Genomic DNA, 206,204 nt, shown 5'->3' with positions numbered 1-206,204 from the left:
AAAAACAACACATCACGACTGGGATTAGAATTGGCAGAATTTAAACAATTTTGCAAACCAATTAACAATAACGACGCAGCAAGCCATTCACTGTGACATATCTCTGAAGAAACCAACCAATTATGTATTAGCAATTAGGTGGGAACATGTTTTGTGGAAATAAAGTAAAATAATTATCTCTGAAAGCACACACATTAAATCAATTTAACATTTTAGCAATACAACCTGATTGGGAAATCAAACTCACACACTCAGGATTCTTCTTTACCCGTGTTTGCATATTGTCAAAGTGATTTAAATATGGCTGCAACTAACGATTATTGATTAATCTATCTAGTATTTGCACAATTATTGGATAATCTATTCAGCAAATAGTGGGCAAATGGCAATCCCTAGTTCTAAAAGCACAAAGTGGCGTCTTGTTATTGATTGTTTTGTCCTAAATCCAAAGAGAATCACTATAAAAAAAAATTTAAAAGCAGCAAATGTTCACATTTGAAGGGCTGGACATATTAAATAACTGACTTTGAACAAGACTGACAGCCACGGGCAATATGTGGCATCGCTGCTTGTGACTGTGTTATTAATCAGATATAATGTTCCCCATGTATAGCTACCTCAGCATGCTATAAGTACAAGTCAGCCACGCTACTAAATTACTTAGAAATAATGATAATCAAATTGTTGTCTGTTCCTTTTCTGACGCACAATAAATCAATCGCTTCGTCGCTGAAGTCAAAGCACTGATCTGCATGTTTGCTGTTTCCACACACAGCTTGGAAACAGTCCCACTTCCAAAGACGATGATTGTGATCGTTGCCAATGACTGCAACCCTAAAATGCGAAACAGCCGTCAATATCTTGTCGAATACAAAAATAATCGGCCTGTGAAACTGGGACAGGCCGTTGATAATCGCTCTCCTGCTCGCGGCGTCACGCTTGGACCGCTGTGAGCAAAACAAACACATTATCCTGAATCCTCCTCCTGTGAAGGAGCTACATTTAGAAACCTCTCTTTCACAACTCCAACCGCAGCGTGCGGCCTAAACGTGAGAGGATTCACGCGTCTGTGCACGCTGGCGGTTAGTGCGCCCAGCTTTTGGTGTGGCGTTGAGCAAGTCTGATGCAAGAGGATCAGGAGAGATGAGGGGGCAGCTTCAGAACCTGCGTGTGGTAAATACGAGTGTTGCTAGGCAGCCTTAAAGTTTGCCGAGTGGCGTTCACACGAGGAGCTTTAAGCGTGGACTTTCAAACATGCAACATCCATCAAATATCTCTCACAGATGCCTATCGGAGAAATAATGAAGCAATCAGTGCAACCACTCAGCACGCTAATTACCAGCGCGAGCCCGGACACCCACCGGCAGCTTCTCAGAGTGTGTGTGCGTGTGTGTGTGTGTGTGTGTGTGTGTGTGTGTGTGTCTGTTTAAAAAAAATGCTTTCCAATAGAAAAATGTCTCACCAACAGACGTTTAATTACCAGAGGATGGAGCGCTTTGGTTTGCCTGTGCCATCACTCATGGCTGAATTAATGAATAGGTAAACAAGCCGGACTCAGCGTGGTATGGATGAGATTGGTGACACTTATACACACACACACATACACACACGCACAAACGCACACACACACACAGTCAGCAGTGTTTAACATTATGGATGAAGTGGTGGTGCAGTGCTGTGGTGGGGCGGAGATGGAGCGGAGAGCTTGTGGATGATTTGTTTGCTTCATAAAGTCTATGATTGAGTGATAAACCACATGTGATACACGCCCTTTTGTTCTCATATTAAACAGGTAAAATAATGAACAACATGAAGAGGATATTGCCGATATTTCATTGGGAAAGTTCATGGAGTTTTTTGGATGGGTGACAAATTAAAGGAAAAATTATGTTCAGTCTAAAACCTAAACATATTCATTAAATATTAACTCCAGAGAAAAGCAGCAAACTGTTATGTTTAAGCTGGAACCGCTAACTTCTTTTTTTTTTCACCTCTGTGCTTGATTTAACATTCTTGCCTTCGGCTGGTTAAAACCACCCGGAGCAGCGCTGGAAAGAGACAAAACTGTTCCAGACAAAATGAATGTCAATGGCCTTGCAGTGGCCTGTTTACGGCTATCGTAGTTAAATGTCAAATGTTTGGCCCCGCGGGGAGACGGAGCCGGCCTGAAGAGAATGTGCAGGTGTCGCTGCCTCCATCACTCCGCTGCCTCTCTCCTCTGTGTGACGTTGGGCGTGGGACAATACATCGGGGATGAGCAGCAGGATCTATTATCGGTGGAAGAATGGAGCGAATGCCCAGGGGAAAGCAGAACAGCGGGCCAAATCTCACTGACATTATTTTAAGAGTTGCTGTGGTGACAGTTTCTGCAAAAGATGACTTCTGTACTGCATCACAATTTAAAGGATGTGGTGGTTCTGCATGTCTTATTTACTACGGATTACACCCACCATTTTGCAAACAATGGAACTATATGTGTTAAAATGTTGGATGCACTTTGTCTGCTGTTAAGGCGACTATTGGTTTCACACTTCTTAAATTCACTTCACAGGCTGTAATCCATCACAATGAACATCAAGTCTTCATTCATTTAGATTTGTCATCATTGTTGTCAGGATGAACCCACTAAGAGACCTGGGGCAAAGATGTGCTGTGGACCAGTATTTATTTCTCCCGGCTGTAGCTCATGGGGATGAGTGGTCGTCCTGCATAGCTTGCATGTCGAAGTGTCCCTCAGCAAGGCACTGAACCCTATGGGCGCTTCACTAGGGGAACCCACTGCTCCCTAAAACACCAAGAATGGGTCAAAATGCAGAGAATACATTTCCCCATTCTGGGACTAATAAGGGATTATTCCTATTCCCACTCTGCGTACATTTTGACGTATTAAACACACATTTACTTTGTGAAACAGGCCATGCAAGGACAATTTATAATGAAATCACAAAAACTGGCTGTATAACTATATTTAAAGTCAGGGTGCCAGATTCGTTAATTAATGTGCTTTAGTGATCCAAACAGTATAAAAAAATAATGTGCACTCATTAAAGGATCCCAAACTAAATGCCACATGGTGAACCTGGTGGCTTCGGGCCACCTGTGGGTCTGAGGTGCTGCTAATGCAGACATCATGTTCACTGTCATGTATTACAAAGTTAAAAAAACAACTGCAATTTGATGTATATCTTACATTTGAAAATGCTCTGCAAAATGTCAAATATACCTGTTAGAGTTATCATTTTCATGAAGCCAAACCACATTTATTTTACTTTTAATGGGCAGCATTCGAGCAATGTCTTTTTTTTTCTGCTTCCAGTCTTTATGCTAAGCTAAGCTAACATCCTCCTGCTTGCTCAGTGATGAACAAACAGACACGAGATTGGTATTGATCATCTAACTCTCAGCAAGAAAGCAAATGAGCGTGATCCCAAAATGCCAAACCATTTCTTCAAGGGTTATATGATAGCCTGTTCAAACACACTGATGGTTTGGTCCTCTAAGCCGACTGCATGCAAAGGAAACACGAAAGATGTGGAATAAATCCTGACAGTGTTGAGAGGGAGAGAGAAATCATTGCCGTTACTACAGCATGTTTGACGTATCGTATACCACAGCGAGCTGCAGTCTTTTTGCAGCAGTGACTAGGGTGTCCAAAATATTTGCAGCTTCTAACGAACCCAAAAACGCCAAGTCATCTCTTTTCGCCCCAAAGGACACTGTCCTCTTCAGGGAGTGATGACGAAGGGGGAGTCAGTCCAGCAGCAGCTTGGATTGGCCTGTCCCCAATGCATATTGGTTAATCTGGCTGCACACATGGACCTTGTGGATTCAATAGATCAGCGGCACAACCATGTGCAAGTACAACTGTGAAAGTTAGCAGCAATAAAGACCGTGAAGGACGCTTCAAAAGAGGAAACATTTCCAGTTTTTTTTAAAGCCATCCACCCAGTGGCTGTCCACTCAGATTTTGTTGTTGCCATGTTGCTCCTTTCTGCTGCCAATGCTGTTCTCACTTCAGCATCAAAGTCCTCGCCACACGATAATGGCACTGTCTCCATGGCGATGTAGCTGCCACAAAAACCACAATCCCTGCCACCACTACCAGCACCACAAACACAATCACACACACACACACACACACACACACACACACACACACACACACACACACACACACACACACACACACACACAAACTTACTCGGCAAAATCCCACTGTGACGCAATTTTTTTTCTTCTCTAAAATTTAAACGCCACCCCGTGTATGGAAATTAATTTGCGGGACCAACGCCTCTCCCCACATCTTATTCGGTATTAATGCCGTCTCAGATTACTAGACAGCTTTCCAGCCCCCCTGGGCCCACGAATCTCTCAGACTGCAGAGCGAGACGGAGACGGAGGAGGAGAATGGGAGCAAAACCACATAAACTACTCTCTAATTGGGGGTGACAAGCGTCGATAGTTTCATATTTGAGGAGTTCTCCCAGGGGTGGTTAACGCAATGATTACAATGAAATGTCAGTTCCCATGAGACGTTTGGCGAGGACGACGTCAGATACATACTGTATCACCGTTCTGGCTTCGCACGCCTTTAAAAGAGCAATTTGGCACTATATATCGCAGCCTGACTAATCTTTCTTCTTCCATTTCGTTTTACCTCATGTGACCTGGACGAGGATTGGCCTTCTGCATTGCCAAGTGCTGTACATGAGTCACATCAGCCCTGCTGCTCTTCAGCCCATCAATCAGGCTCTCCAGCAGCCATGAAATGAGCCATATGCGGCATGGGCACACGGGGAAAACAATGGTTTGATATTCTCAAAAAGCTCCAGATTTCCTTTCCTGGCTTTCAGACGGCCTCAATTTGGACTCAAACAGCGTGAAAACGAGTAGTATATGACCATGTCCACACTATACGTTCACACTGAGAGTCCACATCGAAAGAAGATAAATGCTCCAGAGGACGGATAAGTTTGAAAACCCTGTGATTACCTCCACAACATTGGAACAGAGAGGAAATGATGCTTTGATTTAGGTGGCAGGGTAAAGTAGCAATGACCAAGCATTTAAGACAAGGTAGGGAAGTCCCCTCTCCCCGTAACCTCAATCCTCCACAACAATTAGCTGCTGACAGTGATATAGAGCGCAATAATAAGATCTACCATGGGGAGGGGTCTCCTCAGTCCCCAGCATATGGTGCCACTTTAATCTGCAGCCTCTATCAGAGGAGTCTGGACAGTAGACAACGTTTGATTTCAACTGACTGATTGAGCGCTGAAAGAACAAATATCCAGATTGAAAAAGTTGCCAGGGAAACCAGAGACTAGAGGTTTTAGCCTCTTTTTTTTAATACAAATAAGCACTTTTCTTGGTGAGAGGTTGGTGATTTGCTTCCTCGAGGGCTGGGGTCACAACCTGCCTTGAATTAGAAGCTCTGAGTAATCCTCATAGGTGAGCCCAACCTCAGACCCCGTAATCATCTGCTGGTATTGTCCCCCTCCATCACATGACCCTCAGGCTTGGTTTGCACGTGTCACCCCTCCCACAAGGCCTTCCCATAATCCTATTAGACCCGGTCATCTGAGTTGCATTGAAAAAAATGTGACAATTGATCCTAAAACACAAACCCTCTGTGTCCCGAGGAGTTCCTGTGTTTCACTTTTCACATGTCGGTATTAAACATGCCTCATATCACAAAATATGTTATCCTTTTTCAGGATCTTTTTGACAAGGCAGCTGGATTAAAGGGGCTCTCAGATGTTAACAACACAAACACTCCCTAAAACAAACAAGAAAGGAAAGAGTTGTGTGATTAGTAACCGTTAAGCTTAAAGGTCTGAAAATAGTTTCATAGACTAAAGTCCAGCCTCATGACCGCCTTATACAAGAAGGCACAGGAGATTTCATACAGAAGCATTTGAACTTCGGAGGAATTAATATAAGAAATCCCTGAAATATATCCAACTATTTAGGTTGATTTAATGCCTCATTATAAAATAGTACTGCAACAGACAACATATCTAGCTTTTTTGTGTGCCTTTCCTCATTTAATAACTAATTAAATTACTTATTTTGTGTGATAACCATGTTGCAGCACTGAGGGATCATCCTGTAGATCAAATATGTCAGATTATAATATTTCAGAATAAACCTTCATAGTCAAACAAGACTAGCCTACAGCCATGCTAGCGGCTCTGTGAGGCTGCACTTAGCTACATGCTAACGTCTGATATTCCACATCTTAGTTTAGTTTGTTAGCGTGCTAAGATTTACTGATGAAGGACCGATGGGAATTTGCAGGTATTTGGTTAAAACCCCAAAGTATTGGACAAATTAAATATTTGACCTGCTGGTGGCACGAGATGAAAAACCAGGTGATCAACAAAGTTATCATAATTCATCCTGAGGGGAACAAGAATGCCTCTACCAAATTCCATGCCAATTTATTAGTTAGTTTGATACATTTTAAAACTACAAATGTGAAGCTCATGGTGGCACAATATGAAAAGTATTTAGAAAACATCATCTGGAAATCCTGAATGCTTGTACTAGATTTCTGCCAATAAATCCAGAGGTGGAGATATTTCCCTGGATGAGTGAAAACTTTGACCTGATGAAAGTCACAGGCTCAGCAAAGTCATTAGGGTTCATCCTCTGGGCACCATGAAAGTATATAATGTCCATAGCTGTTGGGATCTTTCAGTCTGGACTAAAGTGTTGGACCGGATGATGGGGCATGCCTGCTAGCATGGCTGCTAGCATGGCTACTAGGATGGCTACTCACACTTCTACTGTGATTGGGGATCCTCAACACACACAGCCATCAAGTAATGTTCGTCACATTTGTTACTTCAATCTCATTTCCTCACCTGGTTCACCTGTGACATTATTCTGGATAACAACAACTGAAAATGAAACGTAAGCTAAAAGCTCCATCATTTTGGTTATAGGCTTGAACTCAAAAATCATTCCCCCCCCCCCCGCTCAAAGCTAAAAACAAGCCTCTGTGTGTGAGCTTGGGGTCTGCAGCACCTGGTCATCAGCCTGCTTTACTAGCTCTATCAAATACTGGGCATAATCTCTAAAGCAACACTCTAGCATCGCCTTACATAACACATTATCAGGGGCTACTTCCTGAGGAGAGGGGGGCTATTTGGGCAATTTCGCCCCTTGGGTCCCTCTCGGCACAGAGGGTGACCATCAGTGGGTGGAGGTGCAGATTGGAGTGGCATGGCTGCAGCTGAGGAATGTGAGGAATTCCCCTTGTAAACACCTCATGCTCCGACGGTCGCCAAACTCTTATCTGCCCTCGCCCATCGCCCCCTTTCATCCGCATAATGGTTTCGTTATTCATTGCCTTCTATCTGCTGCACCTGTGCTTGGCCGGGGCAGGTGGGGTTGTTTACCTGAGGCACTGATACCCTCAACGGTCAACAGAGCCTGCGCTGATACCACTGACTACGCGATGAAGGCTTTCAAAAGTTCAGAGGTTTCTTTTAGCTTTTTGAAGCCGCCTGGTCCTATGGGAACCCTCTTTAGCTGATAGGATTATAAGTACTACGTGGGAAATGTATTTTTCTTCTTGCTTTTTTAGAGCGGCGCCTACCCCCCCCCCCAGTAATTCCTGTATACGTGCCCCCCTCTCAGCTTTAAGTCATTTTGAAACCAGCGGAGGGCCTCTGTTAATACCGCGTGGCGTTTACAAAGCACAGGAAAAGAAATGGCGCAGGCACCGGCTGGCTTTTTCCTCCCATTGCTTCGGCGAAATCCTGTTTTGTCAGGCCGGACGAAGGTGCAAAGTCCATCGCACATACTGTGCAGCATGAGGGGCCCGTGGGGGCCTGCGTTCCACCTCATAATGTACCAGTCTCTACCAGTTATCAGTGATACTACTTAAACACATGAAACCCATGAAGCACTGCCACGCTCACATTCCACAACAGTTTCCCATCAGCTCGGACTTTCTGAAACCAGATTTTCCTTTTTCCTGAAACTTCCCTGATACGTTTGTTTAAGGGAGGTCTGCTGACGTGGATGTGAAAGCTGATAGTTTCCGGGCGTTTTCCAGCGTTAATGTAGACGTTTCCTGACTTTGCCGATAAGAGAGCAGCTGTTCAGCCATTGCCCTCGAAAAAGTATTCCTAATGTTGACTGAATCACACCAAATTGGAAGGTGTTGAAATGACTGACACACACTTTGTGAGATCATACGGACAACATCAGAAAGAATTGGCAGGATGTGTTGGCAATATTGTCAAAACCCTCTCAATGCAATTTTTCTCTGAATTAATTGCTTATTATTATCAAATATAAGGAGATATTGAAAAACACCATCACATATTCCCAGAGCCTAAGTTGACGTCACCGTGTTTCCTTGATCAATATACATACATTTGAAAATATTCAATTTTAAATGATACAAAGCCGCAAATCCTCACAATTGAGAAGTTAAACTTAGAGAACCGTTGGGAGTTTTATGCCGGCTCAAAAGATTATGAATGATTTTCATGAAATTGTATAGATTTTCACAGTCCCAGGAGGATGTACATTTAAATTGCACATTCTTAAGGTTCACATTTGTTGGTTTTGTGTACATCTTGATACATACTGAATTCAATAAGCATAAGGGCCAGTATAAGGGCCAGTGTGTAGCATTTATTGGGGATCTATTGACAAAAATTTGAAAATACGATTTCTAAGTACGTTTTAATCGGTATAGAATCACCTGAAAATAAGAGTTGCTGTGTTTTCGTTAGCCTAGAATAAGCTCTTTATCTACATACGGAGCAGGTCCTCCGCTATGTTGCATGTTTCTACCGAAGCCCAGAACAGCCAAACCAAACACTCGCTCTCGATAGAGCCATCTGCATTTTCCAGTCGGCCACCGTAGACCTCGCTTGGTGGCACGAAGTTTCAGTTGGTTGCAATATGCAAACTCACCACTAGATGTCACTAAAAAGCATCACTCTGGACCAGTTAAATCGGTGTAAAGTTGCTGAAAAACAAAAGGATTTGGGACGAGCGAACGTTTTTCCATCAAGCACTTTCTGATCAACTGCAATCTCAAACACAAATCATCTTTATGTATCTGGCTACAGTCAATAATCATAGTCAGAGTTCGCAGCCCTGCACGATATCTCTCCAGATGCACACGGAATAAATGTCCTCATTACTGTTAAGTGCTTTGCTCATATGTTCCCTAATACTCATTCATGGTATCACAGCATGTCAGCTCGCCCCGAGGAAGCTGTCAGCTACAGATGTCAATACCCCCGCTGACCCCGCTCCCTCCCCCTACCGCTGCACACACATGGCACTGGAGGATTGTCCCCCAGAACAAAGGGATGGGGGGTTTCTGTGGAGGACGGACAACCAAACATTCCTGGCACAATGGAGAGAGTGGCCGGCAGGTTCAATTAGTACACACTTTACTTTATACTCCGTACGCTCCCAGTGTGCTTGAAAACAAAAGCTGGAGCTCCACACTCAAACGGGGTATTTGGTGATGCCGGTTTGTTCATGGTGGTCGTACATTTTAAGAGAGTTCCTCCTATTATCTGCTTTGTTGCTGCCATGTTGCCGGAGAAATAAACCACTTGAAGGGCACTTAGGGCAGAGATCCTCAAGCTGCAAGATAGATTGGTCTAAAAAAAAAACTTTGAACTCCTTGTTTTTTGGAAGTAAACACGCCTATACCACTGTCGTCAATAAACTGGGATCACAGCCAAGGACTCTTTACCAGGAATCCTTCCAAGAATGTAGTGCCACCCAAAGTCTAATGAAACACTTCAAAGCACATTTTCTTAATTGATCATAATAATCTCTCTTTTTTTTAGGATTGCCAAGAGAGAGTACACCATGAATCCACCAAACAAACAATGTATTTATTCATGTATTTCCAGGGAAATTAAGATTTCCCAGGAATCTTCCAGAGAACTGCAGCTCAACTTCTACAGCACGCAGTGCATTAAATGATGCTCTGAACTAACAGGACACCATATACATATATATATATAGTTGGATGCAGCACTGCCACTGATTTGATGCTCGGCTCTGTGACTGTCACTGGAAACCTTCAGGCAGGATTTGCAACAAATCGGATGCTCAACATGATCAACACGCAAAACGGCAGCCAGTAAAAACACACAGTACAGGTAGAGCTGTCTGATCCCAAGTAGAGAAACACACCGATGCACTCACCTATTATACACAAGGTGCGCCGTTACGTCGGGTACTTGGCGTATCCGAGAGAAATGAAGCCCCCCAAAAAAGCCGCCGCGTCACAGCATCCAGGCGCACATGTTGCCAGTCCCCCCGCCGAGAAACGTCACAATCAAAGGGAGACAAGAAGCCCAGTGAAGCCCCTCTTGCTCTACAGGAGCGGACCGTGTGTCCGCACAGCGCGCCCGGGCCGCTGGATGAAGACGTGCAAGGTGCGCCACCCAAATTTATTGCATTGCCTGGACCTCTGCGCCTGTGCACCTTCTCCTCACTTCCAGATCTGGACGGGAATGAAATATACGAAGGGGACACGAAAACAAAGTCTCCGCCTACGGGGCAGCGTGATTCCGCCGCTGATGGAGCTGTGGTGAAGCAGCTCGTGAGTGAATGCGTGGTGCGCAATTAAAGAGGCGCGCAGGACGCCGGTGCCACCCACTAAAGGAGGGTTTTTTTTTCGTGGAGAGTGTATACGGACGGGGAATTTTAATGAGGGCTGCTGCAGAGTTTCCCTCCCCCTGTTCGGAGGGGTCGTGCTGAAATCCAACTGTCCTGACCAGAAATAAATACAACCTTAAAGTTACCTTTCCGGAGAGGAATGGCGGAATAAAGAGTCAGGGAAACTCAACTGTTGGCCACCAGCCAGTCAGCAAAGTGCGAGATTAGCCCGCGGGACACCTGTTGACTGAAAACAAGTTCCGATGTCCTGACTCAGATCAACTGTGCAGTGAAACCTGTGTGCTCGGGTTTTGAGCCACTTCATCCCCACAAAGCTTCACGGGTTGTCTCTCGTGGTGCACTGCTGCAGAAACCCTACCAGGCTCCATTAACGCTGCAGGCTGTGATGGACATGTGTCCACGTGGGTAAACGCTTCAATGATTCATTGGCAAGCCTTTAAGTCATTAACTAAATACAACTATTTCCCACAGCGTTTTTTTTGTATTAATTAATTTACTTTAAGACAATATTAATACATCATTTTCTCCAGAATCTATAACAAAAATAATTGGTTGATGATAGAAGACAGTGGACCATTCATTCCTGCTCCACATAGCCTCTGAGTCAAATATATTGGTGTGAGGGTAGGAGGAACAAAAAAGGATGGCGACAATTTATTGCTTACATTAGTGTTAATTAAATATTATAATACATACTTTTGCAGAACACATATGTCCTACAGGCTCCAGGGGGCTTCTCCTTTCCCCAGATAGTTTGAATCTTTTCTAATCTGACGACTCAATATTTATTTTTTTAAACCTTTTAGTTTGAGTTATACTAAAATAGATTCACTTTAGACCATTTCATAAGACCTTTGGTCAGTTAAGTGCAGAGTGCTTCAGCTATTGGGGGCGTTGCATGATATATCCAAGGGGTCGCTGGACAGTTTCACCTTTTCAGGTCTTAAATGCAAATGTGTGAAAACCACTGGTGGAACAGCTCACAATGTATTACTTTATGACCAGGTGTCACAAGCAATTTCTTTATTCCAAATGGACCAGAAGTCAAAACGTTTGGTAACCACCATTATAAATGCATAGAAGAGAGAGAGAGAGAGAGAGAGAGAGAGAGAGAGAGAGAGAGAGAGAGAGAGAGAATACAGTTGGTGGTAAGGCGTGAATTTGCACATGCGTTTTGTCCAAACTCCTACAAGTGAAGCTACTCCTTCCTTGGTTGGAGGCCCCTGGAGGCTCCTAGCAGCCTGAGTCATGCTCCTCTGTCAGTGCAGCTCTTCCTCCTCTAATCCCACACCTCTCAAACAGCAGCTCAAAGCTAAATCTGTGTGGAGGCCGTCAGCTGGTCAATCTATTATGAGGTTAAACCACTTATCCGTCCATATGGGAGGCAACAAGGACATCTAACCTCGGCTGGCACCCTGGCATGAGACAGCACAACGCACGACCAAAGGCCTGAATCAACAACGGGTAAACAAAATCCGGTGTTTACAGCATGGGGCAGTCAGCAGCAGATACAAGTGGGCCGCGATCACATGGGTGAGGAAGAGTGCTGCGGTTATTTAGCGTCTTTGACTTCTTATTACGAAGTGAACAAGCGTACAGACACATAGTTTGCTGACGAACAGTATAACATATTTTAATAAGGAGGAAACAGCTACACAAATATAACAGTCAACAGAAAAATAAATAGTTATTCAGTGGTAATAATCATTTTTCAAGGGATAAAACAGCTTCTTAGAAACATGCTTTCTCATTGTGTTGCTGAGAAATCACTTGTAGCACAGGCCGGAGGCGGCCAGTGAAGATGTACTGCCCTTCACAGGCCGGAGTATATTATTGCACCCAATTACAAAACGTGACTCAACACTTTTTTCAGACCTTCATTAAGTCATCCATCATGGCTACGGTCTCACAGTTCACTGCACAAACTGCAAGGCACTTGCATTAAGATGCCAAAACAAATGCTACACTTTGTTTATTTTTAGCATAAGACGTACAAAAAATGTATATTTACAATCAACATTTCAAAAGACAATATTTAGAGGTTCGACATTTCAGTTCAGACGCGTCTTTTTCAGCCTGGAGTTGTCTGCTGCCACTTTGCGCTTACGCGACGGAGTGGCTGGAGCTTCTTCAGCGGGAGCGTCAGTCAGGTGGTACAGCTCGACAGGCGGGGTCGGCTCCTGTTTCGGTGCAATAAAGCACAACGTTAACATTTAATCTACTTAACACTTATGGAGTGACCTCACTTCTTGCAAAATAAAAAAAGGCATTTAAAAATCAGTCAGCATTTATGAATAAAACATTTGTTGGACATCACAACGAATGATCTAAGGCTTTGTTTATTTACAATAATATGAAGACAATGCAGTGGTGATTCATTTGGAAAGCTTCTCTAACCTGCATGAGGTAGTCTGCGATGTACTCCGGCTTCAAGCAATCGACTCCGTGGGAGGTGGCCTCCGACACATCGACTCTGAAGTCTCCGGGCTTCAGCCGGCTGAAGTCTGCAAACAGGTGAGTGGCCTCCTTGTACAAGGACGGGGACGGACTCGGCAGGACCTGCAGAGAGAGAGGAATTAAAAAGGTGAGAACTACGGCTTCGCTAAGTTCACAGAAAAATACGTATCACACACACACACACCGGTATATATATATATATATATATATATATATATATATATATATATATATATATATATATATATATATATATAACGCAGAATTGGCGAGGTGGGGGTGAAGCTTCCCTACCTTGTTGTGATGTCATGACATTATTTTTTTACGTGTGTTCAGAGATCTGATTAAATCATTTGCCTTTTCTTTGCGCTTTCTTTTGTCAGCACTTTGCTCTTGCATGATTGCTCTCTACGGTCACAACTGTGATTTAATACTTGCTCTTTCAGTGTTTTATAGCAGATGAGTCACCTCGTCTGAAACAAACACCAGTAAATGTCACGTTTAATGATTGCGACTGCTGTTTTAGGAGTCATCTCCCAACTAAACTGATCACGAGGCGAGATGCGTCAACATCTGGGTGGCTTAGCGGCAGGGCAGATTATAACACATTATAAGTACACTTATAATGCATTAAATAAAGTACTACCAAATCTTGCTCTCTGATAAACAGTTAGCCGTTTGCCTGATTTGAAAACGGCAATAGTGATGAGTAAATGATGTTGGACTTAACACAACAAATAAACAAGCAGCAACCTTCGCCCTGCCAGACTGCAGTAACCGCCTGAAGCCCGATTCTCTGGTCTGGTCGATGTTCAGCATGACCGTCCATCCACTGAAGGCTCCCTGAAAAACATGTATATACATTTAATAATGCATAGAATACTTTAACAGTCCAGCAGTAGACAATACAATACAAAGGACAGTGATGAGGACTGTTGTGTTGACTGTACCCTTTGCTCAGAGCGTCCCTGCAGGGTTTTTCTCCAACGCATGGCAGCTAACGCCAGTTTCCTCTGCTGGGAGGTGATGGAGGGCAACGCGTCCAGAATGGAGCTGCTGCCCCACTCGTACTCGGCCTCCTGCAACACACGCAGGACACAACAATGCTGTCAGTCGGGTGAATGAAACCACTGAAAATACGAGTGTTAATCGACGTCTGCTGGAGACACTGAACCATAAATCTTCAGGTCCTGACCGGGATGAAGCGATCCACAGAGCGGCAGGCCTCCAGGTACGAGCGGTGCAGGATCCATTTGCCCGCCGCCATGGCTGCCAGGTACTTCTCGTTGCGCAGAGGAGTCCCGACGATGATGTGGGAGCAGCTGGGGTCGAAAGACTGCTTGTCCAAGACGACACCGCCTGAAATAGCAAACAGAAATAGATAGAAAGGAAAGAAATAACTATAGATAAGATATTCTGCGTCCAATCTGGAGTTATAGTTACAGACCTGATATGAAAGATTGAAAAGTGTTTTCTAAACATATGAACAGCTACTGACTCCCTATAAGCTGTTGTAAGTGAAACCTTTAGAGACAGAATTAATCACACTTTTACTTTTTAATTAATCTGGTGGACTGTTTAATGCATTGAATCTGTCCCTTTATTCTTAAAGGAATACCTACCCACAAAATGACAATTTCGATATCAGTTACTCAGTCTGTGTTACATTGAGTTCTTGAAGCAAATATTTTTTTGTACTTTGCGAACAAAGAATACAAAAATTTAAAAACTGAGAATATTCTTGATGAATTGAAGTGAAGTGAATGTGGGCCACTTTAACAACAGCAAAGCTACATCAAAACATCCGTTTACAAACTCTGACACGACTCCTTCAGTATAATCCAAGTCTCATGTCTCAGTTGCATGCTCCTTACTCCCTAAACACACACATCTTTGCTAAAAACATAATATTTAAAACACTGCACAAACAAGTCTTTCTTCTTTTCTTTTCTTATTCTTGCACAGGCGCGCTACTCGTCCATGCAATCCTGTGAGTGAAGTATTCCTTTAATTGCTCCATTTGTAGATGCTGCATCTTGGTTGACTATACCTTCTAAGTTTCAATAATGATTACATTTATGATGAATACTTTGAGAATACTAAGCTCACAGCAGGAAACCTCTGCAGGATAAAACATTCCCAGAACCTAGAGCCAGTTCCTCTGTTTTAGTCAGCAGGGATGAGCTCCTCTGACTTCCGGCCTGTGAGGCGTTACTATAGATGATGAAACACCGTTAGAGCCCTAATTAGCTGGAAGACTCACCAAGCTCCTCTATGAGGTGACTGTAATCAATGCGCTCTTGTGGGCTGAGGGAGGACAGCTGAAATCTGGGTGGCTGCTTCTCTTCCTCTGGCTCCTCCTGAGAGAAAGAAAGAACTGTTTAGCACCAGTAGCTTGTTTTAAAGAGGACGCACTTCAGTTATATTAATGCATCAACTTCTTGTTGTCAATGTAAACGGGACCCTTCACCTGTGGCTCCGGTGCAACCGGGGGGTTGGCCAGAGGGAAGGCGATGCTGGGGGCTTTGGGAGTGAGGATGTCATTTTCTCGCTCCTCTGTTGGAGCCGTTGTGACTCTCTGGCTCATGTGCTGGTCGATGACGTCACAAGCAGCTGAGAAAGGACACGGTGATTACAGTGAAGGTTCAAACTGAACGTACAGTACATCAGAAGCCATGTCGTTCCATTGTGTACGTTTATGATGAAATTATTCTCTGCAGACGCAGGTAAATAAACAAACCTAGCTTGTCAGTTGGTTCAGTTAGGTGGTGGTTAGTAGATGTAAATCAGTAACAACTAATCTCAGTGTAAGAACATGTTTATAGTGTTTTATTTTGCTATAAATCTCTTACCCATCTCCACAAGCTCAGAGTCCGTCAAGGAGTCCCTGAACTGGCCGTTTTCTGCACTGGGAGGCGGAGGAGCGAGGGGCTCAGAGTATTGGGATGGACTTCCGGGCCACTGTAAATTATCAGCCAGCTTGGCCCTCTCCTCCCTGGCTGTCGGGTCATCCCAAACTATCTGCTCACTCTGAGATGGCTCTGTGTTGATGTCCATAGGCGCTTCTCTGGGGACCCTGAAATCAGGACAGGATGAGGTGGACGAGGTGGACACCACAACATATTATTTGGGTATCCAGTCACTACTGTAGCAGGGAGGAATCATTTGCTTCACCACATAAAATGAACTGACCCTTTTCATTTAAAACACATTACAATTCATACACCGTTTAGGTTTTATAGCACAACAATAGTCCTAAAAATGATACCAATGATATTAGTTTGAACATAAACTATGGCTTCCTTACCTCAGAGCTTCCAGAGTCCGTCTGCTCCCGCAGCGTCCGATCCGGCTCCCATCAGGTGTGTGTGGGCCCGAGTCGGCCCCTCCGGATCCAATCCTGCTGAGTCGGACCGAGGTACGCCTCCCTGTCGTCAGCTTGGTGGCGGACATGATCTCCTGCAGCTGTCGTTGCAGGTTCTCTCTCATTTCTAGAGTCTCTGAAACCTCTGGACACGAGAGAAAAACCAAACCACACGAGTCAGCATGTTCTTCAAACGTGCAGAAGCTTTGTGGAAATAAATGAAAGTCGGAAAAAGACACCCACCGCTTCTATCTGCAGCGTCACTCGTGTCCTCTTTATCTACGCTTCCATCGCTTACACGGCGTAATGTTGAGGCTTCTTCTGGGGAAATGTGTCCACACTGAAGGACAATTACATGAGACACTCCTCCATTAATGACGTACTTCTTCATTAGACGTTACTAGGAACATATTGATTCCTGCACTACAGCATCCAGTCTTAAGGTGAATTAACATCATCATTTAGACCCACCTTCTCGTGCTTTCCCTCCGTGATGTCTTTGAGTTGCGTTCGTGTAAAAGGCGGAGACCTCTGAGAGCTGTTGGGCACCTGGCTGAGGGTCAGGCTCATCTTGGGGTTGTAGGTGAAAGGGTACAGAGACTCGGGGACGTGCTTCTGTTCCTCAGCACACTGCTCACGAACACACGCCACATATCGGAAAACAGAAGCTCATTAGACACAATAAATGATTTCATGAAACAAAGATGAGGGGAAACAAAGCTGAAACTCTCATTTATCTGCAAAATAAGCACATCAAAGCTGTTTTTAATTAATATTCCACTTTTGTTGATGGGATGATAATTAGCCCTCATAAATACATGATATAGGTATATTACTATTGTAATATGTATTTACTTATTTATTCTTTTATTTATTTATCTTCATATTTTGTCATTTAGTTTGTTATTCTTTTACAGATTTATCTTTTTCTACGACATTCCCATGACTAAATACTCTTGACTTTTATTTTGGTAAGTGGTTGTCGAGAATGCATGAATATGTTTCAACTCAATAACAAACTAATTTGTTTCTACTTACAGAAGGTCTTTTATCATCTTAGCTTTTCTCTATTTTTCTCTAATTATCATATATTATGAATATGTGGGTTATTGGAACTGTTGGTTAGTCAAAACAAACATGAATAAAAAATGACTGTGGTCTCTGGAAAACTCTAATGGGTATTTTCACAATCTTTTGTCATTTTCTCGACTAAATCATGAATTCATTAGTCATGAATCATCATTAATTCCAGTCCGAATTCATTTAAAAGTGCAAAACTATGAACTGCTCGACAGATTTGTTAATATCTTCTTGCGCAGGGCAGTTAAGAGTAAAAAAACAAGTTGAGAAGTGAAGTAAAGAACTAGGTTTATATTTATATTTGCTGGGAAACGTACAGCATGCAGCCAGTACTGGGAGACCACATGCAGCCCTCTCTCCTTCACGCCTCTGTATTCCCGGGTGTTGTCCCCCACACGGCCCTGGTAGATGTAGTGTGTCACAGTATCGTCACAAGCCCACCTAAAAACAAGTTGAGGAAGAAATGTTTGTACAACTTACTACAATTAAAAAGCTTTAACTGTGTATATGGGGACATCAAGATTGTTTTATTATGAAAAAATGTTAACTAATCCTTCAATGGAAGTTTGCAAAAACGTGTTGAGTACCTGAAGTCAGCGCCGAGCGAGGCAGCGACGGCATTGAGTTCACTCTGCATTTTGCTCAGCTTCTTTCCCACACAGATCACAACACCGGTCAGAGGGCTGACTTCTTTTTCTGGGACCTGACAAACAAATTTGAGAAAATGTTTGTTTATATATCAAGTCATATAGACAGTACATTGTCTACTCTATCACATTACATCATCTAATCTATCACATGTAGTAGTCATCCTGTATTAAGTGACGGTAAAGATTTCAGAAATTAAAAGAGATCCTTCATCATCTTCACTGTATTTAACATATTAAGAGATTTTAAGATTAAAGCTCCTATGTCAAGTTTACAAACAGGCAAACTGTATCTTTTATGCATTTCAGTTTACCTCCTTCTCAGTCGTCTTGGTAAATTGGGGGCTAGCAGAGATGGCTTGCATATCTGAGGCGCTATTTCGGGTGCTATTGGCGAGAGACACCTTCAGGTTCCTGTTGATGACATCAGTCAGTGGGGTCTGCGCCGTCTCTGCTGGTTTGGATTTTCCCCCTGGAGTCTCCAATGCTCCTCGAGCATCCTTCACAAAAAGGAACAGTCCATGCATTTACAGAACGATCTGTCAAACATCAGCGTACAATTTATTGCTGCAAGCCTTTATCATAAAGCTAAAATTGTAATTGTATCACAATGTACATTCTACTCAGTGGCGCCCAACCTTAAAGTTGAAAGACGGCCTGAAAAGCTGGTCTCTGCTTAGGAAACGAGACGGAGTGTCCAGCTGCAGGGCGGCCTCGTTCTGAGGGGTGTTCTTTCTGCCGCTCTCCTGCTTTTCTTTGGGGGTGCTGATGTCCAGTTTGGGCTTCATGTCATCCAACACAGAGCGTGACACTTTGCTCCGGAGGCGACCCAAATCCAGCGGAGTAACAACCTTACCGCTCTGGAGACCCAGCAAAGGGATCTCTGGAGACAGGCGTGCCAACGGAGGCATGGCTGGCTTCTGGGAGCCGCCGACAAAACTCTCATCATCCTTCTCTGCAGAAGAAGAGAAGAAAACCATTGTCATAGCACAGGAAACGACAAATTCACTACAGAATCACACTCAACAACGAGTATAGTTAAATTGTATATAATTTCAGTCAAAAACGCCTCAACAAATTCCTTGGACACATTATTTTACTTTTCAAGTAAACAAACCCTCATTGGTAATTTACTATAATTTTTATCCATCATGTTTTTAAACCCAGCCAACGCAAACAAAACATGCATTTACATCCACATGAAAGCTTTAATCGAGACACATTTCTAACCTGGTGAGGGTGGCAGGTCAACTAGAAAACGCCCCTCCTCGGCCCTCTGGCCGGTCCGAGCAGACCCTAGTATCCAGTGCATGGTGACGGCTGGAAAACCCCATTTCTTTGCTGCTTGGTACTTTGTGCCTTCGGGGCTCTGCAGCACCAGATGAGTGCTGGCCAGCATCCCTTTCTTCTGGTTGGCCAGGCGCACAAAGTAATCCTGGACACTGCAGGAGGGAGAGAAGAAAAGATTCAAGACAGGGAGTTCACAATGGAAAGGCAGGACACATGAGGGTAACAGTATGCAGGAGGGAGAACACACATCCATTGTGTTAGAACAACGTGCACAGCCGAGGACTTCTTCTACTTTTATTTAGCTGCGGTACAGCGGCACAGAGCGGGACCTCATACAGCTAGAAACATGTACAAAGGAAATGATTGTGCTGAACACAAAAACAAGTACAATATACATACAACTACTAATATTGTTACTATTTTATTAGTTTAGTGTAATATTATGATTCATTGTATTATAGAGCACAAGCTATGTAAAAACAATGAAAAAGCAACTGATGTTTAATTTAAGTATATACAATAAAATATATCTTTACACTGCCATCAAGGAGTAAATCTGGACTCGCAAGATTTAGTAAAAATAAACTCTTTATACGATGTATACCATGTACTGGGTGCACCGATCAGGATTTTTGGGACCAATACTGAACACAGTCTATTGAATCTTTTATATATCGCGTAGCATAGCATTATTTACTCATCTATTCTTAACAACTTTGGATATTAATTATTAAAATTAGGAGATGAGAAGATATCATGAATTGACAACTGTTTCTTTTTTTGGCAAGCAACATGTGCAACATGTTTCTGATGAGGATCTTTGTGTTTTGGATGCGTTCCTTCATGAAGGATTTCCATGGAACACACCGTGCATTATTATTTTTGTTTTTCTGATGGAACTGCCAGACTTTTGAAGCCATTTCAGAGGCACATAGAGACATTATTTTGCTATCTGATCAGCTCTTCTGATCGGCTGTCGTAGAGGCCGACGATCAAACTATTTAGAACAAATACCGTCCGATAACAAGCTGTAGCCAATCGATTACAGCACCCTTAATGTAGCATAAAAGTAGGATTGCAATGTCACCGTACTTGGCTCCAAGGTGCTTAGCCAGCTCCACCAAAGACTCCCTCTCTGCTCCCGTAAACTGGCTGACAGATAGAATGCAATCTTTGAGGGGAAAACGTCCGTCCATCAGAGAAACGGGTGTGAACAAAGGGTTGGAGGGCAGCTGCAGAACACACTCCTTCTCCACGCACATGGCCTGAAACAAAAACAAAGCACGCCAGTCAGGTATCAAGCTTACGAAGGATAATCATGGCACGCAGAACTGATGGAGAACAAATATGTATTTCAAATAAAATGGCCATCACAAGTTCTCAGAGGCCGAGGTGCCAACGCTAGTCCAAAACTATAAAAACTATAAAATATATTACATTTGACCGGCTGTGGAAAAGAGGAAAGCAGCAAATATTTATATTTTAGAAGCTGGAACCAGAGAATGTTGTTGTTTTTAATGGTTTCTCAAAATATTTGGATTTTCTGTCAATTGTATTACTATTGACTCTGTTTTGCCCCTTTGTTCGACCAGTTGACAAATCAACAAATAGCACTGAAATCAGTAAGAAAGCCACACCCTCCTCTCGACACAGATACCATTAAAGCACTATGACTATGATCTTACCAGCCAGGTGTCAGTGACCACCTCGTCCACTGTGGCCTCTACTGAACAGCCCAACAGCGGGACCACGGCATAGTCTGCCACAACACGTGTACGGCCCATCAGCACCCTGCCTGCATTTTCTGTCACCAGTAACGAGAGCTGGGTCTCTGCTTCGGCGCCAAAGCCCACAAGAAGGAAACATTTCCCAAAAAACAGGCCTGCCTCGCTGGCTTCCTGCAGGGTTGAGTCTGGCTGTGCTCCTCTGGTGAGGTTTGGTGCCCAAGGTTCAGCAGATGTACGGATGGACTTCCTGCTGTTGCTCTCTGCTGGTGGGGGCATGTCCACTGGAGGACAAAAGAAAAATGAGATTAGCTGTAATATATCAAACTATATCTTGTAAAATCTCTTCATGGTGTCCAATAAACCGGAGCTAATTATTTAACAACACTTACCTAATGTAGGGTCATCATCCATGTACTGAGAGAGCAGATCTTCCTCTGCTCTCGTTTGCCTGGGCGTGTTGGGGCTGGCTGCAGGTGGACCAGCTGATTGTCGGGAGAAGGGAGTGCGGCGGGCCGACACAGATACATCCTCCGTGGCCGGGGGCAGACAGTCAGGGTGGAGGTAACTCGCTTCTGGGAGCAGACTGCCTTTGTTGTAACTGTCCAGCAGCCACTGCACTGTTACTACGTGGGGTCTGAGAAGTAACATACAGACATGAACATCATAATCAATGATTTATTAGACTGTAAACATGCTGAATTGTTTTGAACCGTCAGGACGTATCATGGATTGAAATTTAGAGAGGACTCCATATAGTTTATACTTTAGTATTGTTTGCCTTTATTTGAAAATAAAATATATACATTTTGAACATTAATGGAGATTTATATATATATATATATATATATATATATATATATACCAAGGGGATAAGAACTTGCAATAGGCAAGGATGTAATAGATTCTATGTAAAGTAATAATCTTTGCAGGTCTGACCTATGTGTTGCTTTGAACAGGAAATTCTTGAGGTCCTGGTCCGGCTCTCCCATGACCACATGTGTGAGTTCCTCACTGGGCTGGTTGAAGCGCAGACCTCCTGCAGCGTTCACAAGACGCCGCAGCTTCTCCAGTTTCTTCCCTGGCAGGCCACACAGGTACAGCTGCACAACATTTGACAAAGAGTGAAGTAGAGCCTCATCGATGCCTTTCGCATGATCAAAAAAAACGACAAAAGAGTGGAAATGGAAATCTCCACTCTAAATGTAAAGGAACATTCTTTGGTTTACCTTACAGCCATCCAATACATCATCAGCTGGGCAGACGGTGAGATCCAGAGTATCAATGGGGTCTGGACCTTCCAGGCGGCTGATGGTGCCGTTGGTGAGAGCTGTGTCATTTATTGTCATGCTAGCATTCACAGAGATGTGGCTCAAGCCCAGCAGAGATGGACCATCTGGAGTTAAAAAACAGGATTCTTCAATACAATATGTTACAGATGACAAAAATACAGCACACAAAAAACAACTATCAGTCTGTGGCTCACCCTCTTTCTTGTTGGTGCCAGTGGGGGTGGAAGTGTGCGGTCGAGTGGTCTTTGATGAGTTACGCTCCACAGTATACCGGCTCTCGTCTTGACAAAAGCCCTTTTCTATGCTGTCAAACAGCCAGTGCAGAGACACGCAATACACGTTCCACTTCTTTGCACACTCGTACTTCTGACCTGCAAACAAATACAAACACTTACAAATGATACTGGTCGCACTCGCAATAAAGGAACCATTTGTGCTGAAACTGATAGGGACCTACCTGTTGGCTCACTAACGATGAGGTGTGTGCACTCATTCATTTTGAGCTGACCGGTGTAGTTGGCTCCATGTTGATCACAGAGCCGCTGCACCTCTTTACGCTCTGTGCTGGAGAGGCCAGTCACACAAACAGTGCAGCCACGCAACACAGGGCACACGTAGTCCTCAATGGGTAGGTCTGTATACCTGAAAAGACTGAAGGAGGCAGAACAAGGTGTTCATTATCGTCATAAGTGTTACAATGTCATACCACAATTGTATAATTTCTTTAATCGACACATTTTGCTAATATCGACTGATAAACCTTCAAATCCTGAAGGTTTTTAATAAACCGTGCAAGAAAGAGTATATTTGGCCAAGAAAACGTCACCAAAAATTCTGTATATATCTTTCTACATAAATGTTAGAACAGAAATGTCAAGTTTAATACCTGTTTTGAGATTTATCCCAGCAGGCATTGACCCATGTAGGCAGCAAGATGGGTTTATCCAGGCTGGCCGCTACCAGGTATTTCTTGCTGCCCACCTCTCCGGCTATCAGGTGTGTGACCGATACATTTAGATCTAGATAGACCCGTCCACCCATGAGTTGCACCAGATCCATCACCGCTGCCTGTCAAGACAGACAGACACAAACACATTAGAGAACACTGTGCTGTGCATTCCCAACTCTTAACTCCCTATGGAGAAGATTCATTGTGCACTATATAAACACTCTTTGTCTGCAAATTTATGTTCCACTATAATGACCAGCTTTCATATGAATTGGTCCTTTTCAGACTTTCACTATTTAGTGCAAAAAAGATTGTGCACGCACTGAAAAGTATGTCTTCATGGTTTATGTTCTGCGATTTCATAACAAAGATGAAAGCTACATTAGTTAACATGTCATATTAGCTATATTCTGTGTTGCCTGACACTATATTTGTTAATACATGTTCATATCACTACAACAGGCAGCTGAAATGGGCACCTATTAAATCCCCACATAACCACCCTGCCTGAGACAGTCCATTAAAAATGAGGTGAAGAGGAAACTGACTTACATTATTCAGATTTAATCCGTAACGTTTATTTTACTTCAATTGTGACGAATATTGTTTTGTGTTTCATGTCAAAAACATGAATACACTCTGTGACATCTTCGGCCTTTATTAGAGAGAAACAATCTGACTTACCCGTGTTGCTTTATCCAAGCTGGTGCAGGAAATAGTGACGTCAGCCATGGCCATGTTATAGACGGGCTCCTCTGCTTTGGGGACGCAGTGGTGCTGCTGCAGGCAGTACAACACCACCAGTGGACTCACCACTCGGCAGCCAAGCTACATGTCAAATAACAAAGAGTGAGAAAGAGCATAACTACCCTCAATGCTTCACAAATTCCCATTAAATTCAGGTTTCGATGTATCAACTATTGAGTCAGACCTTTTTGCAGTGCAAAAAGGCTGGAGTGGAGAAGCTGCTGAAGACGAACAGAGACTTGTCCTTCTGGTCCATCTGTAAAACTGCATCTTCATCAATGGTTTTCAAGTACTTGTCAGACTGCAGCTCCAAAATGGCCTGTGTAAACGCAAGAAAAGGATAATCATCCACTGCAAACGAATAGACATTAGCACGGTGGTAAAACGGTAAACATCAACAAAAGATGTGATAATGAACTTTACCTCATAAGCCTTGACAGCATACTCTGATTTTTGTGATTTGCTTTCCACAAACTTCACAATGAAGCTTCCCTTGTCTTCTTTGGACATAACTGAAAAGGACCAGAGAACAATACATTATCTACATTAACGTTTGTGGACATGTCATCAGCTGTAACGTTAGCCTCTCGAGTCGACAACAGCTGTCACTAAATAGTATTTCACGATAATGTTAACTAACTGAAGACTTACCTGTTCTTTGATGCACTGCCAGGTAAATAAAGAGGTAATGACTAACGGTATATGTTACTAATCGTAATTAATACGAACGCCAACTAGTCGTTTTTTGTCAAAAATATAAAAGTGTATATAGCGTTAAGGCCACTGTTCGTTGAAGGAAGAGCTTGCCTGGCTAACTCACGAGAAAGCAACTGCTTAGCCAACATTCAAAAAAGCGTTATAAAGTTAAAAATACATCAAATAACATTCGTATACATATTATCATAAACGACCGGTCTCCACCGTGTTGAATAAAAGTCTGTACATGTTGTAATTTAATGATAATAGCTTCGCAAAATTGAAATTACAGCTTTGTTGTTGTTATTCGCGCCAACGACGCAACTTCCGGTGTTGCCCGCTAATTCGACCGGGTGGTGTCAGAATCCAAGGGGGAAAAGATCCGCATCGCCTACGTTTAATATTCAACGTGTTATTATAAACATGTACTAACACTTCAGTTGTACAATTATTAATTGTGATAAGAACCAAACAAATAAATCGTAAAAGTCTGATGTTTGGGTTATTATTTAGCCCTATACTTATATTGCAAACCGGTTTATTAAAGGTTTATGAGGGAATATCAAAATCCTAATTTCTAAAACCCACATAATTATAGGAATATCCTTTATTCACAAAGCACTTAAAAAAAATGAACACAACGTAATATAAATTCAGGTAAAGTAAAAAATCCATATCATCCAGATTTATGGTTTTTAATATATTCAAACAATACAGGCTTTTCAATTAAATAATTACTTAGCAAATGATAGATTTCAGAAGATTATGTCTATCAAATAAATATGTATTGTCAGACAATCTTCCTCAGCATAATATGTATAGATACATAGTATGAGAATATAAATATAAGCTTATAGATAACTTGTCTTAATTTCTCAAAATGTTTTCAATCGTTTACCAACCTTTTAAAAACCGAGGTATTTGTTAGGATTCTGCTCGAAATAACATAACCAAACTAAAGAATGTGTATCTCTGCAACCATAAGGGCTATTTGAATAATTTTGGTAATAAAGGCAACTCATGTGAACTTTTGTTCAGATGTGTAAATATTAGTATATATGTTACTGGTTAAGAGTAAATAAAGATTGAAACACAGCAAAAATAGAAGTTTCAGGTCCGCCTATAAAAAAAAGCACTTTCAAGATGATTATCTCTTTTAAATGATGCAGCAGTAAGGTCTAAAGCTCCCAGATCATAGCACAATATGTGAACAGTCTCTCTGCAAAGTTTGACTTTGAAAAAGTGAAGCAGGACAAAGTTAGAGAGGTAAAGTACAGAGAGAATTCAGGCGAGGTCTCCAAAATTTGCATTTCGGCACCATCTGTTCCATTTGAATTTTCTCATGTACCAAACCTTATATTTCACTTGTATATTACTTATGGTGTTCAATACACTTATATCAGTGTGGATTTACTGTGGAAAATGTGTTTTTCTTCGTCTAATTAACAAAGGTAGGCAGCATTCGCTGACTGTAAAGCGATTCATGTTGCTGTGTTCTTTGGTTCATATCTCGGTGATGCTTTGGAGCAGAGGGATTTGGTGAATATATGTGGAATCTGTGTGAAAGTGTCTTGCTTTTTGCCATCTGACACTTTTTTTTTCTGATATTACCGAGCTACGGGTTGCTAGTTCCGGAAACATGCCGAGTGGGCTGACTCATGACAAAATTATCATTATGATATTTTAATAATTATTTCAGTTGGTGTTTGAGTTGTGTTGAAATGGCTGACTAATTATTGTAGCCCAGGTTCTCTTCTTTAATTTGATGTGTAACATCAATATATTTGCTCATGATTATTGTAATGTTTTACACAGTTTAACCATCATGTGTAAATGTCACCCTATATAGGTGGCATGGGGCTACTGGTCGTACTCAGTTCACTGTAAGAAAGTTAACGGTGATCGGTACAACAGTTGAGTATGCACCGTTCAGTCGTAGACACGGAAGGAAACATCCAACACGGCACTATGTAGTGACGTGCTAACGCTACGAAGCTATCGTCAACAAACACATGTTAGTTACGGTCTTACAAACACATTTTTGGCAGCAAAGTCTATCTTTTCTTGGTCCCCTGCCTTAGATGTGATGCAAGGCAAACTTGCAACTGTTGCAGTGACAGAGTCCGATATTTCTCTACATGATGTTTGTGTGTCATTATCTGTGAGCGGTTGGCTGTCTGGATTTTTTAATTCCTCATGTTTACTTTCATCAGCTGTACACGTAAATCCAATGCTAGCTTCTGCACTCCCTCCTATAGAGACAAATGTTTCTTTAGACTCTGCTTGTGTGGCATTAACTGACATCTCTTGTCTCTGTTGTTCAGTGTCAGACAATGCAGATTCTTTTTTCTCATCCTGATTCTCCTTTCCCACACTTGAATCTGAAAATCTACCATAATTGTGCTCCATCTGAACAGGGTCTCCAGGTGGGGATGGCGACCCTCTGCTTGTCTCCTGTGTGTCGGACGCTGCCTCTTCAACCTTGCGCTTAGCTTTGACTCGATTAGAATACTTTCTTTTTTCTTTTATTTCTTTTTTGATTTGGAAATGTCGGTAGACACATAACATGGCAAACATGCATTTCAACTGACACTTCCATCTTTTTCTTGACATATACAAACATACAACATACCCACCCCACCCACTGGTACACCCACCTAGAGCATAGGAAAATAAATACATAAAAATAAAAAATAAATAAAAAAAGAGGTCACCTCATTTCGCCGAACCAGACGTCTGCACACATACACGCACCTAAACACACATATCTCTGGTACATCTGAACGTAAACACACCTGCTTCACTCTGCACATCAAACATCATCATATCACACAATCATATCCACAAACTGATTGGCAGCAGTTCTGGCCAGTAGGCAGAAACCAGAGCACCCAAATGATCGCCTATCCAACAATCAGATTAAAACATGAATAAAAGAAAAAGGAAAAGAAAAAAAAAGAAGAGAGAAAAAGAAAAGAAAAAAGGGTTATGTCTATTGTGTGCTTAATGATTTAGGGACTATACCAAAAGATACTGCTAGGGGGAATCAGGCATAGTTTTGAGTTTACCCAAGTATGTCAGAACCGGGTCCCAGGTGGAAAATAATTTGTTCCTTGACCCCCTCAGCGAGTATTTAATTTTCTCTAGATGAATGAATTGCATCAGGTCACCAAACCACATAGATGTCTTGGGTGGGTTCGTTGATTTCCAGTGCAACAATATTCTTCTACGTGCAAGAAGTGTCATAAACGCCATGATGTTTTTATGTTTTTTTGTTATTGTGCAGTGTTGTCTGTCTGTGACACCAAATATAGCTGAAGTTGCGTTGGGTTGGAGATCAATAATAAGAGCCTCAGAAAGTGTTTTAAAGATCGTACACCAGTAAGATGTCAGAGCAGGGCATGACCAGAACATATGAGTTAAGTTGGCTGGGGTGTGATGGCATCTGCTACAACTAGCATCCAAGTTAAGGTATATTTTAGCTAATCTTGCTTTTGAAAAATGAGCTTGATGCAGAACTTTGAATTGGATTATGTCGAGTTTTGCACAAGACGAGCTGTCATTCACTCTTTGTAGAGCACAGTTCCACACGTCTTCTTCTATGTCAGCCCCCAGTTCACCTTCCCAGTCCGCCTTTATCTTCGCCAAGGTCACGTTTTTAAGAGATGATATACAGTCATGTATTCTTGAAATTAGCCGCTTTGAGTCGGGTGGAAGTTCGAGCATATCATCCAAGCCTGCCACTGAAGAGATATTTGGAAAGTTGGGGTCTTGACACTTCAGGAAGTGGCGGACTTGGAAATATCTAAATAAACTTGACCGAGGAAGATTAAATGTGTGTGATAAATCCTCAAAGCTGGCAAATACCCTGTTTATGTACATATCCTTAAATCTGGCGATGCCTTTTCTTCGCCAGAGAGAATGTAGCATCCAATCTAGCTGGGTGGAAGAGGTGGTTATTGCATATAGGGCTTATGTTAAGAAGATATTTAAAACCAAAGTTCCGTCTAAATTGAAACCATATGTTGAGGGTGTTGATGACGATTGGGTTATTTGTGAAATGTGACATAGAAACTGGAAGACTGGAGGTGACCAGAGCTGTAAGAGATGTTGAACTGCAGGATCTAGCTTCATAGTGACACCAGTTCGTATCTGGAGCATGAAGCCAATAGGTCATTTTTTGGACATTTGTTGCCCAATAGTAGTAGCAAAGATTAGGAAGAGCAAGCCCTCCCTGTAGTTTAGGCCTCTGTAGGAGCTCCATACGTATTCTAGGTTTATTTCCCCCTTCCGGAGAAGTAGACAGTTTTTTCTTAGTCCGTGGAGCTGCTGTATTTTCCCGTGTATTTCCTGTTTTAAGGGACCTATTAATGGTAGCTGGTGCAGTTTTGGATGACAGATCCTCCCCATCATCATCCAACTTCCTCATCTTGGGCTGAGAATCATGAAGAGATGATCCTCTCTTTGGGGCTGGCATCCTGTCAAAATACGGGACAACAATAACCAACAAGAATTGTGAAATCAAGACAACAGAGGAGATACAACATATCCCAAACATTTCTACTTTATAAAATTAGCCAGTATTGACACTTTTCTTCCAGGAATCCTGTGGCTTCTGCTTCTGATGAGGTGAATACAGAATATATGCTTTCAAACGACCCGACAAAATTGCTCCGTGTCCAAATTCAACACTAGTACTATATTACTTTGAACTACAGCCCCTTTTCTTAATGGTTACCTGGGTTTACCAACAACCCACAAAGCTAACGTTGAACATAAACAGTGATACGTCGTAGTTCAACCAGTCGGCTAGCGCGTCACACAATGTACGATCCACATTTACTCACGTATTCGCCATCTACATTCAGTATATCACTGAAAGTCTGACAGTCGACGGAGATCCTTGTCTCCGGGAGTTGTGCAGACAGTCAGAAACGGACAGCTAGCCCGCTAGCGAGTGGTTGGGATGGGTGATGGGAGCTAAAGCTAGCTGCAGCCAACTCGCAACAAATGAGCGAAACGGGACTCGCGGGTGAAGTCAGTGTGAAGCTGGAGGCGAACAGACCGAGAGGACGGAGCGGTCCTCACCGCACTAACGGCCGCGGAAACATACAGCCAAGACGCACGTTAATGAAACTCACTTTGATGTTTTCTTTTTCAACAACAGCTGTTTTTTTTTCTCTTTCCTGTGAATAAAAATTAACTGTACTTCCGGAGGGAAACGGCGGAAGTGACGTCGCAGCACCACCGGTCGCTGCTCACGACCGGGTCCGAAGTTGCATGTAGAATATATTTTGAAGGAATACAAATATCACATGCCAACCGATTTTATACCTAAAAAAGACGTACTTGATTGTTTCCATTTTTGATTTTTTTATATTTTAATTTATTTAAAAAAAATTAAAATTCGAATTATTGTGCCGTCATCTAGTATAAATTACTCCTCTACACTATAAGTATTGTCTGACTTGGTAGCCGGGTGTAGCGGGCGTTCACCTGGCACACGGGAGCTCCGGGTTCATAAACCCGGGTTGGCACAACTGAGTGTGAACAACCTAACTGCTCCATAGCAGTGGAGCCTTGATTCACTGGACTCTAATAACGCCAGGCATGGGGCTGGGACTCCAGTGCGACGGCTGCAACTCAGCCGGGTTAAGTATAGCAGTAGTACAGCTCTCGTGGGGGCGAAGGTCCAGACATTAGCGTAGCGAGTAGATCCAAGTCAGACGGGGTCCATAACAGCGAAGACAGTTGTAGTGGACATTGGTGGTTGGGATTCTTTTTCTTTAAAAAAAAAATAAAAATATATATATATATATATATATATATATATATATATATATATATATATATATATATATATATATATATATATATATTTTTAATATTACAAATTACATACGTATTATATACTAAAGTAATAATAAGTGGTTATCAGTGCAAAAAAGAATAGCAATAGCAGTGAGGTTAATATAGTAAAACATAATTTTAACTTCAATAAAAAAAACATTTGAATAACATAAGATTAAAAACAAACGTAAAAATATAAAGTGTATAAGCAGTATTAATAACAACAGTGCCTAATATTAACTCAAATAGAAATAACAAGCGCAAAAAGTAATTTTGTGATTGATATTGGGGGTAATATTGGCAACGATATTAAAAGTTGCCAATATTGCACATGATATTGAAATGTAAAATGGCAAAAATGAGAAGAAGAAAAAAGAAGCCTGAACATAGTTCATGATGCTACAGTAAAGATACGAGTAGTGACCACACCACCACTTTTCCATGCTAAAGTTTGCATTATATATATTATGTATTTGTTGCCTTTATTTGGTTATTTCCCAACAAGTGTCCCACATGTAGTTTAATTGTATTTAATGGTGTTTGATCATCTTGAATTCATTTGATGTGTTTGCAATTGGTGTTGAAGTGCAAGACAGCTAATTAAACATCTTATGACACTGAAGACCCAGTGCAGCACACTGCTCCTTAATTACAAAGGATTTCAGTCCGGCTGTCAGTTGTTGTGTCCAGCACCTCTTGGCTCAGTTGTAGCGCAGCAAAAGACCCCGGACCAGCAGCAGGCTGGGTCGACAAGAACTCAACGCCTCTCCTTTCACTTGCTTCAAGCTTTTCTTCAGACTCTCTGACTAGTTTGCTCACACCATCACATGAGTTGGTAATTGTAGCTGGTACGTCATGGCTCACTTGATCCTCCGATTTTGATTCCTCCTTGAAGGTAACTTGAATTTTGACACTGAGGTCTGTTTGAGTCTCTGTTAGATTTTCCTCAGTCGGCCTTTTCTGGATTACTACGTCTCTGGATTACTCTTCTGGTGCAGAGTTTGTTTTGTTTAATAATGCTTCATCTTCTACATCCCTATGGTCTGGAGAGACACTAGCTGCTTTAATCACTTCCTGCACTTTATTTTCTCCTTCCTTAATTCTACATTTCATATCCAGCTTTATCTCCTCAGAAACTAATGATTTTGAGTAAAGATTACTAATGTGGACTTGAATATGTCTACTGCAGCACTTAAGGTTCTAAGTTAACATAACTTCAGATGTATTCTCATAATATACCAAATATCTTCCTCGTTGCCAGTGTTTTGGTACATTATTAGTAATTTTACATGCATTAGTAAAAATAATTAAAGTAAATCTTAATAAAGAGGTAAAAATGAAACACCAGATTGTAGTTTACATTTTGTACATCCTTCTCATTTGTCAAGAGCCTTCATCATCTCAAGTGTTGTAATAACAAATGTTACCTGCATTGTTTTATCAGCTCAAGACCCAAAATGTGACATAAATGGTGAGTGAGGAGCAAACTGCCAATAAAAAAAATCTGTGTTTCAAGTTAAATTACTAATTGAAATCATTAATTGAATTAAGTAAAATATTCTAATGTATTCAATGTAAAACATGTATGAACAACATGTATGTATGTGCAAAAATAATGTTATAACCAATAGATAACTGTTTTTGAATGATTCTTTTATTAATTTACTAATTTAATTTTTTATTAATTTTTCTAAATTTCCCATTTAAAATGTCAATCAATTTAATACAATATAATTAATTGTAATTAAATGCTGAATAAAAATGTACGTCATGTACATTTATTTGGGAGACCATATGTGCCATACCTATGGTCTCCCAGCTATCACGAAGGCCGAACTGGTCTCTTCAGAAATGAACATGCAACTCCAGAGTCAACGGTTTCCTGGTACTCTGTAGCAGAAACCTGTGGCGTACCTGGTAGTTTGAGAGGTGACCGCTGGCGGTGGTGGAGGGACTTCCGGCTGGCGCTGAGGGTAGCCGTAGTCTGTTGCCGCGTGCGTTGGCTGGTACCCCCCATAAGCCGCTGCAGTAGCGGGCACTACGGAGACGGGCGCTGGCCTAGCTACCCCGTCTACCACGTCTAGCCCGGTGATTGTAATCTGAAACGAGGCCCTGACCCCTGAGCTCTCAGCTGACCCGGTGCTCTGCCTCCTGCCTACTGGGCCGTCCAGCTTGGTGGAAAGAGCATCCTTCTGCCTCTGTAGTTCCTGAACGGCACACTCATCTAAGGGCCCCCACACACTAGCATCCCTTCGTGACTGAACTTCACCCCCGTTGACCCGATAGATTATCACAGGGGAGGCTTCAGGTGCTGGGAAATGAAGGTAGATCACCTTTAGTTCTTCTTCCTGAGGGTCACCGGCACGAAGGGTCACCGGCAGGGAGGGTCACCGGCAGGGAGGGTCACCGGCAGGAAGCGAAGGGTGTATTGATCGCAAGTGAGAGGAGGGTTGAATTGATTTGCGGACTTGTCCATCAAGTGACGGATCTTGTGTCCCACAAACATCTCCCCCGTCCTTCACTCCGAATAGCAGAGTGCCTCTCTCAGTATTGAGGAAAGCACAGCCATACCTCGACACATATGCTCCGTAATGAAGAGGCTTGCAGGTGAAGATGTCAAAAACACTCTGCATTTTTGTTTCGTTCAAGTAGTTAAAAAATCCAGAAAAATAACTGTTACTTGTCAAAACGTCTTAGTCCCTCCCAACAGTAATGTATGGAGAGACGCAAGAAAATCAAGCGAGGAGAGAAGACGCAAGGAAATATGTTTTTTGGCTGCGGTCGAATAGTCCATTTTGGTTAGGAACCTTCCTAACTGAGTGAAATGACCCGGAAGTACCGAAGTGGCCGCCATGATAAGTGCCGGTCAAATTGTCCAAACACAAAGGAATGGAGCTTCAATGCTTCCTAATTTAGCTCATTTAGCATAGGAACCACTGGACCTGCCTTCATGAAAGGAAAGGAGATAATGCCGACCTTTTTTACAACACGTAATGAAGAGAAACTATATTTATATTGTGGGTTATGTTATAATGATGTCACAATCAGAATTTCAAAAGATACCGACGTAAATAATAAATAAATAAGACGCATTCCGCCAGTAGAATGGATCCTGCGCGTATAAGCAGGACACAATATACAAATACTCAATGCAGTTTATTAAACGGTAACAGACGAAAGAGAAAATCTCTCCACTCTGACACTGATGATAACTTTGTCTTTATTAATATAAGTAGTAGTTTAACACCATTAAATCAACTGAAAACATACGATCATTTTTATCAATATTTTAAGTGCATTTTTATTGGAATGTTCACTAAAAACTCTCCGGACAAAACTCCGTCAGCTGTTAAAGCGACTGACAGCTGATGAGATGTGATCAGCTGTCAGTCTTATGTCTCTTAGGGTACATCCCAAGTCTCTAAATTGTCTCCTCGCTCCTCGATTGAACCGGAAGTGGTTCTGCGCCGCCATCTTGACGGCTGTCCCAAAGAAGGTAAACAAAAAGACACGTGGGCGTTCGATAAAATACATTTACACTACAACATTACGGATTAAAGATGGAACATAGAAACACATGAAATCAGAGGAATGCAAGCAGAAAATATATATAAGATTTTTTTTTAATTCATCAAACATTTCATTTTGACAAAAATCTTGTGAGGAAGACGTTCAAATCAGTGAATACAAAGTATAATATAAATACACAATTGTACACAATATTTGTTTATGTAGTGACGGGATATGTTGCAGCAAAGTGCCGTCCCATTCACATTTACACCAGTTCAAGCCCTCACAGACTCTCACACTCAGCCACTTAGCAGCTGACGTCAGTAAATCCCTGAGGGTTCAGGGTTTAGGGGGGAGATTGAGATTGGGCCAGACTGTGCAAAGGTGTTAAAAAGGAGGAAAGAACTAACCAATGGGCGGCCTTAAACTCCGTGAATGAGACCTGTAACTAACACACGGTCCCTTTTTCCCGAGATATGAACTGGACACAGGACCCGCGGTCTGTGGAGTTCACTGAGGATTGAAGGACCCCGATCGGGACTGCATAAACTGTATTGTCATCATTTTTATTAAATCATTTTTAGTATAACTCATTTTGGACTCTGGACATTTTCTCCACACGACCTCCCAGGATTTTTGAGCATAATTCTTTAGTACTCTGTAGCAGAAACCTGTGGCTTACTGGTAGTTTTGTGAGGTGACCGCTGGTGGAGGGACTTCCGGCTGGCGAAAGCTGCTTGATGAACCGTGTTGCTGGCCACGTGGTGGGGCGCGTGTATGCCACCCCAGCAGTTGGCTGCAGACTGATCATTGCAATGTTAAGTTAAACACGCAGTTCCCAATGGAAGCATGAAGATGTAAAAAGAAAAAAAAAGAAGAGACGTGGGCGTTCAGCCCGATAATATAATATAATACATTTACACTACAACATTACGGATTAAACATAACAACACATGAAATCATAGGAATGCAAGCAAAAAATATATATAATGACATTAATATATACAATGCAACCCCTCGCACAACCCATCAGATACCAGATACCTTTCATTTAGCTGATGCTTTTTAGTCAGCGAGATGATCAGAGTACTGCGGTGTGAGGGACGCTACTCCCTCCTCCGACAGCGTGACGCGATAAGAGAGGGAGTTTATGTTGAGACCCAAGTAATCTGTACATTGCTCAGGTTCTACTCGACTCTTTCAAAAAGACATTAAAAAAAAAAACATATTGCCTCATAGGTCACTGGCTCAAGGGAGGCTGGAGGCGCTCTGAAATGGAGGGAGATCACCTTGCAAATTAGCATTAACGTGGAGCCCCTTGCAGCCCTTGCTATGAGACGCATGGAAGGGGGTAGGCCCGTTCCATGCGTCTCAGCTGGCCCGGTGATTGTAATCCTTTTAAAAATCGGCCTCCTGGGCTCTGCCTCCTGCCTCTTGCTTCCTGCCTCTTGCCTCCTGCCTCCTGCCTCTTGCCTCCTGCCTCCTGGGCTGTGGCACGTAACTCACGTGGCCCTCACGTGGCTTGTGGTTCTTTTCGGCAAAAAGAGCATCCTTCTGGCGCTGTAATTATTCAACATCAGCCCCAGCTAAAGGACTCCACACACTAGCGTCCCGTCTTAAGTAGACTGACCTGTTGACCTGATAGATCACAGTGGAGGCTTGAGGCGCTCTGAAATGGAGGGAGATCACCTTGCGATTTATTTCCGGATGCTGTCGCACTGGCAGGAATTTCAGCGTGTAATTGTGAGGGAACAGAGATGGAGTGAACTTCTCTATGGACTTGTCCACCATCAGCTGGATGTTATCTTCCTCCTTATGACTTACATTCATCCCACAAATCATTCCAACTGGAGATACTCCCAGTAGCAGCGTCCCTCCCTGCTTACTCATGAAATCACAGCCGACGGTTAGAATGTCGTTACGGAAATCCATATTGACATAATCAACTTCACCGCTGTTAAATCGGAGGTTTTCTGCATCAATATTATCAATATATGCTCCATATTGATAACGACCGATGTTCTGGCTGGTGTGGGGCGGCTTCTCCTCAGTGCAGCCCTTCCAGCTTCACTTTCCTCCCTCCTGCCTCCTTGGCTCTCAGTCGGCCTGGTGAAGGTTCTGCGAATGTGGACCCTGCCTTCTGGGTCCTGCCTAGTGGGTTCTCCTGCCTCCTGGTCTCTGTTATTTTCTGCAAAAAAGAGCATCCTTCTGTCGCTGTAGTTCTTTAACATCAGGCTCAGCTAATGGACCCCACACACTAGCGTCCCGCCTTAAGTAGACCTCTGATCTGTTGACCTTATAGATCTGAGTGTAGGCTTGAGGGGATCTGAACTGCAGGGAGATTACCTTGAGATCAGGATGATCGGTTACTGGCAGGAAGCGAAGGCTGTAGTCATTGGCGGTAAGAGGAGGATTGAACAGATTTTCCGAGATGTTCATCAAGTCGCGGATCTTCTTCTGATGCTTTTGGTTCAAACGTCTTCCACAGACCTCTCCCCCATCATTCACCCCAACCAGCAATGTGCCTGCCTCGGTATTGAGGGAGGCACGTTGAATTGCACATTCTGACAATTCCTCAATTTCACATTCTTGGACCGTAATCTCTGTCTTAAATAGAATAGTACATAGTAGAATGTGGGTGAAAACGACATGTATGGCCGGTATTTGACTTAACTAGCTTGTTTGACTGAAAAGAAGAGAGCAAGTCTGAAATGCACCGTTATGTTAGCTAGCGTATGTTAGCTAGCGTATGTTAGCTAGCGTACGTTCGTTAGCCGCCTTTTTTCTCCGTCGAACAAGCTAGTTTATTGTAATACTGTCCTCCCGTGCTCCTCGGCTGGTCACAGATTCCTCTGAGTGGCTTTCGCTCACTCGTAAAGATTCACAAATAAGACAAAATCCAGCATATGTTTCGCCCCTCTTCGCTTAAATCTACTGAGGGAATCCTTTTTTTTTTTCTCCGCAGAATTTAGAAATTATGCTTAAATAAAGCAAGAAAATAATAACACAAACACACGATTATAAAAGTATTTGTAATACGTCAAACACAAACATAAAAACAATAAATATGTGTATAATCAACATAACTTACGTGTTTAATCAGCGTATACGTGTATAATCAACCTATTTGTAATACGTCAAACACAAACATAATCAGGGAGGAGATACGTTTCTGATCAAACGTAATTGGGAATGTGTATTAGTTCTGGGGGAACGTAATTTTTAGGAGACAGGGTTGCCCTGAAAAATTTAAATAATTATCATTGCACCCGTTAATAAGCACGCTGCGTTTTCTGAGACGCAAGTCGTCACACGGTCTAGCTAATTGATGGTCATGCTAGCTTAAACGTTAGCTAACGTTAGCTTTCGAAAGTTAACCTCTTACCACTAACTGACAGATGAAGAATGTGGCAAAGCGACGATTAAGTTTACTAAATAGATGAACGGTAACATGTTATTATGAAGCTGAAACTTACGAGTTAAGAGTTGGTTTAAAGTTTAAGTGAAAGCTTGAAACTTGAAACAATAATGCTTCTCTTTTTTTGTCCTTTTATCTTATATGTTAGTGAGTGTGATGCCATTTAGAAGTGAAACCCAGTTTCTTAACACTCTGGGGTCTGGGGTCATTTTCTTGATTTTACATCATTTTTAAATTTCTCTTTTTAAAGTCACTTGCATTGATACATACATACAACAATTACAGAAAAATCTCAGCTATCTATATAATGAGGCACCATTGTCCCAAGGCACAAGTGTAAAGAGAAAATATGACTAAAGCTGAAAAATTGAATCTTGATTTTGGAAATGTTTCATATTTGTTGTGAAAACATGTGGTACATCAGTTTTGGTGCTGGAAATTAGTTTACCAAAGGTCTTATGGTTCACAAAAGCAGTGGAATATATGAATAAAATGGTAGACACATGTAGATAAATGTCAAAAACCAAATGTATTATTATATGGTGGGGATGATGAGCTGTGGCTGGCTTTGAGGCCTGCTATGGTGATGTGTTGGCAGGCAGACGGACAGGGAGACTGCTGCAGCTGCATGTTGTCCTCTGGACCCTCACAGCTCTGAATCCACTCTGTAAAATACATTAATACAAGTCAGTATGAGTTCACTGAAATAAAGTTGACGGTGATAGAGACAACAGTTGATTACCCACCGTTAATAGCTGTAGTCAACTACCTCCGTTAGCTCTCGTTAGCTCGCGCCGTGTTAGCAGGACCTAACGTGACATAAACACTACTGTAGTAACGATTAAAAGGTTAAAATATGCAAGCTGCTACGGGAAACCTATAATAAAACCTATAATCTGTTCAAATTTATGAGTAAAGCAAAAGTTTGATAGCTCGCAGGTTTAATTGCATGCAAGTATGAAATGTTAAATGTTATATACAGAGCACATTTTATGACGTTGCAGGCGTACGCAAAAGGTCAAACATGAGCAAACAAACGTCTCTGTTGACATATTTGCTACTTAGACAAACACAAATGTAAATACAAAAGAACAACACTGTGGGTTCCCTTTTATTCTTAAAATTTTATGTACAAGTGCGACTGATTTTTTTTTTTTTAATGTACATTCATTATAGAAAGTTTATATACGTAATATTACATTGAACATTTCACAAATTGCACTAGTCTTTCACATAGATTCGTAATCCGTCAACGCCATTCGTCATGTCTTAGCAGAAGCTAATTTTCGTTGATTATTTTCCACTTATAAATATTCTAGTGCTTTTTGCATTCTGGGGGAAAGAGAATCACTTTAAAAAAAAAAAAAAGTGAGGCAGAAAGGATAGCCTCCAAAGAGAGAGCAGAATGAACTATGAATCAGAGGAATAAGAGGCTGGACATTTGGAGATCAGATCTGTGTCGACTTTGAAAGGGTGGATGGAACCAGACCTGACCAAACCAGACAAGAGGTCAGCATCACTCTCAGGGCTCAAATTACTTTTTCTTGTGGAGAAACAAGGCAGTGAAATCTTACACAACCGTTTTCAGATTTTCTACTTTAACATTTTTTTCTTCCTTTCCTCACATGATAATCCATCATATAGACTAGTAAATTACATGTTTATGTAAGAGGTGGATAGGTCCTGTGCACAAATGTGTCACAAACAAGGCCAAGCATCCTCTATTCAGGATTTGGATAAAGTGTAGCCAATCAGGATATGGCACAGAGGAATAAGATAATAGAGGAGAGACAGTTAACTTATCCTACGCCTCAGTATTCCAATGTCTTTCTCATGAAAAAACAAAATCTAGAGTAAAAAATATATTCATACAAAAAGTAAACTCTTCTGTGTGTCATTGGAAGAAACAAGAAAAGTAGCACAGAAACAAAAACAAATGTGGTCATCCGTTAAAACAATTTCAAAGTGTTCGTGAAGACTTGAGTGCCGTTTGGAAGGGGAGAGGAGAGGAGAGTGATGCTGGAGGAGGTGTTGCAGAGATTTTGGTGACGGTCAATGACGGCCCGGCTCTCCTCCGTCTTTCTCTCCCTCTCTCCATCCCCTCGTCTGGGAGCTGGACAGTGCCTCTCTGAGCTGCAGCTGGGAAGCAGCAGGGCAGTCTGGGTGACTGAGCGTGACAGTGAGTGTGTCCATCAGCCTTGGTCCCCACTGTCGTTGTCCACAGGGGGTGGGACGTTGGGCATTACCGGGTTGCCAGTTCCCGCTGTAAGGTAACCTGCTACTCCTGGACCTACAGGTGACAGGAACATAGATAATTTAGACCAGGTGGGATAGCTGGAGTGCTAGTGGTGAGCTACAATGATGTACTCAACTAAACATCAACTACATAACATATGGAGGCGGGATCACTACTCTGACTAAGCTTCTAATTTTCAACTTTCAAGGGCATTTCTGTTAGTTCCTGAAACTGGATTGTGATAAGTAGTAGTTGGTGGATGGAGATGAAGATGAAACTATTGTTAGCGATTGGAAGATGGAGAGGTGGGAATAGAAAATTAAGTGTGGGTCAAAGATGGAGGTGAAGGGGCAAGGAATGCAGTAGGAGCGAGGTCAACGTCTACCTGCATCAGAGCAAGAGAGAGGAGGGCTGGGAGGGCCCAGCTTAGGAGTCTAGAGCCCACCTCGCAGTGGGCTACTGGCAGCCAGGAGAGAAGGAGTGGATACCCCTGAGGAGGAAATGTGGAGGACAAAGAGGAAGGGAAGGGCAGAGCCAGGAAGTTAGAGGCCGTGGAGAGAGAAAGGGTCTCTGGGCTCAAGCACAAGTGAGGAGTCAGCCACAAGGTGGTTTTAGGAGGAAGCAAAGCATTAAGATTCAAGAACAGCTCAGAGAAAAAGACACACGAGACTTACCTTTTAAACACAGACAGGAACCTCATTTCAACAGCTTTGCTTGTTAAATGTCAAGTTATGTGATGCTGAGTGTTCAGTAGCAGGCTAAGTTCATAGAAATACTTTACCTGTCAGGTAACCTGCAGTCTGAGACTCTGAGATGAAAAGATCATGTTTCTGGTCTTTGAAGGCACTCCACACTGAAGACTTTGCAAGAATCTCATTCACCTGCAAAGCAGTGATTGATAGAGAGTTTCAAATAAGATAACTAACCAGTATGATGAAACAATTGTTTAGTGGTTTTAATTGATAATCCTGCTGGTATGCATTCCTCTCATACCTGCTCTCCGTACTGCAGACTGCGAGTCATGGACTTGAGAGCCTTTACGATCTGGGCCTTAGTAGCTGAAGGGTTGTCTAACGTCTCCAGGCCGATTCCTTCCAGCAGCTTCAGGAGGTATGGGACCAGCTCCACTCTGAGAGCCTGTTCCATTCATTAATAAAATATATTATTATATTTATTTCACATGGTCTTCAAACATAATGCACACAAAAAAATAATATAAAATAATAATAATGCTGCCAGTTTACCTGGGCCACTAGTTCCGTCTGCTCTTTCTGGAACATGCGGTTGAGAGCTTCACAAGCCAACCCGGCCATGTCAGCTCGAGATTTCATTCCAGTCATGAGCGGGCCAATCGTCTCCAGAGCCGACATGGAGCGCACACACAGCTAGACAAAACAATTTCAGCGTGTTACAGTGCAGAAAGGAGACAGCTGCCCAATAAAGAGTTTGTTGGCAAATCTTAAGAAAGCAAAGTGAGACTGTGAATATTTGTTATACATGAACTCTAGTCTCTTAAGAGAGTGAATCTTTAAAAGGGATTTAGTATTGCAGTTCCTGGATGGTGTACTAATAAAAAAAAGGTCAAAAAGTTTGAGCGTGGGAACGCTGGAAACTTCTCACCCTCAACTGTCACTATGTAACCAAACTTGTCAAAATGGCGGCGTGTTTTCCACCTCACGTGTAACAGTGAACACAAGCAAGTTAATTCACGTGCATTTGTAAACAAGCCGGCAGATATTTTGGAGAGCGACAATCTCGGTCAAATTTAGGCGTTAAAGCGGCGTGCAGTCGTAACGGAGAAGCAGATGTTGCGATTTTGCTTTCCGGTAAGTGCACAAAAGCCGCGTCACACACTTCGCAGGTAAGCACGTAGTGTACCCAGTATACTACAAGTGTACTCACAGAATCATCCAAATTGAGACACAGTAGTGCTGTTAAAACCGTTGTAGTCGTCTGTGTGTGAACGAGGTGCAGAAAGTCACGTAAGCTTAAAATAAGTCAGCTGCATGTGCACGTTTGGCTCCTCACCTCATTGTCTGACAGCACGTGGATGAGGCGGATGGAGCTCTTGGGCACGGCGTTGTTCTTGTGGTTGAGTGCTGCCAGGACACGAGGCAGGTGACCCAGAGGGGGAACCTGGTCGGCCAGCTGGCTCTGTGAGCTGAACAGACAGACGGCTGCCGTGGTCACCGTCTCCATGGCCTCACCCTGCGGGAGATCAATGAAGACGTGAAAACGTTAGTGTCGGAACAAGAGCTGTCCCCGAACAAAGGCATTATGTCAACTTAAAACTGAGTTTCTCCACAAAGAATCACACAAAAGCACCACTTTAAATATTGTGCCTAGCAGATGTGCTCTGAAGTTGATTGGAAAAGCATTAAAAAACTACTAACAGACTAAAGAAGTAACGAAAGAAGAACAAAACAACTGATTAGTCGCCTAATCCACTCAGAGAGGGCCACCCTAGTAAGAAATGAGTTAGCAAAAATATAAAATACAGCGTGTTTGTGTTTCTCAGTTAGGAGGCTCACATTTGGGTTGTTTTTCTCCAGCAGCTCCGTCAGAGTCTCCAGAAGAGAAACCAGGAACTCTCGTGGCTTGCGAAGCACCCAGCCTGGCTGAGCAATAAAGATACGCAGGAAGACGCCACCGACTTCTAGCTCGCCCTGTCCTGTTCCACAAGCCACTGTGAAGTCCTCTGGCAACTGAGCACACAAACAAAGAACGTATTGTCACATTGAATCATACACAACAACACATTCATATTTACTCCTATTTTGTTTTTAATGTTCTTCTCGTGTTGAAAATGGGCTACAGCTTCATTGTGTTGTGCATCCCTGTGTTGCATAGTGTCAATAAATGATCCTTGAATTAATGTTCTAATACTAGTAATATACTATTACACTTACTTTCCAGTTCACATCAGGATTATCCTTCTGCTGTTTAAAGTGCCTGGGGAAAAAACAATATTACACAATTAGGATTCTCCAATATTTCAAACTACTTTACTTGGTTAAATAAGGTATTTAATTGGGCTCATATCATACTCAAGCATCATCTCCCGAACAGTGGTGGACACTATCTCCCTCGAGCCGTCATTCCAGATGAGCTCAGGGTTCTCGTGCGTTCCCTCAAATATGTGCACGGCTGCCTCTGCGTTGTCTCTCATGGCGTCCATGAACACGCCAGGAAGGAAACGGATCAGCGTTAGACGCACCTGGCGGAGATGAGAATATATGATGACGCGAGGAGGACTTTCATTTTTTCAATTTTTCTATTCATATGTGTGAAGACTGACCTTTGGGCCGACCAGCTTGTCCGAGGTCATCTTGGAGAAGAGCTCTGCGGTCTGTGTGCGAACTTGGGGATGTGTGCAGTTACAGAAGAGGTCTAGCAAGTAGATCAGAGCACCTGGGGAACAAATGGATTAACATGAGCATCTGTGCACTCGGAATTCCCCACAAATATGGAAAATAAACAAATTACACTCACCTTTAGCCATAGCCTCTTTGACTATCTTTGTGTTAGAAGTCAGTGCATACAAGGTTTCCAGCACCATTTGCCTGCCTAAAGATGCACAAAAAAACACATTAGTCCACAGAAACAACATTACAACAAATTAGAAAAGGCAGAAAAGAGCAGTAATTGTATTTGTTTGAAAGGGTGTTCTTACTGGAGGGGAGTGAGTGCAGTAGCAACAGAAGGTTGGACAACACCAGTGACTCAGCAATGTTGCTGACACATTCTTGGTTTGATGTCACTGTATTCACAACCTGCAGGAAAACACAATGTTTAAAATGCAAAGTTCATGAGGAACCACAGTCATAATTAGATGTCAGGACCAAGAATCCTCTACCTCCAAAACCAGCTGCTGTACTCTGCCCGCTCCATGAACCCGCAACAAAGAGAAGAGCAGTTTGAAATGGCCGATGCACTCTGACTCTGAGCCTGAAATCATACAAAGATGACAGCTTAGAAAAGTTAAGACAACTAAATAAAATTACGCTGGGTCCTTCAGACAAAGTAGAAGTGTCATATCTTACCGGGGTTGTTCTTGATGACATTGCGGAGAGCCTCTAAAGCCATTTCAGCGAAGCGGAGCCGCTCAACATGCTGCTGGGACTCGACCTTGTTACTCTGACTCATGGCCAGCAGAGTGTGGAGGTACTGGGCCTGGGAGCCGACGTAGTCCAGAAGACTTGCTGCAAAGGCTTTGGGGTACTACAAACAGAGATGGAAACACATTATAGCATTGCAAAAAGGTTTAAAGTCGAGTTTACGTAGCAAATAAACCAAATAGACGGCAAAAGAAAATGATATTGTGTCAATATTCACAGATACTGTATAATGAATAATTAAGACTGATAAGATGACAAACAATAGACCTTTTCAAACCTGACAACATGAACACGCTAGGTGGGTTCCTTTGTGTTTCCTGTTGCAGTGTTTGTTAAAGCAGTCGCCATCCTTGGTAGGTGATAGGAAGTAAACATGGACTAAAGCTGTTGCCCTAGCAACCGAATGGCACCATGTTGATCTTGTGCTCACCTCAAGAGGATAAGTCGGTTGCTCATTGTAGACCCGCACAAAGATCTCCCCAACTATCAGCTCCTTGCTGTGATCATCGAACACAAACTCTGCACCAAAGCTTTTATCATTCTCTCCCTGTAAAGAGACCATAGAAAGAATGCAGGATTAGGATTACTACAACAAATCTTATCAGTTATATCTACATGCTAATCGATGGTATTACACATGTTGTTCATACCCTCTTGATGTTTCCCTCCTGTTGACCCTCCAGGAACTCCAGCAGCTCGGCTCGTGTTCCATTGTTCCAGATCAAGTACGGGTTCTCCGAGTTGCTGTTCAGCAGCTTCAAGACCTAAATGCACAACCGGGCACTCAGCTTGGTGTCTGGGTTTATGCATGTAAAAGCTTGACACAACCCTCTCCATCCACCTGCGTAACATACCGCAGCAGGGGATCCTGTTCCCAGCTTCCTTGAGATGTATGGCGTCAGCATGGCCGCCAAGCTCTTTCGGATGGTGGGGTTCTCCGGAGGCGTGCCCTCAATGCCGTTGGTCTCTGAAACAGGATTGCTCCCGTCCGGGGTGGGTGGCGTCTGGGTGTAGCCTCCCAGACGGCTGAGAGCCACCAGGCTGAGCTTGGCCAGGCTGTTCGCAACCTCCTGCTGGTTTGAGTCCTGGCTAGCCTGCACGCCGCTCTCCTCCAGCGTGTAGTCGTAGTTGAAGAGGCGCACCAGCAGGTGCCAGAGCACGCCGGCGTGGTACAGGTGGGTCTGGAGGAAGTAGTCCACTGCAAAGGAGCTCACGCACTGTACTGCCAGGGTGGCAGTTTTTGGGAGACCCTGAGAGGAGGCGAGGGAGAGAACATCAAGGAGCTGAAAAAGTATAAAGCGGACATCGCTGGTGCTCCATGTAGCATTTAAATATTTATAAATAAATTGCAGATAATGGGACCACAAACAAGTAAGATGACTGCCAAGAGTAATGGTGATGACCTCAATGGAGCTCTTCAATTTATAATATATTCTATCATTACTTTCAAATTAAATATATAAATTAAAGAACACATTTTAAATGCAGTTACTTTAAAAATGGATGAATGAGCTGTACTAAAGATGCACTTCTAGCAGTTTTATAAGTGAAGCAAAAGAGTGACTCTTAAATGTATAAAACATGGATACCTTTTGCAACAGTAGCCTCTAAAATGCCAGAATACCAGTATTTCATTTTAATATGGTTTGAAATCAAACAGTGACATATTGACGCTTACAACTTGTGCACATGGAAGATTTTGTCTTTGTAATTATAGACAGAAGACTGTGGGTTCTCACCTTTCCGTAGAACAAGATGTGACAGAGGTCCCTGATGATGTTTGGCAATTCGATTATCTTTTCCCTGCATTCCTCAAACTGGGCTGCGACACTGTAGCACTTACAGATGTGCCCGCACACCTGCGGCACATTCAAGTATTGAAAAAAAGTGCGATAGAAATCCTTACAAGCAGTACTGCATTCGTCTCCAGAGAGGAAGGAGACTACAGGTGAATAAAGACTAATTTACCTGTACAGCCATGTCATCAGGCTTGCTTGATGCAGTTAAAACAGCAACACACCGAGAGAGAGCCTCCAGCAGCACCTGATTAAATACAGTAAACAGTCATTTATTCAGTCCAACCGCAGTGCACCAGTCCACATGTAGACGGACTGCTTTATATTTGAGGATTCGGGACTGCGTGCATACTTCGATGCCGTTGTCGCGCCGCAGCTCCTCCGCGTTAAGGGCCGAGCAGTTGACGGTGTGGAAGGCCAGTTCGGCAGCAGCGGGGAGGAGAGGGGAGGTTTTGGAGAAGAGCAGCTCGTCCTCAGTTTCCATTGTGATTGTTTTGATGAGCATGGGGTAACCGGCGTATTTGTAAGGTTCCAGTTCTGTTACAGACAAATAAGAGGAAGAGGAGCAGTATTAGTTTAATGTTAATATGTCGTTCATTCTGTACACATGACATCTAATGCACTTCTGCTCCTTAGTTGATCTCTTTAAGATTTCTTCTTGTATTTTTCCCTTATTAAAACTTTATTTTCGGGGTAGTTCATCCTTTTCCTCATGGATGGATCCAAGGACAGAGGATGTCGTAGGTTTGTAAAGATTGTTTTTATGATTCAAAAAGCTCTCTGAGGCATATTTGTGATATCAGGCTTTACAAATAAAATGAAATAGTTATAAATCTCAAACAACAATAAAACACACTATTCAAATTCACCCAGAAGAAATGTGCCTAAACGTACTTCTTTCAAAACGTTTAGGTAGAAAGAACAATAGCATGAATGAAAGACAGACAGTTAACCTGTCTGCATACCGTCTTTGTGTCGGTTGAACAGGATGCTCTGGGCTTTGAGGATGAGGATGATGTTCTCCGGGTCCGGGCCGTCCAGGATTCGGGCCGACTTTGTGCAAAGGAACTCGTAGGCTTTGTTGACTTTCTCAAACATGTCCTGAAAGACACAAGTTGACACGATATCTGTGTCTGAATATATATAAAATACATAAGCCGTTACAGACATATCATGTCAGTAATGATTGGAACACATACCCTGCCCTCTGGGTTCTTGTCTGGATGATACTTCTGCGCCAGTCTGAAGTAAGCTTTCCTGATTTTACTCTCCTCGTGCCTGAAGATATGAATGAAATCATTCCTTCAGTCCACATGATCCAACTACAACATCCATATTAACTGCTTTCAAAGATATTTAGGATACAAAACGAGTAACAAGTGATGAGAAATCAAAGGCCACTCACTGCCCCTGTCCTTTGGGGAGGTTGAGGACTTCGTATGCATCATCTACAGACATAGAGGGAGGCTTTTTCTCCACTTCCCTCTTCCAGGCTTCAAGGGTGTCTTTTAGCAGCTTCACCTGCAGGAATAATGGAGGTGGATCATACATTTAAAGACCCCTTTATTAGAAAGCACAAGCAAGATGTTAAAAAACAAAAAAAAGTACAAGCTTGGATATAAAAAGGAAAAACAAAAAGAGACATACAGCGTCTCGAATGGGCCAGTTGGGGAAGCGGGTGGTGTCACACAGATGTCTGAGGTAGTAGATGTTGCAGAAGAGCTCGTTGTCCAGCTGAGGGAAGCTGACCACGGGGATGGGGCAGTACTGGTAGAGGGCCCGCGTGTTGCTCTGCAGCCTGGGGCTGAAGTCAGCGATGTGGGCAGCGATCTTCTCGATCATCATCCTCCTGAAAACAGAAGTAGTTCAAACACAAGCCACTTAAATTTCTATAAACCACACGCCGCACTTCTAAAGATCTCTACATTGCCTTTTAAAGCACACTATAAAGATGTGACGGAGACCGATACCTACCTCATCTCGCTGCTCCAAATGGCTTCAGGTGTGTCAAATTCTCCGAGGAATATCTCTGAGAAGCGTTCAGCCTCGTAGTTCTCCAGATAACACACCATGGCCTCGGGCAGCGCCGGTCCCAGAACACTACGCTGCACTATGTCCTGGCCCTTAGACTGGGGAGGAGGCACAGCAGGCAAGTGGTATTTTAAAAAAGGCGGTTGAATTCATAGTATACAATCTGTTGCAATTTATAAAAGGTAAAAATCTATATATAAAAAACTTTACCTCCTCTGATTTGAAGGCTTGTTTCAGATGTGTGTACTTCAGGAACCTAAAGAAACCACAGGAATGTATTGGAGGTCAATACATTGCATGTTACTGGTGCCAAACTACGTTAGTACCAACTCATTTCAACCATTAACATCATGACATCTATATGTCAATTAACAACTTTTAGCAACAATGGAGGTGTGAACTAACAGTCCTCATACCCTAAAGACCAAACATTTTTTAGTGGACCAATCAAATGTAACAGATTTGATTTAAATCCCTGTTGTAATTATATACTGCTCAAATATTCCGTTTCAATGGGGAATACTTTCCGGGGATAACGATATCATGGTATATCAATATCATATCATCCCAAAATGCTTGTCTGTGTGTTTTCACCTCGCAACAGGAAGCACGTTGGAGCCCGTGTACATCATGATGAAGAAGAAGATCCCAGTTAAATAGAGGCGCTGCAGATTAGGGTTGTCCTGCATCACCAGGTACAGAACGTTAGCCACCTTTTCCACCAGTATGGGGTCAAAGGTCAACAGCAGCTGGAGGAGAGAAAGAACGGGAGCCGATCAACATGTCGTTTCATTTAATTCACCAAAGGGGATATAACACCATTGTGTAAAAGAAAAGAAATTACTTGAACAATGTGGGGGAGGCAAGCGTTGTCACTGATCATCCTCTTGATTTTCGGTAAAGGACGGATAATGGCATTATCTGCGTCCCTGAGAAAAAATAAACGAGAGTTTAAACCAAAGATCATCACACATTGCTTTATGGAATGATATCATGTTGCCGAATGAAATACATTTCTAAAAAGGGGATTTATTTAGTTCTCTACCCCAGTGTTTTTCAACCTTTCTTGAGCCGCGGCACATTTTCTACAATAAAAAAAATCCTGCGGCACACCAACAACCAAAAAAGTTACAAAATGTCACATTGTAGCATAATACAGCATATATGGTAGGTAATTATTGCGCTACCTACTGGCATTGAGGAATATTGCATTACTAGGCCAGCCACTATATTGCAGGCTCAGACGCTCAACAATGGAAATTATTTGCGGCAACTAAATAATATTCTTTGGGACCGATTAAGTGAAATTTGACATTTTCCCATGGCACACCTGACGATCTCTCACGGCACACTGGTGTGCCATGGCACAGTGGTTGAAAATCACTGCTCTACCCACCTGCTGGGGTAGTAGGAGCACATGGTGATGAGCATGTTAAGGATCAGTGTAGCCAGGTCGGACTCGTTCATCACGGCCTGTCCAGTGGCCAGGAGGCACCACTTTAGCTGTGGGATGGCCTGCAGGGGGCGCCAGCCATCCATCCCCTGAGCCCAGCAGCGAGTCTTTGCTGTCAGGACACCTGTACTCCAAAACTCCTGCATCTGGAGAAGGAAAAGTAAAAACACAATACAAAGAGATAAGTAGTGGTGGCTGCTACAACAATAAACTGCAGCAACTACAGGAGAGTGACAACAAAAAAGAAGAAAAAACTGGCAGTCTGCTCTAGATAACATCAAATTACATTAGCTGGCCAATTTGACTCATTATACAGATATAATAAAGACAAAATAAGAAATTAAATTACGAGGTATTCATAAGAAATTTAATTAAAGTTATTCATTTAAACCAGTTATTAGATTAATCAGCAATATACTACATTAGAGGTCATTCTTATTCTTGATGTAATACTTTTTTTGATTAACTCAACTTCAAATTTATATTAAAGTGAAAATTGGAGAAATCCCAGTACTTGACTTTTTTTTTTCTTCAGAAAATTATCAAAACAAACTTAGACATGAGATATTTAACATTCAAATTCTTTAAATTATAACTACATATAAATGTATAGTTATTTATAAAATGCTGTGTCAGAAAAGTAATGGAAATATAGAAATCCTTTAATGTAAATACATCCAAAATAAACAAAAACAAATTATAGTTAATCAAACTAAATACAAATATAAGAAATAATAAAATAAAATGTAAAAACAAAAAAAATAAAAACTTAAGAAAGATAGACCGTGAACGATGTTCCATCAGCTACGAGCTAGTAGAACAGAGTCATAGCCAATTCCACTCACACCATCACGTAACCTTATGATCTATTCTGCATTCTCAGCCCGTGCTTGACATTTTAAGATAATCACATACCTCCTCAAAACTGAAAGGTCCTCTTCTTTCCTTGTCTGCGTTACCAAAGTACCACTCTTTCTCGCTCTCCCTCTTCATGTCCGCTGAGGCCTCAATCACGTTGGTCTGTGGAAATAGAGAAGACCCTCTTGTTTGACTCTCGGGGCAGAGAGTTAACATTTTCACACCAGCATCACCATAGGATTAAATCACATCTATGGCTCATTAAAAACTGCAACACCTAGAGTTATGTGTGATTAGATCAAATCAATAGAGACATTATTTTCATATTAATAACACATGAATAGCCATGTTTTACCTGTAGGGGCACAGTAGCTCTGCTGGTATGCAGATGAGCCATGGTGAGCAGATCCACCATTATACGCACTCCATTCGAGTCCATCACCTCCTTCACATTTTTCTAAAGAACAGAAAATGAATCATCACTCAAGACAAAGAGGCAGAAAAATGGCAACAGACAATTCTAATAGGCACTGCTGCTTTCAATAGTTCACCTTGTTTTTTGTTTAAAATTTTTTAATAATTTTCTAGATATGCATATAAAGAAAGTTGTGCACACTACATGTACATAAAGATACACATGTAGATAACCATACAAATAAAAATAGATACATAAGGGTATATATGCGTATACTTACACATACAAAAACACCCTCATATATACATATACATACATACATAGTGTTAATTACCCCCTCCCACTATTAGCGACGCCCACCCCCCACATACATCTTCATACCATGATTTTTTCTTGATTTTCCTGATATTAAAGGGCTCAACAGGTTAAAGCTGTAGACCAGGATAAAATATTTTTTTCTTTAGCATCATGTATTCTAGCCATTGAGAGTTCCATGTTCACAACATCAAGATAACTAACCACTGGGGTTTCATAACAGTAGGAGGTGGACTCCAACATGTTTTCCATAGCTTTAATAGCTCACCTTGTTGAGAATGAGTTTGTTGAGGAAGACGATGAGTCGGTCTCTTTCCAGTTTGTCTGTACACTGTAACAACAGTATTTGAGATTTTAGGATGAATTAAAAAAGACGTAAAACTCTTCCAGTGCATTATAATTATATATATATATATATATATATATATATATATATATATATATATGAGATCCTGCAGTAAGAGTTTGTACTCACTCGGTCCAGCATGCCCACGATGTATTTTGTGTCTGTGAAGGGGCCAATCTCCTCGTAGCACTTCCCATAGACTATAGCCAGCGCCTGCAGGCACAGGCACTTCATCTGGACTTTGGGTGTAAGCAGAAAGCGATGGTAGAGTTCATTGAAGAACTCGTATCTAAGAGCAGAGAGAGGGAGAAGCATGAATCATCATCTATTTGGATCGTATACAGAGCGATAACATTTGTGCTGGGGTTTGGTTGGGTTGTTGTATCGCAGTCTTACGATCTCTTGATGGCATTCGATTCTTCATTTTCATCCTCCTCAAGCAGCAGACGCAGGTAATACTCCCCAATCTTTATCTCATCTGAAAGGCACTCATATTTCACCTGCGAATAAGAACATAAAAGTTGCTTACAGTATATGTATTCTTTTCAGAAATAACTATATACTGGTGTGGGCTAAAACTCCAGGCTCTAATCAAATGAGTCGTGAGGGTCAGACAGCAGCGAGCGCTTAATAGTCCAGCTGTGCACAGACCTCAAACTCCTGGTGGTTCCAGGAGATGACGGTGGCACTGCCGAGCTCGCGGTCCACGCTGAAGGCGCGCATCTCCCCCTCCAGAGCATCTCGCAGCTCCTCCCTCGTCCTCAGGTTCCAGATGAGGTTGGACCGTGCATGGTCGAGCTGGAATCTTGAGAAAACAAAAGCAAGTTAGGGTTGTTTGAAAAGATTCCTGCAAAATCCCTTACACAGACAGGTTACACTTAAAAACATAGGACAGCTGTCTTTTTTATATTTATCTTGTTTACTGTATTTATTATGTATATACGTACAATGAGAGCTACGTGAAACCAGAGGCATATTCCATGTATGTGTAAACACACATGGCCAATAAAGTGGATTCTGATTCAGTGTTTTCATGGTCGGTGAAAGCCAAGATATAGATGCAATTCCTTAAAAACCTGCAGTCACTCCTCATATAATTGAAATCAGGATGATGTGCAATACAAAGTGAGTCAACAAAGTGAGAATATGGCTTGATCTCGCCATGGGACCATTTTGTACCTGTAGTAAAAAAGTTCCCAGTTGACTTCGATCTTTATTCTCTGGCGTCTCTTCCTTAGGATGACAGGCTTTTGGTTTGGGTTCTGAAATCAAAAAGGAAAAATTAAAAAAGTCGCTTCAAGTCAGTCATTATTATTAACCGCATTGAATTTTTGCTCTTTCACAGCTTATGGCATAAAGAGAGTTGTGAAGATGGAACGGCAACAACATGAGCTTTACTTTACGGACAAGGACACCAGCAATGAAATAAAATAAATGGCACCAGGATGGAGAAAAAAGTAACAAATGTTTTTGAGGATGGAGAAAGCCAGATATTAAGGACAAAAACATGATAAAAAACAATGTTGTCATCATTATTATTGTTGTTAAACCAACATAGAAAACAAGGTTATGAAACACAAAAACCAAAGTGGGATCCGTAAATTGGATGTGTTCTGTAATTCTTGCTGGGCGAGACAGAGTTATGATCATAGTGCTCATGAATCTGTGGCCTCTCTAGAGGATGTTGCTACTGGAGCCTTACAACCGTAGTTAGCATATCAATTGATTTGCAAGGTAAACAACTCATTTTTGGAGCCATAAAGTAATTTTAAATTAAATTTCCTGCATAAAAAAAAAAAATGAGCGATGTGAAATGGTAGCAAACAGTTCCAGAGACGAAACAGGAGACTTCATTTATGTTAATTACACTCAGGTCTCAAACTGAAAGTGGTCATACATCATTTACCGCTTACAAAACACAACAGGTACTCTGAACATCCTCTATTGACAGCCGGAGAGGAAGAGACTCGATCAAATCTGTGCACTTATTGTCTACCGTATAATGTGTTATTGACTTCTTCTTTTCCTGCATCTATTTGAAGACACATGTTGCAATAGCTCGTAGATAACAATAGTAGATCCCACGTGTGTGTGTGTGTGTTTGTGTTCACTGTCTGGCTGAATTTAAAAAAAAAAAAACACACCCAATGTGTCACATGAAGATGGAAAAATGGTTTTCGTCGAGAGAAAGAAGATGGAAAGAAAACAGCATGGATCCCATTGGTCAGTCCTACTTACCAGGTTATTTCTGTCCTGCTGCATTGTTTGACAGCAGAGAAACCACACAAGACAAGGAGGGGGAGGGGAGGGGCAGATACAACAGAGAGAGATTATTGTTCCTCGGGTCAAACAGAAATAAATTGAAACAAAAAAAAGGGTCAAAGGTCACCAGAGTACATCATACTAAGACACACAAAACCATCACTAAATCCTTCATCGTTTATTAGCTGACTATCCACTCAATTAATATTTTTTCCAAAATATACATGGAGCATGTGCTGTAAAAATAAAAAACGATTAGGGAATTTTCTGTGAAAGCAAGCCAATCAAAATATGTCGTTAATCAGCCATTTTGAGACATTCAAAACAAAAGAGTAGAAAAGGAAAAGGAAGCCGGGTGGTTTTTCGGTCAGGTGGGTTCATTTTAAAGTGTATTGATTTGGAAACGTCACAGAGCAGGCAGCAAGGTTTTATTAATCATTAGACGATGCCACCAACCTCAACCCACCCACACACTTTCTAAAAGGTGACCTTTGAATTAAAATAACATCACGTTCAGACATGCCGGTAGTGGAAAACATTCGTGTTCGCCAAAGAGAGAAAATGTCAGTTAAACATGGATGAAAATGTGCACAAGCAGTGTAAACAGATGGTATGCGAGGCACGGAAAAAGCAGACGTGATTGTTTCTTGACATCTACCGTTTCCCCAAAGTCAGGCAGCGTCAGAGCCGACGCCGCTCTGCATGCAAAATAAACAGCAGCAGCTGAAAAGTGTGTTATTGACTTTGCCTCTGCAGAAATGTTCAGCGTCAGCAGGAGGATGCAACAGTTAGAAACACCTGAGCAGAAAGCAGCAGGAGCTCGTCTGATTGATAACGGAGAAATCAGCCATTCAGCATCTTTACACAGATAAATATATCCTCACCTCCTTCTGGGCTATGCCCATTTTATCCCTCCAGTGCATCAACACTAGATCGGTCTTCTCCTTGGCGAACTTCTCCACCTCTTTGGCTGCTTTGCCGGCTATCCGCTGCCACTCGGGCACCTTGTTTCGATTTAGCTGGTCCTGTGGGAAGCAAATAGAAAACAACTATTATAGACGGCAAATACTTTCCTATCGAGCCGTTTGTTCAATCACACAAGATACAGATGTGATGCGATGTTGCTGCAGATACCTGGGCAAGTTTCAAGTTGTCGCGGATGTGCATTCGATCCATATCTTTCTCCGGGACGGGATCGTGACTGTCCAGGTAAGCCAGCAGGCCTGTTGGCTGAGAGCGGACAAGACACAGCGAGAGGAGTTCAGACTTAAACAAGGGTGCCTCTGCTGCCAAGAGAAAAGCATTGGCCTCCATCCTGGAGCACTCTGCCTGCATCAAATTCTACTGATGGCTTCTGTCATTCTGTCGAGTATTTGAGAAGCGTCAAACCTTTTTAAAGTCTGAAATGGGCTGATTTGTAGACTTACCAGGATCCTTTTCAGGAGGTTCATGGCAACAGAGTTTTCTGCCGTCCAGAGTCCCACCAGGTGACGACTCAGCTGCCTGAGAAATGTTGTAAGTTTGTTAGAGAACACATCTTCCTGTTTATCCACTGTAGAAACATAAGCTGTCTGCCATGACATATTAATGTTTTTCTTACTTAAATAGAGATAAATAACTAGCTGCTGCTACCAACAAATCCAAATCATTGTGTGTGAGTGTGTGGACTTATTGAGGTTGGACCTGTTGGTAAGCATCCGCTGGTCGGTGCTGATGGTGAACAAAGACGTGTGCAGATGCCTGGGAAGAGCCCCTTCACTCAAGGCCAGGTCCTGCATCTTGGTGGCTATTTCCTTGTCTCCCTCCTACATTTAAACAAACACAGGTTGGTAATGGTCATTCGGCATAATTGCATTCCAATCATCATGAAATTATCGACACTGTAAACCACCTAACCCACAGAAAGGCTTACCTCAATAATGGCCTTCATCACCAAGCCGGCCCCCTTCACTATTGCCATTGAGGGATGCTAAAGATACGAAAAACATAATTCAACACACATGTATCTGCTGAATTCATATCATATTACTATCATAATTAGGGAGGAAAGTTCTAGTCACATGACTCAACTACCTGGAAGAGTTTAAACAAGGTGCGTCCATCAGAGGCGACCATCTCCAGCAGCATGTCAAACTGCTGCCCCTCAGTGGTTTCACTGTAGGGGGCGCAGAGGGCAAAGGTTAAGAAGTCCAGTAAGGAGCTGATGACCAGAGCTCCTGTTCCATGGTCCTGAAAAGAAGAACAAAAAAAAAGTGGATGAGCGCTTAGATTGAGGATACACAGTTTACAAACATGAGGTTAATGAAACTAAACAACTGTTGTACTTGAGAAACTTCTACATTTCCAAATTCTACACCCAGCTTGCTGACAATAAAAAGAAATGTACCACATTAGTGATGAATTTTTCAAGCAGGTTTTCCAGGAACTTCTTCGAGGACAGCAGAGAGGCCTTGTTCAGCTGCTCCTGCCTCAGGTCATAGTCATCGTGCATCGGCTGCAAAGAAACATTAAAAGAAAATGTCTCGGCCAAACGGCAAGATAAAAGACAAATGTTTAGAGTTGGCTGATGTCCAGATATTCAGGGGATACTTACACACATAAGAGCACAGAGCATGTCTACAGCAGCATGTGTCACACTGTTGTTGTTCCTTTTTAAAGCTTTTACTGTCTTTACTCCCAACTTTTCCCTGAACCTAGAACACACAAACAGTCGCAGATTTACCAACACCACTAAAATAAACCATGCTTTGAAAACACCATAAAAGGGATCATAAACAACAGAAACACAACATAATATAAACGATACAAATAATGTGTTATTTAAAAGAGGTCTGGGGTTGGATACACAAATAATTAATTGCTTCAGAAGTGGCTTGTTGCTTCTTTTGCTCAAAGGTCTACTCATCTTCTACTGCACTGAACTACTAAGTGTAACAATATAAAAGAGGTTTCCCTGAAAGCAAAAATAAACCATTTATGCATTTATAGTGATCTGTGTCTTGTGGTTGTCTGAGGGAAACACCAAGCTACTCTGGCAATGAATCTTCCAGGAAAACCAATCTTCATTTGCCTTGCAGGAACAAATAATAAACAGTAAATACAGTTCCTCTCATACATCTCAGTGACCCGAAAAGACTATGGGGTTCTTAAATATTGTGATGTGCAGAAATATAAAAGGATAGAATGGACAAAGCAGTTAGCGGGAAAGAGATGGAGGCAAACAAAAATAAATAAGAGTGTGCGATGTCGAGAGGAAGGTCAAGACAAATCGAGGCAGACAGCTTGACTGAACACAGTGAAGTGACATAACCTCCCTTCTGATGTGCCTGTCTAAAAGCCTGAGATGAAAGCAGAACAAAAGATAAAAGAGGAGAAGGCTGATCGATAGACAGCAAAGAGAGACTTTGGAAAAGAGCAAGAAGGATAAGAAACAGAGACGGGCAAAAGGGCAGACTGAGATGTATGGATTCATATTTACGTTGCATCTGTGACTCCAGACCCTTGACCAGACCTTGGAATGACAGAGCATGCCTGTTACCAGCAGCTCAACAGAAAGTGCACTTCAAAGAAATAAAAGCAGGAGGATACAGTGGCATTACTGCTGAATTCTTACTTGGGCAGCTGGGTAAAAGCCTGGAAGCCGGCCTTGGAGGCCACCAAGCGTCGAATTGCCTGGAAGTGGCTCTCCAGCTCGGTGTTGAGAGCCGGCAGCTCGGCCTCCTGGGATAAAAGAGCCAGGATGGCGTTGTTGATGAGCTTCTCTTTGTTCTCAGAGAACAGACCCTGAAGAGAAAAGAGAGAGATAAAGACGGGGGGAAATTAGTGCGAGTTCTGCTCTGGTCGATTGACATACATCACATGGATTGAGCACACTCACATCTTGGGTGACTGCATGCAGCACTCCACTGTAGGAGATGTTGGCGTTGAATCTGAACACTGCATCTGCAAAGTTTCCATCTAAGCAAAGGAACGAGGGAACAAGAGAGCATACGGATATCAAGAACAACAACCAAAGACAAGTTTTGACCTCATTGGTGGCCATTCAAGTTCATGAATCTCATGAGATGACGTGCTTGGACTCACTAGGAGGTGCTGCCAGGAATTTGAGATGCAAGCTCTCCACCTCCTCGTCCACAGGCATGCTCAGTAGGCCCCACCTTTGCCCTCGCTGCGTGGGGGCCATTTTGACGCACACGTCCCTATTGCCCGATGCGCGGACTCCATCGAGTAGGCTGGCTAGCAAGGAGTCCCTATAGAGGCACAGACCGACAGACTCAGCTAAATGCAATACAGACGAACAGAAGCACACAATAACAGGAGCGTGCAGAGGACTCATGCACACATACAAAATTACTCATCTTGTAAATGAGGTCATTACAGGAAAAAATAAATGTTAATGGCAAATGAGCACATTTAATAAAGCCACAGGGCCTGTAGTGTCAACAACCACATAAAGATGGGTGTATGTGTACCTTTCTGTGGAGGAAAACTTTCTGATCTGACCTCGAATGAATTCAACTGTAAACACCTGAGGGTTGTCTACGTCACAGATGAGAGCAAATACCTGAAGGGAGATGATACAAGAGGACAAGAGTGAGGGGAAAAAAAGAAAGGGAAAAGCACACAGACTCAGGTGCTTTCATCCAAGCTGTTAACTTGCAGTGATGAAGTTCATACACGATGAAACAAAGACAGACGGAGTTAAATTAACAGCTATCTTCACAGGAGAACAACTAGACAGAACAAAATGGTTGAGAGTGTAAACATTTTAGGCTTGAAGTGACACCATGACTTGGTGTCGCTTTAGTTTCTGGGTGCTCACCTCTCCGAAGGGTTTGATGGTGACGATGTTGTATGAAGCCGGATCTCTCTCCACGAGACAAGTCTCTGTCAGCGCCAGAATACGCTTCACAGGCTCCTGAGGACAAAGACCGGTAATTCAGAACACGAACAAAATGTTATACTTGCACTCTTTATTTGCACTCTTCCCGCTTTCCCTCTGCATAAATAACGTTTGATCATAGCTTATTAAATACATTGTACTTCAAGGAAGAAATAAAAGACAACTGAGAGCAGAAGAAGGTCGATACTTTGAGATTTCCTTGCTAATAAACGCAAATGAAAAAGTCGTAATTACCATCAAGTTCATCAAAGTATTGGGCATCACAGCGCATCAGTTTATGATCATCATACATGCATATTATCCAGAGTATGGCGCAAAGCTCAGAACTTTCCAATAATTGTTTAAAAAAAAAAATTCAAGTAGCCCCATGTAGTAACAATCTATTAAAGGGAGTCCTGGTGGGTCCCTGGACCTCATGTTGAGAACCCCTCCCATACAGCACTGCAGGAACAAGGAGAAGCGGTTCTAACCGGGTGTCGAGGGGTGATCTTCTGCACCACGAACTCGGCCAGTGAAGTGATGCTCTCGTCCGAGCTGTACTTCCCCAACCTGTCAGTCACAAAATCCTCAAAGGTCAACGACTCCTTCCTCAGTCGTAGCGTGATACCGATAAAGTTCCCAGCATGCTCTATGGCGCTGCGGATGATGTCATCCCGGTTCTCCGAGGCAAACAGATGCTGAGAGAAAAAAAAGCAATGGGAGAGAGAGGAAATGTTAAGAGCACACATCCAGGGTTCATACACACTTTTACCAGGACTTTTGCATAACTTTGAGGCATATTTTCATAACCATGTACTCACTGGAAAATGTGTGTATGCACATGAAGAATAAGAATTAAAAGGTTGGAGTTTATTATACAGGTATTTATGAAGCACATTTCCATGACTTTGCCCAAACTTCTCCATGCCTGGAAATCTTCCACAAACCATGACTTTTTTCAGGTTTTTCATAAGCCTAGGAACCCTGAACATAATAGACACACTGAAGCATTCACATACATACATGCACAATAACTCTATGAATGCATACCAGCCGGCTGAAGCCCCCATAAAGGATGCAGAATCCTCCCTGGTAATCCGAGAGCTCGACGAATCCCTCTACGTTTCGGTAGTCGTAGGAACACACCACCCGATTGGTGTGCGGGTCGATCTGGTCGATGCCGCCCGGCGTCACCTCTAAACTCACCGGCTTCCGCGCGTCACTCCAGTGGTGCTTGTAGCAGTTGTAACGCTGCGAGCACACGTGTTGAAAGACATTCATTTGGGTGTCACCACAGTAGCAAATATATACTTAAATTAATCATGTCTTTTTTAGATTTCAATACTTACTCTGCCAGTTATTTTTCCCTCTGAAAACTCTGTTCTGAATCTCTGTGAATAAGAAAAATAAAGACACAAAAGAGTTAACTTACGAGCTCTTAAATCATCCCTTTTTGAACACTTATGAAGTGTTGTCTTCATTGCAGAATTACAAATACATGTAATGAGTTCTTTGGGGAAATACGCCTTCTCCTCCTCCTCTTCACAAAACACCTCAGCATAACGAATTTATTTCTTCACATCAACAAAACTATCTGCTGATTCATGTTTGTGATAAACACCTACAGTGACCTGTGATTTGCAAGCACTGCATTCTCAAACAGTGCATCGTTCATTAAGTGACTTTGCTGCGATTTATTTTGAAAGACAACGCAGCAAAATGTGCAGCTATGATGCAAGTAGAGCTTTCTGAATGATGGCAATGAAGTGGGGAGCGTTTGTCCTCACCAGTGCTTCTGTGAGCAGCTCAGTCCGGTGCTCCGTAGAGAACTTGAGCGTTTCGGACTTCTTGCCGCTGCCTTTGCGGAATGTGAGGTTGAACTCTGTTCCCTGACCTTTTCCTACCGGGCCGATACCACAGATGTCCCCATAAGGCCACTGGTACCGTGGACAGCAACAACATAGAGATAAACACACCGTTAGAGTCACAAACAAGCTGTTTGAACATGAAATAAGAGGTTATGGTACTTTAAGTTCTGCTTTTTAGCATTTATAAGCAGCATGCAAACATCCCAGAAATGGTCTTTTTTGTATTTACTGCATACTGTAAGCTTGAATTATGAATTTGTTAACACATGTAACTCCTTCTGTGGAGGCTGGTGAATGAACATATAATGAATGTTAATATGGTAAAACACAATAATTGTAATTGCAGACACATAATGTACATTAATAAACACTTAAAATGTATTTTAACAACTACATTATAGTGGGGAATAAACAATTCATCAAATATTTATATACTGCTTCGAAAGAGCAGCTAAATAAAAATAAAAAAATACTATAAAAAAGCTAAACGGGGACATAAAACAGTGTTACGAATATTATTTTTACACAGCTTAATGAATATAGTTATTTCTTTAAAACAACCACAATCCATTTTCCCATTTAGACTGAGGGGGCTAACCGAGTAAGGTTTCATGCCTGATGGGTATTGATTAGGACATGTTTCATGCTCTAATCAGGGAAAAGACATGCTGCTGCATGTTCACAGCAGTCCTGTGTGTGTGTGTTTTTTTTGTGCATTTAAAGACTGCACACAACAGGCAAAAAAATACAGCCGTTCAGCTTTTAGCAGAAGAGCAATGTGCTTCAAATGGATTTTCAATAGTCACATGTCCCTAAGAACCGCACGTCCCACAAGCGCCTGTGAGACGGCGATAGCTCCAGCGACAAGAGGTTCCTGAATGGCGCTGGAGTTCCTGTGCGACGGGGCCGCATGCACACTGACCTGATTTGTTACTTCTAGCGTGGTAGGGTTGTAAGTGGTGATGCCATGCGTCCCCACCGAGAAGACTCGCTTGTACCTGGAAACGCACAGATGAGATGAGTCACAAACACGGCCTACACATCACCGACCGCACACGGCAACGACACCTACAACAGTCACATAACATGAGCTGTGGGAACGTGGTTGAATGTGTGGGGGTCTTTCAAACAGGTGGGAGTCGGCTGAAGCAAGGCAAACACCCAGCTAGCTCGGATAAGTTGTGTTGTAAAATACAATATCTCATCATGTAAATGAAGCTCCATTACACATCTGCAGGACGGTCTGAGAGGAAAAGCTCCACTGGAGATGAGTAAAGGACGAGGTGACATCACCGGGGCTTAGTGAACTTATGCTGTCATCCATATTACAGGTTAATTATACCAGTTTACAATAATTTGTATGAGGTAATGGTTCATATAAAAAAAAGGACAGACGGGGTGAAAAGATGATGCGAAAAGGTGACCAACTGCCACTTTCAAAGCTGCGATCGCCAGACAGTTATCTGAACTGAACCTCATCAACATGCAGCTTTAATTCTCACCATTCAGTGTCGACATGTAATACCAGACTGCAGCAAAGCAGCTGGGATTTATGGACACTCACCCGTGTCCCTTACTACTAGGGAATTTGACGTTCTTTGCATGTATTTACCACACTCTGTCTCTCGAGTGACTTTGAAATAAAGAAGGTTGCAACTTATCGTACGTTTACCGTTCGTGAATAAGTCACTCTTTGACTCTGAAAACTACTCACACTTATTCATCGGAACGGCTGTGAGAGTGGGGCTTTCTAACACAGTAGGAAGGAAGTGTGAAATTCAGTTTGGCCAATCTTTCTGCACGTTTTGCTGACTGTGTGTGTGTGTGTGTGTGTGTGTGCGCGCATGCTCAGGAAGGCCCGTCACTGCGTGCTTGATCGTGGTTTGCCAACACATTCAGCCTGCTGTTTTATTTGAAAATGGATCATTTGAGGGTTTTGTTTTGTAAAAAAAAAAGAAGTAAAAACACAAGGATTTGGGGAGTGTTACATAGAAAGGTGTATTTGTATCTGGTATATGGTAGATGCATGTTCATCCATGTACAACATGTTCTTGTAGCACCAGCAGCCTGCACACTGAACATGCTGACTAGGCTCCTTTCTTTCTTGCACATCTCTCTGGGCCTGGAGAAAATTAAGAGGTCTGAAGCTACCAGTTAGTCCCATCAAAAAAACAGCAAGTAACAGTAGTAAAAAGGAACTCAAATTGAGAGGTTACTTCTGCATAATGCATTCAGGCTTGAGTACATGACTAACATAAACAGAGAGGTCAGGCAGCGGCCTGAGGCAAGGCCGCAGTGGACTATCATGTCCGAGCACATCCCATAGTCACGCCTTCCTTTTTCACAATTATACAAATGTCACGTTCCTTTTGCTCCCATTAGAAAGGCATCAAATACATTCATTCATCAAATACATTCATTCTGTCTCAGCCATTTTTGCGGCACACTGAGTTTTCCTTTTTTCATTATTCTGGGTTTTCTGTGATCTTGGGACTCAAAGTCTGACACCACGTCTCCGTCCTGATCTCGGAGTGCTGTCTCGCTACACGTCTCGACCTTGGTGCTAAGTGGCTGGTTCAACTGGGTGTCAGCACAAACTTAGTTAATTATTCATTCTCTGTGGACTGATTTACCCCACCTTCATTATATCCTCGTACAAAGGCAACATCCAGCCCTCCCCGGCTAGCGTGTGTGTCTATTTCTACTGAATGTCTCATCACAAAATACTGGAAAACAAAGCCACATGCACAAAGCCTGCTAAAAACAGACTGGTTGTCTTTCTGAAGCGTGCCAATTATAGAATATGAAGAAATGTGCTAAGTGGCTCTCTAGCCGGCTACATAAGTGATGCAGTGATAAGTACAAAAGAGGAGCTGGAGCTGTGGCCAAAGGCTGAGAAGCCAATATTCACCTGTTAAAATAAAATAAAGCCTGCATGTAGGAAGGTGGGATGAGCTGAGATTAAAGTGAATTAATACATGTATTATACCATGAAGATATGCTTTAGCTGCAACAAATCACGTACACTTGATATTACTGCTCACCATTTTACAACATTTGCTGCTGTGGTTCAGATTTCCATTCATACAGAGATATGAAAATCAACTAAGCAGAGACTGGACACTACTTTGTATTTGGCAGCACCGTGTCTGCTTCCATCATTTAGTTGTTTGACAAATGAAGCGCAGACGCGATGTTCAAGTTGTTTTTTTAACACAGGACTGGAAGGAATAGAAACCAACGTCACAATAGTAGGAAAACCTTCACAAAAATGTAAATTATTTAGACGGTATACCCTAAAAAATGGTCAGTAGTGATGTAATGGATATGTGATTTGTGGTAAGTTATTTAAAACAGTGGTATAGTGCTTTAGCTCCTCCATATGAGGAGAAAAGAGAACTATAAACGAGCTTTATATGCACAGTTCTCACCACAGATATAGTTTGTGATAAGTTACTCTTCATTCAGTCGTACTGTACAGACTGTTTTACAACACTTTTCCTGCCACTTCAAGGGATTTCATAATGCATCACATTAAGCAACTTCCCGTGTCTGACTAACAAGTTCAACTCCCCTCTTTAAACAAAGAAGACTGAGCTGAAGATTTGTTCGACTACATAAAAAGCTCGGACAAAACAACATCATTCTTTGTACAAGACTCAACAAACACTAGACCTCAGAGAATTAAAGAGTTTTGGAAGGCGAGCTGAATGTGAACAAAAGACCCTAAAACGTGATGTTCATATATGTATAAAAATTCAATCGTTGTTGGAAGATTAAAAGGCACTTGAAGAAGATTAAAAGGAGATTTCTGATTTGCATATTTATGCTCTGACGAAGAGGAGGAACTGCTGCTGTGCTTGAAAACCATGAAATGACAGAAAACTCAGAGACAATCAATTTGTGTCAAAAACCGTGAACATGCCCTTCATTAGGAGACAAATCTAAATCCCTAGAAGCTGGAGTCACAAGACTTGAATTAACCATGAACTGAGACACACACACACACACACACACACACACACACACACACACAGACAGACTGCACTAAAGCAACAGTTAAGAGCTGTTGTAATTTTAATTATCGTAGAGAAGTATCAGCGGCAAGATCGGTTGGTCTCTCAGACGTTCAGTGATCTTAACTCACTGAAGAAACATTTGTTTTAGACACGTAAAAGGACACCAGATTGTATAATCATGGATTTTTTTTTTATTCCTCTTCAACTCCCTGCAGAACAGATGACCAACATTCCCCCCGTCTGCTGACCAATCTGCCAATTATCACATCATTTTTAACTCATTATCACAAGCGATCGTCTCCTTTTTCAACACGCATTATATTTTAAGTGGATCTTTTTAAATTGGCACTTGACATAAGCACTAAGATTTTTATTGAAATAAAGGTCTGTTAAATCACCATTTAGCATTGAATGAGGCAACACGATGGCGATTGAGCATGTGGCCCAAGGATGGAAGTGTTGCAATACTTATTATATATCTGCAGTATTACAGACTGGGTGTCTGTTGCAACATTACCGGAAAAAATGCTGTATTGTTAAATTTCCCTCTGCAGCTTCACATGAAAAGCATTTAACTGGAGAAACACAAGTTCACTTGTTTTCATGAAGCAGTCGCAGCAGATGCAAGGAGTTTGTCAGGGAGCTTGACACTAAATGTTATCATTCATAAAGAAATGATCTACTAAACAAGACAGTGGGCATGAAAATGGCCGGTGCTAGTTTACATAAACCCACTTCATATTGTGTTTTATAGGAAGAAAAGATGACGAAGAAATTGTTTGTTTTTGGAAGAGATTTGAATATTGTTAAATAGATGCACAGTGTGACTGGGGATGTGATCCAAAAAGGGTTAAAAAGGCATTAGTAATTTGATCTGCCACGCCCACAATATCTGAGGTTGGTGTGAAGCAAATTGAAAGAGGATCTCCTGACTTGACACTTTCTCTTTCTATTGCCCTATTCAAGCTCTGTGCGAGTTTTCCCCTTTTCATACAGAAGACAGGCAGAAAGCGCAGATCTAATAAATTACATTGGACCCATTCAAATGAGCCTGCTGGCAATAATGTCCGGTTGTCAGCATTCGTACACTGATGTCTGCAACTGTAGTTTAAGCTTCACAGAAAAATTCCAGAACAACATTAAGCACCAAATACAGTTGTATTGTTATGTCTTTCTCTCTCTTGCATAGTCCTGTGCCCTATCATCTTTCTGTCTCTTTCTCTTCGGAGAGTCACCTAAATGACCTTCCAATGTTAATATCAATAAATTAAGTGCCGTGCCTGATAGAGATGCATGCTCACCAGAGCTGGACCCAGCTCAGCTGACATGTGTCGACAAACGTTCTGAACGGGATATCGTCCGACTCTGTCCACCACACATACATCAGCACTCGTCTCAGACGGACACTTCAAGAAGCATTAGCAGGATGAAGCTCTGATGATGGCTAATGCTCTGCGGCCCTGCTCAAGTTACCAGAGTCAATGGCCGGCCTTAATGGCACTAAGGCATTTAGAAAGCAGGTATCGGTAATGTGATCCCTCTGGCTCACTGCTCAAACTTGTCCATCCTTTAGCTTTAAGGGCCACCTAGTATCTAAATCAAGTCTCATCTAGTTTTAGGCCGATATTGGCTTCAAGGTGTAATTTAGCTGTAATCTATAACATGGAAACAGATACCCTATGCACTAGAATAGATGATGATCGAGGACATTGGGCCATACGTTTACAGCTTATGCACAGTTTGTTGGCCTTATTCTCCTGTAATGTACTCTACCAATTCATCTGTCACTACCTCCAAACGTGTTCCCATACAGCCAATACGACAACAGCTTCACCCGACGCATACTGGACACACATAAACAGACACTTTCATTTCCGTTTTAACAAAATTCAGAAAATAAATGTCTATTGAGGACAAACATGTAAAATCAAGATTTGAATATATTACTGCGTAAACAAAAATAAATTCACCTTGTAATCTTTAAAAGGAAGTTACTTATGATGTAATACAATGTTTCTAACAATCAACAGACATAAATATACCATTGGTAACTCAGTGTTTTGCGTTTGTGTATCCATACAATAAATGGATGTGAGTACATGGACGTCACCTTGCTAAAGACGAGTGTTCACTGTCATTATCTGTGTCTTTTGGCTACATTTCATAAGACAGCTCTGCTGACAGGGGTCTGCAGACCTCGCTGTGATAAGGAAGTCAACACAATGGAAGTACTGAGTCAGGATTTCAGGATTTTCCCAAACTGCCTTTACAAGGTGACGAAGGGAAGAGTTTAGGTAAATGCTGCCTTGTAAACCAATACAAAAGAAGATGTGGAGTAAACAATGTAGTCAGCTGAAATCTGATCAGTGGCGGGGTTGAATAAGAAAAAGTTGTGGGCCTTACTTTCCCCTCCAGGAGTGTTTGGTGGTGTAGAAACAGGCCATGTCTTTGTTTTCTTTGATCACATTCATCTTTTCAAAGGACCTACAGAAGAACAGAGCAAAGGTTATTATGAATAGCATCACAAAAGTAAGCTCTTCTACTTGATCAACACAGAAAATGGTTCTTTTGAACACTGCTTCAGAGAAAATGTTATATTTTTAATTACACAACAAAAGGGAAGGATAACCCAAATCTCTTCAGTGTCTCAGTTCTATAGGAACCATATAGCCTGCACCTTCACAGGTCATTACTACATCAAGTTTAGGTATCGCACATTCCCATATACTGCAGCACACACTTCACACCGTCGTTCAACATTGTGCAGCTTGAAGGGAGAGACTCCCACCAGACACTTTCTCTGCTTCAGAAGCAATGCAGAGTAAACAGTGATTATCCAACGACAGAGCCATCCCATCTCTCCCTGACTAACCGATTCTTCATCGGCGTCGTTAGCACAGCTATGAGCCGTAGCATCAATGTAGTTGGTAGCACATGACTTTTAACTTTTACAAACCGCTCCCTGACATCCACACGCTCTCCTTCGTGTTTGCATTTTTCCCAGGCTCACTCTGAAGAGAGGCATGCCTCGGGGAGCACTGGGATACAACCTGCTCAGCAAAACAAAGAGGTAAAGGTCTTTTATTCCAGGATTATGTCACAGCCACCCAAAAAGCACACAACAGTGCACCAGCTGAGTATGTGTCAATAAAGTCTGGTGCAAAGCCAGTGGGGCCTATTGATTCCTTTAGATAAACAGGGGTTAGTCTCAGTGTTTTGGCCCAGAGCGTTATTTGAAGGAAATCCTTGTAATTTAACGGCACAGTAGATCAAGTAGGATCCTTGTTTTTTTCCATTTCCAACTACAACAAAACACAGAGCATTAGTGGGATGGTTAAGATTAATATTTTGTGACAGATTGTTTCAACAAATTAAAGATGAAGGCATCAAAGACAAACCAGTGGACAGAACAGAGCAAACTGGGGCCATAACTGCCTCTCTTATCCTTACTGCAGTAATCTGCTGCCGGCTGCACTGTGACAAGGGGAACCTGTGTCAGCACTCTGGCAGGATCCTGGAAAAATCAGACTCCTGTTTTCCTTCCTCTCCATTTCAGTGTGCGATTGAAGCAAGGGACAGCAAAATAAGCCCGAATGATGGACACCACCATTAACCGAGGACACAAATACGAGCTACTTTCAGGTGCCACATCACTGGACGAGGATCCGTAAAAAATTAGCCAGTGTCCGGGTCTCAATAATTGATGCCTGTGCTGAAGAAACAAAAAGGTGTAAGGAACAGTCAAGAGCCAAGTTTTGCTTTTTTCAAACACTCATTCATGGTGCTGCATAATGAATCTGATCCAAAGCGGGGGGCTGATGGAATGCACAATAGGAGATTTTAGCCGCAAGCAGTGCACAGCGGGACCTCTACTGCTGCAGAGGGCTGTGCAGTTTTTTTATTACATTACTGGGTTGAGAGCGTTGTGATGAGTGTTAAAAAAGACCATGGCAGATTACAGGACTGGGTCATGTGATTGCCCCTCCCACAGCTTCCTACTTGTATGCAGATGAATAGGAAATTATTCATGACCTGTCCTTAACATAGTTAAGCAAAAAAACAGTGAAGGAAATGCAAATGGCACCAGGCCCAGAGCAAAGCACACACCATTTACATAATAACTTGCTCCAGACAGGTCTCACAACTTTTCAGAAACTTTAACAAACACAGCTTTTTATGACAGTTTGTACATTTGACAAGATTGTATCAAACGTCTAAATGGGACCTATCTGAACAAATGAAAACAAACTGTCAACTGCATATGACTGGTGGTTAGGTACCGACTAACTTGATTACAGCCACAGGTTATGTACCGTAAGTGTCACGACAGTTAACACTTGATAATGTGTTTCTGAGCCTTTGCTCTGCCTATTTAAATCCATCCTGCTTTTCCACAGCTGCAGGAGAGAAAAAAGTTGGATCACCTGATTCCTTTTGTAAAGAACAATATAAAGAAAATGAAAATTGCTTCAGCATCAGTGTGGGTACAAGGGTCAAAATGATCATCTGCCATTGCCTCACTATATGACCCTCACCATTTTATACATATCCAGTTAAAACCATGTTGAACGTAAAGCTATGACCATAACTGAACTGATAGCACAATAAAAAGCACATGATCACCTACAGGGGCGACAGAGCCCCTCTGGATGGATCACACATTAATCAAATATTCTACAGTCTTGACAAAGGCAAACATGACGCCGGTTTCTGCAATGTGGTTTTCCTCTTGGAAGCGTTTATCTGCACTGAAGACGTGTTGCAATGCCCTGTGTTTGCCAATCTATATGGAGCAATCTCTCTGGCCACTTTAAGGTCGGGCACTGACTCTACTTCATCTTACGAGGCAACATATAGTACACCTGCAGCTTTTTTTTAACGAGACAATATATAAATATAGACGTTGCACGAAATGTGCTACTATAGCTAAAACGGTGCATCCTAAGTCCATTTGAGGATGTACGCTGGGTCCCGATCTGTCAAATGAATCCACGACGAGCAGCATTAACGTCACCTGAAGCTCGAGCGCTTAGCCAAATTCTGCTTCATTGCAGCGGGCCTAAACGCTTAACTGAGGCTAAAAACAAGCACGACAGCACGGTTCGTTGAGATGTCGACACTGCTGCAGCTCCTAACTAGAATACCAGACAGCGCAGACACTTGTGTTGTCAGCGTTTGTTTGCCAAATGCAAATGCCAAAAAAAAAGAGGGGGCTGTGGCAGGCTAATGTTGGGTTAGCCTCAAGCTAGCGGCTAGCTAGCTGGTCGCATTAGCAACGGGGTCCAATCAAGCAAACATGGAGAAGGCAGTGGCAGGTGGTGGCGGGTGCATTTACCTGTAAACTCGCTAACGGGTGTTAATCGTGGCGGTCCCTCAGCACCCCCCACCCTCCTCTGAGTGCGGCTGGTGCTTCTCAGTTTTCCCACTCTGATGCTGAAGGTGCTCAGTTACGCCGTATTCCCCCCAACAGGGCTCAGGACGCTGCCATATTCCTCGTACCGAGAGTGTGCTACTGCGCACGCGCGAGGCCTGCCTGTCATGCGGCTGTCAGCTGATTGGTTTTGCCGGAACGCGGAATTGTCGCGATGCCGACCCGAGATCGGTTTTTCATAATTTTCCTCTGTGTTTGTATTGATACAGACAGCCGAAACTGATCTCGGAACAGACGACGCTGACGACTATATAGGAAACTCTTAAGTTTTTCCATTTGACAGTTTCAAAACTAAACTAGACAGATAACAAATATATTTACATATATATCAACAATTGTCACTTTATTAGAATTAGCTTTTTTTTCAGTAATCTCTGAATTGCAATATTTATACATCTCTGCAGATTTTGCTTCTTTATATATAAGGTTGTAAAAACACTTAAAGGGCAATTCAACTTCAATTATCATCATTGTTATCATTATTATCACGACTATTATTATTGCTATTGTTGTGATTGATTTGTTCCTTTTTAAATGATGTTAGCAGGTTTCCAGGTATCAGTAGCTTGCGAGGTAAAAGAACAATGCACCTGGGGAAAGAAAGAGTATTGTGCCCTCTAGGGTCACTGTCCCAACAATGCAGTTGGGCCTTCATGTAGATTGACCTACATAAAGATTGAAACCAGGACAATCGTTAACTGGCCACACATACACGTATGTACAGGCACGTACACACATTTCTTTCTATCACAGTGGCAAAGAAAGAGATTAAAATGATCAAAGATCTTCAGTTCTTTCCAAAAAAAATCTATACACACCGTTTTAAGTACATATATACATTATCGTATTTTTCTGTCATATCCTTTCTCCTGTACTACAACAGCTTAGTTCAAATACATCTGGTGACTGCTTATGTTTGTGCAAGCCCATCACATTTTATTGTAATGTTTTTTATTGCTTTATTGTTTATTAGACAATACATTTTTATGCTCTCATTCGATCGTTTGCTTTGCATACTTTTACTCCCTTGCAATGACCCACATTCTTCTACGATCTAATAACTTTGACAGTTTGCTATAGTAGTTCATAGAACAGTTGTAAACATGACATTAACATTTCCTAATTGTGTTTCTACCACAAGAGCCATGCAAATAACAAAAGTAACCACCATCAAACTGACCACTGTAGAACAGCAGCACCAACATAACAAAAACTAAGAAGTGTAATATATTACTTAAAACCCTCCAGAATCTGGATATAGGTGTGTATTTATGTCTAAAATTGTAAGTCACTTACCGCGATTGAAGGTAAAGGGGAAACATCTTGTTCTCTTTGGCTGACTGATGTTGCACAGTGAATTTGAGCGGGGCACCACAGAGTGGTCACATTTTGAGGCATCTGATTAGGTGACCAACCATGTGCTGCTTGTTAGTCTAACTTAATTACAGCTAGAGACATGAGGAAAAAACCCATTTCCTTGCACGCTAACAAACTGGATAGTGATGTTTTTTTGGGCTTCAGTGACATTATAAGTAGACAATGCAACAACATCTCTGTGAAGTTTTTATTTGGCTCACATGCATCATTTTAGTTTAACTGATGAAGAAGCAGCCATGATGAGTCCAATCAGTTAATCAGTTGAATCATGTGTTATAGGTGGGTAATTAATTGCATTGTAAATATGCAAATACAACACTGCCATGCGCTTAAAATATTCTACCAAAATGCTGGCGGAGCATTTTTTTATATAAAAAAGCATACATCAAAACACACAAGCAGCGATTTTATGTCTGCGAGATGCAGTTAAAATTGTAGTGAGTGTCAAATATGTCATCTTGTTTTGACCAGTAGCTTGACTCTGGATAAAACAATCTAAAGCTTTTAAATTAATTAGCTGTACATGTAAGGAAATAAAAAGCATATAAAGAATGTAGATCATCTCAGTGTAGACTGCTGACGAGGAGCTGAGGTCTATGCCTAAATCTTCTAAGGACCTTTCACACTTCTAGTTCAATACTGCCATCTGCTGCTTAATACCACACACTAACACACAAGCCCATTCGCAGTTTGGTTACGCGTTAATACATGTTGTGCATTTAAATAAAATAATCGTAACCTTCTTGTACCTATAGCCTGTAAAATAAAGTATTGAAAAACCCCATAAATGACAAAGGCAATTTTTTAAGAATGAACCCTTTCAGAACTGTAGATATTTCTTAATAAACAAACATTTTCCTTAAAAAACGGAAAAATAAACCCTACACAATGTATACAATGTATTAAAGCTTATGATAAAACACCATTTATATACATTGATATGCAACTTGGCTATAATTACAATGTTGTTTCAATAACACATCTTATATTATTTGACCGCACAACTTTTTGTCTCACGTTGTACGTAGCGCCGCTGAACGCACCTCCAGTAACCAATGACGCTATTCTCCGTTACCAAGGCATTCTCAAGGCAAACACTAGTTAGCTGGATAGCTCGGCTAGCCAATCTGCCAGCTAATCTTATAACTATGATATAACCTCCGTGTAGCCTCTTCGCCGAGTTGAACTACAATCACAAATAGTTTACCAAAACCCTCGACTCCAGCATATTAGCATTAGCTTCTCGACTGTTCGCTGCGTGGCCTACATTACAGGCTGAAACACCCTTTTTTTCTTCCTCTGTGGATCATCTCAGTCTACAAGCTAGCTTAGTAACGTGAACGTTAGCTGCAGAGCCACCATGGTAAGTAGCTGCGATTATTTGCTGTGTTTTTCTTTTTTGGGGGGAGGGAAGCCAGGCCACCTGTTTGCTTTTAAAAGCTAGCATGCTAATCATCCCACTCAGTTTTATACAAAGACAAGAAGACAGATAGCAGTCATCCCCAAAGATAGCACCTGTGAATAGGCCTTCACATATTAGCATGGGGAAATCCTCTTCAAGTTAGCTCATAAGCTAGTCGTGGTTTCCATTACAGCCTCTCTGTCTCTCTCTGTCCATCTTTCAACTTGAGTGACAGTCTCTTTAACCTTACTCGTTTCTCTCTTCTTGTCTCCCATGTAGGCTGGATGTGGATTTAATGAACACCATCAGAATGAAGTCATCAATTACATGCGATTTGCACGTTCAAAGATGGTCCTAAGACTTAAGACCATTGACTCATGCTTTGAAGAACTCAAAGACAGCAGGTGACCGGTCATACTTAAGTTTTTTTTTAGCACTCTTTGTATGTAAATTCAACTTTGAATCCCTTATTCAATGAAAGGGACATAATTTAATACTACAATGACGTGCTTTTCAGTGAAGATGGAACTGTTGTGTTGATGCATGTATGTTTCTCTCTGAAGGCTGGTGGAGGAAACCTTCACAGTGGACGAGGTGAAGGAGATGCTGGACGGGCTGCAGATGGTGGTGCGCGGGGAGGTGGAGATGGAGCTCATCAACAGCGCTCACACCAACGTGCTGCTGCTCCGGCAGCTCTTCGCACAGGCTGAGAAGTTTTACCTTCGACTGCAAAGCGATATCTCAGAGCTTGAGAACAGGTGAGCAGCGACGAAGGAAGCAGATTCAGGCTTCCCTTTTAATTGTTAGGTTAATACACCTAGAAACACAACGCACACATTTGACGACAGGTGACCTTCAGTAATTCAGATATTATATAGCACATTTTTTTTATTCAGTGTGCACAAATGTATATCTTGTTGCACTTGTGTGCACAATATATGTACCTTGTATGCAGAAAAAACATGAAATAAGCTGTAAAGAAATGTCTAATAAAATGATTTCAAATGATGTGAGTTCAAGGTCAAACAGAGTGCCACACCAAAGTAAGAAGTGCGCTAGGCCTCTAAACACGCAGTACACCTTCATGTTCATGAGAATAACTCCTCCACTTTGTGCCACTTCCTCCTCAGCTGTTTAGGTTTAGGTCTCGTGCATGTTTCAGTATGTATGCCAGGCAAAAAGGTCATTGCCAAGCCACATAGACAATTTTAATTCAACCCTTTTTTCCATTACAATGGTTTCCTTTTTGCAGTAACAGTAGTTAATTTAGCATGAAAACCACAACTGCTGCCACATTCTCATTATACATTTTAATGTCAGTTCACAACATTATAAAAATACCATACTTTGAGACTGTTAGTGAATCTCAAACCCCAAAACTGAATTTCATGAACATAATAGCAATGTAACACCCCACAATTTATCCTCCTGAGAAACAAGGACATTTTTCATAGAACTACACTTTTTAATTTTTTAATTTTTCAAATGAAATATTGGTTTTAGCTTCACAAAAATTTTAAGTCCCAGCAGTATAGCACGTTTTTCCAACTCAAAGTAAATGTAAAAAATTGTCTTTTATAGTTTGGGTGAACTAACTCTTTAATCTTTAAACCAAAAAAAAATATCAATTTCAATATTATGTATTTTTACACATTTACAATCATTTAAAAAATAACATTTTCATAATTTTTTTTTTTTTTTTACTGTCAATGATTATTGACTGGTCATGTTTTATGAGTGAATACTTTTAAAGTGATGAAGTTTTGGACCACATCAAACAGAATGACCTAAAATGACGTTCTTGCTGTTGTCACTCAGCGAGGGTGCCAAAAGGCCTCTTCATATTACAACCGGAACATAGAGCAACGCACGCATGAACATGTGATACCACCAGTAATAAAGATAAATCACATTTCAGCTGTTGTCAGAAGGTCCTTTGCACTCTTGACATTTTGGCAAAGGATGTATTTAGGCTTCACGGCAGCGGTTATGTAGATGAACTTTATAACACAATGTAAAAGTTTAGATGAATCTTCCAAAATGAAAGGATGTCAGTGGCTTCGATACATACATACATTTAAAAGCCTTTCCATGTTCACTACCTTCACATTATTTGATCGGATCCTCAGTATCGGAGCAAAAAGTCATACGATTTGCACTTTGCAGCTAACTGTTCTTAACATGTTACAAACGAATGAAGTCTAATTATTGTAAACCTTATGTACTTACACAGGTTTTGAATATACTTCTATGATATTCAAGTGAACTTCTCGCAACTTGTGACCTTTTTAACCTTTCACCTTGTTAAAACCCTGCCCATGTTTTGGAAAAGTTCTTTTGTTTATAATATGTACATGGTGGGTGGATAAATAAGCCCTCAAGATTGTTATTTTTTTTCTCACAGGGCTCAGCCCTACGTGACAGATACGGCGTACAAAGCAAGGAACACGCCCCATGTCACAGTCGACGTGTGTTCAGCTGCTTTTTAAAAACCACATTTAAGCTTTCCAGAGAGCTCTTCTGTTCACCACACGCATATATGTTATATCATAAGTGCTAAACTGCCACCTAGAACAAGGGTGTTTTTCTTGCGAAAGATACATAACTGCCAAATAGCATTTTATTTTTGTAATGTCAAAACAAAAAAATACATTGTGGTGGCAAGCTGACAGTTGTGTGAGGAGATAAACATATTGCACATATTATCAGATCAGTGCTCACAAAAAAAATTTTTGTGTCACCTTCTCTCTCATTCTTTCTTCATTATTCTGCGGTCCAACTCTTTGCTCTTCCACCCGTATAGGGAGCTGTTAGAACAAGTGGCTGAATTTGAGAAGACAGACTTTAAAACTGATAAGGTGAGTATAGTGTGTAGCTCTCTCGCGTGTAGCTGTACACGGCAGTCAGTGGAGTCATTAATCATGTGTTCGAAGGATATTTACACCCACATGGAATTCAGTAGCTGGACAGCAGTGCTGCTGTGCATTTCAAGCCGTTTTATATGTCAGGCCACCTGCCCCTCCACGAGTAGCTGTGTGGTTAAGAAGTCACACATCACTGAGGTTGACGTGTGGTTTCACGACGCACAGTTAAAGAAAAACATATCAACGCTGTAACACAATCTGCTGCTCTTTCATGGGTTTGACTTTTCACACCTTACCTCTCAAACGGTAGACACTAGTCATCTTTACAATTCTATGAAAAGTGAGACGGATATACAAGTTTTATTTTTACCTTTTACATCTTACATACCGTAATATGACGGTTTAGCCAACATGTTTCAAAGTGTTTACTTTATCCCCAGATAAACCAGGAAACAAGCAAACCCAAACTTGCACCGCTGAATGAAGGCGGGGTGTCCGAACTTCTTAACAAGGTATAGAAATACATTGCATCAATTACATCTGGTGTAATTGTTGTACAAGTTGTTTTCATATTTTTGCACTCCTCCACACCCATCTTAAATATCTCTCCAGGAGATAACGAGACTACAGGAGGAAAATGATAAACTGAAAGCCAGAATGCGGACTTTAGAATCACAGGTAGAACAATAATCCATACATTATTCAGCACAGCAACTTTTCTTATGATTCATGCACCAGTTCAAGTTGTCAACCTTCTGCTCTGATTCCTTTTCTGAGGCAATGAGTGCACTGGACGAGAGAACCAAAGCAGACAGAGCCCTGAAAGACCTTAAGAAGGTGCAAGGTGACCAGCAGGTACTGTTTGGAGTTTGGCTGGGCAAACTAGCGTCATCTTCATTTTGACTTTTTGAGTGTGCTTTCCATTTTAACTCTTTATTTTGTTGCATCTGAACATTTTGCTGTCATTTGGTTTTATCTGCTAACTTGGACCTCGAATGGTATGTACCCGGCTGATCAAAGTGTTGCTTTAGTTTCTCCCTGTGAATAGGAGTAGGGTATAGATTCTGTAGTAACTGCAGTGATTGCCATTCGTTCCATCTGAGCTTGGACCTTGTTTCTTTTCCCCTTCAAGCTGGCTTCTCAATCCCAGGAGATCAACAGTCTCGAGGACACGGTGGCAGCTCTGAAGGATGACTATGAAAGGTCTCTCAGTGCCAACTCGGCCTCCCAGAAGGGTCTGCAGGAGAACCTGATCTCTGCCAAACACGAGCTTCTGCGAGTGCAGGACCAGCTGTCCTTGGCGGAGAAGGTGCGTCACTGTGGATTTGAGTTTTTACCTGCAACCGACAGTCACCAGCATCTGAAGTTAACACTCGTTATAGTGTTACTCAAACATGTTTGTGGCAGACACACTTTCTGTACTGATCGGTTATAGAAACAGTTCAGTGTTGGTGGGTTTAGCTTCTGTTGCAGTTATAAGATAAGATAGAATAAGATAATCCTTTATTAGTCCCACAGTGGGGAAATTGCAGTAATATACATATAAGTAAACAGTAATAAAAACAGTAAAATAATCCACAATAGCAGTATTATATATACAGACAGAATACAAAGTATTTAACATGTATTTATATTGCACCAGTTAAAGTGACCAAAGTGATTGAAGTGTTTATTTTCGTGTGTGTGTGTGTGTTCGTGCGTGTGTGTGTGTGTGTGTGTGTGTGTGTTCGTGCGTGTGTGTGTGTGTGTGTGTGCAGGAGTTGGACAAGAAGTTCCAGCAAACTGCGGCCTACCGCAACATGAAGGAGATCCTGACCAAGAAAAATGAGCAGATCAAAGACATTAGAAAACGATTGCAGAGGTGAGCTTTAAGCGTAACACAATCCCTCCATAATGCGGCATTTACACAGAGGAATGTCTGTCTGAAAAAATTAAATAAAACAAACTATGATGTGTTTTGTAAAACTAGCAGACACACCGTTATGGCCCTTTAAATTCAGTCATCTGTGTTCTGTTCTGTGCTTTCATCCAGAGATATTTGTCTGTAACGCTGTTATTCCCTGTCTGTTTCAGATATGAGCCCAATGAATGAGTTCTACCTTCAGACCACAGGTGTCCGGAGGGTTAGACGGGAACAAGAAACCACAAGTTCCACTGCTGCAAGACAAGAGAGACAGAAAAAAGCACTTCTACAAGGATTTATTCACGCTTTATCTGGCATCTTCAGTAGTTATTGGCTTTAGTAAAGAGTGTGAGCAGAGCGGCGGGGTCGTCAGTGCCCACCGCTCTGCTCACTAATGAAGTAGTGACAAACGATAGCCTTCTCCAGCTGTGCTTTTTTTCTACGTCCCAGTTGTGGAGCTGACTTACTGTAGCTAGCAGACTCCCCTCAGTGCTCTATGCAATTACTATCACGTCCCTGTTTAAAGAGGCCTTGTCTATTTGCTGGACTGGACAGATATGCACTCTGCCTGAAGCACTGTAGTCGCATCTATCAGATGGTTGTAGGTGATATTTAGCTTTCCAGCACCGGGTAGTTAATCGTTGATATTTTCAGTTTACATTTTAGCAGTCCGTTTTTAAATCCAAAATATTGTTGAGTTAGACCCAAGCAAAGCCCAAGCCATTGTGCTTATTATTAGCGAACAGCTTCAAAGTAATGTTTACCAACCTTTTGAGGTCATCCCTGCTTTCATTTCTTACCTTCAATTTTTATTGCATTTCACACAAAAGATATTTCCAATGATCTGACATTCTGTGAAAGTCTGATCATCGGAAATATACACATTATATACATATACACACAACATTTTAACCGCATTAGTTTTTTCTGCTCTTGCTTGTTGAATGACGTGGATAAGGATCTGGAATGACTTCCCCGACACTAAAGGGCACAGAATATTTTTGTCTGGAATCTTTAACTGTGTACTTTTCGTATTGCTGTGGGTGATGGAGTGTAAGAGAAAAAAAATGAATATATACATGATGTTCATGAAGTAATGCTCTTGTAGAGTATGATACATCTACCTTATATTACACTAGATGTGCATTTGTTTGTTTTGTGCAAAGTATGGGGTAATAAAAGCTGTTGACAAATAAACATGTGGTCATTCTGAGTGAGTTAAGTAATAGTGTTTTCCCTTTAAGCTTTAGGTATATTTAATCATATAAACATCAAGTATATTCACTTGAGACTGAAGCTTTCTGACCTATGATTGTGTTTTTTTTAATATATATATATATATATATATATATATATAATATATATTGGTTTCAGGGTATTGTGACACTGGCAATAAACAATAAATAAACTAGACAAAGTTTGACATATGCATTGATTATGTTCAATTCTAGACTGATTAACTGTCATGAACTGACCTATTCAATAAGGGGGCGCCAGACTGCAAGAATGCAAATCATTTTAGACTATATGCCTCTGCATAAGGCATGACAGGCTGTATCCATGGGAATGAATGACCTTAGTGGCTAAATGTGGCCTCAATTAATGCAATTACTATTAAAAAATACATATAAAGTAGTTAAGGTGATGTTGACTTAGAGGATTATGATGAGCTATTTTGAAATTGCAGTATTGCGTCATGTTTTAACCAAGTCAGTGTATGTGTGAAGAAGGAGAGAGAGACATTTGTCCTCTTTAGGACTGAGGAGGCCTCTGATACCTCAAACAGCATGATTAAGGTGGATGCAGGCAGTGGAGTATGAGTAGTATTATATTATTATATTAGTGTGTATAGAGAGAGAGAAAAATGGAGAGAGAGAGAGAGAAAAGAGGATAGCATGCAACAATTGTCTTTTGTCACACTAAACCTTAATTTAATTTATCTGTCAAGGTCAAATACCTGAGCTAACACAGGGCTGTTATGGTGGTATCTCAAGTGGTTCTGTTCTGCATCAGACAGATTGACCAATTAAGTAAAATAAGACAAACAAAACTTGAATCGTTTCAACATCAACAAGCCAAGTGATTGTGAAACGCATCCCATAAAACTCTAAATCAGCCGGCCGTTTTATCGGCTGGATTTGTTTTTTAATTCACCAGACATCTGCTTCCTAAGCTGCATGCATGAAGTGCCGAAAGACATCATTGTTTTTGCATCGGTTGTGTCATGGTGTTAGTGGTCACCAGCCCCCCCTTTTTGTTTTCAGTGAAACTCTTCAAGCCACAGTCTGTCATAAGTTAAACCTGTGCTGGTTTTGCATCATGTGCAGGAGTTGTATGCATGGTGTAAAAAGGGGAGAGGGGACGGGCACTAGTGAGAACACACATGTGGTCGGTATATAACACCAAACACAATATTATTTAAAACCTGTTTCCTCTGCTGTCAAAAACAATACAAAAATACAAATAAAAAAAAAAAAGACGAAAGGTGCTACATGCATTAAAAGATGTGGGATTTCTTATCAACCTATTTATTGCGTTTGTGTGCTTATACGTGTACATTTACATCTGTGTGCATGCATCTGCTTTCTATTAGTAGCATCTAAGGAGGGACCGTCAAGCTGCTCATAATTTCACATATGGATGCAAATGCTGAACAGTTGTCTATCAGTGCATGCCACACTCTAAATCACAGCGAGCAGCTACACAGGAAGTGGTGACTTGTGTCTCTTGGTACCGAACTCAGTCGCACTGCTGACAGACGTGACGGTGACAGTACTTTCCCACAACATGGGGTAACTGTTAATACATGCGAGAGCAGTGTACCCATCCACTGAGCATCCTGCTCAACGACAAGGCATCAAAGGGGTTTTCTCAGTTTCACTAGCAAGACAAAAGCTTCTGTTGTTTATGTTCTCCAGAATCACCAAGTCCACTTTTGCTTAAGGAGAAGTAACAGATGTTTCTGAATTTTAGGTGACGTCCAAAAACAATGGTGGTGTGATGGCTTTAATCTTTCGGTCTTCCCAAACCATCAGTTTCACAGAGATGTATAAAGAAAGCAGAGTATATGGTATGTTTACTTACTTCAAGTGAGGCCATGTACCTTTTGAAAAAACGCTTTCTTCTCCTTACACATGTTACGTTAAATGTATAGACAATTCTAGAAAAGTGCACTCAGTAAAGTGCATATTCCACTGCTGTAATGTTTCATTGAATAAATACAAACCACAATTGTTTTACCCAATCTGGAGAGGATCAATTCCTAATCCCAAGCCAAACAGGATTCCAAACTGAATCATTAGTTGATCACTTGCGGCCCATACTGGTTGGTTAATTGGAGTGAGGAGTCGACAGTCAATTTCGGTATAAAACGGTCAATAAAATAAGTTTTTCAAATATTGTGACTCACCACAACAACAAGAGGTCCCAGAGCATACAGTCATGAATATGAACACAAAATATCAGGCTGATGGATCCAGCATTATGCAAGATTAACTGCGGACAGACAGATACGTGCACACATGCACTCACACACAAACGCATAATCCCCTCATGGTTTACGCCTGGTGGAGATAATACAAATGTTCCTTGATGGTGTCTAATGTTTGCAAACTTAAAATACATTTAGCTATGTATTGGACTTGATGCTCTTCTCTACCTGTGCAGTTGTTACACGATGCCCCAACCATTTACCACTGTTGTGTAATTGTCAATTGGGCCCATTTGGCTTCTGTTCATCCACGGTTATTACGGTCTCCAGTGACTCCAGAACCAGTATTGTAACCTTTGTACCTCTTTATTTTCAAAAAAGGTTTATTTCCCCCCACAGATCTGTTGTGTCTGTGTGACTCACCCACCGCTGCACCTCCTGACCATGCGGCTTTGTCTACATCCATGTGAGGCTCATGCCAGTCAGGAGGTATGTTATTAAGGTTATGTGAGTTCAATAGCTCAATATCTTTTGATAATCTGAGTGTGTACCTTGAAAAACAAAGTAGCACAGATCAAGATCAACAGATATCAGAAGTGGCGCGACTGTGGCTAAGTGGTTAGCATGCCTGTCTTTCTATCAGAGGGTTGGTGGCTCGCGCCCTATCCGTGTCGTTGCGTCCTTGAGCAAGATACTTAACCCATAGCTGCTGTGTCTACGGTGTATAGAGCAAAAATGTAAGTCGCTTTGGATAAAAGCTTCAGCTAAATGTAATGTACATTTCAGTCACCTCTAAATGAAGTAGCATCCCGTAAACATTGAGTTCAGCAAATGACTCAACACACAAACTGGCTTCTGTATCATTTTATTAATATGATGCAATGATGCAGAAGTATGATTAGCTTGTGATGACTGATGAAAAACTGCTAAATGAGTGGTGCGTAGTCAGCATATCATCACCTCAGAGACGTCACTTCATGCAGATCATGCCAAGAAACCTTCTCTCTTTATGTGTCAACTAAAAGAGGGAATTTCTCATTATTTATTCATTTGAAACTTACTGACATGGTTGTTTCCGGTGAGTGTCCTTTTAAAGGAGATGACGCTAGCTGAAAATGCACCTGCTCCGAATTGATCAGGAGGTATGCCAACATTAAAGTTATAGTATGTGGAGTATAAGGGACAGTAAAGGTTGATATGATGAAGGTATATATGTATGTATTGTAATAAAGACTTATATTATTCACACATGACCGTTAGTCAAATCTGTATCTTTTCTCTCCATATATAAAAAGCAAAGTTATGATAAAACCAGGCAAAGTCAATGAATGAAGATAAGGAAAGGCTATTTTTTCATGTGTCTGCTACAAAAATAACAACATTCATTATTGCAAAGACAGATTATGAAATATCTCCATCCATCCATATACACCATTCAGTTATAATCAGTAGTTCCCAACCAAATAACCTCAACTTGGTACCTGATGCTGCGTCGTCTTGACACGCTGTGTTTTACATGCTCACAGATCAGACGAACAAGGTCAATTCGCTGCACTCGTTAGCGAGGCTGTGTGAGTGAAACCTCTCAGTCTATCGCTTTCTTCAACAGCTTGTTTCCAGAAGGAAAACGCTGATCTGATCATGACACACACACACACACAGCCGTTTCCCTCTCTCTCACCGAGAGCAAAACCGAGAAACGCAACCAGCGTTTTGGTAGAAATCTGAAGAGCTGATGGCCCACGCGCTCCGTATCTCCTCTTCAGATCAGGATGTGAAACAGAAGATTGCGTGCCTGTCCTGCACCAGGGCCAAAACAACCCCATGAAAGTAACAGACACTCACCGGTAACAACCACAAAACTGATTTAAACACTTCTGGTTTGTTTTTTTAAACCATGTCATCGCTGGCTTTGTAAACTCAGCTTTGTTTCGGCTTCACTTGGTGTGACGGGGACTTTCTACCCAGTCTTGTAGTGTGGTCAGCAATGTGATATTCATTTCCCTTTACTCTTGGCAATACCAATGAACTTTGCTCAAAGATCTTGTTTTTTCAAAACACATCACATGAATTTTTTAACTTGGCAGCAATTGACACATGAAGTTAGGCTATCATGTGGGTTGTAACGCACCGGACTTATAGTTTAGTTTAACTTGGATGGGACAAACTCAAATCCAGGTTAAAGGCATAGTTTGACATTTTTTGGACTCCTGGTTCCAAATATGAATCATATTTACTGTCCAGACAAACGATTGATCTTTTCATCCAACTCTCAGCAAGACATAAATCAAAGGTTGATTTTCTTTTCCTTTAAAATCAGCTTCAACATGTTGGGTACTCTATCTTATCATGACAGGGGATGTTGTTTCATCACCGCTGACTTAAAACAGAAATTTCCCTCTTTGAAAAAGACTTCCTCACATTGTAGACACATCTACTCAGTAAGACATCTTAAAGAAAAGATAAGTGTTGCTTGGACGGTCATTTTAGGCCACGCTGCCTGAGCTTTAGACAGCTGGAAGTGCTGTGTAACAATGGGGCTGACGACATCTCAACATTTACTACCTCCTCCAGATGTGATCTTTAATCACACCTCATGGTTTTCAGTTTCATGCATCACTCATCTGTAGTGTTAAGTGCTCCACCTGTGTACACACAGTGTGTCAAAAACAGGCTTCGACTTGGTCAAAACTTAATCGGCTGAGGAAGGAATGTGGGTGTATTGTTTTGGTTTAGCTTAATGACCATAGTTCGGTGGGTTACGTTTTAAAACCACAGCTTTCCCGTGAAACTCTGGCACACTGTCGCCACCGTTCACAGATCAGATTTGCCTTTCAATTCAATGCATAATTTATATACAGCTGTGTTCAGGGTAAGAAATCTACAGCACCACGGGTCCTGAGTGTTTTTTTCGTCTGCAGACTGAGAAGGAGATGGAGTGATATGATTCAGCACGTGATCCATGTGGTTAAAGGGAAACCATATAAGCACGCGAAGATGTGTCTGTGTGCTAAAGAGACCAGTTGTACTACACAGACAAAAAAACAGCACTAGGACTGAGAGGTTGCTCCATTTGTTTCATCACTCGTGGGTAAGTGATTTGTTGCACTACTACTACACCACTGTAGAAGATGAACAGGGCATTTTACATTTAACCATTAATGTTATATTTCATTTTTTTGTGTGTTATATTAATATCCTTCTGTTCTTTGTAGATAACATGGAAGAGACATTTACAATGTATATGACCACAGCAACTGATTATGCTGGAACTGATTATTCTGGAAGTGTAAGTATTCATTTGAGATAATTATCTGTAGCCACGACACCAGTGAAAAACTATGAACCAGTGGTATAATACATTTTGGTGTCCGTTTGATTAAAAAGGCTGGAGTAGAACACAGGTTCTCATCATCACATGTGTGTCTCAACAGTATGCTTTTAAAGAACACCATATGGTAAAACACAATACTCAGTGCTGTTTATTAAATATGACAGATTGGATATTTCTTATGTTGTTATGTTTTGGATTGCATGCTCCAGGTACACACAGGAAAAAAGACCACTTAAAAAAATATTTAAAAAAACATGAATACAAGGTGTTATGAAAAAAAAAAAAGCATCTGCCAAGCAAAAATTATTTGTAAGATCTTGTGAAATAAGATGGAATATTTAGGCCTTTCAAGCTAAAAAACGTTTCTTGGAATAACTGGGGAAACTCGTATTGCGCTATATTTCACTAGTATTATGAAGTGTCATGTGGCATAATAAGTCTGTAATGCACAAAGTTGTGTTTTTTTAAGATGCACTGTCAAAAAACAAGTCCCGTCTCACTACAATGTTACTTGTTCGGTAATTGTGTCTCATATTAATATATTTTGACTAATAATTCAGCAGGAATAATTGGTATATATTGCATTTTTGCAGTGCAGTAGATGTATCTACAGCACACATCTGAAGGATACTCAAACGCCACATTCACAGCCGCATCAGCGTAACATTTTCCATTGTTTGAGAAAACCTAAGCCTCTGCTTCACTCGCTGTTTATCTCTGCCCTAAATCTAAACTTGATGCTTCTGGGGTACTGAGTTCTGCTGCGCGCCCCTTTCTGGAGCCCCTCAAGATTGGTTACTACCCCCCCTCCCCTCCCCAGGCCTGAATAGCAGCAGGAAGTTGTGCAGTGGTGTGGTTTCTCCCGTACAGACACAACACCTGCACCTGATAGCAATTTAGTTTGCACGCTCTGGTTAGCATGTACGTCACTGACTGTTTTTCATGTCATATCGCGGCATCCTCACTAGAAGCATGTTGTCTTGTGAAACCCTGACAGCAGTTCGTGAGGTCAGGAAATGAAAAGTGAGAGAGAGAAAAAAAAGGCAGAGGTGGAAAAAGTACTCAGATTTTTTACCTAAGTAAAAGTAACAGAAGGATAAATACTCTGTTACAGGCCCAAAAGTAAAATGTTGTAGCATGAAGATAAAAAAGTAAAAGTGCTGATCAAGCAGAATGGCTTGTTTCTATTTATTTTGTATAAATGTATACAGCAATGGCTATCTTTATCCATGATGATACATACTACTTTATTTGGTTATATTTTGTATGAACACTCAGAATCTGCAAAGTAACTAGTAACCAAAGGTACAAAATACATTTACTGGAGTAAACAATACAACATTTGCTTCTGAGAGTAGTGGACTAGAAGTATAAAGTAGCAGAAAATACTTGAATAAATGTACTTAGTTACTTTTCACCAGTGTGTGCCGCAAAACCTCTTTAACATTGAATAGGCTAATCAGTCTTTCTGTGTTCGATTGCAGGCCCTGACTGAATACCCAGATGACTATGGTTCAGATCCGACTGGATTCACAGATGACTATGGTTCAGATCCGACTGTAAACTCAGGCATGTGTGACAGGAGCTGGGTCAGGGATTTCCGCCAGCAATACGAACCACCTCTCTTCTGGATCATCTTCTTCCTTGGCGCCCTGGGTAACCTGCTGGTGGTTAGTATCTACACCACCGTGCGCAATCGCCTGAAAACCATGACCGACGTGTACCTGCTCAACCTGGCTGTGGCTGACCTCTTCTTCCTGTGCATGCTGCCCTTCTGGGCTACCGATGCCATCAAGGGCTGGGACTTTGGCATCGGCCTCTGCAAAATGGTGTCAGCGGTCTATAAAATCAACTTCTTCAGCAGCATGCTCCTACTCACCTGCATTAGCGTGGACCGCTACATTGCTATCGTACAAGTCACCAAGGCCCAGAACCTGAAGAAAAAGAGGCTGTTCTACAGCAAACTTATAGCTGTAGGTGTCTGGTTTGTCTCCGCTCTCCTGGCCCTCCCGGAGTTCATCTTCGCCCAGGTGAAGACGGACCGAAGCGGGCAATCCTTCTGTGTTCTGGTTTACTGGAACAACGCGTACAACCGCACGAAAATCCTGGTTCTGTCCCTGCAGATCTGCGTGGGCTTCTTCCTTCCTCTGCTAGTCATGTTATTTTGTTACTCAGTCATCATTCGCACACTTCTGCAGGCCAAGAGCTTTGAAAAGCACAAGGCCCTACGCGTCATCTTCGCTGTGGTGTTTGTGTTTGTTCTCTCTCAGCTGCCTCACAATGTTCTGCTGATAGTGGAGGCCACGCAGGCAGCTAATACTACGATCACCAATTGTGACATGGTGACTGGGTTCGATGTAGCTGGGCAGATCGCCAAGAGCCTGGCGTTTACTCACGCCTGCCTGAACCCATTCCTGTACGTCTTCATCGGAGTGCGCTTCAGACAAGACCTCCTGAGGGTCGTGAAGATGTCTGCTGACAGTCTGAGCAAAGGAGGGCTCAGTAAAATGCAGTCAGTTCCCAAACGTCCCTCTGTCATGTCAGACACTGATACTACCCCTGCCCTTTCGATATAAAGGCCCATTTTCCTCAAATCTGAGACCTGAGCCAAGTTCAACATGATCATATTTACTTTTGTTCACAAGCATTATTGCTAACACAGCAAAAATACTTTAAAAGCAAAAACATCTTTGGAGTTTACATTCATATTCTGACGGTCACAATAACAATTGTTCTGGACTCACTGTATAATATGTACATTTGTGTAAATACTTTTTCAAGTGTTTGTATTCTTACTTTTTTTTCCTCCATCATATATTCGTCGTGTGCTGCTGTAAATGATTTTTTTTTTAAACTAAACAATTGTAATTTTCACATTAAAAAACAACAATAAAAAAATGACAAAAGCATGCTGCAGGATTTCTTGATTGATTTTCTGCACGAAAAACGGGGGGGAACTTTTAACAGTCGTTCCAAGCAGATGCTACAGAACGAAAGCGGTGGTAAATGATGACATAGACAGTTCATATCTATTATACATGGGAAAGTATTCTAGTGCTTTCAGTGGTTTAACGTATCTGGTGTGGTGGCAAACACTAGAATGTGGCCTGTTCAATCTACAATGTTTTCGATCTGACTAGACGCCCTGCTGCCGGCTGTCTGTGCCACCGTCACTCTTAACTGTTGAACCTTGTCTGGCTATGACTTGGCGGTTTCACAGTGGATGCAGACGGTTGCCCATTCAAACTGGCATGAAAGAGGTTTCCCACAATCTCCTCACAACGGCTGTAGCACAGAGACAGACATGTGTCATTGCTTGAAAAACTTTCCCTGTTCAGCCACAACTTTCCAAGCAGCAGATTTCGGTTTCACCAACAAAGGCAAACTGAATCCTTGGATACAGTTTGGGTTAGGTTACAGTGTAGATTACAGTGTTACAGTGTTTACAGTGTGATTACAGTGATTACAAAGTGATTACAGTGTTACAGTGTTGACGTTATGTGAAATACGTCTATGTACTGTGCTGCAGAGATATCTACTGAAATGAGCATGCTAACCAGCTAGCCCCAACTCATCCTGTCTTGTTATATCACTTGTAAATAAACACAACACAAACGTGATGCGTTTACCCTGCCCAGAGCATTTAGGAGCAGATTCAAGATTCAAGATATTCTTATTGTCATATGCACAAATAACAGACAGTTACTCTGTACAATGAAAAGCTTATTTTGCTGGGTCCTCCTAACACACAGAACTACAATAAAAAGCCCCCAGGGACCTCGAGAGGCGTTGGTGAGTGTAGGAGATATTTGTTGGATATTAGTATTTAGTTATTTTATTCACGTAGTATTGTTTAATTATTCTAGTCGTTTGTTTATTTAGGTTAGATTCTTTTGATAGTTTTTAGTTTAGTCAAATTATTTGTTGTTGTTGTCTAGGTTTACTGCATTCATTTGTTAATTGGGTAACGCTGTCGGGTTATATGTAGGAGGCAGGTACAGGACCAGCATGCACCTGGGTAGGCCTATGTTTTTTTTTACCAGCACAGGAGAGGCAGCATGGAGAACTCCTTGTTTCCTTTGTTTGTTGGCTTGTTTTGTTTAGTTAAATAAATTATCAGAAAACGGAATCCTGCATGGACAAGGCCTTCTTTTGGCTGCGTAAGCCACACACCCACGGTGCGTCAGTGGCCCTTTGATCTATGTTTGTTTCTTTTGATTTATTGGACAAATGGCCACTTCAGTGAGTATTATACAGTATTTTACTGTATGTCTCCTGACACATAGACAGACGAGGGTAAAAGACAGATGAAGGAAGACAGAAGAGAAGAACATCACAAAGTATTTGTCGGCTTCAGTCTCACACATTGACTGTAAAAAACAAAACCCGGTGTTCCTGTGGTCACTGAGGTTAGCCCCAGACTGCTGCAGCCTACCTGCTGAATTCAGGTGAGACCACAGAGACGCGCTCCTTCATTTTCTGCCTTGTACGGCTTCATTCTCTCACGACAGGAAACACCTCAGTCAAGTCAATAACAACGTGCTCCTGCGGAGCCGAGGCCTCACAGTGAATGTCCGCCAGGACCCGGGCGCATGTTCCATCTGTCTCTGCCGACCTTTAGCATATTCTCAATAGGTTTGTGTGTATTCCAGTTTAATCTACAGTACAAACCAGGCTTTGATCTGTTAATTTAATATATAATGTATCTGTTTCACACCACTGTATGTTTCACATCCCTCAGTGTTCCTCTTAGTGCACCAGGGAGAAGTGTGTGTCATGCTGGTTTAAAAAGGAGAAACTGCAGACATGTGAGTCATCCACACTAATGTTGACAGATTAGATGTCACGATAAAATGTGGACTCAAAGAAACGGAATGACTCAACTATTTGTTAGGTTTCTGGTGACTTTTGCTTACTAGTTTTACGTTACACTCTATGGTCGGTGCTACAACTGACTGATGTTAGTCACTGAGGCATGTCATGTGTGGTCAGACTACCACAGTTGGTTATTGTTAAAGATTATACTAATAATCTTCAACCAGTAGTGGTAGAAGCATTAAGGTAATTTACTTAAGTAGTAATACCAAAAGAAAAATAAACAGTTTCTATACTCCACAAACTGAAAGAATATTCCACTACAAGTAAAACGCATGCATTGAAAATGTGTACTTATGTAAAGTAGAGAAAACATATCAGTAAAAGCAAAAGCAATTGTCCTGCAGTAAAATGTCCACCGTGCCCAAAAACAGCATTATGTATAACGTCTTTAGGTTGTTACTAATTCAACAGCATGTAAAGCAGCATTTTACTGTTGTTGCTGGTTGAGGTGGCTCTAATTTTAATTTCTGTACTACAGGTCCAGGTCCAGGTACCGGGCTTGGACTTTTCTCTTATCTTTGCTTCTTTGTGAAATAGTCATTATGGTGACCGCTTTGGCTTACATATTTACTGGTTGCAATGTGTTGCATTTTTGTACACATATTCTTTGTATTTTTTATGTAAAATCTGAAATAGAAAAGAATCCAGTTTAAATGTAGTGGGATAGAAGTAGAAAGAGAATTAAATGGATATATTCAAGAACCTTAAAATTATACATAATTACAGTATGAACACACGCATTAGTTACATTCCACCACTGTCTGAATCTCACCAGTGTATTAAGTACACTTAAATCATAATAAAAAAATGTCAAAATCAGTTACTCCTCAATTTCTCCAAGCACCACCTGCTAACTGCAGGAATCTTCCCCCCTGGATGTAAAAAAAAACCTCACTGCCTCATATTGTGGCTTTATTTGGTCCTCCTACATATCACTGTCTGTATGAGAAGAGTGTGTTCGAACACACGCTGTGAGCTGTCCTTTCATCAAATCCACCACACGGTGGCGTAGCTTGCACAGCATAGTGAGCCTGATGGGGTTCAGGATTCAGTGAGCTACCAGAAAACACAACAACCAACCAACCAACCGACCGACCCCATCTAGTGGCGGTCTGGATGGGAGGCCATGTCTGTGGGAAAGATGTGGACATCAAAGCTTCACGTTCATGAAGTTTGTCTCTTCTTGCAACAGCATCTCATTCCCAACAAGCCGCTAATAGACAAGCAGATTGATCGTATACTGTATTACTAATATTCCATCTTCCTCATTATCCCTACAACTGAAGCACCATGGCAATCACCACTGGGGAAAACCAGTAAAAAGTCAAAACCCAGTAGGTCTGGACTTCGTTGTGAAGAATACAAAAGACTCACAAGTAGAGCAGCACCTGTGGTTTGGGAACATCCCATCCATCTTTCTGCACAGGGGGAATTGTGAGTGTGTGTGTGTGTGTGTGTGTGTGTGTGTGTGTGTGTGTGTGTGTGTGTGAGGGGAAGAAAAAGAGGCAAAGAGGGAGGACGTGGTGAAGTCTATGAGTAATAGGAGAGACAAAGTAAGCATATGTGACCCATTGACATTGAGCAGGCTGGTTTCAACCGGTCATTGGTCTGATTCTGTGGACCACATCCTCAGGAACGATGGCCCATGTATCAACAATACGTACGATTTACTACCATGGCAAGTCACAAATAACCCCACCGGGAAAGTTCAGAGCGTGGCTCATTAGCAAGTGTGAAGCGTTTTGCAGAGAAAACAATGCAATGATGCACATGAGGAAGGAAACGGATAAGGGAAGCTTTCCTTTATCCCGGCACACAGGATCGTCATAGCACTCCTCGGCGTAAAAATAAATGTAATAGAACTTGGACCTCCACAATTCCAGCCCAAACAGGGAGCCTCTTATCAGCCGCCATCTCTCCCACAGCTAATATTTCACTTCAGCTCCCGGGCCCACAGAATGAGAGACGTTTCCATTTCATGTCAGTCATTTCCAGGCCTGTGTGTTACCTGTGTGGTGATAAGTGTTTGACTGACTGGGAGTGTCGTTAGTCACTGTCCGGCTCCGAGTGACAGCCGCAGATTGACGCTGATGATGAGAGGAGGAGAGGCGCGGTGTGTTCAGGGACCGCAGGAAAACACGGCTGGTGCAGGGAGAGGAATCACATTTACACGTGTATATAAATATATAACAAAGCCACACACACACACGCACGCACACACACGCACGCACACACACGCACACGCACGAACACAAACACACACACACACACACACACACACACACTGGATTTAAAGAGATTTAAAGATTAATATATGATTGGAAACTTTATTGGTCCTTTATATAGAATTTTCTTTTTTTTGTAGAAAGATGTTACATTTTCTAATGTTTATGACTCTTTAGGTTAAACTAAAATGTAATTTGAGTTGCTATTAAACACAGTTTTTTTTTAACTAATTAGTGCTAAATTATGATAAACCATCATTTAAATCTTCAGTTAAATATCAGTTTACTTCTCAGAAATGCTTTGAAAATATTTGAACCACAAATTAAATTGTTTTCTTGGCTTTACTTCCAAAACCATCACTATCACCCACGAATGTAACATCTCGAAGAATAGCTAAATAATGCAAAGATGGATTTAATGGTAAATATGATGGTTCCGTTGTGTATTAAATGTAACGCATTGAAAACCCTGTTTGATTCCAGTATCAGCAGTATAGCAAATGGGCCAAATCTCACCCTCCAACAAAGATATCCTTTCTTCTTCTTTTTACTTCATGTATATTGCGGTTCATTTTGCAAGTTTATATTCAGTTATTTAGTTTGTTTGTTGGCATAGTTAATATTGAATAAGTGGTATTTACTTGTCTTTATTGTAGTTCTGGGTTCTGTTCAGCCCTCGTTGAAATGGTTTGGCCAGTATATATTGTTTCCTCTGTTTTCTGAGGTTAGTTTGTTGAATTAAAATACTCTTAGAGTTCAATTTGCTTTCAGTTGTGTTTTGTTGACAGCTTTTATGGTCCGAATTGACTTTCAACAATGCTTCTCCCACAAAATAACCATTTGCATGTCAAGAAATAAATACAATATTTATTTAATGATTGAATCCTCCTCTCACCCCCATGTCACCTTGAATTATTGAAGAAGAGCGTGTTTTTCTCAGAAAAGTCCATGGTGAACGGAGAGCCAAAACAATATAATAAGACATTTTAAACACTTTGGACCCCTCCGGATTTGCCGTGTGTGTTTTAAATAGTAACATTTAGATGAAGATGTGCGTGTTTGGGAAGTAGTGTGCATGCGTAGGTTCATTATCACCCCTTTTTACATTATAACATTGATTTACATTGTCATAAAAACTATATTAATATACCCACTTTAATGATCACTTTTGTTATATTGCCTTTTTAATATCTAAAAACCTGCATCCTGTCTTCATTCTGTGTTTGCTATGTTGACATAAGCTGCTGTACCTCAGTTAGTCTTCACTTACACATCATTTTGTGGCAGATGTATGGCCAAAATCAATCCTAAAACATTTTTTTATAGCTATATATATATATGATTTATATATTTCGATCACACCTGATGAACCATGCTAAAAAAAACCTTACCAATTGTTGAACCTTACTTCCTGAACCCTGGCATGACAGGATCTTTAAACGAGGCTGCAAATGTATTACAACAGCGGTTATGATGATGATGCAGATAACTGTGAGGAATAAAGTTTGCAACACTATTTCAGTCTCTCAAAGACAGGTTACAACACCCTGGGTTTGCTCTCACCATTCCTCTCACTATGGGCCAACCTGAGAAATAATACAGCACTACAAGGCCAGGAAGTTCAAACTCTGGACATCTCTAGAACGTGTTTTCACCCTCACAGTCTCTACCCTTCCCATTTTACCTCCTCTTCCAAAAGCGAGGCGGTGAGCCGTGAGACGGATGGGCTGAGCGTTGCAAGGATTCCAAAAGCGAACAGAGTCTGACTGCTGCTCTACCTGAGGAGCGAAAACAAAAGAGCCATCTCTACCTGTAGGACTGTGGGAGTCGAGGCTTTGATCTGGACCAGAAAGAGAGAGTAGTTTGATGAAATATTGATGTTTTCTTCTGTTTTTTAACTGTGTCCTGTGGGAGCTCAGTCTGCTCTCAGGATGTGTGTGCTGATGCACAATACCGCTCCGTGCCTCGCAAGATGAGAATGGACTTGTCTACGCGGCTCAAGGAGTCTTATCGGTCCTAATGGGCCTAATGATGACCCCCCACTCGGGGCCTGTATCGGTCAGGGACTCTTCTTCTGCTTGATCAAAAGAAGAGGTACTTTAATCAGTCAACACCACTTGTGAAATACACACTCAAGTGATGTGAGTCAGACAGCATCTTGACAGCAAAGCCTGCACATGACTTAAATCTTTATTTGGCTTTGGATGGGTAATTATTTGCCCTTGAAACAAAGGCGCAACGGCTTTCAGTGCACATGTTGTGTACTTTGACGCGTGCATTTATAAATGGAGATTGCCTCCCTTAAAACTCATCAGCGTTCATTTAGCTTGGAGGATATAACAACACAAAAACGTCGGAACTTTAATTGACTATTTGACGCTTTAGGTCTTTAAACGGGCTGAAAACTTGCAAATACAAATGTATCACCTTGAAATAACTGGAAAATGTGATGCACATGTTTAAAGGGACTCTTTTTGGCCCAGTATATAAACATATACTGTTGAGCCCAAATCAGACCATGTAATGTGATTTCAACTGGCTGCTCGGAAACTTTGATTTGAGTTTATATGAGTGACCCACATTCATCAAGCAACAATGATCTCAGTGCCAGAAAGAAGAAGAAAAAAATCTGAATATTGATAATTGCCCAGAGTGCTTTTGTCTGAAAGTTAAGAGGCCAACACACTACAATCAAACTGGAAAAGACGAGGGGGGGATTTATCACTGTCCCATGCTCACGTTCATACACAGAGATAGGCGGCGGGCATAATGACTTCTGCGGAAAAAAAAGCAGAACGATTATTTCAACTTAAAGCAAGAGGAGAAAGAGGCAGAGAGACGGGTCGAGGGGGAAGGAGGGGGGGGGGGGGGGGTCTGAGGAGGAGCCAGGGGCAGGAGATAGTCTGGGAAAGGTCTCGCGTTAAAGCGGAATTAACATGCCTTTCCATTGGAGTCCATTAGATAATCATATTCATACCACACAAGGCTCCAAACCCGCTCTGTTTCATTATTCCCTTTTAATCCCGCCTGATAAGGGGGTGCAGGCGTCGTGGTTTTATTATGTCGTCATTTGGAATCCACATGAAATCCCCACGGGATGTTATCACGGGGAAATTGCTTAAATAGCCCACTGGATATAGTTTGGCATTTATTATTCTGACGGCTTCAAAATAACTGCAAATATCCTTTTCTGATTATTGTGGGCAGAGAGTCTTATCAGTCTTTCACACTAATGGGCCCACTCAAGCCACCCGATACCTCCGGCAGGGGGAGGAAGGATGGGAGGGGAGGGCTGTGTTTAGTGTCCTGGATGTACAAGTGTGTACAGGTACAGTACATGTGAGAAGAAGGGAAGAGAAGGAGGAAAAAGCAGCGTGAACGAGGCAGTGGGAGAGCCTTTTGAGCTCTGTGTACACAGCTTAAGGATGGATCAGAGTGGGCTCGAGGTCACGGAAGGTCTCCTTTGTGGTATGTTTGTTTGGTGCCAAATCTCTGGTCCTCGGCAAACAGGCCCAGTGTGAAGGTGCACTTGTAGTACAAAGATTAAGAGCAGGGCAAAACACTTTGAGTACCATCCTACCGGGCCTTCTTTAGCTGGAGACAGAGAGACAGGAAACATGGGGAGTGAAAGAGTATGTTTGCACTTATAGGGTCGCCTGTTGTTGCTGTTCATTTAGGATGTGCTCCTTCATGGGGTAAGAAATGCTCCAAAACCATTTAAAACCTACTGAATTATCTGAAAATGCATTGCCATGAAGTTGAAAATGCACAAAAAGATGACTAATTTGGAGATGAATGTTTTTAAAATAACAGATCAAGAAAAGAAAAAAATTGTTAAAGTAAATTTTTCCTTTTTTTGTTTCAACCATCTTGGACTGGGATGTCGAAATGTGGAAATATTGATATACAATAAACTGACCGCCCTATTTGATTTACATCTTAAAGGGTCAGTTCACCAGAAATACAAAAAGATGTGGAAAGCCATGCATGTAGATGTAGATTTCATTTGTCCAGGTTTTGAGATATTTCTATTCCACTACATTTCAGATGAAAACACAAACTTGACTGCTTTAGTTACTGCAAGTCAGCATTTTACATATTAAACCTTCGTATTATCATCTTATAAAAGGTGAAACATTAGGATAGAATAACATCCGCAACAGCATACAAGAAAGTCAAATTGATTGACTGCCTTACACTGCCGCTTACACATTTAGAAATAAGATATTTTGTATATATGATAAACATAGTATTTACAGCGGGATTCTGCATATCAAGAACTGTTCCTTGTTATACATACAGTACGATTTCCTGCGATTTCTCAGATACATTTTAAATGCAAGACTGTTATTTGCAAGTTTTTTTTGTCATATTCTTGGGCTGTTACATTGTAATGAAGTGGAAGACACTTCCAATGTCCCTTTATCTTAAAGCACTGCCTCTCTGCAGCAGCATCTGTCAGTCCTCCGTTCCTGCAGCCAGTGCATTTCCAGCCATCACATCTGCGTGGATATAATATGCCTATTCTGCCGTATCCATTTCCCAGTGACATCTGTCCAGCGGCGAAGAATTAAAGGCAAAAATCCAAATGCCTACACAACATTCATGCCAAGTATTGATTTACTGTTACTCGTGTAACATACGTGGACACACTGAGCACTACATTATATTTCAATGAGATCATGGAAACGCGCTCTGTCAGTTGGTCACTCTCAAAAAAATAAAGAAGCACAAGACGCAGATGTTGATCTTCAGTGCACAGCATTTCTTTTTTGATTGTGCTGTGAGAGAAAAGTGACAATGTGTGAGTGAGTGTGTGTGAGTGTGTGTGTGTATGCTTGTGATTGGTTATCATGTGTGTGTTTTGTGAGTGTCTACCTTAGTGAGTGCACCTCCCTGTCTGTAGATCTCAGGGTCTGGAACAAACAGGAGTTCCTTCTTAATTGGGGTGAGATCTGGGGCTTAAAGGGGGCCAAGAAGGGACCCGAACCCCCTTTTTTCCTCCTCCAGAATCGCTTTGGCTACAGAGGTGCTTTTGATGTGTGCTTTGGCTCTGCGAGCCTTACTTTGGAATATGTTCTTGGGAGACCATTGGTTACTTGCCTCCAGGCAGAATCTCAATCCCCAGGATCCTGGCCCTCTTTGATGAAATACTTTCGGGAGCCGCTAACCCTACTGATGCCCATGTGCACCCCTCCCTCCTCCCTCCTTTACCCTTATGTTCTCCCCCACCTCCACGTTCCTCGGATTCTCTTTGAGAGATTCATAACAAGGACTTTATCTCTGTGTAGTCCAGGCCAGATGAGCACCGCCTGACAAACTGACAGGAGAATTAGTCGTGTCTTACAGAGCACCTTTGACTGTCTCCTTCTCTCGGCCCGACTTCCTGTCGTCACGAACACCTGCATTCTCATTGTATTGATGCTGCTTTATATCACGGCTCATATTCCATCATTGTGCTTGTGTTTTTATTTTATTGTATTCACATGTAACCTTATATATTAAGTCTCACTTACAAACATTTGTGCTTTTATTTTGACATTTTATGGATCAAAATGGAAAAATGGATCTGAAGATTTTTTTTTAGGAATGTAGAAACTATTTCAGTTAAAGCATTGTTATGTTTAAAATGTCTCCTCGTAGACTCATAATAGTCGCATCATTTTTACATTGAAAATCCATCTTCGTGCTCGAACAAAATTCGGACAAAAAAACATTTGGGGGTTTATTGACGACAGAGATGTTGACAGTTGTGACAGAAGATCTTCGGCTCTGATTGATTAAGGCGCTAATTAGTCAATGCCGACTTTATTTGCATAATAAGCAGAAAAGTGATTACGATTTTAAAAACAGAAAAATATTTTTTTTTACAGTCTTCTTTATTTGCCGCAGCAGCTAATTGGACGTGTGTTACAATCAGGTTGAATACACTTCCTGTGACTCGATGCACTTGACCTCTCGGCCACACACACACACATTCAAATCCTGGCTAAACGATTAACCGGTGATTTTCCTCTCCAAACTCCCACCTCTTCATTGATTGAAACAGCACCCTAAAGACCTTTCTTACCACATCATTTCCCTGTATATTGATTATGTATATTGATTATAACCTAACCCTACAGGAAGGCTTCCCTCTGCATTAGGTATCACTCTGACGGTTGAGCCCAGGAGACTATTTTAGCTCTCATAAATCGACAGCTTCAAATATGTGCGCTCTATAATGTCAATTTAGTTTTTTAAGGTGGATATTTGAGAAAAGGGCCTGTGCAAATTTAATTTAACAACTAACATTCAAAGTTACATTACACCTTATATACATTATAATTAAAAAAATAATCAACATATCTTGCTTTTATGATTCTCACAAAAGCAAATGGATCAAAACAGTTGTCACATGATGCAGGACTTTCAGCAATAAAATCTATTTGATGTGTATATATGTTTTCATGCAGACATTATGCTAAATGTGTTGTCACATATTAGTCTAATTATAGGGATTTATGTAAATGCACACAGAGCAAAGCATTTTCTCACTGTCCTTAAAGCCTTTGTGAAAAGTGGCAGTATAAGCAGTGGAAATCACAATGTCCTTTTTAAAACAGAGTCCTTGATGTGATCCATTAACCATACATAACACTCATAACTAAGTTACATGGTTACACAAGGAGACAATAAACAGGGAAATATTATATAACCTCTAACTTTCTTGTCAGTGTAAACCCATTTTTCCCCCCCAACTTGGATCAGTTGGAGACATTCAAATGTGCAACAAAGGCCCATAAGGAAGAGAGCGGTGGGTAAACTGAGCAAAGTGGGTTTATGTGCCATAAATTGTAGTATTAGGACTAACTAGGATTACAGTAAAAAAAACTGTTGGTTTAAAGAAAGAAAGAAAGAAAGAAAGGGGTACCGAAAATAAAAAAAGGAGGGAGGCAGTGAGGAAAGGAGGGAGCAATCCGAAGGGAGGAGTCAAGCGAGGGAAGGAGCAGCTGGAGTCCCACACTTCGCCCTCTCTCTTCTCCTGGAAAAAGCGCACTAAATGTAATAACAACTCTCCACGCGCTTCTCTCACGCCTATGTTGGTTTTACGCACATCTGCGGTCTGCTATCGGCAGATTGTATCGGCAGGCTGATGGTGTTGGTCCGGCGGTGGTTGTACACAGAAAAGAGTCAGCAGGAGGAGAAAGACCGGCAGGAGGAACAACTCTGGCAGCGCCGCTTTGGAGTTGGAGTTGCAGCGTAAAAAAAGAAAAGAAAAGAAAAGAAGAAGAAAAAGTCCCAGGCAACTCCTGAAGGCACATCTGCAACTTAAGCAGAGAAGAAGTCGAAGAAACAAGATAAAACACATTTTTTCTTCTCTCCTCCCCTGTGAAGATAAACACAAAGTCAAGAATTAGAGGGGGAATCACCCAGAAAGAAGTAAGTAATCTGTTTTACGCACGTTGTTGCGCTCATGTGTCTACTTTTTAAGTTTAGAGGAGCCGTTGGTGGAGCGGCGGAGAGGTTTCACGTTTCAAAACGATGGAATTTCATACGAGTTAAGATGTAGACATGGAAATGGATTAACGGAGGAAACACTGGTGAGAAACACGATGAAAGCTTCGGTCTGGGATCCCAAAAAAAACAGCCCGAAAATGCAGCCCGGCAGCCTTGTGTTACACTTGGCCTGGTGTGTGATTTATGCTCTGTGAAATAAGTGTTGGTTGTTAGAAACCCCGGATGGCACACTTTACAACTACCCGACAGACAGATGTGCATTTTTCAACTATTTTGAAGTTGCATAAAGTTTGGTCGTAATGGTAAAACTTTTTTTTTTTTTTTTTAAATCTTTTTTTGGTGTGTTATAAGACAGAAGGAACACGTGCACGTCTGTTTGGAGGTTAGAACTGGAACTTTATAAACTTCTGCAGACATGCAACTTTATTGGACTTTTGCCTAAAGAAACGCGCGTGGGGGGAGGAGGGGGGAGTGTGTATGTGGGGTGGGGGGTGGGGGTGGGTATATGTATGTGCATGTGTGATCATATTTCAGGGTCTGCTATTGATTTAGTTTATTCCGTTAAGAGTCTGCAGACGCATTTAAAAACGGCTGCATGCACATATAAACACACATTTCTTAATCTCTGGCTTTTATAGTATTTTCTAAGCTTAAAAGTCAATTTGAGGCCTTTATTTTATACAAACACAGGACACTGCAAAAAAAAAAACTCATTTAGTTTCACATTTTGCATTGAGCTGATATTTTTGAGTGAAAATTGCAATGTGTCAGTATCTGGAAACTTGGCATAATCCAAACACTAAATAATTCTAAATTAATTTGTGCTTCACCTTAAAAAAAAAAAAAAGTGTAAGGAAACATAGTAGTGTGTTTGAAGGCATGTGCTCAGAGATATTTAAGCCCATTGCAGGGGGGTCTGTGGCCCTGCAGGGGTCCATGTGGGGAGTTTTATGGGGCCCCGAGCTAAATTAGAAATGGCGTAAAGTCACTATGATTTACTTTATTAGAATTCACTGGATTTATCACAATTAGGAATGGATATGAAGGACTAATACAATCACAGGTTTGTCCCATTCAGAGACAGCCCTTCTTTTAAAAACAAAATCAACACTAAAATAACAAACTCTCACATGGACTTGTTCAGGGTGGAAAGAGAAAGACTCTCAAACAGAAGTCTGTATTCCTTTTTTTGGGGGTCCGGGACATGAAAACGTTTGCGAGCCCCCGAGCCTCCACATGTGCGGATATTTGTTTGAAACTTTCCCTTCTGTCCTCGCCAGCTGTTCCACATTTTATCTGCTTGTCTGCTCTCGGGTTTCATACAGACGATGAGGGTCCGAGGTGCTCAGCCATGCGGTGCAGCTCAAATACTCCTCTCTTTTTTTGACACTTGGCAAATTATTAACGGAGGTCTGGCTGCAGTGAGCGAACACACCTAATAAGATGTTTAACAGCACAAGTTCACACAGATAAAAATCTCCTTTTAGCTATTTTTATGAGGCTCTTCCATCATTCATCTTAGCTGTGGGTTTGGCGGTGAGCAGAGGTCTTGGTTACATTTGTCTAATAAAATAAAAAAACTGTCACATGAGCTGTCACTTGATATGTCCCTTATTTTATTTATGATAATAAAATAACATTTCCCATGGCCTACAAGTAGGAAGTGAATCACTGTCATGTCAATGATTCAGCTCAGTTAACAATGAAAAGAATGAACAGACGCTTCAGGCCTCAGGTTTTAAGGTTAATATTTTATATTTTAAAATGACATCATGGGAATAATCATTAAATGTAATCTTCTTTATTGTAATAAAACAAACAGGGATGTACATTTATCCCCTATACATTTGGCATTTTGTGGCTTATTAATAATTTTGAAATAAAACTAATCATTCAAAATACAATATGATTGCCTCTACATCATTTTTATTTGAGGCCACAAAATTAGGATGGCATCTGATTTTAATTATATAAAATAATACGATATGCTACATTTTCCTCAAGCTTTGAATTAAATGTGATTAAATCAAAACTCAGTGACCGACTCATCGAAAGAGAAATCTGTGACATTTTTGGATTAAATATTCAGTGGAACAACTTTAAACACATTTATGTTTAATTTCTGTTTTTACTGAACATGTGAATGTCAGTATTTTTTTTTAAAGAATGTGATATATAATAAAACATATAAAACAGCTTCATATATAGGGAAAAAAGAACAATGCTATAATAAATATGTATGAATATTATAAAAGGAACACATCTTTTTTTGTACTATTACAATTTACCTAAAGGAAACTACCATGGGGCATACTGATTTCAAACAGGTGCACCTTTACCAAAAAAAAAAAAAAGGACTTTGTCTCATTATGATGCAGCAGCGGTGATGAATGCAGCAGTGTTTAAGATGCTAATCTGCTTGGAATGAGATGCACAACTCAGAGCCACTCGCTTACTGTAGCCAGCAGAGATGCATCATAGCCGCTCTCCGCTTCCTCCAGCTCCACGCGCGAGGACCGCTTCCCTCTGCAGGAGTCAGTCCGTCAGATAGCAAGCGCCGCGGCGTATTGTTTTATCTCAACCTAAAGCTCCCGTTAAAGTAAAGTTATGCATAGCGACGCCGGCCCAGCTCACCCGTGACCCGGCGACCCGGCAGAATAAGGGCTGTCGTGTTAATGCAGGGAGATGACATGCTATTAGCTTTTGAGGTATGGCCCTCTCCTCTCTTTAAGGGCCTTGCATTCACTGCAGAAGGCAGGTTGTGTCCTCGGGCCTTTTACACCCCGCAGGAAGAATACCTGTTATCAGGTTTGTATGCAAGAGGCCCTAATGAGCTGTGTTGTTGTGCTAATGCTGCGACCTGAAGCCCTCAAAGAGGTGGCAGATGTTTTGTTAAAACGAGGGTAATGTGAGGAAGTTGTTTTTCCTCAAGATAATGAGGACTGTGCTTTATTTTTTAGTGTTAGCTCGCTTGCTCTGCATGTTTTCCTGCAGGTGTTTTGTGTTACAGGAACCACCCGGTGGTGTAAATAAGTTTGAAAATACACAGAATGAAGTGGAAGTTTGGAGTAATTCCCTGTATAATATGATGAGCTGTTGCTTCCCCTGCATGTAACTCGTGTAGTCGAGTAGATGGACCCCAAAAGAAATCTCTCACTTTGATGATTTAGTACTTTGATATGTTGACATCAAATGAAACAGACACAGTGGGGAAAGAAAGAGGACAAGTCAGACAGAGGTAGTGATTGAGGGGGAAAAAAGAAAAAAGGCTTTGCATGAGAGCGGATGGAAATGAGTGTGTGTGTCAGTGTGTGTCTGTGTGTGTGTGTTCGCTGGTGTGGTTTGCGAGGACCGCTATGAAAAGTTGGGCTGAGATGGCGAACCTGAAAAGCGTCAAAACGTCTGGATGCATTTGCGTGCGAGCAGAGACAAGAAGGGGTCTTCGGGCTCGCAAGGGCTTCTCCTTGGCCTCCTAATCCCCAGGCCCAGCCATCCCTTCAGGGCATGCCTCAGATCTGGCTCTCTGGCTCTCCGCGCGGACGACCCAGCTCCGCCAGCAGATTTAATATGCTATGTGTTCCTGCTCCCCCGGCTCCCCTTCCACCTCAACCATCATTGTCCCAGAGCGGGACCCCCGCTCCCCGCTTCAAGGAGCCTGCTAAAGGCACCTTTCAAGCCGGGTGATGTCTTCGGATAAGGCTTACGTGTGGATGTGGGGGGAAAGCGGCGATGAAGAGGGTGTGAGACTGGAGATATCGCAGAGTAATTTCAGATATGTATATTACACACATCCAGGAATCTTAATACACTTGGGGCTTTTGCAAACAGCATACTGACACATTCATACACCTCGCCGCACTCAGACTGCATGCATGTACATGCAATCTTCCGCTCATTCACACTTCTCTCTCTCTCTCTCTCGCCCTCTGTTTCTTCTTCCCTCGCTCATACACACGAGTGTTTAGAATTTATTTAGTCTTTTTTTTTTCCCTCCCCACTCTTGTGAAAGCAACTTTTTTCTTTTTTCATTTGTCTGAAGAAATAAGAAATGGGAGAAAAAAAAAGAAGAAAAAAAAGTGGGAGCTCAAGTTGCCTTAGCAGGGGCTGAGAGAGGGCTGGTTTGTTTTCCATGGCTCTGGCCTGTTGGAAACTCCAACTGGACCTGACAATTAGTCTGGTCAACTGCTCTCCCAGAGTGAGGCACCGAAGACGGTCATAAAAAAAAAGGAGAAAGAAAAAAAAGAGTGAAAACAGTAAAGTAAATTTGCATCAAGCGAGTTGAATTTACGATCGATTAAGTCGGGTTTGACAGCTTAACATAAGCCCGTTGTAGGTCGTGCTAAATTTTTACTGCAAATACTCATGCAGACTAATGCAGAGTGTGCCATCAGGCGGCTGTGTGTGTTTTTGCTTCTTCTTCCTCACACACTTGATGAGAAACAGGACAAGTCACGCTTGCATGTGGGCGCCGCTCATCCCCTCCCTCTGTTTGCTGTAGCCGCCGTAAAAACGTCTTTAAGTCTGCGGTGTGAGGGATAGCAGCAAGAGGTGAAGTGCTTTGGTTTTGGGGCCCATTTGCTGGTGGGCTGCGTGTAAAGTTGAGCTCCTAAAGACACAGCGTCCCGGGGCCCCGGGGCTGTTATTGCAGATGTGGCATTGTGTCAGCTTTGACGGGACCCGGTTGTGGCATCCGTGAGGGGGTCTTTCTCGGCCGGGGAGGTGATTGGGGGACAGATGAACTGGCCGCTTGCTGTGAACAATGATCTGTCACTTACCCCTGCCTCTTGATGTGTGATGCCATGAGTCAGGCTCTGTCTGCTCCGAGACACCCGTACCTACACACACACTCTCCGTGCAAAATGATCTGAACTGGAAAGACTTTCTTGCGAACTGTGCATTTCTGAAACAAAACTCCTGCCCTAACACCAGTAATTAAGTTATGCATTGTCATGCAATAATGCTCACAATGTGCACCCCATGTGTTTGCAATCCCATGCTGCTTAGTTGTCTTTCAGTGGGAGTTATCCCAGAGAATTGCTGCATCATGGAGTGGAGGTCAATGAGGGGTCTATTGTTTGAATGTCAAATGTAAATCCCAAGGTTAATACCTGAAAGAAGCGCATGCCCGGACATTCTCTCTCCTCTCCAAACATGTTTAGATGAGTACCTCTTCCCCCACTCTGCTCCTTCATTTCCTTCTGCTGCGGACTTGGGGCAAGTTGGAAAAGGAGGGGATGTGGGGGGAGGAAGGGGGGGGCATCCCGTATAAACCCCTCTAGTGTGTTCTTCTCAGCAATGAATGCTAACAGACCCTGGCTCCAATAATGCCTCATCTTGGAAAAACAAAAGGGGAACTCTACTATCTGAGCAAATTTCTGCCCCAACCTGAAAGAGCCCTCCTTTGACAGCGGAGCATTTGAAGACTAATCGTTTTTTCTCATGCAAAGCACGCTGTTTTAAGAGCCCGGGCTTCGGAAAGAGAGGGGGCTCTGTTTTAACAATACTCCGCAGGGAGTGAGGAACAGGGTTCGGGGAGGGGAGGTAGGGTTGAAGGGGTGGGGGTATTCCTCTCTCCTTTGCTCCTCAGACAAAGCCCAGTTCCTTTCAGGGTTGCATGGGGGGTAGGGTGCACGGGGAAGAGGAGGGAGCATCCAAGAGTTTGAGTTCCTTGAAAGAGAGGGACTCCAGCCGGTTTTAATGACAGTTTGTCATCATGGCTCCTCTACCTTGCAGGGGAAATGTAGGGCTGGCCTTGCAGTGACAGGCCTGGAAAAGAAGTGGGCCCGGGGAAATTTATAGAGAAACAGAAATATTAACGTGTACATGGGGCCCTAAAACGGCTTTGGCTATTCCTGCCAGACTTGTGTTTTTATTAAGAGGGGTCGACATGCTTTGGAAATATATCTTATTCATGAAGAAAGCCAGGTTAGACTTCCCAAAGAATTCATTATATTCCCCCAGATGCGGCTTCGCGGGTTGCAGCCGCCCCTCGGAGGACGTGGAGCGTGGAGCGCGACATTGTAAAGCCTCCCTCAGTGGGCACGGGAGTGCGAAGGGTTCCATTTGTCAAAGGTGCTCGAGTCTTTTTCCCTCCTCAACACTTTCCCGGCTCAGACTCAAACTCATTGTCTGAGCAAAGGCAGGACATTAGTCACCGCAACGCCACGGGAGCCTGCAGGGGCTAAGGACCAGCGCTCTGGAGCCCGGGCCGGGACAGAGGGGAGGAGTGAGGGGAGAGCGGTAGAGCGGGAGGGAAGGATAAGGTGAGAGAAGGGCAGCAAAGGAGGAGGAAATGTGGGGTAGCCGGAAAAGTGAGGAGAAGAGCGCGGAGTATGTGTGTGGGAGAGGGAGAAAGACCATGGGGGGGTTAGAGGGAGTGGAGTCTGTAGCTCTACCTCAGGGCTCAGTACGTAAGCCCCTGTCTACCCCCCAAAGCTGCTTTCACAAAGAGATTTACAAGACAGGTCTCCGGTGTGCTTTGCTGCCCTGCATTATGAGTGAGTGAGTGTGTCAACGCATGTGTGTGTGTGTGTTGCTGAAATGAACCTCTTTTTTTTTGTTTTTCGCATCATCTATGCAAGAAAGATACTCACCTAAATTTACCAATCGGGGCAGGTCGGACTCCCAGCAGCCCCAGTGGAGGAGTGTGAATAACCTATTCCCCCTGGTGGCAGGGCGTGTGTGCGTGCGTGTGTGTGTGTGTGTGTGTGTGTGTGTGTGTGCATTCATGTGTGAATGTATTTCACAGATTCACACATACAAGGGATCCTGTTAGCTTTTGGAATTATTTATAAAGCCTGGCTTTTGTGTGGCGCTCTAAGTCGCTGTCTCCTCCCATTACTGCCTATGACTCTACCTGGGCTTCCCTCCGCCAGCCTCCCAGCACAAGGAACTGAGTTCGGTGTTATACCTAAACCCTTTGCAGCTACTAGTTTCCTGAGAGCCCTCACTTTCTTTTCTCTCTCTCGGTATACACTGGCTAAAGATGTGCTCCTCTGGAAAAAAATAGTGTTCTCGTTTAGAAAGTCATAATCTGGGGAGGCAATCCATACACTTCAGAGAGACACACAAAGTTGTACCGACCCATCCCATATGGCTCTGATTACCCTATAATCCAGGAAAGTTTTTTTTCCCCCCCTTTTTCTTGCACGGACCGAGCGGGGTGAAGGTTTTAGTGTGTTTGAGATGGTTTATGCTAATGTTGCTTTTATTGAAACAAGCTGGGATGTGATTATAGTCCTGCTCGGTACATTTGAGCAGCGAACTGCTCTAGTTTCCCCATCTCCCTCTGGCGTAGAGATCAATGCAAACCAGCTAACGCGGGGTAATAAGCCATTAGTACACACATTGTTGGAGAGATTTACATACATCGACCGGCGAACTGATAAACTGGGTCCCGTGTCCTAGAGGTAAGAATTATTGTGCGTGTGAGTGATTAGCAGTGTGTGAACCATCACTGGGTGATCTCTTCCCTCCCTGCCAGTCCTGTGTGATAGGTGCCAGATTGCGTAGCTGGGAGCCAGGTTGTCTCTGCTTGTCAGGGGAGCAGGGTGGAGGAGGGGAGATGTGAGGGTGATTACACTGTACACCGTTCCTCTGATCTGATTCATCAGCAAGCGTCTCTCCTGCAAAGGGTGAACTTATTATCCCTGTCTCAACTTCCACCGTGGAGCCAGCTGCTCTCCATGCTTCCCAATTAACCCCAGGCTTCCCGTCAAACGCTCCAATTAAGGCCTCCTCCTCCTCCTCCTCCTCCTCCTCCTCCGCAAATGTATTTCCCTGCGTTAGCGGCCCCCGACTCCTGGTTTGGGATGCGCGAGCGTGCGGAGAGGAGTGAGTGAGTGAGCCGGCAAGCGTTGAGCATGTTTGTTTAGTAGCGGTCCTAAGCGATGGTGTTACAGCTCCCAGATTTATTCGAGGCGGGGTTGCAAACAGCTGAAACGAGTAAATACCCCCAGATGTTTGGCTCGCTCGCAATCGAGTCGGCGGGCCTGAGGGGGGCTGCCTGTCTAATGACGGTCTTGTTTTCAGGGGGCCATTTTGTGACTGCGCTCTTTGGAGTTTATGGGACGTTTTTTGTCGAGCACTCGGCAGCGCTGTGAGGTTTACGGCATCTCGTTCCGGCGCTGTGCGATATTGTCTCGGTATTTGAGTTGCGTGAGTCGTTTTCACTGGGGGAGAGTGAGAGAGTTTCTTCCCAACTCACTCAGCCTTTCAAAATCTCCCAAAAAACTCACTTGCGTGTTTGTGATGAGCAACAGCATCTGTGTGTGTGTGTGTGTGTGTGTGTGTGTGTGTGTGTTGCTGTAGGTGGGGTACAGGTTTTGCAGTACTGGCAAATCCTCTGAGACTTCCTGTGCGTGCGTGCGTGTGTGTGTGAAGCCGACGAGCTGGCGCAGAGGGATGGGGGGGCTCTGTGGCTGATATGAAAGTGAAGGGAGAGAGTTGTCTCCTCCCGAAGCTGCCGCTGGGAGAGCTAGAAGTCTCCGGGACTCCCTCTGAGCTTCAGCTGTCTTTGATCCCACACCTCCGCTGCCGTATACTCCACACTACTATAGAACACACTCTTGGCTGCCGCCAATCCTGCAGCACGGACCCACAGTTCACGTGGATGGGCCTCTTAACTTGTATGCTCCACTTAGAGACCGGCACAGGGGCCGGTGAACCCGTTCAGTGTTGTGGTTTCACATGAAAGCACTACTTGTACAACGAAGAGGGATGTGAACTTCAGCAAGAACATATTGAGCTGCAATAGCAGCTGTTTTCATTAATCAGTGAATCATTTAGTGTTTAAAATGTCAGAAACTAGAGAAAGAAGCCCATTTGAAGTTCCCAAAACCCAACGATGTCCAGTTGTACAATTATATAAAACAGAGAAAAATAGGCCATTTTCCCTTTTGGAGCTGGAACCAGCAAATGTTTTGCATTTTTTTCTTGATAAACGACTAATTGATTCAACTTATCAACCAAGCGTTTCACCACCAGATAATAAGAAAGCTCTGAATTATGAGTAATCGACCATGCTGATGGAAACGGACACATTTAATCACTGTTCTTTGAGAAGTGTGTTTTGTTTCTCTGTTATTTTAAGACTGGCACAGCCACCTCATTAAAGGCATGCACTTTGTGTCGAGTGTGCTCCCTCCCCCTCGTTCGCCTGTCCGTCACTGACATGTTGAAATAAGGCTGAGAGTGCTGATGGAGTGACCTGATTTTAGGGTATTTTTCAACCCGCCTGATGAAAGATAAGGAACACGCAAAGATACTATAAGAATCATTGCATTTTTTTTTTTTTTTTTTTTGCATTTGTGGAATGTGTGACCCAGTGTTACCCTTCTGGATCTGTTCCCATCCGCACAGGAAGTCTAGCATTAAAGCAATGCCGTTTCTCTTCTCTCCCTTTCCCCCCTCTCTCCCTGCATTCCTCTGACTGACTGCGGCACATTTCAGGACAGCTTCATTCAGCATTCCTTTACATGCCGATTTGATTGCCCTCCCCTCTTATTTTTTTTCAAAGTCTCCCTCCGTTTAGGTCCGGCTTTATCACGCGCGAGCCAAACACCAAGACGACTGCATCTCATCCAATTTTCACCCCTTTAATTCGGTTTAAATGGCATGGCCGCGAGGGCCAGAACGGGAATTAATAAGAGCCAATAAAGCTCGCCGCTGGGGCATCGAGGCCAGTCTTTAAGTAAACATTATGACTTCTTGAGGGGGGATTCAGGGGCAGCACTTGATGAATTGTGGCGGAGCTTGGGAAGGGCTAATTTCTCACTTAGCCGTCCTGATGGGGCTAGCTAATAGGCCTTGCGTTGCCCGCCTGTTTGTCTGCTGGCTTTATTATTGTGCATTATCGCGCTGCCCCCTGGCTGTTGTTAGCGCTCGGCCCCGAAGAACGCCAGGGCCCGTCATTAATCACATCGCAGCACTGACTCACTGCGCTCCGACACTTATTCCGGTGACACAAAGGAATGAAGGAAAGGGAAATAGAAAAGGAGGAGGGGAAAGGGTGAGAGGAGGAGACGGAGTATGCATGAAATAAGTGAGAAGAGAAGGGGGACTTTGAGTGTTTGCAGGCAGGAAAGTTTCACTTTGACTCCGTAACCTGTGGCTGTACAACCTTCCGGATTGCTCCGAGTAGTTCAGTCGCCTCAAATGCTCGTTGTTTTACGCTCTTAAGTGTGAAGACCTTCTGCCAGAGCCATACCTGCCGCCACTGCACTCACACAGGACCATCCATCTGCTTGATCTTTCTCAGAGTGCATGTGGGAGGAGGAGGAGGAGGAGGAGGAGGAGGCAGAGAGAGTTGTGTGCGAGGTTTTCATCAGTACAGGAATTTCTCTTCCTCCACTCATCCCCTCCCTGGGGTCCCCTCTCTTATTTATGTTCTGCACACGGGGATTTCACTTGCCTACTGAGAGGAGTTATAGAGCACCTGGTGCATCCAACTCCTATACACAGCGTCATGCAGCACGGCTCACACACTCTCAAACACAGTCCCTCGTCCTCGTGCCATTGTCACACACACACACACACACACACACACACACACTTGCATGCATTACATAGGAACTGTGCTCTCAAACAACGCAGCACGCCGCGTAACATGTACTCTTTCGCTGTGAAAGCTCAGTGAAGGATGTTGTCGCCGCGCTCTGGTTGTGGCATCGTGCAGAGCTCTTTCTAAAGCCTTGTAGGAAGACTGTCTTCACTGGAGATGAGAGGCCCACTGACAGGATACAGCCCTCACTCTCTTGTGCTTTACAGTGGGTGCCATGTGCCGGGGCCACTCAAGTGGAAACCTTTGCTATAGAGTTTGTGGCATGCGCTGCTGCTGCTGTGACAACTGATTTTATAATGAACTGAATCTCAACTGTGTGGATGGATACATGCAAAGTTAGAAAGTAGGGGAAAGTATTTGCAATCATGCTAATCTTAATCTCTGCAAATTCAACGGCAAAAAAAAAAAAACTTCCGCTGATAGAAAACTGTTTTTTCTTTTCCCTCCCAGGGACCTTTATGGTGTTTTGCTGCGGTAATGTGTTGCATTGTTTGCTTGGGCCGCCAGTAAATGGCTGAACAAGCATCTTTTCCTTCTTCTCAAGAATCAGGGAAAGTGTCCGATCAAACAAAGGCTCGTTTTAGCGTGGGGAGGAAAAGAATAAAAGTGGAGAGCAGGGGGGAAACCAATACCGCCTAACTGGGCCACCAGTGCAACAAAGCTGCCTGCATTACCCATTGTCTTCACTCCTCACAGCCCCACTTGCCCTGACACAAGTGGCTCACGAACAAATGCAAAGTCAAAATAAATAAACAATTTAATAAGCAGGGGCCTGTGGGGGAAACGCTGAAGATTTCCATTGTGGCTCGTGCTTTATTTGCCCCTTATCTGCTGGGTAGCGAGCGCAAAAGAAGCATCGTGTAAGCATTACGATTACATCGTTTGGGTTTGTTACCCAGGAATGTAAGATGCACTCAGCTCATTCTGCAGTGCAACACACAGGGTCCCTCACCAGCCCTCCAAAGCATCTCAAGTAGAGAGGTCTGAGGGACTGAGACGCGCGCGAGGATAATCTTATTAGCTCCGCTGAAAGCGACTGATAGGCTGCGTTGTTGCATGTTTGTCCTTGACCAAAAAAATCAAATACAAACACTCCTCATTTGCGCAGTCTTTTCAAATATTGTGCAGCGCACTTGTGATAGCAGCACCAGATTGTTCGCTGATGCAACGCTGCTCCGATTCGGGACCTCAGGTGCGGAGATAAAATAAAAGACAGGGAAGGTCTTTTGTAAAGCCTTAAAGCAGAAAAAGCAGAAAAGGCGCATTTGATGTTCCGTGCAGTATTCACAAGATGATTTAGTGATTCAAAACACAGAGCAATAAATCATCTCAATAAATGCCTCAACTTTAAGTTTTACAAGGTAGCAGTAAAAAGTGGGACTCTCACATTATGGTGGGAGGATACAGAAACATGTAGATGACTGACAGTCTGAATAGCTTCGCCATGTCACAGCATACAAAAGGTTGAGAAGGCCTAGCACTAACCCAGTTTGCATGTGCATATGTGTATGTGTGTGTGGCGGGGTGTGACTAATTCCTGCTAAATGGCCCTTACTTGAGGGGCTGGTCCCCATCAGCTGTAGGCCAGACTTAGTGCCATCTGGGCACAATGTTAAGTTTCACTGGTGAATGGGAGCCACAACCACCAAATCCCCAGTCCCCCCCCCAACACCCCCAATACCCTCTTCCCCTTTGCCTTCCAGGGCCAAGGGCAAGCCATAAGTGCAGTGTTGAACACAGCATGGAAACCTAAGTATGTGGTTTCCTCTGAGAGCCATTGAGTTTGGGAAGACCTCCTCGGTGAACCCGCGACAGGTCCTCTAACCACCAGCAAGCGCTTCCACTGTCTCCTCCTCAAGGGGCCTCATCCCCTCGCTGACCTTATCCAATGCAAACACATGCAGCCTGAGCCAGCGCATTCTGTTTTATTGCTAGATTCAGCTAATCTCGCTGAAGGGCTTCAACTCCTCCTCCCTCTTTGCCCCTCGGTGTTTTAGTTATTCCAGCTGTGCAGGAGCCCTTAATGTTGTTGGCATAGCTGCGAAAATGTGCGAAAACACACGTCGTACACACAGGAAAACATGTGCAGGCATGCAGGGGCACAGTGAGGTGCACACACATGCATGACACACACACACTCACACACACACACACACACACACACACACACTCACACACACACACACACACACACACACAGGCTCATGCTCCTCCCTTCCTTCATTCCACCATTCATTTTCTCCCCCTCTTATCCCACTTTTGCTCACAATCTCCCTCAATCGTCTCCATCTCCCATCTCTCCCCTCCCCTCTAACTCGCTGCGCTGCGGTGCGTTTGTGCCGCGTTGATAAGCCTAAGATAGCAGATCTCGGTGGTCGCTGATGTAATGATGATGAATGCTGTGGCGCTGCCAGTCTCCCCCCTCAGGGGGCCCTCGACACTGAACAGTCGCCCTAATGAAATGAACACAAATACAGTACCCCGTCTGTGAGGGGGGGGGGGGGGGGGGGGGGGGGGGGTTGCCAAATCTAAGAAGACACTTCAAGAGTTTATATCAAAATGTCCCTCAGTTTCTGAGTGTGTGTGTGTGTGTGTGTGTGTGTGTGTGTGTGTCTTGCATTTATTTGCAAATGGAATTGGAGGTATACACCTTAAGCAGTTCCATAGAATTAAACTTGTAAAGATGGAGCCTTTAAATAACAAAAGGCGGAGATTTTTGATAGCGTTAGCAGCCGTTTAAGCTTGCATGAAGAAGAAGAGAAAAAAAAGAAAAACTGTTTTTTTTTCTATCAAAGGCAAAAGTTTATTTTAGTGTTTCACTTTGATGTGTACAATTTGCAGATGACTTTCAACTCAGTGCCTTTGTCACCAAGGCGTATAATTTATGTTAAATTGATTTGCTTAATGTGCTTATAAAATAAGAATGTTTTTTTTTTTCTTTTTCCGAGGGAACAGTCTGAATTGTGGTATTTTAAACCTGTTTAATCGCCTCCTTTTCTGTGTGGAAGGATTACAGTGGAGCACAAATAAAGATACACCCTCTTTCTCTCTTCTCTAATTGGGTGTAGGACAGACATTTCATGGGAAAGACATTAATATGAAATTAACATTTATTTTGAGTTACAACAGCAACCAATGCCTAGTTGTAATTCCTTCTTTTGTGCCAGGCCTCTGTGACACACCACTGATGCAGGGTCTGTGAGGTAGTCTCCATACAGATGCTTATTTCTCTGCTGTCTCATGCAAATGTCTTTTTAAAAAAAATCATATTTCCGCGTCTGGCTCGTGAGCACATTCGTGTTCCTCCACTGAAAGTTCAAAGTGCTGAATAGAAAAAGTTCAAACTAGGATCTCTGTCCTTAGATATTTCATCCTGAGGAGAAAACTTCAAGACGCATTCTTTCCACAGTGTCTCGATGTAAACACACGATGAAAAGAATTGTCTTTGCGCCGGCAGTGAGTGTTTGAAAATGGCGAAAATGAGCAACACGAAAGCAGAGACGGGAACATCTGCAGGATTGGGTGTGGGCGTCCAGGTCAGAGGGATTATGGGTGAAAAGGTCCTGCTTTTAATTGCTGCTTTGGAACTGTGGCCTGCCTTGTGGAACACAAAAGGCCGGTCAGACACGCTTCGGTGGCTCGGACTTGTGAATATTTGCCCGACCAGAGGAATGCCCCGCTTTCTCCTCACCTCGCCTACAAACCTCCAATCACGCCCCCCCATATTCACTGCACTTTCAGCTATTTCTATTTTAACGCTGGTCTGACTCACCTGGGGGGGCCGACACACACACACACACACACACACACACACACACACACACACACACACACATGCACACACACATTCATGTACGCTCACTCCACACGCAAAGCATGTTGGGAGCCATTCAGCAACAGCCTGAAAAAGTAGGTTCCTTTTCCCGGGTTCATTTACTGCTGTTGCTCAAGTTCAGTCGTTAGAATGATGTAATGACAGTTTCACAGAAGTGAGACCAAAACGCTTTCTTTGATCGCTCTCTTGTTTCAGTTGCCGCCGACGGAAGTGAACGAGTGGCGTTCATGATCAGTCGTCCTGGTAGGAACTTCCAACGCGCCATGTGCAGACGCACGGCATTCTCACCATTAACTCGCTCGCACTGCAAAGGAATGAAAGACTCCATCAAACGCACGCAGCAGTGATTTCAGATGATATCTATGCACGTATACGACAAAAATGTCTTTGGTTGGGGGTGATGGCTACACGTGTATTCATGTGGGAGTGATTAGAGGACGAGCTCTTGTTTAATTCTGTTTTGATTGGTAAGGCAGTAATTGCATTGTTTTTTTTTCCCTTCTCTTTTTTTCCTCTCTCTCTCTCTTTTTTTTTTAAGCCAGCAATTGCTTACAGATGTTGTTGTCGGGTCAGAATGGATGACAGACTCTGGTTTTTCAGGGGGTTGGGAAAAAAACAAACAAAGCACACAGTGTTTGTCTGAAGTTTACCCCTCGCCACTTCCCCCTCGCCTTCCCGCCTTTGGGGAATTGCTCAAAATCAGCAGCACTCCTCCTCTGTTTGCATTATAGCTTACTTTTCCGCTGGCCTTGTATGTATCCATGCATGTTTATAGGGCGGAGGACAATTAAATAGTACAGTCGGGTAATTAGCCGGTCTTTATTGGAAAGAAAATGTTAGTCAGACTAAATATTTCCACTAATTATCCATGAATTATGGAGTCTAAGTAAAGGCTTGGTATTGGACAAAATGAAGCCGTCCTGTACTTTGTGTAAATGAGGGGTTGTGGTGCATCGCCGTGTTGTCTCCATAATCAGAGACCTCCATGACCTAGATAGAGTTGAGTTTGTAGACAGCCTCTGAGGTGCTGAACTGAGCAGCATGTCTGCTAGACTGTTGGCTGAACCCCTTCTAAACCCACAGACAGTATTAACTTGAACCACCTTTATTCTTTGAAAGAAAAATTGCCCGGCACCATGATATTCCCAAAAGGGCCTTCAAACAACCCTTGTTTTTTCAGGACTGTGAATGTTTCTCTCTCTGTGGTATCCCCTTAGGGTTTCTCCTTTCTCTCTGGAAACACTGCTACAGCAGGATTATCAGTATATCCACAAGCTGCCTTTACTTCTATTCTGAGATATAAAACCTAGTCAGGATGTCCTGCCTCGCTGGATGTTTATAGAGGTTTTTCTTTTTGACGTGAAGTCAGAAGTTTAGTGTGACATAGTTGAAGATAAGGTAAGCTACATTTTTGTTTAGTTTTTGGGGATATTTAACCACAGTTAGTGGAGAGGCAGATCAGAGCCCAGCAGGCTTGAGTTAAAATAAATCAGGGTGAGCTGGTGGATTGACCCGTGGTCTGCTCTGGGCATCATGAAAAGGGAGGATTGGATCTGAAGTTTTCTCTCACTGGGTTCTCAGTGTTAAAGTCTTTTCTTGAGGCGCTCTACAGCATTGTTAAAATGTTTAACTAAAAGAACTAAATGAGTTTAACTTAATGCACAAATCAAATGAATAAAGCTCTTAAACAATATGATATGCTTCATGTCTTTCCATTCACTCATCCGCTCTCTCTGCCTTCTGTTTTCTCCAAAAGTTATCCCGTCTCCAATGAGGTGTTGAGGAATGAGCGATCGCCATGGAAACCCACTCCCATGCCAGTTCAGCAGCTGAGAAGAAGAAGAGGGTGGAGACCATTGTGGCGACCAAGGGCTCATCAGGGCGCAATGACATCAGCGAGAAGGCGGTGGCCTCCAGCACCACCTCAAACGGTACGTGTCGCCTCCAACTGCACATTAGCTGTGGCTAATGCAAACATAATTATGGTCTGTTGGAATACGCCCAGTTTTGAAGAGACGAATAGTCAGCTCAGCAGATGAGTAATGGGAACATGTAGCCCAAATTAGACACAGATAAAAACAACACTACACAGCTGATATCAAGGGACAGTAAAGTATAATACACTTTCAACATTTATGTATCCACATTTCTTAAAATAAAATCCAGCAGTTTGGATTTTGCTGGTGACCTGCTGTTTTTTTTTTGCACAGCTGCACCTCCACCTCATGCTCCTAGAGGTGTGGAGAAACACACCTTCTCTGTGCCAGCTCTTGTCGGTCGCAACTGTTAATTGAACTTCCTCTCTAACTCGTGAATAAACATGCCACTGAAACACAGGTTTCATCCATTTGTATCCTAAGTTGAGTCACAAAAGGCTTGCAGTCTCTCGTTCTCAGGCATTTTTTTGATGTTTTCCAGACCTGAGCTAGGAGACGGAGGTGTGGCTTCCATACGTGGCAACATATTTGAGCATTGGGGCCACTGACCCACTGGGGACGGAGGAATGTTATTTTTGCCGATGTTCTCACTACTTTAAGATGAAACTAACTCCCAAAAGCAAGATCTTAAAAGATCTAGACACACGCATATCCTCGCTCACGTTACTTATGTTTACTTCCCCCCCTTATTCTCGCGGTGAGTCACATGCAACCCTCACTGGTAGCTAAACATTTGGCATGTTTACACAGCAATGTCTTTAACGCATGCTATTAAAAGCTGCGTGGAGCTTACAGTTCATCAAGCCTGTCGTCATTCGGTCTTTCATTCTGAACTCAGATGCTGGAATGAGGAATATTAAATGGCGATTTTTTTTTTTTTAAGTCTGGCTGGAAAGCCTTGGAGCATCGAGCTAAAGTCATAACAAAACCAGAGTTGAGATCACCGCGGTCTAAGCTGCAGCTGTGCTCATTAGCTGTGAGAGGATTTGGAGGTTTTTGGGGAATAGTTGGCTCTTGTAGCTGGAGCTGGTGGCCTCTCCTCGACTCCACTGATGTAAAATGTGATCATCCCAAGTGTGAAGAGGAGACAAACAATCCAGGAAAGGCTATGTTGCGGTGACTTGTTGCCCATATGTGAGTTATCACAGGAAGTGGGTAAGGTAATGCATCCTTAAGCATCTTACTCATTCCCAGATGGCCAGCCCTGTTTTATTAATTAAAGGGGCAGCGAGAAGAAGAAAAAAAGAAGAAGTTTGTTTTGGAAAAAGCATGGATGTAATTTGGCTTTGTGATTGTGGATCTTTCTCCGTAATGTGCTTGTAATTACAGCTCTGAACAGCATACGGTTGATCTCCTACACCGACTCGGCCACGCCACAAGAGACACTACGGCTTTCATAAATGTTGCACTCTTTAAAATACAGTAGTCTCATAATTCACTCAACGAAGGGAGGGACGGTACTGATCTGCAGAGAAAGGTCCCTTTTAGATCCCTATCTCCCTCTTGGAATCAGAAGATAGCTTACACATTCTTTGTGTTGTTATAATTACAGCACATTCCCAAGTCGGCCCCCAGAACTCATAACCTCTTATCAGGTGTAACCCTACACTCGCCTCAACTTTAACCCCCGTAGCCCCGGCCCCACCGCCTCCCTCCAAACAAAAGGTAATTGTGAGCAGCTGTGGAACCCCAGTGACTGGTTCTTCTTAGAGAAGGCCCGGCAAAATATTTCCCCCCGTCAGGCAGAGTAGTGGCCCCTGATCTCGGCGCTGAGGAAACCCCGTGGTGCGCCCGGCAACGGCGTGCTACGATAAGTTGTGAAAAGTGGAGAATAAGTAGATGGGCGGGGGGAGGGGCAGGTGGAGGGGATATGCCGGATGTTTAGCTTTCCAAAGCGAGAAGATTTTCTTGTGATTTGGATCACCTTGCAAATTGATCAGATCTTGCAGCCGGTCTGTTCCGATTAGCAAACTGCACTTTTTGTCTGGAAACAGATTTAGCTCTAAAATCTTCACCTTACGTGCACTACAGGGAAAACGCTCCTCCTCCACTCTGCCTTCCGCTCTTGTCCCAAAGTTTTGTCCAAGTTGAGCAGGCCCAGAGTAATTATTGAGTCCTGGTCGAGCGTTCCCACATGGTTGGCTAAATGGTGGCTTCATCCTGTGTGCCATTCATCTCTGTGCCCCCTCCTCTTGCACTGACAGCTCAAAAGAGCCGACTGTGCCACAACAATGCTGTGATTGGTGCTCTTTAGGAGGGGTTTGGGGGGGTGGGCTCGCCCCGCTCTCCCCTCCCACCCTCATCATTCGGCAGGCAGGTGGACCACAAAGTCCCCTGATTCTTTTGTTGGGTCCCGGGCTAAAAAAAAAAAGAAGAAAAAAAAAGATGTCCCTGCTCCTCGACTGAATAAATCCTGTCGTCATGGGATAATTTGCCAATAAAAAAAAAGAGAAGAAAAAAACATGGCGCGGGGCCTGAAGGTTTGGTTATTTGCTAAGGGGAAAAAGAAGGGGAAAAGTTTATGGTATTGGACTTTTATGATTTCTGATTTGAGGAAAGAGAGGGAGTGAGTAATGAGAATTGAAAACTGGGGAGCAGAACAACTGGACACAGTTCCGACAATTTTCATTATTTAAACAGCAGGATATGAAGTGGGAGAATTGGGACCGTTTTAATGGTCATGCTTTAAAAAGGGCAAGAGCCTCGGCCCTCAGAGGCAAACAAGTTAAGCCGTAAAGGGCAACGCATGTTCGGCCTTCGTGTAGGTTACCAGAGAAATCCCTAAGCAAATGCAGAGCGTGGCTAAAGTGTTTAAAGAAGAAAAGGAACACTCGACTGCTTTGATGGGAAGGAAGGAATAATACAGAGAGAGGGGAGAGATAGAGGAAGAGTGAGGGGCCACCTTCTTTTTAAGGCAGCCATTTAAATGATCAACAGTAAATAGAGGGGAATGTCATCCGACAGAAATAAAGTTCCCGTTAACAGCGGGGATGGAAAGTAATTTACAGATACGCTGTCCCCGCCATCTTTGTGCCTCCCAGATAAGGTTTCATTTCAGAAACGGATAGGAGACATTTTCACTTACGGGCCCCCATTCTGGGACACCTGTGATAACAGCTTGTGGACCCCTAATTGAAAATGGGTTTCAAAATGGATTTTCACTTTTCTTCCACCCTCCTTCCTCACCCCTCCCCCTTTCTTCATTCCCTCCCTCATGACTAACCCCTCCTCCACCCCCGTCAACACCCAGCTCCATCCCTTTTTTCCTCGGCGTTCCCTCGGCGTCGGCAGAGGGAGGTAATATTGGAAGGACAGGGAGGGAGAAGGGAGGAAGGGAGGGAGGCTTGGGGGAAATGGAGCACTGGGAGTGGATCATCCCTCAGCCCGTGTCACAGCTATGACAGCCGCGTGATCCGTCTTATTAATGAAATCATTGATCACTTGATGGGACTCATAATCAACTGTTTCTCCACTGTGTCCTGCCTCATCTCCTCCTCCTCCCTCCTCATGCTGCCACCTCTGCTTTTACACGTTTTATCCCTGTTGTGTGTCCCCTAAAAGATGATCTGGTTAACTGAAGACAAAAATGATTAATAAATACATAAAATGTGCAAGAACACCCAGATGCCGCCTGACAATAAAGGCTGACAAGTGATTCAGGATGATTTAAAAAGGACAAGACATGCAATAAATAAATCAGCTTCCTGAAACTGGCCTTTTATTTTACACAATAGAAGTATTTAAGAAATGCACTTAGTAGTTTGAGCATCACTGCTGCTAAAAGGTGATCTCTGTCATCTGTATTTGTGCTGTATGTATTTCATGGGGACCAGAGGAGGAAGCAGGGGCCCCTCTGTGTTACCCTACTCTGGGCTCTGCCTGTGGGGGCTAATGAGAGAGGACTGATGGAGGGATAAGGGACCTCATGGGAGCTCTGGCTGGCCCACGGGTCAAACAGCACAATGGAGGAGGCGTTATAGACCCTGACACACAACCCCACACAGGAAAACTGTCTTTTAGTGTCAAAAGACCCCTCTATGGTACATAAATAATGCATATAATACATAAAAACGTAGAATCCAAGCAGGAATACATAGAAGAAAACACTCATTTATCCACAATATTGCTGTTTTCATGATACCACACCATGCGGTTTTAGAGATATACAAGTATCAAATATAAAATCTACCTGTAGATTCGGGTTTGAAAAAGTCGCTCTGGCCCCATGTGCACACACTGTGGATGTGCTTTGCCTTCACTGGCGAGCCATAGCCATTTCATGGACTTCTGCACTGAAGGCAATTTCCTGCAGCAGCGGGGGGACAGGCTTTGGCAGAGCCACCTCACAGGGGCCTGAGGCGCAGGATTAGCTTAGCCTTGCCGCTACTCAGGGCGGAGGGGAACCTCAGCTGCCCGGCCCAGCCTGGCCTCTCTTGTCTGGCACACTTCTGCGGGCCCAGATCCGCCTGCTGGAGCTCCACTGCTCCTTCACTGTTGGAAGACGCACATAAGCCACCGCCTCAAGACCTTTGCACGCTGTGGAGATGCAGCCAGAATGTAGCTGTAGTGGAATTGCATCTTTGTTTTTTGTGTTTTTTTGGTGAGTGATCATCCTACTTGTTTGCCCTGGTGGATGTAGCAAGACATGTGACTTTGAACCTTAAATTGGCCAAGCAAGCCTGAAATGTCAGTCCTTTGTTGGAGAACTGGATAGATGCACAGCCTTCAGTCCGTAAACTGTGATGGACATTTGCAACATTTAATGTATTGCTCCTTGTTTTTTTTGTTTTTTACAATTTGGGCAGCCTGGTAGTTTGTTAAAAACCTGTATGATTGTGTTCTTTGCTTGGACTTCCTTGTAGCGATGATGCCGCATATCCAGATCCTGGCAATTAACATGATACATGTGATTAATGCCAATAGAGATCTAGGCCGAAATTACAAAAAAGTTGCAATTTTCCTATATTTTGACTCATAATTCAGTCAAACTATCTCAATCTGACACCTCAGGGATCTATTTTAAAATCTAATATGCTGTGATGGTTCATGCTGACCATCACAAAGGCTCCTCAGGAGAACCTGAGATCATTTTCACTGACACGCTGAGAGCCGGAATAGCCTTGAAGTCAGAGGTCACGCGGGTCAGAGACAAGTCTCTGAGCCAACTACCCCGCCTCACAAAGACAAAATCCGCCTGCCCCGCGTGAGGGGGATCGAGGGTCCACCGACCAACGGGGCCCGGCCGCATCCCAGCAGCTCTGCGGCCCTGCCGGATCTCACTCCTCTCAGAGAGGCCCCGTAAACTCTTAAACCCATAAAGTGGGGAAACAGTAGTTGATTATTCTACCACTCTGTCCATTTGTCGGGAGGCATCAGTGGCCCCCCTCCTGCCAGGAGGAACAAAGCAGGGGTGTCCTGACCCTGCCAGGAGGATTTATTGTGGTGTGTTCTTTTCCGCGTCCTTTTGGTTTTGTTCGCCCGCTCACGCCTCCTCACCACAGTTGGATTCTTGTTGAATGGGATGGAGCAGCAACTAGTGGCCGTGCCACCAGGGCTGGAGTTCAAATAAAGGACTACCAATAGATACCTTTTGCGTTCTGTTCTCTTAAAGATACTCTAATGCTGTGATACTGTACACGTTTCTTTTTTTCTCTCAAGATTTACAATTTGTATTATTCATTTTTCATTTTTCTTAGTCGCTTGTTTGACATATAAGTCGTAGGACGTAGACAGAGTAATTGGTTCTCAGTGTGATAAACAAATAATGCATAATTAGATTGCATATACATGTTTTATGTGTAACTTACAAGAAATAAGATGCAGCAGTTTATTAAACATATATTAATATTTATGTGCTTTCCCCCTCGTCAAGTACGTTTTTCTTTCTGATATGTTGGCATAGTGGCAGCTGTTATTTAAAATGATAGATCAACATGCAATATTTAATTGAGGTAGATTACCAGCATGCATTATGGTTTTAAAGTAACAGCATGTGAACTTAGTCTGCTGTCAAATCAAATCAAAAGTCTTTGCTTGATGTCCAGTTAAACAAAGCGTCCTGAATGTTTCAGGCCACTTTCTGCCCTCTGCTCAAAACTCACAGGATTAAATCAAGACATGCTTTCGGGGTTTGAGGGAGCAGAAAGGCCCCATACCCCGTAATCTCTCTCCCCTGACCTCCACACCCTCTGGGCCTTGACTCTCACCCTTCTCCCGGCTCCCCCACCCCGTTCCCCGCCCCAGCGCTCTCCCTCGCAGTGCGAAAGAGGAGCTAGGTTCAAAGGCCATAAACCACGGCAGTGATTTCTGGTGATTGATTAGAAGCAGAGGTTGAGAAGCAGCAGCTCTCAGCCCTCCATTCTTCCCACCCTCCGGTGCCGCATACACCTTCTCCCAGGGCTCTCGTAAATAGCTCAGGCTTTAAGTGTAAAAAAGAAGTTGCCGCGATTGGCAGACAGAGCCCACAAACACATCCGTGCCGGGGCGGCCGGGCCAAGGCTTCTGCCTCTTCCTCCTGGATGGCAGGGGAAGGGGAGTGGGGGTGTCAGTTGATAAGAACCATTTGTTGTCTCGCTCGGATCTGGGGAGGGACAGCGTAATCCCCTCGCCCTGGTCTGTTCGCAGAGCTGGAGGAAAGGAGCAGAGGAGAGGAGGAGGAATTGATTTTCAGAGCGAGGGCATGCGGAGAATTGAACTCAGATGTGTAGAGGAGACAGGGTCTGAAAGAAACATTCTACTTGCGGGGAAACAAATGTCTGTAGCTTACAGCAGAGGGGCCGTGCAATTTGAACTTGAGCAAGTCCTTCTAATGTTAATCAATTGCATAGCTGTCTTTCACCCTTCCCTTCCCGCCCCTCCCTGTCCTGAGCCCAACTCAGCCTGCAGGCCTCTTGACAAGCAACTGGTCCTGTGAAGGCATTTTAATAGGCCATGTCCGTTCAGAGGCATTGAGATTACTACTTGAACCTCATCTCCCACATGCATGCTTTCGCACAGAGACACAAATACACATGCACCCCTCTCTCTGTCGTTCCTATACCCGGCCTGATCTCACCTGGAGCGGCGAGTCTAATGATGTTTCGGAGTGTGGGCCTCGCAGCGACAGCTCCAGTCCCGGGGAGATGTGTCTCATGTCAGACTCCGCGCCAGACAGACTCCAACAAGGAAAGGGGGTGCCCGGGGGTGGGGTGGGGTGGGTGTTCTCCAAACGCAGCTGGAGCGAAGCCAAAACTAAAAGTGCAATTCTCTGACGGTTTTGTTTTCCCTCTGTGGTATTTACAAAGTGATTGAGCACATTTTTGAGTGTCACGGAGTATCTCATTACGCTCTTAAAAGCTTTTTATCCATCGACATGCTTTAAGATATGTACACATGCGGCGCATGTTGTAGATGCTGGGCCATTCATGCAGGCAGACACATAATCTCTCATTTTCTCCCACTTTCCTCGACGGCACCAAACTGTACACACACACACACACCACACACACTCGGTGCAGCTGGAGGATGGGCCGTCATTATTAACTGTTTGGCGACCTCATGACTTCATCTTCGGTGCTGTCAGAGGCGGCCCACATTATGTCTCCGCTCGGCTCAATGGGCTCTTTGTTCTGGCTTGGCTCTGGAGCAGCTCAGCATGGGGCTGCGTGAGTCCAACAGTCCCACTGGGGCTCTGGAGGGGAAGGGGGAGAGAGAGGAAGGATGGAGAGAGGGCGGGAGGAGTGTGCGGGGAAAGGGATGAGGGGAGATTGAGGAGATTTGGGAAAGACACGGGGGAATGTGGGATGATATCAGGAAACCAGGAGGGAGTAATGAGAGTTTAGTGCGAAGAAAGTGTGAATAAGATGCAGGAGGTGGGATGTGGAGAGGTAAGAGTGGGAGGATGGAGAGGGAAGGGAGCGCTGCATGCCACAGGTGAATCCTAAAGCAGGCTTGAGCAGCCTTTTACTATGATGATTTTAAACACTGCTCTCCTTCCATCCCACTGATTCATTCCAACACCAGATTGTGAAGGCAACGTGTCACCTGAGCTGCAGAGGCCATCCTGGTGTGGAATGTGGGATTAATGGCAAAGTAATGCAGAGATTAGAGAAGGAGGCGAGAGGTGAGCGGGAGAGGAGGATTGGACCGGTGGGAGTGACAGGAGAGGTCATACATGAGGAGAGCTCATTACAGGGAGGGGACAGTAACAGGCTGGGGGGAGGGAGTAGGGAGGAAGGGAGGAAGGGAAGAAGGAAGTGTTGAAGCAGGAGATGTTTGATCTGCCATAAGGACCAACTTTCACTTTATTGACTAAATACAACTTTTAATGTCATGGTGCCAGTAAGATTTTCATTGATGAAGATGCTTTCCTTCCATTTTAAATGAGCATAAACACATTTATTTTAACACTTTCCTCAGTGTTTCTCAACAAATTTGAGATTATCTCTGATACATGGTCGCTCGATCGATTAGAAATAGTACAACTTAATCTCTTAGAAACCAGATTGGTATTATTATTTTTTACTTTTATTTAAACCTTTATTTAACCAGGAGAGTCCCATTGAGATTAAAAATCTCTTTTTCGAGGGTGACCTGGCCAAGACAGGCAGCAGCATAAAAAACACAGAAAACAGAAACTAAAAGCTAAGAGACAGTGACGTAACAGAGTCAATTTAGGAAACATTTACATTTTTGGGAACCTGCCTCTATTTCTTTCATTCTAGATTTAAAAGCAGTCAGTGGTATCAGTTCTCTGAGCTTTAAAACATTCTGCAACATATTCCATGATGAGAGGTCAGAGTACACAAAAGCCTCTTTTCCCATTTCCGTTCTGGCATTTGGGACAGTGAGCATAAATAAGTCCTGAGAACGCAAAGAATATTGTCCGACACTTCTATGCATGATAAAAACTTGGCTCTTCAAGGTGTACCCTCCCCATTGGTGGTGCAGGAAACAGGACTTTATATTTAATTTTAGTTTCGTGCCCCAGTGCTGCTGTCACAGTATTGTTGACTTTTTAATCACAGAATCAGAAGGTAGGTGCTCAACTTTTACGCATTTGATTCAACAGCAATTATTTCATATAACGTCTCTCTTTATTACATACGACAATGTCCGCCCAGTGAGCGTGCATATAGGACTCTATGCCACTCCATCCACCAGTCCATCACATCGTCTAAACCTGTAACTTTCGTCCTGTATTGTGCTCTGCAGCGCCACTTATCTAATCATATAGAAAGTCTGGTGCCTTTTCGCTTCTCCCACTCACCTCCATCCCCTTCCCAGCAGACAGCGGTTAAGTCTGTTTGGCCAACATAGCAGATCCTCTAATCTGCAGAGCTTTCCCTGCCTGCTGCAGACGCTGTAATGAAGGGGTCCAGGTCTCACCTGTACTTTAAGGGGGAGAGTGGTGAATTACACCCTGTTTATTAAGCCAGGCACTCCCATTCATATCACACGCTGGGGGCGGGTGAGGGTCAGGTCTGGGGGTTTGCAGCCAACCGTCAGCCGTAATGATGATAGGATGTTGGACGGCACACACTGATTGAAAGGTTCATAAAGAGTTCTTTGTGAGGTTGTTTTGGCACCTTTTAGGTCTCGATGAAAAGAAATGTTGTGGAAAATGGACTAATGTTATTTTAGATAATTAATGTGTCAAGCTGTAAAGGCAAAAAAAGGTTTATTCAATTAACGTCTTATTTTTTTTTTTTTAACACGAGGTGACTTAATGTTTGTGCAGAACAGGCCCTCATTGTGGGAGCAGAGCAAAGGAGTCGCTTGAGTTGTGTTATTTTTATGGCATTTGGCTTGTAGTTTGGAATTCTGATTGTCATGCTCTCTGGTAAAAAGACCGTATGTCCAAATGTGACGGGTTAGAAACTGTAAGCATTACCAGCTGCAGCATCAAAGGCCCGTGCATGCTGTTCATTTAACCCAGATCCGTCACACTCATGGGTAGCCTCAGATTCAACCTGTAATACAGACATTCAGCAGAAGGTATTAGACTGAGACTAATGTAGAGTTATGAATGCAAATTTACTCCCAACACCTCTCTACCTGTGATATAGTTTAATGTATTTAGCTAGGGTGCTGTTATCGCCGTACATTAATGGATTTACTATGAATTATATTCATAATGTAACCTACAATTCGGGCTAAATTGAATAGTTTTTGTTCCATTTCATGCCGGCGTTTGTGACACCTGTAAATAAAGATTTTCAAAAATGGTGTCCAGAGTTAATAGGTATGAAAATGGCATGCATTACAATATAAATAAGGAAAATTATTAGGTCCAAAAGACTAAAAAGATATGAAGACGCGTTTTAGCCATTTTTCTATAGTTTCGCCATTTCCTTGTGGGCTGAAACCTTTACGAAAATGACCGGGAAATGTTATGCTGGCTTTCACACTTCAATAGCATTTTCAAAGTTAGCCTGCTTAGTGTTGTTCCAACATGGCTCTTTTCCTGAGCTGCATAGCAGGTGTGAGAATAGATCAGCAGCAGCAGAGCAGGCAGTGAATTAGACGGACAGATCTGAACATCCACAGGCCTAATCACCACAGAAGAGAGACAGAGAGAGAGAGAGAGAGAGAGAGAGAGGGAGAGAGAGAGAGAGAGAGAGAGAGAGAGTCCATTCTGGACTTAGACGTTCACCAGTCATTGATAAAGTGCTTAGCAGCAGGAAAATTAATGAATCCGGCCCGACTGGGAGAGGGGGTTTTGGGGTTGAAGGGGAGGGAGAGAAAGAGGAGGAGGGCTGTGTGCGGGGGGGTAATCCTGTTCCAGCTAAATGGCTGATCCCTCTCATTCCTTAGATATCAAATGTCAAGAGTTAAATTAGCCTGCTAGCCTCAGATAGGAGTTAACATGCTTTTAAATGGGGCGGGGCGCTTGCGATTCCTGCCCCTTCTGGGATGGCGGGCAGGTGCCTTTGAAGTGTCTAATTATCCAGCTCCCAGTAAGTGCAAGCTAACTATCTTAATGGGGGCCTCTATGCCTCAACGCAGCGCACAGTTATGCACTTAACACATGGACCAGAATGTGTGAACGTGCATTTTCACACAAGCAAAAACACATCGCTTACGTGAAAGTATTTAGAGGACAAATGCAACGTAGACTTCAAGTTTTGTACCGTTAAAAGTTTGTATACCGTAAGGTGGGAAACATCTGCAGTGGCATTTTGGATCGTACTTGATGTGCTTGAAATTACTGTATTATTTTTTCTATTTTATCCAAACTATTGGCTCTGTGTTTCTTTGCTTTGGCTGGATATCCATTTCTCTTGGCGAGCCGTTCCTAATCTGAGTGCCACAGACTTGGTCCGGATCATTCTGGTGTCAGAAGTGGGATTCCAATGCTGAGGCCCAGTGGAAAGCTGGCCCACTCTGGCTGGTGGGCATGGTGCCCAGATTCACCCTAAAAGACCCACTATCCCAATCGGACATAGTTCTGCCCTCGTCGGTCCTAGCACACAATCATTTTACATTGTTACAGTGTACATAACGAACAGGTTATGGCTGCTCATAGCTGGCTTGTGACTATCTGAAGAAATGCTAATACAGTCTATAAGCCAATCAGAGCACTAAATGGCATTTTTTTTGCTTTGAAGCCTTGATCAAATGCATCTCTTGGGGTTTGATTCCTCAAAGAATACAGGCCAAGGTGCCCTTTGAGTGAAAAACCTTAAAAGCCATAACTATCCATGGTCAAAAGCGCATCAGTGTGCATTTTAGAGTCAGGGCTTTCAGCTCTCTCTCACTGCAATCGTCATTGCTCGCTCACAATGTGGCCCTGATGAAACGGTAGTGGGGTTTCGTGGCTGCTCTACGGTGGGCCTGTGCCCCTAATGGGTGAATAGGGGGTGGCTGGGGGCAGGCGGAGGCTTGGCATGATACAACCCTGCTGTGAGGCTGATTTGAGGTGAGCGCAGGCAAGAAGGAAGGCGCCAAGCAGGCTTTGATTTGCCCCTCCCCTGCCCCGGGGCCTGGAGGCTGGGATGGCGAGATGCTGAGCTCTGGGTGCGTCCCAGCAGACCCCTGGCGGCAGAAGGAGCAGGCTGGGACTGCGGGCTGCGGAGCAGGGGGTTGGGGCGTGGGCTGCCGAGAGCCAAATTGAGATGTGGGAGTCGTCGAAATTTGCCTAGATGAATATTGAAGAGGGCTTTTGCGGGCGCTGTGTGGGAAATCAGCCGCTGACAATAGACTGCTAACCAGGAGAGGGAAGATCCTGACCTGCCCATTCCTCTCTCTGCAATTCGTCCAAACATCAGTCACATGCTGATGGTTAAATAATGTACCACTAAGGATTCACTCTGCAGAGACAGAATCAAACATGAGTGCAAAGTTAAAGGGAGTGAACTCTTGTGTATGCCGAAGTTCTCCGGAGCTCGCTAACTACCCACCCCCGCCGATATCAGGCTAATGACCTGATTCTGCCTTCTGACATTTAGAAGATTTGTTTGTCACAGAGTTTCTGGAATGTCACCCTTTTTAGGCAGATTCGGGACTTGGTAACCTTCACGTAATGCAGAGCTGAACTGCGTGGAAGGTACCCATCTCCAAGTGGCTCTGGGCACCGTCAGCCAAGAAGTTGATCAGAAAAAATACCTCACACAATTGCAGTAATCCCCCGTGCTCTTGTTGTGTTGTGTTTGGTGGAGTTTGAGCGCTCTCCCTCTCCCTCGTCTTTCAGCCTGCGCTAATCGTGAATGATTCCCTCTGTCTATAGCGCCAGTGCCAGGGCCGGTGAATCAGGTACATAAGCCTAAGCCGCTTGGAGAGGTGCTCTTATTAAACTCTAGCCAGCTGCTGGAATTTTTCTTCCCCCTCTCATTGTTAATTGGGGAGTCTTGAGTCTTTCCCGGGAGTTGATTTGCAAGAGAAAGAAAAAAGGAGCAAGAGATTATTGCACAGGAGGAGAGGAGCTTTGAAGAAGTGTTTTGTGATTTCACTGTATCTCCTCCACTCCTCTCCTCCTTGTTCGCTCTCCATGTGCTCCCCAGCCAAAACCTGTTTGTGCCACTGACAACGGCGCTTTGAGAAGTTCGAAGGTGGAACACAGCATATGTCTGGCTTTGGCTCAGAGGTACAACAACACCTCCTCTGATGTTTAGGCTTTTAGGAAAGGCGGCAAGGAGGGGAAAGAGTTGCAACGTGCAATGGCCCTTTGTGCATCCCTGAAACGAGTTTAGAGAGTCTGACGGACTGAGTGCAGGCCGGAGGGCACATCAGATGCTTGAGAGACAAGGACAGTTTGGCATGTGAAGGAACAGCAATCCTTGTTTTTAACCTTTTGCCTCTTGAAAATACCTTCAGAAACAACAAGCCAAGGGTTTTTGTTTCACTTTTCATTTCTTTGAATTGCCTTGGCACCCTTAACTTTAGCCCCCCTTGTCCCAGAGCCCAACTCTTAGAGGAATTGGCCCCACTCCATATCTCATTATCTCTTTTTAAATTTCATTTTGTCATTGCGTCCACGCTCTCTTTTATGCCGCCATATTAAAGGCCATGCATAGGGGTTTTCTCTGAAGGTATTCGCACCACAGACTTACAATAGAGACCCTGGACAAGGGGAAAAAAGGGAGAACCTGGGCTTCAGGAATTAATGAGTGGCTTGCTGGGGGTGAAAGAAGGATAGAAAGCAAGTGTGGTAGAGCAAGAGAGAGTGCATTTGTAGAGGGTGAGAGAGAGAGGAGAAAGAGTAGTAAGGGAGGAAGAATGCAGGAATGGAGCACCAGGTACCATAATAGTGGCAGAGAAAGCTCCTGAAATACTAGAGCTGGGGCGTGTGCTCTGATCAGGACGGCAGTGAGCACAATTACCTTCTTTTCAAATCCTTCAGTGACACTGCGGGAGGAAGGAGGACTTTGAAACTTGAAAGGCAGGAGCCTGCTTTCAACCTCAAACGCGAGCAGGAAAGGGCTCTGAAATTTGTTCAGTGCTCCCCATCCACCATTAGCTTGTTTCTTCCTCTCGCCTCCAGGCATTTAAGCGCTTTTTGAAAAGATGTTAAGAAATTCAATCACCATAGAGAGAGAGCGGGATGGTTCTTTTTTTCTGTTTTTTTTTTTTTTTGAGAGGCATGCTTTCCTCTGGTCCACAGAGGGCCGGCCTGCTGCTTTTGTATTGGGCTGAATAGACCTGCAAACTGGTGGAGGACTGGATGCGGCAACCATGGGAAAAGAGAAGCAAATAAAAGGGGAATGAAAAATGAGGGAGGGAAAAGGGAAAGGGTCTGTTGGGCTGATGGTCAGAGTCAGAGGAGTGTTGCATGGTTGAACTTTTGGTTGTGTTTACCTGCGTCTGCCTTGTCTTCATTAGCTCTGTATTTTTATTTATTTATTTTTTGACATGCCTGACATGCTGTAAGGATACAGAAAGTTTCCACCAGCAGGTACAGAAGAAAAAAACATTACGAGAGATTTCTGGTTCTCTTTTACAGCAGTCGATTGACCCTTGCGCTGCTGAGTGTTTGTTTAACCATTTAAGGTGTTATAAACTGAAGTAATGAAGCCCCTTAAGGTGGTATATTGTAGAATGATGAACCCCCTCTGTGGTGACCGGAGGGGGATGGTGGCACTGTGACACTGCTGTGATTGAACTATTAGTCGCTTGACCTCCCTTGGAGGAGAGAGACATATCTAAATAGCAGTGGGGGTTACTGGAGAAGGAGTGGAAAGAAAAGAAGAACAACAGGGAAAGAGAGTGAACAGAACAAACAAAAATGAGGGGGAAAAATAAGAATACATAGTGTGTCTCTGAAAGTAAGCAGTTGAATCACCTCAGTAGTTTTTTGTAAATTCTGCAGAAGATGTTTTAGTGCCCAGTGACCTGAACTGAGGCCCCAGTGATGAATCTATTTATTAAAACATCAAATATCTGTGTGAATGTAGGAAAAAGAGCTCATAAATATGGACACAGTTTTTACTTCCCCAGATGTCGTGCTAGATCTTCTGGATGTGAAAGGGAACGCGCTGGGAGCCTGTGCTACACACAGCTACATGCTCCACCCTTAGCGGCGCTCGCTCCCAGCATAGTTTACAGTCTCGACTTCCTTCAATCCATGTCAGGAGATGAACCCAATTTTGAAATCCCTTTATGTTAATATTGCGCTTTTGCAAGAGCAGACCTATTAATCCAGCTTTAACCGTATAAGTGCCATTATTCCCTTAATAAGATCACTGGCTGCGCAGTATAGGATTAAATACTTATATCATAACTGACACTGTCATTTCCTGCGGATGAGAGTGGCTTGCCTCTCTGGCTGTCAGTTCCGCGTTAAGAATCCTTGAATCCGCTGCCAGTGCTGCGCTGAGGTACGGCTGGCCCGAACGCCGGTAATGGATGTGGGAGAGTGAGGGGAATAAAAGAAGGGACCCGTGGGTTGCTCTCTCTTCTTCGCCTCTCTCAATCTCATTCTCTCTCCCTGCTCCTTCTCTCTTAACCTCCCCCTTTTCTGATCGCTTCTCTTCTTCTGTGAAGTGGTACAGCGTCGTGGCGGCCCTCTTCAGCGCTTACGGTAGTGCTCTTTAATCTGGCCCTCTCCTCTGCTCTTAATTGGCAGTTGGGCCGCAGTGTGTAGGGGAGACTTGCTGCTAATACGGCAGAATCTCTGGCGCCGGCACAACGGCATTCTGCCAGGTTCCCAGTGAGCGACATTGATGCAGGAGAGAGAATGTAAACCGATGACCAATGGTGAAATCATCATTGCATATAACCAGAGATGAATATGGAGTCAGGGCCTGAATAGACACCAGACTGTCTAGATCGGTCGGTTTGAAGTAAAGCACTTCACATTTTTGCTCTTCGTCAGTTACATGCTATGCCAGTTTCTGAGTTAGTCTATATGGTATCCTCCTACAGAAAAGGCTAATGCTAGGTCAGGAGGCTAGCTGACCTTTATTCATGTCAGTTCAGAGTTCAGGCCAAGGGTCAAGGGTCATGTCTTTCTGGTGGAGATCAGCTCTTGAACTCAACTCCGCATTTATCCTCTTTACCCAGCATGCCAGGAAGCTTTCTCCAGAGACCCCACTCCTAATTTTGCCTTCAGAGTAAGATTTAGTTTGAGAACAGAGAGAGAGATTGGGGAGAAGGAGGAAACAAGAGAATGAAGGAGGGTGGGGTTTATACAGCCCATGATGCTGGTTAATGGGCAGCTTGGAATGCAGACCGAAAGCCTGCGTTGCCTCCTCCATGGGAATCCATTTCGTAAGAAAAGTACAGACAGAGCTGAATTTAAGAACAGATTTTTGGGAAAGGAAGAGGTTGGGATTTTTTTCATCCATAATGTCCATTTGATCATGCACCGTCTGCCTCTGAACTCCCACATCTGGCGCCGTGGAAGGCAAACCCATAAGGCCTGTAGGTTTTAAGCACACAAAGCTGATCTCCAGCTCCTCCATTCCTCCTGTCTTCTACGTGAGCTGACCTCCTCACCATGTGTACGTGTGTTCAGGACATGCTTATGTGTGGCTATGTGTGTATAGCAGGGAACAACTTGTATTCTTTCGAATAAATCTGCAGCTCATTATTTTAACGTCAGATTCCCCTCCTCTCTTTCTATCTATCGCCCCTTGCAGAGGACGAGAGTTCAGGCACGCCGTACCACCGCGAGAGGCGCAATGCCATCAGCTCCAACGCGCCCCGCGGCCCGGACAGGACCGTGAGCGAGGAGCCCTCCACCTCCACGGAAGAACGCCCCTCCCTGCTCAAGAAGGAGCTGCACGGGTCCCTGCCCCACCTGGCTGACCATGGCCTGCCGTACCGAGGCACTCTGTTCGCTATGGACCCCCGCAACGGCTACCTCGACGCACACTACGGTAAGTCCACTGGCCACAAAATAGTAGGTTTTATTTATCTTTAAAGTGCAAAACTTGTAGATTTACTACACAGCTCAAGGACATGTTAGCAACCCGACCGCTGAGGCCAAGTTTGTCTTTTTACTGTAGGCGAGAGGCAGGACTGCCAGATGCTTGATTAAGTCTGACAGATTAGCCTCTCTCTCACACACACACACACACACACACACACACACACACACACACACACACACACACACACACACCTTTGTGAACACTGCACGCACACTTGTCTTGTTTTGTGCCTGGGAAGTTAGTATGGGGAACGGCCAGCGTAGCTTCTTAATTCCCTCATTAGGGGCCTGTCTGAACACAGTACTCTGCTTTCCCTCATCAACACACACTTCAAAGCCCCAAAGCAGCGCCGCGTCAAACCTCACCACCCCCTACTCTCTCTCTCTCTCTCTCTCTCTCTGGGCATTAGAGACTGTGTGAGAGAAAAGCGGTGTGAGAGAGAGAGAGAGAGACTAATAGAGCCGAAACCTGTGAGATTGAGTTGAAGGGAGAGCTGTGGCTTGAGTAAGATACCAAAGATAATTTGAAGAAAAAAAGGTGCGATAGACAATAGGAGTTAGATGAAAGCGAAGCAGTGTGTGTATGTGGAAAGAGAGAACAGGAGATAGATGATTGGGGAGTAAGAGGCTGATTAGGAGGTTAATTCAGCGGCCACTGTAGCCAGGACTTAGCCTGCAGACAAGGATTTGATGTGATAGCTTGTTTAGTTTGGTTAAATTGCCTCTGAATTGGGGCAGAGACAGAGTGGGACATAGCGATTTTAATCCAGTGGCAGTAATGAAAAGTCCAGTGGACCCCAACAGTATGCTGTAACTCTATTTCTCTATTTATTCAGCCAGTTCATTAGCTACTGCTCCCTCGTGCTTGGGTGCCTGGGAGTCACTAAGGTGCCTCTTTAAGGGAAAGGTTACTCCAAACCAGTGCTGTGGACAGGGCCCTCAAGGGCAGGACATTACTGCCCATTACATCCTGACCTAACTCAGCAACACTGCCACTTCTCATTTCGTGTGTGTGTGGGTATGTGTGAAGGAGCTCTGGAGGTTCCAGACCACTGAAGCCTCGGGGTAGGAGAGGGGGAAGAGAGGAGGGTGGGGAGGGGGTCACTCTGAGGCTTGGGGTCATGTGGAAAAGTCACAGTCTGAAATGGAGAGTTCAAAAGCAGCAGGAAAAGTCAAAAGGGCCGTGGAGCTTCAAGAGGCTTTCTTTGTGCATCGGGGCTCAAGAGGCTGGACGACTTGCAATCATACAGAGTGGAGTAGAGCGCAGCGATGCTTGCTGCGAAGCTGCAGGCGTGATGAACATAGATTTGATCCTCCTTCTGCACGGCTTCTTCCACATTTGAATAGAAAAGTCTAAAGTGTTAGTGATGGGATAAAAAAAGTCGATCGACTTATTTGCAAAAATTTGATTATTTTAACATTTACCAGTTGCAGCTTCTTAATATACACACATTTTCTAATTGAGTATCTTAGGATAGACACACACAAAAAAAAGAAAAAGTATCGATAACAAAACTATACAAAAAGAAGTTAAGACTCGATTTGCTTTCAGGAGAAATAACACCAACGAAGACGGAAACACGGCTTCTAGTGTTTTTCATTGATGTCGATTTTCTGAACCCGACTCCGGCTCAGCAAGACTTATGATCTGAGATGAGAGCACTGCTGTGTAAAACACCTCCTCCTGGCCCCAGGTGTTAAGGACACGGGGTGTCCCTAAAGGCGGCGGTCCCATTCTGTCTGATTGAACCCAGCACCAGAGCTCAATCCCCATGAGCTCCAACGGTCTGAGGGTCAGCAGAACCAAAGGGTTCCCCTAAAAACCCTCCGCTTCCCCTCCCCCCCCCTCCCTCAGCTGCTTTGAACCAGAAGCCTGTCGCCACTCCTGCACCACAAGGTGTAAAAAGCCACCGGCTCCTGTTCTGGTGTCTGGTTCCACATATACGCATGGAGAGCACACACACACACACACACACACAGCCCTTACTCCACCAGCGGTAGTCCCTCTCCATGAGGGCTTTGTCACCTCCTAAATTCATCCCAGGTGTGTGCATGTGTGTGTGTGTGTGTTTGTGATGGAGAGGGGGCCCTAAGCCTTTGTGCTGTGCTTGCATAGTGAGCCACGCCAGGCAGCAGACAGCCAGGTAAATCCGATTACTCTTAGCGCTGGTGTGTGTCAGTGCTTAATGTGCCTAAATGAGACGGCACCTGCAGCTTCGCCACACCTGGTCGCCGGGTCGTTAACGTGGCGGCGAAGCTCTGGGAGGCGTAGGAGTGGAACAACGAGAAGAGAGCAAGAGGGGTTTATCTTTTCGGGGGCCTCTGCTCTGCTAAATCTCGGCTATTCACCCAGACTTGTGCTCTCCCACTCCTCGCGCGTCCCTGGCCTAAGACTGTGTTTACTCTGGTTTTTACACCCACTTCAGTGCAGAAAGGAAGAGGCGCTAAGGAAACATCGGCCCTATTGTTAGCATTAGCTAATTGTGGTGATGCCTGAGTCTTAGCCGCTTTTCTTGGGCAAACACTGGATAAGAGTCCACACATCCCGCTTACCACAACACTAATACACGGGGCTTTGCTGTGGGATAAGAAGAAAGGATTGAGATGAGGATTAATGAGGGAGAAGTCTCTCTCTTTTTTTTTTTTTTAAGATCTTAATTGTGTAGAAGTGTGAATGGGATGCGCGGCGCCGACATCTGTTTACATTGTGCGCTGATTAGTCGGTCAGTGGTCCTGCAGCAACAGTGAGCCCACTTGCTGGCAGAGCATCTCTGCTTCCCTCCGAAGGGGATCTTCTTCTTTAAAGTGCTTCTTTCCTAAACACTTGCCCTTCTTTGTCAGCCTAAACACATCCGTGGAGGGACTTAAAGCGCATCCTTTTCAGTGGCTTTCTTGCAAATGTTAAAACTGCTCTGAGAATGTCTGTTGAAACGAAGAGTAAACTTGCCGAGCTTTAAGCGACAATGCTGAAGTATATTGGCGCATATTGTATCTGTGATGCAGTTAATGATAGTAGACACAACCCATTAAGGCTGTGATGGCTGCCTATCAGCCCGATAGTCTTTGGGTTAGCTCCTTAAAAAAATCTAGCCCAGATCTGGCTGCCAGGGCCTAATCCCCGCACCAAAGCCTTTGCTGTCCTTGACTGATCTCAGAAACCATGCCTGCTAAGCTCGAGGCAGTGGAGGTGTGGATCCCTCTGGCTGAAAGATTCCTCCACATGCATCACTGTAACCCCGCTCTCTGAGCCTGGCAAAAGGTGACTGCAACTTGGATCATATTGGCCCTGTGTCCTGGGAAAGCTAGCGGGAACACTGAGCCATAGCGCCAACAGCAGTCCCGGGGTTTTATGATGTGGTGGTGGGGGTGGTGGGTGTCCAGTCACAGGGGTTAAACTCTAAACTGCTGCACAGGGCTGATCTCAGGCCTACTGGGCCGTAGCACGCGAGCCGTTTCCTCGGCGTCAGTCTGTCTGCCGTAATATCAAAATGCAGCTGACCACTGAACTGAGTGAGCTAGCTGTCACCAAACTGAACGTGATCCGCACAACAATGGCCTCTCTGCTCTCCGCACTTAATTACAGCGCTTGGCCTCTCGGTTCATATGGCCTGGACTTTTCCATATGTCTTGAAAGAGCGGGAGCGGAAAAAGAGAGTATAAAAAAAAAAAAAAGAGCAATTGTGAAGTGTGTGTGCATGCAGGAGAAAAAGTTCCAACGGAGCACTCTTCTGAAATTGCAGTGAAAGAACAAACTTTCTGGCCTCTTGTTGGTTTAAACATGACAAGTGCTGGCTGGGATACAGGTTCAAACATCCCCCCCCTCCCGCCAAAAGGAACTGGGGAGCACAGAGGAGAGCCTGGGGTGAGAAGACACGTGCCTGTTTCAAGGGTAAGTGTTTGTCTTTGTGATTGTTTCAATATTGGCTTTTAGAGCGCGGTGGCACGATGTAGTCCCCCAGCGGTGGGCCGGCACAGAGAAGCCTGGGGCACACTGCAGGCAACGGAGAGGGATCCCTTCCACCCACCTCCTTTCATCAAGAAAGAACAACACGGGCCTGCTCTGCTGTGGCCCCCTTGGTCCAGCGCACCAGGGATAATCAGATGATCCCCTTTTATACAGCTTATTAGAGGCATCTCATGCTGTAAAGATAGTGCCATGCTCTCACATGCATGTGCCCCCTTTGTAGTGCATGATGATTTAAGGGGGTTAGGCAGAGTTTGAAGTGCGGCGGAAGAAAAAAAAACATCTTACGGTCATGTGCTGCTCTTCCCACAAAGCTGATGCGTGTGAACGCAATATCTCCGAATAATGGCGGTTCTTATTAACAATGACGAGATTAAATGTGAAGAGGCTAAGAAGAATTAAGAAGAATTTCCAGAGAACTTAAGATGTTCAAAGAAGAATACTCAGCATTTCTTGGTATCGTCGTCTCAACATCTGTCAGTGTGTTTTACTTTCTTTTCAAATGAGATTGCTTAATCAGTCGAGTCACAGAGGCAAGCAGGGACAATGGCACTTTCTTGACGTTGTGAAGGCTTAAAATGAAGATTTGCTGCATCTTGTCCATCCAAAAGGAGAATCCAGTGCAGCAAACACCACGGGCAACAATAACATTGAGCATGATACTTAAAAAACAACAAGACTAAAAGCTCATGGGGGCTTTCTCTCCTCAAGTTACCCGGTATAGTCTCCAGTAGGATAATCACCTCTGTGTGCTACGGGAGAGTTATTTCATGCCTTTCTTCATGTTTTCTTTTCCCGCATATCCAAATCTCATCGCTCCTTTTTTTTTGTATTTGCATTCCTCTCACATAGTGGCAAAGATAAGCGTCCTTATCCCGTCAGCCAACAACCCGTATCTTGCTCTCGTCTCTGGAGGGTCGCGAGTATATATTGTTCTACACGGAGAGGAGGCTGATGAACACAGTGTAATTAAAATGTTTCGAGCAGCCTGGTGAAATGTAAGATATCGCTGGAGAAGAGAGAAAGGAGTCGGGGCCGAGTCTGAGGGCATAAGTGAGACAGAGGGGTAGGAAAAAGAGAGAAGAGCCAGAGCGAGTGGAGAAGAAGGATGAAGGAGGAGGGGGGGGGGGGGGGGGGGGGGGGGGGGGGTGTAACAAAGCAGAAAATGAAGAGAGACATAAAAGAATGGGAGCTCAAGGAGGTCAGGCCCATCACAGGCTTTAGTGTTGCCTTTAAAGATGCCTGGGACAGGTGGCAGCTCCAGACAATCTCGCACCACAGAGCAGCATCCTCTCTGGAGGAGATAAGGGATTCCTCCATCCAGGCACCCTCATCTCCCTCCTCCTCCCACCTCTCCTTCACTCACTCTCTCCCGCCTCCCTCATGCCCACCCGCCTCCCCTTCCTCCCCGTCTCTGGGTTCTTCCAGACACGGCGCTTTGATGTGGCTCAGTGTGAGCGGGCAGCTGTAGGCCACGGGGCTGCGGCGGCGCTGCTGGGCCACTGGGCCGGCGGACCGTTGGGAGCCGACTCGAGCGCGGCTCAATCAGTGGGGCTCTCCGGTGCCCGGCACTTTCAGGTCTCATTAAAGCGCTCCGGCAGGGTTAATCCTCTTTAAGGTTTACATGGGCCCCAGTTTGTCTCTCTGCCCAGGCTGAGGGAACCCCTGGGCGCCACCTGCGTGACAAAGACTCAAATCACTGTGACACAAGTTCCCTCCGTCTGTTGCCTCTCTCCTCCACTACGCTTGTATGTTCTCCCTCTTCCCCTCACTCGCCTTCCCCTGTGCATTCCGCCTCTTCTTTACTCCCCTTCCCTTGATAGTACCTCGGCCTGGTTGTAAGTCTTTTCGGATTATTTGGGTGGAATGTGTTGACAGGGGGTGCAGTAAACGGATTACAACTTTGTCCTTGTTTTGGGATGCTGCGAAGAGGCAAAGGGGAGAGATCAGGAGGATGCGCTTTGAATAATGAGAGAGGCGAAGAAAACGAGATAGACAGCGAGCAGGATTAACAGAACGAATTAGGAGGACGACGCAAAAGCGAGAGAGCGGGTGAAAGTGAGGTGAAGGTGATTGGAAAAGGGAGGGAATCAGGAAGAGATCCAGCTGTTGTTGCACTCGCAAGACCTAATTGGTCGAGAAGCATCGACCTCTGTCTGGCCCCGCACAGTCCAGCAGCCATTTGTCAGATTGCTGTGACACTGGGCTTTATCTTTGCTCTGTGACACACAGTTTCCTCCATTAGCCCAAATAATGGCCACGCACCTCTAGGGGCCTGCACAGACTTTGTCTAATGTCTGTATGGGTTTGGTGGAAAATAGAGGAATAGTCTTACAGTACAGGGGGAAATACCATTTGAATGTCAAACATATTAAAAGGGCAGCACTGGAGGTTTTGAATGCACGGCCATTTTCCAAAGGATATGATATGTTCTCAGATTGATTTCCATCCTTCCAGACAGCCATTGGTTTTTCCCACTAATTTGAACAATGGTGAAAATCAGCTTGCAGAGACTTACAACCTGCTTGAGATAGAGCGTCCAGAACCTTTAGTTGTTTGAGCGCAACGATGGTCCAAGAGACAACATGCTATTGCAACATGATAAAATAACGTGAAAACTTGGATGCCCTTGAATGCACCGCTTGGGAAAACTTTTAATCACATGTGATAATACGCAATTCTGACATTAAAATGAAGGTGACAAAACACTCCCTGTGATGGATTACCAAGCTTAACCAAGATTAAAGTCTCTGCAAGATGATATTCAAAGCACCAGCATATGAATAGAGAACTACTCGAGGCTACGTGGGGATTTTTTTGTCAACAAAATTACATTAAAAAGACCGGCGTTGGTCAGTGGCCTCTCAGCGTGATTCAGAATTGAGAATCTGTCCAGTTTCCCCAAGCAGCCCAGAGTGTTATTGTAATGCAGGTGTATTAGCCTCACAGTCACTATCACACAGCCACATGCAGTTTCAGTATCACCTTCATAGGGGCCCAGAGAGGAGGGGTGACACGGGGCTCTGGAGGGTCAGTCTGTCACGCGGCAGCCCGATACAGCTGTGGCAATCATGAACACTGTCACTGATACGACCTCGGCTCATAAATAGGCGTCTTGGTAAATCCAAATAATTTATCATACATTTATGATACAGGCATTTAAAGGGAGTGTTTAAAAAAAACAGATTGTGGACAAAATTCTTTTTTTTCTTTTTGGGGTGACCCCGATGCCTAAATAAAGATCTCAAAGATGATCCTTGTGTATGAGTGGAATAAATCACACAGCGGGGAGTTGAAGCAAAATAAATGTAGCAAAGTCCTGGTGGGTTAACCTGGGGTTTAAATCAACTCCCTTCTCTCTGAGAGGCATCATTGTTTGGAGAGGAGGAGATCGACAGATGTGAGGGATAAAGAGAGGGAAGGGGAAAGAGGTGTAGCGCAGTGTTTCAACTACTAAACTGCTGTGTAAATCTCTCCCGAGCTAGGTGGGGGAGAGGAGGCTGCAGGATGGGGTCGGGTAGGAAGGGTGCTGGAGCGAGGGATGTGGGGGGGTGGTGCAACGCACAGCGCTTTGTTCTGTTCCCCAGCTTATCCCAATCTGGAGAAATTCACCAAATGTAGGGGATAGATTGGCACTCCGCAGAGGCCTCGTGAAATAACCTTCACTCCCTGATCCACTCTGGGATACATAGGGAGGAAGGGAGGCGGGGCGATGGAGGGGGAAGAAAAAAAAAACGGGGTGGTGCTGGGGGCCCCTGGAAGAGCGGGTGTGCGTGCTTAGCTCCACTCTGTAGCAAGCCGAGGGTCCTCGTGCTGGCGTGCAATTTGTTAAGATTGACTCGGCTGTGTAAATGTCTTGCAGATGCCGGAGTTCCATGAAGATATTTGTGTGTGACTTATGCAGAAGGGAAGGGGTAGAAGAGCTGCTTGGAGCACAGCCTGCTCCTTGATCTTCTTCATCCTGCTCGCTGAAATCAAGGTTCCCGACTGTATATTATTTCAGATAAATGTCCTGCGAATGGATACTTATATTCCATCTGCAAAAAATTGCACTCTTCGGATGAAGTTCGGCAGGGAACCGCTGCGGGGTCAAGTGGATGCTATTCTCGTACGTTGATTGATAAATGATCCTGAACTTAACTTTGTAAATATTTGCACAAAGATGGAGATAACCCGCTGAAACATTAAGTCCCAGTGCAAATATGCACCGACGTGTATAACCATGAAGAGAACTGATGGGCATTCACCGACTTGTTCAGTCTAGACAAACAAATTACTTGTGACAGCGAGTAGTGATGGAATGTATACGTGAACAGGGAGCCTGTTTATCGTGCATAGCTGACGTTTCTCCTCCTTTTTTTTTCTCCACTTCACTACTCACGTTCTCTTCTTCCGTCCGCTCTGCTTTTCTTTTCCCCTATGTTAATTACTTTCACCCACAGAGAGATGGTTCGTGTTCAAGGGGGTGAGAGCGATTGAGCAAGAGAGACAGAGAAAGCGAAAAACAGAGGAGAACACAGAGGAAGAGGGAGAAAAAAAAATCTATTGATTTACAGAGGAAGGGCAGAGTGTGATCTGCCAGCCTTGTTTATATGATGAATGGCAGAGAGATTGGCAAGGCAACACTTAACATTCTTCTGTTATTTAACCTCTCTGCTTGCTTTCTTCTCCCTCCTTCGTACTATTGCTCTTTGCCGAATACAAGCTTTCTCTGTTCTAGCGCCCAAGCGTCGCATACAGTAGAGAAATCTCTGCACGGCAAGAGCATTAGGCTAATTTATACGGCGGTAATTAGGCCATTAGACCTGAAACAATCTGGGACCCCGTAATTAAAGCAAAGCGCTCCAAAAGTCAACAGCAACTCCCATTGAGCCGAGCTAAACAGTCTCCGAAAGTGTTATTTACATGTCCAAACAGCTTGAGGTCTCAGTGTAAGCAAACACGATGAGAGACCGGGTGTGAAGGGATTGATCAGAGGGAGAATTCGGCTTCACGAGGGAGCCGGCGTCCAAACTATTTCTGCTGATAGTCTGCATGGGGCTTCTCCATCTCCTCATATAGTTTGTAGTTTTTAGCAAAGTACAGGCGCGTGAGAAACGCTCACATTCTGTTAGCCGGTATGTCACATCTGTGTTTACTGAAAGATGCCCTCGAGCTGAAGCGTTGCTTTGAGAGTTATTTTGAATTAAGTGTGATTCATTTATTATTTTATGGCGATGAATTGATTGATTTCTTTCCCCTGTGATTTCCTGTGAAGGCCAGAAACGGAATATAATACTCACAACTATGTTTTCATGAGTGTGACATCACCTCAAGCTAAGAATAGTTGTGTTTCCGTTGGCTCACGAGTCCTTCATATCTACAAAGGGAGCGGATCCTCTTTTCTACGGGAGCTCAGAGCGGACAAATCACTTGCAGAGCATTTAAGTATAATCACCGGAGACCACGGCTACACATATCTCCAGTAAGGAGTATGAAAAATATCACAAAAGACACACAGAGCTGCATTGTCCTGTTGTTTGCCAAAAGTCATGTCCATGTTCTTGTTCTCACTCCCGGAAAAAAGGAGCAACACGCAAACAGACAGCGTCTGGAGCATCTTTCGCACGCTCTGCGAAGTGTTGCAGAGTTATGGTGTAACTGTGGGCCTCGGTGCAGACGAGCGTGCCTGAGCACTGAGCTCATGAGCCGGGAGAGAGGTGGCATAATGAAATCTGGCAGTCAGAGCCCCGGCACAGGCTTCATATGTTCCACATTAGCGATGCACAAACCTCTGGAGCAGCGCCCCAGCAGCCCTCTTTTCTCACTCCGCCTTAGTCGCTTATGACAATCTGTCACTGGCTCTTTGTGCTCTCGCAGCGGAGCGTCGATGAGAAGCGCCGTGTTTACGGAGGAGCGCTCGGTCCTCGGCGGCGGGTGACACTCTGTTAGAGCAGCCGGTGAACCCTCGCCACAGGAGAGGAGGAGCCCAGGTTTAGCAGTCAAGACAATGAACTCACAATGCTGAGTTGACAACAAAAGAGGAAGATGAGAAATTGTTTGCGTGTTATCAAAACCCAAATCAGAATTGTGAGCGACAGTTCGAATTCTCCTCAAGTATCACATCACACGCGTTCCAAAGCACAGTGCAGATCCTTTGTGGGAAAACTGCCATTATGAAAGGAGATTAACCAATAAGGATATTGCAAATGATGTGCTTTAGGCTTTATCCTCCCCTTGTCCTCCCCCCTCTTTTGAAATTATTCAAGTGTCCAATAAAGGACAAGGCAATTACCATCCTCTCTTTAATGAAGGGGAAGCTGGCTTTTGGTCTCGAGCACGGTGTGTTTGTGTTGAATTAGAATTAATGAGCCTGGTCAAAGTTTGCCTCTAATTGCCCTTTCATTAAGACCCATTTGTAATCATCTCTTAATGACTTCCATCTCTTTGCTCAAAGAAAAAAAAAAAACGTACACCAAAAATGAATACTGCTGCTCTGGAGTCATTAAAATGTCTGAGCAGAGTTCTGAAGAGCGGATGAGTTGGTGGAGAACAAAATGTTTCAAATGAAAAAGTTCTCAAATTATGATATGCTGAGTTTGTGACTTCCGGTGTTTGATTGGCTGGGGTGACTTCTTCAACCCGTCTCACTCTGCCAGTGGTGGTCTACCAAACGCACCCGGTACAAAACCGTCGCGATTCCGGCTTTTCCTTCGGAATGCAGGAAGTGTGGTGTGTGTGTGGCCGCAGTGGGAAGGTAAAGACTGTGGGGCGCGTGTGCCGGCTTCCCACGCGCCCTCCAGCTGTATTCTGTATTGGAGAGATGAGAAAACCGTGAATATCCAGAAGAGCAGGGGCAATTTAGCCCCGGAGTAAACAGTAAGGAGTCCCTACAGGAAATACTGGAGATGGATTGCAGGATGCTGTCTCCCCCCCCCTCTCTTCTTCGCCCTCTGTTCTTTGCGACTGTATACATTCCCTCTAGTGACACAGAGCTGTTTGCCTCGCTAATGGAGAGCTGTGCTGGCGTAAAAGAGGTGGCAGGCTCTATTTAGATAGGGCCGTGGTAAAGTAAACTTCAGAGTTTGATTTAAATAAACCTCGGCGGAACGGTTTGCCATGCGGCCCCCGGCGAGCACAGGGGAGGGAGGCTGGGAAGGAAAGAGTGATGAAGGGGAAGAAGAAAAAGAAGAAGAAAAAAGGAGTCCAGTCCAGGCGCAGGTCTGTGTCGAGTGAGGAGCTCCAGAGACATAAACAGAGGGGGGATCTGGGTAATTCAATGAGGAGAGGCGGATGTGGGATTGTAGGTGTGTGTTGCGGGGGTGAAGGGGGGTGGCGTCTTTTAAAATGATTTCACAGTTTGTAATCTCCATGCAGTCATCCCTCATTACCTAACAGGACAGAGGTCAGTTTAAAGTTCAGTAAGATTAGAGGACACGAGGCTTTCACTCCCGTCGAGCCAGAACACGGTGCGTACAGACCTGAAGGTTCGTTTCCGACTCTGACAGCCAAGGGCCGTCAGCCTCGGAGCGGTGCAGAGTAAACAAAGCCGATTCTACGAGCAGCCCGTCTCTCTATCCCAGAAACCCTCATCCCTCCCCCTCAGCAGCTCGGCCGAGGTGAGCCAAGCCAAAACTGAGTCACCAGGAGGAAACTATCAAACAGACGGAGAAACAGAGTGGTCAGATATTTGCCAGAGCTGCTTTGAAGAGGTTTTTTTTTACCACTAACATTAAGAAAACAAGACGGATTCCTCATCTGAAAAGCCAACCTATCCCCTCCTCAACAAGTTATTCCCTAGTCATTGTAGGAGCTTAAAAGATCCACATTCAGCAGATTGCTTAAAATTCAACACGGGGAAATACTGCTAACTGTTGCAGGGCTGTCCTCCCCTTTGCCACAGGTGTGTGGGGGCGGCTGTCTTTATGCACTCTGCAGGGAGCCGGTGTTTTAGACTTAAAGAGACACTCCACCAACATGTCAGGGTCTGTTTTCTTATCATGGGGAGCACTATATAGCGTGTGAAAACAGATGTACACTGTTGTCTTTGGCTCTAGACTGAGCTTTCCAAAGTCTTAGAATGGTACTCAGGTTACATCACCCGGGTATCTCCGTATCTCTTGGAGATCCACATGAGGGACTTAAAGTCAGGGCGGCTCAGCTGTCTGCTGCTTCTTCCATAAAGTCCCCCAACTTTATAGAAGAGCAATACTAAATGCAGTACATTGATATAGCAGTAAAGATACAGGGTGAGTAGGTAGAATAAAGTCACTCTCCCTCTGTGTGTGTGTTGGTATCCGAGCTGCCCCGTTCTCTGTTGACATAGCCGGGCCGGCCGTGCATGCTTTTAGTGCACGTTCGTGCACGTGAGCGCGCCTCTCTCATACATTATTATGCACTATTAATACACTGCATTAGTATAAACCGATCCCCTCTTAATTGTAGCTTTGTCGGCTCAAGCTGGCAGCAGTCCCCCCCCCCCCCTTCCCCCCCAATGAATGCCTTAGTGATGAGGTAAGCACACCTGAGAGGTTCTGGGGGATCAACACCTGCTGCGTTCGCCCTGCGCTGCAGCTGCGTTTGGCGGCGAGCAAACACTCGTACAGAGCTGTCGGGCACCCCGCCGGTTGGCCGCACGCCCTCTTGGCGCGCACTGCCAAATGTTTACAAGCAAAAAACACACATAGCTCGCAGCCTCGGAGACTTGCTGCGTGAAGGTATGCAGATGTTGACACATGCTCTGCCTCAGGGCGTGATACGCAACTTGGCAAGGGTGTCCGTCTAAGGCTGTAAAGTGACATGTTCTGTCATCGAGTTCATATATATGAGAAGGTGAATTGTTGCCCTGTGGACCCCTGTGTTGCGTGTTAGTCGTTTGCTGTTTCTGTCTTTCCGTGCAGGTTTTAAGCCATTTTCCAGTTTCACAAAATGCATGTGGTTTGCAGGTTGCAACTCGTCCAACAACGGATGCATAAGTTGCGACACAAAACTCCAACTTTAGTTTTTCAGATTGCAGTACGGAGTGCAGTTAAGGTTGGAAGAGGAGCGCGCAAAGACCTGAATTCAGTCTGGTGGCAATTTCAGGGGTAAAAATAGAGAACAACTTGGAAGCTCATATTATGCAAATGTTTCAATGTTTTATCTGGAGGGAGAACAAAAAAAGAAGCCTCTCGATTCTCTCTGGCAGTTGTGACTAAACACTGAAACGGAAAAGGATGTTTTTGTTCTCGTTTTGTGCGTTTCATTGGTTGTACTTAGACGTTATCCTTTGTGCAAAACCATATTATGCTTGGTGCGGGGAGAAACATGCCATTTGGCTGCTTTCCTTACGGTTATTTATCGCTGCTTATTGTGAGTTCTATCGAGCCTCGAGACATTTGCAAAGACTTCCTCAGCAAACATTTTGGAGCGGTGCAGCTTTTAATGAGGTCTCATTTGGGGTGGGTCTGCCCAAAGATAGCCATCATCCACTGCCTTTCATTACAGCTGCTATTTAGATTAGCCGAGGAGGGAATACGTTCACATGGAGATTTTAGAAGAACCAGGGGTCTTGGAAAGTGTAAAGAAAAATGTCTCATATTTATTTTTCTCTCTCTCTTCCTGTCATTCTATACAGCGGCACCGCAGTTCTTCCCCACCTTCCATCCTCCTGTGCCAATCGACGACAGACATACCCAGGGACGTTACATCTACGAGCCTTCCCCCGTGCCCCCTCTTCACGTGTAAGTCTCTCAAACCGCACACACACACACACACACACACACACCCATCATACCTGGGAACACGTTTGATTCAGCCGCATCACACGCATCACTGCCGTGCTCCCCACACGCCTAATGGCGATACAAATCAAGCTCCTAAACTTCCCTTCCGCCTGTGGGCGTGGAGCATCCTCCGACGTGGCTGCCGGGGCGCCTCTCTTTGCCTTTCAGGATCAAAGGCCACGGCCCCTGTACGTGCGCAACATGATCCGCATGTCAGAGACACGCAAATGAACATGTGTCAGAGACGCGGAAATGAGAGCGAGGGCGAAGGGGGAGCCTGGGAGCGTGCGATCCTCATAAGAGCAGTGATCAAGCCCTGTCAGGAGAAGGGAGCCTCTGCTGACATCCACCCGTCTCTGACAGACACAGATGGGCTCCTGACGCACAAGCTGCATGCCGCTAACCACCCCGCCGCATCCAATCACGCGCACGCGCGGGCGATCAAATATGAAGTAGGGCAAAACATGGTGTCGTGCCTCGTGAGGGAGAGCGGTAAGTATTTAGAAGCAGGGGAAGTCTTGTTACAGTAGTGTTGTATTTCCCTTCTGACGGTGCTGTCCGGGTCAGCAGAGAACCTCAAAGCATTCCATCAGCTCGCCCACTTACGTACACTCATGCACAAATTACTCTTTATTTTTTTTATTTTTTACTCCCCTCTTTCCACTCTTTCTGTCTTTTACTCTCTCCCGTCATTTGTATTCCTCGCGTCTGACCGGTGAGCGGTACCACTCGGAGGAGCCTCCTCGTCCTTGTTTCCTTATCCGCAGACACCAAGGAAGCGATCACGGCGCGACGAGGACAAATTGGATGGGGCAGCTACTTGGGCCGCATTATGTTTGATATTCTTCATCATTATCAACTCCCCCCTTCTCCTCCTCAGGAGTCATATCTCTCCCTTGCTGATGTGCCACTAAGCGTAATGAATTTTTTATGCCCCTCTCCGCCTCCCCACCTCCGGCCCACCCTACCTCTCAACGCCTCATCTCCTGCTCAGGGGCTGCAGCAGGGGAGGGGGGGGGGGAGAGCGAGGCGAGGAAATAAAAATAAAAAAAGGAAGGTGATTGATGCCCCGTGTCACTGCAAACAAAATGGCAAATATAATTTAGCATTTAGCTTATGCAGAGATAATGGGGCGAACACGCGCCGGCAACACAGGCTTGAACAAACAGCCTGGCTTGTTATCCGTCAGGAGTGGTTTGGTACGATGTGGAGCACAGGTTAGGGAGGGGGGGGGGGGGGGGGGGGGGGGGGGGGGGAGGAATGAGGAGGAGGTGGAGGTGGAGGGACGACACAGAGCCAGGGAATTGAATTAAGGGGGAGAAGTTACGCGGCGCCGGTGTCTTCAGTCACTCTGTCCGGACAGGCGTTATCTGTGCGCTCGGTTTGCTGTCAGTGGAAACACGGCCGTGCTCCGCCACGCTACTTATGGCCTATTTATCCAAGCCATTAAGCATAGAGCTGTTTAATATGACTCGCCATGCTGAGGGAAACTATTTGTCATTATTATAAGACAGCTGTTTAGTGGCCAGCCTTATTTAAATCCGCTGTCACGCACGTTATCTACGAATTTACGTGGGTTTCATGCAGGAATAGTCTCAACTACTTTTGTGTCTTTGCGCAGGGAAGCAGCGATATTGCCTGCTTGATTAAAAAAGCAACACGGTATTCCTCAGTGAGAAGAGGCACTCATCAGTATTACAGCTGAGTCCAACCACCTGATGGCAAATTGCAGATAATTACACTTCCAAGTTCAGCTTTGTGCAAGTTTCAGCCAAACTTCAGGACCGCAGAACTACAACTGAGGATTTAAAAGTGATGCATTGGCCTCGGTAGTGTTGCTCGTTGCCAGGCCGAGCAAACAGAGGCAGTCGACGTATAGCTGTCGCCTCAGGGAAATGGAGGACAGGAGGCGGCTTATGGAGAAATATTGAATTGTTTTAAGACAAGTTCTCCTCGGTGAGCAGAATTAATCGTTATTAGCCCTCTCAAAGATATGCCTAAGTACACAGGGACTATTATTGCAGTACTTCCCCATGCAGCCTCTCATTACGGCCTGTAATTACAGTTGGGTTGGCCCTGCGGCAGCTCCATCAATCCAGCCAGCTTCCCCCCGCCACGCACGCAAAGCCAGTCACCACTGGGCGTCCGTGTCCGGAGAAAAACACACCGCTGAACGCCCAGCAGCTTGTTTCCTCTCCGGCACAATGACACATCCACCATCCTATACGTGGCAAATGAACAGAATCATATCCTATTACCGCGAAGGGCCTAATTGAAACATGTTTATTTATGGGCCCCGTTTTCAGGCGAGGAGCGAGCGCTAGCCGCGCAGCTAACGGGCTCCAGCGATACGAGGCGGTAGAATTAAATTAAAAGCTCATAAAATGAAATATGCTCCGTATTAGCTGCTTGACACTTAATTTGCCTTCAAATGAGCAGAGGAAATCACAAATTAACTGTCCTTTGTTTTTTTTCCCTCTTTACCTCACCTCCCCTATTAGGCAAGGGAGAGCGCAATTACAGACAGAGGCTAATCGTTTAGTTTATGAATTCTTGTGGGGAAGGTACCAATGTGCCATTCAATATTAAAGCCTCGGGGTCAGGAGAGAGGAGGGGCTCTTCCTGTAGATGCTTGCTGTTCTGAGGACCTCGTATATTCACATGGAAGAGAGTTTCAGCAACCCCAGTTTAAAATGAAACCAATGCCAACTAACAACGAGCTGCTTCTGCGTTTCCACAACCTCCCAACTTAAGCTAAACCACAATGTCCTGTAATGATCCAGGAGCAGCAAAAGCCTCTCCTGCTTGTTCTCCTCTGCTTGCCAACTGGTCTGGAAACAGCTGACCTCCAGGCTCAACCAAAAAGGAGAAAGAGCCCTTCGTGCTCCAGAGAAGATGCTTCCTGCTTAAATAAACACATTGATCGGTGAAGAGCAGGCTCTCCATGGGAGCTCTGGTCCCCTCTGCCACCTCCATTGTGCGGGACTGGCTTAATGGGAGTTTTTTTTTTGGGTGGGGGTAGCCGGGGCCAAGAGAAGAGACCGCTCCTTTCATTGCAGCTTTATTGCCTGACCACGGTACACAGCAAAACAAAACAAAGCTCTCATGCGGCTCAGCGCCGGCTCTCGGTCACCCGGAGACCGTTCAGAACAAACAGAGGTATTCGTCACAAGTCAATTATCAGCATCGGGCTTTGCTCTGGAGTCCCGGGCCCTCGTGCTGTGAATGGGGCCACTAAAACAACAACACATTCTTATGGGATAAGCAATTGACTCACAACCTTTTGCGCAGTTATCGCATGTGGATTCAGGAAAGAATTAGTCAAGAAGGGAGAGTCCATATAGGAGTTTGCAAAGTTGTAAAGCAAATAGAAAGCCTTGAGCTTTGACTTTTCTATTTATTTTAGTGTGGATTTTTAATGAAGTACTTATCTACACAATACAACAATATTGAAAGGTTCTGAAAACAAACGTATTTGTGCAAATGTTTCACTCACATGTTTTACATTTAAATCCTCTAGAGAGGTAAAGTAACACACACATTTAAAATCCAGTCTAATACTTTTTATATACCAAAAAAACTAAATAGCTTAAACATTCTGGGTATTTTTTTTCTTCTTTCTGTTCTGAAATTATATCCAGAACTGCATTAACTATTTAATGTGTTTCAAAAAGCGATAATCTGACTCTCAAAGGGAAAAATGTTTGGATTCTTCAGAAATAACACTTTTCAGTGTGACTCATGAATAAAGTCATGGACTGTATGTTCTGTCAGTGTGGAGGCAGAGTGCAGGTGGGGGGTTGTGAGGCCTGTGTGTGTGCGCGTGTGTGTGTGTGTGGGGGTATTTCATTCAGGAGTGTGTTTGTTCAGCTGCGGGCCGCGGCCTGACTGGAAGGCATCCTGCAGGCACCGGGGGAGAGAGCCGCTGCACGTCTGTGTCATCGCAGCGCGAACCCTCAGCTCTGAAACCAAGAACCAGGCGGGAGTTAATTGACTTAACGGCTGTGTGAGCTGTTGCATCACTTATTGTAAAGATCGAACCCAAAAAAAAAAAGCCTGTGAATCACCTCGTCAACCTACCAGTTTTATTCTCTGTGGGCACCCGAGATTCTCACCAATTTCACACAGTTTTTCCGTACAGCAACTCTTCCCCATCGCTGTCCTCTGCCTTTGGCTTTTTTTTTTCTTTTAGTCTTTTATTTTTTTTTTTTAGATGTGCACCATGTTGTTTTGTTATTTACATAAACTGTTGTCGGAGCGCCCAATCTGGGCATAGAGGAGCGGCGTGTTGCTTAGCATAAAGACCACGGTCTTATCTCAACACCTCCTTCCAGATGGGACGAGGCCGAGCATTGCAATACACACACACACACACACACACACACACACACACACAGACACATGCACACACAATGCAAAACAATGGAAAGACAAAAGGGTCTACTGTATAGCTTTTATAGAAGCTAGAGGAGACATGTTCTGTAAGAGTGACTGTTCACAGTGGGATTTGACTTTGCATCGTCACGGCCTCATTTAAGGTTTCGGGCCAACTTCAACACAATTTGTTCTCATTTTTAGTCCAAACACTGGAATCTGTGACTGTATAATATTTTCTGCAGGCCACATTTTTCCTTGCCGTTAAAAAAAAGAAAAAGGAATAGAAACCATCGTCCGATTTGCTGTTAACGTTCACATTTGAATATAGTCTAGACTAAAAAGCGAACCTGAAACAGGAGCCATACATTATATTAAGAATTGATGATTATTTCATAATCGCATCTGATAATTTGTGTCCAGATATGGCCGCTGTCACCGAAGAGCAGGGGAGAGAGACGAAGGCCACTTTTTCATCCTCCTCTCCAAGTGTCCAAAAGCCATTCTGTCTGACTTCATAGGTCACCCCTCCCTGGTGCAGTCACTGGTTCCTCCCCTCCCTCCCCCATTCCTCCCCCCTCTTTAATACTTTCTCTATGGAGTAAGTCGGGGGGACAGGCGGTCACGCAGTAGCTGGCTTCATGATTAATGGTGTTTATTCTTGACAGAAGGCTCCTTTATTTATCTGCATTGCAGTTTCACTGATACTATCAGTCACCTGAATGAAAAATATTCAGTCATACCAATTTTGCAGTATAATTGAGTAGAGTCACTTCCTTTCAGTTTTTTCCCCCCCTCGCTCTCCTCTCCCACTCTATCTGGCAGCCTTATCATCGCCACAGTAATTTTCGCGCTGCGTTGTTTGATATGGAGAGGCTGGCTTTAGCCGTATTTGACATAAAGCCTCTTCAATTTTCACTGGAGGAAGAAGAAAAAAAAAGGGGAAGAAAGAAAGTTGTGCACCACTCTGTGAAAATGTGCGAAGAGGGGGGAAAGAACCGCTCCCCCTCTTTTTTCTTCTGAGGCAATTTCAGGATTTAGAGAGAAAGGAGATAAATGCCTAAGCAGAAATGTGGGCAGATTGAAGTTACAGTATATCTATTTTTTTTGTAATACACCAGTTTCAGAAGCCTAAATGGGCAGTGTCGTCCTTTTTTCTTTTCAGCCTCTGCACAGGACCGTGATATTTTGAAGGCACCTGTGTATTTTGAGAATGATGGATCCAGCAGGTTGAGTGGGGGAGGGGGGACATTTGACAAGACCTGTAAAGGTTTTAGGGTTGAGTCATTACCCGTAGAGATCTGTTAAGACATGTTCCAAAAACTCTACTTACCAGGCTAGGATTACCGACGCTGAAGCTGCTGCTGCCGCGGCCATTGTTTGTTTTTTTTTGCTCCTTGCTAAATGGTTTAATATATCTTAACGGCAAATAGTAATCTCAACTAAAGAAGCAAATTCATACGTTTTTTCTAATCTACAAAAAAATCCTTACATAACCCTTTTTCTTCCATGCAAATCCCATCTGATTATTCAATCAACATATATCTCCTGTTCATTGTTATTTCCTCAGTGTTAGTCCTTTGGTTGAATTTAATTTTAGGCTCCATTATAAATATCATTTGGATAAAAGGGGGATACATTAGTCTCTAATACGAGGCCTGTGAATTTGCACATGTAACACATTAGTGGATTTGATTTTCTGTACTCAAGTCATTTGCCCCCTCTTCATGTTTGAGATCTCAATTTGTAGCTCTCCCATGGAGCACAATGGAAAACCAGGTCTGAGGGGAAGAGATAACAGGCAGGTGCCAACAGCTCTGCGCTAATGTGTGTGTGTGTGTGTGTGCGTGTGTGTGTGTGTGTGTGTGAGTGTGTGTGTGTGTGTGTGCGTCCAATTGTGTGTGTGAGCGGCTCCACGCTGACACACACACGCTTGTTTGAAATATTTTCTCGTCAGTGTTTGAACGGCAGTTTATTTTATTTCACTCTCATTTGTTGTTTGCAATTCTCCAAGCTTTTATTTTTCCCGTAAATATAAAATACATTTTCCTTTTCTTTTTTTTTTTTTACAGTTCAGTTCTCAGATATTTAATAATGTATAGTTTGCTAAATAATTGTTTAAATAATTATAATATGCATTATAAATAGGGCTGAACCTAATTATTATTTTATTATCACTTAATCTGACTGTTATTTTCTTGATTAATCATTCTGTCCATAAAGTGTCTGTAGTGCAAAGTGAAAAATGGCAAATCACATTTTCCCAGAGCCCACGGTGACGTATTCATAATGCTTTTTTAAAAATGCAAAAATAGTCCGTTTCCAAAGATAAGAAAAGTAATAAATCCTCACATTGCAGCAGCTGCAACCAGACAAAGTCTGTAACAATTAATCCAAATAGTTGCAGATGAATTTCATGTCAATTGTCTAATTAATTAGTCGGCTAATCTTTTCAGTTCTGATTCCAAATACCATGGGCAGCCACTCTCAACAACATTTAATCTGCACGAGGCATTAGATGCATAAAAGGCACACACACACACACACACACACACACACACACACACACACACACACACACACACACACACACACACACACACACACACACACACACACACACTGTCTTTAGTGGTTTCGGTGGTAACTTACTCGATGGGTGTGGCCGGCTGTCACTTTTAGCAGCCGTGCCGGTTCTTAATTGGCTTTGTCAAAAGACCCGCCTCTCAGTGACGGGAAGCTATTAGAGATATTACCCATGCAGCGCTGGCAGCACGCCGCCTCACACCGTCTCAGGAACCTCAGGCGGCCGCTGACCTGACGTCCGCTTCTCTTCACAAATAAAAACTATAGCCTCACTAGAGTCGGAGGAAATGCTGATTTCAGAAAGGAAATACTTTGCTCCTTGCCTAATGGGCACAATTACAATTTTTTTTTTGCTCTGGACTCCGAGTCAGTTCTCTGCTTTTTATTTCTTTTACTTTGCCTCACAGACGTCATGCTGTAGCAGTGTAGAAATGTGGAATTTCCATTACTCTGATCTCCGGGCTGTGGGCTCCAGACCCTGCGATCCCACTCTGGGGGCCAGTTTCAGCGAGTAACGAGACCGAGGGAACAGGGTCATAAATCCTCTCCGGCTCTCCTCATTTTCCATCCTCCCTTCGTCCCCTCCCTTTCCTTTCCTCCCTCTCTCCATCTTTCCTAGTCAAGCCTTCAATATGGGATTTAAGAAAACTAAATGCAACCTTGTAAAATATGAACACATGCCTCCTGGTCCAGCTGAAGTCCAGCTCAAGACAGTTTTAATGGAAGAGGAAACGAGTTCATTGCCTCCCTAACAGCTTCGGCACCTCTTCTCCTCCCTTTTTTCTATTTTGTTTATCTTCTAAGTCACACTACTTTTACACTCCCCCCACCAATGCCAATTAATTCATATCACATAAAGCGATTCTATTCTCTCAGCCCCCTTTCATTATTTCCCTTATCAGATGCGGCGTCCATTTAATCTGATAGTGAAAAGGTTTCACCCAATAATTTCGTTTGCCAAAAATTAAACCTACTTCTGTCCCCCATGGTACTTCACTTTCCTTCTTTTTTTTCTTAACAAGGGGTCAGCTGCAGAGGTGTTTTTTTTTAACTGCACAAATATGTGCAGTCATGCTTGTAAGAAGACAGCAAGCTTTTTTTGTTGTATTATGTCCATCATCTGTGGGTGAGTGATTTTGCTCCATTAGATTATTTAAAAGAGATTGAATAAAGCTGAGAAAAATGTAATGTTTCCCAGTGCAGGCTTTTCCCTCCCATTCATATCAGTTTATGTCACTTATGTAGCCGGGTTGTGAAACATCCTCCTTTGGGTAAATCCAAAATGTACACAGGTCTGTGTTTAAGCCTCCCAAAGCTTCATCAGCTTGGCACCACCACGCACTCAGCCCCTCCATGATTAAATATCAAGGAACTCCACATGACATTTTATTAGTCCAACAAGATGGATGAAATGGCCAGAATAAAGTAGGCTGTGTCTTTTCACTTTCCCACCAGCACTTGCCTTTCTTCTGTCCGGATTTTCTCTCCTTCCCCTCCTCTACAAGAAGTATGTATTAGGAAAACGTGATGGATTTCATTCTGAAAAAATGTTATGTTTTTAGCGCAGAGAAGGAAACATATATTCTTGTTTCTCATACCTGATGCTCCTGTTCTCCTCCCTGTGTGTAGCTCTCCCTCCTCCTCCTCCTCTTCCTCCCCCTTTTTTTCTTCTTCTGTTGTTCTACCTCAGATCTCTGTCTGAAGGATTAACCATCTCCAGCAGTGTGTCTCTGCTGTCTTGTAGCGTTGTGTATTGTTTGTGATTTGCTCAGGCCCATCCGTGCGGTTGCTCATTTCAGCAGCCCAGCGTGACGTGGTGGATTGAGGTGGGGTGTGTGTGTGTGTGTGTGTGTGGGTGGGTCTGGGCCACACTCACTCTTCCTCACCTGAGACGGGCTGGACGCACGGGGACGCGCACGCTCGTTACTTACAGTTGTCGGGGCAGCGGAGGCGGTGGGGTGTGGAACCTGAACCCTGTTTAGCTGCAGGCGTCAGCTGAGTTTCTGTGTAAAGGCATTGGGGCCATCGAGACGTTAAGGAAAGATAGATGTGCTTCCTCTCTGTTTTCTCAAGTTTAACACTTCAACACCCAGGAGTCCCCTCTCCTGTCTTCTCTGTAGCCCGGGGCATGCCAGAGGAACTCAAAACACTGACTGAGAACAGCGCTAATTCCACTTGCTTTGAAAAAAAAAGAAAAGAAAAAAAAGCAGCAATCAAGAAAGAAAGAGGAGGTGAATGTGGAGAGACCAATGCAAAACAATCGCTTTGTTTGAAGAGGCAAAATCATTAATGGAAGAGAAACAAAAAGGAAGAAGAAAATGTGTGTCCAGCCCCCTTGAAATTACAGGAAAAAAGGCAGCCTCATTTTGTGTAATTTTTTTCACTTTCATGTTTTCATTCCCTCCCTATAAAGACTGTTGATTCGTTTTGGTAGCCATTCTTATCTCGATGGCTGAAATTACATTTAATTGCAGAGTGGGGGGAAAAAAATGGTTTCGAAACAGCCTGCAAAGAAGAAGAAGAAGAAGAAGAAGAAAACACATAAACATTTTTTCATAACGATGATTGCGTTTGGTCATTTTTGATCAAACACAATCCCATGACTTCGTTGAAGTGTAAGGGAGTGCTGAAGAGCCTTGAAAAAAGCTTTTAACATTTTGAATTTTTATGTATGAGACACCTTCAGCGGGTTCCCGACTCAAGCAGCCGTCATAACCAGATCCTCTTGACACCTGGACCCGTTTGTTGTAAGACTTGCGCTTGTCACACTCGCTGGCTCTGGGTTGATAAACATAAGTTATCACTCCAGCAGCGTGGAAGTGAAACGTGCCCACAGGGGTGTTCTGTGTGCTTATATGTAGACAATGTGAGTGTGACCGAAACACACACACGGGGGGGGGAGGAGACGGAGAAACCGAAGGAGAGTCGCGGGCATTCAACTGGACAGCCAGTGTGTGTGAACTGACTCTGCAGTGTACGGGAATGTCTGGCACGCCTCCAGAAGTATCCCACAGAGAAGGGGATCCTGCTTGATGTGCCCATGAATAGAAAAGCCATCCCCACCTCCCTGAACCCACCCAGGCCCTTTGATGTCAGGGGGTCACACGGAGCCCTCGCAGCTCCGGGGGGAACATAGCGACCCTGAACGCCTGGCAACCTCCCTGTGCCAGGCCAGGCCAGGCCCGCCGTCTGCTCCGCCCGGCCAGGAGCAAAGAGGCAAAGCAGAGACGAGTTACGGGAATATACACATTGGGTTCTTTTGAAGTCCGCTTCTAATATGCAGCTCGGCAGATTAGATCTCTGCCACATCGGATCTGTTAAGGTGCTTACTTGTGGAAGCTTCACATTTTGCAAATCTCAAAAAACTGTGAAATTCCAAGTTGATAATGGTATTGAAACATGCTCCATTTATAGTTGGGAGTTCAAAGGTTACGGCCATAGGCTGTATATGAGAAGTGGACGTAGTCGTAGCGTTTTTTGAAGCATTGAGTTTTTTTGTAACCAGTGAACGGAAGTGACCATATTTAGGCTCCATGGTACAATATTAGCTCTGGTAGCCACCTGTCAGTCATAAGGTAGCCCCGCCCTAAAGCATACTCTGCTTCGTGGTCTAAATGGACCATAATTTACTAAATGAACATTGTGTGTATTGAAGAAGACTTTAAAATAGCAACCATGAACTCATAAATGATTACGATGTTTAATGAGGTAATAAATAAAATGAGATGTAGGGTCATCTTCTAATAGACTTCTAGACAATCAGACTTCTTTTTGCAACAAGAGAAGTGAACCCCTGGTGGCCAGTAGAGGGAATGCATTGTGTAACCAGATGATCAGTCAATAACACCAGATGTGCTGAAGGCTTCATTTCAAGTGCACAGAAAAAAAGAGAAAAAGAGGACTATAAATGTGACTGGCCGTGTTCCCGCCCTCACAGCCCTGCACATGTTGATACTTTTAAAGTTCTTGAGGCACTTTTTTAATTCCCAGGGTTTAGTTGCTCTTTAAAGTGTTCATGATAACACTTACAGCCCCGCGACCACTGAGCAAACTCCATCTGCGGATGAGGACCATGGCATGCGCTTGAAAGCATGAGTAAGCCAACCTTGTTAATGTTACTGTTACTATTAAAATGCAAATCACAAGCTTATTTTGACAATAGAAACAGAAACTCCTGTATTGGTTCACAGCCGATATTGCAAAACAAAATTAACAATCAAGAGTTGTGGGTCAAAGAAAGTTGGCTCCTCAACATCGCTGGCAGTCATGTTTCTGAACCATTTATGACATAGCAATCATCTTTTATTTGCCTTCTGCATCACACCGTGTTTCCACATTGGAGTATTTTCAAAAAGGGAGGGAGGTGTGGAAAAAAGGGTCGGAAAAAAATATGTTTTTTGTTTTTTGATTTAACTTATCCACCTTTTGTTTCTTCATTTTTGCCAAAGCAAAATTACATTTTAACTGCCGCTGTTATTGTCCTCACTAATGTGGAAAATGAAGTCATTGGAATGGGGCTTCGGTGGCAGAACGTAATGAAGACGTTCCCGTTGAATCATTAGAAACCCAGAATATATATCTGCCTCCCTCTGTTTGTGTCTGTCTCTCAGTCCGTCTGTCTTCTCTCTCTCCCCTTGTCTCAGTTCCCTTTCCCCTCTCTCCTTGGGTCTCAGCTGGCTCTGTTCCTGTGGCCCTTTGATCTCGGTGAAAGGGTTTGGAGCTTTAAAGTGCTTCTGTTTCCGCTGTCAGGAGCCCCTCTCTTCCTCCTCTCTGGTTTAGGCTTTCAGAGCGGTGGCAGCCTTGGGTGGGTCGGGCGGGGGCACAGATTTCTATGAGGTGCTGAGATTGAGCTGAGGTTGGAGGGGGAATGTCTGTGTGATGCTGTCAGCCTCGGTCAGGAGAGGACCTGACACCCGACTGATCCCAGTTCCCTCCAAAAAAAAACACAGTTCCCACTCACTCAGCCCCTCGTGGCCACAGGGGCAATGTGTCAAGACAGATGGGTCGAGTACATTGGTTGTATTTTTCTACGACCTCTTCTTCCTGTATATTTTATATAAGAGGACATGTGTCGTGCAGGAAGCATGCACAAAATCACCTTGAAATATAGTGCAACTTGGCTGCAATCGCATGGGTTTTGTCCACGAAGGACTTCTTTTACCAAAAGGTGCTGTGTTTTGCATTCGTGAATATTAGTCACTTTCAGAAAGCAGCACACAGGCACATGAAGGAGCCAAATGCAGACGACAGTGAAACGACAGGACTATAAATAAAACTAAACGGAAAACAAGACACGAGGGCAGAATGGAAGCTGATTGGCGGTGGAAACAGTGGGAACAGAGCGAGGCCGGCTAATACGACACAGGCGATGCACCGAGAAAAGGAGGGAAAACCACAGAGACGTGGATCCAAACAAACACAGGGCTCTCAAGCCCAGAGAGAAACCATGACAATGGTGTTACCACCATTAAGTGTAAAGAATGGAAGTTCCCATTTACAGCGAGTGAGTTGTTTTACAGGGACCTTTTTTTATCCTGTTTACACAGCAACAAGTGTAACATGTCATTGCAGAGTAAACACAGGTGTAATTAATTACTTTAATTAATTATGGCCCTGGCCCTGGTGTTGTGCATGAGCGGAATCATAATTAAGTTATTCAATTACACCTGTGTTCACCCTGCTATGACGTGTGGTCACGGCTGCTGTGAACAGGGCCTAATATCACACAATATGTCTTTACCTTTATCTTAATATAATAACTAAGACTGCTGCAAAAAAATCTGTTTCTCAAACTAGGCTTCCCGGATTGTATTTAAACGTCTCGCTGGTTTCTGCAGAAAGAAACGATGTGGATTTGTTCTGCAAGTCATGCAGGTCCCTCTTAGTTGGACTAAATTAGCTGAAGATGTCATTTTAGCTGCATACATTTCACGATGTAGAAAAGTATGAAACATCACCATCTAATCAACTTAAAAACCTGAGGTTAAAGCATTTAATAGCATTTAATAGCATCTATAGTGGCAATATACATGCCTACTATTTTATATACATGTACTGTGTTTACCTGGTGGTTGTAAACACATGAGACCAAGACAAAGTAATGAATATTACTACTATTAGTAGGTGCAATGTTACTGTTTCCCAAAATGCAAAGCACATTTTCCATTTCCTGCGTAAAGATGTTGAAAAAAATATTGACACTCTCAGTTGTCCTGGTGATTATTAATAGCTATTTCTCAAGGTGGATGTGGTCAGTGTCGTGACTTCTCAAGCTGTTTTTCCTTTTGTCAAATCTCCGCCTTGGACCACTCCAGCAGCTGTTCATGAAAAACTGACGGTCTATGAACATGCACAGTTGCTGGATTATTGGATTTAGCCTCACCAATTTCCTGTTCCCTTCTGTGAAGCACAAGTTTCGATTCCATTTCATGCGCAACCATTTCATGCACGAGCTAAAAGTATTTTTTCGCGAAGTTCCGGCCCCGTTTTAGCAGACCGCTGTGTCAATACCACGAGGTCTGACTGCTGCACCACAATGATACCTTCTGTCCGCTGTGAAGTCATCAACCTTCTACTGCACCCCAAAAGAGTTATTAGTGTGGGTACAACCTGGTTCCAAACAAAGATTCAAGGCCTGTTTACACGAATACAGAGACGCCCATAAAACCTCAAAATCTTTTGGGGGGCATATTTGCATTTGGCAAGTGTGTATTCATCCGGTGCAATAAGACGACAGACCGCCCCGTGTAAACATGCGATATCCTAAAGAGGCGCTGGCTGGTTTTAAGCGAGGCCACGTGAAAGGAAATGGCTTCCATATGTCCGGAGCTCAGTCTTTCCTCGTGCCCCGTTTGTCTTCTTTGAGGGTTAACAGGAATTATGAAGGGAAGTAGAGGAGCGAAGGAGAAGTTTTTCCTCTTTCTCTCCTCTGGTGAGGCAGAGAAGCCTGCGGTACGGCTTTGATGTCAATCTTCAATCAGGTGTAACTAAGACGCCACTTCTCCGCCGCGCACACCTATACTCGGCGGCGCACACACAGGGCGAACATTCCTGCACACACACTGCCAGATTACTTCCTTTCGTCATGTTGATTAATGCACACTGGCAGATGCTAAGACGATCACGGCCCTGCAGAGAGCAGCTGAGCGCGGAGGATCGGACACTCGCTTGCTTTTTTCTCCCACGAGCACAGGGACGCGCGCCGCACTCCCCCAAAACCATCCATCTCTCTGCTGTCCGACTCAAATCCCCTCACACCTGGCTCTCTCCCCGGAGACCTCTTTTTTCTCTCCCCCTTTCTCCTAAGTCCTCTCTGTCCGCCCTTCCCTCCCAATTCATAGTCCATATCTTCACACGCTCCCCTCCTCCTCCTCCTCTTTCTCCTCCTCCTTCCCGACTACTGTTCCCGCTCAAACTGTCTTCCTCCCTCTCGGCGGGGCCCTCCCTCGGATCCTCTCTCCGCACCTTTCTTTCCCCAGGCTGAAAACTCTCGCTTCCACCGCGCCACTGTCTTCCAATCAATCAACACGTGTGCTCTCGTTTTCTTTCCAATGGGCCTCTGCTCTTACTCGCTAAGTTAATTGGAAAAACAAGCCAAGGAGAGGCATTTAGCCAGGGTCGGTGTAGGGAGATGCAGCCAACGCATGACAGGGTTAATCAGTGTCATGGCAGCCAGAGTGGGTGTCTGGCTCGCCTCAAAAAGGCATGTGGAAGGCCAGGCGGAGGGGGGGGGGGAAACAAAACGGCATGAAATCGTTCTAACTTCCCTTTTGGGATCCTGTTTCTACATTGAAAACGTCTCAAACGTCACATGCAGCCATTTCAGGGACACAGACGTATTTGTATCACATATCTTGCCATTCAATGTACCCCTTTTCAGGGTTTTAAAAGTATTCCACTGACTCGTGTGTAGAAATGTCAAGTGCAGGATGTGAATAAAACCTGTCTGTTTTGATTTGACATTTTTTCTGCAGCCATCATTGATAAAGCATGTGCTTTTTGTGTGTTTTCCCTCAGCTGCATATGCACATGTGTGCGTGTGTGCTCGTGTGTGTGTGTTGCATGGTCGGCCATGTGGCATCAAAGGGAGCGTCGCTCCGCAGCTGTGTTGTTGATGTGTGCAAAGGAGGCATGTAATGGCGGCGTGTGGGCACATGACTTGCTTATCATAAACACACCTGTGCACAGTTGCCCTCAGCGTGACTTGCTCGGCGTGGAGGAAGTAAAACAATCTCTCGTGAATCTTCTGACGGGCGGACGAGCAGAAACACAACACCGGCAGGTGAAGCCAAGAAGAAGAAAAAAAAAGCACTTCCATGAGCATTGGGTTGCAAACGATCCTTTAATCTAAGTCACCTTTGCAGACTTTAACAATGAGACGTCTCCTCCTTCGAGTGTCTTCTCCACAGAACACCTGCTTCAGCATCACTGAGACATCTTGTCACACACTTGTGAAAGCCTTTAAAAACTCATCTCATCGCCCCTTCGGGCTCATTACAGAAGACAACGTTTGTATGTGTGATCGCCTGCGTACACACACACACATATGTCTGTGTGTCTTTATGTGTGTGTGTGTGTGTGTGTGTGTGTGTGTGTTGCTTCCGCTCCTCTGTGCTCATTATTTGCCCTGGCCTGAGCTCTTTCATTAGGATAGCTGTGAAGTGGAGGGACGGCGGGGCTGGTAGGGGATCAGGGGACGGGGCGGAGGTCGTAATTGGGCTGTTCCGCTCCCCTGGCCTTGCTCAAGGTCACCGCGAGACAAACTCCGGGCCAGGTCTCGCACTCTTTCTTCCCCCTTTTTTTTCTCCCGTCTTTTCCCACCCTTTCCCATTTCTCCTCACCTCTCCGTTCTTAAACCCCCACTTTGTCTTGCTTCGCTCATCCTCTCCTTCTCCTGGGGTCTTTTGTCACAGTAGACAGGTCCACTGGGGAGCCACAGAGAAGTGGAGGGGCTAATTCAGTCTAATCTCTTAGCCTGTTAATGTCTGGCTGATATGTGGATTTCTCCACATCCTCAGGGGAAGGCCTTTGTGGTGAAGGCCATCATTATAAAGTTCCCTTGCCCTCCCAGCCAATTATAAGAAGGGAGAGAAATTAGTTAATCTCAAACTTGGCTCCGAAGAAGTTTTCTTGATTCTTCTCAACTTTCCTTCACATCTCATAGAGACGTTAAAGGCCGATACCACTTATGTTGTCTATTTAAAGAGAAAGATTGTGCGTCTTGTGCGAGACCCCGCTGTTGGATTCTGTATAAACGTTGCATCCGTCACGTGAAACTCTGCACCCGGTTCTCGCTCAAAGCCAAGTTGGAAGCCATCTGAGTAGAAGTGGTGTAGCGTCGCTTGTCCGGCGCGGAGCTCGCTCCGACGTTTCCCTCTGATTAAGACACAGTGGTGAAAGCTGCCTTTGATCTGAGGAAATGTCTGCACAGGGAGCAGTTGGAATGCAGCGCTCTCCTCTCTGCCTTGCAGATGGAGGCTGAGAGATTGTGTCACAGTCCATTTGTCTGGCCTTGCCTCTGCCAGTCCACCCACGGTAGTGGAATCTGGATGGGGAAATGAGCATGGCGTTGAAATCGTGGAAGGAACGGGATTATCAATGTTTTGTTGACACAATTTTGGTGACATAGCAGCCTCATCTAATCAAATGATCCTATTGTTGCACACGTGGTGTCGTGCCTCGATCAAACTTAAACTGTGAACTGCACGTTTTTAAATGTCCAAATATGAGTCCTTTAAGCATCAGTGTTGACATATTTTCCTCTGTACACGTGTGTGAAAAGTTCTGTCGCACAGTTAAAATATGTATTCATGTTCCTCCTTGTATTTTTCTTCTTTGTGCGTGTCCGCAGGCCTCCCGGGTTGGCGGGCAGTCCGGCTTTCTCCGACATCTCCCTCATCCGGATCTCGCCCCAGAGGAACCCCTCTGTGGGGGCGGAGTCGCCCTTTCACCCTCCGCACCCTTACATCAACCCGTACATGGACTACATCCGCTCGCTCCACAGCAGCCCCTCCATCTCTGTTCTGTCGGCCACACGGGGCCTCAGCCCTGCAGATGGTGAATAAAGTGAAACATACACCGACGCAAAAAAAAAGCATGACACACACACACACACTCACACTCACACTCGCGGCACAGATGCACACTCAGCACACATGTGCCTGCGCTGCAGAAATGGGCGACAAAGCCTCAGCAGACCCTTAAAAATTATTGAAATTGATCAGTGAGGTTTGATTGCTATTAGCGGGGAATCTGGAGTCTCAGTTTAATTCCTGTTTGAGATCAGAAGAGGTCAGGTGAGAGGCAACTAGATCCATCTCTATTAAGACCCGGGGGTTGGTGAGATGTTATCGGAGCGAGGCAGGAGGTGGATGGGAGTATTATGAGTGCGGCGCGGACCGCGTGGGTGGGGGGTGCAGGTTGGAGGGAGGCTAATCCTTTTGATCTGTGAGTCATGCCAGAGACCTCTGGAGGATGCATCAATGAGCGGCAGGGTCACGTACAGTTACAGAGCTCACGCCGAGGGAGGGGCGGATTCAAGTTCAGGGTTGTGTGTGTGTGTGTGTGTGTGTGTGTGTGTGTGTGTCCTACGGGGAGCATTTGTTGTCCGAGATCTCACGATGGATTTGGACTGGGGAAATCAATTAATGTGGACCCCAGAAGCAGTTTAATTGAAAATTAATTTATTCAGAATAATCATTAAAAAAACTATGAAAAAGGAGAACTCACACTTGAATAAACATATATATTTTTTAGCAACTTAGAGTTGTGTGGTAAAGTTAATGGTACAGTTAAAAGATGTGTTTTTAGTCATTAGTAGTCCTAAAATAAGAGGAACTGATTAGGTCATATTAAGAATTAAGCTTTCAGCTTTTTTTTTATATTGGCATTTTTTGCTTCGAAATAATGTAGACATTCAGTTCTTAATTCAAAAAGTAAATTACAGAATAATCAAGAATGAAAATAATTGTTGTTTGCAATCTTATTATAGTATTTTCTATTTTGTATTTTTAAGATTATGCAAAACAAACCTGCACCAGCCAGAGGTTAAACCCCGTACAGCAAACTGCAGCAAATGACCAAACTCAAACAAATAAATGTATTAAAAATTGTATTTAGCAAATATGCATTCACCTTAAAGGTCTTGAAAGGTCCTGACGGCCTATCACGGCTCTTGAGTCTCCAGCCATCGACCTCTTGGCGCTTCAGAGAGACACTTTAGTTCCCCACCTTGTGTTGAAGCGCATATAGCGGAGGCCATTTCCTCCACACCGGCACACACTCGACCTCATCTCCTCCAGGTCTGTTAAAAGCTGAGTCTAAGTGAGGGCCAAGAGTCTCACTCAACCTCCTCCTCTCCTGCACTCCCAACAGGAAGTGCATACTCAAGCTCTCCCCACTCCAGTCTTCCACCAGCGCAACATAAAGCGCACCAGTCTCCGCTCGCTTGAAATCAAAATAGTTCCTCCAACCTGCCACATGATCCCCTTTCAGCTCATAACGCTGTGAAATGTGAATGAGGCACCTAATTACTCCTTTAATCAACGCAGTGATTAATTAAGCCATCAGCCTTTGTGTTGTTGGTATATCACCACGCTTACAGGGAGCCTCCTTCTTCAAGATGCTGTTTTTTCCCCCCGACCAAAACGCACATTTGAATAATGATGAATTAATTAACAGAATCTAATGGAGATTTGAAGTGGGTGGGATTTAGTGCCACCCTCTTGCTGCCACACATCTTTTTTATTTTTTATTTTTTTTGTGCTCCTCCCTCACACTTTTCCTCTCTTCTCTACGTGAGACGGGGTTCAGAGGTAAGCTCGCCCTGATCCTATTGTAATGCTGAAGGAGCACCCGGTGGCTCACCGAGTCCTGAGGCACTCCGCTGCCCGAGTGCCACACTGACAGCCTGCCCCCCCCAACCCCTCTTTTTGCCCCCAGGATCGATCTCGGATGCCAACATTTCTGATTTAGGAATTCTGCAAAGCCCCTTTTCTCTGCGTGTTGGATACTGAATGGGCCATATTATGGTTGAATGCAAAAGCAAAGCTAAGGCGGAACAGCAAAGACAATTAAGAAACTCCCCCCTTCCACTGAAGACATAATACCCAGATCGAATTAATTTAGATTTTTTTTTCTTACATTCATTCCACCAATCAGGGATGCATTTTGCAGGCATACAGGCCAGTCTTAAGAGAAAATCTCCTCATACAGTCTTTCTTTCTTTATTTCCTCTTCATTTCTTCAGTTGAGGGGAAAAAAGAGCTGCAGCACTCTGTAGGTCTGAACCGGATTCTGTATTTGCATCCAAAACCACAGTGTTAGTCTTTTCCCTCTCTCTTTCTTAGAATATTTGCATAAGGAAGCCCACCACCAGATGTTTATTTTTAGGATCTGGTTCAGGGACTTACAGCACTCTTTAACTTGGAAAAGAGAGGAAACAGAGAGAAAGTGAAGTGGAGGCAGAATCGCTCGCTGTATCTTCACGTTGGGGCAGATTTAGGCCTTTTGTTTTCCCATTGAGTTTAAGGGGAGCAGGTTGCATATCTGCAGACTGCAGCCCTGATGTGTACAAACACACAAGCAGCATCTCTGGCAAACGATGTGTCAGCCCACATACCCTTACCACACACACACACACACACGTGTATACACACTCTTTTCAAAGTGATCAAGAAACAGTAAGAAGAGATAGGGTTATTAAAGAATTGTATTGTTAGAAGATCCGTTATGCTGTGCTCGGCGGGAGTGCATCAATCAAACACTAATGCACACTTACTGTAATCTCTGAGCAAGCATCCGGTAATCCCCAGTGAGGCTCTCCACTTCAGGTGATGCTCCCTGTGCAGCTGTGTTGCTTAACTTGACGCTGTTGCTAATGTGCTCATTACTGTTCTGCTGAGCTGATTATCATCTAATGTAAATGAACGTACCTCCTTGTCGTGTTTTCTCCTCGCCACCTCATCCTTCTTGTTGTTCTTCCTCTACTCTCTTCTTCAAATCCCCCCCACACACACTCTCCACCCCTCGACCCACGCCTTCGTCTCCTCTTCTTCTGTCACCTTCACTTTTTGGGGTCTCCTTTGTTTCCTCTTGGCTGATCCGATCGTTCTAATGCTCCAGCCCCTCACACAGGTCTGACCACGGCCGAGTACTACCACCAGATGGCTCTGCTGGCGGGCCACCGGAGCCCGTACGCGACCGACCTGCTCCCGTCTGTGGCGTCCACCGCCGGCGTCAGCAGCGCCACCGCCCTGCACATGGAGTACCTGCAGGCCATGGAAAGTAAGTCTGGGCTGATCACACGCACACCTGCCCTTTTTCTAAGTGTCTCAGGAGTTCATATCCAGGACCATTAGTCACATATACAGTACATGAGATGATATGAGGGACAACTGATCCAGGGTCAGAGCTGTGTGAGTGTGGGATTTACACATCATGGGAGCTTAAGATCAATAATGGCAGGTTTATTTATATTTATATCAGTTCTTCACAAAACTTGCCAAGTTGGATGAAAAGGTTAATAACCTTCATATTTTGCATATTGTCGTTCTACTGTGAAAACCTAAAAATTCTTAACTTTTCATGCGCTATATAGTAATAAAAACAGCTTTGTGACGATGCATATTTACATTGATGATACCAATGTGAAATAATTTTTTTATTGGAAGTTTTAAAAAGAAAATTACAAAATCAAGTTCACCAAATTTGGAGATATGTTTATTTTTTTTCAGCGGATGGCAACGATATCCGCATTTGGTGAATTTGTATTTATTTATTCCATGAAGCACTGTTACGCAGATCAACCAATTTCTTGCATTCTAGGTTTATAAACCAGACTCAATTCAAAAGCATTTAAATCACAGCGTTTTCAAAATGCAGCATATTTTAACTCCACATTGAAATAGCAATTTAAATATTTTTTGAAACAACAGTTTTGAGTAACACATTAAAACAGGAATGTTCCCAGCAGATGTAGCCCAGCAGGTGAAAAGACCACATCCACGCCTACAGGGATTAAACCTTTAAGTGCATACCTGCACATCATAGCATGGGTGGCCCCGGTGGGAATTGAACCTCTAAAATGCACCTTCACAATGCACCTCTCTCGCACTATATATAGATCGAGCTGCAGCTCAATCGCGGCGGGGAGGGACCTGCAACTTTACTTTGACATGATTTAAATGAGCTTTTGTCTTAATGTGTTGGGCACAGGACTGTGTGCAGAGGACTTATGCTAATGAGTTATTTTAAAGTGTAAATAGGAAATTAAACGCACACTGAATCTTTGAAAGGTCATACAGCCTCACCCCGCTTCCTTTGATGAGAATGTATTTAGTCAGGCGGGCGCCGCTTTCATGGAAATCCGGGGTGAAGTTCCCCCATTCCTCAGAACAAACTAATTAAAACTAGCCAAACTTGTGCGGGTATCAGAAAATTAATTGCTATTAAGTGGGAATTGGAATGTCCCGCCATTCATCACTGGTGGAATCCTTTCTTCTGTGTCACTCTTTAAGATTAATAGACTGAAACAAAACAATTAGGGCCACATTTAAGTGGAGATGTGATGCTCCTCACTTTTGAAAAAACGCTTGTGATCATTGATGGTAATAACTCATCACGTTTCAACAATGTGTGTTCCAACGCCTGAAAAATTAACACTTTAAAGCTTTGTTGGATTTCAGAAAAAAGAAGGAAAAAAAAAAACATACAAAGAAGATAGTCAATCAAGAGGCTTTCGCTAATAATCTGGGCTACTATGTTTCTGCGGCTATTTTAGTCTATTTCACATCAGTGTAATTACCTTCAGAGAGAGTTGTGCTAATGAAACAATGGGCCTGTCCTGCCTATTTGTGCTTTAATGGGCCATTGTCTATGTGCCTAATTAGTGCCATGGCTCTCATACATCTCTATTCTAAAGTCTGTATTAGTTCATTTTAATTTCCCCGCTATTTCGTCTACTGATATGGTGCTTTTCTTATTAATAGTTTCACTTTTTAGTAACGTTTTGAACGCTGGAACTCTCGTTTAATACAAACACACCACTTCTTTGTGGTTATTGATTCGATTTCTTTTGCTGTAAAACGAGTAGATTGCCAATAATTGCATCTGTTCAACAAAATTCACAAAAACGCTTCCACAAGCTAAACGTGACATATAATCTTTAGAGGGTAGAGAAATAGGATTCCTGTCGTATTTCCTTCAAAAGCAAGTTTTCTGTTGCGCAAAAAAAAAATCTGTACGGCTTTATATTCATACTTTATTCCTCCCCTGTGATGGAGTCCCTCTCTGGTGGCCCCAAATTGTGTCGACAAGGGTTCAACCCCAGTTTTTTGTTTCCAACGGCGTCCGCCCGGCGTGTCTGAACCCTCCCCGGCCGCAAGAATTAATGACGCGGCGCGCAACCAGCCGTCCCGTCCATAAATCAAGAGGAAATTAGAGGGACAGTCCTGCTACGAGGCAGGACGCTCCTCTCTCCGTCTCCACGGTTGGCCGATTTATCATTTGGGCTGTGCATTAATAAACACCACTCCCATGAGGCTTTGCAGTGGTGGGACGCAGGCCCAGTACCCTCCTCCCACTCCCACTCTCACGTGGTAAATTAGGAGAATTCGGCTTGTTTAAAAAGTGTCAGGTGTATCAAATGTTGTCCAAATCAGGAGAAAAAATAAATAAATTAGGGGTGTGGGGGGGTTTGCAGGATTATATATTTGGTTCAAGCTGAATGAAATAGTGAGAAATCCGACCGTCACATGACAAACTACATTGTATCTAGCGATTGTGTGCGCTCAGGGATTTGTACGTGCATGTGCGTGTGCCCCCTCTCCAACACCTCCTTCACTAAGGCGTACAAAAAGACAGCTTTTTCCATACAATGACAATGTAAAGGGGGCGTCGCTCTCCTTACAGCTTCGCGCGGCGGTGGAAGCTCAGGCCTACGTATGCCAGAACACCGCCGCTGCCACCGCCACAGAGGCGTCCACACACACACACACACACATTCACATCCACACACTCTGATTACCATGTGAATGGAGCGCTCTGTAATCGTTGGATGTGTCAAACGAGAGATGGAGCATTTACGTTTGAGAGATGGATGGATTGTGGGGGACGTAAATACGGAGGGAGGGGGTTATCGGGCTGTGTAAGCTGGTTTTGTTTGCCTTTATGAAATAACTCAAAATGTTTTATTTGCGAGTCTTGAGTCACAAAGTCATTGTGTCAGTTCATGCACAAAGCGCGACATCCCCTCAGCGCTCCCACCCTTCCTCCTTCAGTCTCCCTCTGTTTTTCCCTGTCTTGTTTGTGACATCTCCATGTGAAAAGACAACAAAAGTCATGTTTTAATCTCTACCCGTGGCTCATTGTATGCGCAGAGAGAATGGTTGCGGCGTTTCCGCCTTTTACCTTTTCAAACCCCTTTTCTAGTATTTCCAGTCAACACTGATTGCATTTGAATAACGAGTCAAATTGGACTTGATTAAATATTACCATACACAGTCAGAGCATTTCTCCAACATAAAAGACATGTTTTCTCATGGATGAAATGCAAGCAGAGCATCAAGTGACAGCTGAACACTCATTCAGATAAGCCCTTTGTCTGATGATTGACAATAATGTCATATGTGAGGGTTAGATTAGGTTAGAGTTTGGATGTAGTTAAACAGAAATCACGTCAACGCTAATTTTTGATCTGTAACCCATTTGGATGAATTTAGCCGACGCTCTTCTCCGAAAAACACACAAATGAGGGAGCAAGATACAGTTTGATGTACGGTTTTAAAGATGATTTTAGCCTCCCACTTTCACAATCGTTCTCTTCCAGTACCTTACCTCCTCTCCCCTCATCACGCAGACTCCCGTTTCTCGAGCCCGAGGCTGCCATCAAGGCCCAGCAGGAAGCGCCCGCTGCCCATCTCGCCGCTCTCCGAGCACAGCTTCGACCTGCAGACCATGATCCGAAACTCGCCCAACTCCCTGGTCACCATGCTCAACAACTCTCGCTCCAGCTCCTCCACCAGCGGCTCCTACGGACACCTCTCTGCAGGAGCCATCAGGTAGGGGACTGTGATTTGCAAATTGTCCTGCATGAATTAATTCAAGGATTTTTATTAGTTATTTTGGATTGGGTGTTGGATGTACATTAAACAGAAAGCCTGGAAGTGTGGGGTTGGAAATAAGTGAGTTTTAGGAGGTAGGGAAAGGCATTGAAAGTCTCTTTCAAGTTGCATTTTGGGAAATTCAGGATTCAGTTTCTCTGGAGCTTTTATGCACAAAAAAGTCAGTATTTTTCAGCCATGATTTTAAATATTCACTTTGTAAATCTACTGAGCGTCTCCTGGATGAGCTCTGCTAAGTTATACAAACTAACTTATGCTGTCAGGGAGTCTTTCAGGAGCTTTGATTGACTGTGTTTCCCTCAAGGTGGTCATTCAGGGACTACAATGTGCCAATGATAAAGCAAACAGCAGCCTCTCCGCGGGGGAAATGATGTTGTGAATGATTTCCTAATATCATTGATCTGTATTTTGGCACCATGATATCACTGCAGTTTACAATAGACTAGAAAAGCGCGTGGCGGGGCGACGAGGAACGTGGTGTCGCCCCGTGTCAAACCCCCGTGTGGGTGACCGTCTCCCAGCCAGCCGGTCGGCCTGTGCCTCCCCGGCGGCTCGTGTCAGTCATCCGGTGCACCTCACGGAAACATCACATACATCACGCCGCGGCACCAGAGGAGAGCAAGAGAATAAGAAGAAGAGAAAAGAGGAAAGATCCATCGCCCCACCCACAGCCATTGATCAGCGATCTGTAAGCAGAGCCTGATCAATCACGCCGCCGGCTCGGCCACTGTCCCGGTGACAGGACCCAAATAGCCAGCGCCAACAGACTGATGAGTGATATGACAAGCGCGCGGGCCCCCAAATGTGTCTCGGCCCATTGATTTCCACTCGGCTCGTAATAAGATCAGCAGACATATGGGTCGCGGGGAGAGCGAGGCGTCGGAGCGCAGGATGAATGGAGGCCGCTGCTGTCGAAACCGCACGGCTCCGTGTTTATCTGGCGGTTCACCTGTGGTTACGCAGACCCCTCCGGGGAGGTGTGGTGGCTTCTGGGATTTTATTTTAGTTCTTTTTTTTTTTTAAGATAAACAAAGTTTAGCTCTACAGGGGACAGGGGACTGATTTGGCTTTATTTACATGGCTATACGACACACTCCAGATTTGTTTATCATCTGTATCGTTTGCCCAGTGGAAGAATGACATACTGCCTTACACAGACCACATGATAATTAACTGTGTGTTAACAAGCTGAACATTCACTGGCAGGGATTTGCCGGCAGGCCCGTGGTTCCAGCATTACCACACCGTCTCCTGTCAGATTGTCCTCAGGGAGGAGAAGCTATCCAGAACAATCCAGTTATTCACTGTCTCCCCCACCCTTTTGTTTTTTTGCCTTTGCAACTGATGTTTCAGTGAAGTTTAATCTTTTGATTATTTCTACCTTCCTGCTCTCTCCAGCCCGGCGTTAAGCTTTGCCTACCCTCCAACCCCGGTGGCTTTGCACGTGCACCAGCAGCTGCTTGGCCGTCAACCGGGCCTCGTGGGCTCTGCCTTTGGCCACAGCCCGCCACTCATCCACCCGTCGCCGGCCTACGCCACCCAGAGGCCCGTACCCGGCATCCCCCCCTCCGGGCTCAGCGCCAGCGAGCGCTCAGCCCTCTCCAACGACTCCTCACAGGTGAGAGCGGCGGCGGCAGACGCATGTGCGATTCATCATCACGGTAATAGATAGCGGCGTCGCATGCCAGCCGCATCTCAGAGAGCCGCAGCGAGCTAACGTGGTACAGGCAGCCTCCCTCTCCCCCTCCACCCCCGTCCACGAGCTCATCTCCTGGGAGTTTCCTCCTACTTGTGTTGTCTTGATTTTAGACTGCCGAGCTCGGCACTGAACGTGCCTGCAGCAAACAACACGGGGCTTGTTAGCATAGAATCCCACTGCTGACTCCATTAATCACTAGAGAGAGAACAAGGATATAGAGAGGGAATATTGACATGGATGGATGGATCCAAAGGGGCTTTTTCTCTGCATCCCCAGCCCTTACTCTATGTGCGGGCCCACATTTGAAGTAAATATTCACTGTTTATTACCCGTCCTCCCCGCTGTTTCCCATCCCTCGAATTTGGTGTCATCGCGAATGAGGCCTCATCCAAATTGGGCGCACCAAAATTGCCTTTTCCTTCTCTTGAATGAACAGAATATTGCTTTGGGGCTGCGGACGAATCTCATTTGTTTCTGCGAAGATGGTTACACGTCTCGGGGACCGACAGCATCACTACAACTCTTGAGAGAACAAACGGCGACATCAGTTGGCGTTCACGTTTACAAAAACGTGTTTATTCTTTTATTCTTGTGAGCTCCCCCAAGGGTGAATTTAAGCCAAGGCCAAAGCCAGGTCATCCGTTGGTTCGGTAAATGGTTCATTGAATTGGTCCATGAGTTTGTTTTAATTGCTATGATTAGAGGAGCTAATGTGATTCAGTGAATTGCATAGTTTTTCATTTGCACTGTTAAAGCTCTACTCTGGTGCTCATATGGAAATCATTATGGTAACGGTTGTTTTTTTTCTGCTTGATTAAGTAAATGACTGATGGACTTATAAGCATCACATGCATTTTTAATGATTTTACAGAGGATAACGTAAGAATAGTATAAGTAGTACGACATTAAATCATCTGAGAGCTCGAAACGATGACATGTTTCCCGTTTCCACAGACCAAACCAACGAGTGAATCTGCAGTGAGCAGCACGGGAGACCCGATGCACCACAAACGCTCCAAAATGAAGCCAGAGGAAGAGATGCCGAGCCCAGGCGCCGTGTGCGTACAGGTGAGCATCGTCTACATGGATCGGCGTTGTTTAAATACATCCTTCAGCTATCTTGGTTTGGTAAATCCCAGAATTCACAAGCCGGGTTTCTTATTTTTGGAATAGGAAGCCCACATAATGACTGGTCACATGCCAAAGTGGCCCGCAACAATAGACAAGCTTACCAGCCACAGTTTGTATTTATTTACCTTCATCCGGCTGTTTCTTGGTGTTTCCCACCCGGCTCTTATCAGTCGCTGTTTCCGAAAGCAAAAACAATTCATTGATCTTCGGGAGACGAGAAGGAAATTGTTTTTTTGCTTTTTGTTTAATCAAAATTTCTAAGTGGCTGCAAAGAGAAATGTGATAACAGCAAGTTGTTTGCATCTGCAGGAGAAACCTTATTAGAGTCGATATTCAGGCGGCAGCAGATTCAGCCTGAGGTGTGTGGTGGAAGCCCAGACTCTCTCTCTCTGTTTTCGCCCCCCACCTCCTCGCCGCTCCGCCCAGCCTGCTAACGGTGACAGTGAAATATGTCTGGGCTAATAGAGCAACCTACAGCAGGAAAAGGGGGTTAGGTTCCTCAAACGCTCGCCCCGGTCCTGTCGTATAACAACCCCCAAATACAGAGCGGGGCTTTCAGCGCTACATTTCCGCTCTGCACACTTTTCCCCCAGGCAGCCAAACAAGGCCAGACTCACAGGGGCACCGAGACCAAATCATTTTGGGCTGGACCTTCGATGTAAACCAGCAGGGCCGTAAAAAAAAATGACTGTAGCTTTTAGTTTTTATATTTATATATTATGTATTATACTTGTATATCTCATTTAAAAATGGTATCATACTTTTTTATTTCCAAAAATATAGTTTCATGACTTTTTTTTCATGTTCTTTTTACGTTGGCATGATCGAAAACATTTCCCACTGTTGTTCCCCAGGACCATCCGGATGGGATGACCCTGGTGAAGGAGGAAGGGGACAAGGATGAGAGCAAACAGGAGCCCGAGGTGGTTTACGAGACAAACTGCCACTGGGAGAACTGCTGCCGCGAGTTTGACACGCAGGAGCAGCTCGTACAAGTGAGCATCACGCATTTAAAACACAGCGGTGCCGAAATTAAAGTCCAACTCCAGCACAGAACGCTTGATTGTCAACAATTTCAAATATCCAGAAATACTGTGAATGGATATAAAGTCAGGGTGAGGAACAGGAGAAGAAAAAGCAACAAAAAAAATGCTTTGAATGGAGAGCTTGCTCTCAGATGATTCACAGATGTTTCTCAGTTCACTTTCTCACGTCCATGTGGGCAGAGGAGTGCTCACACTTGACCCCAGTTGTTCTCCAGCACCAGAGTTTTTTTGTAGAGAAACAAGGAGACAGAACAGGGTGTGTCTACTTCAAGATGGGTGAAGAGGGAAAGAAAAAAACCTTCCTCAAAGTGCAGCTCGAAAACAAAACTACAAGGCCTCTTAGTTTGTATGCAGCGACAGTGTTCAGTGTTTCTCTCCTCACGCTCAGGAGATCATAGCAACATCAACCACAGCTGTGCTGTGCTGCACAATGCCTCCTATCAGGCCACAACCCCTTGTCTGTGTGTCTGTGTGTCTGTGCAGCAGCAGCAAAGCTACACTGGAGTCAGAGCTGCAGGCATCAGCTGATACTGCTGCCGGATTCCTGATTGGATCCAGGGACGCTGGTAATGGGCTCAGAAGCTGGAGAGCACATCTCACAGCTGAACGCTGCTAACTGATTTGGCGGGTTAAGCCTCCCGGAGTCGGGATGTGAGCTTTGTGTCCGACACTGGACCGGCCTTCCTCTTGCCTGTTATCAGAACTTTCACACAGCCACGGGAGATGGACGGCTCACTCACTCTTAAAGCTAAATATTAATGGCATTATGGCCGCCTCCCCGCTCTACTTACACTGACACCATTAGCTCTGCTGCTCTCGCGCGGCCTCTGAACCGCTCACATGACAGCCGACTGAGAGGAGCGCACTGAAAGTTGGAGAAGTGGTGGAAATACACCAATATGATGCTGTGAACAAGGGACTTCGGAGTGTATACACACACACACACACACACACACACACGCATGAAACACACATCAGCACACATCTGATAGAAAGATCCTCAGCTCTCCACAGCTGTCTATTTGCCGTCTTGACATTGCAATCCTCGGCCGCGGTGGTAACCCCTATCTATAATTGATATCCTCAGCGCGGAATGGGCTGCCTCCCGTGTTTGAAGGGCTCGACTCAAAGGTTGAGAATCTTGACAACTTCTTGCCCCTGTTTCAGGGGGCGGGATGGGTTAAGGCGGTGGGAGAGGAAGGGGAGGATGGCTTCTTAATAGAGGAAAATCTTGCTCTTGTCCTCCCCCTACTGTAGTCGCACCAGGTGGCCGTCCTCTCATCCCTCCTCATCCACCATCCGGCCTCAACCTTGCCGCACTCGCTATCAGATTCACGTGGAGACAGACACCAACAAAACCCTTATTAGTTTTCCATTTTCTTTCCGTTTCGGAATTGTTTTTCTCTTGTTTCTGCCGTTTGACTTTCTGATATTGCATTTTATTTCTCATTTTCCACGCACATGCAGATATGCAAAGAGATGCCAATGAAAGTCTGTGCCTCCAGAATCCGTGCCCTCTAATTCAGCAGAGCGGACGAGCAAATGCTCTTATCTCTGCGCACCCCCACCCCCCTCAGTAATGGGATAAGTACAGTATTTGGACCACAGTGGCGCTCCTCGCACACTGGGAGGGGTTTGGGGGTGGGGGGATTTCCATATAGCCCAACAATGGAGCGTCCCTTCCCCCTTGTACTTGTCTTCTGAAAATGGCTTTGGGGAAAAAAACATGATGAAAAAAAAAAAAAAAAAAGTCTCCTTGGTTGGAACCAATTTAACCAGCAGCTTTTGCACAGAGTTTATACATAGATTCATATTGAGCGATTAGAATATAGGGAACTGCCGTGTTGACAGTCTGCGTCATGAAAAAAACATGTTTTGGAAGTATTCAAAGTAACAGCTGCGCCGCTTCAAATACCCCTTTTCCTTTGTGGTTGGCCTAATTTTAGAATTAAGCCTTCACACCACCCTCATCGCTTTCCACCTTGTTCAAAAGCACTCCTGCCGCGCTCTTCATGCATATTTTTACACTCTCAAGCATGACACGTTCCTTTATCGTCTGCGTTTAAGCGCTCTCGGTGACGCCGATAAGATAAACATCGGATCTATGCAATTTAGCTCACTTATCTGGCCTACCCAGTCAGCAAAAGCGAGGCGGGTGTCAATTTTAGTTTGCTGTATATATTTAATTTCTTACATTTCAACTCTCTCTACCTCTCCATCTCCCTCTCCGCTCAGCTCCACGTTCCTTTGCTTCCCCTTTTTTGGGCATGAACCTCTCCCTCTCTCATTTTCTCTTTCATTTTCTCTCCCTCCCCTCTTTCCCCCTTGAAGGGAGTACTTTTAAAGATAAGGCCTGGTGGCTTCTTTAATGTCTCTCTTGAAGTGGGCTTTGTTCACTCGTTTCTTTTTTTTCTTTGTCGCAGGAGATGCCAACCCCACACTCCCATAACTGCCTAATATGGCTTTGCTCAACAAGCTTTTATTTTCTCATTGATGTATTACTGATACTGCGCTGTGGAGAAATCTAAAAGGGAGCTCTGCATTTGCAGTGCCCTTGTGCAGGTATGATGCAAAAAAAAAAGAAGCATGCAAGCCATATAGTAGAGTTAGAACATTTTTCGTTTTTTAAGTGTGGCTAAATATGAATCAACATTACATTTTTCCCACCACATAATTCATAATTCTTCATCTTCTTCAACCGTGGCTTGTGAACGTGAGAGTTCAGGTCATTGTGGGCATAACAGACTGATCTCCCAGGCTGCTTTAGTCTATTGGGCGGGGGGGGGGGGGGCTCTCTTTGTGTGTGTGTGTGTGTCTGTGTTCCCACCACTCATCAGGTCTTTCCCACCCTCCACACAGTCTTACCATTCGCTTCCAGGTCATCTACATAGGTGGCGCTGTGATGTCCTTGTTCTCCGATGGGGAGCTGCCTCTCCCCGTGTGCAGCCTCGTTGAGGCGGCGGCGCCGGCGCCGGCTGTGCGCCTCCCCGGTGTTGAAGGGAGATAAACGCGGGCGCAGTCTGAAGGCAGCCCCCCTCTCTGGCTGCTGGCGCAGGCTTTTAATTGGTAAAATGCAGATTTTTCTTGATCAGGAGAAGGATTAAGCCCCTTATCTGTCAAGAGTATCTTACTCTAAGATGAAAAGACTGCACTGAATTACACATGCCAATTCTAGCTCCCTGCCCCCTGCTCGCTCACTCACTTACTATCATCCTCCCTCCTACCTTCGCTCACTCAACCCCTCCCGCCCCCTCCCTTTTTTACTTCCTCCCTCCTCCTTCTCTCCCTTCTTTGCCTTTTTCATGCTCTTTTTCCCCCCTCTCTTTACACAAAGCACTTCAGCAACTGACATCACAAAAGAGCATATGATTTATTAGGCGGTGTTTGATAAAGCTAAACGGTGTTGCGGGTCCCACAGCTTAGTGAAATTGCCTTGTAAACAGGCCCTCTTTTCATGCACGCCTGCATTCTAATGCATGAGGGCTGCGTCCCAGAGAGAGTTTGATAAGGAGACATGGAGACGGATACTGAAGTGGGCAAATGCTGGGAAATAGGGGAGAAAAAAACAGATAGCATTCCGCCTATTAAAGTAATGTGTGCAGAGATGTGTTTGAGCATAGAGGGACACATACATTTAAATCAGAGGATTTTATTTTTTAGAAAACATAAAAACAAGTATAACTTAACTAAAAAGTAAAATGTGTGATTTAGTGCTATTTATGTTTATGGATGCTTTTGCCTGCACCTGTGTGTGTATGTGTGTGTGTGTGTGTGTGTATACACATGTGTGTGTGTGTGTGTATATGTACACATGTGTGTGTGAGTGTGTGAGCACCTCTCATACGTCACAGGCGGCTTCAGTGTCCCCTGTGTCCGTGTCCCCGGCGCTGCCTGTCGTGCGACTCCCTCCTAAATCCATCTTGGTGGCGTTTTTACAGTTGTTGGCCGATAAGCTGGCAGGGGGAAGACGAATAACCTGCCGGGCCGCTGCTATCAGCACCTGTTTGTCGATTTAGCCGGGCCAACGGGGGCCTGTCTGCTCAGCATGGAGATTATTGATTCAATAAGAATTGCCATTAGATCATGCCATTAGGTTCCTCGGCGGCCTCTCTCCCCGCGCTGTCTGTCCCCCTCTCTGTCAGCTCAGAGGCTCATGCATCACACCCGTCAACGACCTCCTCCATTTGTACAAACGGGGTGCGAGTGTGTATCCGTCTGTGTGTGTGTGTGTGTGTGTGTGCGCTCGTGTTGTGCCAGCCACCCGCGCGATCCCGACACTATGGCCGCTCTCCCATCGCTCTCAGCCAGGGGGATATTGACCGCTGCTCACGGCAGACCGATTGCTTGCCACAGGGATTCCCTCACAGAGAGGAAGAAAAAGAGAAGACGACTCAGGTTTTCGGAGGCTCAGGCCGAGGTGGGGAGGAGATCAATCTTGGGGAAACTTCACTAACGTCTGTGGTCATCCAGTCCCCAATCATTTTCCGTGGAATTAGTCTTGTTTTGTCACTTTAGAATTAAAAAAATGTCAAGTGAGAATAATGGAGGTCCTCTGCTGATATATTAATGTCAATTTTACTCTTTGCTTTTGCTGTCGCACCCTGCTGTTACTGCGCTGACTCATTTGTCGATACTCCCCCTTTAGGATTGCTGGGAAATGAGTGCAGTGGCAGACTTATGTCTTGAAGAAAGATTTAAAAAAAATAGTGCTCTTTGTGGTAGATGTCATGGTTATGGTTATATGTGGGGTCATGATCTGGCCAGTGGGCACGGCACAGGGAAGGCACAAAGAGGCCATTGTCAGAGCGGTGTCATGCCTGGAGGGGGAACTGTCCCTGAATGCTTTATTTGCTTTGGTGCTGCATGTTTTATAGCTCAACAATCTCGCGAGTAAGAGCTCAAAGAAAGCATGTTTTCCCCAGACATTTAGGAGCATTCAAAGTCAAGTCTCTATTTATCTCCCTTCCGTCTCTCCTGTTTCCATCCGTGCCTCTTCATTCACCCCAAGGTAAAAAAGACTCTTCTCCGGCTGCTCAGGAATGTAATAATACCGGTTTCCACTGGTCAGGATATTGTGTCTGTCTCCCTCGGTTTAAGTTGCTCTCTGAAAGGCACTTCAGAGGCCATGTTGTCTATGAAAGAGAGCCAGATGTTGACATTGTCCCCAGAGGGTCTGCGTGGCATTTTTTGTATCATCTTTACCTCCTTCATTCCTCTGCAACATCCCTGTTTTACAAGGTAGTTAGTGAGGAAAGGAGAAGAAGTGAGAAGGGGATGGAGCGAGAGAGAGGAAAAACTAATGCGTGGCTGGAGTTGTAAAGCCCTCGCATTTCAGATGTCACGACTGAACTTTAGATTTCTTGCCCTGTCTCCTCACCTCCCTCCCTCCCGCCTCCCCTCCTTCCTAAGCCTCAGATTGGAAGTTGCCACGGCAGCACAACTGTCAGCGCTTGTCATGGCGGGGCGAGGGCCCAATGTGAAACGAAAAACGAAGTGACAGCGTCTTATTTCAAAAGTCCTGATCGGCGAGTCAACAGACCGACGCAGGGAAAGGGAAAGAGTTCAGGGAGGAATTAAATGGAGAGAATACACGCGTAAATAAATGGAAAACAGGAAAGACAATGTTATATTTGCCTCTCATGCTGCAAAAACATTCCTCAAGCTGAATAAAACAAATATATTCAAGGCAGAATAGCCTTTCACTTTGGTTTTAAAGTGCTTCCCTCTTCTCTTCTAGCACATCAACAATGACCACATTCACGGGGAGAAGAAGGAGTTTGTGTGTCGGTGGGAGGAATGTTCTCGAGAGCAGAAGCCCTTCAAGGCGCAATACATGCTGGTGGTCCACATGCGCAGACACACGGGGGAAAAGCCCCACAAATGCACAGTAAGGAGACCACCATTTGCATAATTTACTTTTTTTACATGTAAACTGCAAACAGGAGATTCAGAGTCCTCTTCTCTCCCGTCCTGCAGTTCGAGGGCTGTGCCAAGGCCTACTCCCGTCTGGAAAACCTGAAGACTCACTTGCGCTCGCACACGGGTGAGAAACCCTACGTGTGCGAGCACGAAGGCTGCAACAAGGCCTTTTCCAACGCGTCAGACCGGGCGAAGCATCAGAATCGCACACACTCAAACGAGGTACTGAAAAAAACCTCATTTCGGACGACGACGCTCCTCTGAATGTGGCGTTCACGAGCGACGGGTTTCTCACGGCTCCCCTGTCTTCTTGTCGCTCCTAGAAACCGTACGTGTGTAAAATCCCGGGCTGCACCAAACGCTACACGGACCCCAGCTCCTTGCGCAAGCACGTGAAGACGGTGCACGGGCCGGAGGCGCACGTCACCAAGAAGCAGCGCGGAGATTACCCGCGTCCTCCGCCGCCACGGGAGCACGGGGGCAACGGCCAGGGCCGGTCGCCGGGGCAACTGCCTCTCGGTGGGTACACGGACCAAAGGGAGTACAACCATGCTACCTCAAAACAGGACGAATGTCTGCAGGTCAAGTCCATCAAGACAGAGAAGCCTATGGTAAGACTTTATTTAAGGCAGACAATAACTCTTTTTTTTTTTAATATATATACTTTAACTACTAATTCCTAACTTTACCATAGTTGGTCTAAATGCCTAGTATTTAGGTTCCTGTGGGATTTAACATTGAATTGGGGGCATGCACGTTTAACACTGACTTCTTCTAATGAGAAAACTTTTTGTTTCTATCCAATGCTTCGGCATTTCTCTCCTTCCCTTTCTAAGGACAGTGGGTAATCAGGTGAGATAGGTATCCCTTCACATTGCATTTGTAAAATATTCGTTCTGAGTCTCACGTTTTCCCGTCTCGCTCATAGTTTAATTGTCTTTTCTCATCCCATCACAACTGCTTGACTTTCACCCCAAAAACACTGCAGATTTGCTCTCATTGTAAGTTTGCTCCATCCCACACATTCATAAAAGAGATTATTCTACTCATTTCCTATCCCTTTGAAGAGTGGCAATGGTATTTACCAAAGGGAATGCGTTTTCTTTCGGAGCGATGCTCGTGCCTTTGGGCAGAACTGTGAGGGCACTGAGCGTTGGCCTGATACTGCCCAGGGCTCCGCTCTGCAGCCAACTTCATTCGACAGTAAACAGGGTGAATACTCTCTAAACACTGCTGACGCTGCATGCCAAAAAAAGTAATTCCATTATTCCTCAGTGCAACAGTAAAAAAGGATTCAGTAAACAACCTAATTAGGCTCGAGCCGGTCTCACAAGAGGCCTTTATCCTATTTGCCTATCCTCTGAAAACGACCCAAACATGATTTCTCTTTTCTCTCTTTTGGGCGTGTTTGTCCGGACTGGCTCACTGGGGGAGGCATTACTCATGCCCCAATAATGTGCAAAACTTCCAAACATAAATGCTGCAGTTCACTCTGTGGTTCCAGCTCAAACTGCCGTGATTACGCAAGACGATTATACGGACACGCGACTCGTCTCTCATAACAGTCCGTCACTTGTTGCGATCATTGTCTAAATGTCATCGGGAATGCATCCTTCAAAAGACTACATTGTATCATTGTTTTGTGACATGTGACACCGTCTACCTTCCCGTGTGTTTTCCTGAATATGAACTTGATGATCATCTTCTGTATTTTCTTCTGCCAGACGTCTCAGCCAAGCCCTGGCGGTCAGTCTACATGCAGCAGTGACCAGTCCCCCGTCAGCACCTATCCCTGCAGTGGAGTCCAGCTTGCTGTGAGCGCCGGACGCTCGCCAGGGGAGGAGGACGGGGAGAAAGAGGAAATCGAAGAGGAGTTGGAGGAGGATTGTGTGGGTGTGCGGGCCCCCATCATGGACTCCACAGTCTCCACGGCGACCGCGGCCATGCTGACCCTGCAGGCGAGGCGGAGTGTTGGCCGCCCCCTGCGCTGGATGGAGCACATCAAGATGGAGAGGCTGAAGCAGGTGAACGGAGTGATGCCCAGGCTGGGGGCCCTGTCCCCTACACCGCCCCCGAAGGGTTCCACACTACCCAACATCCTGGGAAAGGGTAAGAGTTATTTCACTTAACATGTATCTAGTTTAGAAACGACTAAATGTGATGTCCAAGTGGGTATGAGAACCTTTTTCTGAATGCTCTTCAAAGCCTCACAAAGTCACAAAAGCAGGTGGTATCCTCGTTTCCACACGTGGTTTTCTCGCAGTAGAGTAGCACCTGTACACCGGATTTAAACATCACTGTTCAAATCAGGCTTTGAGAAATAAATTATCCTGAATTCCATCTTGCCCGTTTTGGCGAAAACACTCAGGCAAAACAGATGCTTAAAATGTACCGTTCCGCTGGAAAATGGTATCAGAACCATATCAAGCCGTAAATCATATCAGAGGAAATAGCATGAAACAGTGTTTCATGGCTAAAATGCCGCCTGTTGTCTCTGGTAACATCTGTTTGAGGGCTCTCTCCCCACTTGCACTTGCTCTCATTCGCTTTCATCCTCCTGTAATCTGCCGCGTTTACCGTCCAAACTTTATTCATCCCTTTTTCCCTGTCTGTGTTTCTCCCCAGGACCCTGTCTGGGCAGGCAGTGGGGGGTGTCTGCTCCTCAGCCACCTGCTCATGCTGAGCTGAGCAGCACTGAGCTAACGGTGCTCAATTTGCTCCGAGACCGGCGTGACAGCAGCGGTAGCGCCACCAGTTCAGCCTACCTGAGCAGCAGCCGGCGCTCCTCGGGCATCTCCCCTTGCTTCTCCAGTCGGCGCTCCAGCCAGGCTTCCCAGAGTGAGGGCACGATGACAGCCTCCCACCACCGCCGCCTCCACAACCTTAGCTCCACCGACTCTTACGACCCCATCTCCACTGATGCCTCGCGCCGGTCCAGCGAGGCGAGCCATTATGGAGGTGGGACGGGAGGAGGGGGTTGTGGGATACTCACAGGTGGGGTCTGCGGAGGCGTAGGAGGAGTGGGTGTGGGAGGCGGAGTAGCGGGGTCACGGGGGATGCTCACTTTAACCCCAGCACAGCACTACCACCTGAAAGCCAAGTACGCAGCAGCCACTGGCGGCCCACCTCCCACGCCTCTTCCCAACATGGAGCGCATGAGCTTGAAGACTCGCATGGCCATGATGGATGAGGAGGATAGCAACCCTTTGCCGCCTCTAGTCAGGCCGCATTGCTGCAGCGATGGCACCAACGGGTACACCAACGGGTACATGGGACATGCAGGTTACAGGAGGCGGGTCCTGTATCCCGGCGAGGGACCACTGAATGGCAACCGCAGGGCCAGTGACCCGGTGCGGACGCAGGCTCGCGATATCGGCACTCTGCCCCCAGTGCAACGCTTCAACAGCCTTAACAACCTCCACCCTCTTCCACCTCTGGCTCATCATTCTACGCCTGAAACCCGCAGCTTCAGCCTGCAGAACTACACACGCTCAGAGGGCAACCTGCAGAGAGGCCTGCAGCACTCACCATACACTCCGAGCATCGCGGAGCACGCGGCCTTAGAAGCCCTGGCCATGGAGGACGAGGCCGGCCTGTTGCTCGGGGATGAGGATATGCTGCCAGACGACCTGGTGCAGTATCTCCACTCCCAGGTGCAGGTGGACGGCGGCTCCTACATGCACATTGAGGACCAAATAGCTTCTAGCCAAAGGGACACCTCCCATCCATCTATGGAGGAGATGGAACAGATCCAGACTTCAGGGTTGAACATGGGCTTCACTGGGTCCCAGCAGACAGAAGAGAGGACGAGCCCGAGCAAGCTTCCCATCCAGTGGAATGAAGTGAGCTCCGGGAGTGCTGACAGGTCCCCTCAGAAGGACCAGAACCACCAGGCACAGTGTGGGAGGTGGTCGGCCGCTGAGCATGGACCCGTATCTGCGCCGTTTGGCAGATTTGGAAACATGGTGGTTCAGCAGCAGGTGCCCCTTGATTTCCAGAACAGTTGTGCCCAGGAGAATCAGTCTCAAAGTGCTTGTTGTGTTAACCCCGCCGTGAAGCTAGAGACACCGCCTAACTCCTGCATGGAGATGAGAGGTAACAACGCTACGAACACCTTCGGAAGGCCTAACTTCGCACAGATTATCAACGGGCCTCCTCAGCAGGGCTCCAATGGACTTCCGAAACAGAGCCACTTCCAGCAGAACCACAACAGTAGCACCTCTTGCCAGATCGGGAACAACCTGATCCTCAGCAGGGCCTCTCTGGACGTCCTCCCCGGCCTCTCCCAGGGAACTGCTCTTCATCACAATCGGCAGGTCCATGTCCCTCGCCCACCCGACGGTTACAGGAACTCGGTCAGGACCCAGCAGTACCTCAACCCAGAGAACTCTGCTGAGATCCAGGCTGGTCTCGACCACTGCTCCCTTGCACATCAGGTATCTGGGCTGAAACTGGAGGCCCCTGACAATGGGTACTTGGAGCAGGGCTTTGGTGACTGCCTCTCCTACGACCCATTGGATCGCAAGGCCTCCTCGTTCCCTGTCCTGGAGGACCAGTGCTTGCTCAACTCCATGGCGGAGTCCGTGGGCCAAGTGGTTGGCAACTCGGCCGCCCTTCTCTCCCCTGGCACCAACCAGGTGACCAGCACCATGGATGGCAATGTGCCTGGTCTCCTAGATGAAGGGGTGAGTCTGGACTTTGGTGCCATGCTGGAGGATGGCTTTGACCAGGGTAGCCTGGTGTCAGGTGTGCTGAGTCCCTCCATTTTCCAGGGTATGTCCAGGACCTCGTCACGCCTGACCACCCCTCGAGCGTCCGCGGCCTTCCACAGCGTGGCCCCCGGCTTAAACAACATGGCGATCGGGGACATGAGCTCTCTCCTCACCACGCTGGCTGAGGAGAGCAAGTTCCTTGCTATCATTCAGTAGCTGCTCTCTCTCTCTCTCTCTCTCGCGCGCGCTCTCTGCTTTCTCCTCCCTTAGGAAAAAATGGAAAAAAAGGAAGAGAAAAACTCTGGTGTATGTGAAGATTAAGACCAAAGTGGCAATTACAAGAACTTTATTATGTACTTAAAAGTGTTGTGGATAAGGCAGTTGTCAAGCCCATTTATTTTGTACAAATGTCATCCCACACAGACATGGGATGTGTCAAAATTATGTATAGATGAATAGTTATATTCCTTTTCTGGAATGTAGGCTATTTTTGGAAGCTCTTCTGTTTGTATTTCTGTGTGAAGGTGAGCAAAAAGTTCACTTCCTTAAAACAGTATTCTCTGTATTGTCACTGTTTTTGCTGTACACACTGTCGGTAAAAATGCATGTATTCAAGGTTAAACATGAACACTGTCTATACGAGTACATAGACCAGCCCATGTGCCAAGTATCCACCCTTCTGATCCCACAGGTACATATCCATCCTTGTCACAGCAGGTCAGACGTGGGTGATTGATTTAACAGGCCCTGATGATAACTTTATATATCATAGGTTTTTAATAAGTGGTGTATTTTGTTTGTACGTTATTTTTGTGAATCTGTAAATGTTTCAGTGCTTCTACCAAGTTTTACCAAGTGGTGTTTTTGTCGAGAGTAACTGCGGTATCGAACACATCCGAGTCTTCGAGGCGCCGGCAACAGTCGTCTCCTTGACATCTTGGTTTAGTTATTCTGGAAAGGTACTCACAAGTGTACATAACAGTGTTTTTATATTCTGTTTGTGATAATCTGATTATTGACGTTGGATTGCACGGTTGTTTGGAGCCGATATGAAAAAAAAGGACATTTTCTCCTCCATGATCAAAAGGTCCCCATTTGGTGCTTTATGTATGCTTACATAAGTAGATATGAGTACTTCACGTTTTGAATCTGTCTTAACGACCAGCAGTGGTCCACAGCACATGAATCTCCCTCTCATTATGATAAATGCTGTAAAGTGACGTGTTTTGTTTTATAGGAAATCATCTGTATTGTTTTCTCCAAAGCTCTTAAATGCAGAATGTGTACTGCCGTCAAGTATTGCAGTGACTTTGTCAACAGTGTTAGTATTGCCTTGCAGTCTGATGTGACTGAACACAGAATATTGAGTAGTTTACTTTTTATTCAGCGTCAAAGCAATGCGGTACAAATTGTTTCATTGTTCTTTGGTACTTTGGTCATTTTTGTAGCTGTGCATTATTGGTGTTTTTCTTTCTTTTTTTTTCTTCAAAGAAGTAGAAATCATTTCCTTTGAAAGAAGGAAATTACATTGAGGTATGTGCCTTATACGTATCTGCCTGTCGGTAAAAAGAAAGATCACTGCCAATCTTCCATCGTGAATTATGAAAAAAAATAACATGTAAAGTGTCTTGTGAGACCTGAAAAAAAAGGATGAAAATGACAGAACATTTATATAAGAAAAGTCTGACTATCAGAAAAGTTAAGATTTGCGAAATGCATTCTACTTTTCTTTGATTTAGTTTTTAAGTTTTCACATTTATTGTGCTCTTTTATATATAATGTGTAAATACAGTACTCTTTCTGTAGGTTTAGCAGAGGAAATGGGGAGTATCCTGGGGCCAATAAATAATTGACTTTGAAAGCAGGGATTCCCAGGCCCTGGGCAGAGGCCAGACACATCTGGCTCAGAGCGGAGCTCCAAGTGCCCGGCACTGCCCCGCCGGCAGAAGAGCCAATTTGCTCTTTTATAACTGACTACAAATGTTTGTATGGTTTTAATAAAAATGAGAAAAGAAATTAAAAAGAAATTTTATTTTAAGTCTCTTGTCTTCTTGATACCGTTTTGATAATAGATGACCCAAGATGAGAAGATAACCAGAATTACTACTGAAGTAATGATGCACACATTCCTTATATTGCTATAAATAAAACAGATTACCTCATCAAACCATTCAAATGAACCCTGTTGTGCAATTTAATTGTATCAACTGGTTTAACAGTTTGATTTTTGTTTGGGAATATACTCCAGTTATAAAAAAATAAAAGTTCCAAGGTCAGTCCTCATCAGTGACTTCATTCACGGAGAATATTGTCAACTTCTGATGCCCTCTTCTGACCGTCACGAGAAACTACAACTGCACTGTGAGACGGGAGCTCTGCAGTGTGTGAATTTTCCTCCTCATGAATTTAATAGCGTGATTACACAGCAGAATGTTTGGTTAAAGGCCCTCGTTTCTCCACGGTGAGATTAACAGCCAGTGGGCTCATTCACGCTGACATCTTTACCGGTGGCTGCACCTCTGTAGCCCTCGTGTATTCACTGGCTGACAGCCCATCAGCTCACATCAGAAGTCCTTTTAGTGAGCTTGGTGCCGACAGAGAGCTCTTGCATCATTCCCCAACTTTCCTAAGTGAGGCTCCCATTATGCTTTTTAGCAGCTCAACACAAGTGCAATCATGCGACGGAAATGAAGGGCACCGTTAAGACTTTCCACTGCAGAGATGGAGCATTAGAGCTGTAATTTATACCAACTGGCTACAAGATGGAGCGATTTTTTTTTTTTTTTACTTCCAGTGCTCTGAGGAAGCAGCAAGATCTCCTCTCACTCTTTTCCCATCATCAGAATGCACTTCGTTGGGTACAATGATAATACAAATAAAAAATAAAGATTTTTCTTTTTAACATCCAGTGTTTCGCTTCCTATAAAACACTTTATTTCATATGAAGAGCGCCATTGATGAGCAGCATGTACAGGACATGATGTCGCTCTGCATGCCAACATGTTGGGGATTAAATGAAGAAAGGGGTTTTGGTATACAATAGGAAACGTTTTATTACTAAAAAGTTGTCTTATACTGAAGGTTCCCGTTCAGCAGCGTTTCCACAACTATTCTTTATTGAAATCACAAATAGTTTTTACCACTTAATGGAAAAAAGAAGAATTAATCACACATGAAATGACTAACTATGGACTATATACAACAACGGAAGAGAGGAGGGTCACAGGTGTGGCTTTGATGGGCCCACATTGTCAGGTGTTGTAACACACTAGGCTCATACAGGAGGCACTTGAATGTGAGAGCCTTAAGAGCCAGGACCTAGCCAGAGTGCTGGAGGGGGAGGAAGGTAAAAAACATGGAAATGTCCAGCAACAGAAAACAATGACTACCTGCTTTGAAAAGAAAAAAAATCGGGTTCAAGGAGTACATAATATGCATCTATTCCTTCAATTCAGAGTTCAAGGTCTGATTATGGGGGGTGGGGGTTTCTTCCACATGTGGGACACCGATGGACATACAGAGCATTTACACAGTTCTGCACCACAGAAATCTAGAGCACAAAAGGGTGCACATTCAAAAGCATGCATCACCCCACAATGACAATTGTGGTTTAAAAAAAAACAAAACTGTGTTTAGTCTTCTGCAACTACGACAAGACTCGACTGTCTGCTGCTTGAAATCGTTAATGTGATTGACATACAGTATTTACAGGAATTATATTTTTCTTTTAAACATCTGTCACTCCAATGGCAGTTAAACAAAACAAAAAAAGAGAAGTTCCATAACTCCGTTGTCGAGTACAAGGGGGAGTTTACAATGATATATCGCGTAATCAATGTCTTAAAGAATGGCTACCATTTCAATGATCTATTTACAATAAAACGCAATTATGAATCCATAAACAAAATGAAGTTGAGGAAGAAAAAACAAAATCCTGTTTGTGGGTTGGCTGCTTCACCGCAGAGTCAGTTCCTGTCAGAGCTGGTTTAGTGGTTGGTTCTTCGTCTGCTCTGGGAGTGTGTGGCGTTCAGGGTGTCAGATCTTCTCCTGGATAAAGGGGTGCTGCAGAGCCTGGTTGATGCTGATGCGTTTGGCTGGGTCCAGCATCAGGGTGCTATCCAGCAGGTCCTTCAGCATCATCACTTTCTTCCTCTGGTCGTCAGGCAGTCGCTGGCATCCTATCATGTCCGTGATCAGGTCTTTGGTGGAGTTGATGGTGTTCATCACCGTCACCTTTTCCTGTCGGTGCAGAGAAAACCAGCGATGAGGAGACGTTGCAGCAATTACGACCTTTCGCAAGGTATTGAATACTGATCGTAACGGCCAATAAATAACATTTCATACTTTAAGAAAGTAGGAACACCTTACCCTTTCTGTCACTTTGTCTACTTCGATGTACAGGAAGTTCAAATTCTGATCGAAGTGCTGGTCTTTGAACAGGCCTTTGCGGATCATCTGAGGAAAGACGACCACGATATTGCGTCAGCCGCAACTTCTTGAACACGGCATGGAGCACTAACACACCTCGTCTTAGAGAGGGAAACAATATCTGAAGGAACTGAAATGATATGATGCAACGTTACCTTGTTGGGCATCTTGCCCTTGAGGTCCATCGCTAGTTTGAGCATGTGATTGTTGGAGGATCCAGGAAACAGGATTTTGCCAGTGTAGAGCTCATGTAAAGTGCAGCCGACAGACCACATGTCAATCCCATAGTCGTACGGCTTTCCGATGACTGAGACGGAAAGAAAGAAAATTGTGAACGCGGTCCAGTTTGAATTGCAACTGAATAATGGTGACGTGAACAAACGATGCAACTCACTGATCTCTGGAGCTCTGTAGAACCGGCTGACCAGGTACGGGGTGATGTCGTTGTCAGCGACGTGGGACGCTGAACCAAAGTCACAAAGCTTCAAAATAGTCTTGGACTCGTTCACCTTTTTTAAAAAAAAGACACAAGATTATAGCATTTTCATCTTTCTGTAACCTGAACTGACTTGATTTTTAGATTGGGTATTCACAGCATACCAGGATATTGTCTGGCTTGATGTCAGCGTGGAGTATGTTGCAACGTTTCAGCAGCTTGAGGGCCAAGAAGAGCTGCTGACTGTAGGAGCGCACCGCCTTAATGTGCAGCCCGACGTCTTTACCGTATTTCTTCAAGACCTCACGCAAATTCATGCTACGGGTGAGAATACAACAGGCAATTAGGACGCGAGGCCATTACATAAATACTGCAAACAGCAGTGGAATTTAAAATCGATGAGAAGAAAGGAGTAGGGTTTCCTTTTTTCCGTACCTGAGAGGCTCAAAGACCAGACAGAGATGCTGCTTGTGGTAGAAGTGCCTGAAGAGGCGAAGGCAGTGGAACTTGTCGTCAGGATCAGCGTCATTCAGCTTCTTGAGGAATTCTAACTCTTTCAATCCCGTCTTCTGCCTGTTGACCCCAAACAATCATGTTGTTCATCAAGCAAACATCCACAGGAGTGTTGCATTTCAAACTATCTACACTTGTTTGGATATACATCTTTTTTAAATTCATGGGGAAATGTTTTTAGTAAAAGGTATGACTCACATGAGCTCATTGTTGCGGATGATCTTGACTGCCACCTCCTGGCCGGCCCTGGCAGTGTCCCTGGCTCTGATCACGTTGCTGAAGACGCCGTGGCCGGTGTAGCCATAAACATCATAGCGCTTGTCTAGTGTCTCCCCAATGTTCACCCCTAAACAACAACACGGTCCACAAACAAAACAGAAAGCCTGTTACTCCACCGAAAAAGCAGACGTAGATGTGTGCGACTAAGGCACTGTGACCACGCCCACAACAGCCCTCGACAAGAGACATGACGGTACATTTCCCTGATGACAGCAAGGAATAATGAGCGTTTCCATAGATACTGTCAGAGTCCACGTCACCGGCTTGCCTCCCGACTACACCTGTCGGAGAAAAGAAAAGGATTTGAGAGGCAGCGCTTACGGTAGTAACCCTCAGCATCAGTCCAGTTGTCCCTAAGGTTGGGGTTCTCCTTGAAGTCCTTCCCGACTCCTGCTGCTCTCATCCTGGCATTCTGCAGAAACCACACAGAAATTAGGTCAGTGGCTCACAACAGTTCTGAGACTCTTAATCTCTCATCTTATTCTCTCTAGAAACCTCAGATAAAGAGAAAATGGCATAGATACTAAAATGCAGAGGAAAGCAGTGCTGCAAAATTTGCGATTTCATTTTGCTAAATCCAAACAGAAAAAGATACTCACATCAAAGTCGGCAGCAAACATGTCGTCCGACTCTGTAAACATGTCGGGGGCTGAAGGCTTCTTTGGGTTGGCTCCTGAAACAAACAAAAACAATAATAAAACAACTGTTTGGGTTTCTAGTCATCCACCATGTTATAAAACAGAAGAACTGGAACGTGTTTGATTCACATACTCTGCAGAGATCAAAACACGCTGCAGGTGGCAGAGACACCGAGACTGTGGATTACAAGCCAGCAACTGAATGAACACATGGCAGAAAGAAACAACATTAAAACCCCTGCAACACACAAGTCTGCATTCCTAAACTAATCAAGCCCCCAAATGCCATTTTAGTTTCGCATAGAGCGGCACTCTTTGGTCAGGCTACGTCATCAGTGTGTGAAATAGGACACAGGAACTGCAGAGAAGTGCAAATATGAATGCGCTTTTTCTTTAAATCAATGTAAAAGGCAGGGCTTTCACCTTTGTAATTTGGACTTCCTCCATATCTGCTCTTAACTGATCATGGTTTGAAGTGCATTGTAAATAAAAAAGCCTCATAAAACTGAGACGCCACTATTCTAAGTAATCACTATCCTTGACAGAGCTTTTAGCTATTCAAGTTCTGATCTCCACGTTCACATAAGATTGGCTACATTTCACAGGTTTGAGGAGCATAGAGCCCAATTTCCTGCGGTTATCTGGGAAAAGATAATTCAGCCACAGACCACATATATACAGAGCTACTTTTGTGTTCAACCTATTCAACGGTATCCTCCACATGAGGAAGCACCGCTTTTGAAAAGTGTTTGGACAATGATTGACCCGTGTGTGTGTGTGTGACAATATACACATAAAAATGACTATTCCCAGCGTGCATATATCAGAGATATTCCACAAGCCTCCACTAATATTTTTTCAAGGAATGAATTGCATGTTGACACCCGTAGTGAACTACGGCGCGCGCACCTGACTGTGTTGTTCATTCAGTTGGCCTTGTACGCCAACAGATACGATCATTCTGACCAAGACATTACCGTCTTTCTCCTGGGCGATGAGGTTGTGCTTGGCTTTGATGCTGGCCTCGAAGGTGTTGAGGTTCTCTCGTTCATACTCCTTGACATCCGCGGCTACTCGCTCCAGGATGTCATCGGGTGAGGGTGAGCGGCTGCGTGTGCTGCTCTGAGGGCTGCTGGGCTCCGACACTATGTTGGCGTCGTCACACGCGACCTTGTATTTCTGTGGCGGGAAATGAGTGACCATAAGAACACATCTAAAACATGGTACGCCATGTGCATTAGTTGTGCCATTTGTTTCTTTATAATGAGCACGACTTATCAATATCAGACTGACTAAGTATCAAACAGCATAGATGCAAACAGACCTGGACGATGGCCAAACGTTGCTGCCGGCGCTGTTCAATGAGAATTTCTTCATCTACCTCCTCGCCATCAAAGTCTTCCAACCTGCAAACACAAACAAGGTAAAGAAAACTAATTATGGATATGCACACTTTCAATATCAGAATCAGCATTATTGGCCATGCGTGTGTACACATACATGGAATTTGACTCCGGTTACACGTTGCTCTCGTCGTACATATATACAATAAACAAGTAAAATATTTAAAGACATTAAAGACAACAGAGTAGTGCACTTTACTGTTATTATCAGGGCTAATGGGAGTGAATTCTGAGGTGGCATATCACCTCCTGGTTGTTTGATGCATTACCTTTGCAATATTTATTTATTTTAAAAGCAGCTACCGGCAACCTATTAATCAGCTAATAAAACTTTGTTAATTGCAAATAATCAGATCAGCACCTGCAAGACATACACTATATTTTGTGCCTTATTTTTATTTATATATTTTTTTGCCTTAAGCTTATTTTATCCTTAAAGTTTATTGTAATTCTGTGTTAGGAGGACCCAGCAAAATAAGCTTTTTGTTGTACAGAATAACTGCCTGTTATCTGTGCATATGACATAAAAAATATCTTGAATCTTGAGTTGCATAATGCGGATTCAGAGAGCAAACTGGTTCACAACATTTTGACTAAAAAACAAAAAGTGGCCAGTTGCATTGATATCATTTTAAAGTAATTAAACAACAGCCTCTCTATGTGTAGTAGATGTCTATTGTTTACCTCCTAAGCATGACCTCCAGGGAAACAAAGGCTCACATCTTATTTTACTCACACTTCTTCCCCTGAGGACTCCTTGTCGACTTTCATGCCCTCTGAAAGGCTTCCCTTGAACTTGTCCTCATCTCTGCTGCGTCTTCTTCTCCTTCCTCGATCGCGGGACATTGAGCGACGGTACTGTCGGAGCCTTCCATACCGGTCTCTCTCCCCAAACCTAAAAGGCATGGATGTCATGGACGGATAGTTTATTACCTCGTTAATCATTCAACATGGGAAAAGTCTCCACACAATACTATATGCACCAACGAATTACAGGTTCCAGTTGCAGAGAGAAAAGTGAACATGGAATTCAAGTCAAGACAAATGTGCAAACCTACAAAAACACAACAAATGCCTGACTAAACACAACTCAGAAATAGCTTCCCATGTGAGCAGAAACAAGTGGGAGTTGTGTAAGAAGTGCCCTCACCTGTGTCCCAATGGAGACCTGCTACGTCTGCGGAGGGGAGACCGGGAGCGTCGCCGTAGCGATGCAGACCTCCGTCTTAAAGGAGAACGACTCATCCTGCGCCGGGCGCCTAATCTGGGACTGTTATCACGTGACCGATCTCTGCCTGGCCCTCCTTCTGGCCGGAGGCGCTTCCTGTAGAGACATCAAGAGTGGACAATCTAATAAAAAAAACTATCAAATATTTGATCCCTGTACATCTTTTAGAAATCAGTCAGGCTAGACTTGTCCGCCACAGTCAACGTGTAATGCTATGAGAAGTCCTAAAAGTCTCTGATCACCAACCTTATTGGGGAGTCCTGCCTGTCAACTTCCCTCCTCCTGACGTCTGGCGAGCGGCTGCGGGGTCTCCTGGGGGGAGACCTTCCTTTGGGTGGAGAGTAGCTCTGCTTTGATGTCCTGTCTGAGGCACTAGCTGAGGGGTGGTGGGCCTCTCTGTTACGAGGGGAAGCGCTGCGTTTCCTCACGGGGCTGGGAGGCCCTCGTCGATGAGGGGAGCGGTTCTCCTTCCCCGATGAAGCATCCTTGGATGGGGACTTGGCTGGCCGTTTGTCCTTGTCAGCATCTGAGCGACCTGGTCGTTCTCGTCCAGGTGATCTGGACCGCCGCCCCGCTCTCTCCTGATTTGGTCTGTCGTCGCGCTGTGGAGAGGAACGTTTTTCAGTGCGGCTGCCTTTCTGCTCTCCTCTCCAGGTGGTGGGGGAGTTGGACTTCCCGGCTCTCTCCTTGGACCTGTCAGTGCTGTCCGAATGCTTTCTGTCTTTCGACCGGCTTCTGCCACGGCTTCTGTCTTTAACAGCTGTGTCCTTGGTGGTTTTGGTCACCTTGTCTGGCTTAGACTCCTTGGCCTGTCCGGGCTTCTCCGCTGACTTACTCCGACTGCGACGCTTGGAGCTGGATTTACTGCCCTCTGTTGAGTCCCGTCTAGATTTCCCTCCTTTTCCCGCTCTGGGAGATATGGGTTTACCTGAGCTGCCCTTTTGACGCTGTTCTCCATTTCTGATCCTACCATCTCCATCCTCTTCAGATCCAGAGTTATAACCCTGAAGGATAAGGCCCATTCCTGACTGGACCTTGCCCTCCATCATCTGGCTGTCCAGCTCAGCTTTGATCATGGCCCTCCGCTTCTCTAAATCCTCCAGCACGGCCCTGTCGTCCAGACTTGGATTTCCAGAGGAGGGAGACGATTCAACTTTTTTGTGGACGGAGGGGGCAAAGAGGGCAGCCCCGGAGGGAGAGGCAACGTCTTTGCGCTTGTGTTTCCTGTGTTTGTGACGATGCTTGCGTTTGCGGTCCTTGTCCTCATCAGAGGCATGCTTGTGTTTTTTGTGCTTACTACGATGCTTGTGTTTTTTCCTCTTGTGTTTGCCGCCACTGCTGCTGTGATGTTTGGGCCCATCTTGTGTCGTCTTCTCCCCATTAGCCTCTGCCTGCTGGGATGAGACAACATTTCAGCTCGACAACTCATTCAGGTGGAAAATATTTTCTCTTCTCTTTATATGGTATATGATATGACAAGATGAAACGTGTGATCGTAACAGCATGAACATTTGTTTTATTTGGTGTATTTTATCTTGTTTGTAGGCTAGTTTGTAATGATCTGTAATGTGTGTGATGCAGTTTTAGTCATTTAGAAATAAATAAAACGATTAAACTCAGAAAGAAATTATAGGAAAAACTAAACATGAGGAAGGTGGACAGCACCCTCCATATGGAATAACATGTGTTGTTTTGCTGTTTGAAAAAAAACTGCAGGGATATTATATGGCTGACACTTTTTTGTTAAATTAAGCAGAATACTATCACAGATTATGAAGCACTACAGACTGTTAAAATTAAAAGGTACAACGTTTATAACAGAATCATGGCATCATACCACTGAAGATATTTAGATCTTGCTGTTGTCCATCCCTACCTCTTCCTCTTCCCCCTCTTCTTCCTCTGACATCTCTCCGCTTTCCGCATTGTCACTTCTTTCATGGCGCTCCACATCCTGGTTCCTGTTGAAAAGAGTTACCACCTTAAATATTGAGCACACAATATTACACAGTAAAGTCAGGATTTGTCGATCAATCAGAGTATTTGACAACAATGTTGTAGGAAACCCTGACTGGTCTACTGCAAATCAGATTTCTTATAAAGCTGATCAGAAACACCAGAATAATACCAACAAAAAAAACACTTATTGACTAAATAATCAGTGCATTACCTGATAATAGCAATCACTTGGGCGTTGCCTTAATAGACATTGAGGCCTCGGTATTATTCAGAGGCTTTCTTTTGTTGTCTCTCCTCCAACACTTGTAACCATTGGCAACCAGGGTGCTTATTACTTTTGGAGTCATAAGAAAATTCCCAACGTTTGGTATTTGGTAATTGTGGCTCAATCGACTTTGTTCCTAACAATAAGCAGTAGAAAGGCCACTTTAAATTAAATAAAAAAATCATAAAATATGATTTTTTTGTATTGCCCTTTTCTCTGAAAACACCATCGACCGCCGCTGTCCTCTCCCAGAAATCATTGTGCGAATATGTCGTGAAATAAATAAATATTTGTTTTGCATTATCGTAGTTACGTCACAGCTTTTAGATCACCGCGAGCACAAAATACCCGGGAGGTTCACATTCGGCACAACGTGGTTACGTAATGTGCCGAATTTAGCTTTAAACTGCAGTTAGACACTGAACAGAACAATGACCCCAACTTTTAGTGAGATACGTCTGCTGATTAGTGAGGCGACAACACTTATTTGTCGCCATGCACACTTGACTTGTTCGCCCCCCCCCCAAGACGATTTCCTCCATTAGCTTGAAGACGCTAACTGTTCCTAGCTAGCTTCATCCTCGGGTAACGTTAGCTAGCTTCCAGCTATGCTAACTTACTTCACAAGATCTACGCGTGCCCACAAATACGAGTGTTTGACTCCGTTAGCTGATGGCGTCCGTATTATGGAAGTTAATGCGCAACAATTCCGACGGTGTACACTTGTAGGTGCGCTGCGATGAACAAAATGTGATGCTAGTTGAGCTAAAGAGCGTTAGCTAGTTGGCTAAGAACGTTAGCTAGCGGTCGGTGAGTAATTTAGATGACGTTAGCCCCGGCAACAACGTGAAAGCTGCTGCTGGGACTCACAGAACAGTTCCCGTTTGGTTTCGGACAGGGGATGCCTTCACACTTGATCACTACGGGCCACTTATTTTAAATTAAATGACTTACACGTGTTCGTTGCCATTATTCATTCTTGTGGACGCGATGTCCATCTCAACGTCGGCCATTTTCCTCAGCTGAGGGGGCCTTCTTCTTCTTCAAATGTTTTGAACGCAATATCACAACGATATCTAAAATACGCGCGCGCCCTCTGGTGGGCTGGCGACGAACTGTAAGCCAGGATTCGTGCAGTGAACTTCTGTCTTTTGTCCACCAGGGTGGGTACTTGTGTGACTTTAAGTTTTCAGGGCAGCATACAGGTTTAAAAGTAACTAAATCTGTTGAATAATGAATAAAAGTACAATATCCCCCAACAGAATATAATGGAGTAGAAGTATAAAGCAAGATACAATAGCATGACTTGGCATATATGTGTGTTATTATGTTTCAATAGATAGCCAACAGGACTCCTCCAGCCAAAATAAGGTTTTTTTCGTCCCCCTTTTCATTCCAATATCTTGCCTCTATTATGTTTTGGGGTTTCTAAACCTCCAAAAATTAAAAATATGTTGGACATTTAAAAAAAAAAAAAGTTTAAAAAAAAATCACACATTTCCTTGAAGGAGATTTTAAACTCAATCAAGATGAACACATAACACAGTGTTCAGGGTTTATCTGCAAGCATGCAGAACTTTACCGTGTTAAATACTGAACTATCCCATCAGAGCCTCGCTTGCAGCCTTCGAGAGACTGAGGAAAACTGCACTTTCTGGGAGTTTGCTTAGTTTTCTTGTACCACAGGACGGCCCTGGAAGTCAATTAGTGGATCGCGTGGTTTTTAAGGGCCCCTTGTGCATCGTGGGCTGCGTGAGGGGGTTGTGCTTTATGCCGCATTGGCATGCTCAACAAAAGTGCTTGATTTCAATTTTCTCTTTCAGCACTGTAGCATATGATTTTCTACAGGAGAAATAATTCTAAGTATAATAAGAGATTATAATCCTGAATGTCATTATTTCTTCACCATACAGCAGTTTTCACTGTATTTATCGATAATATAATATAATAATATATGAACACACAACTGTGTGTAGAGCAGATGTTTTAATTTCTAGTTTTAATTTTAGTCCTTTCTAGTTTTAAAAGGACTATATTTTGCATTATGAGCAATATATTTTCGGGTTTCTTCACCGATAATCTCTGTATTGTCTATGTGTGCCATTGTCCTATTTCCTTTGTAAAATATGAGTTAATCTGAACTTTTAGCAGGTAAAGACACTAACATTAAACCTTCCTGTGGCCTTTGTCGGACACTTAACTTGAGTTGTCGGATCGTTTCAGCAAAAGATACTGCAAGATTGCATCCTATTTATCCTCCATGATTAATAAAGCAGCATTGTCTCAAAAAACAACAACACGTGAATTCATGAATTTTACTTGTAGAGCAGTTTTATTTTTGTCTGGAACAAAAACAATTCTGACTTATATTAACCTTTTGAAAACCCACCTATTTTTAGGCCTATGCTTGAAAATTGCATACCCAAACCAAAAAAAAGAAGGTATATCTCTGCAACCACTAGGGCTATTTGGATAATGTTGGTGTTATAATAAAAGAGTATAATGTGAGTTGTGTGTTCAGATGTGTAAATATCAGTGTATATGTTACTGGTTATGAGTAAATGAAGAAGTAAATGATACAGTTGTTATAGCAATATCTGCCATAGAGCCCATATGGGCTCCACAATTTTCAACGGGTTAATAGGCTCAACTGATGCTGTATATTTAAGGATGCTATTGTGCACTAGTACCAATAGTTTACTAAAAATCTCATATTTTAAAGATGAAGTTCAGTGTCCCATACGGCAAAAACAAGCATGACAAGAGAATAAACCGAATATTTTGCTATCAAAGTTTGTTGTTTGCATGCAAGATACATTTTAAGCTCTGCACTCATCACGAGAAATACAAGTTCCATTTGTGGTTTATTAGCGAGATTGCAGCCTCGGCCTTTCGGATACTCATCAGACCTGCTGAGAAGTCCCCTATCAAATATGTTCATCCTTCTCAGAAGGGAAACCACAAAATGTGATAGTTACCGGGAAAGTGTAAAAATACCAAACCCCACATCTTGATTTTGGTGTTTTTGCCTCGTTGAAAGAAACGTCACGACATAATCAGACCGATCAGAGACATCGAGCTGAGTGGGAAAAAAAAACAAAATCATGACATTCAAGGCTGCAAGAGCATTCCGATGTTATCATCCTCACTTGACAGTGTTTTATGAAGCAGTGAATGGTGTTATTGTGAGGCACCTGTGGTTGCTTATTCACAGTGAAAGTAATGGAGACGTGGAGATAGAACAGCATTAATGTTGACATCCTGGCAGATGGGGCACGTGCTTCTGGCAGATGAAAGTCCTGCAGGTGTTACCATTACCATTAAGTGTTTTAATGGCATCTTGCTTTGAGTAGGCTGGACTAAAAATGTATTAAAAAAAGAAAAAGAAAAAATCCTTTGATTAGGTTTCCCATTATAAAGCAATTTATATAACAATCTAACAGTTTTAGCTTCAAGGCTGTAACTCACAGCCTGGGCGTTACACTGCGGCTCAGTTATACGGTGAAGCTGCAAGCTGCAGGTCTCACCACAGATTAAAGTGCCAGTCATGGAGACATTAAATATTCCATTAGTTCAGACCTCTGTCCCAGTATGCCCAGTAAATCATGGATCTATATGGACCTATATGCAGTGACTGTGTGTCACAGCGCTTATGATTTATTATGACGCGTGACCAGCTTGTTAAGATGGAACTCAGGCACTTTACTTTGTGCAATACATGCTTTTTACTTTAAAAAAATAAATAAAAACATCTTTCTTTATGTCTTCAGTGTGTTAACTCGACAACAGAAAGCAATACATCAAATAGCATGACTCAGGACACGGCTGGTTACAGTGTAATGTCCACAGGGCTCAGATCTTTAGACACTCATGATCATATTTGAGTCTTTATTAGTCTGTCTTTGTCTCGATGATGTTACCAGTTGTCTGGAGGTTTTGTTTGGGGTTTTTGTTGTTGAGTGTGTTTTCCTTTTCTGAGGTTATTCATTTCCCTGTCTTTGTGTGTTTCCTGCCTCTCTGATTATTCACACCTGTCCTCAGTCACTCACCTGCCTCTGATTCCGTTACCTGGTCTGCATGCTCCCTGTTCTGCTGTTCTTCAGTCAACCCCTGGGCTCATTGCGGGCCCATATTCCACAAGTGTAAGTGATCGGTGTTTGGACTTTGGCTTGTTTTCAGTCTTCTTATTTTTTGGGGCTTTTGCCTATCTGGATTTGTTTGCTCTACTCGGACGGATTACCTGTGTGACCACCTGCTTTTCAGTGGAGACCTATTAGTTAAACTTTCCTTGTGTCCTGCGTCTGCAACTGAGTCTCTGTTTGAACCAGAAGTGTTACAAGTGTCTTTTTTGGGAAAATATACTTCTTCACTTCCTTGCCATGAGAAGATTGCTGCAACTCTCGTGTCTGTCCATGAAGTATGAATTTGGCTTTGCATTAAGATACATGGACATGCCAAATCTTGTTTGTTTGTTGCTGAGGAAGAAAATGATGCCAATGGAAAATAAATAAGGATATTTTTTTTGTGATGGACATGCAATGCAACAATAACTGCCTCCGTGTGAGGAAGCAATAGTCGGAGCAGCTGATTTAGTATTTAATATCCAAGAAGACCGCTTATGATGGACGAGGCAAGGTTTCCAAAATTTGCATTTGGGCACATTTGCGCATATTTTTGCGCATCTGTGACATTTAAATTTTTTCGTATAGCAAACCTTATATTTCACTTGTATATGACTTACGGTGTTCAATAAACTTGTATCAGTGTGGATTTACTGGGGGAAATGCATTTTCTTTTATTTGCTATTTTTTTTTTAACAAAAATCTTAATTTGCTAACATTTTGCTAAAAAAAGACCTAATATAGGTCTGCAGGGCTTAAAAGGTTAAGCCCAGCAATGATGGTTTTCCACAACTTAAGTGGTTTAGTTCCTAAACCTAACCGTTGTTTTCAACATAATGTCGTCTCAAAATATATGGAGAATTATATAGATTGTGTTTCGTGGCTATGCTGCAAGACTTGTAAATAAGCTGGAACATCAGTGTTCACTTTTTCTTTTATTTATATATATATATATATATATATATATGCAAAACAAACAGGATATGGTGATTAGTGAGTTTTGATTAGCTCTTTAAAGTGCGTGCGTGTGCACGGGGAGCTTGAATAAATTGATGCACACAGAACCATTTCACGTGCTGTAATGGGACCGTTAGTTTACATTTAAGCAGCACCATTGAGCATAACCAAAGTGCTGGAACAAGAAGGAAAACAAACACGCATAAAGATTTGATTAATGACTTTTGCTGCTGCAACTCTGCTCTCCATAGAGAGGGAATAAAGCAGGCAGACGTTCGGGCTGCCTTGACTTTTAGGGCCTCTGCTCTCCGAGCTTCACTGGAGACACAATAAGGATGAGGCCATAAAGCACGAGGTCCAGCAGATGCTCAGTGAAGACAACCACAGTCCATTATGCAGCCTGTTAAAGACACTCAGGCGCTGCGCTAACCCACTTTCAGCCCCAGCTCCTGCACTCTCCGTTGGGTTTTTGTCTGCCGCTGTGGACGAGGACAGAGTTATGGCTCGGAAAGACTTCCTCGGAGTGAAGCTCACAATACTTGTGAATGAAAAGGGGGAACGTCTGCTTCTATCAACGCAGATGTTCTTTGTTCCCTGACAGATGTGTCCATCTTTTATGTTTCTCTCTCTTTCTCTCCTTTCTGAACAGTCTTGCTTTACGAGCCTCTGATGTTTTGCTTTTCTCAAAGAACTGAGGCTGGCATGAAGGATTTACAAGGGCAGAGAAGCAGGCTTGGGAGTACGGCCGAAGCATACGGGCTTGTCTGGGGTGGAAATTTATGTCCGCTTGGAGGGAAGGGACGAGGAAGCATGTTTCACAGGAGCCGCTGGGGAAGAGTGACTTTGGAACTGGAGGTCATTTCTCTGGTGTGTTCACAGGGGATTTTAATGTAGGAATCGACAGACGTTCTTGTACTTTGGGGCATGCTGGGGCATCATTTCCACTTGATTGGACACGTTAACACCATGCTGCAGGTCTAGGGTGTGGCAGTTTTGGCATTGAGGGACTGAAGTATTGGTAAACAGGAGCTGGAAAAGCTCTAATTTCCCACCTATCATCTGCATAATTAAACCAGGGTGACAATCAAGGCCCAAAATATCAACCTTTGTATATGTTGTAGATCCACCACCCGAGTTACAAAGTAAACATCCACTTAAACTAGAGACCTCACTGAATGAGCGGCGAAATTTTTTTTTAAGCGGCTGCATCTTCTAGCAGATACATTTTTTTCACCTTTTGCGTAGAGACAGGCTAGCGTTCCCCGTTTGCAGTCTTTATTCATATCTGATATCTCATATATTTTTTAAAGGCCTTAAATGTTGTAAACTAAAAAACGCTAACCCTTATGCCATCGATCCTGCACTTAATAACTTGTTCAATTCTTAATCCTGAATTCATCTTTTTCTATCCTAAGCAAAATCAAAGTCATTATTTAAAACCTAAACCCAGTTGCTAATCCTGAATTAGTCCATTAGAAGTGAACACTGGCTCCTTGATTTTGCGTGTTTTTTCCCCATCTCTCTATCTCTCACACACACACACACACACACACACACACACACACACACACACACACACACACACTGTCCTCTCGTCCATCAAACCGACCTCAACGAGTTCCTCGCTCGTACTTTTAGTCCCTGCAGGTATTTTGGCCTCAGCTCTGTTGCAACTAGAGACAAATGTGTTTAGAATTCTGCACGAAAAAGCCTTTAGTCGTAAAAGTCGATTTCTTTATTTTTTTCATTTAAAGCGCACTCTTTCCGAATAATTATTCTGGAATGAGGCACAGAGACAGAATGTGCCGACTCTGTAAATGTGGGCAAACCACAGATTTGAAGCCTGGTTCCAAACAGACAGATCCTGTTATTACACGGGGAGAAAAGGGGTTTTCTGATACTACTGAGGCGTTTTGTCTGTGTAATACAATCCTCTAACCATCCAAGCTTTAAGTGCAGCCAACGGCATCTCAAACTATAGTGTCAGTAAGAAAGATTTTTTTTCAGAGCAGGACATGCTTCCATGTATTCTAAGACTTTAAAGTTTGGGATGAACTGTTTGTCAGCCGGTCCATCAGGTTAGTAGCTCAACAGCTCTTGTATGGATTGATATACAGACATTCATGGTCCGCAGAGGATGGATCCTAATGACTTTGATCCCTTGACGTTCATGGCGGAGTATGTTTGGTGTTCCCTTGACTTCATCATCACGTCAACATTTTGATTTGTCAAAACAAATGATAAAAAAAACTAATAATTGTAAAGAAACTAATTTGTGTTTTGTGCAAAACATAAATGATCGCACACAAAACATTATACTGTACTTGCTAAACATCAGCATGTTAACATTGCCTGTGTGTGTGTGTGTGTATATATATATATATATATATTAGCATGTTGATGATGCCCTTTGCTCAAAGTGCTTCTATCTTTGTTATTTTTAATTCCTTTAGTTACACTTTTGCAACTTAACTTAAAACCTTTAAAAAGCTATTTTGAAAACTTTTGTTCAATAATTTTCTTTTGCACCAGACAGAATAAATGTTTAAAAAAATGGCAGCGCTGAAGAGGCAAAAAAGTTAGTTTGGACCTATTTCAAAGTTAGCAGACAAAGGTCAAAAGCTTTTGAAGCATCAACTCGGCTCACTGTCTGTATCGATGTCTCCTCGCATTATGATTCTCTCTCTGGAAGTCAGACAGAAAATCATTGTTCTTCGACGCCGTCCGCTGAGGTTGAACTCGCTCACAGAAGCGTAATCAAAACCTCGACCTCACTATCTATCTTTTAATGTCTAGGCTTCGGCTCCAGCAAAGGCCCGTCGATAGCAGAGGGCCCGTTGAGTTTGGGGTTTGGTTGTTCCGTACGACTCGGCTCTGTCTCTGTGGGTTTGGAGAAAGCTGCATCTCCCATACGGCGATTCAACGACGGCTATTTCATGATCACGGTGCATCATTTCTTGCCGCTCTATAATTTCTGCTGTAATGACACAGGTCACTGTGTGCACGGCCGACAGGAGCTCTATGTAATATTCTGTTCTGCAAACAAACACTGAGATGGATGATCCCATCATTTTGCTCCACAGTATTCCCTTTAATGTAATTTCCAATACACTCATAAAACTACTACACAAGTGTTGCATGTTTAGTATTCGTCAAGCATGTTGGTTCAGACATTATTCTCATAAAGAAAGCTCATTCAATCTGTCTCATCTCCATTTTAAAGTCACCGGTATGAGAAAAGATGCATTTAAATATGCTGCTTATCAGTGACAAATCTGCTTTTTTAGAAGGCACAGTGCCACCATAGCCGTCATAAAACCACTCTTCAGAAGGTGGTGTATTCTAGACAATAAAACAGAATCGTACAGGGAAATGACATGAAAGGTCAAGTGCATAATGGAATATGACAACGTGGAACTGTAATACCGCAGAATAGTTCCTATATTTATTCATATATTTCCCTATGTTCTATTTCATTGCAACATCTTTTGAGCGCAGACAGTCAAACAGCCTCCCAGTCCAATATGCCGCCTCTCTACGACGCAACTAAACAGCCGAGTACGAAACCGCCAGGCGTAAAGGACGACTCTTTGGACAGTTTTAAGCCTCGCAAATTCACGCTTTATATTTCCCCGACTGGCAGCAGGCATCGGCCTTGTTTTGGAGTCGTAACATTTCCAATAGCGAGATTGAAACGCTCGCAAAGGAGTTTTTTAGAAACCATCTGCCTCGGTCTCGTAAAATGTAATGTGCACATTTCGGCGGGATTGCTTTCTCTGATCCCAACGGCACAACATTCAGCTTTCTACACACACTTAGATGTTTGTGTGTCTGTCCAGTGCTTTACAGCTTGCTTTTGACTCTCAGCGAGCCGAGCACGCTACTTCCTGTTGCCATGAATTGCTTTTACCAGAACCATTTGCAGTAGTTAGTTACAGCTGAATCATCATTACTTGACTTGGGCCGTGACCTCCTGTGAAGCTCTTTTGGCGGTGAAACATTAGCGTGCAATGCACAGAAGATCTGCTTCTTTTTTTTTTTGTCTCACTGAACGAAGACCAATAATATGCTGATGTGCATCTTTCTTTCGCTGTGGCTAAATATTGGCTAGAATACTTGTTATTTTGCAGAGACGTGAGTTATGTGAGGTTTAGAAATGGAGAAGCTTGCACAGGCAAATGTTAAATGCTCCTTAGCTGGCTCCAGAGCTGCTGGGTTTGGATTCTTTCTGTGGTTTATAACTTCCAAACAACTCATTTTAAGATCAAGTGTGCTGATTTTAAGCAGAGACGTGGCAAATGGCTTCAAATCCAGACGGAATCAAAGCTGCCTGACTCAAAAAAAGAGCAAAATAAGCTACAAATGAGGAGAGGGGAGAGTTTTGTATTTGCAGCCCTTTTGCATTCTTTGCATAATAATACCCTGTCGAGGAGGAAGGAAGGAAGGAAGGAGGTAGGGAGGGAGGGAGGAAGGAGAGGGGAGGAAACTGTGTCGAAAGAAAAGCTTCTCCAGACAGTGTGGAGTGACATGCTCTGGGTTTAGGGAACTATAAGGGCGCACTGGAGGAGAGGGAGCAGCACTTTATATACTTGGAGGTGATCTTTGGACTTGTTGTTGTGAATCTTGTCGACATCTCAGATATGACAGAAAAGTAAAACGATCTGTCGGATCGATGGACAAATCAGCTGATCTGGTGCGGTACCCATGACTCTAACGTGTGTGTGTGTGTTTTTCTTCTCTCTCTCTCTTTTAGATCATGCCACGTTTGAGATCACGTCGCGTGATCGGACTGAGCTCGTGCGCGCTCGCAGCTGCTGCTTCCTCGCCGAAAAGTTACTGAAGTTGTCTTTCCCTTGTTCACCAAATTTCTTTTTTGTTTCTTTTCATTATTATAATTGTCCAAATCCCTCCGTGGCATCGCCCCCCACCCCCCTCCTCCCTGCTGTCCCGCCCCAGCATGCTGGACTGACGTCTGAGGAATGGCATCGGCCGTGTTTGAAGGCACGTCGCTGGTCAACATGTTTGTCCGGGACTGCTGGGTCAACGGGATCCGGAGACTCATCATCAGCCAGCGAGGGGAGGAAGAGGAGTTCTTCGAGATCAGGACGGAGTGGTCCGACAGGAACATTTTATACTTGCACCGGAGTTACGCGGATCTGGGCCGGCTGTTCAAGAGGCTGCTGGAGTCCTTCCCGGAGGACCGGAGGGAGCTGTCCAAGTCCCCGCTGATAGAAGGTATACTGGGAGTGATGGGAATGTGGCGACATGGCGATGGGAGAGCTTTTAATGCGGTGACAGAGTATCACGCATATTGTTCATGCATATGTTCAAGGGTTAAATTCGGATCAAGGGCGTAGCTGCACATTATGTGGTCTGATGAGCTGGAGGTGACGGGGCCGTATACTTTCTCTTCTACAATACTATATTTAATTTGGCTGCAACAAATGATTGAGAAGGAGGAACTAGGACATATTTGGCATTTTTGCTTAATTTATCACTTAACACTTCGGGTAAAAACATCATTTTTCATGCACTGATCAATTTTGAGATTTGGGGATATTTAGCTTCCATAATATTTCTTCTCTCAGACTAGTGGGAAAAAACATTGAGGTGTGTATTTGATACTTTTAGTCTTTTTGCATCTGCAGATTTCTAAAGTTATTAGCATTACATTTTCATATTTAAACCACTTCGAAACGACTTTATTCACTTTTAGATTAAGTTTCTGTTCATCACTGAAATCGTTCTCCTCTTTGCTGCAACACAAATGCATCTAAATACAGTTGCTAGGCTTTATCATTATAGACCATTTTTTAGGACTTGCTTAAAAGTTTAGGTTTTTGCCCCATCAGACCAG

At 44.0% G+C, this 206,204-nt stretch overlaps 7 protein-coding genes across 8 annotated transcripts in view; 4 read left to right on the top strand and 3 right to left on the bottom strand.

Annotated features, from left to right (window-relative positions):
* Positions 1-12,322: 12,322 nt before the first annotated feature.
* topbp1 (DNA topoisomerase II binding protein 1) lies at positions 12,323-24,737 on the bottom strand (the record flags this gene model as incomplete). The annotated part of the gene is made up of 27 exons (XM_079234002.1): positions 12,323-12,857; positions 13,075-13,236; positions 13,888-13,977; positions 14,085-14,213; positions 14,330-14,493; positions 15,398-15,494; positions 15,605-15,747; positions 15,987-16,210; positions 16,442-16,643; positions 16,742-16,838; positions 16,970-17,128; positions 17,896-18,019; positions 18,166-18,281; positions 18,540-18,725; positions 18,864-19,180; positions 19,456-19,667; positions 20,608-20,780; positions 21,201-21,523; positions 21,632-21,876; positions 22,179-22,342; positions 22,469-22,635; positions 22,726-22,902; positions 22,989-23,182; positions 23,418-23,599; positions 24,165-24,308; positions 24,412-24,546; positions 24,651-24,737. The coding sequence occupies 27 exons, from the start codon at positions 24,735-24,737 to the stop codon at positions 12,729-12,731; spliced, it is 4,542 nt and encodes a 1,513-aa protein (XP_079090128.1). The 3' UTR covers positions 12,323-12,728.
* A 13,983-nt stretch (positions 24,738-38,720) lies between these two features.
* dnajc13 (DnaJ heat shock protein family (Hsp40) member C13) lies at positions 38,721-66,784 on the bottom strand. Of its 2 annotated transcripts, XM_079234179.1 has the most exons (55): positions 66,704-66,784; positions 61,204-61,279; positions 60,201-60,350; positions 59,763-59,804; positions 59,464-59,664; positions 58,905-59,111; positions 58,354-58,449; positions 58,004-58,095; positions 57,615-57,781; positions 57,409-57,488; positions 57,145-57,314; positions 56,125-56,224; positions 55,918-56,025; positions 55,605-55,760; positions 55,444-55,500; positions 55,215-55,336; positions 54,959-55,034; positions 54,666-54,761; positions 54,416-54,556; positions 53,508-53,522; positions 52,449-52,531; positions 51,921-52,074; positions 51,666-51,769; positions 51,399-51,558; positions 51,192-51,254; positions 50,549-50,650; positions 50,251-50,355; positions 49,279-49,481; positions 48,727-48,811; positions 48,477-48,631; positions 48,093-48,138; positions 47,826-47,980; positions 47,499-47,700; positions 47,257-47,372; positions 47,051-47,129; positions 46,817-46,952; positions 46,204-46,388; positions 46,024-46,098; positions 45,795-45,914; positions 44,910-45,305; positions 44,706-44,819; positions 44,486-44,602; positions 43,981-44,158; positions 43,794-43,885; positions 43,611-43,710; positions 43,430-43,504; positions 43,236-43,348; positions 42,985-43,154; positions 42,847-42,889; positions 42,469-42,642; positions 41,966-42,145; positions 41,182-41,322; positions 40,931-41,074; positions 40,719-40,818; positions 38,721-39,991 (listed from the first exon to the last, which is right to left on the bottom strand). In XM_079234179.1, the coding sequence occupies exons 1-55, from the start codon at positions 66,769-66,771 to the stop codon at positions 39,894-39,896; spliced, it is 6,783 nt and encodes a 2,260-aa protein (XP_079090305.1). In that variant the 5' UTR covers positions 66,772-66,784; the 3' UTR covers positions 38,721-39,893. The 2 variants fall into 2 exon arrangements, with proteins under 2 accessions (XP_079090305.1, XP_079090306.1); XM_079234180.1 differs by lacking the exon at positions 53,508-53,522.
* A 5,587-nt stretch (positions 66,785-72,371) lies between these two features.
* lztfl1 (leucine zipper transcription factor-like 1) lies at positions 72,372-77,605 on the top strand. The gene is made up of 10 exons (XM_079234612.1): positions 72,372-72,471; positions 72,790-72,914; positions 73,074-73,268; positions 75,314-75,368; positions 75,815-75,886; positions 75,987-76,052; positions 76,152-76,229; positions 76,507-76,683; positions 77,132-77,235; positions 77,448-77,605. The coding sequence occupies exons 1-10, from the start codon at positions 72,469-72,471 to the stop codon at positions 77,464-77,466; spliced, it is 894 nt and encodes a 297-aa protein (XP_079090738.1). The 5' UTR covers positions 72,372-72,468; the 3' UTR covers positions 77,467-77,605.
* Positions 77,606-85,612: 8,007 nt separating this feature from the next.
* LOC306750816 (C-C chemokine receptor type 9-like) lies at positions 85,613-86,856 on the top strand (the record flags this gene model as incomplete). Its single annotated transcript, XM_079234289.1, has 1 exon — positions 85,613-86,856. The coding sequence occupies one exon, from the start codon at positions 85,613-85,615 to the stop codon at positions 86,615-86,617; it is 1,005 nt and encodes a 334-aa protein (XP_079090415.1). The 3' UTR covers positions 86,618-86,856.
* Positions 86,857-98,137: 11,281 nt separating this feature from the next.
* gli3 (GLI family zinc finger 3) lies at positions 98,138-184,336 on the top strand (the record flags this gene model as incomplete). The annotated part of the gene is made up of 15 exons (XM_079234625.1): positions 98,138-98,566; positions 114,797-114,971; positions 131,534-131,773; positions 145,386-145,491; positions 162,344-162,549; positions 165,616-165,777; positions 169,349-169,550; positions 171,012-171,231; positions 172,267-172,380; positions 173,298-173,438; positions 179,227-179,376; positions 179,466-179,630; positions 179,732-180,019; positions 181,133-181,517; positions 182,034-184,336. The coding sequence occupies exons 2-15, from the start codon at positions 114,839-114,841 to the stop codon at positions 184,334-184,336; spliced, it is 4,815 nt and encodes a 1,604-aa protein (XP_079090751.1). The 5' UTR covers positions 98,138-98,566; positions 114,797-114,838.
* A 2,748-nt stretch (positions 184,337-187,084) lies between these two features.
* prpf4bb (pre-mRNA processing factor 4Bb) lies at positions 187,085-196,285 on the bottom strand. Its single transcript, XM_079234638.1, has 16 exons — positions 196,224-196,285; positions 194,922-195,006; positions 193,292-194,439; positions 192,968-193,141; positions 192,554-192,712; positions 191,739-191,820; positions 191,392-191,593; positions 190,376-190,449; positions 190,098-190,188; positions 189,696-189,843; positions 189,420-189,557; positions 189,149-189,302; positions 188,943-189,057; positions 188,704-188,855; positions 188,489-188,575; positions 187,085-188,359 (listed from the first exon to the last, which is right to left on the bottom strand). The coding sequence occupies exons 1-16, from the start codon at positions 196,280-196,282 to the stop codon at positions 188,156-188,158; spliced, it is 3,072 nt and encodes a 1,023-aa protein (XP_079090764.1). The 5' UTR covers positions 196,283-196,285; the 3' UTR covers positions 187,085-188,155.
* An 8,992-nt stretch (positions 196,286-205,277) lies between these two features.
* Positions 205,278-206,204, top strand: part of pxdc1b (PX domain containing 1b) — a 10,716-nt gene continuing 9,789 nt past the window's right edge. The window contains exon 1 of the mRNA XM_079234133.1: positions 205,278-205,582. Within this exon, the coding sequence (XP_079090259.1) occupies positions 205,327-205,582 (256 nt within the window). The 5' untranslated portion in view covers positions 205,278-205,326. The remainder of the gene's footprint in view (positions 205,583-206,204) is intronic.

Source organism: Taurulus bubalis (genome assembly GCF_910589615.1).
Source record: "Taurulus bubalis genome assembly, chromosome: 18".
NCBI classification, from domain to species: domain Eukaryota; kingdom Metazoa; phylum Chordata; class Actinopteri; order Perciformes; family Cottidae; genus Taurulus; species Taurulus bubalis.
This window is presented reverse-complemented; position numbering and strand designations above follow the sequence as displayed.

What these genes read in the sequence shown, in the direction of transcription:
- dnajc13 (XM_079234179.1), bottom strand. Translation starts at nt 66,771, where the DNA reads ATGAATGTGATCAAAGAAAACAAAGACATGGCCTGTTTCTACACCACC. An exon ending in AGCTGCTCACAGAAGCACTG is followed by an intron (nt 59,805 to 60,200) that starts GTGAGGACAAAC and finishes TCTTATTCACAG; the next exon opens with AGATTCAGAACAGAGTTTTC. An exon ending in TGCTCTGTGCTCTTATGTGT is followed by an intron (nt 56,026 to 56,124) that starts GTAAGTATCCCC and finishes GTTTCTTTGCAG; the next exon opens with CCGATGCACGATGACTATGA.
- lztfl1 (XM_079234612.1), top strand. An exon ending in AGGTGCAAGGTGACCAGCAG is followed by an intron (nt 76,230 to 76,506) that starts GTACTGTTTGGA and finishes TTCCCCTTCAAG; the next exon opens with CTGGCTTCTCAATCCCAGGA. An exon ending in AGCTGTCCTTGGCGGAGAAG is followed by an intron (nt 76,684 to 77,131) that starts GTGCGTCACTGT and finishes GTGTGTGTGCAG; the next exon opens with GAGTTGGACAAGAAGTTCCA.
- prpf4bb (XM_079234638.1), bottom strand. Translation starts at nt 196,282, where the DNA reads ATGGCCGACGTTGAGATGGACATCGCGTCCACAAGAATGAATAATGGC. An exon ending in AATAATGGCAACGAACACGT is followed by an intron (nt 195,007 to 196,223) that starts GTAAGTCATTTA and finishes TCTTTTCAACAG; the next exon opens with GAACCAGGATGTGGAGCGCC. An exon ending in CTGGTCTTTGAGCCTCTCAG is followed by an intron (nt 189,303 to 189,419) that starts GTACGGAAAAAA and finishes TCTCACCCGTAG; the next exon opens with CATGAATTTGCGTGAGGTCT.